The 209,905-nt window shown below is 49.3% G+C and overlaps 4 protein-coding genes and 1 long non-coding RNA gene across 20 annotated transcripts; 3 read left to right on the forward strand and 2 right to left on the reverse strand.

The window, feature by feature from the left end:
• Positions 1–14,389: 14,389 nt before the first annotated feature.
• Positions 14,390–40,463, forward strand: KMT5A (lysine methyltransferase 5A). 4 transcript variants are annotated; one of them, XM_054444780.2, is made up of 8 exons: positions 14,390–14,497; positions 19,749–19,870; positions 20,953–21,109; positions 25,372–25,591; positions 26,696–26,783; positions 33,903–33,962; positions 35,216–35,406; positions 38,597–40,463. In XM_054444780.2, exons 1-8 carry the CDS (start codon positions 14,488–14,490, stop codon positions 38,805–38,807), a joined length of 1,059 nt encoding a protein of 352 aa, XP_054300755.1. In that variant the 5' UTR covers positions 14,390–14,487; the 3' UTR covers positions 38,808–40,463. The 4 variants fall into 4 exon arrangements, with proteins under 4 accessions (XP_054300755.1, XP_054300757.1, XP_054300754.1 ...); XM_054444781.2 differs by lacking the exon at positions 14,390–14,497 and adding an exon at positions 19,375–19,498; XM_054444782.2 differs by lacking the exon at positions 19,749–19,870 and having other exon boundaries at positions 14,397–14,497.
• RILPL2 (Rab interacting lysosomal protein like 2) lies at positions 30,661–68,314 on the reverse strand. 7 transcript variants are annotated; one of them, XR_010122746.1, is made up of 6 exons: positions 67,234–68,314; positions 61,590–61,643; positions 61,045–61,196; positions 54,047–54,160; positions 41,642–44,623; positions 30,661–33,136 (listed from the first exon to the last, which is right to left on the reverse strand). XR_010122746.1 is itself a non-coding variant. In XM_054444783.2 (5 exons), the coding sequence occupies exons 1-5, from the start codon at positions 67,564–67,566 to the stop codon at positions 44,545–44,547; spliced, it is 732 nt and encodes a 243-aa protein (XP_054300758.1). In that variant the 5' UTR covers positions 67,567–68,314; the 3' UTR covers positions 39,328–44,544. The 7 variants fall into 7 exon arrangements, 6 of the variants coding, with proteins under 6 accessions (XP_054300758.1, XP_054300760.1, XP_063503257.1 ...); XM_054444783.2 differs by lacking the exon at positions 30,661–33,136 and having other exon boundaries at positions 39,328–44,623; XM_054444784.2 differs by lacking the exons at positions 30,661–33,136; positions 41,642–44,623 and adding an exon at positions 46,470–47,002.
• Positions 68,315–72,165: 3,851 nt separating this feature from the next.
• On the forward strand, positions 72,166–95,403 carry SNRNP35 (small nuclear ribonucleoprotein U11/U12 subunit 35). Of its 6 annotated transcripts, none has more exons than XM_054444790.2 (3): positions 72,166–72,289; positions 87,034–87,229; positions 94,552–95,403. In XM_054444790.2, the coding sequence occupies exons 2-3, from the start codon at positions 87,050–87,052 to the stop codon at positions 95,293–95,295; spliced, it is 924 nt and encodes a 307-aa protein (XP_054300765.1). In that variant the 5' UTR covers positions 72,166–72,289; positions 87,034–87,049; the 3' UTR covers positions 95,296–95,403. The 6 variants fall into 6 exon arrangements, with proteins under 6 accessions (XP_054300765.1, XP_054300767.1, XP_054300771.1 ...); XM_054444796.2 differs by lacking the exons at positions 72,166–72,289; positions 87,034–87,229 and adding exons at positions 90,227–94,057; positions 94,153–94,342; XM_063647190.1 differs by lacking the exons at positions 72,166–72,289; positions 87,034–87,229 and adding exons at positions 90,227–94,057; positions 94,153–94,246.
• A 3,287-nt stretch (positions 95,404–98,690) lies between these two features.
• Positions 98,691–101,558, forward strand: LOC134737646 (uncharacterized). The gene is made up of 2 exons (XR_010122747.1): positions 98,691–99,494; positions 100,287–101,558. It is a non-coding gene; the product is annotated as an uncharacterized LOC134737646 (long non-coding RNA).
• RILPL1 (Rab interacting lysosomal protein like 1) lies at positions 101,398–162,092 on the reverse strand. Of its 2 annotated transcripts, none has more exons than XM_054444788.2 (7): positions 161,553–162,092; positions 151,087–151,237; positions 128,346–128,464; positions 127,472–127,693; positions 114,615–114,787; positions 113,175–113,267; positions 101,398–101,877 (listed from the first exon to the last, which is right to left on the reverse strand). In XM_054444788.2, exons 1-7 carry the CDS (start codon positions 161,859–161,861, stop codon positions 101,733–101,735), a joined length of 1,212 nt encoding a protein of 403 aa, XP_054300763.1. In that variant the 5' UTR covers positions 161,862–162,092; the 3' UTR covers positions 101,398–101,732. The 2 variants fall into 2 exon arrangements, with proteins under 2 accessions (XP_054300763.1, XP_054300764.1); XM_054444789.2 differs by having other exon boundaries at positions 160,844–161,865.
• Positions 162,093–209,905: the final 47,813 nt, after the last annotated feature.

Raw genomic sequence — 209,905 nt, forward strand, 5'->3', positions numbered from 1 at the left:
AGGGTATGACTAGTGGAAAGTGTTGTTCACTGGACGCCACCAAAGTAAATCATAAGGAATTTTGAGGGTGAGGGACCTTTGGGACATCCAACTGGAGATACTTAGGAAGCAATTGAATCCTACAGCTTGGGGATCCAAATGGGGATTAATGTGAGACGGGATAAAACTATACTAGGAGAGGCTGGACACGGTGGTTCACACGTGTGATCCAGGCACTTTGGGAGGCAAAGGTGGATGGATCTCCTGAGGTCAGGAGTTCAAGACCAGCCTTGCCAACACGGTGAAACCCCGTCTCTACTGAAAATACAAAAATTAGCCGGGTGTGGTGGTGGGCACCTGTAATCTGAGCTACTTGGGAAGCTAAGGCAGGAGAATCACTTGAACCTGGGAGGTGGAAGTTGCAGCGAGCCGAGATCATGCCACTGCACTCCAGCCTGGGCGACAGAGTGAGACTTCGTCTCAAAAAAAATAAAATAAAATAAAATAACAACTAGGAGAGAATGCAGAGAGGAGAGCCAGCGGCAGAGCTGAGGTTCTGTGTCTAAGAAGTGAGCACCAGGCCAGGTGTGGTGGCTAACGTCTGTAATCCCAGCACTTTCGGAGGCCAAGGTGGGTGGATCACGAGGTCAGGAGTTTGAGACCAGCCTGGCCAACAAGGTGAAACCCTGTCTCTACTAAAAATACAAAAAATTAGCTGGGTGTGGTGGTGCACACCTGTAATCCCAGCTACTCGGGAGGCTGAGGCAGGAGAATCACTTGAACACAGGTGGGGGAAATTACAGTGAGTGGAGATGGCGCCATTGCACTCCAGCCTGGGCAACAGAGCAAGACTCTGTCTCAACAACAACAACAAAAAAGAAATGAGCACCAGGCCGGGCACGGTGGCTCACGCCTGTATCCCAGCACTTTGGGAGGCCAAGACGGGAGGATCACAAGGTCAAGAGATCGAGACCATCCTATCCAACATGGTGAAATCCCGTCTCTACTAAAAGTACAAAAATTAGCTGGGTGTAGTGGTGTGTGCCTGTAATCCCAACTACTCAGGAGGCTGAGGTAGGAGAATCACTTGAACTCAGGAGGTGGAGGTTGCAGTGAGCCAAGATCGCACCACTGTACTCCAGCCTGGTGACAGAGTGAGACTCCTCAAAAAAAAAAAAAAAGAAAGAAAGTGAGCACCCAGTGAGCATGAGAAGAGAAAGGTCAATCAGAGAGGTCAAAGCAGAATCAAGTAGAGATTATATCATGGATGCAAGGAAATAGTCATCCCAACACCACTTCTTCACCCTGGCAGCTGCACTTCTGTGCAATAGCATCAACTATACCCAGTTTGCAGTTTTCCACACACTCGCTGAACTAGCCTCATCACACCAAATCCTTCCCTGAGACACCAGGAGCAATCAGAGCCCCCATAAAGGTCACCCTCTAATTCAGAGACACTAGCACCAGCAATGGCTAATGCAGCAGAGAGCACCAGTGTGTGGCTGAAGCATCTATTGGATTATTCAAGATGGCAAACACTGTGGTAGACAGTTATTGTTTTTGACTGCCCAGAATCTATGGTTCTTTCTTCAGAGAGCCGCATCTTAGTTTTATCTCCCTCTCTCAAAGTCCATGTGGTTTGGAGAGCACTAACCATGTCTCATACACATCACTCCAGAATTGAGTGTGCAAGACAGGTCGAGCTGATTAGAATACTGGATCCACAGCCATAGTGATCGATTTGGTGCCAGGCCAGTGAGTCGCAGTTCTAGTACTTTGCATTGAAAATATCAGAAAAAAGATACTCTCTTGCCTCTGATGTTGCTAAGACAGTGTTGGGAAGTTGGGGCAGAGGCCCTGTGGGGCAGGAGGCCACGCTGATAATGAGGTCAACCCAGAGAACAGCAGGGCAAAGGAGTAGATGGGATGGGGAGGGACTGGATTCTGATGACATCTGCTGAGTCCTGGGACCCTGTAAAACCTGAAGCGATTTCTAGCCCTGAGCTTTTTTGGTTTTTCGGTTTTCTTTCTTTTTTTTTTTTTTTCAGATGGAGTCTCACTCCATTGCTCAGACTGAAGTGCAGTGGCATGATCTCAGCTCACTGCAACATCTGCCTCCTGGGTTTAAGCAATTCTCTGTCTCAGCCTCCCAAGTAGCTGGGACTACAGGCACCTGCCATCATGCCTGGCTAATTTTTGTATTTTTAGTAGAGATGGGATTTCACCTTGTTGGTCAGGCAGGTCTCGAACTCCTAACCTTAGGTGATCCACCCACCTCGGCCTCCCAAAGTGCTGGGATTACAGGTGTGAGCCACCGCGCCTGGCCCTGGTTTTCTTTTTATAGAGACAAGGTCTCACCATGTTGCCCAGGCTGATCTCTAACTCCTGGGCTCAAGTGATCCTACTGCTCTGGCCTCCGAAAGTGCTGGGATTACGGGTGGGAACCACTGTGCTCAGCCTTAACTTTTTTGATATGAGTCAATACAGGGGGGAAGGGGGAGGGAGGAGGGATAGCATTAGGAGATATACCTAATGTAAATGACGAGTTAATGGGTGCAGCACACCAACATGGAGCATGCATACCTATGTAACAAACCTGCACGTTGTGCACATGTACCCTAGAACTTAAAGTATAGTTTAAAAAAAAAAGAAAACAAGAGTCAATACAGGCTGGGCCGGGTGCAGTGGCTCACACCTGTAATCCCAGCACTTTGGGAGGCCGAGGCGGGTGGATCACCTGAGGTCAGGAATTCAAGACCAGCCTGGCCAACATGGTGAAACCCTGTCTCTACTAAAAATACAAAAAATTGGCCGGGCGCAGTGGCTCACGCCTTTAATCCCAGCACTTTGTGAGGCTGAGGCGGGTGGATCACGAGGTCAGAAGTTCCAGACCAGCCTGGCCAGGATGGTGAAACCCCGTCTCTACTAAAAATACAAAAATTAGCCAGGCACGATGGCAGGCACCTGTAATCCCAGCTACTCGGGAGGCTGAGGCAGGAGAATCCCTTGAACCCGGTGGGGTGGAGGTTGCAGTGAACCTTGATCACGCCACTGCACTCCAGCCTGGGTGACACAGTGAGACTCCATCTAAAAAAAAAAATTACCTGGGCATGGTGGCGGGCACCTGTAATCCCAGCTACTCAAGAGGGTGAGGCAGGGGAATCACTTGAACCCAGGAGGTGGAAGCTGCCGTGAGCCGAGATCGTGCCACTGCACTCCAGCCTGGGCTACAGAGGGAGACTCGGTCTCAAAAAAAAAAAAAAGAGAGAGTCAATACAGGCCAGGCACGGTGGCTCACTCCTGTAATCCCACCACTTTGGGAGGCCAAGGCAGGTGGATCAGCTGGGGTGGAGGTGGATCACCTGGGGTTAGGAGTTCGAGACCAACCTGGCCAACATGGTGAAAACCCGTCTCTACTAAAAACCCACACAAAAAAATTAGCTGGGCATGGTGGCAGGCGCCTGTAATCCCAGCTACTCAGGAGGCTGAGGCAGGAGAATCGCTTGAACAACTGGAGGCAGAAGTTGCAGTGAGCTGAGATTGCGTCGCTGCACTCCAGCCTGGGTGACAGAGGGAGACTCAGTCTCAAAAAAAAAAAAAAAAAAAACAGGCCAGGGGCTGAGTGTGGTGACTCACACTGGTAATCCCAACACTTCGGGAGGCCAAGGCAGGAGGATTCCTTGAGGCCAGGAATTTGAGACCAGCCTGCGCAACATAGTGAGACCCTATCTCTACAAAAATAAAATCAAGAAAATTAGCTGGCCATGGTGGCACACACGTATGGTCCCAGGTACTAGGGAGGCTGAGGCACAGAATCCCTTGAGCCCAGGAAGTCGATGCTGCAGTGAACCATCTTTGTGCCACTGCATGAACTCCAGCCTGGGTGACAGTGAAATCCTGTCTTGAAAAAATAATAAATAAATTAAAAGTCAATACCTTCCCTTATTTTCCTGAATCAGATTGAGTTGAGTTTCCCTTGTTTACAATCCAAAACAATCCGGAACAATACAGATACTAACTGAATTACAATGTTGAAAGTTTCAATTATAAATTTAAATTAAGCTTTACAAGTTTTTACCGGCCCCAATTATCTACCTTTTTTGAGTATGGACTGATATGAACTCAAATTGTCCCAAGAAAGTAGGCTTTCCCACTGTCTGTTGTCTGTTGCCCAGGCTGAACTGGAGCGCAGTGGCACGATCATAGCACCTGTAGTCCCGACTACACGAGACCCTGCCTCAAAAAAAAAAGTTAGAGACCATCCTGGCCAACATGGTGAAACCCCATCTGTATGTACTAAAAATACAAATATTAACCAGGTGTGGTGGCATGCACATGTGATCCCAGCTGCTCGGGTGGCTGAGGCAAGAGTAGCTGGGATCACAAAATCACTTGAACCCAGGAGGCAGAGGTTGCAATGAGCCGAGATCATGCCACCAGGCAACAGAGTGAGACTCTCTCAAAAAAAAAAAAACCTCAAGGACGATTTTTATGTTTTTATAATGGAAACATTGCTGTTAATGTTTGTAAACTTTCCCTTTAAAAATCACATTTAAAATATCTAAACACTTTGTTTTGTTTTTTGAGACAGGGTCTTGCTCTGTCACCCAGGCTGGAATAAGTGGTGAGATCATGGCTTACTGCAGCCTCGAACTCAGGGGCTCAAGCAATCCTTTCAACCTCAGCCTCCTGAGTAACTGGGACTACCGGGCTAATTTGTAAATTTTTTTTTCTTTCTTAGACTGAGTCTCGCTCTGTCACCTAGTCTGGAGTGCAGTGGCATGATCTCAGCACAGTGCACCTCCTGGGCTCAAGTGATTCTCCTGCCTCAGCCTCCTGATTATCTGGGATTACAGGTGCCTGCCAGCCATGCCAGGCTAATGTTTTTTTTTTTTTTTAGACAGCATCTCACTCTGCCACCCAGGCTGGAGTGCAGTGGTGTGATCTCGGCTCACTTCAACCTCTGCCTCCCAGGTTCAGGTGATTCTCCTGCTTCAGTGTCCCGAGTAGCTGGAATTACAGGCGTGTGCCACCACACCCGGCTAATTTTTAGTAGAGACAGGGTTTCACCATGTTGACCAGTCTGGTCTTGAGCTTCTGACCTGAAGTGATCCGCCCACCTCGGCCTCCCAAAACGTTGGGATTACAGGCATGACCCACTGTGTCTGTCCAAATTTGTAAATTTTTTTGTGGAGACAAGGTCTCGCTGTGTTACCCAGGCTGATCTTGAATTCCCGGCCTCAAGTGATCCTCCCCCTTTAGCTTCCCAAAGCACTGGTATTACAGATATGAACCACCACACCTGGCCTTAAAATACCTAAATTAGGCCGGGCACAGTGGCTCATGCCTGTAATCACAGCAGTTTGGGAGGCCGAGGTGGGCGGATCACCTGAGGTCCGGAGTTCAAGACCAGCCTGACCAACATGGAGAAACCTAAAAATACAGAATTAGCCGGGCGTGGTGGCACATGCCTGTAATCCCAGCTACTCAGGAGGCTGAGGCAGGAGAATCACTTGAACCCGGGAGGCAGAAGTTGCGGTGAGCGGAAATCGCACCATTGCACTCCAGCCTGGGCAACAAGAGCAACACTGTCTCAAAAAAAAAAAACACCTAAATTATTTTTTAATAACACTCTTGCTGTGGGTTGCATTATGTCCCCCACAATTTCATATGTTGAAGTCATATCCTAACCCCTGGTACCTCAGAATGCGACCTTATTTGGAGATGTTTTTACAGATCTAATCAAGTTAAAATGAGGTCATTGGCCTTAATCCAACATAACAGTGTCCTTGTAGAGGGAGAACAATATGTGAAGATGCAGGCGCAGATCTGGGTGATACTTCTACCTTCTACGAGCCAAGGAATGTCCGATTGTCTGCTCACCGCCAAAAGCTACGGGAGAGGCATGTGAGAGACCATTGCTCACAGCATTTAGGAGGAACCAACCCGCCAACACCTTGATTTTGAACTTCTGCCCCCCAGAACTGTATGACAATACATTTCTGTGGCTTAAGCCAGTTTGCAGTACTTTGTTACGGTAACCAGCAAATCATACATCTATTAAGAACATCTCCCAGAACCAAAATTATGATATTCATTCATTCCTTCAAACGCACCAATTTAAGATTAAAAAAAGAAAGAAAGCCTACACAGGAAAAAATGAAGAAAAATCACATTCTGGGCCGGGTGACATGGGTCACACCTGTAATCCCAGAATGCTGGGAGGTGGAGGCGGGCAGATCATTTGAGACCAGGAGTTCGAGACCAGCTTGGGCAACATGGCAAGACCCTGTCTCTACAAAAATTGCAAACAATAGCCAGATGTGGTGGTGTACGCTTATCATCCCAGCCACTTGGGAGGCTGAGGTGGGAGGATCGCTTGAGCTTGGGAGGTTGAGGCTGCAGTGATCTGTGATGGCACCACTGAACCACAGCCTGGGTAACATTGCGAGACCCTGTCTCGAAAACAAACAAAAAAACAAAAACAAACTGCCCTTGCTCATCAATAAATACATTTTCCATGTGATTTTATAATAAAATGATAATTTTTATTTTTATTTATTTGTAGTTATTTTGAGACAGAGCCTCGCTCTGTTTCCCAGGCTGGAGTGAAGTGGCATGATCTCGGTTCACTGCAACCTCCGCCTCCCGGGTTCAAGCGATTCTCCTGTGTCAGCCCCGCAAGTAGCTGGGACTACAGGTGCATGCCACCACGCTCGGCGAATTTTTGTATTTTTAGTAGAGACGGGGTTTGGCCATGTTGGCCAGGCTGGTCTCAAAATCCTGACCTCAAACGATCCACCTGCCTTGGCCTCTCAAAGTGGTGGGATTACAAGCATGAGCCACTGCACTTGGCCATAAAACAATTTTTTTTTTTGAGATGGAGTTTCAGTCTTGTTGCCCAGACTGGAGTGTTGGCCAGATCTCAGCTCACCCCAACTTCCTCCTCCCGGGTTCAAGGGATTCTCCTGCCTCAGCCTCCCGAGTAGCTGATATTTTTAGTAGAGACAGGGTTTCTCCATGTTGGTCAGGCTGGTTTCGAACTCCTGACCTCAGGCGATCTGCCCACCTTGTCCTCCCAAAGTGCTGGGATTACAGGTGTGAGCCGCCGCGCCCCGCCTATTTTTTTGTATTTTTTAGTAGAGACAGGATTTCACCGTGTAAGCCAGGATTGTCTTGATCTCCTGACCTCGTGATCCACCTGCCTTGGTCTCCCAAAGTGCTGGGATTACAGGCGTCAGCCTGGCCAATTTTTTGGATTTTTGGTAGAGACAGTGTTTCACCATGTTTACCAGGGTGATCTCGAACTCCTGATCTAAGGTGATCCACCCACCTTGTCCTCCCAAAGTGCTGAGATTACAGGTGTGAGCCACCGCACCTGGCCCTAATTTTTGTATTTTTAGTAGAGACAGGGTTTCACCATGTTGGACAGGCTAGTCTTGAACTCCTGACCTCAAGAGATCTGCCTGCCTTGGCCTCCCAAAGGGCTGGGATAATAGGCATGAGCCACCGCACCCAGCTGAGACCCTGTCTTTTGTTTCTTTTTTTTTTTGAGACGGAATCTCCCTCTGTTCCCCAGGCTGGAGTACAATGGCGTGATCTCAGCTCACTGCAACCTCTGCCTCCTGGGTTCAAGCGATTCTCCTGCCTCAGCCTCCCGAGTAGCTGGGATTACAGGCAGCCGCCATCACGCCTGGCTAATTTTTGTATTTTTAGTAGAGACGGGGTTTCACCATGTTGGCCAGGCTGTTCTCGAACTCCTGACCTCAAGTGATACGCCCACCTCGGCCTCCCAAAGTGCTGGAATTATAGGCGTAAGGCATAGCACCTGGCATATTGTACACACATTATACATATTAATATATGTGTGTATATAGAGAAAGGTACTTTTAGGCCAGGCATGTTGGCTCAGGCCTAAAGGAGGTTGGAGAAGTGCTTGAAGCCAGGAGTTCAAGACCAACCTGGGCAACGTACTGAAACCTGGTCTCTATTAAGAAAAAAAAAAAGGTAGGCGCAGTGTCTGATGCCTGTTAATCCCAACACTTTGGGAGGCCGAGGCGGGCAGATCACGAGATCAAGAGATTGAGACCATCCTGGCCAACATGGTGAATCCCCATCTCTACTAAAAATACAAAAATTAGCTGGGCGTGGTGGTGTGCAGCTATCATCTCAGCCACTTGGGAGGCTGAGGCAGGAGAATCACTTGAACCCAGGAGACAGAGGTTGCAGTGTGAGCCGAGATCGCGCCATTGCACTCCAGCCTGGCGACAAAGCGAGACTTCATCTCAAAAAAAAAAGAAAAAAAGAAGATAGTTACATATATTTATATATATTTGCACATCCTCTATCCTATATATATATATATATATATATATTTTTTTTTTTTTTTTTTTAATTTGAGACGGAGTTTCACTCTTGTTGCCCAGGCTAGAGTGCAATGGCACCATCTCACCTCACCACAACCTCCACCTCCCAGGTTCAAGCAATTCTCCTGCCTCAGCCTCCCGAGTAGCTGAGATCACATGCATGCACCACCACGCCTGGCTAATTTTGTATTTTTAGTAGAGAGAAGGTTTTTCCATGTTGGTCAGGCTGGTCTTGAACTCCTGACCTCAGGCGATCCACCTGCCTCTGTCTCCCAAAGTGCTAGGATTATAGGCGTCAGCCACCGTGCCTGGCCATATATATATTTTTTGAGTCTCACTTTGTCGCTCAGGCTGGGGTGCAGTGGTGTAATCTTGGCTCACTGCAACCTCTGCCTCCCAGGTTCAAGCGATTTTCCTGCCTCAGCATCCCGAGTAGCTGGGATTACATGTGTGTGCCACCTGTAGTTTTTTTTGTATGTTTCGTAGAGACTGGGTTTCGCCATGTTGGCCAGGCTGGTCTCAAATTCCCAACCTCAAGTCATATTCCTGCCTGGGCCTCCCAAAGTGCTGGGGTTACAGGCATGAGCCACCACGCCCAGTGTCGATAATTATAATTTATGTACTCTTTGCAATAAATTAGTATTCAGATTTACAATCTATCAATCTACCCTTTGCTTAAAACCATTTAGTGGCTTTCCATTGGACTGGAGTAAAAATCTAAGTCTTACTAGTGCTCTTCTGTAAGTCAGCATCCAGTTAGGAAAACAGAGAAGTTAAAATAGGAAATTCATTAAACAGGTGACAGAGGATTGAGAAGGCAGAAAGGGAACACCGAGGTAATGTAAATAACAACTAGAGGAATCAGCTACCACCTCCAAAGCTGGAGATAAAAATAAAAACAAGTTGGGGTTAGCAGAGCTAGCAAAATTGGAGGAAGAGCCCCGGAGAGCTAATTCTCACCCCTCTAAGAAAGAGGCACATAGCCAGGCGCTGTGATTCATGCCTGTAATCCCAGCACTTTCAGAGGCAGAGGTGGACGGATCACTTGAGGTTAGGAGTTTGAGACCAGCCTGGCCAACATGGCAAAACCCTGTCTCTACTAAAAATACAAAAAATTAGCCTGATGTGGTGGTGTATGCCGGCAATTCCAGCTATGTGGGAGGCTGAGGCAGGAGAATCGTTTGAACTCAAAAGGCAGAGGTTGCAGTGAGTTGAGATTGTGCCACTGGGGTGACAGAGCGAGACTCTGTCTCCAAAAAAAAAGACAGAAAAAAAGAAAGAGGCACGACCAGATTGGTGCTGGGCCTCCCAGAGCCCTGTGTAGTTGGGACTCAAAACTCTGAGGAGGGGTCTGCTGTTGGTGCCTCCGCGGGAGCACAAGGAGGCTGTCTCTGGGAGTGTGCAAAGAACCTGCCAGAGGCCGTGTTATTACTGAGGGAAACACGCTAGGAATAGTAAGCAAACAGGCAAGAACAAGTCCCCTGTCTTCCTCCTGCCTCCCAGGCTTCTTGTATGTGCTCTCATTGGAAGAACCTAACATTAACTGAGAACGGGGACTTAACGGTTTGCTGCTCCGTATCACAGAACAGGGTAGAAATGTGGATATTACCCAGCCTGGTCTCAAACTCATGAGATCAAGCGATACACCTGCCATGGACTCCCAAAGTGCTGGGATTACAGGCATGAGCCACTGGGCCTGGCCTGCCTTTTTTCCTTATAGCATTAATCACTATTAAAAATGATCTTTTGGGCTGGGAGCAGTGGCTCATGCCTGTAGTCCTAGCAATTTGGAAGGCCAAGGTGGGCAGATCACTTGAGGTCAGGAGTTCAAGACAAGCCTGGCCAACATGGCAAAACCCCATCTCTACTAAAAATACAAAAATTAGCCGGGTATGGTGGCGGGTGCCTGTAATCCCAGCTATCTCGGAGGCTGAGGCAGGAGAATCGCTTGAACCCGGGAGGCAGAGGTTGTGGTGAGCCAAGATCCTGCCACTTCACTCCAGCCTGGGCGATAGAGCGAGACTCTGTCTCAAAAAATAAATAGGCTGGGTGCGGTGGCTCACCCCTGTAATCCCAGCACATTGGGAGGCCTAGGTGGACTGATCACCTGAGGTCAGGAGTTTGAGACCAGCCTGACCAACATGGAGAAACCTTGTCTCTACTGAAAATGCAAAATTAGCCGGGCATTGTGGCGCGCATGCCTGTAATCCCAGCTACTCGGGAGGTTGAGGCAGGAGAATCGCTTGAACCTGGGAGGTGGAGGTTGCGGTGAGCCGAGATCGCGCCATCGCACTCCAGCCTGGGCAACAAGAGGGAAACTCTGTCTCAAAAAATAAATGAATAAAATAAATTAATTAATTAAATAAAATAATCTTTTGGATGGGTGTGTGGCCCATGCCTGTAGTCCCAACAATTTGGGAGGCCAAGGCAGGTAGATAATTTGAGGTCAGGAATTCAAGACCAGCCTGGCCAACGTGGTGAAACCTCTTCTCTACTAAAAATACAAAAATATGCCCGGGCGTGGTGGCTCACGCCTGTAAGCCAAGCACTTTGGAAGGCTGAGGCAGGTGGATCACTTGAGGTCAGGAGTTCAAGACTAGCCTGGGGAGCATGGTGAAACCCCGTCTCTACTAAAAATACAAAAAAAAAAAAAATAGCCGGGTGTTTTGGCACATGCCTATAATCCCACCTATTCAGGAGGCTGAGGCAGGAGAATTGCTTGAACCTAGGAGGCAGAGGTTGCAGTGAGCCGAGATCACGCCATTGCACTCCAGCCTGGGTGACAGAGCGAGACTCCCGTCTCAAAAAAAAAAAAAACAAAAAAAAAGGTGGGCATGATGGCACACTCTTGTAATCCCAACTACTTGGGAGGCTGAGGCAGGAGAATTGCTTGAGCCCAGGAGGTGGAGGTTGCAGTGAGCCGAGAACGTGCCCCTGCACTCTAGCCTGGACGACAGAATGCGACTCTGTCTTAAAAAATAAATAAAATAAAATAATATTTTAGGCTGGGGGTGGTGGGCTCATGCCTGTAATCCTAGCACTTTGGAAGGCTGAGGCAGCTGGATCACATGATGCCAGGAGTTTGAGACCAGCCTGGCCAACATGGTGAAACACTATCTCTATTAAAAACACAAAAATTGGGCCGAGTGCAGTGGGTCATGCCTGTAATCCCAGCACTTTGGGAGGCTGAGGCTGTCATATCAATTGAGGTTAGGAGTTCGAATCCAGCCTGGCCAACATGGTGAAACCCCATCTCTACTAAAAATAGAAAAATTAGCCAGGCATGGTAGTGGGCGCCTATAATTCCAGCTACTCAGAATGCTGAGGCAGGAGAATTGCTTGAGCCCAGGAGGCAGATGTTGTAGTGAGCCGAGATCAAACCACTGCACTCCAGCCTAGGGAGACAGAGAGAGACTCTGTCTCAAGAAAAATATAAATAAATAAACAAAATGATCTTTTTTTTCTTTTTTCTTGTTTTTTTTGAGATGGAGTCTCTCTTTGTCGCCTAGTTTGGAGTGCAGTGGCGTGATCTCGGCTCACTGCAAGCTCTGCTTCAGCCTCCCAAGTAGCTGAGACTCCAGGTGCCCGCCACCACGCCCGGCTAATTTTTTTTTGTATTTTTAGTAGTGATGGGGTTTCACTGTGTTAGCCACGATGGTCTCGATCTTCTGACCTGGTGATCCGCCTGCCTCAGCCTCCCAAAGTGCTGGGATTACAGGTGTGAGTCACCATGCCCAGCCTTAAAATGATCTTTTAAATAATGCCTTGTTTCTTCCCTAAAAAAATGCAGGGAAGGAGCTGTGTCTACTTTGCCTTCGGATCCTTGGGGGATCCAAAACAGCAGCAGGCATAGAGCTCAATCAATGTTGAATTAATAAATTTTGGAGAAAGCAAATACCTCTCTCTCTCCCTCTCTCATTCTCTCTCTCTCTCTCTCTTTCTCTCTCTCTCTCTATATATATATACTTTTTTTTTTTTTTTTTTGAGACAGAGTCTCACTCTGGTGCCCAGGCTGGATTGCAGTGGCACGATCTCGGCTCACTGCAACCTCTGCCTCCGGGGTTCAAGCAATTCTCCTGCCTCAGCCTCCTGAGTAGTGAGATTACAGGCACGCACCACCACGCCTGGCTAATTTTTGTATTTTTAGTAGAAACAGGTTTTCACCATGTTGGTCAGGCTGGTCTTGAATTCCTGACCTCGTGATCCACCTGCCTCGGCCTCCCAGAGTGCTGGGATTACAGGTGAGAGCCACTGTGCACCACCACACTGCTACATATTTATGGAAGCTGTAAGGCATGTTGGAGATGACGGCACCACCTCCTTCATTTGACAGGTAGGGAAATGGAAGGCCAGAGAGCTGAACTGATGTGCCAAGTGACACAGTGACTTTGTGACAAAAGTGTCCTTTTCTACCTTTCCCAGTGCTTTCACATATATCATTTTATTTTCCTTTCCTATTTTCCTGGTGCTTTGGCAGAGTCTTTGGGCAATGGTTGGGTCTCCAAAACCTTTTCGGCTACCAAAGAGACAGGATGGATTACTGACCTCGTCCCACACCCCTGGGAGGGGCCCCAGGGAAGAGCAGTAGTAACTGGACGCCTTCCCTGAGTCCGAAGCAAAGATACTCCAGGACACCTGATTCTCTGGGAACATACTGACTGAGCCCCCTCTCCCAGAGGGCAACAGTGAATACTTGCTTCCCTGGGGTTAAGGTAGCCATTTAGTGTTTGAACAGTGGAGAGACTGACCCAGGCCCTGCAATTACATTGCTGGGTGACCTTGGGCAGCGCGTAAGTGACCCGCTTCCTCTATTGCCCCATCTGTAAAATGGGTGGGTGTGAAGCATTAGGATCTTTGCGATCCTGGAAGGACCTTCTCTACTGACCCAGTTAGTTGGTAGGAGTTGTGCCTGTGGGTTTTTTTGTTTTTGTTTTTGTTTTTTTGAGACGGAGTCTTGCTCTGTCGCCCAGGCTGGAGTGCAGCGGCGTGATCTCGGCTCACTGCAAGCTCTGCCTCCCGGGTTCACGCCATTCTCCTGCCTCGGCCTCCCAGGTAGCTGGGACTACAGGCGCCTGCCACCACGCCCGGCTCATTTTTTTGTATTTTTAGTAGAGACGGGGTTTCACTGTGTTAGCCAGGATGGTCTCGATCTCCTGACCTCGTAATCCACCCGCCTCGGCCTCCCAAAGTGCTGAGATTACAGGCGTGAGCCACCGCGCCCGGCCGGGTTTTGAATACTGGAATATTCAATAAACCTTTTTTTTTTTTTTTTTTGAGACAGTGTTTCGCTTTTGTTGCCCAGGCTGGAGTGCAATGGCGCGATCTCGGCTCACCGTAACCTCTGCCTCCCGGGTTTAAGTTATTCTCCGGCCTCAGCCTCTCGTGTAGCTGGGATTACATGCATGCGTCACCACGCCCGGCTGCTTTTGTATTTTTAGTAGAGACTGGGTTTCTCTATATTGGTCAGGCTGGTATCGAACTACGGACGTCAGGTGATCCGCCCGCCTTGGCCTCCCAAAGTGCTGGGATTACAGGTGTGAGCCGCCGCGCCCGGCCTAAACCTTTCAAACCTGAGAATGAATGGATCAAACTGCTGGAGGAGTCGGTGTGCTGGAGTTCCTAAACTGCTGGGAGACTTAGGTTTCCCAGCTCTTAAGGGGAGATCGAGGGGTGAAAGGTCGGGTTCCGGTCAAGCCCGCGGAGAACCGGAAGTCCCAGATCCGGTCGGCTCGGAGCCCAGTACTCCAGCCGGGCTACTCACGCTCCGGAGGCGGAGCTTCAGCAGCGGGAGGGGGAGGAATCTGGGGCCTCCCAATGGCAACTCGGGTGTCTTCCATCGCAGCCAATCAACGTCGGGCGACGGTCAAATTTAAACCCCCTCCCACCTCCTCCGCCGAGACCTGACGGGAAAGCGTTTGTAGTTAGTGCGGCGGCTGGACACGCCCCGCTGCCGAAGAGGCGGGAGAAGGGCGGGGCTTTCCTCCGAGTTGGCCTATCACTACGAGCAGCCTGCGGAGAGGCGGGCGGGGGCGCCAATCGGGGCGAGCAGCTGGAGCCCGGCGGAGCAGTTGGCTGCAGTTGTTGCAACTTTTTTCGAAAGCTGGGTTTCCCGGGAGATCCCAGGCGGTGACAGAGTGGAGCCATGGCTAGAGGTATTTGCCCAAGTGGCCGGCGCCGGAGCGGCTGGGTCGGGGGTCGTGCTGGAGGGGTGGCCGGGGTGAAGGCAGCGGCTGCGGGGAGGCGTCCTCCTTGGGTGGCTCGGGGCGAGCTTGGGGACCCGCGTGGGGGGGAGTGGGGGTGCTGTTGCGGAACCCGCCGGCCCCCCCTGCGGCTCCAGATGCCCCCAGAAACCCCTCCTAAGAAACCCCTCCTACTGCCGTGCTTCTGTTTCCCTTCTATGAAGTGAGAACCTGCGGGCCTGCCTCTCCACGGCAGCAGATCCATATGTCAGAGCCCTTTGGAAACTAAAGCGCAGGGCACCTCCAGGGAATAGGTGTTATTGATAGAAGTGGGGCGGGGGCGGGAGTGAGGCTTCGCCCACTTTGAGGCTCTCTCTCTTTGGGAAAGGAGGTGATCCCGAGGCGAAGGCGCAGATCGATAACCTGCATATTGGGGTGCGCGTCAGGGTGGACACCGTAGCAGGCGCCTTTCCTCCCTCCCCACGTCCTGAGTCAGTTCTGCGCCGCCGGAGCGAAGGCCGGGACCCGCTGGCCCACTTTGGGGTGAAATGGGTTCCTGGCACCTCGCGGGCGCGGTCGTTCGCCCCGCATCTGGTTAGGACTTCGCCCCCCGGTAGATGGCTTGGGTGGGCTTGTACAGCCCTGGGAGGCGATGCCCTGTCTGAAGTCCTCTGCATACTTAGTTGGCTGTCAGGACAGTGCCTTCCAGGTATGCGGCAAAGAGATCTCCAACCGCTTGGTCATTTCCAGCCACTGCGTCTCCTTCACGCCAAAGGGCCAAAAACTTGAGCGTGAAAGTTGAGTAGAATTAGTATTAAAAAAAATAAGTTGGGGTATTATATTTTTCTCAAAATTCCAAGGCTTCAAGTGTTAGTAGGAATTTGCTTTAGTGCAGTATGCTCCCTATAGCAATAATAATGAATAAAATAATGATTCATTCAGCAAATATATATTGGGTCCCTTTGTTTTCAGGCCCTGAAGTCAGTTGCATCATTTATTCTCCTAGCATCCCTAGAGGTTCTTTTGGGATAAGACTTACCCAGAGCCTGATGAAAAAATGAGGCATAGTAAACTTCAGGTTAAAGAGCTTCATCACCCAACTCATGGAGAAAATTAATACTAATATTTTTGCTTAGAAAAGTGTTAAGCATCTAAAAGTATATTTAACATTATCTGACTAATTTATCTGACAAATTTTAATAAAACTATGCTTCCTGGGTTCATTCTTCCCATCACAGCAAAATCATTTAAACTACTTGTTTTAAAAGTAGTGCATTAATTAATCTATGAATAAAACTAACCATCATTGAAATACTTAAAATATGACTAAATAATAATTATGGCCAGGCATGGTGGCTCACACCTGTAATCCTAGCACTTTGGGAGGCCGAGGCGGGCCTGACCAACATGGAGAAATCCCGTCTCTACTAAAAATACAAAAGTAGCTGGGCATGGCAGCGCATGCCTGTAATCCCAGCTACTTGGGAGGCTGAGGCAGGGAGAATTGCCTGAACCTGGGAGGTGGAGCTTGCAGTGAGCCGAGATTATGTCACCGCACTCCAGTATGGGCGACAGAGCAAGACTCCATCTCAAAAAAACAAACAACAACAACAACAAAATAATACTAATTACCACTGAGGGCCAGGCACTTTATTAACTCAATTGATCTTTACAAATTGTTATTCTCATTTTTTAGAAGAGGAAGCCTGAAGTCCAAACTTGCTGTCCAGACTCTAGCTTGGCTGGGTCTTTGCTTGTGCCACCCAACCTCCCTTACTTACCCAAAGTGAAGATAATGTTTGTCAGCTCCTCCCATGGCCAGCTTACAAATCACCTATGTAATTATTAGTTATTGATTCTCACTGTCTCACTTGACCCCAAAATTAGTAGTTACCTGTTTCTTAGGCTTTACTGCCCTTGCAAGCTATTAAATTGGATATTTAGATTTAGATTTTTTTTTTTTTTTGAGACAGAGTCTTTCTCTGTCACCCAGGCTGGAGTGCAGTGGAGTGATTTCAGCCCGCTGCACCCTCCCTCTCCTGTGTTCAAGTGATTCTTGTGCCTCAGCCTCCCAGTAGCTGGGATTACAGGCACCTGTCACCACACCCAACTAATTTTTGTATTTTTAGTAGAGATGCGGTTTCTCCATGTTGGCCAGGCTAGTCTCGAACTCCTGACCTCAGGTTATCCGCCCACCTCGGCCTCCCAAAGTGCTGGGATTATAGGCAAAAGCCACCACGCCTGGCCAATATTTAGAATTGTACATACCAAATCATTTACAGCACTTCAAATGAACAGTCTTTTTCTTCTAGAAAATTGGGCTTTGAACTTGCAATTCACTTTGAGAGCCTTGCTGGGTCACAGAAACAAACTGTTCAGATGCCAGGCAACGCCTCACTTATTTTGAAGTTTTATAATCATGCAAATATTTACAACCCCAATATATTAGTCTCAGGGGTCAGTCCACCTACCTTTCGCTATTTCTACTGCCATTGTTGTATGATCTCTTGGTTGGTTGCCCTCCTCATTTTGCCATCTCCAGTTCATTATCCCTTAGCACCTGGTGGGGGGTCTCCAAAAATACAGACTTTTCTTTTTTTTTTTTTTAGGAGACAGAGTCTCACTCTGTCACCCAGGATAGAGTGCAGTGGCACAATCTTGGCTTACTGCAACCTCCACCCCCCCGGGTTCAAGCGACTCTCCTACCTCAGCCTCCCAAGTAGCTGGGATTACAGGCACGCGCAACCAGGCCAAGCTAATTTTTGTATTTTTAGTAGAGACGCGGTTTCGCCATGTTGGCCAGGCTGGTCTCAAACTCCTGACCTCAGGTGATTTGCCTTCCTCTGCCTCCCAAAGTGCTGGGATTACAGGTGTGAGCCACTACGCCCAGCTGGTATATTTGTTATATACATATAAACTTGCAGAGAAAGGACTGTTTTGAAACTTACATTGAATGATCTGTATTTACATCTTCTAGGTACTGGAGCTGCAGAATTGAGAGGAATAGGTGCCAGACTTGTAATGTGTCTCCTGCAATTGGGGGCTCAAATGCAGAGAAAGCTATGACCATGAGTGGGGCGTGGGGTGCGGCTCGGTATACTAGAATGTGAAATGGACAAGATGATCTATGTGGGTGCTTCCTGCTCCAAAACCATGATTCTCATGGCAGTTAAGCTGCAAAACTTCTCTGCCTTGCAGAAATAGAAGATGCTTTCAAATGGCTCAACCTGGTTATCAGAGTGTCACTTTCGAATCCTCTTTCACCCTCTGGGTAATCTTTTGGGTATTCAACTGTAGTAGGCTCTGCAGAGGGCATGGGCAGAGTACCTAGCCCACTGGAGTTAGTGGTTGGGCTGGAGACCCTGCCTTGAAGGATGCTAAAGCATGAGCTGATTTGGGAGGGATTGTCTGAGCAGTGACCTGTTACCACCTAATCCTACTCAGTCTTATCCGTTCCAGTGGGAGGCGAGGGAGGCTAGGTGGGAGGATGGCTACAAACAGCCATTTGCTTATCTGTGGATGTTGGAAGGTGCTCCGGTGGATTATCGAATTCAAGGTTCTTGGTTTTTACCCATGAGGACACTGAGGCCCAGACTGGGGAAGTGACTTGGCGACGGTCACAAAACACCTCTGGGCAGAAGCAGGGAAGTAAGTCCAGCCCCTGACTCCCAGGCCATGGGCCAGGCTGCAGGAGCTGGATGCCTTGAAGTGTCTTGTTTGCATCTATGACTTTGCACAAATACAGTGAATCTGGCTGTGGGCCCTCAAGCCTTAATGGCCACAGCGTAGTGGTGCAGGGCAGTGAGCTATGCTGAAACAGCCACCAGAGTGATGGGAACCTCTTCTGCCTATGGGGGCATTTTCTCACGGCGGGATAGGAGAACAAGGTGACGTGTTAAACCCTTCTGCAAGACCATTTGCTCCTCCCAAACTCCATTTCCTCATCTGTAACCAGGAAGGGTAGTGGCTGGGAGGGCAAGGCCCTGGGGTCAGTTGGCTGGGGCTGGAAACCCATCTAGTTCTGAGAACTTGGCCAAGCTCCTCACTTTCTCCATCTGTTGAAAAGAGATAATAATGGTGTCTACCTTTGCAGGACTGCTGTGAGGTTTCAATGAGATAACGGCAAGAGACTCGCCCAGGAAACCGATCATTATAACTCCTGGCTCTGTCTCCCCAGGGCTTCCTACCGGTCAAGTACAGCCCTTCTGGGTTTGACACCTGGCCCCATCACTTCCTAGTTCTGTGGCCCGGGACAAACCCCTGCACATCCCTTGAGTCACAGTGTCACCATTGTAAGCTGGGATGCCGACAGGACCTGCCCCCGTGGGCGTGCGGGGAGGATTCAATGCCTGTGAAACTCTCGGTGGGCACAGCGCCGGGCACACTCGAGGGCCTGGTCTGGCGCGTTCACCGCTGCTGATTTCGCCTGGCGCAGACCGGGTTCCCAAAATATCCGCAGAGCCAGCGGAAAAAGGAGCCAGGCGGGCTGGCGGGCGGGCGGGCGGGAGCCTGGGCTGTCATGACGGTGTTTCCCACCCCTTCCTCCGCGAGTGGCTGAGGCCGCGCGAGAGGGGGCGCGCCCGAGCCGGGATTCGCCGCGCCCGCCCGCCCGCCCTCCGGAGCGGCCTGGCGGCGCCGCCCCTACCAGCCCCCTCCCCGGGCCGGGCGCCGGACGGTGGGCGGCTGCGAGCGGGCGGGCAGGCTGCGGAGGACGCGCCGCCTGCGCCTCCCTCCCTGCGTGCCTCGCCCCGGGCGTCCCGGGGCTGCCGCGGTGCGCGGGTGCCGGGCCCTGCCTCGCCGGCCATGGGGGAAGGGGGCGCCGTGGGGCGCCGCCGGCCCTTCCCCGGGGCGCCGCGGCGGCGCTGGTGGCGGCGGCAGCAGCAGCAGCAGCGGCAGCGGCAGCGGTGGTGGCCGGGCCGCGGCGGCGGCGGCGAGGGCGCGGGGCGCGCCACCATGGGCCTGGCCGGGCTGCAGGTGGGTGTGTCGGGCCCGGCCGCGCGGGGGGCGGGCGGCGCGTGGGGCCCGGCCGGGCCGGGCGGCGGGAGGGCGACGCGGGCTCCGGCCCGGCCCTCCCGGCGGCGCGGGCGGCTCACCAGAGCCGGGGCCTCGAAATATGGCTGCGGCGGGAGGCGCCGTCGCGGCGCCCGGCCCGGACGGCCCCGCTCCCCGCCCCGCCGCGCCCTGAGCGCCCCCTCCTCCGCTTCCCCCGGGTCCCCCTCTCCAGGCAGGAAGATGTCCAAGCCCCGCGCGGTGGAGGCGGCGGCGGCGGCGGCGGCGGTGGCAGCGACGGCCCCGGGCCCGGAGATGGTGGAGCGGAGGGGCCCGGGGAGGCCCCGCACCGACGGGGTAAGCAGGCACCCTCCCCGCACCCCTGCGGCGCGCCCGCCGGGCCGGGGCCGCGAGCACATGGGCGACCCCGGGTACCCGCCCGCGCCGCCCCGGGGCGCTCGGCCGGCCGCTTCCTTTGCTGCCGCCTGGCTGGGAGTGGCGCCCACACGGCTCCGCCATGAGCCTGGCGGTGTTTGACCTCGGAAAAGTTTGACTGCGCCTTCATGGCGTCTCCGCAGCCCAAGACCCTACTTCCGTGGAGGTGGCCGCCATCCCAGGCTGTGCGGGGCCTGCGCGGGCCCCTCGGAGAGGTCACGGGTCTCACCGCCTCGGTGTTGAATGGTCCCCGAGGCGGCGAGGGCCCCGCATTGCTTCTGGGGACGTCCTCCTCCATCTGTACTTACTCAGAGGAGGGGCGCCACGCCCAGAGACGCCCGCAGTGACCTGAACCGCCCCACCGCCCCGTCCACTCTCTTACTGACGCCCAGGTGCGGCTTGCGACAAAGTGGCCGCCCCGAATGCGCAGGCTGTGGCTCCTGCTCTTCCCAGCTTCCCCAGTCACCCTGAGAGAAGTCCTCCCGTCGCAGCCCTGGGAGGCTGCGGGGCTGCAGTGATTTGAGAGGGGTCAGGCTCCGGCACGCATGGGGCTCTGGCTGTGCTGACAGGCCCACCAGCCGCCCTCAGCACCAAGTGGTTAATCAGGTTTTCCGGGGCCTGTTTCTGTGCTGAGTCCCTGCGGCTCCTGCCAGGGGAGTGAACTCCTAAAGATAGCCTAGCTCTTCACATGCCCAGGTCCTTTTGACCTCCCTGTTGCGGGTAGGCTGTCTCCTTCCTATATAGACCTTGGGTTGCAGCCGACTCTCCTGCTGGCCAGCTGTCCCCTTGGTGATTTAGAGACCAGCGCGTTCAGGAAACGTTTCACTGGACCTGGGATTCTAAACCTGCCAGTGCTCTCCTGAGACAACGGGGGCTGGCATCCCCTGGTAGCCCAGTTTTTGAAAAACGGTGTTGTCTGATTTTCATCTTTTGTATTCCTCCTCGTGAATGCTCTAGGATCTTCTTCTTCAAGCCTCTTTCAGAATATGCTTTTGTCTTTTTAGGAGAACGTATTTACCGGGCAGTCAAAGATCTATTCCTACATGAGCCCGAACAAATGCTCTGGAATGCGTTTCCCCCTTCAGGAAGAGAACTCAGTTGCACATCACGAAGTCAAATGCCAGGGGAAACCATTAGCCGGAATCTACAGGAAACGAGAAGGTAAGCTTTTGAAATGGCCTCGTTCTGATCCCAGCTGGTCGGGTTGCAGAAGCCTCTGTCCTCTGCAAGAATGCACATATATATTTATCCAGCCTTTTCAGTCTCAGATTCGAGAGGTCTGAGCCACGTTCTGTCTTGCTGCTGAAAGAGTGGCTTGTCCCAGGGTGTGTGCCCTATTGGTCTGACAGGTTCTCCCTGCTTTCGCTAGAGTTAGCATGTCCTTCAAGCTTGATTGTCTTGCTTAGTTGCAAAAATAACATACCTGACCCACAATTAGAGAGGCTCACAAGTGCTGAAAGTGCAGAAGTCATGAATTCAGGTTGTACAGACCAGGCGATTGCAGACGTAACTAATGTGTTCGTGTAGGGAACTGACTTCCTTCCCTTTTATGAGCTGGCCTTGACCTCATTTCTTTTTCTTTTTTTGAGACGGATTTCCGCTCTCGTCCCTCAGGCTGAAGGGCAATGGCACAATCTCAGCTCACTGCAACCTCCGCCTCCTGGGCTCAAGCGATTTTCCTGCCGCAGCCTCCCGAGTAGCTGGGATTACAAGCGGCCGCCACCACACCCAGCTAATTTTTATATTTTTGGTAGAGACGAGATTTCACCATGTTGGCCAGACTGGTCTCGAACTCCTGACCTCAGGTGATCCACCCGCCTTGGCCTCCCAAAATGATGGGATTACAGGCATGAGCCATGGCGCCTAGCTGCCTTGACCCCATTTCTAAAGTTTCTTGCCACTCATGCGTTTGGTGTTAGTCTCTGAAGCAGCATCCTATGCAATGAGATTTGGAGTTAAAATGTTGAACCCGAAAATACAGGGTTAATGAAAACGGTCTGGTCTTGCAAAACAAACTGAAACCTCTTAGACATCTTGCTCTAATCCAAATATTCTCTTTCAAAGCTGCAGTGGGGAGTGTCAGCTTTCCCCAATTCACCATGCTCTCTTCTAATTAAAACTTGTCTGAAAGAAGCAGAGCCTCTGGCTGCCAGCAGCTCCATACAAGGAAGCCTTGTGTTCGCTAACAGAAAGTGTCATAAATGACGATTTGGCATGACCTCTGGGGCCGGATCTGAGAACCAGGGCCGGGCAAGCCCTGAACTGGGGACAGGAGCCCACCCTGTGCTTGATTTCCCCTGGTACACAGGGCAATATTGTTTTATTTGATCTTCAGATGACTTGGGTTCCAATCTTAAGTTTGCCACCTGAAAGAAGGAGGCTTAGATAGGTTGCTGCTCTCTTCTGAGCCTCCGTTCTCTCATCTGTAAATGGGGAGAGAGGAGTCTGACCTCACACACACAGGACTGTTTTGAAGGGTGGTTGCAGCGTGGATGCCAAAGGGCTTTGTGATGGACTCCATGTGCCAGCTCTTCACCCCTGCACTGCCAGCTCATCCCTGGACCTGTGGCACTTAGAATTCCTGCTCCTAGGGTTGGGGAGAGGCACTATCTATAAGTGGTAGTTGCCCGGACTCTAGTCTTTTAAAATAGGGCAGTCTATACATTGTACCAAATGGTGGCCTGGTATACAAGCTAGTGTATTCGGCTCGTGGTTTTACTAAATGGCCATGATTAGAATTTTGGGTCAGAGTCCGGGCATGGTGGCTCGGGTTTGTAATTCCAGCGCTTTGGTAGGCCAAGGCAGGAGGATTGCTTGAGCCCAGGAGTTTGAGACCAGCCTGGGCAACATAGTGAGGCCTCGTCTCTACAAAAATGAAAATAAAAAAAATGAGCCTGGCATGGTGGCATGCATCTAGTCCCAGCTGCTTGGGAGGCTAAGGCAGGAGGATCCCTAGCGCCCAGGAGTTTAAAGCTGCAGTGAGCTATGATCATGCCACTGCACTCCAGCCTGGGGAACAGAGAGAAGCCCCATCTCTAATATAAAAATAAAAAGAATTTAGGTCAGCTGGATTTTGGAGACCCCAAGGTCCAGGCTCTTGTCCATGATTCTGCTGTGATACAGACTGAGTGACAGATGATGTTCACGGGCACCACACACTCCTGGGCCTGATGTCCTGGCTTTAATTCTCTCTGATTTCACCCAGGAAGGTGTGTAGAGGAGGAAGAAAGATCTGGATGGTTTTAATGGTTTTTATTTGTTTTTTTTTTTGAGACAGAGTCTCGCTCTGTCTTAGAGTCTGGAGTGCAGTGGTGCAATCTCGGCTCACTGCAACCTCCATCTCCTGGGTTCAAGCAATTATCCTGCCTCAGCCTCCCAAGTAGCTGAGATTACAGGTGCCCGCCACCACGCTCGGCTAATTTTTTGTATTTTCAGTAGAGATGGGGTTTCACCATGTTGGCCAGGCTGGTCTTGAACTCCTGACCTCAGGTGGCCCACCCGCCTTGGCCTCCCAAAGTGCTGGGACTACAGGTGGAGTCACTGTGCCCGGCCTAATGTATTTATTTATTTTTCTGTTTTGTTTATCTAGATATAGTTAATATATCATAACGTTCATTTTAAAGCGTATGAGTCGGTGGTTTTTAGTATATTCACAGAGTTGTGCAACCATTACCACGGTCTAATTCCAGAACGTTTCCATCACCCCAGAAAGGTACCCATTAGGCGTCACTTTCGATTCCCCTATCCCTCTAGTCCAAGGCAACCATTAAAGCACTTTCTGTCTCTGTGGATTTGCCTGTTCTGGGCATTTCATATGGATGGAATCACAAAATATGTAGCCTTTTGTGTTTGGCTTCTTTCACTGAGCATCATGTTTTCAAGGTTCATCCGCGGTGTAATAAGTATCAGTGCTTCATTCCTTTTTTTTATCTTTGAGAAGGAGTCTCTCTCTCATCCAGGCTGGAGTGCAATGGTGCAATCTTGGCTCACTGCAACCTCCGCCTCCCAGGTTCAAGCAATTCTCCTGCCTCAACCTCCCAAATAGCTGGGATTATAGGCGCACACCACCACGCCTGGCTAACGTTTTTATATTTTTAGTAGAGACGGGGTTTTACCATCTTGGCCAGGCTGGTCTCGAACTCCTGACCTCAGGGGAGCCACCGTGCCCAGCCCTTCATTCCTTTTTATGGCTGGATAATATTCCCTTTTGTGGATAGGCCACATTTTGTTTATTCATCTGTTGATGGACATTTGGGTTGTTTCCACTTTTTGGCTATTACAAATAAGCTGTTACATTCCTGTATAGATTTTTTTGGGGACATATGTTTTTAATTCTCTGGAATAGATGCCTAGGAGTGAAATTGCTGGGTCATATGGTAACTCTATGTTTAACTTTTTGGGAAAATGCCAAACTGTTTCTAAAGTGGCTGCACCATTTTACATCTGTGAGCAGCGTACTATTTACTTAATTTTTTTTTTCTTTTTTTTTTTTTGAGACAGAGTCTCACTCTGTCGCCCAGGCTGGAGTGCAGTGGCATGATTTTAGCTCACTGCAACCTCCGCCTCCCAGGTTCAAGCAGTTCTCCTGCCTCAGCCTACCGAGTAGCTGGAATTACAAGTGCCCGCCAGTACACCTGGCTAATTTTTGTATTTTTAGTAGAGATGGGGTTTTACCATGCTGGCCAGGCTGGTCTCGAACTCCCGACCTCAGGTGATCCGCCCGCCTCGGCCTCCCAAAGTGCTGGGATTACAGGCATGAGCCACCGTGTCCAGCCTATTTACTTAGTTATTTAAAAGTAAAACATTTTTTAAAAAGGTAAGCAGTTTTCCAACACTGGCACTCCGCAAGTGTTTTAAGTGACAGATCATTGCAGTGTGTCTCCCAATACCCAGGCCAGTCTGCTGGGGCACCATGCTGAGAACTGCTGTGAACCTGGGGCTTCAATGCCACTAGAAGGGGACCTTCTTTTTCTTCAGAGTCTGAAATGAAGGGTGCCAGGCAGCTCTTGGGGAAGAGTTTCTGCTTTGTCACCTGACTCCTGTCCCCTAATGCTGTCCCAGCCTTCAGGAATGGAGCTTTTGATCTGAGTCTGCAACCTGATTCCTGAAAGCTATTGATCAAGTGCCCTTGCCAGCGTCTCCGTCTCTAGTGCCTCTGCCTCACAGGCTCTCTATCTCCCACGTCAGGACTCAAAGCCTAAAACCTCTGCCCAGTGTCTTGGTCAAAAAATCGAGCTGGAGCTAGGCACTCCTTCTGTCATAGCCCATAGCAGACACGGGGCTTAACAGGCCAAGGGCACTCCTGCCTGACAAACCCAGGATCCTGTCTTCTCAAAGCTTGTCTTAGAATGCAGCTGGTGGTCTGGAAATTGAGAGACAGAATACAGAATAAACCCCTGTCTTTCCCCCACCTCCGCCTGCAGAGAAAAGAAATGCTGGGAACGCAGTACGGAGTGCCATGAAGTCCGAGGAACAGAAGATCAAAGACGCCAGGAGAGGTCCCCTGGCACCTTTTCCAAACCAAAAATCTGAAGCAGCAGAACCTCCAAAAACTCCACCCTCATCTTGTGATTCCACCAATGCAGCCATCGCCAAGCAAGCCCTGAAAAAGCCCATCAAGGGCAAACAGGCCCCCCGAAAAAAGTAAGTGCCCCCTTCAGTCCTCTTCCTAACGTGGAGCAGTTTGGTTCGTCTGATGCCAGGGAAGCCTGCTCAGGTGCCCATGTGGGTTCAGTGGCCACCTCTCAGCCTCTCTCACGTCAAAGACTCAGATGCCCCGAGTCATCAGCAGGGATGCCACTGTTTGTCAGTTTCTGGATCTGGCATGGGTCCAGAGTTCAAGAGCCTCTCCTTCCTCCCCTCCTCACCCACCCCAGCATAAGCAGCCTTTGTTTTTTAAATTTATTTTTTTGTTTGTCTTTTTTGGTGGTTGGTGTTTTGTGGGGTTTTTTTGTTGTTGTTGTTGTTGTTGTTTTTTTTTTTTTTTTTGAGACAGAGTCTCTTGTTGCTTAGGCTGGAGTGCAATAGTGCGATCTCGGCTCACTGCAAACTCCACCTCCTGGGTTCAAGCGATTCTCCTGCCTCAGCCTCCTGAGTAGCTGGGATTACAGGTGCATGCCACCATGTCCTGCTTATTTTTGTATTTTTATTAGAGACAGGGTTTCACCATGTTGGTCAGGCTGGTCTCAAACTCCTGACCTCGTGATCTGCCTGCCTCAGCCTCCCGAAGTGCTGGGATTACAGGCATGAGCCACCATACCCAACTGTTGTGTTTTTTGAGACAGGGTCTTATTCTGTCATGCGGGCTGGAGTGCAGTAGCTCACTGCAGCCTCAACCTCTCAGGACCAAGTGATGCTCCTACTTCAGCCTCCCGAGTAGTTGGGACCATAGGTGTGCACCACCATGCCCGGCTAATTTCTTTCCTTTTTTTAGAGACGGGGTTTTGCTGTGTTGCCTGGGTTGGTCTTGAACTCCTGGGCTCAAGTGATCCTCCTGCCTCAGCCTCCCAGAGTGTTGGCATTACAGGCATGAAGCACTGCGCCCAGCCAGCAGCCCGACTTTGAAACTCCTTTGAGGCCCTCATGGGCAGGTGACTGAGTGACCTGCAGGCTCCAGTAGACAAAGGTGTTTAAGTGACATCATCTCCAAGGAGCTGTGTGCCTCCTTGGTGTGTGCCTTCTAAGGAGCTGTGTGCCTCCAGGTTTTCAGTCCTGATATTTATTTTCTCCTCTTCCCCTCTTACCCAGAGCTCAAGGAAAAACGCAACAGAATCGCAAACTTACGGATTTCTACCCTGTCCGAAGGAGCTCCAGGAAGAGCAAAGCCGAGTTGCAGGTAGTCACATGCTTTAAAATTCCAGTTTGTGGAGGGGCAGGGTCGCCCACCGGGCAGTGCTTGGCGTATGCATATGTGTGTGTGTCCTCAGCTTTGTTTTCGTCATCTTGGGGCAAGTCTCTTGGCCCCTCTGGACTTGGTTTTCTCCTGGATCTATCGGGCTTCCTAACAAAGCTTGTCCTGCCTTTCTGCTGGGGTCACTGCAGGGCTTGGTTAAGACACTTGTGTGAAGGAACCTTGTGACTTGTAGCATGTGGCAGGGAAAGCCAGGTGCGACTCTGAAGGTGGATTTTCCAGGACTTGTTGGCAGAGCCATTGAGAGCCTGGGACTGTGGGAAAGGCTGCCTGTTCTTTCAGAGGCTTTTCTTGTCTGTTTTCTGGAATTTTCCATGTTGTGGCCCAGGGTGGTAAACAGCAGTGGCTTGGAGCCACTTGCTGGTTGCGTAGCCTCAGGCCAGTCACTTACCCTGTCCATGCCTTGGCTCTCCAGTCTGTAAAATGGTACAATAATATAGTACCTGCTAGGGCTGTGGTGAGCGTTCAATAAATGTGGTCATGCAAGAGGAACCCTTAGAACCATGCTTGGCACTCAGTAAGTGCCAGCTAACTGTTACTATCGCCACCCCTGCTTCCTCAGTGTTGTCACTCCCGTCTGCTCTTTCCCATGCTGCTGCCATGCTAGGAGCCTGCAGACCAGTGAGCAGCACTGGCTGGAAGGCCAGCTGGCCTGTGCGGGCCTCCACTGCCATGTTTGCAGAGGGCTGAGCTCTGCAGCAGGCAGTCAATATTTGCTGCAGTGAGGTGTGGTTATTGCCTTTCTGTGAAGGAAACCCAGGGCATGGCAAGTCCCTCTGCTCTTCCTCCTCAGGGACACCTGGGGCTGCCCCTCTGCTCTCCCTCACCCCCACAGTGACCACCGGGTTGGGAGAGGTGCTCAGGATTGCATCCTACACAGAGAGGTGGGGACCCCGGCTTTGGCAGTTTCAGCATTTCAGCCCTCATGCAAACTCCTTCAGCGTTCTTGATGTTAATGCGCAGATACACAGTGGTCTAGTATTCTTTCTCTTTTTCTTTTAATTGATGAAGCTTCATTTAGAAAAATTTTTAAAAAAGGTCCATTTTCTTCCCCACAGAGAGCAGCTTTGGTTTTATTGCCTGAAAAAGGCAATGTCTTTCAGCCAAGAATGAGCTGTTTAAAACATTTGTCGGCAGTGGGAGGCTGTGCTAGGTCACTTTTTTTTTTTATTTTTTTTTTTGAGATGGAGTTTTGCTCTTGTTGCCCAGGCTGGAGTGCAATGGCGTGATCTTGACTCACCGCAACCTCCATCTCTTGGGTTCAGGTGATTCCCCTGTCTCAGCCTCCTGAGTAGCTGGGACTACAGGCATTCGCCACCACGCCCAGCTGATTTTGTATTTTTTTTTTTTAGTAGAGATTGGGTTTGTCCATGTTGGTCAGGCTGGTCTCGAACTCCCGACCTCGGGTGATCCGCACACCTCAGCCTCCCAAAGTGCTGGGATTACAGATGTGAGCCACCGTGCCCGGCCTGCTAGGTCACTCTTAAAGACAGCACTGGGCCAGGTGCGGTGGCTCACGCCTGTAATCCTAGCACTTTGGGAGGCCCAGGTGGGCGGATCACCTGAGGTCAGGAGTTCGAGACCAGCCTGGCCAACATGGTGAAACCTTGTCTCTACTAAAATACAAAAAGTAGCCAGGCATGATGGCAGGTGCCTGTAATCCCAGCTACTCGGGAGGCTGAGACAGGAGAATCACTTGAACCCAGGAGACGGTGGTTGCAGTGAGCCGAGATTGCGCCACCGCACTCCATCCTGGGTGGCTGAGCAAAACTCCGTCTTAAAAAAATAAATAAATAAAAGACAGCACTGCAGACGGTGAGGTGGTGCCAGGACACAGAATCCCAGACACCTCCCAGCCAGGGTTGGAGCTGCGGCGTGCCCACACACACGGCCTCTGCTGAGCATCCACCAAGGGCTGCTGTGGACTTTAGGGTGGGGGGAGCCGAGTTGACCTTGTTAATAAGAAGCAAGAGTTTGTGCTGGGCAGAGTGAAGGCTGCGATGGGACAGGATGCAGGTCTGCTAAATCTTGCAGCAGATGAGCAGAAGGGAAGAACGCACTTGCTTCCCTAAAGCACGGTCTGCAAACACAAGAAAGCTCGCCCTGTTCCTGGACCAGGAGCCGTGCTGTGCCCCCTACTGTTTGTGTTGGCCATGCAAGCTGTTGCTGGCCAGGGCAGGGAGGCCATAGCTGGCCGGGATGACTTGGCTAGAGCTGGTCAGGGTGGAATATTTTCTGACTGCACAGATAAAGCCCAAGAACGGGACAGCTGGGGCTCATCTGCAGGGTGGGGTCAGTCCTGACCTGACTGCCATGTTGGGCCCAGGCTGTGGATCCAGGAGGGTGTGGCATAATAGAGCCTGTTGTTGGCCGGATGGTCTGGGTTGAAACTGCAATTCAGAGCCTCTTATATACCTCCACTGAGGCTGAAGACAGCAGCCAGGGCGGGCCTAGCGCCAGGGCGTGTGTCCTGGGCAACAGGGTGGGATCAGGGCTGCTGGGTTTGGATGCAAGGTGGGCCTTGGAGAGATGCCCTACCCACCAAGTGCTTCACTGCAGGGGCCCCCTTGGCCGGCCGGCCTGGCTGTGGGTCGGGTGGCAGCCAGCAGTGGGGCAGGGACCATGCCTCTTGGCAATGGCTGGGCTTCCTCACGCCCAGCTTGGCCCCAGGGCCAGATGTGCAAGCAGCCTGCTGATTCCGCTTGGGAAAGTCCCTTCCTTCCTGGTCACAGGCGCTCCTCAACCGCACTAGTTCCAACCTTGTATCCCTCCCACTCCATCTCCCTCTAGGCCCATCTGTGGGTTCCTGCCAGAATTCCCTTTAGGAAACCCAGGGCTGGTTGTTTGCAGGCCCCAAGTTCCAGGCCTTTGGGAGACTCAGCCTCCCTGGCTTTGTGCTGGGGCATCTGGTCTGGTCCCAGCTTCCCTCTGCGCATCTCCTACCTGCCGTGTTCAGTCCCAGCAGAAAAACCCCCATTCCACTACCCCAGTCTTTCCATGATCACTCCTGTTTACACGGGCCCCCGTACTTCTCAGCACACTCTGCACACTTGCAATGAATGGGTCACGCAGCAAGGTGGCTGTGTGTGTGATGGTGGTGGTGTTGCTTTGAGGGCCTGCTGTGTGCACTGTTCTAGACCAGGAGATTCCACAGTAAACTAGACCAGCCCTTAGGGCTTGTTTTCGAATGGGGAGTAATTAACAACAAAAAAGACACCAGCTACTTGGGAGGCTGAGGTGGGAGGATTACTTGAGAGCAGAAGTTCAGTACCAACCTGGGCAACATTGTGAGACCCCATCTTTTGTGGGTTTTTTGTTGTTTTGTTTTTTTTTTTTTGAGACAGAGTCTCACACTGTCACCTGGCCTGGAGTGCAATGGCACAATCTTGGCTCACTGCAGCCTCCCAGGTTCAAGTGATTCTCCTGCCTCCGTCTCCTGAGTACTTGGGATTACAGGCGCCCACCACTACACCCAGCTAATTTTGTATTTTCAGTAGAGATAGGGTTTCACTACGTTGGCCAGGCTGGTCTCAAACGCCTGACCTCATGATCCATTTGCCTCAGCCTCCCAAAGTGCTGGGATGACAGGCGTGAGCCACTGAGCCCGGCCGTGAGACCCTATCTTAAAAAATAATTAAAAAGGTCTCCCAAGTAGCTGGGACTACAGGCGCCCGCCACCACGCCCGGCTAATTTTTGGTGTTTTTTAGTAGAAATGGGGTTTCACCGTGTTAGCCAGGATGGTCTCGATCTCCTGACCTTGTGATCCGCCTGCCTCGGCCTCCCAAAGTGCTGGCATTACAGGCGTGAGCCACCGCGCCCAGCCAAAAAGTTTTTAAAATCTTTTTATTTTGCAATTTTTTTTTTTTTGAGACAGAGTCTCACTCTGTAGCCCGCGCCGGAGTGCAATGGTGCGATCTCGGCTCACTGCAACCTCCACCTCCCAGGTTCAAGCAATGCTCCTGCCTCAGCTTCCCAAATAGCTGGGATTATAGGCGCCTGCCACCACACCCAGCTAATTTTTGTGTTTTTAGTAGAGACAGGGTTTCACCATGTTGGTCAGGCTGGCCTCAAACTCCTGACCTTGTGATTCGCCCACCTCGGCCTCCCAAAGTGCTAGGATTACAGATGTGAGCCACTGCGCCTGGCCAATAATTTTAATTTTATAGAAGAGTTGCAAAGATAATACAGAGAGTTCCCCAGACTCCTTACCCAGCTTCTCTCACTTAAGTTACTCTGGTGAATTTGTCACAGCTAAGTAACAACCAACATTGGTATATTACTGTTGGTTGAAGGTTTTTTTTGTTTTTTGTTTTTTGTTTTTAGACAATGTCTCACTCTGTTGCCCAGGCTGGAGTACAGTGGCATGATTATGGCTTACTAACCTCCACCTCCTGCCTCAGACTACCAAGTAGCTGGGATTACAGGTGTGCACCACTATGCCCGGCTGATTTTTGTATTTTTAGTAGAGACAGGGTTTCGTCATGTTGGCCAGGCTGGTCTCGAACTCCTAACCTCAGGTGATCCACCTGCCTTGGCCTCCCAAAGTGCTGGGATTACAGGCATGAGCCACTGCACCTGACCAAGTGTTTTTTTTTTTAATCTATTCCACCAATATATATCTTTCTTTTTTTTTTTTTTTTTTTTAGACGGAGTCTTGCTCTGTCGCCAAGGCTAGAGTGCAGTGGCGTGATCTTGTCTCACTGCAAGCTCCGCCTCCCGGGTTCACACTATTCTCCTGCCTCAGCCTCCCGAGTAGCTGGGACTACAGGTGCCCACCACCACGCCCGGCTAATTTTTTGTATTTTTAGTAGAGATGGGATTTCACTGTGTTAGCCAGGATGGTCTCAATCTCCTGACTTTGTGATTCGCCCATCTCGGCCTCCCAAAGTGCTGGGATTACAGGCATATATCTTTCTTTTTTTTAACCTTCTTGACTCTTATCTTTCATATTTTTTAAGTGGAACATTTAGTCCATTTATGTTTAAGGTTAATATTGATATGTGAGGTTTTGTTAGGTATATTACTATTAAATAAGTTTATGGGAAGGTTTTGTTCTTTGTTTCTTTTTGAGATGGAGTCTTGCTCTGTCTCCCAGGCTGGAGTGCAGTGGTGTGATCTTGGCCTACTGCAAACTCCACCTCCTGGGTTCAAGCGATTCTCCTGCCTCAGCCTCCTGAGTGGCCAGGATTACAGGTGTGCGCCACTACACCCAGCTAATTTTTGTGTTTTTAGTAGAGATGGGGTTTCGCCATGTTGGCCAGGCTGGTCTCAAACTCCTAACCTCAAGTGATCCACCCATCTCAGCCTCCCAAAGTGCTGGGATAACAGACGTGAGCCACCATGCCTGGTCATGTTTTCTGTTTTTTTTAAGACAGGGTCTCACTGTGTTGCCCAGGCTGGAGTGCAGTGGCACAGTCATGGCTTACTGCAGCCTCAACCTCCTGGGCTCCAGCAATCCTCCTCCTTCCTCAGCCTCTAGAGTAGCTGGGACCAAAGGTGTACGCCACCACACCTAGCTTATTTACTTTTTGTAGGGACAGGGTCTGGATCTGTTGCTTAGGCTGGTCTCTAACTCCTGTCCTTAAGCAGTCCTTCTTCCTGGTCTTCCTGAAGTGTTGGGATTACAGGAGAGAGCCACCGCCCGTGGCCTCATTTACATTTTAAAAGACCCCTCTGGCTGCCATGTGGAGAACTGAGTGTTCCCTGGGGTCAGAGTGAAAGCCTGGTGACTAGCGAGGTGGCCGGGGCCGTGGCTGGGTTGCAGGGCCACAGTGGGAATGGAGATGGAGAGGAGGTGGCAGGATTTGGGACTGTCCTTGAGGTTACTCATTCACCATTGTTCCCAGCACAGACTGCAGCGCCTGGCACATTGCAGGTGTGGATTGAGTGCCTGGAAAAGCTGCGAGCTGGTTTGGGCCTCTGTGTAGGGGGAATGGGCTGAGCTCAGCAGTTGGTGTCAGGCTCCCGACACGTGCCATCTGGTTTGGTGAAAGTCTGTGCCGTCAAGACATGCTGGTTTGGGGTGAGCCACACTGGTTTGGAGCTTCTGATCTGTCTTCATTTGGTTCCCTTTTGCTCCGTAGTATCTGTGCAATGGCAGAGCAGTAGAACCCAGGGTTAGGGATGGAGGTAGGTGCAGGAGGGGTGGCCTTAGAGGAGAGGTGGATCCGGGGGTGCCCCCTCCCAGTTCTCTGTTCAGGGCTGTATTGACCCTCGGGATTGGAGGCCCTCTTCTCATCCATGGTAGTGGCCTCCATACAGGTGAATCTCAGCGATCCTAAACAGATAGAAGTATGAGCCATCAGACCAGAGGGATGTGGACCACTTGTGTCCCATCCAAAGGGCATAGCCTCTGATCTGCTGTACCCGATTTTCTTTTTTTCTTTTTTTTTTTCTGAGATGGAATCTTGCTGTGTCGCCCAGGCTGGAGTGCAGTGGCACAATCTTGGCTCACTGCAACCTCCACCACCCAGGTTCAAGCGATTCTCCTGCCTTAGCCTCCCTAGTAGCTGGGACTACAGGTGCCTGCCACACCTGGCTAATTTTTGTATCTTTAATAGATACAGAGTTTTACTGTATTTGCCAAGCTGGTCTTGAACTCCTGACCTTACGATCCACCCGCCTCGGCCTCCCAAAGTGTTGCGATTACAGGCGTGAGCCACCACGCCTGGCCCACTGTACCTGATTTTCTGTGAAGTCAGAGGCCTGATTTTCAGGTGTGGGCAAGTTGGACATTTTTTAACATGCTGCATGGGCAACAGAACATATCTACGAGCCCCATTCTGTTCTTGGGTCCCCACTGTTTCCCTCCTGATCCAGTTGAGTCCCAGGTGACAGATCTTCCACAACAGATGGGTGATGAGAAAAGGAGGGATACTTGGGGGCTTTGCCATCACTGGGGACCCATGATCCCCAGTGATGCCAAATGAGGCTGATTGTGGCCCGGTGGGCCTGGCCTGAGCAATCAGGGCTCAAGACCATCAAGCTACCCATGATGGGCCTAGGAGAGGATACTGATGCTGTTTTTCTTTCTCTCTGCCCAGTCTGAAGAAAGGAAAAGAATAGATGAATTGATTGAAAGTGGGAAGGAAGAAGGAATGAAGGTAAGGGGCTGCTGTGCTTGCTGCATCGTAGCTAAAGCTGGAAGAGCTCACCTTCCCTGGTCCCGTGGCTGAGAGTGGCCACCATGTGGCTTTAACCCTCTAATGGCCATGGTGACCAGGCAGACTCTTTTAGGTTGTCAAAGAGCCAAATACCAAAACTTGTTAAGAAAATGTCTTATGAAGGAAACATAAATGGGCTTTGTATATAAATGTTATCCAGGGGAAGCTTTTCTTAGAAATTGTGGTTAAACAATGCAGTGGCTTTTTGTACATTCACAATGCAATGCAACCATCATCCCTGTCTAATTTCAGAACTTTTCATCCTCCCAAATGGAAACCCTTACCCATTACTTAACACTGCCCACCATCCCCACCTCTCCCCTGCCCAGCCCCTGGCAGCCACTCAGCTGCTTTCTGTCTCAGTGGAGTTGCTCTTCTGGACATTTCATATAAATCAGATTATACAATATGTAGCTGATGCCCAGGGAAACTTTTAAAAGGAGAAACTAATACATTTTTAAATTGTTTTCCTAGATAATGACAATGCCCAAGAAATGTGCTTTTCTCTTAACTGTATTTCAAGCACACTTAGTTTGGGCGAGAGGAGAAGTACTCTCTACAGTGGGGCTCAGATGGGCCTAGACTAGGGCTCAGGGTTCAGAAAGCTTCCACTTCCACCCACCACCTAGGGGGATTCCAGCTTAAGTCCTGGGCCCCTCCAGCAACCCCATTCAACTCCATGTAGAATAGAGTGAGGAGACACAGGAGAGAAATTGTGGAATGAGGTAGAGACCCAGAACACTGGGCTTGCTGTTCGCCTAGGAAGGCATAGCGCACAGCCCCTAGACAGAGAAACCAGGTGTGTGGATTTGAGCTGTGTCACTGCCTAGCTGTGTGGCCTCAGACATGTGGTTGTGCCTCTTTAAGCCTCAGTTTCCTTATCTACAAAATGGGGCAATCTCCACCTAGTAGATCTCTCACGAGCTCTGATGTAACTGCTTTGCAGATGAGCACCAAGGAACCACGTTTGTGGAGTGAGGGAATGTTCTAGAGCTGGCCTGTAGTGACAGTTGCACAGCTGTATACACTTCATAAAACCCATCAACCTGTACATGTAAAGTGAGTGAATTTTATGACATAGCTCAGTACAGCTGTTAAAGACTGGGGTAAGCCCCCAGCTCCCCGGAGACCTGCTGTGCAGTGGCATCCATTGCTATTATGAACCAACACCCTCTCTTATCACCTCCTGACAGATTGACCTCATCGATGGCAAAGGCAGGGGTGTGATTGCCACCAAGCAGTTCTCCCGGGGTGACTTTGTGGTGGAATACCACGGGGACCTCATCGAGATCACCGACGCCAAGAAACGGGAGGCTCTGTACGCACAGGACCCTTCCACGGGCTGCTACATGTACTATTTTCAGTATCTGAGCAAAACCTACTGGTGAGTCCACTGTTGCTTAGAGTGGCTTTTCTGTCCTCTGGGCAGTGAGGAGAGGCCAAAGGGCCAGGAACTCCTGATTCTGTTTGGTGGCCAGTCTTCTGGTTTTGTTGTTGTTGACTTTCTTTTTATTTTTTGAGACGGAGTCTTGCTCTGTTGCCTAGGCTGGAGTGCAGTGGTGTGATCTCGGCTCACTGCAACCTCCTCTCGGGCTCAAAGAATTCTCCTGCCTCAGCCTCCAGAGTAGCCCAGCTAATTTTTTTTTTTGTATTTTTAGTAGAGGTGGAGTTTTGCCACATTGGCCAAGCTGGTCTTGAACTCCTGACCTCAGACAATCCACCCACCTTGGCCTTCCAAAGTGCTAGGATTACAGGCATGAGCCACTGTGCCCGGGCTGTTGCCTTTTTTCAAAGCTGTGATGCAATTATCGCCTGCTTCCCTTTTTTTTTTTTTTTTTGAGTCTCGATCTGTCGCCCAAGCTGGAGTGCAGTGGCACAATCTTGGCTCACTGCAACCTCCACCTCCTGGGTTCAAGGTATGCTGCCTCAGCCTCCCGCGTAACTGGGATTACAGGTGTGCGTCACCACGCCCAGCTAATTCTTATATATTTTTTTTTAGTAGAGACGGGGTTTCATTATGTTGGCCAGGCTGGTCTGACCTCAGATGGTCTGCCTGCCTCAGTCTCCCAAAGTTGTGGGATTACAAGTGTGAGCCACTGCGCCTGGCCCCAGCTTCCCTTTTTTTTTTTCTTTTGAGACAGAGTCTCATTCTGTCGCCCAGGCTGGAGTGCAGTGGTGCAATGTTGGCTTACTGCAACCTCTACCTCCCAGGTTCAAGCGATTCTCCTGCCTCAGCCTCCTGAGTAGCTGGGACTACACGCACATGCCACCATGCCCGGCTAATTTTTTGTATTTTTAGTAGAGATGGAGTTTCACTGTGTTAGCCAGGATGGTCTCGATCTCCTAACCTTGTGACCTGCCCACCTTGGCCTCCCAAAGTGCTGGGATTACAGGCGTGAGCTACCGTGTGTGGCCCCAGCTTCCCATTTTTAATCTTTGGAATTGGAGCTGTCCTGGATGTTATCTCATCCAAGGGGAGAAGTGGGCTCGTCACATGAAAACCTGTTAAGCAGCTCACCTGGCTCTCCTTTAGGGCATTTGGCCAGAGCAGCTCTGGAAATCGCTAAGTGCTCTTTCCTGGCTAGGACCAGTGGAGTTGATTTTTTTTTTTTTTTTGAGATGGAGTTTCACTTGTTGTCCAGGCTGGAGTGCAGTGGCGCGATCTTGGCTCACTGCAACTTCCACTTCCGAAGTTCAAGCAGTTCTCCTGCCTCAGCCTCCCGAGTAACTGGGATTACAGGCATGCACCACCACGCCAAGCTAATTTTGTATTTTTAGCACAGACAGGTTTCACCATGGTGGCCAGGCTGGTTTTGAAATCCTGACCTCAGGTAATCCACCCGCCTCAGCCTCCCAAAGTGCTGGGATTACAAGCGTGAGCCACCACGCCCAGCGGGGTTGATTTTTTTAATCCATTTATTTTGTGAAACTACCATTTCCTCCTGTGCCTCCATAAAGAGCCCTTTGGGTCCTACCCCTTCCCCCAACCCAGGGCCTGTGCAGGCTCTCAAAAATAGCTCTGTGGGCCAGGCGTGGTAGCTCATGCCTGTGATCCCAGCACTTTGGGTGGCCGAGGTGGATGGATCATGAAGGTCAAGAGCTCGAGACCAACATGGCAAAACCCTGTCTCTACTAAAAATACAAAAAAATTAGCCTGGCATGGTGGCACATGCTTCTAATCCCAGCGACTTAGGAGGCTGAGGCAGGAGAGTTGCCTTAACCCGGGAGGCAGAGGTTGCAGTGAGCTGAGATCGCGCCGCTGCACTCTAGCTTAGGTGACAGAGCGAGACTCCGTCTTGGAAAAAAAAAAATGGCTTTGTGAATTGGGCCAGGCGCAGTGGCTCATGCCTGTAATCCCAGTGCTTTTGGAGGCTGAGGCAGGAAGATTGATAGAACCTAGGAGTTTGAGACCTGGGCAACATAGGGATATACCCTGCCTCTACAAAAATTTTAAAATTTTAAGAAAATTAGCCAGGCATGGTGGTGAACACCTGTAGTCCTAGCAACTCAGGAGGCTGAGGTAGGACAATCACTTGAGCCTAGGAGGTTGAGGCTACAGAGAGCTGTGATCACCCCACTGCACTCTAGCCTGGGCGACAGAGCAAGACCCTGTCTCAAAAAATAAATTAAAAAAAAATGCTGGCCACACACCGTGCCTCATGTGTGTTATCCCAGCACTTTGGGAGGCCAAGGCGGGCAGATTACCTGAAGTCAGGAGTTTGAGACCAGCCTGACCAACATGGTGAAACCCTGTTTCTACTAAAAATATAAAAATTAGCTGGGCGTATTGGTGTGTACCTGTAGTCCCAGCTACTTGGGAGGCTGAGACAGGAGAATCTCTTGAACCTGGGAGGTGGAGGTTGCAGTGAGCCGAGATCACGCCATTGCACTCCAGCCTGGGCGACAGAGTGAGACTTTGTCTCAAAAAAAAAACAAACCCGTCTCTACTAAAAATACAAAAATTAGCTGGGTGTGGTGGCACATGCCTGTAGTCCTAGCTGCTTGGGAGGCTGAGGCAGGAGAATCGCTTGAACTTGGGAGGCAGAGGTTGCAGTGAGCTGAGATCGCGCCACTATACTCCAGCCTGGGCGACAGAGCAACAAGACTCCCTCTCAAAAAAAAATGCTTTGCGAATTGAGCCAGACCTGGTGGCTCATGCTTGTAATCTCAAAAACTCAGGAGGCCAAGGCCAGAGGATCACTTGAGCCCAGGAGTTTGAGACCAGCCTGGGCAATATAGGGACACCTTGTCTCTACAGAAACAATTAAAAATTAGCCTGATGTGGTGGCATGTACCTGTGGTCAAAGCTACTCGGGAGGCTGAGGTAGGAGGATGACTTGAGCCTGGGAGGTGGAGGCTGCAGGGAGCCGTGATCGTGCCACTGCACTCCAGCCTGGGCGACAGAGCGAGACGCCCTCTAAAAAGGAAAAAGAAAATAGCTTTATGAATTGAATCTTTCCAAAACACATGGTTTTAAATCAACATCCCACCAGAGCTGAGCACAAGTGTGACTCTCTCCGGGTTGAAAAGCCTCTTTATCCATTTAATCCTCTCTGGCCCTCCCTCCCCTCCAGCGTGGATGCAACTAGAGAGACAAATCGCCTGGGAAGACTGATCAATCACAGCAAATGTGGGAACTGCCAAACCAAACTGCACGACATCGACGGCGTACCTCACCTCATCCTCATTGCCTCCCGAGACATCGCGGCTGGGGAGGAGCTCCTGTATGACTATGGGGACCGCAGCAAGGCTTCCATTGAAGCCCACCCGTGGCTGAAGCATTAACCGGTGGGCCCCGCGCCCTCCCCGCCCCACTTTCCCTTCTTCAAAGGACAAAGTGCCCTCAAAGGGAATTGAATTTTTTTTTTACACACTTAATCTTAGCGGATTACTTCAGATGTTTTTAAAAAGTATATTAAGATGCCTTTTCACTGTAGTATTTAAATATCTGTTACAGGTTTCCAAGGTGGACTTGAACAGATGGCCTTATATTACCAAAACTTTTATATTCTAGTTGTTTTTGTACTTTTTTTGCATACAAGCCGAACGTTTGTGCTTCCCGTGCATGCAGTCAAAGACTCAGCACAGGTTTTAGAGGAAAGAGTCAAACATGAACTAGGAAGCCAGGTGAGTCTCCTTTCTCCAGTGGAAGAGCCGGGACCTTCCCCCTGCACCCCCGACATCCAGGGACGGGGTGTGAGGAAGACGCTGCCTCCCAATGGCCTGGACGGGATGTTTCCAAGCTCTTGTTCTCCTAACGTCTCGACAGGCGCTCACTGAAGTGTATGAATATTTTTTAAAAAGGTTTTTGCAGTAAGCTAGTCTTCCCCTCTGCTTTCTCGAAAGCTTACTGAGCCCTGGGCCCCAAGCACGGGCTGGGCATAGATTTCCTCTTCCACAAGCTGCCGCTTTTCTGGGCACCTTGAAGCATCAGGGCGCGAAAGCAAACTAGATGTGGGCAGGGAGAGTGTTGCTTACCTGCCCTGCTGGGGCAGGGTTTCCTGAAACTGGGTTAATTCTTTATAAAAATGTGAACACTGAATTTATTTTAAAAAATAATAATAAAAATTAAAAAAAATTAAAAATAAATAAAACCACAGAAAACAACTTACATGTATATAGGTCAAAGTGAGTGAAGTGGCTGCTTTTTTTTTTTTTTTTTTTTTTTGCTTTTTTTTTTGCTTTTTGTAGAAGAGATTGAGAATGGTACTCTAATCAAAAATAAAGTTTTGTAGTGGGACCAGAAATTACTTACCTGACATCCACCCCCATTCCCCCTCATCCTGCTGGGGTTGAAAGTTCCAGACCTGCTGTCGAGGCCTTGTGTTTGTCAGACACCCAGTGTCCTCTTGCAAGGACGCAACTGTGAGGTGAGGTATGAGCCTAGGAGCCCAGGATCCCTGACCCCAGCCGCTGCTGCCAGCCTCAGAAAGGCACCCAGGTGTGCAGGGGAGCACGCACGGCCCGGCGGCCCCCAGGAATCAAGGATAGGGCTAAGGTTTTCACCTTAACTGTGAAGGCAGGAGGAATAGGTGGCTGCTTCCTCCCGCCCTTCACAGAACTGATTCTCACGCACTGTCCCTTCAGTCCAGGGGGCCGGGGCTCAGGAGCCATGACCTGGTGTCTCCTGCCCACTCTGGTCCCAGGTAAATGTGAATGGAGACAGGTATGAGAGCCTGTCCTCGTCTTTGATTACCCCCCAACCCCACCTCGGGCCTCACGACGGTGCTACCTAAGAAAGTCTTCCCTCCCACGCCCCCGCCACTAGCCTGGTCAGTGGTCAGCAAATTGGAAGAGGATCCGATGGGAGTGTAAATGTGAGACACAATGTCTTGATTATACCTGTTTGTGGTTTAGCTTTGTATTTAAACAAGGAAATAAACTTGAAAATTATTTGTCATCATAAAAATGAAACAAATTAAAATATTTATTGCCAGGCAAGGCCACCTGTGTGTCTTTGTTTTTACAGTTTGACTGTGTCACACCAGCATGTCTAAGCTTTGGTAAGCATCCTCCTGGGGAACCAGAAAAGCTTACTGATGTTATTTTGAGCGTGTTTCCCAGAACTCTGAGCTCTTTGGTTTCCTCATGTGTATACTGGGGACCATAGGGTGTGTGAAGATTAAAAGTTAATGCTTTTTTTTTTTTTTTTTTGAGACAGTCTCACTCTGTTACCTAGGCTGGAGTTCAGTGGGGCAATCTCAGCTCACTGCAACCTCCAACCTCCACCTCCTGGGTTCAAGCAATTCTCGTGCCTGGGCTACCTGAATAGCTGGGATTACAGGCATGTACCACCACACCCGGCCTTTTTTTTTTTTTTTTTTTTTTGAGATGGAATTTCGCTCTGTCGCCCAGGCGGGAGTGCAGTGGCACGATCTGGGCTCACTGCAACCTCCATCTCCCAGGTTCAAGCAATTCTGCCTCAGCCTCCCAAGTAGCTGGGATTACAGGTGCCAGCCACCACACCCGGCTAATTTTTTTGTATTTTTAGTAGAGACAGTCTTTCACTATGTCGACCAGGCTGGTTTAGAACTCCTGACCTCAAGTGATCTGCCCGCCTTGGCCTCCCAAACTGCTAGGATTACAGGCATGAGCCACTGCACCCGGCCACAGTAGAAACAGGGTTTCACCATGTTGGCCAGGCTGGTCTCAAACTCCTGACCTTAAATGATCCACCCGCCTCGGCCTCCCAAAATGCTGGGATTACAGGCATGAGCCACCACACCCAGCTTAAAAGTTAATGCATTTTGAGCCTTAGAACAATGGCACATAGTAAGCATCATAAATTTTAGCTGATGTCATTGTGACTTATAATTTACTAGACTTGATTCTCAGGAGGCTCTGAATCATCACTGCACCTGTCTTGTGCTGGAAGTCCCTATTACCAGCCCAGATCCCTGTCCCCTCCATGCTTGGGCACTGGTGGCAGATTGGAACAGTGAATAGAGCCCTTGGCTTAGATGCAAAAGATCCAGTTCCAGCATCAGTTTTAAGTGTCAGCCATGTGACATTGGTCAAGTCACTTCCCCTCTCTGAAACTTGTCTCAGATAGGGATAATCTCTGCCCACTTGACTTGCCTCCTCCCCCAAAGATTCAGGCATCAGTATTATATCCTCACCTTGGAGGGGACATGTGGCTGCTGGAACAGAACCTCTGCTTCCAATCCACTGCTGTGTAACTTGGGCAGGTACATAGTCTCCTTGTGTGTCAGTTTCCCTCCCTGTAACATGCAGACAGTAATAATACTTGTACGGGGTGATTGTGAGGATTTAATGAGTTAATACCAAAAAAAAAAAAAAGCACTTGGAATAGTGCCTTGCACATAGACAATCCAATAATCAGTATTAGCTATTATTAGAATTAAAAATTTGGCTAGCTTCTATTCAGTGTTTACAAGTACTCAGGACTAATAGCTAATAAGTGCCTCCAAGTTCTGATATGTAGTTGCTATATTTATTTGTTCATTTTACTTTTTGTAGAGATAGGGTCTCACTATGTTGCCCAAGCTAGTCTCAAACTCCTGGCCTCAAGCGATCCTCATGCCTCACCCTGCCACAGGGCTGTGATTACAGGCATGCATGAGCCACTGTGCCTGACTTATTTGTTCTTTTTTTTTTTTTTTTGAGATGGAGTCTTGGTCTGTCTGTCGCCCAGGATGGAGTGCAGCGGCGCAATCTCAGCTCACTGAAACCTCCACCTCCCGGGTTCAAGCGATTCTCCTGCCTCAACCTCCTGAGTAGCTAGGATTACAGGCGTGCATCACCACACCCAGCTAATTTTTGTATTTTTAGTAGAGACGAGGTTTCACCATGTTGGCCAGGCTGGTCTCCTGACCTCATGATCTGCCCATCTCCCAAAGTGCTAGGATTAAAGATGTGAGCCACTGCGCCCAGCCCTATTTGTTCATTGTAAAAGATGACTGCTGGCCAGGCACGGTGGCTCATACCTGTAATCCCACCACTTTGGGAGGGCGAGGCAGGCGGATTATGAGGTCAGGAGCTGACATCCTGCCACTGCACTCCAGCCTGGGCGACAGAGTGAGACTCCGTCCCAAATAAATAAAAGATGATTGCTACAGCAACCACTTCCCGTGCCTTCTGAGACTTGGCTTGAAAACCTACCTTTTTTTTTTTTTTTTTTGAGACAGAGTCTCATTCTGTCGCCCAGGCTGGAGTGCAGTGGCATGATCTCAGCTCACTGCATCTTCTGCCATCCAGGTTCAAGCAATTCCCCTGCCTTAGCCTCCTGAATAGCTAAGTTTTGTATTTTTAGTAGAGACAGGGTTTCGCCTTCTTGGCCAGGCTGGTCTTGAACTCCTGACTTTGTGATCCACCCACCTTGGCCTCCCAAAGTGCTAGGATTACAAGCGTGAGCCACTGCGCCTGGTGAAAACCTACTTCTAAGCCTGTTCCTCCCCGGTCTAGGTTTGTAGTTGGAATCCTGCAGTGTGAGAACCGCCAGAGCTCAGCTGACGTCACAGCTCTGTTATCTGTGGTCAAGCTAGGCCCATCTCTAGGAGAATCACCCCAGGACTTATTTTCCAAAATGCCCGCCTGCCAGCATCAGATTTTACCAAGAGTTGCACTCCAAGCATTTCTCACCGTAACTTTTTTTAGTCTCCTGGGGTACCACAGCCACCCAGGCCATCTTAACCTTTCTCTCTGAGTGGGTTCTCTTACCCTATCTATCCCCACAGGGAGGCAGGGGAGCATTTATGTATTTGGAGACAGGGTCTCACTCTGTCACCCAGGCTGGAGTGCAGTGGTGTGATCATAGCTCACTGCAGCCTCAAACTCCCGGGCTCAATTAATCTTCCCGCCTCAGCCTCCCCAGTAGCTGGGACTACAGGTGCTCACCACCATGCCTGGCTAATTTTTTATTTTTTGTAAAGATAGGGTCTTACTATGTTGCCCAGGCTGGTCTTGAACTCCTGGGCTCAAGCAATCCTCTCACCTTGGCCTCCAAAAGTGCTGCAATTACAGGCTTGAACCACTATGCCTGGCCAGGGTTGCAGTGTTACACAGGGTTCTAGGGATTAGGAGCCCTGATCTAACGATGCTGTTGAGACAGTGTTCTGGACTAGACTCTTAAACACTGCCAACTCTTCCTGGAAGGCAGAGTGGTTGAAGCCTGGTTGTGGACTTTGTATCTGGGCTCAAGTACTGCTTCTACCACTTTCTAGCTGAGGACCTTGGACAAGACTTTTCACCCATTATGCCTTAACCTCCTTGGGAGGACCCCAAGGACAATAGTGATACCCATCCCACAAAAGTATGTGGGACAGCATCGGAAAGGTACTTAGAACGATGCAGGCGAGGCATACAGTAAATTATTACTATTACTAGGACTTGCCAGCGACTCTGGACCCATAGACTTGGCAGCTCCGCGCCCGGGCCTTGGAATCAGGCCTGCATTTGTCTCCTGGGCAAGCTGCTTCCTAGCTCCACAGTCAGAGTTTGTTTCTAAACCTATAAACTGGCCGGGCACGGTGGCTCACGCCTGTAATCCCAGCACTTTGGGAGGCTGAGGTGGGCGGACCATGAGGTCAGGAGTTCGAGACCAGCCTAGCCAATATGGTGAAACCCCATCTCTACTAAAAATACAAAAATTAACCCAGTGTGGTGGCATATGCCTGTAGTCCCAGCTAGTCGGGAGGCTGAGGTAGGAGAATCTTGAATCTGGGAGGCGGAGATTGCAGTGAACCCAGATGGTGCCACTGCACTCCAGCCTCGGCGATAGAACAAGACTCCGTCCCCCCACCCCCCACCCCCCAAAAAAAAGCCAGGTGCGGTGGCTGACGCCTGTAATCCCAGTGTGTCCGGAATTGGTGGGTTCTTGGTCTCACTGACTTCAAGAATGAAACCGCGGACCCTCGCGGTGAGTGTTACAGTTCTTAAAGGCCGCGTGTCTGGAGTTTGTTCCTTCTGCTGTTCGGATGTGTTCGGAGTTTCTTCCTTCTGGTAGGTTCGAGGTTTCGCTGGCTCAGGAGTGAAGCTGCGGACCTTCACGGTGTTATAGCTCTTAAGGCAACGCGTCTGGAGTTGTTTGTTCCTCGCGGTGGGTTCGTGGTTTCGCTGGCTTCAGGAGTGAAGCTGCAGACCTTCAGGGTGAGTATTACAGCTCATAAAGGCAGTGTGGACCCAAAGAGTGAGCAGTAGTAAGATTTATTGCAAAGAGCTAAAGAACAAAGCTTCCACAGTGTGGAAAGGAACCCGAGCGGGTTGCCACTGTTGCCGCGGGCAGCCTGCTTTTATTCTCTTATCTGGCCCCACCCACATCCTGCTGATTGGTAGAGCCTAGTGGTCTGTTTTCACAGGGCCCTGATTGGTGCATTTACAATCCCTGAGCTAGACACAGAGGTTCTCCACGTCCCCACCAGATTAGTTAGATACAGGGTGTGGACACAAAGGTTCTCCAAGGCCCCACCAGAGTAGCTAGATACAGAATGTCGATTGGTGCATTCACAAACCCTGAGCTAGACACAGGGTGCTGATTGGTGTGTTTACAAACGTTGAGCTAGATACAGAGTGCCCATTGGTGTATTTACAATCCCTGAGCTAGACACAAAAGTTCTCCACGTCCCCACCAGACTCAGGAGCCCAGCTGGCTTCACCCAGTGGATCCTGCACTGGGGCTGCAGATGGAGCTGCCTGCCAGTCCTGCGCCGTGCGCCCGCACTCCTCAGCCCTTGGGTGGTCGATGGGACTGGGCGCCATGGAGTGGGGGGTGGCGCTCGTGGAGGAGGCTCTGGCCGCACAGGAGCCCACGGAGGGGGTGGGAGGCTTAGACATGGAGGGCTGCAGGTCCTGAGCCCTGCCCCACGGGAAGGCAGCTAAGGCCCGGCGAGAAATTGAGCACAGCGCCGGTTGGCTAGCACTGCTAGAGGACCCAGTACACCCTCCGCAGCCGCTGGCCCGGGCGCTAAGCCCCTCATTGCCCGGGGCCGGCAGGGCCGGCCGGCTGCTCCGAGTGCGGGGCCCGCCAAGCCCACGCCCACCCGGAACTCCAGCTGGCCCGCAAGCGCCGCGCGCAGCCCCGGTTCCCGCTCGCGCGCCTCCCTCCACACCTCCCTGCAAGCTGAGGGAGCGGGCTCCGGCCTTGGCCAGCCCAGGAAGGGGCTCCCACAGTGCAGCGGTGGGCTGAAGGGCTCCTCAAGTGCCGCCAAAGTGGGAGCCCAGGCAGAGGAGGCGCGGAGAGCGAGCGAGGGCTGTGAGGACTGCCAGCACACTGTCACCTCTCACCAGCTCTTTGGGAGGCCGAGGCGGGTGGATCACAAGGTCAGGAGATCGAGACCATCCTGGCTAACACGGTGAAACCCTGTCTCTACTAAAAATACAAAAAAATTAGACGAGTGTGGTGGCAGGTGCCTGTAGTCCCAGCTACTCAGGAGGCTGAGGCAAGAGAATCGCGTGAACGTAAGAGGCAGAGCTTGTAGTGAGCCGAGATCGCGCCACTGCACCCCAGACTGGGCGACAGAGCGAGAGACTCCATCTCAGAAAAAAAAAAAAAATCTATAAACTGGTGCACTAGTACCGGTCCCCATCTCCCCAGGTTATGAGGAACAAATGAGATAATCCACAGAGCAGGCGAAACACATTGAGTAAACCACTGTTATTTACTAAGAAGACAGGCTCACGGAATGGTTGCGGCAGCCTCATTAGTTCCTTTGCAAAGTGCAGACACTTGCTCTCTGTTTCATTGATTCCTAAATGCATTTTGTTCACATCTTAAGACCTCTGAAATCAGGATGAGTCCTAAAATCGATAGCTTCTTAACATTTTAGTTTGCAGCAATCTTTCCCTTCATAGTGACACCAAATAATGGTGCATCGCTTAAACTGAATGAATGCAATTGATTCATTATACAATGAAATGTAGATATGTGACATATACATACATACACCGTGTATACCATCGTAACTAAGAGACCACTCTAGATAAGCTATGGAAAGTATAAAAATCATTTTACTTTAATATAAAATCACATAAAGAAAGGCATGTTGGCTAAATCAAATATTCACTAAATATCAGTGAAGTCACCACTGGAATCTCAATAGCACATTTTCCTGCTTTCTTTTCTCCCTTCTGCTAACCATTGAAAACCAGGGTCATCCGTGGGAGCAGATGAGTAGGACATGTGTCTGCATGCTGGAGGCCCTGGGGGTTGATGTGGGAGCAGGAAGTGGACCCCCCCACCCTGCACATCCCTTCTGTTTTTCTTGATTTCAGCCTCACTGGCCCAGGCCAAATCTTCAAGGGTGTCTAGTTCTGCAGCCAGGGAGAAAATGATGCCAAGAGAACCTCGTCTCCTCCCTCCTCAGTCTGCTTTGAAGGGGAAATAAATACACAGGCCCAGTATGTCTGTGTGGCACAGGGAGGTGGTTTTGCCAGGCATCTTGGAAGGTTGTCTTCTAGACTCAGAGCCATAGCCTTAGTTGTGGCCTTGGATCTAGGTCTGTTTCCCCGATCGAAAAAAGAACCTGGTGTGGAGACAGAGAGGGGTCAGGGTAAGCAGAAGGAACAAAGCAAGGGGTGCAGAAACCCCCATAAAATTTCTAAGTAGCTCTTGCAGCTGTTGACTCAAAAATATGTCCAGGCCAGGCATTGTGGCTCACGCCTGTAATCCTATGATTTTGGGAAGCTGAGGCAAGAGGATGAGGATCGCTTGATCCCAGGAGTCTGAGACATGCCTGGGCAGCATAGTGAGACCCCATCTCTAAAAAAAAAAAAAAAAATTAACCAGGCGTGGTGGCACACACCTGTAATCCCAGCTACTCAGGAAGCTGAGGCAGGAGAATCGCTTGAACCTGGGAGGCAGAGGTTGCAGTGAGCCGAGATTGCACCACTGCACTCCAGCCTGGGTGACAGAGCAAGACCCTATCTCAAAAAAAAAAAAAAAACGAAAAAGCAAAAAAAAAAAACACAAAAAACCCGGGTGCGGTGGCTCACGCCTGTAATCCCAGCACTTTGGGAGGCGGAGGCAGGCGGATCATGAGGTTAGGAGATCGAGACCATCCTGGCTCACACGGTGAAACCCCGTCTCTACTAAAAATACAAAAAATTAGCCGAGTGTGGTGGCGGGCACCTGTAGTCCCAGCTGCCTCGGGAGACTGAGGCATGAGAATGGCGCGAACCCGGAAGGCGGAGCTTGCAGTGAGCCGAGATTGCGCCACTGCACTCCAGCCTGGGCGACAGAGTGAGACTCCGTCCCAAAAACAAAAACAAAAGCAAAAAAAAATTCATTCATTCATTCATTCACTCATTCATTCTAGTAGCTCATTAAGTTTATCTGACCCTGAAAGGGTGGCCCACGCTCATTAGCCACTAGCCACATGTCCTCAGGCTAGCTCATGCACAGAACACACATTTCACTTTTGCTCTATTAGGCTCAAACTCCAATTAGGTGTCCTAAGCTCCCGTAGAAGGACGCTGAAAGAAATGAGTAGCTTATGCCTTCTGGAAGCCTGATTTGCAACAAGATAGCCAATGGAAGTCCTAAATGAACACCTTCACTTCGGACACCTGGGTGGAGGTGCTCTTTCATTATCTTACCTCAGAAGACCCTTGTGGAAGAAACACTTCCATTAGGCTGGGTGCAGTGGCTTACGCCCGTAATCCTAGCACATTGGGAGGCTGAAGCGAGCAGATCGCTTGAGCTCAGGAGTTCCAGACCAGCCTGAGAAATGTGGAGAAACCCCATCTTTACCAAAAATACAAAAATTAGCTGGGCGTGGTGGTGAACACCTATGGTCTCAGCTACTCGGGAGGCTGAGGTGGTAGGATCGCTTGAACCTGGGAGGCGGAGGTTGCAGTGAGCTGAGATCAAGCTACCAGACACCAGCCTGGGTGACAAAGTGAGACCCCATCTCAAAAAAAAAAAAAAAAAAAAAAAAAGGGAAAAAGAAACACCCCCATTGGCCTTACTTTGACCCTGTCTCCCAATCCTTCTCCACAAGGCAACCAGAGTGAGCTTTTTGTATGTAAATACAGTCATGTTACTCTCCAGCTTAAAACCATCCAATGTCTCTTCCCAATGTACCTAGAATAAAACCCACAGTCAGCACCGGAATCCACGTGGCCCTGGGTGACCCAGCCCCTCCCACCTCTCCAATCCCGCCTCCATTCTCTTCCCTGTTCCAGTCACCATGGTCTTCTGTTCTGAAAATTTCTTTCTTTCTTTTTTTTTTTTTGAGACAGAGTTTCACTCTGGTTGCCCAGGCTCAAGTGCAATGGCATGATCTCGGCTCACGGCAACCTCCGCCTACCGGGGTTCAAGCAATTCTCCTGCCTCAGCCTCCTGAGTAGCTGGGATTGCAGGCATGCGCCACCATGCCCAGCTAATTTTGTATTTTTAGTAGAGATAGGGTTTCTCCATGTTGGCCAGGCGGGTCTCGAACTCCGGACCTCAGGTGATCTGCCCGCCTTGGCCTCCCAAAGTGCTGGGATTATAGGCAAGAGCCACTGCGCCTGGCCTGTTCTGGGAATTTCTGTAGCCTGAAGCTCTTACACTTACTGTTCTGTCTACCAGGAATGCTCTTTTGTTTTGGTGGGAGACGGGATCTTGCTCTGTCATCCAGGCCGGAGTGTAGTGGTGTGACCATGGCTTACTGTAGCCTGGACCTCTTGGGCTCAAGAGATCCTCCCAAGTAGCTGGAACTACAGGCACGTACCCAGCTATTTTTATTCTTTTTTGTAGAGATGAGGTCTCTACAAAAAAGTTCTCTATGTTGCCCAGGCTAGTCTCAAACTCTTGGGCTCGAGCGATCCTCTGGCCTCGGCCTCCCAAAGTGCTGGGATTACAGGCATGAGCCACTGCGCCTGTCCTGGAATGCTCTTCCTTCCGGTCTTTATTGTACTTCAGTGATCAGTTTGAATGTCACCTCCTCCTGTTCACTCTCTGACTCCCTCTACTAGAATGTGAGCTCCATGAGCCAGAGACTTTAGGGTCTGTTCACTGCTGTATCTTCAGCACCTACAACAGTGCCTGGCACATGGTAGACCCTCAGTAAATATTTGTTGAATGAATGGAGTACAGGAAAGCTGCAGCCTACTGTCCTGACACCTGGCAACTAAGAGGGCACATATCAGTGTGGTCCAAGGGTTCCCCAAATCAGAATTGCCCAAGGAACTTGTGAAAAAAATCCAGATTTCTGAGCTTCATCCAAGAACCACTGACTTGATTTCTTTTCCTTTTTCTTTCTTTTTGTTTTTTTTTGAGACAGAGTCTTGTTCTGTTGCTAGGCTGGAGTGCAGTGGCGCAATCTCGGCTCACTACAGCCTCCGACTCCTGGGTTCAAGCAATTCTCCTGCCTCAGCCTCTTGAGTAGCTGGGACTACAGGCATGGGGTTTCACCATGTTGGCCAGGATGGTCTCAATCTTCTGACCTTGTGATCTGCCCGCCTCAGCCTCCAAAAGTGCTGAGATTATAGGTGTGACCCACTGCGCCTGGCTTTTTTTTTTTTTTTTGAGACGGAGTCTCGCTCTGTCACCCAGGCTGGAGTGCAGTGGCGCGATCTCGGCTCACTGCAAGCTCTGCCTGCTGGGTTCACGCCATTCTCCTGCCTCAGCCTCCCGAGTAGCTGGGAATACAGGCGCCCACTACCACACCTGGCTCATTTTTTGTATTTTTAGTGGAGATGGGGTTTCACCGTGTTAGCCAGGATGGTCTCCATATCCTGATCTTGTGATCTGCCCGCCTTGGCCTCCCAAAGTGCTGGGATTACAGGCGTGAGCAACTGCGCCCAGCCTACTGACTTGATTTCTGAGAATCTGAATTTTACACAAGCACCTCATTCTTGGTATAAGAGGCAGCATCTGAAGAACTATGGGATCAACTCTGGTGCACAGACATGAGGGAAGTATTCAGAGGAAAGCGCATAGCATGTTCCAATGCTGGGACACGGCTCATTCAACGTGGGACAGGGAGAGGTCCTTGGGCATTTCCCACAGCCAGGCTGAAACTGCCTGTTGCTCCAGTTCTATTCTGGTTATCAAGAGGATATTGACTCCCTTTTTTCTTTTTTTTTTTGAGATGGAGTCTTGCTCTATTGCCCAGGCTGGAGTGCAGGGGTGTGATCTCAGCTCACTGCAACATCCTCCTCCCAGGTTCAAGTGATTATTCTACTTCAGCCTCCCAAGTAGCTGAAATTACAGAGGCCATGGCTAATTTTGTATTTTTATTTATTTATTTAATTTTTATTTTTATCTATTTATTTTTTTCAGACGGAGTCTCGCTCTGTCGCCCAGGCTGGAGTGCAGTGGTGCGATCTTGGCTCACTGCAACCTCTGCTTCCCAGGTTAAAGCGATTCTCCTGCCTCAGCCTCCCAAATAGCTGGGACTATAGGTACATGCCACCACACCCAGCTAATTTTTGTATTTTTAGTAGAGACGGGGTTTCTTTTTTTTTTTTTTGAGACAGAGTCTTCCTCTGTTGCCCAGTTTGGAGTACAGTGGTGTGATCTTGGCTCACTGCAACATCCGCCTCCGGGGTTCATGCCATTCTCCTGCCTCAGCCTCCTGAGTAGCTGGGATTACAGGAGCCTGCCACCATGCCCGGCTAATTTTTTTGTATTTTTAGTAGAAACGCGGTTTCACCATGTTAGCCAGGATGGTCTCGATCTCCTGACCTCATGATCCTCCTGCCTCAGCCTCCCAAAGTGCTGGGATTACAGGCCTGAGCCACTGCGCCCGGCAGAGACGGGGTTTCACCATGTTGGCCAGGATGGTCTTGATCTTTTGGCTTGGTGATCCGCCCACCTCGGCCTCCCAAAGTCTTGGGATTACAGGCGTAAGCCACTGTGCCCGGCCTATTTTTATTTTTTTTGAGACAGAGTCTCGTTTTGTCGCCCAGGCTGGAGTGCAGTGGTGCAATCTCAGTTCACTGCAACCTCTGCCTCCTGGGCTCAGGCGATTCTCCTGCCTCAGCCTCCGGAGTAGCTGGGATTACAGGCACCCGCCACCACGCCCGGCTGATTTTTGTATTTTTAGCAGAGACGAGGCTTCACCATGTTGGCTAGGCTGGTCTCGAACCCCTGACCTCAGGTGATCCTCCCACTTCAGCCTCCCGAAGTGCTGGGTTTACAGGCGTGAGCCACTGCTCCCGGCCGAGTTTGACTCTTGATTCCATTTCCTGGGCATCACCATGTGCAGCAGGAAACATTTTGGAAAGGTGTTTTCCCTGCCGTAGATTCCATGTAGCCCAAGATTAAGGGTGAATGCACTTAGGAGGTAAATAGATGCGGCTTCAGGTCTGAGTTCCACCGCCACTGACCCGCTGTGTAACCTTTGCAGGTCATTGATCCACTCTGACTCTCAGTTTGCCCATCTGTAAAACAGATCTCCTGAGTAGATGTTTACTCAGTTCAGTGTCTGGCACATGGCAAATGCTCACTAAGTGGGAGCTACGGTGCATCTTTTTTTTTTTTTTTTTTTGAGACAGGGTCTCACTCTGTCACTCAGACTGGAGTGCAGTGGCGCCATCTCGGCTCACCTCAACCTCCACCTCCCAAGCTCAAGTGATTCTCCTGCTTCAGCCTCCTGAGTAGCTGGGATTAAGGCGAACGCCACTACCACCCAGCTAATTTTTGTATTTTTTAGTAGAGCCAGGGTTTCACCATGTTGGCCAGGCTGGTCTCGAACTCATGACCTCAAATGATCCACCCACCTCGGCCTCCCGAAGTGCTGGGATTACAGGTGTAAGCCACTGTGCCTGGCTTAGCTATGGTGAATCTTAAGGTATGGGGAATTATCTTTTCCTTTCCCCAGTCCTACTTCATCTCATCAAATTAAACCCAACAGCCTCTGAGTAATATTGGGAAGAAAACTGCTATTTCCCTGCCCACCATACTTAGCTCACATGAACCACTGCCCCCAGAGGAAGAACCATGACTTTGCTTTCTGGAAGCTACATGCCTGACTGCCTCTTCCTTTGGTTCTTTCCTGAGCTGCTGCTGCTGCTGCTGGGCCAGAGGCGTTCTCCCCTGTGCTCCTGCCCCTTGCCCTCTGCCCCTGCTCCCTTCCAAGCTCCTCAAGGTCCTGTCTCTGAGAAAGAAGGCCTGGGTTATTCCTTTTTTTTTTTTTTGAGTCTCGCTCTGTTGCCCAGGCTAGAGTGCAGTGGCGTGATAATAGTGATAATAGCTTACTGCAGCCTCAAACTCCTAGGCATAATCTCGGCTCACTGCAACCTCCACCTCCCGGGCTCAAGCGATTCTCCTGCCTCAGCCTCCCGAATAGCTGGGATTACAGGCATCTGCCATCACGCCTGGCTAATTTTTGGATTTTTAGTAGAGACGAGGTTTTGCCATGTTGGCCAGGCTGGTCTTGAACTCCTGACCTCAGGTGATCTGCCCGCCTCAGCCTCCCAAAGTGCTGGGATTACAGGAGTGAGCCACTGTGCCCGGTCATCGTTATTATCATTTTTGTTTTCTTTCTTTCTTTCTTTCTTTCTCTCTTTCTCTCTCTCTCTCTTTTTTTTTTTTTTTTTTTTTTTTTTGAGATAGGGTCACGCTCTGCTACCCAGGCTGGAGTGCAGTGGCGTGATAATAGTGATAATAGCTTACTGCAGCCTCAAACTCCTGGGCTTAAGTAATCCTCCAGTCTCATCCTCCTGAGTAGCTGGGACCACAGGTGCAGGCCACCATGCCCAGCTAATTTCACTGGATCTCAGCCAAAAGACCGACAAATGATAGCAGCTAACTAAAAAAAAAAAATTGACCAGGCACAGTGGCTCATGCCTGTAATCTCAGCAATTTGGGAGGCTGAGGCAGGTTGGTCACGAGGAGTTAAAGACCAGCCTGACCAACATGGTGAAACCCCATCTCCACTAAAAATACAAAAATTAGCCAGACATGGTGGCGCATGCCTGTAATCCCAGCTACTCGGTAGACTGAGGCAGGAGAACTGCTTGAACCTGGGAGGCAGAGGTTGCAGTGATCCGAGATTGCACCACTGCACTCCAGCCTAGGCGACAGAGTGAGGCTTTGTCTCAAAATAAAAAACAAACAAACAAAAATGATGCTTTTTCGTTGACATGGGGTCTCACTTTGTTGCCCAGGCTAGTCTCAAACTCCTGGCTTCAAACGATCCTCTTGCCTCAGCGTCCTGTAATCTCTGTTGAGATTACAGGTGTGAGCCATTGCATCCAGCCTGGTCAAACATCACAGGGAGGCAGTGGAGTGTAGAAGCCAGACTTCCTTGGGTTCCTGACTTCACTATTTACCCTCTGTGCGACCTTGGGCAAATTACCTTACCTCTCAGTAGCTATTTCTCCATCTGTAAAATAGTATCTACCTTGTAGGGTCACTGTGACGATTCGATGAATTAATATATGCCAAGTGCCTAGGCTACTGCCTGGCAGATATCATTATAATACACTGGCATTGAGTTTTCCCACGAGCTGCAGCACCAAAACCGGAAGAGTAGAGGGCCTCCCTGCCCTGGGCAGCTGGCCAGCCTCTGCTTGCCCCCGACTACTTCCTTGAGTTATTATTTGGTGGGACCGGGGGGCAGCAAGGTGACACTTACAGCTTTTTTATGATTGTCTTCTCCTCCTTGTTCCTGCCAGCATTGTTGGCCCTAGTAACCACAGCATCTTTTTCTCTTCTTCCTCCTGGGCCTTCTCTTGGTGGAATCAGGCCACTGGGAAATGGGGCAAAAAATAAATGGATTATTTTATTACAGACCTTTTTTTTTTTTTTTTTGAGTTGGAGTCTTTCTCTGTTGCCCAGGCTACAGTGCAGTGGTGCCACCTCAGCTCACTGCAACCTCTGCCTCCCGGGTTCAAGCAATTCTCCTGCCTCAGCCTCCTGGATAGCTAGGACTACAGGCGCCTGCCACCATGCTTGGCTAATTTTTGTATTTTTAGTAGAGATGGGCTTCACCATGTTGCCCAGGCTGGTCTCAAACTCTTGACCTCAAGTGATCCATCTGCCTCAGACTTCCAAAGTGCTGGGATTACAGGCATGAACCACTGAGCCTGGCTTTTATTACAGACCTCTTATCTGTGCAGCTCTGAAAATAAAGGGTCTTAATGATGATGATGATGATGATTATGGTAATATTACGGTTGAAAGCACTAGAGTCAGAGAAATTCTGTTTAAAATTAGAATCTTCCCTCTACCTTTCCAATGTGATGCCTCTTGTTTCTTTTTTTTTTTTTGAGACGGATTCTCGCTCTCTTGCCCAGGCTGGAGTGCAGTGGCACGATCTCGGCTCACTGCAAGCTCCGCCTCCCAGGTTCCCACCATTCTCCTGCCTCAGCCTCCCGAGTAGCTAGGACTACAGGTGCCCGCCACCATGCCCAGCTAATTTTTTGTATTTTTAGTAGAGACGGGGTTTCACTGTGTTAGCCAGGATGGTCTCAATCTCCTGACCCCGTGATCTGCCCACCTCAGCCTCCCAAAGTGCTGGGATTACAGGCGTGAGCCACCGTGCCCGGCCCTCTTGTTTCTTTCTCTTACCTAATTGCATTGGCTACTGCTTCAAGCTTCTCAGTTTTCTAGGAATATGATTGTGTATAAATTATCTAACTTAAGCCTTGGTTTCCTAACCTATAAAATGAGTCTAATAATGGTACCTACCTCAAAGGATTGAGTGATTATCTAAGATGATACATAGTGCTTAACATTCAACAAATATTTATTAAGCTACCTACTGTGGTTAATAAATATTTTGTCTCTGAACTGTTTTGTCTCTGAACAAAACAGACAAAATATATTCTCTCACATAATTTATATTCCAGTGGGAGAAGGAAACAGTCAATAAAGAAATAAGTAAAATAAAAGTATAAATTGTAAGTCAGATGTTGATAAGAGTTAGTTTTTTTTTTTTTTTTTTGAGACAGAGTCTTGCTCTGTCGCCCAGACTGGAGTGCAGTGGCACGATCTCGGCTCACCGTAACCTCTGCCTCCCGGGTTCCAATGATTCTCCTGCCTCAGCCTCCCAAGTAGCTGGGATTACAGGTGTGCACCACCATGCCTGGCTAATTTTGTATTTTTAGTAGAGACGGGGTTTATCCATGTTGGTCAGGCTGGTCTCGAACTCCCAATCTCAGGTGATCCACCCACCTTGGCCTCCCAAAGTTTTGGGATTACAGGCATGAGCCACCACACCAGCCCCTTCCCAATTATGTTACCAAAAAATTTCCTTTTGTGTTTAAGCTAGTTTAAATTGGACTTCTGTCACTTGCAACCATAAGAAGACTGACCAAAATGAAACATTTCAATTATGGCACAGTACAACTCATTACATCCACTTAAGCGTTTTGTTGCAGTGCCCACTAGTAAATTTACCCCCATGGTGTTGTCCCCTTGCTGTGGACTGAATTGTGTGTTTTAATTTTTTTATTTTTATTTATTTTTTAAAATTTTCATTTATTTATTTTTTTCAGACAGAGTCTAGCTCTGTCACCCAGGCTGGAGTGGTGGCGCTATCTTGGCTCACTGCAAGCTCCGCCTCCCGGGTTCACACCATTCTCCTGCCTCCGCCTCTCGAGTAGCTGGGACTACAGGCGTCCGCCACCACGCCCGGCTAATTTTTTGTATTTTTAGTAGAGACAGGATTTCACTGTGTTAGCCAGGACGGTGTCGATCTCCCAACCTCGTGATCCGCCTGCCTCTGCCTCCCAAAGTGCTGTACAGGCATGAGCCACCGCGCCCGGCCTTATTTTTATTTTTTTTGAGATGGAGTTTTGCTATTGTTGCCCAGGCTGGAGTGCAGTGGCGCAATCTCGACTCGCTGCAACCTCCGTCTCCCAGGTTCAAGCGATTCTCCTGCCTCAGCCTCCCGAGTAGCTGGGATTACAGGTGCAAGCCACCATGCCTGGCTAAGTTTTTTGTATATTTAGTAGAGATGAGATTTCACCATGTTGGCCAGACTGGTCTCGAACTCCTGACCTCAGGCAATCCGCCTGCCTCGGCCTCCCAAAGTGCTGGGATTACAGGCGTGAGCCACTGTGCTCAGCCATTACTTAATATTGTTATCAATAATTAAAAAAAATTTTTTTGAGACAGGGTCTTGATCCATTGCCCAGGATCATCATCTTGAACTCCTGGGCTCAAGTGTCCCTCCTGTCCCAAACTCCCAAAGTGTTGGGATTACAGGCATGAGCCACCACACCCGGCCTAAATTTTTGTAATTATAAAATATTGTATTATTTATATTCTAATTTTATTTTATTTTTGAGACAGAGTCTCACTCTATCGCTCAGGCTGGAGTGCAGTGGCAAAATCTCTGCTCATGGCAACCTCCGCCTCCCGGGTTCAAGTGATTCTTGTGCCTCAGCCTTTTGAGTAGCTGGGATTACAGGTGTGTACCACCACACCCGGCTAATTTTTGTATTTTTAGTATTGACGGAGTTTTGCCATGTTGGCCAGGCTGGCGTTGATTGAACTCCTTGACCTCAGGTGATCCACCCTCTTTGGCCTCCCAAAGTGTTGGGATTACAGGTGTGAGCCACCTGCCCAGCTGATATTTTATTATAGATACTTATTATAATAATGATTTAACAAGAAGCATCATCTAAAATTTCCATTTTTCCATGATCTATTATTATATAAATTAAACTTGGTGACTAAAAACAATGGTGACATAATCTCCAATGATGACTCTTTCTTTTTTTTTTTTTTGAGACGGAGTCTCGCTGTCACCCAGGCTGGAGTGCAGTGGCGCGATCTCGGCTCACTGCAGGCTCCGCCCCGCAGGTTCACGCCATTCTCCTGCCTCAGCCTCCCGAATAGCTGGGACTACAGGTGCCCGCCTCCTCGCCCGGCTAAATTTTTTTGTATTTTTAGTAGAGACGGGGTTTCACTGTGTTAGCCGGGATGGTCTCGATCTTCTGACCTCATGATCTGCCCACCTCGGCCTCCCGAAGTGCTGGGATTACAGGCGTGAGCCACCGCGCCCGGCCAACTCTTTGTTATAATTGGCTTTTTTTTTTTTTTTTTTTTAAGATCAGGTGTCACTGTGTTGCCCAGGCTGGAGTGCAGTTGCTATTCACGGGTGCAATCACTGCCCACTGAAGCCTCAAATTCCTGGTCTCATGGGATCCTCCTGCCTCAGCCTCCCAAGTAGCTGAGACTACAGGCACTGAGACTACAGGTGCACACTGCTGTGCCTGGCTTCTTATGGTTGGCTCTGTGGTCCACCTGCTAGCCTGAGCTTCTCACTTGGCTGTGTTCAGTGGGGCACTGGCCGAGGGCTGTGCACAGCTGGGGCTGTCAGCAGGTGTGCCCTGGTTCTCCTTCACATGACCTCTCCATGGGGCTCCACCTTGAGCTTCCTCACAGAATGGTGGTCTCAAGGCAGCATTCTAAGAGCACAGAAACAGAAGCAAGGCCTCTTCCCACCTTAACCCCGGAGGCCTAACAGCGTCACTTCCACCCTGTTCTCGCAGTCAAAGCAAGTCACAGAGCCAGCCTACATGCAAAGAGAGGGAAAGCAGAATCCACGTCTTGATGAAAGGAGTGGCAAAGTCTCATTGCAAAAGGTATGCAGGGTGGGAAATACTGCTGTGGCTCTCTTTGGAAGCAACCTACCATATTTCCCTGGAATTCTGATTTTTTTTCTTTTTGAGATAGAGTCTCGCTGTGTCGCCCAGGCTGGAGTGCAGTGACACATCTCGGCTCACTGCAACCTGTACCCCCTGGGTACAAGCAAGTCTCCTGCCTCAGCCTCCCAAACAGCTGGGACTACAGGCATGCGTCACCACGCCTGGCTAATAATTTTTATATTTTTAATAGAGACGGAGTTTCACCATGTTGCCCAAGCTGATCTCAAACTCCTGACCTCAGGCAATCTGCCTGCCTCGCCCTCCCAAAGTGCTGGGATTACAGGTGTGAGCCACCACACCCGGCTGTAATCAATTTATTACCAGTAAATTATCTGTGTGAGTTTGGACCTTCAAATGGATGCAGTTGCTATGAGAACATCTCAGCTTCCCCACAATATATAACACTAGAGACGAAGCAGAATCCTGCCTCTCTTGGCCTGAGCCAGATGGAAAGTGTGCGTCTCTTGTTCTCTGAGAATTCAAAACTAGAAAGAAAGTGTGTGGTTTTGCCCACTAACAAGCTGCTCACGACACCAGCAGCCTGGCAGTTTCTCTTTTTAACTACCTGTGCCTGAACTACTTATTATTATTTTTTTTTTTTGAGACAGAGTCTCGCTCTTCCGCCTAGGCTGGAGTGCAGTGGTACGATCTCGGCTCACTGAAAGCTCCACCTCCCGGGTTCACGCCATTCTCCTGCCTCAGCCTCCCAAGTAGCTGGGACTACAGGCGCCCGCCACCACGCCCGGCTAATTTTTTGTATTTTTAGTAGAGATGGGGTTTCACCATGTTAGCTAGGCTGGTCTCGATCTCCTGACCTCGTGATCCACCCGCCTCGGCCTCCCAAAGTGCTGGGATTACAGGTGTGAGCCACCGCGCCCGGCCCTGAATTACTTATTAAATGAGACAAAGGTCTTTCCATGAGCACGGTTCCAGCCTCAGCAAAAGGGAGACAATAAATGTGGCTTCTTACAACGCTTCTGCTGTATTGCTGCTCTCTTAAAGATGCTACGTTTAAGGAATTTAAAGAATCATATCACTTGGGCTTTGTTTCATTTTCGATCAGGGTATGTCCTTAATTCCAAGCTTTCATGATCTAAATGCGGCGTGCTAATTAAAAGCACAGGCTCTGATGTCACATTGTCTGAGGTCACATCACCACTGTTGCCACTACCTCTTAAGCAGGTGCCCACCTCTCTGGTCCTCAGCTCACCATAGTGATAACATTACCTCTACTCACAGTCTTGCTGTGAGCACTAATTGAAATGATGCTTGGGATACATTTAGCAGAGTGCCTGGCACATGGTGAGTATCAATAAATACTAGCCAACACGACATTTTTATTCCCCTGGTTTTTCCTTCCTCTACCTATAAGAAAACATACTTCGTTTAACTCAGTGTTTCCCAGAATTACTTGACTACAGAGCTCCCTTTTCAAAAAATACCTAAGTAAAGGAAAACATTTTGGGAAATAGCACAAATGGAAATAGCTACGAGTCCCAACGTGATTATGGCAACGGCTTTTTTATAGCCTCTCTTGCTTGTCCTACAATCTATTCTGTATATGGTACCACTGCAGTCTTTTTTAACTTTCCTTATTTTTTTTAAATTTCTTTTTAGAGACAGGGTCTTGCTATGTTGCCCAGGCTGGCCTCGAATCCCTGGGCTCAAGTGATCCTCCCGCTTCAGGCTCCCTAAGTGCTGGGATGTAACACTGCACCAGGCCTTTTTGTTTTTGTTTTTGTTTTGTTTTGTTTTTGAGAAAGAGTTTTGCTCTTTCGCCCAGGCTGGAGTGCAGTGGCACGATCTTGGCTCACTGCAACCTCCGCCTTCTGGTTTCAAGTGATTCTCCTGCCTCAGCCTCCGAAGTAGCTGGGATTACAGGCACCTGCCACCACACCTGGCTAATTTTTGTATTTTTTTAGTAGAGATGGGGTTCTACCATGTTGGCCAGGCTGGTCTCGAACTCCTGACCTCGTGATCTGCCCGCCTCGGCCTCCCAAAGTGCTGGGATTACAGGCGTGCCACCATGCCCAGCTGTTTTTGTTTTGTTTTGTTTTGTTTTGTTTTGTTTTGTTTGAGACAGAGTCTTGCTCTGTCGCCTAGGCTGGAGTGCAGAGGCGCAATCTCGGCTCATTGCAACTTCTGCCTCCCAGGTTCAAGTGATTCTCCTGCCTCAGCCTCCTGAGTAGCTGGGACTATAGGCGTGAGCCATCATGCCCAGCTAAGTTTTGTATTTTTAATGGAGACTGGCCTCTTGTCATTCTCTTGATCAAAACTTTCCAATGGCCAGGTGCGGTGGCTCACACCTGTAATCCCAGCACTTTGGGGAGGCTGAGGCAGGTGGATCACTTCAGCCCAAGAGTTTGACACTAGCCTGGGCAACATGGCGAGACCCTGTCTCTACAAAAAATAAGAAAACTAGCTGGGCATGGTGGCATGCACCTGTGATCTCAGCTACTTGGGTGGCTGAGGTGGGAGAATCGCTTGAACCCAGGAGACGGAGGTTGCAGTGAGCCGAGATCGCACCACTGCACTCCAGCCTGGGTGACAGAGTGAGACCCTCAAAAAAAAAAAAAAAAAGAAAAGAAAAGAAAAGCCAGGCACGGTGGCTCACACCTGTAATCCCAGCACTTTGGGAGGCCGAGGTGGGCAGATCACGAGGTCAGGAGATCGAGACCATCCTGGCTAACATGGTGAAATCCCATCTCTACTAAAACTACAAAAAATTACCCAGGCACGGTGGCGGGTGCCTGTAGTCCCAGCTACTTGGGAGGCTGAGGCAAGAGAATGGCGTGAACCCAGGAGGCGGAGGTTGCAGTGAGACAAGATCGCGCCACTGCACTCCAGCCTGGGCAACAGAGTGAGACTCTGTCTCAAAAAAACAAAAACAAAACAAAACAAAAACAAATACGTAACCTAGCAAGAAATTCTGGGCCAGGTCTGGGTGCAGGACCCTCCAGGCAGTAGAGCCCACCTCTTGTAGCACTGCAGCTCTTCCTGCACCACCAGGAGCTGTGACTTGAGTTTGTTGCGTTCCTGCAGCACATCCCTTAGCTCCTGCAGAGTGAAGCGGGGTCGGTTGGGATCTGTCAGGTCAACCACCATTTTGTTTGGGCCCAGGTTCACCTGGAAGAAAAGACGCAACCTTTGCAAGCAACTCTATATAATTAAATTATTATTGTTGTTATTATTATTATTATTATTATATATTTTTAGAAGGAGTCTCTGTTGCCCAGGCTGGAGTGCCTTGGCACAATCTTGGCTCCCTGCAACTTCGGCCTCCCAGGTTCAAGCGATTCTCCTGCCTGAGTCGCTGGGATTACAGGTGCCCGCCATCACGCCCGGCTAATTTTTGTATTTTTATTAGAGATGGGGTTTTGCCTTGTTGACTAAGCTGTTCTCAAACTCCCGACCTCAGGTGATCTGCCTGCCTCGGCCTCCCAAAGTGCTGGGATTACAGGCATGAGCCACCGCGCTCTGCAGCGTGGCCATTCTTTTAAAAATTAAAAATAGAATTACCATTTGATCCAGCAATTCCAATTCTGTGTATTTCTGGAGCACTGAAGGCAGGACCTGAAGAGATATTTGCATACCCATGTTCATAGCAGCATTATTTATTTATTTTATTATTATTTTTTTGAGATGGAGTCTTGCTCTGTCACTCAGGCTGGAGTGCAGTGGCATGATCTTGTCTCACTGCAACCTCCGCCTCCTGGGTTCAAACGATTCTCCTGCCTCAGCCTCCTGAGTAGCTGGAATTACAAGTGTGTGCCACCACGCCTAGCTATTTTTTTTTTTTTTTTTTTTGAGACGGAGTCTCACCCTATTGCCTAGGCTGGAGTGCAGTGGCACAATCTCGGCTCACCGTAAGCTCTGCCTCCCGGGTTCACACCATTCTCCCGCCTCAGCCTCCCGAGTAGCTGGGACTACAGGTGCCCCGCCACCACGCCTGGCTAATGTTTTGTATTTTTAGTAGAGACAGGGTTTCACCATGTTAGCCAGGATGGTCTCGATCTCCTGACCTCGTGATCTGCCCACCTTGGCCTCCCAAAGTGCTGGGATTACAGGCGTGAGCCACTGCACCCAGCCTACGCCTGGCTAATTTTGTATTTTCCATAGAGATGCAGTTTCGCCATGTTGTCCAGGCTGGTCTTAAACTCCTGGCTTCATGTGATCCACCCGCCTCAGCCTCTCACCACAGCAGCCAAGGGATAGTAGCAGCGACCCAAGTGTCCATGAACAAATGAATAGATAAACAAAGTATGGTATATGCCTCCAACAGAATATTATTTGGCCTTCAAAGGCAAGGAAATTCTGACACGTGCCACAACATGAATCAATCTTGAGGATATCATGCTGAGTGAAATAAGCCAGGCACTTAAGACAAATATATGATTTCACTGATATGAACAACCTACAATAGGTAGATTCAGAGGGACAGAAAGTAGAAGAGTAGTTACTGGGGGGCCAGGGGAGGGGAAGGAGAAGTTGTTACTTAACAGGTCAGAGTTTCAGTTCTGCAAGATGAAGAGAGTTCTGGAGACAGATGGTGGTGATGGCTGCACAACAGTGTGAATGGACATGCAGCTGAACTGTACACTTAAAAATAGTTAAGATGGGCCGGGCGCGGTGGCTCACGCCTGTAATCCCAGCACTTTGGGAGGCTGAGGCGGGCGGATCACCAGGTCAGGAGATAGAGACCATCCTAGCTAACACAGTGAAACCCCGTCTCTACTAAAAAAATACAAAAAAGTTAGCCAGGCGTGGTGGCGGGTGCCTGTAGTCCCAGCTACTTGGGAGGCTGAGGCAGGAGAACAGTGTGAACCTGGGAGGCGGAGCTTGCAGTGAGCTGAGGTCCCGCCACTGCACTCCAGCCTGGGCGACAGAGCGAAACTCCATCTCAAAAAAAAAATATATTTAAGATGGTAAATTTTATGTTACTGTATTTTACTACAATTTATTTTATTTTATTTTTTTTCTTTTGGGACAGAGTCTTGCTCTGTTGCCCAGGCTGGAGTGCAGTGGCATGATCTCAGCTCACTGCAACCTCTGTCTCCCAGGTTTAAGCAATTCTTCTGCCTCAGCCTCCCTAGTAGCTGGGATTACAGGTGCCTGCCACCAAGCCCAGCTAATTTTTTGTATTTTTAGTAGAAACAGGGTTTCACCATGTTGGCCAGGCTGGTGTCGAACTCTGACCTCAGGTGACCTGCGCCCATCTCGGCCTCCCAAAGCGCTGGGATTACAGGCATGAGCCATCGCACCCAGCTTTACTACAATTTAAAAAACCAAAAAGAGGTCAGGAATAGTGGCTCACGCCTGTAATCCCAGAACTCTGGGAGGCTAGGGCGGGTGGATCATTTGAGCCCAGGAGTTAGAGACCAGCCTGGATAACATGGGAAACCTCATCTCTAGAAAAAACACAAAAATTAGGTGGCCATAGTAGCACACGCTTATAGTCTCAGCTACTAGGGAGGCTGAGGTGGGAGGATCACCTGAGCCCAGGGAGGTTGAAGCTGCAGTGAGCAGTGTTCAAACCACTGCACGCCAGCCTGGGTGACAAAGTGAGACCCTGTCTCAAAACATACAAAGAAAAAAAACAAGGCATATTTTTGTGAACTGTCTAGTGGCACTAAACATTCATTTTCTTAATTCATGCATTTTCCCTATCCCTGTTCTTAAGGCTGCGGTTTGGGAAGAAAATATGCCATCTCATCTGCCGCCTGATGAAACTTGTCCACTTTGCCCCATATGGGAAACTACCCAGCCCCTGTGCACACCACGCTGTTCTCAGCTCATAATGGGGACTTCCTCCATATCCTTGTGCCCAGACAGGGAGGCAAAAATAACACAGAATGTGGCTGAGCAACCCTGCACAAGTCATTTAACTTTCCTTGACTCTCAAAAGCCAGGCTACAAGTCATCACACTTAACCATGTCACTTGACAGATACTAAAGTAGAATATTATCTAGAAATACAATTGTCACTATCACTTAGGAATAGGTGAAATAAATTACCAGGGGTCAGAGAAGGTATGAGGCAAATAATAATAATAATTAAGAAGAAGAAGAAGAAGAAGAAAAAAAAAAAAGTTACCAGGGAAGCTACAGGGAAACTTCACACTTCCCTGTGAATTTCGGTGACTCTGTTCCTGTTCTTTCCTGGCTTACTTCTTGGTTTGTATACTTTTTTTTTTTTTTTTTTTTTTTTGAGACGAAGTTGTCTCGCTCTGTTTCCAGGCTGGAATGCAGCAACGTGATCTCAGCTCAATGCAACCTCCGCCTCCCGGGTTCAAGCGATTCTCTTGCCTCAGCCTCCCGAGTAGCTGGGACTACAGGCATGTGCCACCATGCCCAGCTAATTTTTGTATTTTTAGTAGACACAGGGTATGTTGGCCAGGACAGTCTCAGTCTCTTGACCTACTGATCCGCCTGCCTTGGCCTCCCAAAGTGTTGGGATTACAGGCGTGAGCCACTGCGCCCAGCCTTGGTTTGTATACTTGGTTTTTGTTTGTTTGTTTGTTTTTGAGACAGTCTTGCTCTATTGCCCCAGCTGGAGTGCAGTGGCACGATCTTGGCTCACTGCAACCTCCGCCTCCCGGGTTCAAGCGATTCTTGTGCCTCAGCCTCCGAGTAGCTGGATTACAAGCATGTGCCAGCAGGTCCAACTAATTTTGTATTTTTAGTAGAGACAGGGCTTCACCAGGTTGCCCAGGCTGGTCCCGAACTCCTGGCCTCAAGCGATCTGCCTGCCTCGGTCTCCCAAAGTGTTGGGATTACAGGCCTGGCCTGGTTTGTATACTTGTATTCTGGTTCTAGGACTGTGTGTGTGACCTCTCCCACTAGATGTGAGCTTCTTGAGGGCAGGGACCTTGTCTACTTTATCTCCATAGCCCCAGAGCCTAGCATCAGTCACTGCAGTCACTCATCAAATGTTAGTACAACAAGTAAGGTCAAATGTCTGTATTTTAGGATGGAGTATTTAGGACTAGCATCTCTGAATTAAGATCCGGACTTCACCTCTTAACTTGCCGTTAAGTCCTTAGGTAAATTACTTAACTGTTCTGTGCCTCAGTTTTGTAAAACAATAATAGTGTGAGGATTAAAAAAGACATCGTCCACTTACAGCAGCTTTTTTTTTTTTCTTTTTTAACTGTGGCTGGAGACCTGCTAGTAGGTCATAAAATTAATGAGTTTCAACAAGAATTTTAAAAAACTAGGCCGTGCACGTTGGCTCACGCCTGTAATCCCAGCACTTTGGGAGGCTGAGGTGGGCGTATCACTTAAGCCCAGGAGTTCGAGACCAGCCTGGGCAACATGGTGAGACCCCATCTCTGCAAAAAATACAAAAATTAGCCAGGCGGTTGGTGTGTGCCTGTAGTCCTAGCTACTTGAGAGGCTGAGGTGGGAGGATTGCTTGAGCCCAGGAGTTTGAGGCCTCAGTGAGCTGTGATCACACCATGGTATTCCAGCCTGGATGACAGAGAAAGCTGTCCCCGCAAAAAAGAATTTTTTTTTTTTTGAGACAAAATCTCGCTCTGTCACCCAAGCTGGAGTGCAGTGGCGCGATCTCAGCTCACTGCAACCTCTGCCTTCTGGTTTCAAGCAATTCTCGTGCCTCAGCCTCCTGAGTAGCTGGGATTACAGGCAACTGCCACCACACCCGGCTAATTTTTTTTTGTAGTTTTAGTAGAGATGGAGTTTCACCATGTTGGCCAGGCTGGTCTCGAATTCCTGACCTCGTGATCTGCCGCCTTGGCCTCCCAAAGTGCTGGGATTTCAGGCGTGAGTCATGGCACCCAGCCAGATGATTTTTAACGTATGTGTAGATCTCTATATCCATACCCTGATTAAGATATGGGACACTTCTAGCTCTCTATCAATTTCCCTTCTGTCCCCCCCCACACCAGTTTGCCTTCTATAACTATAAATTATTTTGCCTGTTCATGAATTTTATTTAAATGTACAGTAGGGCCGGGTGCTGTGGCTCATGCCTGTAATCCCAGCACTTTGAAAGGCTGAGGTGGGTGGGTCACTTGAGGCCAAGAGTTTGAGACCAGCCTGGCCAACATGGCGAAACCCCATCTCTACTAAAAAAGAAAAAAAAAAAAAAATTAGCCAGGCGTGGTGGCACATGCCTGCAAACCCAGCTGCTCAGGAGGCTGAGGCAGGAGAATCGCTTGAACCCAAAAGGTGGAGGTTGCAGTGAGTCGAGGTCACGTCACTGCACTGTACAGTCTGAGCGACAGAGCAAGATTCTGACTCAAAAAAAAAAAAAATCTACAGTAGTTTCTCTTTTGTGCCTGGCTTCTTTCTCTCAATGTTACATCTGTGAGATTCATTCACACTGTTGTGTGTATCAGCACCCTGTTCTTTTTCTCTGTTGCATAGTATTCCATATATCACAATTTCAAAACTCAATTGGGTTGCATTTAGATTGTTTCCAGTTTGGCAGTAGAGACTAAAGCTGCCCTGAATCTTCTTGTCTATGTCTTTTTGTGGTCATATGCACTAATTTCTCTTTAGGTAAAATGTGTTTCTTGTCCAAGTGTGGTGGCTCACATTCACAATCCCAGCACTTTGGGAGGCCAAGGTGGGAGGATTCCTTGAGCTCAGGAGTTTGAGACCAGCCTGGGTAACGGTGAGACCCCCATCTCTACAAAACTTCAAAAAAGTTAGCCAGGCATGGTGGCACATGCCTGTACTCCCAGCTACTTGGAAAGCTGAGGCAGGAGAATTGCTTGAGCCTAGGAGGCCAAGGCTGTAGTGAGCCGTGTTTGCACCACTGCACTCTAGCCTGGGCGACAGAGCAAGACCCTGTGTCAAAAAAAAAAAAAAAGTGTTTCTTGCCCTAGGTCAAAGGTTCTCAAACTGTAGACCCTGGGCCAATAGCATCAGCATTAACTGGGAACTCGTTAGAAATACAGATTCTGGCCAGGCAGGGTGGCTCACACCTGTAAACCCAGCACTCTAGGAGGCTGAGGCTGGGGGATCACTTGAAGCCAGGAGTTTGAGATCAGCCTGGGCAACACAGCGAGATCCCATCTCTTAAAAAAAGAAAAAAGAAAAGAGAAAAGAAAAGAAAAGGAAGGCGTCTCCCCACCAGCAGGCGCCCTCCTACGCCCCGCAGGCGCCGTGGGCCCAGCACCGTCGCTCCCACACTCACCTCCCCGCTGGCCGAAGGGCTCTGTCTCCGCAGCCCCTCCACCTTCTTCCTGAGGTTGTCCCTCTCCATCTTCAGCTCCTCCAGCGCCAGGTTGCCCTCATTCACCAGCGCCTCCAGCATCTCCAGGACGCGGACGACTTTGAACTGCAGCTGCGTCACCCGGGGGTCGCTGCCCAGGGCCATAAGCTCGCGGCCCAACAGGTAGGAGATGTCATACACGTCCTCGGCGGTCAGCTGGAAGGGGCTCTTGCCCAGCGCCCCCTCGGGCCCAGCCTCGTCCCTCTCCTCGTCCTCCTCTCCCTCCTCCTCTTCCCGCACAGGGGGCTCCTCCATGGCCACCCAGACCCCCGCCGACCCCGGAGCTGCTGTCTTTGAGTCTCCCAAAGGTTGGACTTCCTCCCGGCACCCAAAACTTTCCGCTGGGCAGAGTCCCTACCTGCCCAATCAGCGCGGCCCGGGGGTGGGCCCGGGGGGATGGTGCAAGGGGCCACGCACGCGACTCTTGGGCCTGCGCCCTGGCGCACCGTTCCCGCTGCCGGCAGCGCTGGAGAGTGCGCTCTAGGATGTGGTTTGGGGCGCGAAGGGACAACGGAAAAGGACGGCGGCCGAGAAGAGGAACAGGGAAGTTCAGGGGTGACGGCAATCGCCCCAGCCTGCGAACAGTTGCAGCCCGGGGGAGGAGCCGCCCTGAGCCCCGCCCCTGGCGACCACTGCCTGGGGGCGCGTTTCCGTGGAGACGGAGTTTCCACCGTGCAATCCAGAGCGGGGTAAAAAGAACGCAACTGTTTCCTTTCTACCCTCGTGCTTTCCAGCCGTAGAATTTGCATCGTAAGTGATGGAAGATCCGGGTGTCTCTTTGAGGGTGTTTTCTGGAGCCTGCGGCCAAACAGAAAGCAGCTGTTGGGGGCAGCGCGACAGAGTCCCCGAGGCTTGAGGATCTGGAAAACTCCCAGGCAAATTGTCACTAGGGCCTGGGGCATCCGACTTCGCTGTGACTCTCAATAAAATGGAGAATTCCTGCCCTGCTGACTTCGCTGTGTCCTCGGCTCCTCCACGTAACCCGCGCTGTCACCTTGGCAAGTTACTTAACGTCTCCGAGCCTCAGTCCCCTCCTCTGTAAAATGGGGGCAATAGCGGGACCCAGCTGGCAGGGTTGCTGCGAGGAACATGAGCTTATGAGATCATGTGTGTGACACCTCAAGCACTTAGGAAGCACTCACATACGTGACTGCGATCCTTCATTCTTTCTTTTTTTTTTGAGACAGAGTCTCGCTGTGTCGCCCAGGCTGGAGCGCAGTGGCGCGATCTCCGCTCACTGCAAGCTCCGCCTCCCGGGTTCACGCCGTTCTCCTGCCTCAGCCTCCCGAGTAGCTAGGACCATAGGCGCCCACCACCACGCCCGGCTAATTTTTTTGTATTTTTAGTAGAGACGGGATTTCACCATCTTAGCCAGGATGGTCTCGATCTCCTGACCTCGTGATCCGCCCGCCTCGGCCTCCCAAAGTGCTGGGATTACAGGCGTGAGCCACCATGCTTGGCCTTTCTTCTTCTTCTTCTTCTTCTTTTTTTTTTTTTTTTGAGACGGAGTTTTGCTCTTGTTGCCCAGGCTGGAGTGCAGTGGCATGATCTCTGCTCATTGCAACCTCTGCCTTCTGGGTTCAAGCAATTCTCCTGCCTCAGCCTTGCAAGTAGCTGGGATTATAGGTGCCCACCACCGCACCCAGCTAAGTTTTGTATTTTTAGTAGAGACAGGGTTTCACCATGTTGGCCAGGATGGTCTCGAACTCCTGACCTCAGGTGATCTGCCTGCCTCACCCTCCCAAAGTGCTGGGATTACAGGCATAAGCCCAGCCTATTTTTTCTTAAGAGATGAGGCTTTGCTCTGTCACCCCGGCTGGAGTGCAGTGGCATGATCACAGCTCACTGCAGCCTCGAACTCCTGGGCTTAGGTGATCCTCCCACCTCAGCCTCCAGAGTAGCTGGGCCTACAGGTGCTTGCCACCATACCTGGCTAATTTTTTTTTTTTTTTTTTTTTTGAGACAGAGTCTTGCTCTGTCGCCCAGGCTGGAGTGCAGTGGCGCGATCTCGGCTCACTGCAAGCTCCGCCTCCCGGGTTCATGCCATTCTCCTGCCTCAGCCTCCGAAGTAGCTGGGACTACAGGCGCCTGCCACCGCGCCCGGATAATTTTTTGTATGTTTTAGTAGAGACGGGGTTTCACCGTGTTAGCCAGGACGGTCTCTATCTCCTGACCCCGTGATCCGCCCGCCCTGGCCTCCCAAAGTGCTGGGATTACAGGTGTGAGCCACCGCACCCGGCCTTTCTGTCTTTCTTTCTTTCTTTCTTTCTTTTTTTTTTTTTTAAAGAAACAAGGCCTCATTCTGTTGCCCTGGCTGGTCTCAAAATCCTAGCCTCAAGCAATCCTCCCACTTTCGCCTCCCAAAGTGCTAGGATTACAGGAATGAGCCACTGTGCCCCTCCAGGAATGTTGTAATAATCAAAACGAAGCTCCTGGGCAAGGGCCTAGAAGTCCACAGATCACAGAGTGACAACATCCAGTGGTTAAATACTGAGATGAAATATTAGGCCTGCCATACATAAAAGAGGGTATGTCCATCCAATAGAATAGTATTCAGCCGTAGCAAAGAATGAAAAATAAAATAGCTCATAAATAAATTGTTGTATATATTGGCAAATGATTTTCAATAAGGGAGCCAAGACCATTCAATGGGGCAAGGACAGTCTTTTCAACCAATGGAGTTCACCATATACAAAAATTAACTCAAAGTGCATCTAAGGGCCTTCGCAGTGGCCAGGAGTTGGAGAACAGTCTGGGCAATACAGTGAGAACAATCTCTACAAAAAGTAAAAACGGAGCCAGGTGCGGTGGCTCACGCCTGTAATCCCAACACTTTGGGAGATGGAAGTGGGCAGATCAGTTGAGGTCAGGAGTTCGAGACCAGCCTGGCCAACATGGTGACGGAGAATGAAGAATTGTCGTTTAATGGGGATAGAGTTTCAGTTTTGTAAGATCAGAAAGTTCTGGAGATTGGCTGCACGTGAGCCACTGTGCCCAGTCAAGAGATGTTAATTTTGAGGGGCCTGGTGGCTCATGCCTGTAATCCCACAGCACATTGGGAGGCTTACGCCTGATGATTATTTGAGGCCAGGAGTTCCAGACCAGCCTAGGCAACAAAGTGAGATCCCATCTCTACAAAAAAAAAAAAAAAAAAAAAATTAACTTGGTGTGATGGTGCGTACCTGTGGTCCCAGCTACTTGGGAAGCTGGGGTGGGAGAATCACTTGAGCCCAAGAGTTCCAGGCTGCAGTGAGCTGTGATCATGCCACTGCACTGTAGCCTGAGCAACACAGCAAGACTCAGATTCAAGAAAAAAAATTTTAAATAAATAAGTAAAATAAAGCTGGGTGTAGTGGCTCATGCCTGTAATCCCAGCACTTTGGGAGGCCGAGGTGGGTGGATTGCTTGAGGCCAGGAGTTTGAGACCAGCCTGCCCAACATGGTGAAATTCTGTCTTTACCAAAAATACAAAAATTAGTGGAGCGTTGTGCTAGGCACCTGTAATCCCAGTTACTTGGGAAGCTGAGGTGCAAGAATCACTTGAACCTGGAAGGGGGAGGTTGCAGTGAGCCAAGATCATGCCACTGCACTCTAGCCTGGGTGACAGAGCAAGACTCAGTCTCGAAAAAAAAATAAATTAAATAAATACATAAATACATAAAATAAAGAGGTATGAATTTGATTAAACAGTTTATCTTGAATAACCTAGACATGAGTCCACAGATGGCTTCTATGGTTTCATAGCTGTCTCTCATAGCTTCGGTGAGTTTGTCTTCTGACTTTCAGTCATGTGCTTCTAAACTCAACATGAAACTCTCTCTTCCCAGCTGCGCTTCTGACTACCCTAACTTTTCAGACAAATCAAAGACCCAACCAGTGCTATAGTCTGCATTGGTAAGCCTGCTCGAGGAACTCCGTGTATTCGCCCAGGATTTAGTCCACGAACGCTCAAGCAATTTGCAATCCAAAGAAGATTTGAAATATGAGACTTCCGAGGCATCATATGCTCACCAGTTTATGATAAAGGATGTTTCAGAGGATACAGGTGAAAGCGAAGAATAGGGGGAGGGGGCAGAGCTCCCACGCCCTCCCTGGGGCACTGCCCTCCAGGAACCTCCACGTGTTCAGCTGTACGGAAGCTCGAAAAATGTACTATATCTTGCTCTTGGTGGAGGTCACGTGAGTATACACGAAGGTAAAAAGTTGAGGTTGGGCAGGGAAGCTCCTGCCTGTAATCCCAGCATTTTGGGAAGTTGACGTGGGAGGATCGTTTCAGCCCAGGAGTTCAAGACCAGCTTGGGCAACATAGTGAGATCTTGTCTGTATAAATAATAATTAGGCGGGTGTGTTGGTGTGCACCGTTGGTTCCATCCATTTGAGGCCGAGGTGGGAGAATTGCTTGAGCCCGGGAGGCCGAGGGTGCAGTGACCTGTGATGGAGCCACCGCACTCCAGCCTGGGTGACAAAGCGAGACTATCTCTAAACAAATAGCAGGGCGCAGTGGCTCACGCCTGCAATCCCAGCACTTTGGGAGGCCGAGGCGGGCGGATCACAAGGTCAGGAGATTGAGACCATCCTGGCTAACACAGTGAAACCCCGTCTCTGCTAAAAACACAAAAAATTAGCCGGGCGTGGTGGCGGGTGCCTGTAGTCCCAGCTCCTGGGGAGCCTGAGGCAGGAGAATGGCGTGAACCCGGGAGGCGGAGCTTGCAGTGAGCCGAGATCACGCCACTGCACTCCAGCCTGGGCGACAGAGTGAGACTCCATCTCAAAAATAAATAAATAAATAAATAAATAAATAAATAAATAACAAAAAGCTGTGGAAGTATTCACTTATCTGTGCATTTCCTTTAGGTAAATTATGTCTCAATAAAGTGCTGGGGAGAAAGCAATGAAGCACTGACATACGCTACACCGAGGATGAACCTCGAAAACATCATGCTGAGTGAAAGAAGCCAGACACAAAAGGCTGCACAGTGTATGATTCTATTTACATGTAATGTCCAGAATAGGTAAATTCATAGAGACAGAGTAGATTCGTCCCCAGTCTAGCATCATTCTAGGGCTGGGAAAAATGGGAAGTGACTACTTCTGTGTATGGGGTTTCTTTTGGGGGGGATGACAATGTACTAAAATTAGATTGTGGTGATGGTTGCACAACTCTGAATATACTAAAAACCACTGAACTGTATATTGTAAACAGGTTGATTTTATACGTACATAATGCTCAATTCTGTTGAGTGGAATTAGCCTTCCTAGAACAATGCCATCAGGAAGAATTAAAAGTGAGTTTCAGCTGGGCACAGTGGCCCATGCCTGTAATTCTAGCACGTTGGGAGGCCGAGGCGGGTGGATCATGAGGTCAGGAGTTTGAGACCAGCCGGGCCAACATGGTGAAACCCCATCTCTACTAAAGACACACAAAATTAGCTGGGTGTGGTGGCCAGCGTGCTTATAATCTCAGCTACTCAGGAGGCTGGGGCAGGAGAATCGCTTGATCTTGGGAGGTGGAGGTTACAGTGAGCTGAGATCGCACCATTGCACTCCAGCCTGGGCGACATGGCTAGACTCTGTCTCAAAAAAAAAAAGTTTCTTTTAACTTTCTTTCTTTTTTTTTGAGACGGAGTCTCGCTCTGTTGCCCAGGCTGGAGTGCAGTGGCGTGAGATCTCAGCTCACTGCAAGCTCCGCCTCCCGGGTTTACGCCCTTCTCCTGCCTCAGCCTCCCGAGGAGCTGGGACTACAGGTGTCTGCCACCACGCCCGGCTAATTTTTTTGTATTTTTAGTAGAGATGGGGTTTCACTGTGTTAGCCAGGATGGTCTCGATCTCCTGACCTCGTGATCCGCCCATCTCGGCCTCCCAAAGTGCTGGGATTACAGGCGTGAGCCACCGTGCCTGGCCTCTTTTAACTTTCACCGCCCCCACTTATCACTGCTGGAATTGTCCATGTCAAAAGTTCCTTTTGGGCCCAGCGCGGTGGCTCATGCCTGTAATCCCAGCATTTTGGGAGGCTGAGGCGGGCGGATCATGAGCTCAGGAGTTCGAGACCAGCCTGACCAACATGGTGAAACCTCATCTCTACTAAAAATACAAAAAGTAGCAGGGCGTGGTGGCACACGCCTCTAATCCCAGCTACTCAGGAGGCTGAGGCAGGAGAATTGCTTGAACCCAGGAGGTGGAGGTTGCAGTGAGCCGAGATCGCGCCATTGCATTCCAGCCTGGGTGACAGAGCAAGACACTGTCTCAAAAAAAAAAAAAAAAAATCCTTCTGGACCAGAGACAGTAGCTCACGTCTGTAATCCTAGTGCTGCAGGAGGCCAAGGCAGGAGGATCACTTGAGTCCAGGAGTTTGAGACCAGCTTAGGCTACATGGGAAAATCCCATCTCTACAAAAAAACAAAAAAAACTGAAAATTAGCCAGGCATGGTGACACACACCTGTAGACCTAGCTACTTGGGAGACTGAAGCCAGAGGATCTCTTGAGGCAGGGAGGTCGAGGCTGCAGTGAGCCTTGATTGCACCACTGCACTCCAGCCTAGGCAACAGATTAAGACCCTGTCTCAAAACAAAACAAACAAACAAAAAAAACTGTTCATTCATTAATGATTAATATATTGAGCATCTACTATGTTCAAAGGCTGAAATGTCCTACAAGGCTGTAGAGTTAAGCAGTCTTTGCTTTGAACCTCCCAATTGCTACATACTTGCTGATTCACAAGCTTGATCAAATTTCCTAATCTCTCCAAACCTAGTTTCCTCACTGTACACTGGGAAAAAGAAAAATATCTGTTTCCCAAGACTGATGTAAGGATTGTATAATATAATGCATAAAAGTGTCTAGGATACTATAAGCATCAATGGATGTTGGCTACTATTACAAAGTGTTAAGAAACTTAACTCTTAGATCCCTCATAGAATTGGACAATCTGTTGATAGGTAACGATGGCCCTTCTCTCTCCACTGGCAAATTATGAAAACAATTACAAGTTATAGCAGAGGTTCTTTTTTTATTTCCCCCAGAGACAGGATCTTGCTCGGCCACTCAGGCTGGAGTGCAGTGACATGAACATAGCTCACTGCAGCCTTGAGCTCAGGGTTCAGGAGCTCCTCCTGCCTCAGACTCCTGAGGAGCTAGGACTACAAGTGCCTGCCACCACGCCTGGCTAATATTTCAAAAATTTTTTGTAGGCCGGGCACGGTGGCTCACACCTGTAATCCCAGCACTTTGGGAGGCCAAGGCGGGTGGATCACCTGAGGTCAGGAGTTCGAAACCAGTCTGGTCAACATGGTGAAACCCTGTCTCTACTAAAAATACAAAATCAGCTGGGCGTGGTGGTGCATGCCTGTATTCCCAGCTACTTGGAAGGCTGAGGCAGGAGAATTGCTTGAACCTGGGAAGCAGAGGTTGCAGTGAGCCAAGATCACGCCATCGCACTCCATCCTGGGCAACAAGAGCCTTTGAAACAGTGTCTCCCTATGTTGCCCAGGCTGGTCTCCCACTCCTGGCCCCAAGTGATGCTCCTACCTCAGCCTCCCAATGTGCTAGGGTTACAGATGTGAACCGCTGTGCCCGGCCTAGAGCAGAACTTTTAAAGTGTGGTCCCAGGGCCAGTCCCACAAACATCACCTGGAAGCTTTTTAGAAATGCAAATTCTCAAGCCACTGATTCAGAAACTTTGAGGGAGGGCTCCAGCATCTGTGTTTTAAAAAGCCCTGTAGGTGATTCTAATGCATGCTCAAGTTTGAAACCCAGTGAGTGATAGCAGAGTGTTCAAGAGGCTGACCATGCCTGGCTAATTTTTTTGTATATTTAGTAGAGATGAGATTTCACCATGTTGGCCAGACTGGTCTCGAACTCCTGACCTCAGGTGATCTGCTCGCCTCGGCCTCCCAAAGTGCTGGGATTACAGACGTGAGCCACCGTGCCCAGCACCAAGCAGAATCAGTCTTAAGGTCTTTTGCATATCGTGGTGCCCTTTCTTGATTTCCCAAGCGGTACACTCAGGATGGCTTTCTTCCTGTTCGCTATGTTATTTTCAGGTCTTGTTATTCTTAAATCATAAGTGGAAACAACAAGGATTTTGGACATTTCCCAGCCTAGTTTAAATGCCTGCGATGCTAGGTCAATGATTTTATCTCAAGCAGTTTAGGGGAAGGAATCTAGCTGCAGGAAGGGTGGTGCCCCGGGCACTGTTTTGAGTCTGTGTTTGCATAAGACAACAGTAAAAAAAAAAAAAAAACTTTGATTTGTTTATTCAGAGTAATGGGTGGGAGGGCATTATAACTAAAGTTCTCCACTCTCCCCTCCAAGTCAGCCCTTGCTCCACCACTGAAATGCAAAAACCCCCTCCTTATAGAGCAGTTAAGGGAATGAAATGAGCTTGGCCCAGGGCCTGGCAGTGAATGCTAAATGTTCCTTTGAGATTCGATTACTGTGAAACTTCTGTAGAAATATCTGCCTTCCCTAGTGCCCTCCAGATCTCTTGCTTGGTTTGTAAAATGTTTTATAATAAATTTTTAGCTATAGAAACTTAGCAGTCCTGGAGATGCACCTATCTGAATACCTTTCAAGAGGCTAACGGGCCCAGCACGGTGGCTTATGCCTGTAATCCCAGCACTTTGGTAGGCCAAGGCAGGAGGATTGCTTGAGTCCAGGAGTTCAAGACCATCCTGGCCAACATGGTGAAACCTTGTTTCTACTAAAGATACAAAAAATTAGCCAGGTGTGGTCGCACACACCTGTAGTCCCAGCTACTTGGGAGGCTGAGGCAGGAGAATCACTTAAACCCAGGAAGCGAAGGTTGCAGCGAGCCGAGATCGAGGCCATTGCACTTCAGCCCGGGTGACAGAGTGACACTCTGTCTCAAAAAAAAAAAAAAGCCAGGCGCGGTGGCTCATGCCTGTAATCCCAGCACTTTGGGAGGCCAAGGCGGGCGGATCACAAGGTCAGGAGATCGAGACCATCCTGGCTAACATGGTGAAACCCCATCTCTACTAAAAATAGAAAAAAACTAGCCGGGCGTGGTGGCAGGTGACTGTAGTCCCAGCTACTTGGGAGGCTGAGGTGGGAGAATGGCGTGAACCTGGGAGGCAGGGCTTGCAGTGAGCCAAGATCACGCCACTGCACTCCAGCCTGGGCGACAGAGCGAGACTCCATCTCAAAAAAAAAAAAAAAAAAAATCACCTCACATCCCTTAGGGTGGCTATTATGATTATGATTATTATTATTTTTGAGACGGAATTTTGCTCTTATTGCCCAGGCTGGAGTGCAGTGGCGCGATCTCAGCTCACCAAAACCTCTGCCTTCTGAATTCAAGCAATTCTCCTGCTTCAGTCTCCCAAGTTAGCTGGGATTACAGGCATGCACTACCAGGCCCAGCTAATCGTATTTTTGGTAGAGACGGGGTTACTCCATGATGGCCAGGCTGTTCTCGAACTCCTGACCTCAAATGATCTGCCTGCCTCGGCCTCCCAAAGTGCTGGGATTACAGGCGTGAGCCACCGTGCCCAGCCTAGGATGGCTATTATTTAAAAAAAGAAAAAAAAAAAAAAGAAAACTTTGGTGAGGATGTAAGGAAATGAACCGCTGGTGCACTGCTGGTGGGAATGTAAAATGGTGAGGCTTCTATGAAAAACACTATGGAGGGTCCTCAAATAATTAAAAGTAGCCAGGCGTGGTGGCTCACATCTGTAATCCCAGCACTTTGGGAGGCTGAGGCAGGTGGGTCACCTGAGGTCAGGAGTTTGACAACAAGCCTAGCCAACATGGTGAAACCCCATCTCTCCTAAAAATATAAAACTTAGCTGGGCGTAGTGGTGTGTGCCTGTAATCCCAGCTACTCGGGAGGCTGAGGCAGGAGAATTGCTTGAACCCAGGAGGCAGAGGTTGCAGTGAGCCGAGATGGCACCATTGCACTTCAGCCCAGATGACAGAGCAAGACTCCATCTCTAAATAAATAAATAAGTAAATAAATAATAAGTAAATGTAGAATTCCATGTGATCCAGCAATTCCCCTTCTGGGTATGTACCCAGAAGAATTGAAAACAGGATCTTAAAGAGATATTTGGGCACCCATGTTCATAACAGCACTATTCACAATAGCCAAGAGGTGGAAGCAACCCAAGTGTTTATCAATGGATGAATGGAGAATGTGGTCTGTCTATACAATGGATATAATTCAGCTTAAAAAGGAAGGGAATGGGCCGGGTGCAGTGGCTCACGCCTGTAATCCCAGCACTTTGGGAGGCCGAGGTGGGCGGATCACAAGGTCAGGAGATCGAGATCATCCTGGCTAACACAGTGAAACCCCGTCTCTAGTAAAAATACAAAAAATTAGCCGGGCGTGGTGGTGGGCGCCTGTAGTCCCAGCTACTCAGGAGGCTGAGGCAGGAGAATGGCATGAACCTGGGAGGCGGAGCTTGCAGTGAGCTGAGATGGCACCACTGCACTCCAGCCTGGGTGATAGAGCGAGACTCTGTCTCAAAAAAAAAATAAAAAAAAAAAAAGAAGGAAATGCTGACACACGCTGCAACATGGATAAACCTTGAAGACATTATTTTGAGTGAAAGAAGCCAGTCACAAAAAGACAAATACTACGTGATTCTGCATACAGGAAGTTATACACGTATAGGAAGTCATACGCGGAATCATGTCGTATTTGTCATAGGGACAGAAGGTAGAATGTTGGGTGCCAGGGGCTAGGGTGGAGCAAAAAGGAGTTTAACAGGGAGAGAGTTTCACTTTTGCAAGATGAAAGAGTTCTGGAGATTGGTTGCACAATAATGTAAATATACTTAACACTACTGAACTGTACACTGAGAAATGGTTAAGATTATAAATTTCATGTTATGTGTTTTTCTTACCATAGTTAAAAATAAAAAAAATATGGCTGGGCGTGGTAGCTCACACCTGTAATACAAGCACTTTGGTAGGCCAAGGCAGGGGGATCACCTGAGGTCAGGAGTTTGAGACCAGCCTGGGAAACATGGCGAAACCCCGTCTCTACTAAAAATACAAAATAATTAGCTAGGCGTGGTGGCGGACACCTGTAGTCCCAGCTACTCCGGAGGCTGAAGCAGGAGAATCGCTTGAACCTGGGAGGCGGAGGTTGCAGTAAGCTGAGATCACGCCACTGCACTCCAGCCTGGGTGACAGAACGAGACTCCAAATCGAAAAATAAAATAATAAATAAATAAATAAATAAATATTTTTTTAAAATTTAAAAAAGAGCTTGTGGGTGAGTGCAAGGAGTGCAGTTGCCTCCTCCAGCTGCAGTGCCTTCCATCCTGCTGGGGACACCATTTTCACAGGCAGCCCTCTGTCCATGACTAAGCCCAGCAGGGATACCAGGAGCAGGCCATTTCTGCCCAGCAAGGGACAACTCTATTGGCAGTCTTTACTCTGGAGTAACCCCTTGGGTTGGTCAAGCCTGTGCTGTAGTCTGAGGCCCTTGTTTCCTGACTGCTTTCTCCCGTTTCCATTCTCAGATGTCAGCCAGCATCAGAGTCCAGGGCTTTCCCTGCCCAATCCTGCTTCGCCACTCTTTGTGACTCACAGGTCATAAGCCTCCACTAACCCTAGCCCTATGTAGCCCTGACCCTTGCATTACTAACTGGGCCTGACTCTCTGCTTACTGGAGGACCCAACTAACACAAGAAACAGATTGGGGTCCCTGCCTCACGCCTGTAATCCCAGCACTTTAGGAGGCCTAAAGGAGGTGGGAGGATCACTTGAGTCCAGGGGTTTGAGTCCAGCCTGGGCAATATAGTGAGACACTGTCTCTACAAAAAATGTAAATTTTAGTCAGATGTGGTGGCACGTGTCTATCGTCCCAGCTGCTCGGGAGGCTGAAGTGGGAGGGTCACTTGAACCTCGGAGGTTGAGGCTATAATGAGCCATGATGGCACCACTGCATTCCAGCTTGGGTGACAGAGGGAGACTTTGTTTCAAGAGAAAAAAAAAAAAGAAAGAAAAGAAAAAACACGAATATGTGCTTATTGTAAAAAGTGTGAGATGTTACTAAGTAGTATAATTAGAAGTGAGAGGTCTTCCTCCACAACACCACCATGATCCCCAAGCAACTACTGTTAACAGTTTGATGTAACCTTCTAGACCTATTACAGTAGCCACCAGCATGTCACTGCCAAGCACTTGAAATGTGGTGAGTCCTAATTGAGATGAGCTGTAAGTATAAAAATACATCTTGAATTTCATCTGGGTGTGGTGGCTCATGCCTTCAATCCGAGCACTTTGGTAGGCCAAGGTGGGGTATCATGAGGTCAGGAGTTCGAGACCAGCCTGGCCAAGACAGTGAAACCCTGTCTCTACTAAAAATACAAAAATTAGCTGGGCGCAGTGGCTGGCACCTATAATCCCAGCTACTCAGGGGCTGAGGCAGGGGAATTGCTTCAACCCGGGAGGCGAAGCTTGCAGTGAGGCGCGATCGTGCCACTGCACTCTGGCCTGGGTGACAGAGCAAGACTCCGTCTCAAAAAAAAAAAAACCAAAAACTTGACTTTCGTCTGGGCGTGGTGGCTCACGCCTGTAATCCCAGCACTTCGGGAAGCCAAGGCGGGCAGATTACCTGTGGTCAGGAGTTCGAGACCAGCCCAGCCAACATGGCAAAACCTGTGTCTACTAAAAATACAAAAATTAGCCGGGTGTGGTGATGTGTGCCTGTAATCCCAGCTAGTCAGGAGGCTGAGGCCAGAGAATCGCTTGAACCCAGGAGGCGGAGGTTGCAGTGAGCTGAGATCGCGCCACCGCACTCCAGTCTGGATGACAGAATGACACTCTGTCTCAAAAAAAAAAAATCTTTTATTTCTTTTTTGTTGTTGTTTTGAGACACCAAGGCTGGGATGTAGTGATACAATCTCAGCTCACTGCAATCTCGATCTCCCGGGCTCAGGTGATTGTCTTGTGTCACTTTCCCGAGTAGCTGGGACTACTGGCACATGCAACCACACCTGGCTAATTTTTTTGTATTTTTTATAGAGATGGAGTTTCACCATGTTGCCCAGGCTGGTCTTGAACTCCTGGACTCAAGTGATCATCCCACCTCGGCCTCCCAAAGTGCATTGCTGGATTTCTAAGACAGCACCAAAAAGAGGAAATAAACTATCTCACTAATAATGTCTCTACTGATTGCCATGTTGAAACAATGCTTTGGATATGTTGGGATAAATAAAATACTTGTTGAAATTAGCTTCTTGTGTTTCTTTCTACCTTTTCAATGTGGCTACTAGAAAATACAATGCCACATGTGGCTCACCCTTGATTTCTTTTCTTTTTCTTTTTTTTTTTTTGAGACGGAGTTTCGCTCTTGTTGCCTAGGCTGGAGTGCAATGGCACAATCTCCACTCACCACAACCTCTTCCTCCTGGGTTCAAGCGATTCTCCTGCCTCGGCCTCCTGAGTAGCTGGGATTACAGGCATGTGCCACCACGCACGGCTAATTTTGTATTTTTAGTAGAGACAGGGTTTCTCCATGTTGGCCGGGCTGGTCTCGAACTCCGGACCTCAGGTGGTCCGCCTGCCTCGGCTTCCCAAAATGTTGGGATTACAGGCGTGAGCCACCGTGGTTGGCCAAGCTCACACTTGATTTCCGTGGAACAGCACTGTCCTACACCATGCTATCTGACAGGACTTACTACAATGATGAAATGTTCTGTACCTGCACTGTCCAGTACAAGGGCCTGCAGTGGCTGAGGCCTGTGATTATTATAATACATCATTTTGCAATGCCGTGAAGAGAGAATTGCTTGAGGCCAGGAGTTCAAGACCAGCTTAGGCAACATAGTGAGATGCAATCTCTACAAAAATGACAAATATTAGGCCGGGCGCGGTGGCTCATGCCTGTAATCCCAGCACTTTGGGAGGCCGAGGCAGGTGGATCATGAGGTCAGGAGATCGAGACCATCCTGGCTAACACGGGGAAACCCTGTCTCTACTAAAAATACAAAAAATTAGCTGGGCGTGGTGGTGGGCACCTGTAATCCCAGCTACTCAGGAGGCTGAGGCAGGAGAATGGCATGAACCTGGGAGGCGGAGCTTGTAGTGAGCCGAGATTGCACCACTGTACTACAGCCTGGGCGACAGAATGAGACTCCGTCTTGAAAAAAAAAAAATAATACAAATATTAGCTAGGTATGGTGGCACATGCCTATAGTTGAGTTAGAGGTCACAGTGAGCTAAGATCCGGCCACTATGCTGCCGTACTCCAGCTTGGGTGACTGAGCAAGACCATGTCTCAAAAAAAAAAAAAAAAAAAAAAAAACGGCGGCTTATGCCTGTAATCCAGCACTTTGGGAACCTAGGTAGGAGGATGGCTTGAGCTCAAGAGTTGGAGGACCAGCTGGGCAACATAGTGATACCTTCTCTCTACTAAAAAAAAAATTGGGTGTGGTGGCATGAGCCTATAGTCCCAGCTACTCCGAAGACTGAAGCAAGAGGGTCACTTGAGTCTGGGAGGTTGATGCTGCAGTGAGCCATGATTGTGCCACTGCACCCCAGCCTGGATAACAGAGCAAGACCTTGTCTCAAAAAAAAAAAAAAAAAAAAAAAGGATAGCTGGGCACAGTGGCTCCTCATGCCTGTAATTCCAGCACTTTGGGAGGCTGAGGTGGGTGGATCACCTGAGGTCAGGAGTTTGAGACCAGCCTAGCCAACATGGTGAAACCCGGTCTCTGCTAAAAATACAAAAATTAGCTGGGTGTGAGAGGCTGAGGCAGGAGAATTGCTTGAACATGGGAGGCGGAGGCTGTAGTGAGCCAAGATCGCATCACTGTACTCCAGCCTGGGTGAGAGAGTGAGACTCTGTCTCCAAAAAATATATATATGTGTATATATATATATTTATATGGTAGCCACTAGCCACATGAGGCTATTAAGTGCTGGAAATGAGGCTGGTACAACTGAGAAACTAAGCTTGTATTTATTTATTTAAAACTTTAAGTTTTTTGTAGACACGGGATTTTGCTAAGTTTCCCAGGCTGGTCTCGAATGCCTGCACTCAAGTGATCCTCCTGCTTTGGCGTGAGCCACCGTGCTTGGTCTAATTCTTTTTTGTTTGTTTGTTTGTTTGTAGAAATGAGTTCTCACTATGTTGCTTAGGCATGCTCTACTTTCTGGGGAGAGGAGTTATCTCCATAAGTTATTTGCAATTCTGCGTGGGAGATTTGCCTCTTCTCTCCACTTTATTTATTCAATCACTTATTTATATCAGTAGGGACTGGTGGATATTTATTTATTTATTTTGAGACGGAGTTTTGCTCGTTACCCAGGCTGGAGTGCAATGGCGCGATCTCGGCTCACTGCAACCTCCACCTTCCGGGTTCAAGTGATTCTCCTGCCTCAGCCTCCTGAGTAGCTGGGATTACAGGCACCTGCCACCACGCCCTGCTAATTTTATATTTTTAGTAGAGACGGGGTTTCTCCATGCTGGTCTTGAACTCCCGACCTCAGGTGATCCGCCTGCCTTGGCCTCCCAATGTGCTGGGATTACAGGCATGAGCCACTGCGCCTGGCCCTTTTTTTTTTTTTTTTTTTTTTCCTGAAACAGAGTTTCGCTTTTGTTGCTCAGGCTGGAGTGCAGTGGCGTGATCTCGGCTCACTGCAACCCCCTACTCCCAGGTTCAGGCGATTCTCCTGCTTCAGCCTCCCGAGTAGCTGAGATTACAGGCACCCTCCACCACCCGGCTAATTTTTTGTATTTTTAGTAGAGACAGGGTTTCATCATGTTGGCCAGTCTAGTCTTGAACTCCTGACCTCACATGATCCACCATCCTTGGCCTCCCAAAGTACAGGGATTACAGGTGGGAGCCACTGCACCTGGCCTAATAGTTATTTTATTATTATTATTTTTTGAGACACAGTCTCACTCTGTTGCCCAGGCTGGAGTGCAGTGGCACAATCTCTGCTCACTGCAACCTCTGTCTCCCAGGTTCAAGCGATTCTCCTGCCTCAGCCCTGTGAGTAGCTGGAATTACAGGCGACTGCCACCATGCCCGGCTAAGTTTTGTGTTTTTAGTAGAGACGGGGTTTCACCATGTTGGCCAGGCTGGTCTCAAAACTCCTTGAGATCAGGGTGGTCTGCCTGCTTCGGCCTCCCAAAGTGCTGGGATTACAGACGTGAGCCACTGTGCCTGGCAGATATTTATTTTATGTTTTGGGTTATAATCCAGTACCACTTAATTTACAGTATTTTGTTGCTCATATTGTTTCCACTCTGGCCATTAGGAGTCCTTTCAGTTGGTTCGCCAGTCCCTGTGACATCATCATCGTTGGTGGAGTGTTTCATTTTTAGCACTACCTTACTTTCTGGTACTACAAGTTGCTTCAGGCTCATCTTGTGTATTTCTATTTATTTATTTATTTATTTACTGAGACAGAGTCTCACTCTGTTGCCCAGGTGGAGTGCAGTGGCGCGATCTCAGCTCACTGCAACCTCTGCCTCACAGGTTCAAGTGATTCTCCTGCCTCAGCCTCCCGATTAGCTGGGATTACAGGTGCCTGCCACCACGCCCGGCTAATTTTTGTATTTTTAGTAGAGACGGGGTTTTGCCATGTTGGCCAGGCTGGTCTCAAACTCCTGACCTCAGGTGATCTGCCCACCTTAGCCTCCCAAAGTGTGGGATTACAGGTGTGAGCCACCGCACCCGGCCTATTTATTTATGTTATGAGACACAGTCTTGTTCTGTCGTCCAGGCTGGAGTGCAGTGGGGCAATCTCTGCTCACCACAACCTCAGCCTCCTGGGTTCTAGTGATCCTTGCACCTCAGGGTCCCAAGTAGCTGGGACCACAGGCGTGTGCCATCACACCTGGCTAATTTTTGTATTTTTATTAGATACCCGGTTTTGCCATATTGCCCAGGCTTGTCTTGGACTCCTAGCCTCAAGCGATCTGCCTGCCTCGGCCTCCCAAAGTGCTGGGATTACAGGCGTGAGCCACCATGACTGGGCGAATTTTTTATTTTTTATTTTTTTGAGACAGGGTCTCGCTCCAACTGGAGTGCGATAGCACCATCTCAGTTCACTGCAGCATCAAGCTCCTGGGCTCAAGCGATCCTCCCACCTCAGCCTCCTGAGGTGCTGGGAGTACAGGCGTGCACCATCAGGCCTGGCTAATTTTATACTTTTTGTAGAGACAGGGTTTCACCATGTTGCCCAGACTGGTCTTGAACTCCTGAGTTCAAGTGATCCACCCGCCTCAGCCTCCCAAAGTGCTGGAATTACAGGCGTGAGCCACTGCACCCAGCCTTCTTGTGTATTTTTTTGTCCCAGTTCTAGAGTCAGCTATTTCTCCAAGGAGCACTGGTTACTTTCACTGGAGAATGATATCAGAAACCAAGATCCGGGTGCTAGGTTATGCTCATTGCTACCAGGGTGCACAGACATTTTAATGTATATGTAACATAAAATTTACCTTTTTCACTGTATTTTCATTTATTTATTTATTTATTTATTTTTGAGACGGAGTTTGATCTGTCGCCCAGGCTGGAGTGCAGTGGTGCGATCTTGGCTCACTGCAACCTCCGCCTCCTGGGTTCAAGTGATTCTTCTGCCTCAGCCTCCTGAGTAGCTGGGATTACAGGCACGCGCTACGACACCTGGCTAATTTTTGTATTTTTAGTAGAGACGGGGTTTCACCATGTTGGCGTGGCTGGTCTTGAACTCCTAGCCTCAAGTAATCTGCCTTCCTTGGTCTCCCAAAGTGCTGAGATTATAGGCGTAAGACAATGCACCTGGTTCTTTTTTTTTTTTTTTTTTTTTTTTTTTTTTTTTTGAGATAGAGTCTCACTGTGTCACCTAGGCTGGAGTATAGTGGTACAATCTCGGCTCACTGCAACCTCTGACTCCCAGGTTCAAGCTATTCTCCTGCCTCAGCCTCCCAAGTAGCTGGGATTATAGGCGCCCGCCAGCACACCCACCTAATTTTTGTATTTTTAGTACAGACGTGGTTTCACTATGTTGGCCAGGCTGGTCTTGATCTCCTGACCTCGTGATCCTCCTAACTTGGCCTCCCAGTGTGCTGGGATTACAGGCCTTAGCCGCCTCGCCCGGCCGGTCTGTTTTAACTATTAAATAACATTAGGTAGATTCACATTGTTGTGAAACCATCTGTACTATCTATTTCCAGAACTACTTCATCATCTCAAATTGAACCTCTGTATCTGTTAAACAATACCTCGCCATCCTCCTAACACCCACGGCAGCCCCTGATAACCACTACTGTACTTTCCAACCATGAATTTGACTATCCTAGGTCCCTCATATAAGTGGAACCATACAGTATTTGTCCTTATGCTTCTTTCACTTAACATGGTTCATCCATGAACTAGGTTCATTCCCGATGTTGTAGCAATTAGAATTTCATTTCTTTTTAAGGAGAAATAGTATTCCATTGCATGTACTGTACATACCACTCGTGTGTGTGTGTGTGTGTGTGTGTGTGTGTGTGTGTGTGTGTGTGTAAAAGCACAGGAGTCGGCCGGGCATGGTGGTTCATGCCTGTAATCCCAGCACTTTGGGAGGCCAAGGCGGGCGGATCACTTGAGGTCAGGAGTTCAAGACCAGCCTGACCAACATGGAGAAACCCCATCTCTACTAAAAATACAAAATTAGCCGGGCATGGTGGCACATGCCTGTAATCCCAGCTACTCGGGAGGCTGTTAGGAGAATTGCTTGAACCTGGGAGGCGGAGATTGCGGTCAGCCGAGATCATGCCATTGCACTCCAGTTTGGGCAACAAGAGTGAAACTCTGTCTCAAAAAACAAACAAACAACAACAACAACAACATAGGGGTCTTGCTCTGTTGCCCAGGCTGACAGGCTGAACTTGAACTCCTGGCCTCAAGCCTCACGACTCAGCCTCCCTAGTAGCTGAAACTGCAGATGGCCTCCACTGACAGTGGCTAGCATATACTTTCAAACATAAAATTTTAAGCTATAGATTTTTTTTTTTTTTTGAGACGGACTTTCGCTCTTGTTGTCCAGGCTGGAGTGCAATGGCACCATCTCAGTTCATCAAAACCTCTGCCTCCCGGGTTCAAGTGATTTTCCTGCCTCAGCCTCCCGGGTTCAAGTGATTCTCCTGCCTCAGCCTCCCGAGTGGCTGGGATTACAGGCACATGACACCATGTCCCGCTAATTTTGTATTTTTAGTAGAGAAGGGGTTTCTCCATGTTGGTCAGGCTGGTCTTGAACTCCGGACCTCAGGTGATCCGCCCGCCTCGGCCCCCCGAAGTGTTGGGATTACAGGCGTGAGCCATGGCACCCGGCCATTTTTTTTTTTTTTTTAAAAGAAATTGGGGCCGGGCGCGATGGCTCACGCCTGTAATCCCAGCACTCTGGGAGGCCGAGGCAGGCGGATCACTTGAGGTCAGAAGTTCGAGACCAGCCTGGCCAACATGGCGAAACCCTGTCTCCACTAAAAATACAAAAAATAGCCGGGCATGGTGGCGGGCGCCAGTAATCCCAGCTACTCGGGAGGCTGAGGCAGGAAAATCGCTTGAACTCGGGAGGCGGAGGTTGCAGTGAGCCGAGTTTGCACCACTGCACTCCAGTCTGGGCGACAGAGGGAGTCTCCGTCTCAAGAAAAAATAATAAATAAGAATAAATAAATAATAAAGTAAAATGCCCCAGGTAACTGTATATTCGATAGTCTTTCTTTCAACTTAGTTGTTGAATTAGCAATTTTTCTCTTAAAAAATTTTTTCTTTTAGCTTATTGTCTTCGGAGATGATAACACCCTCGTTGCGCGGGAGTAAACTTTTAAAGGTAAAACAAACAGGAAATGAGCGTCGGTGGCGAATCTGCTGCTACCAATGTAAAGGTCAGGCCGAGGCCGGCGCGGAGAATCTGCCGTCGCCTGCATCTGCTCGCCTATCTCCGTCGGAAGGGAGCCCAAGCTTTGCTGAGGTGAGTGGAAGCGGCTCGGAGGGAGCGGGCCCCACGCCGGAGAGAAGGAAGAGGGAGTGCGGCCCAGACGCTGTGCCCGCGCTTGTGTGGGGCGCCATGTTGAAACCTGGCAAAGGGGACGACATTCTGGGTTGCGTTGCGGGGAGTGGGGACGAGAGCTGGGTTGGAAGGATGGCCCCTTACTCCCTGCGGTCCCCAGAGAAGGAGAGGGGCTGGGGAGCGGCCTCGAGGGCCAGCGGCCAAGCTGCAGGCTGGATGGATAGGCTTTTCCACAGAAACGTACGTGTTTGCCTCTGAGGCCCAGTGCGCATGCCCTGGAGGGCTCTGTGGGTCCCGCCTTCAGTTTTGCTTTTCACAGGAGGGGCAAAGTCTTTTTTTTTTTTTTTTTCTTTTTGAGACAGTCTTGCTCTGTCGCCCAGGCTGGAGTGCAGTGGTGCGATTTCGGCTCACTGCAGCCTCCGCCTCCTAGGTTCAAGCGATTCCACTGCCTCAGCTTCCCGAGTAGCTGAGACTACAGGCGCCCGCCACCACGCCCTGCTAATTTTTGTATTTTAGTAGAGACGGGGTTTCACCATGTTAGCCAGGATGGTCTCGATCTCCTGTCCTCGTGATCCACCCGCCTTGGCCTCCCAAAGTGCTGGGATTACAGGCGTGAGCCACCGCGCCCGGCCAGGAGGGGCAGAGTCTTACCCGGAAGACCCAGGAAGGAGAGGCTTCATTTATTTTTTGTTTTTCCCCAGAGACAGGGAGTCGCCCAGGCTGGAGAGCGGTGGCGCGATCTCGGCTCACTGCAGCGTCGACATCTCGGGTCAAGCGGTCCTCCCGCCTCAGCCTCTCAAGTATCTGGGACCACAGGCGCGACCCCACGCCCGGAGAATTGATTGATTGATTGATTGATTGATTGATTGAAACGGGGTCTCACTTTGTTGCCCAGGCTGGTCTCGAATTTCTGGGCTCAAGCGATCCTCCAGCCTCGGCCTCTCAAAGTGCTGGTATTACAGGCGTGAGCCACTGCGTACCTGGCCAAAATTTTTCTAAATTTGTATAATAATTTATAATTGTAAAGCATTTTTGTAGACACCATATGATCTAATCTTCACAAAAACCTAGTGAAGTGACATTTAGCTACATTTCACAATAAAAATCGTGAAGCTCAAAATTTACTGACCTCAAATGATCCACCCGCCTCGGCTTCCTAAAGTGCTGGGATTACAGGCATGAGCCACCGCGCCTGGCCCCCACCATTCATTTCAGATCTCATCCCCTGTTGATGAATAAAACGAGAATGAGGCCGGGCGCGGTGGTTCACGCCTGTAATCCCAGCACTTTGGGAGGCTGAGGCAGGCGGGTCATCTGACATCAGGAGTTTGAGACCAGCTTGGCCAACATGGTGAAATCCTGTCTCTACTAAAAATGCAAAAATTAGCCGGGCGTGGTGGTGTGTGCCTGTAATCCCAGCTACTCGGGAGGCTGAGGCAGGAGAATCACTTGAACCTGGGAGGCAGAGGTTGCAGTGAGCTGAGATTGGCCATTGCACTCCAGCCTGGGTGACAGAGCGAGACTTTGTCTCAAGTAAAAAAAGAGAATGTAAAAATCGAAAGAGATTGTAGGAAATCTCAACCTAATGCTGCAGGGGAGGAAGTGCACCTAGAAAGATTAATGAGAAACAATGAAACCAGCTGTTAGTATCTATAGAAGCATGCAGATGAGAGAGAGAACAAAATCCATGCTTATCCGTTTGTAATTCTCTTCCGTTTTAATTTGAAGAAGTCTTAAAGTTTTGAACAGGAGCTCTGTGTACAATAATACCAGTTTTATTGGGTAGATCCTTGTGACTCCTGACTTCAAATGATCCGCCGGTCTTGGCCTCCTCAAGTGCTAGGATTGCTGGCATGAGCCACTGTACCGGGCCCCTTGTGACTTTTAATGTTGAATGGGGAGGGGTTCTTTTCCTTCAGGAGAGGAGGGGTGGGTCTCAGCCTCAGACACCCAGAATACTGGTTTGTGTGTTTTCTTTTTCCTATCTTTATCTCCAAAACCTTATATTTTATGAAAAGCATCAGAGGAAACGATTAAGAGCTTTAGCTCTTAATCCACACTGCCCCTGAGAGGAGTCCACACTGCCCCTGGTTCTAACTCCTCCACTGGGCTACTTCTTAGCTTTAGGATTTGGGGCAAAGGCTGCCTTTTTGTGTCTGACCTTTTGCATCTGAAAAGGCAATAATAATATAGTACCTAAGTCCTGGTATTGAGAAGTGAGAGGAGTTAAGAGGTTAGTACAGGCTGGGTTCGGTGGCTCACATCTGTAATCCCAGCACTTTGGGAGGCTGAGGCAGAAGGATAGCTTGTGCCCAGGAGTTCAAGATCAGCCTATGCAATATAGTGAGACCCCATCTCTACAAAAAAAAAAAAAAAAAAAAAAAAAATGCTGGGTATGGTGGCGCATAGTGAGTAATTCCAGGTACTCACGAGGCCAGGGTGGGAAGATTGCTTGAGCCCAGGAGGTTGAGGCTGCAGTGAGCCATGACTGTGCCACTGTACTCCAGTCTGGGCAACAGAGCAAGACCCTGTCTCAAAAAAAATTCAAGCGATTCTCCTGCCTCAGCCTTCCGAGTAGCTGGGATTACAGGCATGCACCATCATGCCTGGCTAATTTTGTATTTTTAATAGAGACGGGGTTACTCCATGTTGGTCAGGCTAGTCTCGAACTCCCGACCTCAGACAATCTGCCCACCTCTGCCTCCCAAAGTGCTGGGATTACAGGCGTTGAGCCACCGCGCCTGGCCTTTTTTTTTTTTTTTTTTTTTTTTAAATAGAGACAGGGTCTCACCATGTTTCCCATGTTGCCCAGGCTAGTCTCGAACTCCTGGGCTCAAGGGATCCTCCCGTTTTGGCCTCCCAAAGTGCTGGGATTACAGGCGTGAGCCACCACTGCCAGCCTCTTCTTTCTTTTTTTTTTTTTGAGACGGAGTCTCGCTCTGTCGCCCAGGCTGGAGTGCAATGGCGCGATCTCGGCTCACTGCAAGCTCCGCCTCCCGGGTTCACGCCATTCTCCTGCCTCAGCCTCCCGAGTAGCTGGGACTACAGGCACCCACCACTACGCCTGGCTAATTTTTTTTTTTTTTTGTATTTTTAGTAGAGACGGGGTTTCACTGTGTTAGCCAGGATGGTCTCAATCTCCTGACCTTGTGATCTGCCCGCCTTGGCCTCCCAAAGTGCTGGGATTACAGGCATGAGCCACCGCGCCCGGCTGCCTCTTCTTTTTTTCACGTGGAGAAATTCCAGCCACGAGAGAAGACATAAATTGAGTTAGAGCCAGAGCCCAGACCAGGACTGAAATTGTCTCCCTCTCATCCTGTGCTCCTTCTGTCACTCCATCTGTTTTTCATTATTTTACTGACAGCAGAGAGGCAGCCTCTGCAAAGTTGCTTGTTGATGATGACAGACATATTGCCCTCCTTTTACCATGTGGTGGTAAACAGTGTCATGTCCTGCTGCTTGTTTCTCAATAATCAGGTTTGCCTGATTTGGACTAAAAAAAGTTCTATGATTTTTTTTTTTTTTTTTTTTTTTTTTTTGAGACAGAGTATTGCTGTGTTGATGAGGCTGGAGTGCAGTGGCGCAATTTCAGCTCACTGCAACCTTTGACTCCTGGTTTCAAGCGATTCTCCTGCTGCAGCCTCCCAAGTAGCTGGGATTACAGGCGCCCGCCACCACGCCCAGCTAATTTTTGTATGTTTAGTAGAGATGGGGTTTCGCTATGTTGCCGAGGCTGGTCTTGAGCTGCTGACCTCGTGATCCGCCCGCCTTGGCCTCCCAAGGTGCTGGGATTACAGGCGTGAGCCACTGCGCTGGGCCAATTTTGTGATTTTTGATCAGAGTTGGTTCAGTTCCTCAGCATTTATCAGAAAGCGTCCTAGGTTCTGGAACCACCAGACTGAAGAGTGTTTACTGTGTATTGGGCAAAACATGATCAGGACTTTAGAAGTTTCAGTGAGCTGTGAGAAAGACACAGTTGCTTCATGGTGGAGGGAGCTAAATCTGGACTTGACAGGTCCAGTAGAATTTCCACAAGTGGATATGAGGGAGATAGGCAGGGAGAGGATATTCCGAGGAGAAGAAATCATCCTGAGATGTTTGCACAAATGGTTTAGGCCAAAAAGAAAGAAAAATAGTACTGGGAAAGACATGGGGCTGAGGAATTAGGGTACATTCAAGGAAGGAGGAGCAAGCCTGGGTAGTTTACAAACAGACTTTGTTCCTGTTGAAAGGATCAGGAAAAAAATAGAATAGGTTTTATGATGGGACAGGGTGAGAGGCTAAGTGAGGGTCAGAGGTCTTTTTTTTTTTTCTTCTGAGATGGAGTCTCGCTCTGTTGCCCAGGCTGGGGGGCAGTGGCATGATCTCGGCTCACTGCAACCTTCGTCTCCTGGGTTCAGCCTCCTGAGTAGCTGGGACTACAGGGTGTGCACCACCTTGTGCAGCTAATTTTTTGTATTTTTAGTAGATATGAGGTTTCACCATGTTGGCCAGGCTGGTCTTGAACTCCTGACCTCAAGTGATCCTCCCGTCTTGGCCTCCTAAAGTGCTGGGATTACAGGCGTGAGATCGTGCCCGGCCTAGTGTCAGAGGTCTTGAGTGCAGTGTCATTGATTTTGGATTTTATTCTGTAGGTGTTTGGCTTTTTTACTGAGGAAAGAAAAATTCACAGTGCACCTCTAAGTAATCACTCCCCCTATATAACCCATCAACTGAGGGAGAAATAAAGCAGAAAGATCCTTGAGGAAAATTTGAGTAAGAGGAAAAAAGTTATAGATATTTTAATAAATATTATGGAAAGATGCTGTTAGGAATGAGAACTACTGTATATATTTCACAGAAACCTGGTTTTTTGTTTTTTTTTGTGTTTTGAGACAGGGTCTCACTCTTACCCACACTGGAGTACAGTGGCATGATCAAGGCTCACTGCAGTCTCAAGTTCCAAGGCTCAAGCCATCCTCCTGTCTCAGCCCCCCTAGTGGCTGGGACTACAGGCGTGCACCACCACGCCTGCCTAATATTTTTGAATTTTAGTAGAGATGAGGTCTTGATATGTTGCCCAGGCTGGTCTCCAACTCCTGAGCTCAAGTGATCATCCCACCTTGGCCTTCTAAAGTACTGGGATTACAGGTGTGAGCCACTGCAACAGGTCAAGTTTTTTTTTTCTTCTTCTTTTTTTTTTTTTTTGAGACAGACTCTCGGTCTGTCACCCAGGCTGGAGTGCGGTGATGCGACCTTGGCTCACTGCAACCTCCGCCTCCTGGGTTCAAGCGATTCTCCTGCCTCAGCCTCCCAAGTAGCTGTGACTACAGGCGCATGCAACTGCGCCCAGCTAATTTTTGTATTTTTAGTAGAGACGGGGTTTCACCATGTTGGCCAGACTGGTCTCAAACTCCTGACCTCGTGATCTGCCTGCCTTGGTCTCCCAAAGTGCTGGGATTACAGGTATGAGCTACCGCGCTCGCCAGTTGTTTTTTTTTCTTAACTTTTGGGACTTCTTCCAGGAAAGACCTGTTTTTTTTTTGTTTTTTGTTTTTTCTTTTTGAGACCCTCTCTTTGTTGCCCAGGCTGGAGTGCAGTGGTGCAATCTCGGCTCACTGCAACCTCCACCTTCTGGGTTCAAGCCATTCTCCTGCCTCAACCTCCTGAGTAGCTGGGATTACAGGTGCCCACCTACCTCGCCTGGCTAATTTTTTTTTTTTTTTGAGAGAGAATTTTGCTCTTGTTGCTCAGGCTGGAGTGCAATGGCGTGATCTCGGCTCACCGCAACCTCCACCAACCCGGTTCAAGCGATTCTCCTGCCTCAGCCTCTCGAGTACCTGGGATTACAGGCACCTACAACCATGCCTGGCTAATTTTGTATTTTTAGTTGAGATGGGGTTTCTCTATGTTGGTCAGGCTGGTCTCGGAAATCCTGACCTCAGGTGATCCACCTGCCTCAGCCTCCTAAAGTGCTGGGATTATAGGTGTGAGCCACTGCACCCAGCCAGCCAAGGTTTTTTTTTTTTTTTTGAGACAGAGTCTCGCTCTGTCTTCCAGGCTGGAGTGCAGTGGCGCGAACTCTGCTCACTGCAAGCTCCGCCTCCCGGGTTCACGCCATTCTCCTGCCTCAGCCTCCCGACTAGCTGGGACTACAGGCGCCCGCCACCACGCTCGGCTAATTTTTTTTGTATTTTTTAGTAAAGACGGAGTTTCACCGTGTTAGCCAGGATGGTCTCAATTTCCTGACCTCATGATCCGCCCGCCTCGGCCTCCTAAAGTGCTGGGATTACAGGCGTGAGCCACTGCGCCTGGCCTCAGCCAAGGTTTTTAAGTAACATATTTCAGCATTGGCTCTACAGCTTTGCAGGTTGGTCACAGAAGCATTAGCTGGGTCTGAAATGTTAGTAAGCATTTTATTATTCCAGCAAAGATTCACATGAATTAACTATGTATCAGAAGGCATGACAACTGCAGTGCTTGCTGAGCAAAAAATTACCATTGCAGTAAATTCTCATGCTCCCAGGCTAAACGGATTATCAGCTAGGGATCTGAGAAGAAATCCCCTGTTCCTTTTGAGCCAAATAACCTGCTGCTGGGTCACTGTAGCCTTAGCTTTGTTGTCTGTTTACTGCAGAATGGTGCATCCAAATCCCTATTTTCTCTTGTAGTTTTAAAAAAGTCTATATCTTTTAATGATGCATAGTAAAAAATTTCCACACGAATGATGTGATATCTAGAATTTGTTTCAGGATTATCTGGGGGCAGATTATTCTGGCCACATGTGCATGGCAGTTCTAGTTGAGCCAGGTGAGAAGTTTGTGGAGGGTTATTGTATGATTCTCTGTGTTGGTATTTGAAATTCTTGGTAGTAGAGTTTTAAAATTGCCCTTTTCCACCAGCAGTTCCTGGGCTAGTTTTCCTGTGATCATTTTAAAGGTTCTGAAAGGGAAGTCTGGTTTTGATCCACGTTGCCACATTGTAATGTGTTCATAGTTGGTAAGTGCCCTTCCATGGCTGAGCCAGATGCTGCATATATGGGTGAAACCTGAGCACGCCACCCTCTGCTTCCTGAGAGGGCATTTGTAGCAGTGGGTAAGGCCTTCTCTGGAGCACAACTGCCTGGCTTTGGTGCTGTCTCCCCCACTTACTAGCAGGGAGGACTTAGCCTCTGTGGGTGTTCCCTTCCTTTCCTGTCTTTAAGAAGGGGTGAATGATAGTATCCTTTTCATGGGATTGTTGTAAGGGTTGAATGAGTGGCTCAGAGTAGAGGCTCCATCCATACTTGCTCTTATCATTCTTAGAACATGAACGATTGGATGCCCATTGCCAAGGAGTATGATCCACTCAAAGCGGGCAGCATTGATGGCACCGATGAAGACCCACACGACCGTGCAGTCTGGAGGGCAATGCTGGCACGATATGTCCCCAACAAAGGTGTCATAGGAGATCCCCTCCTCACCCTGTTTGTGGCCAGACTAAACTTGCAGACCAAGGAGGACAAATTAAAGGAAGTCTTTTCCCGCTATGGTGACATCCGGCGGCTTCGGCTGGTAAGGGACTTGGTCACAGGCTTTTCAAAGGGCTACGCCTTCATCGAATACAAGGAGGAGCGTGCCGTGATCAAAGCTTACCGAGATGCTGATGGCCTGGTTATTGACCAGCATGAGATATTCGTGGACTACGAGCTGGAAAGGACTCTCAAAGGGTGGATCCCTCGGCGACTTGGAGGCGGTCTTGGGGGAAAAAAGGAGTCTGGGCAGCTGAGATTTGGGGGACGGGACCGGCCTTTTCGAAAACCTATTAACTTGCCAGTCGTTAAAAACGACCTCTATAGAGAGGGAAAACGGGAAAGGCGGGAGCGATCTCGATCCCGAGAAAGACACTGGGACTCTAGGACAAGGGATCGAGACCATGACAGGGGCCGGGAGAAGAGATGGCAAGAAAGAGAGCCGACCAGGGTGTGGCCCGACAATGACTGGGAGAGAGAGAGGGACTTCAGAGATGACAGGATCAAGGGGAGGGAGAAGAAGGAAAGAGGCAAGTAGAGGCCCAACAGCAGACCCCAAAGTGAAGTTACAGTGGAAATGAGTGGAGGGGTATTGTCTTTCAACGCAGCGTGAGTCTAATGGTTGAATAAAACTTACTGATGATTATGGGGTTTGGACTAGTTTTCTTTCCAATCTGGAACTTCGGTTCAAGCTGATACGAATTTATCATCTTCCTCACATAGTTCTAAGGACATGTTTTAACAGGATCAAGAAGCAATTTTGTAGTTACTGGCATCTGTACAGAAAGGCATTTTCTTTTCTTTCTTTTTTGTTTTTTTTGAGACAGAGTCTCACTCTGTTGCCAGGGCTGGAGTTCAGTGGCGTGATCTTGGCTTACTGTAACCTCTGCCTCCTGGGTTAAAGTGATTCTCCTGCCTCAGCCTCCCTAGTAGTTGGGATTCCAGGCATGTGCCACCATGCCCGACTAATTTTTGTATTTTTAGTAGAGACAGGGTTTCACCATGTTGGTCAGGCTGATCTCCAACTTTTTTTTTTTTTTTTTTTAATTTGAGACGGAGTTTCACTCTAGTTCCCCAGGCTGGAGTGCAGTGGCATGATCTTGGCTCGCTTCAATGTCTGCCTTCCAGTTCAAGTGATTCTTCTGCCTCAGCCTCCCAAGTAGCTGGGATTACAGGCACGTGCTGCCACGCCCAGCTAATTTTTGTATTTTTAGTAGAGCTGGGGTTTCACCATGTTGGTCAGGCTCTTCTTGAACTCCTGACCTCAGATGATCCACCTGCCTTGGCCTCCCAAAGTGCTGGGATTACAGGTGTGAGCCACTGCTCCTGGCCTAGTCTCCAACTCCTGACCTCAAATGATCCACCTGCCTTAGCCTCCCAAAGTGCTAGGATTACAGGCGTGAGCCACTGCGCCCATCCAGAAGGGCATTTGTAAGGAGCTAGTATTCAAATTTAATTTGGCAGTAGGAATTTGATTTTCTCTCATCTGTTTTAAATGATTATCTTGAGTACGTGGCAAAAAGAGATTATGACCTAATCACACTCCTCTGAGTCCTTAGAGGAAGAACACTAATCTGGTCAGAATAAATTGTGTCTTTTCTATCTTTATATCCATAGCCCAAGAGTTTGCTGAATTGAAGTAAAAATGGGATAGAAAACTGAATTCAAGGAGAATGTCCAGAGCCCTAATACCAGAAGGCAGTCTGCACAGCCAGGGCAGCATTCTTGAACAAATGCACCTCCACTCTCACTCAGAATGCCGACTGCCTTTCTTCTTTTTCTGGCTGACATTTAAAATTAAAAACCAAAGTTGCTGGGCTGTGATCTATGGCAGCCTTCCAGCCCTTTGAAAAGATAAAGTTCAACAGAAGTGGTGAAATGAAAATGAAGAATAAGGAGTGGTCAGGATCTATGAAAGAATTATAGCTAGTTCTGATGGACTGATTTTTCCTTTCTCTCTTGATTATCCAGTCTCTGGTGTGCTCGAGAGCTAGATCTGCTGACCTTAACTTCTGAGGACTTTGAGCAAGTACCATACTGTTCGGATGATTTTCAAAAAAGTGACATTTAGCATTTTGATAAATGGCTGTCTTTGAAAGTTCATATTCTGAAAATTCAAGATGTTTCATGCAAAATAAATGATTTAGTACCATTGCTAGGTTTTTGCATAGGAGTATGAATCTCTCATGATATTACACAGGGAACTGGACCAACCTGCTGTGGCTTAAAATTGCTGTCAGCTGTTAGAACAGTTTTAGAAAAATAGGCCCTTTCCTTTGTGAATTTCCAGTACAGAATTTTATTATTTCCCAAGTCTCAGAAAACAACCTTGCAGGAAACCTTTTTGATTTCACTCACATTTAATTTACAAAGTGTTCCCTTATTATGGCACTAGAAGGGTGTTGTGGCTAGGGTAGATTGTCTAGAAAACAAGACTGCCTGCATTAGGGAAGCCTTGTGAGATACCTTCAGGACAAAAAGCAAAGCCAGTTGCAGTGTTTGTGTAGTTGTCAACTCTGAGCATCAGAACAGGGAGAGATTGAAAACATGCACACTTGGCTGGGTGCGGTGGCTCATGACTGTAATCCCAGCACTTTGGGAGGCCGAGGCGGGCAGATCACCTGAGGCCAGGAGTTTGAGACCATCTTGGCCAACATGGTAAAACCCCGTCCCTACTAAAAATACAAAAATTAGCTGGGTGTGGTGGCAGGCGCCTGGAATCCCAGCTACTCAGGAGGCTGAGGCAGGAGAATGGCTTGAACCCAGGAGGCGGAGGTTGCAATGAGCCAAGACCGGGCCACTGCACTCCAGCCTGGGCGACAGAGCGAGACTCTGTCTCAAAAAAAAAAAAAAAAAAAGAAAAGAAAACATGCACACTGAGGCTGGGCGTGATGGCTCACGGCTGTAATCTCAGCACTTTGGGAGGCCATGGCAGGTGGATGGCTTGGAGCTCAGCAGTTCGAGACCAGTCTGGGCAACGTGGGGAAAACCTGTCCTTACGAAAAACACAAAAATTAGCCGGGTGTTGGTTTTGCGTGCCTGTAGTCCCACCTACTTGGGAGGCTGAGGCTGGAGAATTGCTCGAGCCCAGGAAGCGGAGGTTGCAGTGAGCTGAGATTGTGCCACTGCACTCCAACCTGGGTGACAGAGTAAGACCCTGTCTCAAAACAAAAAACAAAAAACATGCACACTCAGACTCCAACCCTGTACATTTCGGCTTAGTGTTCTATGGGCTGTGGTGACTTTGAAAGAAAAACAATGGTACAGTCTCCATGGTAGGGACTTTGGCAGTCTCCATGAACATGACAGAAGCAAATACTCTTTGATCTAGCAACTCTGCTTCTAGTTTATTCTGTAGACCTTTGTGTGTGTGACAGTGTGCAACACTTTTTGAGAGTAAACGATTGGAAGGAAGCTACCTATCAGTGGGGCCTAGATCAACATTAATAAATATCACCTCCATATGGTAGGCCAGGGCATTGTAGGATGTTCATTAGCACCTTCCTTGGTGTTTACCCATAGATGACAGTATCCTCTCTCCCCCTCCAGTTGTGACAACCAAAAATGTCTCCAGACTGCCAAATGTCCCCTGGGGGCCTCAGTCATCCGTGGTTGGAGTCTCACTCTGTCGCCCAGGCTGGAGTGCAGTGGCACGATCTCAGCTCACTGCAAACTCTGCCTCCCGGGTTCAAGCGATTCTCCTGCCTCAGCCTCCTGAGTAGCTGGGACAACAGGCGCCTGCCCCCATGCCCAGCTAATTTTTGTATTTTTAGTGGAGGCAGGATTTCTCTATGTTGGCCAGGCTGGTCTCAAACTCCTGACCTCATGATCCGCCTGCCTCAGCCTCCCAAAGTGCTGGGATTACAGGTATGAACCACTGCTCCTGGCCATGAGAGCCACTGTCTTATGTACTCATATGGAGTTATTGCTAGACATTTTTTTTTCTTTTTTTGAGGCAGGGTCTCACTCTGTCTCCCAGGCTGGAGTGCAGTGGTGTGATCACAGCTCACTGCAGCCTTGAACTGGGCTCAAGGGATCCTCCTGCCTTAGCCTCCCAAGTAGCTGAGATCATAGGTGTACACCACCACACCCACCTATTTTTTTATTTTAATTAATTTTTTGTAGAGATGGATTATTGCTATGTTGCCTAGGTTGGTCTTAAACTCCTGGGCTCAAGTGATCCTCCCTACTTGACCTCCCAAAATATGGGGATTATAGGTGTGACCCACTGCACCTGGCCCTCTCTAGGATATTTCAAGGGGAAAAAAGAAAAGCACAGAACAGCATGTATATATTATGCTGCCATTTAAATAAAAAAACAAAGGAGGGCCAGGTATGGTGGCTCATGTCTGTAGTCCCATCTACTCGGGAGGCTGAGGCAGGAGGATTGCTTGAGGCCAGGAGTTTGCGACAAGCCTTGGTGACATAGTAAGACCTTGTCCCTTAAGAAAAAAGGAAAGAAGGAATATATACACACATATACATATATATGTGCTTTTTTTTGTTCTTGATTTTTTTTTCACATAATTGCGTGTATAAACTTTCTGATGGATTGATTTTTCCTTTCTGTCTCGATTATCTAGCCTCTGATGTGCTCAAGAGCTGGATCTGCTGACTTATCAAAAAAGTGACATTTGGCCGGGCGCGGTGGCTCACACCTGAATTCCCAGCACTTTGGGAGGCTGGGGTGTAAGGATCATTTGAGCCCAGGAGTTTGAGACCAGCTTAGGCAACAAAGTAAGACCTGGTCTCTACAAAAATAATTAGCTGGGCATGGTGGTGCACATCAGGAGTACCAGCTACTTGGGAGGCTGAGGTGGGAGGACTGCTTGAGCCCAGGAGTTCATAGCTGCAATGAGCTATGTTAGCGCCACTGTACTCCAGCCTGGGTGACAGAGTGAGACCCTGTGTCCAAAAAAAAAAAAAAAGGCCAGCCACAGTGGCTCACACCTGTAATCCCAGCACTTTGAGAGGCCAAGGCAGGTGAATCACTTGAGGTCAGGAGGTCGAGACCTTGAGACCAGCCTGGCCAACATGGTGAAACCCCGTCTTTACTAAAAATACAAAAATTAGTCAGGTATAGTGGCACACACATGTAGTCCCAGCTACTTGGGAGGCTCAGGCATGAGAATTGCTTGAACTCAAGAGGCGGAAGTTGCAGTGAGCAGAGATGGTGCCACTGTAACTTTGGCTTGGGCAACAGAGCAAGACTATCTCAAAAAAAAAAAAAAGAGACATTTAGTGTTTAGGAAAGATAACCAAGAAACTGGCAATTTTGGTTACCTGTTGGAAAGGCAACAAAGGTGGCCAGGGGTGGGAGAGAAATTCATCAGTATACCTGCTTCTATATACTCTTTGAGAATAAATTCTAATAATTCTAATGGGCACTCAGGTTTGAGAAACACTGCTCTAATGCAGCAATAATTACCCTGTCTGATCATTTCTTTTTTTCAGCAATCTGGAAGCAGAGTCCATCCTAGATTCTGCAAATTCACCTGATGGTTTCTTTCTTTTTTTTTTTTTTTTTAGATGAAGTCTCACTCTGTCGCCCAGGCTGGAGTGCAATGGCACGATCTAGGCTCACTGCAACCTCTGCCTCCTTGGTTCAAGGGATTCTCCTGTCTCGGCCTCCTGAGCAGCTGGGATTATAGGCGTGCGCCACCTCGCCTGGCTAATTTTTTTGTATTTTTGTAGAGATGGGGTTTCACCATGTTGGCCAGGCTGGTCTTGAACTCCGGACCTCAAGTGACCCACCTGCCTCGGCCTCCCAAAGTGCTGGGATTGCAGGCGTGAGCCACTGTGCCCGGCCTCACCTGATGGTTTCTTAGCAAACTTCAGTAGAATGTTTACAACGCGGCCCTGATAAACTTGAGTGCTGGTAGGAGGTGCTACCTCGCTCAATCTGTGAGCAACCAGCCCCGTGCCCTGGATGCTTGGCAGGTGGAGAGAAAGACAGTGTTACGTGGGCAAGCCTCCAACTCACCAGTTGCAGGCAGAGTATCTGGTCTCCGTCTGCTGCTGTAGCCCTGTGAGTCAGCCAGACGTGTGGTCCCCAAGCCAGCTTCCCACCTAGCACCCTTGTTCTGCTACAGCTCCCCCACCTGCCCTCCTGCATTGCCTAGGATCCCACGCCCCGCTTTCAATCTGCTCTGGGACATTTGTCTTCTTCTTTGCAGGGGACTAAGTATATGACTTAATGAATCCTAAAAGGAAAAAAAGATGTCAGGAAAAAAAAGTGCACACAAGAAATGTTGCAACATCTCATCCTTAGCAACTTTGTTTGGTTAGTACTGCATAACTCACAGCAGATTCCAAGGCACCTGCCTTGAACATTGCTACATGCTCTAGGCATTATCAGGAATGCAGCCAGGGCGCCTGCAAAGTTGTCTCCAGTTTCTGGGTAGGAGGACCATCATCCGTATTGTCTGTGGCTTTGTGTCTGAGTTGGGCTACTGAGCCTGTGACTTCAGACCCCTTGTCTGCCTGATGGATACATTCGGTATAATACGTTACCACCACAATTTCATGAATGTAACTAATGAAGATCTAGCCCTTCCATGCCTCCTGCTGAACTATGTCACCTGTGATAATAAAACCTCTACACATAGCATTTTATACAAAGCAAGTCAAACAGCAATGATAGTGGCAAGTGATGTATTTGGCTTAAAGAAGCTTGTGTTACTGAAGTTAACGCAGAAGTCTGGCCTCCGTTCGTGGGATTATTAAATATATATCCTACGGGATCAGAGTCATCTATTAGAAACAGTGATAGCCCTGGGTATAAATAAACATTTCTTTAGAGTTTGGCGTCAGTTTTTCAATGTCCATCCTCAAATCAGACAGTCTGTTTGAGGGGTCAGTTTTCAGGGTGTGTCTGCACCGAGAGGCTTGAGGCAGCAACGACCCCTGGGCTGCAGTTCGGTTGCAGACGCTGGTGGCGGGCAGTCCAGGTTGGAGGGTGGAGGTGGGCCAAGGTCACAGGTGCTGCAGGGCTTCTTGTCCTTGCTCTGTGTAACCGTCATCGCGGTGGGTGTTTGCCCACTGTCCAAAGGACTCCTGGATGTGCACGTTTCTCTGCGTGTTGGCCACGCGCTTCTTATCTCGGGAGAAGAAGCTAAACCTTTGGAAGGGAAAGCAAACACAGAAATGAGAGCTGACCCTTTGCTGTGCACGTCACATTTTTTGCAGTGCCGGAGACATACAGCAGCAAACTCAGAAGGGAGCAAATCAATTCAAGGTGTGAAAGACAAAGTTGGGGGTGCAGGTCAAAGTTATTCCAAGAAAGCAGCGGGGTATTCTGCGTGTCATTTGGACACGGTACCTTGGAGGTCACGCGGTATGGGCAAGGCATTCATGTTGATGTGATGTGTGAGGTGTCTTCCACGTTAGCCTCTATGGAGGATTTATCCCGTTACCAGTGGGAATCAAAACAAATCATGGGTTTCTTTAATTACCCTAATGATGCAGAGGTTTCTTTAATTACCCTAATGAAAACCGTGTGGAATATAAGAGGATTCTGTTGTAAACAGATGAATATTTCTAATTTAAATAGTTCTGTATTTGTTTAATGTCAGTCAGGAAACTGTGGCCCAGATTTCATGGACGTTACTGCTTAGGATGAGGCTAAAGGAAGTACTTAAGAAAAATGAACAATAAAAAATATATTATGGGCTGGGTGTGGTGGTTCACGCCTGTAATAACCCCAGCACTTTGGGAGGTCGAGGCAGGCAGATCACTTGAGGTCAGGAGTTTGAGACCAGCCTGGCCGAGATCACGCTACTGCACTCCAGCCTGGGCAAGAGAACGAGACTCTGTCTAAAAAAATAAAATAAAATAAAATAAAATATATAAGTAAAACATGATACTCATGGTTCTCTGATATAAAATTTGGGAAACATCAATTTGCACTTTCAAAAATAGATTTAATGGTGAAAGCCTTTAGACTGTATCACTGTAACCAGCTACAGAGCCACAGTTAGTCTGGCCTCAGAGTTTAACTGAGGTAGACAGAGGTCTTTTTAAAACAGCTGTGACTGCTGCATATCGATCAGAGAGAGTCATCAGGAATTTTCAGATGCCTGAAAGATAAAGGCAGAAGTCACAAGCATACTTGAGTTTGTTACCATAGAAAAAAGAAAGAAAAAAAAAAACAAAAGAAAAAGTCACAAGCAAAAAGCCTGCAAGGTAGTCCATTTATTTTTATTTATTTATTTTTTGAGATGGGGTTTCGCTCTTGTTGCCCAGGCTGGAGTGCAATGGTACGATCTCGGCTCACTGCAACCTCTGCCTCCCTGGTTCAAGCGATTCTCCTGCCTCAGCATCCTGAGTAGCTGGGATTACAGGCACCCGCCACCACACCCGGCTAAGTTTTTGTATTTTTAGTAGAGATGGGGTTTCACCATGCTGGCCAAGGTGGTCTCAAACTCCTGACCTCAGGTGATCCACCTGCCTTGGCCTCCCAAAGTGCTGGGATTACAGGTGTGAGCCACTGTGGCCAGCTAACGTAGTCCTTTTAAAACAAGGTCTGCTTTGAGGTCATGTAAACAAACTAGGACCCTGGTCAGTGAACCTGAAATTGGCCTACCTTGAGGAATTCCCAAAAGCTCTTCCTAAAACTGTCCTTTGATACTACCAGGCTCTATTAAGATTCCTTCTGTTGTCACCAAGTTCTACTCTTTTTTTTTTTTTTTTTTTTTTGAGACAGAGTCTCGCTCTGTCGTCCAGGCTGCAGTGCAGTGGCTTGATCTCAGTTCACTGCAACGATTGCCTCCCAGGTTCAAGCGATTCTCCTGCCACAGCCTCCCAAGCAGCTGGGATTACAGGTGCATGCCACCGTGCCCAGCTAATTTTTTTGTATTTTTAGTAGAAACGGGGTTTCACCATGTTGGTCAGGCTGGTGTCAACCTCCTGACCTCAAATGATCCACCTGATATCATATAATATCATATAATAGCTATGTTATGTTTCCTGGGAGGCAAGAATAGGAACAAAGCCACTGCGAAATCAAAGCTTCGGATAAACTATTTTTGGTTCCCTCTGTTTGCTGGTTGCTAGTGTTGCAGCCTCTAGAGTTTAGTTTTAATCACATCTGGGTGAAAATGATTTCACTATTCTGTGGTTACTGGATCCTACAATCACTTCCTACCAGGAATAAACTGATCTTTCATTGCAAAGCCACGGCAAGCCAAGTTTATCTGATGAAACTCTCCCTAGCAACTAAGATGCCTTTTCTCTGTGACAGGTAAGTGTGCTGGTGAATGAAGGCACAATTCTCACAGCGGGTTATTTGTGAGCTCTTTCTATAGGGTAATCCAGGCAATTAGCTGGCGAAAAATACAGCAGCAACACACCACAGTTACGCTTCACCTCTCTCTGACTCAGGTAAACAGGAAGGCCACTTAGCACTTCCGACACAGACAGAATCAAAACACTGGTCCCCTCCTCTGCCTTTCTTTTTAAACAAGATCAAATGGCTGACTTGAAGATGGCTTGGAAAACAAAGCAGTTTAGAAAGCTACAGGGTGAACATCAAAAACATAGGGTTAGTGTCACTCGGGGACCGCAGTGGGCGTTGATTACTGACCCGTCACTTAAAGGACCTTCTTTACTGGATCATGGGCAAGGTGGTTTTAAGACAGAAACAGAAGAGACAAAAAGAATTATCGGTGACAGAGCCGAGAATTCTGAGGCTTCGCTCGAGTAGACGGAGCGCAGCCAGTGGCACAGCTGAAATCACACTCAACATCCACTTCAAATGGAGCACACAGGTGGCGGCCATGCAGCTTAAGTGGCCGGGGGAGACAGGTCAGCCCCAGCAGTAGCCGAAGCAGACATTCCAAGGGCACAGCTCAAACAAAACCCAAAACACACACAGTGCCTACAAGGGAAACAAGTCGTCGGACAGGCTGCAGTGTGGGGTCATCTATTATCAGTCCCGCTGCTACCATGGGCATTATGGCTGTAAAGATCCTGGTTAGAGAAGTACAGATAGACACAGAGAAGATAAAAACAGGGGAGGCATGAAAAAGAAACAAACTCCACAGACACCAGTGGAAGGATTTGATTAGGGTCTAAGTTAGGGGTTGAATTGTGTCACCTGCCTCTAAATTCACTTAAATTTTTTTTTTTTGAGACGGAGTCTCACTGTCTCGTCCAGGCTGGACTGCAGTGGCGCAATCTCGGCTCACTGCAACCTCCTCCTCCCGGGTTCAAGCGATTCTCCTGCCTTAGCCTCCCAAGTGGCTAGGGATTATAGGCGTTTGCCACCACGCCCGGCCAATTTTTGTATTTTTAGTAGAGACAGGGTTTCACCATGTTGGCCAGGCTGGTCTTGAACTCCTGACCTCAGGTCATCTGCCCGTCTCAGCCTCCCAAAGTGCTGGGATGTCAGGTGTGAGCCACTGCACCTGGCTATTTGTAAAAAAAATTTTTGGGGCCAGGTGCGGTGGCTCATGCCAGTAATCCCAGCACTTTGGGAGGCCGAGCGGGGTGGATCACCTGAGGTCGGGAGTGCAAGACCAGCCAGACCAACATGGAGAAACCCCGTCTCTACTAAAAATACAAAATTAGCCGGGCATGGTGGCACATGCCTGTAATCCCTGCTATTCGGGAGGATGAGGCAGAAGAATCGCTTGAACCTGGGAGGTGGAGGTTGTGGTGAGCTGAGATCGTGCCATTGCACTCCAGCCTGGGCAACAAGAGCAAAACTCCATCTCAAAAAAAAAAGAAAAAAAGAAATAGGGTCCTTACAAATGTAACTAGTTAAGATGAGGTTATGCTGGAGTAGGGTGGGTTCTAATCCAATATGACTGGTATCCTTATAAAAGGGGGACATCTGGACAGAGACAGCACGTGAGGAAGGTGGAAGTGGATATTGAGGTGAGGCTTCTGCAGGCCGAGGACAGCCAAAGACTGCCAGCAGCCACCAGAAATGGAGAGGTGTGGGACAGATTCTCCCTTACAGTCCGAAGAAGGAGCTGACCCTGCTGACACCTTTATTGCGGCCTTCTGGCCTCCGGAAGTGGGAGACAATACCTGACTGTTGTTGAAGCCCCTGAGTCTGCAGTATTTTGTTACAGCAGTTCTAGAAACTGATGCAGTATATGACAGCCAGCGATGACAGAGTCGCTCCCCAGGGCTAAAATGCAGGGCTGTGTGTAGGGAACAAGGAAGGCAAAATACGCTTTGGGAGGTGGTGGTGATGCTCTGGCAAGGGGGCCTTTCACTGTCCTCCCCAACGGCGATGAGCTGCAGGTGCCATGACCCTAAGCGCCAGGCGAGAACCAGGAGAGACTGTGAAGCAGAGAGGGGCCAGGCAGGACGAGGGCTGAGGCAGAGCCTGCAGAATCATCAGATATTCTGGTCTAAGCCCACGGTAAATAAATGCTCATCTGTTCATCAGCTGGGCAGAGGAAATGAAGACGAAACTCCAACCATGCCATTAGAGCTTATTTTGAAAAGCTATAATTTTTTTAAAAAGTTGGTTGGATAAAGATAAAATAATTGTCTCAAATGAGGTTTGGAGATGTTCCAGGTGTTTAGATTACCTTTGATGTGCTTCACAGAGTAGCTAGGAGTTGGTATCTTTTTCTTTCTTTCTTTTTTTTTTGAGACAGTCTCGCTTTGTCACCCAGGCTGGAGTGTAATGGCACAATCTCTGCTCACTGCAACCTCCACCTCCTGGGTTCAAGTGATTCTCCTGCCTCAGCCTCCCAAGTAGCTGGGACTACAGGCGTGCAACACCCTGCTGGGCTAATTTTTGTATTTTTAGTAGAGACGGGGTTTCCCTGTGTTGGCCAGGTTGGTCTTGAACTCCTGGCATCAAGTGATCCACCCGCCTTGGCCTCCCAAAGTGCTGGAGTGAACCACCACGCCTGGCCAGGAGTTGGTGTCTTTGCAGAACCTCCTGGATGGTTTCTCAGGATGACATGGAGAAGATGAGATGCCTTCTGCTAAGTGAATGGGCCCCAGAGGCCAGGCTACCGGGCACAGTTAGCTTTCCAGGGGCTCCAAGCAACACCATTTTGTACCCACCTTTGCCAGGACACCCAAAGAGGGTGCCCACAAAGATACAGTCATTGTGTGGGAAGTGGCCTCAAACACAGGGGGGACATTTTGCCTCAAGAGATGTTTACCACTGGGAATGCTGGACATCATTTAGGGCCTTTTCAGGGGGTGACCGATGCTCGGGGGCCTGGGACACCTGGAGTGTTCTGACTGAGTTACTCCATCTGTGTGTCTTTTTCTTTTCTTTTTTTCAGAGACAGGTCTCGCTTTGCTGCTCAGCTGGAGTGCAGTGGCACAGTCTGGGCCCACTGCAGCCTCGACCTCCTGGGCTCAAGTGATCTTCCTGCCTCAGCTTCCCTAGTAGCTGGGACTACAAGCATGTGCCACCATGCCCAGCCAATGAAAAACAATTTTTTTTTTCGTAGAGATAGGGTCTTGCTATGTTGCCCAGGCTCATCTCAAACTCCTGGCCTCAAGCAATCCCCCCACCTCGGCCTCCCAAAGTGTTGGGATTACAGGCATGAGCCACCGCGCCTGGCCCTGTCTGTGTCTTGCTGTGCTCACTGAGTGGGTGGCCTCTTCCCTTACTATTCCAGGGGCTGCCCTGCAGAAGCCACCTCCTCTAGAGGTACAGCCATTTCCATAAAAAGATTGACTTGTTTTGGCCCGAAGTTTGTCTTGAATACCCTGTAGCTGGTTTTAACTCCCCGCTCCCCGCCAAAGATTTCTGGAAGACTCAAACCAAATGAAGTTCTACCAGTGGCATTTCAGGCAGTGTAATGGGCGGCTGTGAAGAAGCTATTCCTGGGCTGGAGCGAGGGGGGTGGTGGGTGGGAGGACAGGGATAGAATGCACTGTCATTGCTACCCCTGGACACCTGGGTGGCCACCCACTCCAAAGCCAACCTTTCCAGTCCTCGAGGCCAGTTCTCATCCCTTGCTTCTCCGGTCCCCCCTCTACACCCACCTGTCTTCTTATCTCCTGATCAGCCCCTAGCCCCCGCCCTGCAAAAGGCAGCTGTGTGTGCGTCCATGGGACCATGACTGAGAGACAGGGACCACGCAAAAGGGGGCACTGGTGCCTGGTGTTCACTGGGGATGAGGCTGAAATCACTTCAGCACTCCCTCGTGACCTCCTGGGCAGTGCCAGCCTGGCCTCTCCGGACAGCAGCTGCTCAATCACAAACTATTCTTGGAACATCTTCCGGGCACACTGTTTTGACTGGCAGCAGGAGTTTCTGGTTCCCTTGTCTGGTTCAGTCTAGAAATGTGAATTCTGACGCCTGTGACTCATGGTGCACTGTGCAGACAAGGGGCCACCACCAGGGACTCAGGGAGGGGAGCGGGAAAACAGTGGGGGGCGGGTGGGAGCAGAAAAGGCATGGGTTCAAATGTGAAGACAGCCTTCCCAGCAGTTTGATCTAAATGTCAGTGGGCTTCTCTAGGCCTCAGTTCCCTCATCTGAGAAACGGGGATAATTATCCCAGCTCTGGGTCCCTGACAGGATGGAAGACACCTTAGTTCAAGTGCTCTAAGCTGCCGAAGCCCCTGAACCCTCCTTGGCGGCTGTGAATTGCTGCAGGAGGAGGGGTGGGAGAAACCAGTTAACAGTGTGAAGCAGAGCTGAACTGCCACCCTGAGCAGACCGCATGGCTAATACTCCCCGGAGGAAGGGCGGAAGAGACCCGGCAGACCAGGTGGGTGCAGGAGGAATGAAGGATGGAAAGATGCTCAGAACCGCCTCAGAAACTGTCATTCCCTGCGCCAGCCCAGGGAAGATCTGTCCCTGCCCAGGCCCCTCCCACCCTCCGGGCCACACTGGTACAGCTTCCAACCAGTAGTAGAGGTGGACAAAGGCGACCAGTGTCCGGCCTGCACTGGTCAAAAGCCCTTTGTGCCAGTTTGCTCTCCCAGTTATCCCCCAGCAAGTGGGGCTGCCACGGGACTGGTCACCCGCACCCTGTGGCTGAGAGGTTCTGGTCTTGCTCTCTCGTCTTTCTCTGAGTCTGTCCCTGCCAGGCTCAGAGCCCCACATTTTCCTGAGCAACCAGAAGCCAACCTAAGTGGGGAAGAGCTCCGAAAACATGGCCCCAGGGTCCTTTCTGGAACAGTCTGGAAAAGAAGGACAGACACCACAGCCTATTCAGGTGTGGGCAGAAGACTAGTGGAAAGATTCGTTGGCTAATTCTGATAACTTTCCTCTGGATTTCACCCAATACGAGATTTGCAAAGCCAACTTAATTGTCTGTTTAGAGAAAGGGGCCCAGAGTAGAAAATTACAGTTAGAAAAACTCGGCTCTGGAACGAATTTTTAGAATTACATATGACCGTGGGTGCTGGAGGCTCTGAATGCAGTACATTGGAAGTGAAAGTGAAGGTACTAGAAAGGCTGATTCTTTTTTTTTTTTTTTTTTTTAAATGGGGTATCGCTCTGTTGTCCAGGCTCGAATGCAGTGGTGTGATCTCGGCTCACTGCAACCTCCACCTCTGGAGCTCAAGCAATTTTCCTGCCTCAGTCTCCTGAGTAGCTGGGATTACAGGTGCCCGCCACCACACCTGGCTAATTTTTTTGTATTTTTAGTAGAGATGGGGGTTTCACCATGTTGGCCACACTGGTCTGGAACTCCTGACCTTGTGACCCACCCGCCTCAGCCTCCCAAAGTGCTGGGATTACAGGCTGAGCCACCGTGCCCGGCCTGAAAGGCTAATTCTTAACAACCTGGGAAAAAATGGCTGAAGGATGCAGAATACAAGTCTCTTGGTGTCCCCCTCCCTCAGCCCATGCAGAGACTATCTGGGCTCATGAAGCTTCTTGCAGTTTCTCCAGGCCTGAAACTCAAAGCTGTAGCTATCAAAGCATACAAGATAGATTCTGCTCATTCTCACATAGGAGTGGGGCTGGCGAGTGAGTCGGAGTTTAAGCAAAGCCAGTCCCATTTCCTACCAAGCACTGGATGAGAAACTTTTCCTGGGCACTAAGTACTGCAGAGAATCAAGACTGAAGGGCTTCCTCCTCCCAACGTGAGGCTACCGTGGGCACCCCGTATTTCTGTCTATCTAGCACTCTGATCTTGCTTGGGGACCGTCCCTTCCCCTACTTTCAGGCCACATGAACTGGATGGAGGTAAAAGTGCTCTGAGCGTCAAGGGTGAGAGTCACAGACCTGGACAATCAATGTGCTGTCCTGTGATTGGGTTAGGGATAGTCATGTGACCCAGCTGGAGCCAATGGGACTCATTTCTGTGACTGATGGAACTCTTGGGAACAGAGAATCTGCACTGGAGTTTCAGACAGAAGAAAATGAAACCTGGCCGGGCGCGGTGGCTCGTGCCTGTAATCCCAGCACTTTGGGAGGCCGAGGCGGGTGGACCACCCGAGGTCAGGAGTTAAGAGACTAGCCTGGCCAACATGGTGAAACTCCGTCTCTACTAAAATCACAAAAATTAGCCGGGCGTAGAGGCAGATGCCTCTAATCCCAGCTACTCAGGAGGCTGAGACAGGAGAAAACTGCTTGAACCCAGGAGGTGGAGGCTGCAGTGAGCTGAGATTGTGCCACTGCACTCCAGCCTCGGCAATGGAGTGAGACTCCGTCTCAAAAAAAAAAAAAAAAAAAGAAAATGAAACCTGAGCCAAGGGCTGCCATGCTGCCATCCTCAGGCTGGAGTGGACACCCAAGAATGGAGGCCACAGAGGAAAACCAATTCAGGGGTGGAGGAAACAAGGCCTGGATCCAGCTGAGCCCCACGCTGTGGCAAGTTGGAACTTTTAGTTCCTTAGCCAAATTTGTTTTCTTTTTTCTTTTTCTTTTTTTTTTTGAGGTGGAGTTTCATTCTTGTTGCCCAAACTGGAGTGCAATGGCACGATCTTGGCTCACTGCAACTTCTGTCTCCCAGGTTCAAGCGATTCTCCTGCCTCAGCCTCCCAAGAAGCTGGGATTACAGGTGCGTGCCACCACGCCCGGCTAATTTTTGTATTTTTAGTGGAGATGGGGTTTCTCCATATTGGTCAGGCTGGTCTGGAACTCCCGCCCTCAGCTGATCCACTCGCCTCGGCCTCCCAAAGTGCTGGGATTACAAGCGTGAGCCATCGAGCCCAGCCCCAAATTTGTTTTGTTTTCTTTTTTCTTTTTTGAGACAGAGTCTCGCTCTGTCGCTCAGAGGCTGGAGTGCAATGGCACAATCTCAGCTCACTGCAACCTCCGCCTCCCGGGTTCAAGCAATTTTCCTGCCTCAGCCTCCTGAGTAGCTGGGACTACCAGGCATGCGACCACCACGCCCAGCTAATTTTTGTAGTTTTAGTAGAAATGGGGTTTCACCATGTTGGCCAGGTTGGTCTTGAACTCCTGACCTCGTGATCCACCCACCTAGACCTCCCAAAGTGCTGGGATTACAGGCGTGAGCCACCGTGCCTGGCCTCCAAATTCGTTTTCTTAGGTTACTTTGAGTTGAGTTTCAATTGCAAATGGAAGGTTACTACTGAATCCATGATCTAAATGGTGTTGAGATCTAGAGGAAGCTTTTCTGGTGCCATGCTTCTTCCCTGGGAAATGTTTATCTCTAACCAGAACCGGGGGGCCACCCTCTCCCCAATGCATCAGGGACCTGGGGCCAAACTCCTAAGCAGCCTGAATGAAGCTGGAAGGGAGTCGTGCACCAGCCTGTACTCTCTAGCAATATCTGGCTAATTTTAAATTTTTTTGTAGAGACAGAGTCTCACTATGTAGCCCAGGTTGGTCTCAAACTCCTGGCCTCAAGTGATCCTCCTGCCTTGGCCTTTCAGAGTGCTGGGATTACAGATGTGAGCTGCCATGCCCAGCCAAGGGCATCATTTTCTTTCTTTCTTTTTTATCCCTCTCTTTTTTTTTTTTTTTTTTTTGAGACAGGGTTTCACTCTGTCACCCTAGCTGGAGTGCAGTGGTACAATCTTGGCTCACTGAAGCCTCAACCTCCTGGGCTCAAACAATCCTCCCACTTCAGCCTCCCGAGTAGCTGGGACCACACCCAGCTAATTTTTGTATTTTTTGTAGAGAGGTGGTTTCACCATGTTGCCCAGGTTGGTCTTGAACTCCTGAGCTCAAGTGATCCTCCCACCTCTGCCTCCCAAAATGCTGAGATTACAGGTGTGAGCCACTGCACCCAGCCCCAAGGGCACCATTTTCTAAGAGGAGAGGGCCCAGCAGTGACAAACCTGCACGGTTCTGCATTGTCTACTCACAGGGCAAGAACTAACCAAGAATTTCCAAACATAACTGGATTTTAAAAGTTGGGGCATATGGGTAACACTCCACTTCTCTCCCTACACAATCCGTCTGGCTTTCCAACCCACACGCCCTGTTTTCACAAAGTTTCTTGTGGGTTTTGGAGGAAAGAACTGAAACCTCTTCTGTACTAAGCCTTGGATAGAACTGGAAGGCAGGCCCAGAGCCTGGAAGACCGTCTCAGGGGAGAGAATGCAGCTCCAACACTGCAAGCACAAGGCTGTCTTGCAAAGAGCTCACAGTGTGGGCTCTGGGGCCAGGCTACCTGGGTTTGAGCCCTGGTTCTGCCTCTTATTAGCTGAATGACCCTAGGCAGGTGCCTTCGTTTCCTTAACTATAAAATGAGAATGATGATGCCTCCACCCCGCAACACCATGCTGAGGACTCAATGAGATATGGGAACAGGACCCAGCACGTGTTAGCTTCTTAGTAGATACTGTTTAACAAAACCAGAGGTGTTAACCCTTTATCTGAAGAGTCTTAGGGGTCCATGAACCTCCTGAAATTGTTCACAAATTTTACAGATTTCTCTGGGGGAAATTTCAGGAGGTTTTATCAGAACCTCAAAGGAATCTGTTGATGCCAAGAACCACTGAAGTAGCTTAAAATCTAGTTGAGGGCAGGGACTAGGTCACTCTCTTTTGGGGGGTTCTCCTGCAGCAACCAAGGCCTGACTCTGCATGCATTATGCAGTAACCCCTGCTTAATGGACAGAGGGCTACATGGATGAGTCATCGGAGATCTGCATAGATAGGGTGGACCCAGGGCCACCTGACATCTCAGAGCTGAGGTTTCAAGTTTCAGATGCACAACCCACCCCTACCTCGCTACCCTTATGTCCTGTCCTCAAAGGCCCAGAGATGCACCCCACCCCCCTGAAACACACTCCAGCAAGCTCCTGAGTATCAGCCACTGGCCCAATCCTCTCCCCTCTCGCCTCCCGAACTCCCCAAACCTCTCTGCCCAGAGACCCCCAGGAGGGACTCAGCATTCAGGAAGGGAGATGAACTCAAAGTCGGGGGCCAGGCCAGACGTCTCAGCAGGATGTGGTTAGTCACAAGCCTGGCCCTGGGAGCAGGTGCCAAGGAGGAAAAGTCAAAGGACACGTGAACCGCCAGGTCAGCCGAGCACAGAAGCCAGCAGCGCATCACTTACAGTCGCTTGATGCCCGACTCCGGCTGGGGGGACGTTCTCGGGTGGGCGATGGGTGGGGGTTGGGGTATTCGATTTTCCTCTTCCATTTCTTCACTGGAAGGAGATGAGAGGGGTGAGATAAAACAGTCAAAAGTTCCTTGAGAACTGGAATATTCCAGAAGAGAAGTGTCTGATGGTCTGAGAGGGTGCATGCTTTTTAGGGGACCCGCATCTGTATTTCCAGTTTATTCTGAAGAGTCCAGCCAAATAGAACCACTCCCCGTTTCCTGTCCTTACACAGGCTTCCCTGTCGCTACACCTCTGTGGTTTCTTCTACCCAGAATATACCCGTCACCCCTCAACATCTCCCATATCTAAATACTACCCTATCCTTTCAGGAAGGCCCAATTCAAATGCTGCCTCCTCCAGGAGGCCTTCCGATTTCCACCCCATCTACAAACTCGAAGTAATCTCTCCCACTCTCCCATCTTTTTTTTTTTTTTTTTTGAGACAGGGTCTCATTCTGTTGCCCAGGCTCGAGTGCAGTGGTACAAGCATAGCTCACTGCAGCCTTGACCTTGGGCTCAAATGATCCTCCTGCTTCAGCCTCCCAAGTGGCTGGGACTACAGGGTGAGCCACCATACCTGGCTAATTTTTAAAAATTTTTGTGTAGAGATGGGGGTCCCACTATGTTGCCCAGGCTGGTTTCGAGTCCTGGGTTCAAGTGATCCGCCTGCCTCGGCCTCGCAAATTGCTGGGATGACAGGCGTGAGCCACCGCGCCCGGCCTCTCCCATCTTTGAACATCCAGTGTACAGTCAGTAAACCTTTCAATAAAAATGTGTGGTATTATATTTTTTATGCATCTCTTATCTTCCCCACTGGAGCAGGGACCACCTCTGGTGCATGGGTCCTTCCTTCCAGCTTCTATTCAACAGATATTTGTTGTGCACCTACTGTGTGCCAAGCTCCATTCTAAGTGCTGGGAACTTAGCCATGGACAAGATAAATAAGACTTCTGGTCTCATGTTGCTTGTGGTCTCGTGTGGAAACCAACAATAAAGCAAGCATGAGAGTGAACAGGATAATGTAGGAGGTGAAAAGGGCCACAAAGACCATAACACCGGGGCTGGGTTTCATTCATTCATTCATTTAAAAAAAGAGATGAAGTCTCGCTTTGTTGCCCAGGCTAGTCTCGAATGCCTGGGATCAAGCAATCTTCCCACCTCGGCCTCCCAAAATACTGGAATTAAAGGTATGAGCCCTGGTGCCCGGCCTGGGCCCAAGAGTTTCAGAAAGGGGTTGTGAGCTTGTATGTAAGTTCTTTAGGTCAGAGAGGGTACCCAAAAAAGACACTGATGAAATGCTTGTCTTCCAGGGGGTAAGAAGGTAACTGTACAGAAACTCTGGCTAACCTCAGTAAGGAGCCAGCTCGGGTCATCCAGCCCCAGGGACACTTGCCTCTTATAGTAAGCCAGCTCCTCCTGCAGCAAGAACACCTTGGACTTGAGCTCGTTCCTCTCGTGCAGCACGTCCCGCAGCTCCTGCAGGGTGAACCGGGGGCGGTTGGGGTCCTTGAGATCCATGGCCACCTTCTCTGCGTCGGAGATGCTCTCCTCTCCAACCGGCTCCGTCTGGAGGAGGCAGAGATGCTGCTAATGAATTCTTGGCAGCCACTGCCGGCACCCACTCTCTATCCTGAAGGAGCCCAAATTCTCCCCCTCCCGGGGTGCCAGCAGCCTGTGGAGGATGCTATTTTCAGCACTCGCGGGAGGCCCCTGCTCACGTTCTGTACAGTTTCCCTCTGGAGGTGGAAGCCAGCGGCCACCTGTTCATTGTTCGCCTTCCCAATAGCCGAACCCACGGACCCCGCACCCCCCCACCTGACTTGGGGTTTCATTACAAACATGACAAGGCATCCAGGGAGGAGGTGTCACACCTCCCCTGCCCCCATCCTCGTACATCAGCTGCTTCCCCCTTTCCAGGCCTCCTTTCATCTCCTTACTAAGACCATTGCTAATTTGGCCAGAGTGGCTGGAATCTCAGCCTACACACAATTCTCCATTCCTTTTTCATTTGACAGTAAGTCATATCCATTTTCCCTGTTGTTACGGGCCTTCTGGTTAAGTCCTCTCCTCCCCAGTGGCTTTGGGTATCTGGAGTTCAGTGGAAGCCCGGCGGGGGTGCACACTTGGCCATTTCTCTGTGATGCGGGTGACAGATCCCAGCATCATGCTAAGTCACCTGCCCCAGGTCACACCCACACCCATCCTCTCACCTTCTTGCACGGCAAGGGAGCCTTTTTAGAAAAATGTGGTAAAATATATATCATATAAAATTTACCATTTGAACCTTTTAAAAATGAACAATTTGGAGGTGATATTTAGTATACTCACATGTCACACAACCACCATCTCTGTCCAGTTCTAGAACATTTTCTTCACACCAAAAGGAAAACCCGTAATTATTATTTTATTTTTTCTGAGATGGAGTTTCACTCACCCAGGCTGGAGTGCAGTGGCATGATCTCAGCTCACTGCAACCTCCACCCCTTGGGTTCAAGCGATTCTTGCGCCTCAGCCTCCCGAGTAGCTGGGATTACAGGTGTGGACCACCACACTCGGCAAATTTTTTTTTTTTTGAGATGGAATCTCACTCTGTCACCCAGGCTGGAGTGCAGTGGCACGATCTCAGCTCACTGCAAACTCTGCCACCCGGGTTCAAGCCATCCTCCTGCCTTAGCCCCCCGAGTAGCTGGGATTACAGGCGCCTGCCATTACGCCTGGCTAATTTTTGTATTTTTAGTAGAGACAGGGTTTCACCGTGTTGGCCAGACTGGTCTTGAACTCCTGACCTCAAGTGATCCACCCGCCTTTGCCTCCCAAAGTGCTGGGATTACAGGTGTGAGCCACCGCACCCGGCTGAAAACCTGTACTTACTAAGCAGTCACTCTCTACTTCCCTATCCTGAGCCCTTGGCAAATGCCAATGTACTTTCTGTCTATGGACTGCCTACTGTGGACATTTCCCAGAAACAGAATCATACATTAAGTGGCCTTTTGTGCCTGGCTCCTTTCACTTAGCATGGTGTTTCCAAGGATCATCCACATTGCAGCACACACCAGCACTTCATTTTTTTTTGAGATGGCGTCTCACCCTGTCACCCAGGCTGGAGTGCAATGGCACGATCTCAGCTCACTCCAACCTCTGCCTCCCGGGTTCAAGCGACTCTTCCGCGTCAGCCTCCCGAGTAGCTAGCTGGGAATACAGGCACGCGCCATCATGCCCGGGCTAATTTTTGTATTTCTGTAGAGACGGGGTTTCACCATGTTGGTCAGGCTGGTCTTGAACTCCCATCCTCAGGCGATCCGCCCGCCTCAGCCTCCCAAAGTGCTGGGATTACAGGGGTAAGCCACCACGCCAGCTCACTTCACTCCTTTTGATGGTTGAACCATATTTCACTGTACAGATGTGCCACAGTGTGTTTATCCATTCTTCAGTTGACGGACATCAGACTGTTTCCACTCTTTGGCTAATGTGAACAGCAATGCTAAGAACTGTATTAGTGTGGACACTTGTTTTCAGTTCTTCTGGTTGTATACCTGGGAGTGGGATTGCTGGGCCATAGGCTAATTCTGTGTTTAACTTGTTGAGGAGTTGTCAAACGGTTTCCCACGGCAGCTGCTCTATTTTACATTCCCACCAGCAATGCGCAAGGGTTCCAATTTCTCTACATTCTTGCCAACAGTTATTTTCCTTTTTTTTTTTTTAATCACAAGGAAGCTTTTGCAAGTCAGCCAGTCAATCTACAGGTGGCCCACACTCTCAAAGTAATGGAGTGTCCCCAACACTCCTGAGCCACCAATGTCCCATGACCAACCAGGAGTAGAAAGAGGTCAGGACAGCAGTGAAAAAGCTCCAGAACAGGGAAAGGGAGAGGGAAACAGACGTCCCTCCCAACCTCAAGAAAAACTCCATAGGCCCAGCACCGTGGCTCACACTCGTAATTATAGCACTTTGGGAGGCTGAGGCAGGAGGATCACTAGAGCTCAGGAGATTCAGACCAGCCTGGGCAACATAGCAAGACCTCATGTCTACAAAAAAGAAAAGAAAATTAACTGGGCATGGTAGCTTGCCCCTGTAGTCCCAGTTACATAAGAGGCTGAGGCATGAGGATCACCTGAGCCCAGGAAGTGGAGGCTGCAGTGAGCCAAGATTGTGCTACTGCACTTAAGGCAGTGTTTCCAACAAAGTGAGACCTTGTCTCAAAAAAAAAAAAAAAAAAAAAAAAAGAAGAAGAAGAAGAAAAACCCCATAGCAGCACAGGGAGAAGGGGACTAACTCCAGCCTGGATGTGCCCTGGACAGGAGGCTGAGGGATTCCAGAAGGCAGAGCCGAGATGCTTCACACCCTGGGGGAGGCTGGAACTGGCTGTTCTGGGAAAGGATGTGTGAAAGGAGACACCACTCACTGCTGGGGCACATCAGGTGACAGCAGAGCCACACACAGAGCAGGCCCAGGTTGGGGGAGCAAGCTGACCCTGCCCAGCCTTGGGGTCGGAGTCAGCACAGGGCAGCAGAGGAGGGGCCTCCATGCAGTGGGAAACTGAAATCTGAGCCCGGCTGCCCTCGCAAGCTGTCTGGGCAGCTGAGGGGCTTCTTCCCACCCAAGAACAAGGGGAGGAAATGTTGGAGGATTTAATTTCCAAAGAAAGTATTCTAGGCGTCTGCTGATGCCACAATTTAGGTGGGCTGTGTCCTCAGAGGACATCTTCAACGTCCGACCTCCTCTGCAGCGCCTCCAGGGATGCTCTGGAACCACCCGGCAGCCACACACTCCACGTCTTCACCCAAGACCACATACAACAGGTGACGGATATGCAGCCGGCATTCAACCACGCCAGTTCTCTTTCTCTGGCCCAGCTTTACCAAGGAGCAACCCTGGATGTCTAGTTATCCAACATTTACTGAGCGCTAACTTTGTGCCTTGCCGGCCGCGGAGCTCAGCCCTGGGAACAGAGTCAGACAGATGGGGCTGAAGGGAAGATACACATACATAGAAACTTACGGCCAGTTGTGGTGGCTCACACCTGTAATCCCAGTACTTTGGGAGGCTGAGGCAGGCGGAGCACCTGAAGTCAGGAGTTCGAGACCAGCCTGGACAACATGGTGAAACGCTTTCTCTACTGAAAATACAAAAATTAGCCGGGCGGCCGGGCACGGTGGCTCACACCTGTAATCTCAGCACTTTGGGAGGCTGAGGTGGGCGGATCACGAGGTCAGGAGTTTGAGATCAGCCTGGCCAATATGGTGAAACCCCGTCTCTACTAAAAAAATACAAAAATTAGCCAGGCGTGGTGGTGCGAGCCTGTAGTCCCAGCTACTCGGGAGGCTGAGGCAGGAGAATCACTAAACCTGGGAGGCAGAGGTTGCAGTGAGCCGAGATCACGCCACTGTACTCCAGCCTGGGTGACAGAGACTTCATCTCAAAAAAAAAAAAAATTAGCTGGGCATGGTGGTGGGCATCTGTAATCTCAGCTATTCGGGAGGCTGACGCAGCAGAATTTCTTGAACCTGGGAGGTGGAGGTTGCAGTGAGCCAAGGTCATGCCACTGCACTCTAGCCTGGGTGACGAGCGAAACTCTTGTCTCAAGAAAAAAAAAAAAAAGAAGAAAGAAACTTACAAGGTGGCCTAATAAAAGAGGTGCACCACCGGGTGCGGTGGCTCACGCCTGTAATCCCAGCACTTTGGGAAGCTGAGGTGGGTGGATCACAAAGTCAGGAGATCGAGACCAGCCTGGCCAACATGGTGAAACCCCGTCTCTACTAAAAAACACAAAAATTAGTCAGGCATGGTGGTGGGCACCCGTAATCCCAGCTACTCGGGAGGCTGAGGCAGGAGAATTGCTTGAATCCAGGAGATGGAGGTTGCAGTGAGCTGACACGGTGCCACTGTATTCCAGCCTAGGCGACAGAATGACAGAGTAAGACTCCATCTTAAAAAAAAAAAAAATAGTGCACAGACACCAGATCTAATTGGAGAGAATCAGGGAAGATGTTAATCAGATGTGGTCTCTATGCATGCGGTCTTGACGAATGTGTAGGAGTTCACCAGGAACTCTGGGCATTAGTAGTATAGACCACAGGTTGCAACCTAAGCCCTTAGACCATCCCAGTGCCGCTGGCCCACATTTTGTTTGGCCCTCACTGTGTTCGAAAACTCTGTTGAATTAGCTGCGAACTCTTTAAGATTAGGAGATTTCATATTGAAGTTTGCATTTTGCGCTTCCTGTGGAAAGTGCGCTGGAAGATCAGGCCCCACTGGCAACGCTGGGCTGTTTCCGAGCAGCAGCTGCTCCCTTTTCCATCCCCTTTCTCCTTCTCCTGCCTGGACCCTGCAGGCAGCAGTGGCCCCTGCTATGGACCCGAACCCCAAGTTCCCTCCAGTCCCTTCCTCCTCAGACAGCTCGGGTCCTGCCTTTCATAGCAGGCCAGGGCCTTGCCTCTCCTGTGTCTCTGGGAGGGACCATCTGACAGCCGTCCCCACACCCTGGGGAAAGAGCAAAGCCCTTCAAAGGAATTCCCAAACCCTCACTTCTTGAGAGGCCTCTGGGCAAAGCCACCCGCCCCTCTGTCTGGGCTTTCATCTCCCCATCTAGCCCTTGATAACCCAGAAATATTTCCAGGGGCCGTACCTGGGGATTTCTGTGAACACACACTTTCAAAGCCACAGGAATTTCCTGCTCACCCCTATTGGGTTTTACCTGCCCAAGACATTGAAAGGCTTCCTTAGAACCTGAGTTCTTTTTTTTCTGGAGAAGGGACAGTTCATTTTTGGGGAGGAATGGCCTGATTCCTTTAGAGTTTGGGGAAATCCCAGCAAGGTATGCAAAAGTCCTTACTCTCTTTTATTTTATTTCATTTATATTTCATTAGAGATGGGGTCTCACTTTGTTGCCCAGGCTGGTTTCAGACTCCCGGGGTTAAACAATCCTCCTGGCTCAGCCTCCCAAAGTGCTGGGATTACAGGCGTGAGCCATTGTGTCTGGGCCCAAAGTCCTGACTTTTTTTTTTGTTTTTTTGAGACGGAGTTTTGCTCTTGTTGCCCAGGCTAGAGTGCAATGGCATGATCTCAGCTCACCGCAACCTCTGCTTCCTGGGTTCAAGTGATTCTCCTGCCTCAGCCTCTCAAGTAGCTGGGATGACAGGCATGTGCCACAGTGCCTGGCTAATTTTGTATTTTTAGTAGAGATGGGCCTTCGCCATGTTGGCCAGGCTGGTCTTGAACTCCTGACCTCAGGTGATCCGCCTGCCTTGGCCTCCCAAAGTGCTGGGATTATAGGCGTGAGCCACCATGCCTGCCCTGACTTCTAATACTATTGCCTGAAAGTACAGGCAGAAGGACAGCCCCGGGCTCCAGCTTCTCGAGAGGCCACCAGGCAGTGACCGCAGGGCCGCGGGCGGCCCAGGACTATCCGGTTCAGACCGGGAGGGACCAAGGAGGCTCTTTCCAAGATAGCAATCGAGCTCCATCGGCCGTGGTCCTCCTAGGCTTACTCCATGCGGGACCGGGAGGCGGCTTGGGTTAGCTAAGATAAGCTGGGACCTTCTGTGGGTTGTCTGCTGATCCCTGGGGGCACTCTGGGCACAGCTTCAGAGCAATACCCTGAGGCCTCAGCTGCTTCCCAGGAAGGCCCAAGAGACCAACTAACAAGCCATTGGGCTGCCCAGAGGCCTTAGGGAGGCGGCATCCTGGGTCAGGGCCTCCATCCCGAGGCCTTGGGAATGCTCCTTACTGCCTGGGTGCTTCAAAGCACCCTGCCCTCCCACGGCAGCCCCTTCACAGTACTTCTGAGCAGCCCCTGGCCCAGCAATGGGGAACGACTGTGCTCTGGTCACACTTGGCACCACCAGGCCTAGCATAAATTCAATGCATAAATTCTGCCCGCCTTTCAGCCAGCATATGCCTGTCTGCTTTCCCTATGCAGGCAGCCCGCACTTTACAAAACAAAAACAAAAAACAAAAACAAAAACAAAACAAAAACAAAAACAATACTGTTACAGTGGCTCACGCCTGTAATCCCAGTGGGAGGCCGAAGCGGGTGGATCATTTGAGGTCAGGACTTCGAGACCAGCCTGGGCAACATGGTAAAACCCTATCTTTACTAAAAATACACAAAAATGAGCTGGGTGTGGTAGCGTGCACCTGTAATCCCAGCTACTTGGGAGGCTGAGGCACAAGAATTGCTTGAACCCAGGAGGCAGAGGTTGCAGTGAGCCAAGATCATGCCATTGCACTCCAGCCTGGCTGATGGAGTGAGACCCTGTATCTAAATAAATAAATAAATAAATAAATAAATAAATAAAATAAAATAGAGGCAGGAAGATCATTTGAGGTCAGGAGTTCAAGACCAGCCTGGCCAACATGGGGAAACCCTGTCTCTACTAAAAACACAAAAATTAGCCAGGCATGGTGGCTTGAACCCAGGAGGTGGAGGTTGCAGTGAGCCGAGACTGTGCCACTGCACCCCAGCCTGGGTGATAGGGTGAGATCTTCTCTCAAAAAAAGAGAAAAAAATATATGTATATATATACACATATATATATAGTCTGTGAAAGGCAGGAAACCTGGAGTTGAAATATGAGGACCTGGATTAACGAGAAAACACGCTAAGCGAAAGAAGCCAGGCAGGACCACATGTTGTAGGATCCCACTGATGCCATGTCCCGAACAGGTGAATACACAGAGGGAAACAGCCTGCTGGTGGCCAGGGGCTGGGGAGGGGAGGAGGCAGCTACCGCAGGAGCAGGGATTTCTGATGGGGGTGATAGGAATGTTCTGGACTGTGGTGATGAGCACACGATAGCTGAAGTGCGTGGCATATGAATTACATCTCAATAAGGAAGTTATAAAAATAGAAAGAGCCTTGTCTCCTGGTGATCACACTGCAATGACAGTGACATAGCTTAGAAAGAACTGCGTGGCAATGATGAGACAGATTCCCTTCTAGCTCTGCGACCCTCCATAGCTCTCATGTCCTCCAAATCCTGCCCTGGGACAAACCCCTGACCCCAGCCACATGCTGCACGTTCTCTGGCCTGGCTCACTGTTCCCCCTGCCTGGAATGGCCTGTCCACAGTCCACCCTGGGACACGCTACCCATGCTACCCACGCTACCCATCCACAGGACCCGGCCCGATGCCTTCAAGATCTGTCCTGACCCTGCCTTTTTTTTTTTTTTTTTTTTTTTTGAGACGAAGTCTTGCTCTGTCGTCCAGGCTGGAGTGCAGTGGCTTGATCTCAGCTCAATGCAACCTCCACCTCCCGGGTTCAAGCGATTCTCCTGCCTTCACCTCCCGAGTAGCTGGGATTACAGGCACCCACCACCACACCCGGCTTTTTTTGTATATTTAGTAGAGACGGGTGGGGGGGGGTTTCATCATGTTGCCCAGGCTGGTCTCGAACTCCTGACCTCAGGTGATCCACCCGCCTTGGCCTCCCCAAGTGCTGGGTTTACAGGCGTGAGCCACTGCACCTGGCCCTGTCCCTGCCTCTTGACTTCACCAAGCCCTCCTCTGATCTTATACTCCTCTCTCCCAGCTGCGCGAAACAGTGAACCTACTGAGTCAAGCTCATTCCCCTCACTTGTCAGATGATGAAATTGACCACCAAAGAGATGGACAGGCCCAGGTCACACAGCAGCAAGTGATGAAGCCACCACAACCTGCAGCTCCCCTGTGTGACTGACAAGCATCCTGAACTCACAGAGCTCCAAGGGATAGATGCTAACCCAGCAAAGCTGCCCCGAGCCTGGGAAAGTGCACTGCAAAGCAGCCTGGCGGGTTCGCATTACCACAGCCTGATTTTACTCCCTCATTTCTTCCCTGCCCCATTGGCTGCCAGACAGGGAAGCTGAAACTGACAGGCAGTCGGGCCAAGGTGGTGTGAAATGTCCCTTGTTGCTAAAGAGTCCTGGAACAGGGCTGGGAGTCTCGATGTTCTTGAGACCCCAGTGTGGGCCAGGCCCTGCCTAGCCAGGAGACCGGCCTGAGCTCTCGTGGGGCCTGAAGGTTGGAAGGGGCACACTAGGAGCAGGGAGCAGGGCAGAGGTGGCGACCGCCCCACCCTCAGCCTGGAGGTTGTCTTTGGCACCAGCTTCCTTCCCACTGTCATAGATTGAGTTCAGCCCTCACCTTCTCACCTGGGTTATTGCAAAGGGCTCCTGACAACCATGTCTGTCATAAGCTCCTTCCCTGTCCTCCAGTGAAACAGCTGAGTGTATTGCTCGCCTGCTGAACCCCTGCGAGGGACCCGCACCCCTACTACTCAGAGCTCTGTGTGGTCCCTGGGTGCCGACTCCCCAGCACTGCAGATGACAGCTGTTGTCTCTGCCTGGCCTTTATCCTTCCCTCGGGTCTTTGCGCTAAGTCACTGCCGTTTTCTTCTGGAGAAAGACCTCCCTCCCACTTTTAGTCCATGTGGCTTGGGTCGCAGCCATGTGACTCAGGAATAAACATGCATATTCTAGGTCTCTGGCCACAATAGTTGTTTCAGTGATAGGCCAATGAGGATTTCCTGAGGCTTTTGCTGGGGCGCTAGGGAAAGAGGACATTTCTTTTGACTGGGGTTGGTATGCTGGTCAAATACTAGTGGCAACTGTATAGCAAGAGCCTGGCTGAGAATGACAACAGCACAGAGGAAAGCAGGGCCTGAGAAGGTCGGAGCCACATTCCTGAGAGCAGCTTGTGAGCACCTGGAGCCAGCTGTACCTGAAGCCACCCCTAACTGAGCTTTTAGTTACACAGTCAATAAATTCGTTTTTGCCCTCTTAAACATTTTTTTTTTTTTGAGAGAGTCTCACTCTGTCGCCCAGGCTGGAGTACAGTGGCACGATCTCGGCTCACTGCAAGCTCCACCTCCCAGGTTCATGCCATTCTCCTGCCTCAGCCTCCCGAGTAGCTGGGACTACAGGTGTCCGCCACCATGCCCGGATAATTTTTTGTATTTTTAGTAGAGATGGGGTTTCACCGTGTTAGCCAGGATGGTCTCAATCTCCTAACCTTGTGATCCGCCTGCCTTGGCCTCCCAAAGTGCTGGGATTACAGGCGTGAGCCACCACATCTGGCCCCATTTTTTTTTTTTTTTTGAGACAGAGTCTCACTCTGTTTCCCAGGCTGGAGTGCAGTGGCACAATCTCAGCTCACTGCAACCTCCACCTCCCAGGTTCAAGCTATCCTCCTGCCTCAGCCCCCCTAGTAGTTGGTATTACAGGCATGCGCCACCATGCCCAGCTAATTTTTGTATTTTTAGTAGAGACGGGGTTTCGCCATGTTGGCCAGACTGGTCTCGAACTCCTGACCTCAGGTGATCCACCTGCCTCGGCCTCCCAAAGTGCTGGGAATACAGGAGTGAGCCACCACACCCAGCCATTTTTTTTTTTTTTTCTTGAGACAGAATTTCGCTCTGTTGCCCAGGCTGGTGTGCAGTGGTGTGATCTCAGCTAACGGCAACCTCCGCCTCCTGGGTTCAAGCAATTCTTCTGCCTCAGCCTCCCGAGTAGCTGGGACTACAGGAGCATACCACCATGCCTGGCTAATTTTTTGTATTTTAGCAGAGACGGGGTTTTGCCATGTCAGCCAGGCTGGTCTTGAAGTCCTGAGCTCAAGAAATCGGCCTGCCTTGGCCTCCCAACTCTTAAACCATTTGAACTTAGGCTTATGTCATTTTTAGCCAAAAGCAGCCCTTAACCGCTCCTTTTTTTTTTTTTGAGACAGAGTCTCACCCATGTCGCCTAGGCTGGAGTGCAGTGGCGTGATCTCAGTTCACCACAACCTCCACGTCCTGGGTTCAAGCAATTCTCTTGTCCCGGCCCTGCAAAGTAGTTGGGACTACAGGTGTGCACCACCAAGCCCGGCTAATTTTTGTGTTTTTAGTAGAGATGGGGCTTCACCATACTGGCCAGGCTGGTCTCGAACTCCTGACCTCAAGTGATCTGCCTGCCTCGGTCTCCCAAAGTGCTGGGATTACAGGTGTGAGCCACCACGCCCGGCAACTACTCCCTTTTTTTTAAGACTTCTCTCCCTGACCTTCCTCATTTGTATCCCAGATGCCTCTCCTGTCCTACAGCAAACCTGGAAGTAACTACCAAATTCACAGGCTACCTAATGACTGTGCTGGGACTTGAACCCACCTGACTGTGAGCTTGTCTGTCCTACCTCCCCTACCTGTAACTCAGGTTACTAGCGCAGCGTCTGCAAACTTTCAACAGCTCATAAATATCTGCTGGGAGAAAACACAAGCCTGAGTGTGTCCCTAAAGTTCACTCTACTTTTCTAAAACAGCATCTCCATTTTCCACATTTCTACCTGTCAAAGTCTCAGCGTTGTTAACACTGACGCCCGGCTTCAGGAACAGCTCTTCCCTGAAACCCCACCTCCCCACCTCTGTCAGGATGAACGATCTCACCCTCTGTGTTCCTGGCACAGTCTGGGGGCACATTTAAGGAACAGACACCCCTAGTGCCCACCTTGCAGCCCTGGGCCTACCCGGATGTTAGCTGCGGCTGTGATGGACAGCTCCGGCCACGTGGACAGTAACATGCACGGTGTTGTGCGACCATCACCGCTCTCTAATTCCGGATCATTTCCATCGCCCCCAAAGGGAACTCCATGCCCATGGGCAGTCACTCCCCATTCCCCCCTCCCCAAGCCCCATTCAGACACCAATCTACTTTCTGGCTCTATGGATTTGCCTGTTCTGGGACATTTCGTGCAAATGGAGTCACACACTGGCCTTCTGGGCCTGGCTTCTTTCACTCCGCATGATGTTTTGGCGGCTCATCCGTGCTGCCATGTGGCCAGGGCTGCATTCCTCTGTAGGGCTGAATCATATCCCCCTGTATGGAGAGACCACTGTTCACCCATTCATCTGCTGATGGACATGTGGGTTGTTTCCACCTTTTGGCGACTGTGAATAGTGCTGCTATAGGGTCTCACTCTGTTGCCCAGGCTGGAGAGCAATGGCTCAATCATGGCTCACTGCAGCCTCAAACTCCTGGGCTCAAGTGATCCTCCTGCCTCATCCTCCCAAGTAACTTGGACTACAGGCATGTGCCACCACACCTAAGTTTTTCTTTTTTTTTTTTTTTTTTTGAGATGGGGTCTGACTCACTCTGTTGCCCAGGCTGGAGTGCAGTGGCGCAATCTCAGCTCACTGCAACCTCCGCCTCCAAGGTTCAAGCAATTCTCCTGCCTCAGCCTCCCAAGTAGCTGGAATAACAGACGCCCACCATCACACCCAGCTAATTTTGTATTATTTTTTTAGTAGAGACAGGGTTTCACCATGTTGGCCAGGCTGATCCTGAACTCCTGACCTCAAGTGATCTGCCCACCTCAGCCTCCCAAAGTGCTGAGATTACAGGTGTGAGCCACTACACCCAGCCCAAAAGCAAGTTTTTAATTTTTAAAGAATTTTTTTTAGAGATGGGGTCTCGCTATGTTGCCCAGGCCGGTCTTGAGCTCCTGGCCTCAAGTGATCTTCTTGATCCCCTTGCCTCAACCTCTCAAAGGGCTGGGATTACAAGTGCAGGTGACCACACCTGGCCTTCATGTAAAAGTTTGAACACCTGCTCTCAATTCTTTCGGATATGTGCCTAGGAGTGGAATTGCTGGGTCATATGGTACTGTGTGATTAATGACTAAGGTCTGGACTGACTAATGTCTACCTCCCATACTAAACTGTAAGCTCCACGTGGACAGGGATCATGTCTGTATTTTGCTTGCTGTTGTATCCTCTGGGCCAGCTACAGAGTCAACCATCATTGGAATGAATGAATGAAGGAATGAATGAATGAATGAATGAATGAATGAATGAATGAATGGCAGGTGCCCAATAACCATCACTGAGGTGGAAGAATGCTGGGAGTCTGGGGTTCCACCCCCTCAGCTGTGTGTCCTCAGGCCAGTAGCTTGTTCTCTCTGAGCCTCTGGTTTTCTCTCTCTCTCTCTCTTTTTTTTTAGACAGGTCTGGCTCTGTTACCCAGGCTGGAGCACAGTGGTGCAATCATGGCTCACCGCAGCCTTGAACTCCTGGGCTCAAGTGATCCTCCTGCCTAAGCCTCCCAGGCAGCTGGTACTACAGGTGTGCACCACCACGCGTGGCTAATTAAAAAAAAGTTTGTAGAGAACTGGGGTCTTGCTATGTTGCCCAGGCTGGCCATTTTCTTAAGTATAATGGGGAAAACAAGGCAACCCTGCCTGCCTTGAGCCAACCCCCACACTGACCCTCTGCTACCACCTCTGCACCCAGCTTCCTGCTCACCTCAGGCTCCTCCTCCCCATTCTGGCTGTGCTCCCCCTGCAGCCTCTCTCGCAACTTCCCCAGCTCTGCTCGCAGGCTGCCCATCTCCTGCTCCTTGGTCTGCAGGTCTGCCTCCAGCTCCACCTTCTGTTCGATCAGGGCTTTCCCCTGGGCCTCCACCACCGTGACCCGGTGCCGAAGGTCATGGTTGATCTTCATCAGCCGTGTCTGCTGCTGCTGTAACTGTAGAAAAAGGGAGACCATTGTGCAGGGCTGCCACCTGCGGTAGCTTAGGTTGTGCACTGCACAACGGCAAACCATCCATAGGTGTGCCATTTACATTGCAGACATCTTTGTTTGAAAGTTGTTCATGTTCTTATAGCTGATGATGCTAGAGATGGGCAATTTGTGTATTTACTATGATAATTTTATGGCAGATGGAAGGATGTCTTGCTAGAATTAATACATTATGAAAATTTCCCAACGAATGGAAGTACCATGCCTTCAGAAAGGGGCATTTTTTTCTGATTTACACAGAGACACTGTATGAGTTCCTGGAGCACGCTGGACCCTGCTAAGTCTGCTCACAGAGGGGCATGAAGCGGTGGGGCTGGAGGAGGCCTTGGGGTCAGAGCAAAGTTGGCTGAGGCCTTGGGACCTTCCCAGGAGGCGGGAGGAGCCTGCTCACTGGGCAGTGGCACGTTTCCTCCTGCTCTGCCAGTGAAGACTTGCTGTTTCCAGGTTGGGCCCGCCAAGCCATGAGCAGGATCCACACCCCACGGAGCCCCAAGAATGGCAGTGAGGGAGAGAAGGGAGCTGCTGAGTGGAGGGTCTGGTCTCTGGCTGGCCCCTACTGGCTGGGAGGGTGGACACAGGTCAGGGGTGTGTCACTCACAGCCTCAACGTCCTCATTTTTCAGGCCCAGCTCCCTGTCCTTGGCGCGGATCTCATCGCGTTGTTTGTCCACCACCTCCTTCAGCTTCTTCATCACCTGTCGCTCCCGCTCTGACATGCCTGGGTGGGCAAGTGAGACCGGCAGATGAGCCCACCTTACTCCTATGTTGAAATCATCCACCGCTTCTGCTGAGGATGAAACTGAGGTCTTAGTGGCCCCCGGCCTCCTCCCCAGCCTCATCCTCTACACTCTCCACTCACGCCCTTCGCCCTCCCCAGTGCCTGCTTTCTATTCCTTGATTCCCCCCAGGGTCATTCCCACCTTGAGGCCTCTTCCTTGCCCGTCAGTCCCTTCCTTCTCACCTCCCCGTGGCTGGCGTGCTTCATTTTTCAGGCCTCAGCCCAAAAGTCACCCTTCACAGAGGCCTCCCTTCCTCTGACCACCCAATGACAGCCTCCACCTCCCACCCACCTCATTCGTTCGCTTCTCTCCATCCCTGACCCATCATGTATTACTTTTTTTTTTTTTTTTTTCTGAGATGGAGTCTCTCTCGCTCTGTCGCCCAGGCTGGAGTGCAGTGGCGCGATCTCGGCTCACTGCAAGCTCCTCCTCTCGGGTTCACACCATTCTCCTGCCTCAGCCTCCTGAGTAGCTGGGACTACAGGCGCCCGCCACCATGCCCGGCTAATTTTTTGTATTTTTAGTAGAGATGGGGTTTCACCATGTTAGCCAGGATGGTCTCCATCTCCTGACCTCGTGATCCACCCACCTCGGCCTCCCAAAGTGCTGAGATTACAGGCGTGAGCCACCACGCCCGGCCTCATGTATTACCTTTATGGCACTTTTTACAGTTCCTATGTGTCTCTTACATTCTTTTTTTTTTGAGACAGATTCTCACTCTGTTGCCCAGGCTGGAGCATAGTGGTGCAATCTTGGCTTTCTGCAACCTCTGCCTCCTAGGCTCAAGTGATCTTCCCACCTCAGCCTCCCAAGTAGCTTGAGGCAACAGACATGTGCTGCCTTGCCTGGCTAATTTTTGTATTTTTAGTACAGACAGGGTTTTGCCATGTTGACCAGGCTGGTCTCAAACTCCTGACCTCAAGTGATCCGCCCACCTCGGCCTCCCAAAGTGCTGGGATTACAGGCGTGAGCCACTGCACCCAGCCTCTTACATTCTTTTATCTGACGAAAGATGACACTGCACAGTGATTCAGGCTGGGCTCAAGCTCAGACACTGGCTCTCCTGTTTATCAGCAGTTTGGTTTAGAGCTAGCCTCTTTGTGCCTCAGTTTCCACCTCTATAAAGTAGGGTGATGACAGTCCCCACAATTCATAGGGCTGTAGTGAGGATTGATTATGTCAACCTAAATGATGAACAGAGAAAGGTTCTCTAAAATAAGAGATGGGCCGGGCGTGGTGGCTCATGCCTGTAATGCCAGCACTTTGGGAGGCTGAGGTGGGTGGATCACCTGAGGTCAGGAGTTTGAGACCAGCCTGGCCGACATGGTGAAACCCTGTCTCTGCTAAAAATACAAAAAAAAATTAGCCGGGTATGGTGGCGGGCACCTGTAATCCCAGCTACTTGGGAGGCTGAGGCAGGAGAATTGCTTGAACCTGGGAGGTAGAGGTTGCAGTGAGCCGAGATCGTGCCATTGGACTCCAGCCTGGGTGACAACAGCAAGACTCTGTCCCAAAAATAAAAAGTAAATAAAATTTAAAAATAAAATAAAAGATGGCCAAGCATGTTGGCTCACGCCTGTAATCCCGGTGCTTTGGGAGGCTGAGGCAGGAGGATCACTGAGGCCAGGAGTCTGAGAGCAGCCTGGGCAACATAACAAGACCTGTTTCTACAAAAAGATTTTTTTTAACTAGCCAAGTGTGGTGGTGTCCACTTGTAGTCTCAGCTACTTAGGAGGCTGACGAGGGAGGAACACTTGAGCCCAGGAGTTTGAGGCTGCAGTGGGCTCTGATTGTACCACTGTACTCCAGGCCTGGGTGACAGAACAAGACCCTGTCTCAAAACAAACAAACAAACAAACAACCTCAGGCTGGGTGCCGGTGGCTCACGCCTGTAATCCCAGCACTTTGGGAAGCCGAGGTGGGCGGATCATGAGGTCAAGAGATCGAGACCATCCTGGCCAACATTGTGAAACCCTGTCTCTACTAAAAATACAAAAATTAGCTGGCCCTGGTGGTGCGTGCCTGTAGTCCCAGCTACTCAGGAGGCTGAGGCAGGAGAATCGCTTGAATCCGGGAGGCGGAGGTTGCAGTTAGCCGAGATCACACTACTGCACTCCAGCCTGGGCAACAGTTCAAGACTCTGTCTCGAAAAAAAAAAAAAAAAAAGAAAAAAACAACCCAAAAAACAAAACAAAAACTGTAATCCCAGCACTCTGGGTGGCCCAGGCAGGCAGATCACCTATGTCGGGAGCTTGAGACCAACCTGACCAACATTGAGAAACCTCGTCTCTGCTAAAAATACAAAATTAGCCAGGCGTGGTGGCGCATGCCTGTAATCCCAACTACTCGGGAGGCTGAGGCAGAAGAATCGCTTGAACCCGGGAGGTGGAGGTTGCGGTGAGCTGAGATCGCACCCCTGCACTCCAGCCTGGGCAACAAGAGTGAAACTCCGTCTCAAAAAAAAAAAAAAAAAAAAGGAAAAGCTATTTATTTGGGAGTAGAGCGTTGCAATGGGAATCCGCCTGCGATAGTAAACTATGTGTATTCAGGGAGGTAAAGGAAAACAAAGATTTTTAAAGGAAAAAATAAGGATGGTTACATAATTGTTCTGAAATATTAATAATTATCCTTGGCTACAAACATCAAATAACAAGGGTGACTGCAGTCTGAGGCTGGACCGGCCACTGCCAGGCAGACGTCCTAGCAGAAGTCTTTTTGTGTAAGGTTACAAAGGCTTTTGTGCAAAGCTGTCGTTTTTCCAGAGTCTTTTTTGTTATCGGGCATGCAAGCATGAAAACCTTCTCTTCATGGCCTTCCCCGTCAGAGTTTTGAGTAACATTGGTGACCCCATTTTGATTCAGACAACTTTCACAGTTAATACACACAGAGCCCTGAAGATGGTGCCTGGCACACCGCAGGCGGGCGAGGTCCACACCTCATCCCTACCCCAACTAGACTGTGTGTCACAGGAGGGCAAGGCCCTGTCTGCCCTAGTCACTGTTACATTCCCTGGGCCCCACATGATGCCTGGCACACCGCAGGTGCCCGTTAAGTTATTGTTGAATTAATGACCTGTGAGGACGGGTGCTGTGTCAGTTTCCTGCACCTCCTGTAACAAATGACCAATAATTTTGGTATCTTAACACATCAGAAATTTATTTTCTCATAGCTCTAGAAGCCAGAAGGTCCAAATGAACCTGAAATCAAGGTGTTACCAGGGCCATGCTTCCTCTGGACCTCTAAGGGAGATTTTTTTTTTTTCTTTTTTGAGATAGAGTCTCACTGTGTCACCCAGGCTGGAGTGCAGTGGTGTGATCTCGGCTCACTGCAGCCTACCCCTCCTGGGTTCCAGTGATTCTCCTGCTTCAGCCTCCCAAGTAGTTGGGATTACAGGCACGTGCCATCATGCCTGGCTAATTTTTTTTTTTTTTTTTTTTTGAGACAGAGTCTCACTCTGTCGCCCAGGCTGGAGTGCAGTGGCGCGATCTCGGCTCACTGCAAGCTCCGCCTCCTAGGTTCATGCCATTCTCCTGCCTCAGCCTCCCAAGTAGCTGGGACTACAGGCGCCCGCCACCACGCCCAGCTAATTTCTTGTATTTTTAGAAGAGTCAGGGTTTCACCATGTTAGCCAGGATGGACTTGATCTCCTGACCTCGTGATCCACCTGCCTCGGCCTCCCAAAGTGCTGGGATTTACAGGTGTGAGCCACCACGCCCGGCCATTTTTTTTTTTTTTTTTTTTTTGAGATGGAGTCTCGCCCTCTCGCCCAGGCTAGAATGCAGTGGTGCAATCTCGGCTCACTGCAATCTCCGCCTCCCGGGTTCAAGCGATTCTCCTGCCCCAGCCTCCCAAGTAGCTGGGATTACAGGCGCGCACTGCTACGCCCAGCTAATTTTTGTATTTTTAGTAGAGACGGGGTTTCACTATGTTGGTCAGGCTTGTCTCGAACTCTTGACCTCGTGATCCGCCCACCTCGGCCTCCCAAAGTGCTGGGATTACAGGCGTGAGCCACTGCGCCCAGCCTTTTTTTTTTTTTTTGAGACGGAGTCTCACTCTGTAGCCCAGGCTGGAGTGCAGTGGCGTGATCTCAGCTCACTGCAACCTCTGTCTCCTGGGTTCAAGCGATTCTTCTGCCTCAGCCTCCCAAGTATCTGGGATTACAGGCACCCGCCACAACCCGGCTAATTTTTTTGTATTTTTAGTACAGATGGGGTTTTGCCATGTTGGCCAGGCTGGTCTCAAACTCCTGACGTCAAGCCATCCACCCGCCTCAGCCTCCCAAAGCGATGGGATTACAGGCGTGAGCCACCGTGCCCGGCCCAGGGAGATTTCGTTCCTTCCCTCTTCCAGCTTCTGGTGGCCACCAGCACTCCTCGGCTTGTGGTGACATCTTTCCAGTCTCTGCCTCTGTGGTCCCGTGGCTGCCTCCTCTTCTGTCAGTGCCAAATCTCTCCCTGCCTCCATCTTACAAGGACACCTGTGATTACATTCTGGGCTCACCCAAGTAAGCCAGGATAACATCCCCATCTCAAGATCTGGAATGAAATAACACACCTGCAAAGACATTACCACATCAGGTGACATCCACAGGTTCTAGCAACTAGGACCTGATATTTTGGGGCCATTATTCAGCCTTCCGTAGGTGCTGGGGCTGCCAGTGCACACCTGCTCCCTGAAGCCTGGGCTGGCCTGCAATGGCCAGGCTCAATCCCAGGTGAACGAGGGGGAAACATCCCTCCTTAGCCCCCGGGACTCAGGACATGCAGCCAGATCTAATCCCATGAGGAGAAAGCACAGCGGTGACCCCTCAGCTATTTCCTTGGCATGACTTTCCCCCCAGGCTGCGCCATTGCATCAGAGTCCTTGCTGCTGACCTCCTCTCTCTCGTCTCGGTGGTCACCACCATGAACAAGCATCCCTGGTGTGTTTCCAGAACAGCAGGCGACGCTGCCAGGGCCACAAACCCAGGTAAGGCCTGGGTCCTGAGCTTGAGCTTGGGATTTTATATGATCGTCCTGGAGGCATCAGCCTGTCTCATTAGTCTCTGTATTCCAGGGCCCCACACACGGCAGACGCCCGAGGCTGGCCAGTGAACGGGAACTGGTTCTTCTTCCGCACTCCCAAAGTGCAACGTACTCCTCCCAAGCCCAGGACGGATAAACTGCTTTACACCCTGGACCCTATTTCATTCTCATTCCCAACCACTGGAAATGGGTCTTATTATCATTACTGTTGTTTCTAACATCAGTCTCATTTTACATATATGAAAAACTGAGGCCCAGAGATTTTTTTTTTTCTCAAAGTCTTACAGCCAAAAACTCAAGCCCAGGTTTTCTGACTCCAGATCCCATGTCTTCTCCGTGATACCAAGCTGCCTTGCCACCAGGGCACGAGACGCAGAAGGCTCCCTTAAGGTCATCAGAATGTGTCACCATGGGGCAGACTCTAGTCCCTACTTTCTCCCAGACACAGCCACCTTCTGGGGGTACCCTCACATATTTTTGCATATGTGTACCCTCATCAGAATGTTCACTCATCAAGTTTTTTTTTTATTTTTTTATTTTTTTGAGACGGAGTCTCACTTTGCTGCCCAGGCTGGAGTGCAGTAGCACAATCTTGCCTCACTGCAACCTCTACCTCCTCAGTTCAAGGACTTCTGCCTCAGCCTCCTGAGTAGCTGGGACTACAGACATGCGCCACCATGCGTGGCAATTTTTGTATTTTTAGTAGAGACAGGGTTTCACCATGTTGGCCAGGCTGGTCTCGAACTCCTAACCTCAAGTGATCTGCCCTCCTCGGCCTCCCAAAGTGCTGGGATTACAGGCGTGAGCCATTGCACCCAGCCTGTTTGTTTAGAGACAGGGTCTTGCTTTGTTACCTAGGCTAAAGTGCAGTAGCATGATCACAGCTCACTGCAGCCTTGACCTCCCAGGCTCAAGTGATTCTCCCATCTCAGCCTCCCCAGGACCGGGGACCACTGCGTGCACCACCACACTTAGCTAATTAAAAAAATTTTTTTTAAGTCTCACTGTGTTACCCAGGCTGGTCTTGAACTCCTGGCCTCAAGCAATCCTCCTACCTGAGTCCCACCAATTGCTAGGACTACAGGTGTGGGCTACTCTTCCCGGACATCGAGTTTTTGTTTTCTGTTTTTTTTGACCCAGGGTCTCTGTCACCTAGGCTAGAGTGCAGTGGAAGGATCACAGCTCACTGCAACCTCCACCTCCTGGGCTTAAGTGATCCTCCCACCTCAGCCTCTGAGTAGCTGGGACTACAAAGATGCACCACTACAGCTAGCTCGTTTCTGAATCTTTTTTTGTAGAGACAAGGTCTTGCCATGTTGCCCAGGCTGATCTCAAACTCCTGGGCTCAAGTGATCTTCCCACCTCAGCCTCCTGAAGGGCCCTGATGGCAGGCATCAGCCACCACACCTGGCCATCAAGTGTTTATTGAGCACCTGTTGTGTACATGACACCGAACTAGTCATGAGGGTCAGCATGGTGAATAAATGAAACCTGATTCTGCTCTCACTGGTTTACAGATGTCAGAGAGGCATGTGCCATTACAGACAAGTTGAGCACTGTGACGGATGTGACAGGCTGAGAAAAGTGACCAGGGAGACCCCATGCAGACCATGGGCGCAGGGCAGGCCTCTCACAGCAGGGGTCATTTCCACTGAGACCAGAGGCCACAGAGGAAGGGAGGCCTGGTGGCAAGGACAGCGCAGTGCAGGCGGCAGTGAGTGCAAAGGCCCTGGGGGAGGGGCTGCATCAGGGGCTGAGGGCAATGTGGGCTGAGGCACAGAGGCCATGGGGGTGATGCACGCATGAGCTAAAACAAGCCCAGGCCACACAATGCCTTAAGGCTTGGGTCAGGGGTTGGATTATCCCCTGCAGGGACAACAGGAGCCTCAGGGTCTCAACATATAGGGGCTGTGCAGAGCAGGAGGGTCAGGCAGAGGAGACCAGGAAGAGGCAGCCAGAGAGGACAGACTTAAAGACTTCCAGCAGGGGTGGGCGTCCTCTGTATGCACATGACACGGCTGGAGGGAAAGGACGCTGCAGTGCAGGGAATTATGGGAAATGTGGACAGGGCCCCAAGGCACTGGGAGGCCCTGGAGAGCGGTACAGAAAGCTCAGCTCCACGACCTGGTGCCATTGAGGCTCATGGCTTAAGACTTCTGAAGTTACGCTCACCTCTCTGAGCCTCTATTCACTCATCTGCGAAATGGGTATGTGAATTATTTTTCCATTCTCCACCTTTCTGATGCTGCTGTTCATGTAAAGCACATACAGTAGAAAGCTACACAAAGCCATGAGATCGGACGGTGTATCCTCCCACCAATGGCCATGGGGGGCATGAGTGCAGCCCTTCAAGCTGAATGACCACTCGGGTTTCTTCTAGCACCTGCTGGGTCCTGCTCAGCTCTGAGGCAGAGAGCTGCACAAAAGTCCTAAGACCTCACAGAGACGTCAGCCATGGCTGGTGTGCAGAGGCAGGGATGAAAAGAAGGGGCAAGAATCCATTTAGCCACCAGAATGGCTAAAATGAGAAGGACTGACACCACCAAGTGCTGGTGAGAAAGTGGGGCAGCTGGAAGACGTGTGCCTTGCTGCTGGGAGTGCCACTATGGAAATTCGTTTGGCCTTACCTGCTAAAGCTTACACATGCACTCTAGCAACTATATCGTGGGGGGCCCTCAACAGGTAGGTGTGCCCAGATGCCTCAGGAGGAGGATGGTGAAATTAACCACTGTACAACCCACACTGTGCGGCTATTTGAAAGACTGAGGCCAGGCACAGTGGTTCATGCCTGTAATCCCAGCACTTTGGGAGGCCAAGACAGGAGGATTGCCTGAGCCCAGGAGTTCGAGACCAGCCAGGGCAACATAGGGAGACCCCGTCCCTACAAAAAATTAAAAAATACTAACTGGGTGTGATGGCACACGCCTGTAGTCCCAGCTACTCAGGAGGCTGAAGCAAGAGGATTGCTTGAGCCCAGGAGTTCGAGGCTGCAATGAGCTATGATCATGCCACTGCACTCCAGCCTGGGTGACAGAATGAGATACTGTCTCAAAAAAAAAGACAGGTAATAGGATGTATGTGTGTATGTATGAGGATTTGGAGAAATTAGAACCCTAATATACTGCTGATGGGAATGTAAAATGGTACAGCTAGGCCACGTGCGGTAGCTCACGCCTGTAATCCCAGCACTTTGCGAGGCCAAGGTGGGCGGATCGCTTGAGGTCAGGAGTTCGAGACTAGCCTGGCCAACGTGGTAAAACTCTGTCTCTACTAAAAATACAAAAATTAGTTGGGCGTGGTGATGTACGCCTGTAATCCCAGCTACTTGGGAGACTGAGGCATGAGAATTGCTTCAGCCTGGGAGACGGAGGTTGTAGTGAGCCAAGATCTCACCACTGCACTCCAGCCTGAGCAACAGAGCAAGACTCTGTCTCAAAAAATAAAATAAAATGGTACAGCTGCGGTGGAAGACGGCGTGGTGGTTAAACACAGAGTTACCATTTAACCCAGTAATTCTACTCTAGGTATAGACCCCAAAAGAACTGAAATCACATGTCCACATAAACACCTGTACACAAACATTCACGGCAGCCTTATTCATAATAGCCAAAAGGGGAAACAACCCAAATGTCCCTCAACAGATGAATGGATCAACAAAAAGTGATACATCTTTTTTTTTTTTTTTTCTTGAGACAGAGTCTCACTCTGTGCCCCAGGCTGGAGTGCAGTGGCATGATCTTGACTCACTGCAACCTCCACCTCCTGGGTTCAAGCGATTCTCCTGCCTCAGCCTCTTGAGTGCTGGGATTACAGGCGTGTGCCACCAGACCCGACTAGTTTTGTGTTTTTTAGTAGAGATGGGGTTTCACCATGTTGGCCAGGCTGGTCTTGAACTCCTGACCTCAAGTGATCCGCCCACCTTGGCCTCCCGAAGTGCTGGGGTTACAGGCATGAGCCACTGCACCCGGCCATGATACATTTTTACAACAGAATATTATTTAGCCATAAAAAGGAATGAAGCACTAATATATGCTACAACATGAATAAAGCTTGAAAACATGATGCTGAATGAAAGAAGCCAGGCACAAAGGACAAATGTTGTACGACTCCATTCACATAAAATGCCCATAATAGATCAGTCCACAGAGGCAGAAGGAAGACCAGTGGCTGGGCGCGGTGGCTCACGCCTGTAATCCCAGCACTTTGGGAGGCCAAGGCGGGCAGATCACCTGATGTTGGGAGTTTGAGACCAACCTGACCAACAAGAAGAAACCCCGTCTCTACTAAAAATACAAAATCAGCCGGGCATGGTGGCGCATGCCTGTAATCCCAGCTACTTGGGAGGCTGAGGCAGGAGAATCACTTGAACCCGGGAGGTGAAGGTTGCGGTGAACTGAGATCACACCACTGCACTCCAGACTGGGCAACAAGAGCAAAACTCCGTCTCGAAAAAAAAAAAAAGAAGACCAGTGGTTTCCTAGGGCTGCGGGGGAATAGGGGGAATGGGGGATTGCTTTTGGGATGACAACAATTTCCAAAAATCTGACAATAGTGATAGTTGGACAACTTTGTGAATATTCTAAAAACCACTGAGTTGGGCCAGGCGCGGTGGTTTATGCCTGTAATCCCAGCACTTTGGGGGGCCAAGGCAGGAGGATCACTGGAACTCAGGAGTTCAAGACCAACCTGCGCAAATAATTGAGACCTCATCTCTACTAAAAATAAAAAAATTAGCCAGGTGTGGTGGCCCACACCTATAGTTCCAGCTACTTGGGACGCTGAGGTAGCGGGATCACCTGAGTTGGGGAGTTTGAGGCTGCAGTGAGCTATGATTGTGTCACTGCTCTTCAGCCTGGGCAAGAGAGAGAGACTGTCGCAAAAAAAAAACAAAAAACAAAACAAAAAAACCCCCAAAACCCACCGAGTTATCCACATTTAAAATACGGTGAATCTTAACGATTTCTCAATTTCCAAAAAGCATACCCTGTATGATTCCATGTATATGAAGTTCAAAACAAGGCTGAATTAATCTCTGGAGACAAAGGTCAGAGTCAGGGTGACCTTGTGAAGTTTAGTCTGGGAAGGGACGAGAAGGTGCATTCTGGGGTGTTGAACTATTCTCTATCCTGATCTGAACATACATGCAAAAATTCATAGAGCCGTATACTTAAAATGTGTTCACTTCACTCTAAGTTATATCTCAATTTAAAATGTTAAGGCTGGGCACAGTGGCTCATGCCTGTAATCCCAGCACTTTGGGAGGACAAGGTGGGAGAATCACTTGAGCTCAGGAGTTAGAGGCTGCAGTGAGCTATGATCGCATCATTGCACTCCACCTGGGTAACAAAGTGAGACCTCATCTCAAAAAAAAAAAAAAAAAAGTTGTTAAAAAAAACAATAGCCAAGGCTGGGCGCGGTGACTCACACCTGTAATCCCAGCACTTTGGGAAGGCGAGGAGGGCGGATCACTTGAGGTCAGGAGTTGGAGACCAACCTGGTCAACATGGTGAAACCTTGTCTCTACTAATAATACAAAAATGAGCTGGAAATCTCTTGAACTCAGGAGGCAGAGGTTGCAGTGAGCCGAGATCACGCCACTGCACTCCAGCCTGGGCAGGAGAGTGAGACTCCATCTCAAAACAACAAACAAACAAAAATAGCCAAGAGGTGGAAGCAAGCTAAATGTCCAACAACGGAAGAATGGAGTAAAGAAAATGTGGTCTGTCTATACAATGGAATGTTACTCAGCCTTAAAAAAGGAAGGAAATCGGCTGGGCACGGTGGCTCATGCCTGTAATCCCTGCACTTTGGGAGGCTGAGGTGGGTGGATCACCTGAAGTCGAGAGTTCGAGACCAGCCTGACTAACATGGAGAAACCCCATCTCTATTAAAAATACAAAATTAGCCAGGCGTGGTGGCGCATGCCTGTAATCCCAGCTACTCAGGAGGCTGAGGCTGGAGAATCGCTTGAACCTCAAAGGTGGAGGTTGCAGTGAGCTGAGATCATGCCATTGCACTCCAGCCTGAGTAACAAGAGCAAAACTCCGTCTCAAAAAAAAAAAAAAAAAAAAAAGAGAAGGAAATCCTGTCACATGCTGCCACATGGATGAACCCTGAAGACCTTATGCTTAGTGAAAAAGCCAGGCACAAGGGACAAATGCCGTATGATTCCACTTATAGGAGGAACTCCCTAGAGAAGTCAAACCCACAGATGCGGACATAGTTTTTGTCGGCAAGATGAAAGCGGTCCAGCGCTCTGCTGCCCACTCTCGTGCACGCAGTAAACACCACTGCCCTGTGCACCTACACAGGTTACAGAGGGGCAATTCTGCGACGTGTTTTCCTCCAGAATGTTTAAAAGGAGAAGATAAGAAACACTAGCTGGCCAAGGGCCCTACTGGTACAATTCATCTCCGCCTGCTGATGGGGGAAGATGAGGACAACCGGTCCCTGGAGCCGAGGCCTGGCATGTGTGGGGCAGGGGCTCCTGATGAGGAAGATGGGGGAAGACAGGGGAAGGCCCCCCCGGACCCCTGGGGAGCCCAGCGGCAGGGCAGGGTGTCAGGAGGTGGCCGCAGCAGTTGCTCTGCGTCCACTTTCTCTAAGCACAGAACCGGTGACCAAGCCGGGCCCCCCGCTTGCAGTTGTGAAGTGGGCCCTCTCCCCGTCAGCTCTGCTCTCCTGCCTCCAGCGTGGGTCCTGTGAGGGATTCCCGGGCCATGTGGGGGGCCCGCCTGTGCTCTCTCTCCTCTTTATGCCCCAGGGCCACTGCTGCAGAGCAGTGCTGGGTTTAGCTGGTGGGACCCGGGGACACGGCTAACGCTTCCCAGAAAGGCGACCCTTGGGCATGTGGGGGTGTGTGGTGTGAGGCGTGTGTGTGTGTGTGTGTTCTGTGTATTCTGTGTGTGGTGTGTGAGGTCTATGTCTGTGAATGTGGGGTCTGTGTGTGTGTGGTATATGTGTGTGATGTGTGTGTGTGTAGTGTGTGAGGTCTGTGTATGGTATGTGTGTGAGGTCTGTGTGTGTGTGGTGTGTGAGGTATGTGTGCGGTGTGTGTGTGAGGTCTGTATGTGTGTATTGTGTGAGGTCTGTGTGTGTGGTGTGTGTAAGGTTTCTATGTGGTGTATGAGGTCTGTGTGTGTGAGGTCTGTGTGTGTGGTGTATGCAGGGTGAGTGTGTGTATGTCTGTGTGGTGGCGTCTGTGTGTGTGTGGTGTGTGAGGTCCATGTGTGTGTGGTGTGTGTGAGGTCTGTGTGTGTGTGGCGTGTGTGTGTGGGGGGGTGTATGTGTGTGTCTGTGTGGGTGACGTATGTGTGTGACATGTGTGTTTGGGGGCTGAGGTCCCATGTAGACAGAAGTCAGTGCCAAAGCCACAAACCCCCCCGACCCCCCGCCTGCCGTTTGAACACTTGTCCCGACATGCCCTGTGCTGGGGTGCCGGGACCTACTCATTTACTCCGTGCTGGGGCTGCCTTGGCTCCCGGAGAGGTGGGCGAGAGGCGAACATGCGAAGAGAGGGGCGGCTGGGTCTATGTGGAAGCCCAGCAGCCTCATCACCTTCCTGGGCGGCAGCTGTAGGAGCTGTGAGACCGAGGCAGGAGCCTGGCGCCTGACTCCGATCCCGGCTTCGCCTTTTAGTTGCTTTCCCCTCAGGCCTCAGTGCTCTCAAAAGGCCTGTGCATGCTTCATCAATGTGAAGTGCTCACAACAGAGGGGCCCAGGGCCAGAGTGTCTAAGTGTCTCTAAGTGTCGGCTGTCATTTTATCCTGACATGGAAAGACCAGGCCTCCCTGCTTCACAGGTCACTGCTAAGAGAAAGTACAAGAGTGCTTTGGAAAACTAAGAGAAGGCCAAGTATTCTTAACAGACACTGTTAAAAGCTGGGAGGGCTGTGAGCCATCAGAGACACCCAGCAATTCAGGATCTAGGGACCTAGATTTTAAGGGACACTTGGGAAGGGGCACCATGGAGAAGCTCGTCCATGGCCGGCCATGGCAGCCACGTGTGGGAGTGAGAATCTGGCAGTGAGCTAACACCCACCAGCAAGGCACTGTCCAGGCAGTGGGACGCCATGAGACACGATGTGCCGTCGAAAACATTGAGATAGACCGTTAAGCGACAAAGTTCACAGCAGCACTATCTGCAGCAGCCGAAAGATGGAAGCCACCCAAATGTCACCCCGCTGAGAATGGATAAGCACAATGCACTCGGTCCACACAGCGGAGGACGATTCAGCCATAACGAGGAAAGCAGCTCTGACACGCCACAGCACGGATGAACCTCGAAAACGACGTGGGGTCCAAGACCAGACCCCACGGTTGCATACAGTGTGATTCCATCGATAGGAAATGTCCAGAACTGGCAAATCCACAGAGGCAGAAAGCAGATTAGAGGCTGCCAGCGGCTGTACCTGCAGGGAGGGAGGCCAGAGACAAGAGGCTGGGGGGAGACCTGACAGGTGCGGAGTCACCTCAGCAAGGTGGTGAAAATGTTTTGGAACAAAACAGGTGATGGTTGTACAACACTGTCATAATTAAAAACGAAATTTTTTTTTTTTTGAGAGTCTCATTCTGTCACCCAGGCTGGAGTACAGTGGCGCAATCTCAGCTCACTGCAACCTCTGCCTCCTGGGTTCAAGCGATTCTCCTGCCTCAGCCTCCCGAGTAGCTGGGATTACAGGCATGCGCCACCATGCCTGGCTAATATTTGTATTTTAGTAGAGACGGGGTTTCACCATGTTGGCCAGTCTGGTCTCCAACTCCTGACCTCAAGTGATCCGCCTGCCTCAGATTCCCAAACTGCTGGGATTACAGGTGTGAGCCACCACGCCCAGCCCATTATGAGTAAATTAAATGATATACTACATGCTACTGAATTAAATGATATACTACATGCTACTGAATTAAATGATATACTACATGGTACTGAACTGTGCTCTTTAAAATTGTTATTTGTATATTACGTGAATTCACCTCAATTAAAAAATAGACAACCCAAACAATAAATACATAAATACATTTTTTTTAAGAGACAGGGTCTTGCTCTGTTGCCCAGGCTGGAGTGCAGTGGTGCAATCAAGACTCACTGCAGCCTCGACCTCCTGGGCTCAAAAGATTCTCCCACCTCAGCCTCCTGAGTAGCTGGGACTACAGGTGTGCACCACCATGCCTGGCTAATTTAAAAAAATTTTTGTAGAGACAGGGTCTCACTATGTTGCCCAGACTGGTCTCAAATTCCTGGTCTCAAGCAATCCTCCTGCCTCAGACTCCCAAAGTGTTTAATTTTATAAATTAAAATACAGAACTTTAATTAAAATACATAATTTATAAAAAAGGACAAGTAACAATTCATAGCACAATCTCTTTTATTTTGAAAACAAAATAAACAAATTTGTGTGTAGATGGATAGAAAGGGAAGGTTTTCCCTCTGGCAGTGCAGTGGGGGTAAAGCAAAGGGGAGTGTCATGTTTTGTGCTTAGTTTTATCTAACTCTTACACAGTAAGAGTGAATATATACTACGGTGTTTTTTTTTGTCTGTTTGTTTTTTGAGAGAGTCTCACTCTGTCGCCAGGCTGGAATGCAGTGGCGCGATCTCAACTCACTACAACCTCCGCCTCCCGGGTTCAAGAGATTCTTCTGCCTTAGCCTCCTGAGTAGCTGGGATTACAGGTGCCCGCCACCATGCCCAGCTAATTTTTTTGTATTTTTAGTAGAGACGGGGTTTTACCAGGTTGGCCAGGATGGTCTTTATCTCTTCACCTCATGATCCAACCACCTCGGCCTCCCAAATTGTTGGGATTACAGGCATGAGCCACTGAGCCAAACACCAGGCTGGGCGTGGTGGCTCATGCCTGTAATCCCAGCACTTTGGGAGGGTGAGGGGGGCGGATCACCTGAGTTCAGGAGTTCAAGACCAGCCTGACCAACATGGAGAAACCCCGTCTCTACTAAAAATACAAAATTAGCCAGGCGTGGTGGCACAGGCCTGTAATCCCAGCTACTTGGGAGGCTGAGGCAGGAGAATGGCTTGAACCCAGGAGGCGGAGGTTGCAGTGAGCTGAGATTGCAGCACTTCACTCCAGCCTGGGCGACAGAGCGAGACTGTCACAAAAAAAAAAAAGAGAAAATGCCCTGAGATGATTGAGCAACTTGGCCCAAATCTCACTGCTAGTTAGTGCTCATGTAGGAGCTGTAATCTGGGTCTCTTCGTATCAGACCAGTGTGTTTCTCAGCCCATCAGAGGGAGCAAAGCACCTTCAACATGGGAATGATGATGACCACAGCTCACATTTCTCACAAAGTTGGTCTTGGATCACCTGGGCCCGAGTTTACACCACTGCTCTTTGATGTGCCTTTGCTACCTCAGACATCCTGGCTGGCAGGCTCTGCACTAGAAGTCCAGCTCCTCGCCTAAGGGCAGGAAAACCCTGAGGTGTAACTTACATTCCAGACTCCCCAGGGGCTCAGGCTGAGGCCACCCTGCCGGACTCTGCTGAGACCACGGCCCTGCTCCGCTTCCTCTTGCTTTCCCTGTCCTGCTTCCTCCACTCCCTCCCCTCTGGGGGAATCCCTGTCTCAGATTCCCTCCTGAAAGAATCTGACCTAAACACTGCTGGGCATGGTGGCTCTAGATCGCTGTAATCCCAGTGACCCAGAACCTCGGAATGCGGCCTTATTTGAAAATAGGGTATTTGCAGATGTAATTAGTTAAGATGAAGTCATGGTGCATGAGGGGGGATGAGGGGTAGGCCCTAAATCCAATACCTGGTGTCCTTATAAGACAAAGGAGGTTGAGCGCTATGCCTCATGCCTGTAATTCCAGCACTTTGGGAGACTGAGGCAGGCAGATCACTTGAGCCCAGGAGCTTGAGACCAGCCTGGGCAACATGGTGAAACCCTATCTCTACAAAAAGTACAAAAATTAGCTGGGCATGGTAGCACATGCCTGTAGTCCCAGCTACTTGGGAGGCTGAGGCAGGAGGATTACCTGAGCAGGAGGTGAGGGAGGCGGAGGTTGCAGTGAGCCGAGATCGCACCACTGCACTCCAGCCGGCGGGGCAACGTGAGACCCTGTCTCAAAACAAAAAACAAACAAAAAAATCCCATTAAATAACAAAAGATAAAGGAGAGGGAGCTGAGACACACAGACACGGAGGAGAACATTTGGCTGCAGAGGCAGAGACAGGCATGGTGTAGCCACAGGTGAGGATGCTGACAGCCCCCAGAGGCAAGGAAGGACTCCTGCTGAGAGGCGCTGGAGGGAGCATGGCCTTGCTGATGCCCGACTATGAATCTCTGGCCTCCAGAACTACAAGAATAAACTGTTTTTGGCCACCCAGTTTGTGGTCATTTATTATGACAGCTCCAAGAAGCCAATATGGCAAACATATGGAGAAAGGCCCAGAGAGAGGGCACAGCAATTTTGTTGTTGTTGTTGTTGTTTTTGCGAGTCTCGCTGTGTTGCCCAGGCTGGAGTGCAGTGGTGGCAATCTCGGCTCACTGCAACCTCCGCTTTCCGGGCTCAAGCAATTTTCGTGCCTCAGCCTCCCGAGTAGCTGGGATTACAGGTGCACGCCACCACACCTCGCTACTTTTTGTATTTTTTGTAGAGATGGGGCTTTGCCATGTTGCCCAGGCTGGTCTCAAACTCCTGGCCCCAAGTGATCCACCCGCCTCAGCCTCCCAAAGTGCTGGGATGACAGGCGTGAGCCACCGTGCTTCTGAGAGCATCGTTGAGCTCAATGTGTCCAATTCGGCAGCCACCAGCAGCCACTGAACACTTGAGATGGGGCCTATCCAAATGGACATATGCTGCAAGCATAAAATACACATTGCCATTGTCAGCTGATGGATAAACAAATGTAGGGCCTGCACACAATGGAATGTACTCAGCCTTAGAATGGAAGGAGATTCTGACATGGGCTACAACATGGATAAACCTCGAAAACATTGTTAGGTGAAATAAGCCAGACACAAAAGGAAAACTACGATATGACTCCACTTACAGGAGACGCCTAGAGTAGTTAAATCCAGAGAGAGAGTAAGTGGAATGGTGGGTGCCAGGGGCCAATGGAGTGGCGGGTGGGAAATTAGTGTTTAATGGGGACAGTGTTTCAGTTTTGCGAGATGAAAAGAGTTCTGGAGATGGATGGTGGTGGTGGCGCACGAGACTGTGAATGTACTTAATGCCTCTGAACTGTACACTTAAAAATGACTAAGACAGGGCCAGGTGCAGTTGCTCACGCCTGTAATCCCAGCACTTTGGGACTCCAAGGCAGGAGGATTGCTTGAGGCCAGGAGTTTCAGACCAGCCTGGGCAACATAGTGAGACCCCTGTCTCTACCAAAAAAATTTAAAAATTAGCCAGGCGTGGTGGCGCACACCTGTCGTCCCAGCTACTTAGAAGACTGAGGTGGGAGAATCTTTTGAGCCCGGGAGGTTGAGGCTATGGTGAACTATAATTGCACCACTGCACTCCAGCCTTGAAGACAGCCCTTTCTCAAAAAAAAAAAAAAAAAAAAAAAAAAGGGAGAGCGGCGGTTAAGATGGTAAATTTTACGTAAAATGTACATTAGATTTTTTTCACAATAGAATATGTATACACATATACACACATACATACATATGTATGTATTCTACCAGATTTCAAAGACTTAATATGAAAAAAATGCAAAATATCTCATTGATAATTTTTATATTGATTACATGTTACAAGGATACTTACTGTTTTGGATCTATTGGGTTAAAAAATATACATTATAGAAATTACTTTCCTCTGGCTGGGCGCCATGGCTCACGCCTGTAATCCCAGCACTTTGGGAGGCCGAGGCAGGCGGATCATGAGGTCAGGAGATCGAGACCATACTGGCTAACATGGTGAAACCCCGTTTCTGCTAAAAATACATAAATTAGCTGAGCGTGGTGGCCCGTGCCTGTGGTCCAGGCTACTCGGGAGGCTGAGGCAGGAGAATCACTTGAACCTGGGAGGCGGAGGTTGCAGTGAGCCGAGATCGCCCCACTGCACTGCAGCCTAGGCGACAGAGCGAGACCCCATCTCAAAAAAAAAAAGAAAAAAGAAATTACTTAATCTGTTTCTTTTTACTTTTTTGAATGTGCCAAGTAGAAGAATGACAATGACTTCTCTTTTATTGCACAATGTTGTTCTGTAATGCCCTTCAGAAAATGACAACGTGGTCAGTTTTCCTCTTCCCCTGGTGACTAAGCTGTTCCTTTAGAGCCCAAAGATTTTTTCCCAGACCCATGAGCAAATCTTCACACCCCATCCCCCGGCGCGGTGGCTTGCATACCTGTCATTCATTTCTGCCTGTGCTAACAAGTTTCTGCGCGCTGCCCTCCAGCTGACAAGCTGGATTTCCACAAACAGCCGGGAGCGAAGTGCTTTTTAATCTGGAGACTTCCGGGGGCAGGGGAGCCTGCCAGGTGCCTCTGAGCACAGTGTCCCAGTTGAACTGCTGGGAAGGCCACACTGTTCCATGCGGGGCTGGCTCCTCTCAGCGCCCCCTCACCCCCCACATAGGAATCGGACAACTGCACCCCCAAGTCCTGGGTCTACCCCTGGCCTCTGCCCGGCACATTCTCAGCCCTCACCTCCCAGGCTCCACCTTCTCCCAAGGACCTCATCTGTCCCAGGTCTGTTCCCCTAGCACGTGGAAGACATGCTTTCTCCTTGTTGTGTTCCCATGGTTTCCCATGCAAAATAAAAATAACCACGAAAGGCATGCCTGGCATCCGCCCCATCTCTCCACTCAGGCGGGAGGGCTGCCGCTGTGCGCCTCCTGAGCTAACCCTTTGGGAGCCGGACCCACGCTAGATGCCATTTAGGTGCGTCTCAGATTGCTCACGTGTGGGCTGATTCATGACAAGCCCAGCAGGGATCTGGAAGGCTGTGGAAGCAAAGCTCCCTGGGTGGAGGGTGCTGCGAGCGTGCATGCACTGATGCACAGGGAAGCGGCTCAGAGCCCTCAGGTCCACGCCCTGTGGGTCCCTGAGGCCTCCGGGCGCCCTGTAGAAGTGTTGGAAGTTTAACATAGTTTCCCTATGGCCCGGCAATTCCGCTACTAGGTATACACCTCAAAGAACTGAAAACTTAGGTCCACACAAAAGCTTGAGCACGATGTTCACAGCAGCGCGATTCACAATAGCCAAAAGGTGGTGACGTCTCACAGGTCCATCCACAGATGAGTGGGCAAACGACATGCGGTATGGCCATAGAATAGAATATGATTCAGACAGTTCGGACATGAAAAGGCAAGGCCGGGCATGGTGGCTCACACCTGTAATCCCTTTGGGAGGCCAAGGTGGGCAGATCACCTGAGGTCAGAACTTCAAGGCCAGCCTGGCCAACATGGTGAAATCCCGTCTCTATTAAAAATACAAATATTAGATGGATGTGGTGGCACACACCTGTAGTCGCAGCTACTTGGGAGGCTGAGGCAGGAGGATCACTTGAACCTGGGAGGTGGAAGTTGCAGTGAGCCAAGATTGCACTACTGCATTCCAGCCTGGGCGACGGAGTGAGACTCTGTCTCAAAACAAACAAACAAACAAACAAAAAAGTCCTCCTTCTTGGGCTGAAGGAAATCGGGATAGGGTTCCGGGGTCCTCCAGGCCCAGGCTTACTTTGCTGCTAGAAAACTTTCTAACGTCCAAGTCACTGCAGGCAGGGAGACACAGGCCCCAGAATGTGCCTCCTTGCCCTGCCTCCAACCTGGCAAAGCCCAGAACAGGCACAGAGTGGGTACTCCATCAGAGATAAGGGAGACAAAGGGTGAGCAAAGGAATGCATGGCAGGCTTCTGTCTGGAATCGTAAGCTCTTGGGCGGTGGAACACCATGGCGGATCAATCCATGGTGGGTGTGATTTCGGTCTCCCCAACAGCCTTAACCACAGGGTCCCCAGCAGCCCTGGGTCAAAGGGTCCCAGAGAGACAGAAGCCTTCCTTCAGGGAGCTGATTTCAGCCAATCTGGGTTCCACTTCTGACTCTGCCACTAACTTGCTGTGTGACCTTGAACAAATCACTCTCCCTCTCTCAGTCTAAACTTTTCTCATCTGTTCAATCAGTAGGTTGGACTGGATAATGATAACCCGTAGTAATAATAGCTAATACTTGCTGACCGTTTTCTATGAACCAGGTAAGATTCTAAGTGGTCTGTACAGATTCATTGATTTTACCCTCATGACAAGCTTATGAGGGAAGTATGGTCATTTCTTCCATTTTTACATGGGGGGCAACTTAGGCACAAGAAGGTCACGTGACTTGATCAAAGTCGCATAGCAGGGAGGTTTCAGGGTCAGGACTCAAACCTGGGCCGCCTGGCTCTAGAAACTGCTTAAAATCATGAGAACTTTGTCTTCATTGTTACTAATCAAATCTCAACAAAGGAAATCCAAGGAAAAGAGAATCCAGACCTGGATCAAACTTTTCCTTTTTCCTTGGTTCCCACAGTCCTTTTCAGTTCCATATATGTTTTTATAAATATATATGTATATATACGTATATACGCGTATATACGTATACTTGTATACATATGTATAAACGTATATACGCGTATACATATATACGTATACACGTATACATATGTATATACGCGTATACATATATACGTATACACGTATACATATGTATATACGTACACACGTATACACGTATACACGTACACACGTATATATACATGTATATACCGTATATACGTATATATACATATACGTATATATACACGTATATATGCGTGTATACATGTATATATGTATATATGCGTATATATGTATATATGCATATATATGTATACGTATATGTACATACTTTTTTTTTTGAGACAGAGTCTTGCTCTGTCGCCCAGGCTGGAGTGCAGTGGTGCGATCTCAGCTCACTGCAACCTCCATCTCCTGGGTTCAAGCAAATCTCCTACCTCAGCCTCCTGAGTAGCTGGGACTACAGGTGCCCGCCTCCACGCCTAGTTAATTTTTCTATTTTTAGTAGAGATGGGGTTTCATCATGTTGGCCAGGCCTCAAACTCCTGACCTCAAATGATCCACCTGCCTCGGCCTCCCAAAGTGCTGCGATTACAGGTGTGAGCCACCGTGTCTGGCCTTTAGTGCCATACTTGATTCTGCAGAGTGGTCACCACACATTCTGAAGTTGGGCACCCACCCCAGGTCCGTCCCCATTCCATCAAACATGAGGAGGAGGCTCATGTGGGGAGCCAAGGAGTTTCTCAGAAGTGTTGACTCTGAGCTTTCCTTGGGGTGAGCTGCAGGAGGCACCCCTGCTTTAGCAGGCAGGAAGCTGCAGGGCTGAGCAGAGCAGGTGCCGCCCACAGCCCTGCCTGGCCCGAATCTTGTGGCCCATTGGTCCTTTTCCCAGCACCAGCAGAGGCCCTGCATGAAGGTTCTAGACAAGTGCTTATCGGATGAGTGACAGTTCAGGGGCTCCAGTGCCATTCAGGTCTGGGATGCTGTCCCAGGCTGCTCACTGGTAAGCATGTGCCTGTGATAAGAGCCTCCAATCTCTTCCCAGCACACTTAGAATAAAATCCAAACCTTAGCCTCTAAGGAGCTACATGACCTGACCCCCTGTGACCTCATCTCCAACCTCCTGAGGTCTCAATCATTTTCTGATACACTAGCCTTCTTTATTTTTTTCATCTTACTGTCGCTCAGGCTGGAGCACAGTGGTATGATCTCAGCTCACTGTGGCCTTGACCTCCTGGGCTCAGGTGATCCTCCTGCCTCAGCCTTCAAGTAGCTCAGACTACAGGTGTGCACCACTGCACCTGGCTTATTTTTTAAAAAATCGTTAGTAGAGACGGGGTCTATGTTAACCAGGCTGGTCTCGAACTCCTGGCCCCAAGTGATCTTCCTGCTTCAGCCTCCCAAAGTGCTGGGATCACAGGTATGAGCCACCATGCGCGGCCTACATCGGCCTTCTTGGTTTCCCTCAAATGCTCATGTCCCAGGGCCTTTGCACGACTGCCCCTGCAACCCCCGACCCAACACATGCAGATATTTGCGTGGCTCACTCTGTTACTTCGTTAGGGTTCAAATGTGACCTCCTCGGAGGCCTTCCCTGATGCCTGTATCCAAAGATGTCCCTACCAAGTCACTCTATCACATGCCCCACTGCCGCTCTCCCAGAGCACAGCCGCCCCCTGGACCTATGGCGTCTGTGTGTTTACATGTTAAGCCCCTTTCTCCTCTGCACAGCACACAAGCTTCCCAAGGGCAGGGTCTCTGTCACGTTTAACACATATCCCAGGGCCAAGAGAGGAGCCTGACCAACAGAGGGGAAGCTGTGACAATTTGCTGAAAGGACCTCTGTGTTACCATCTGTAAACTGAGGCTATGTGATATTTCTCTGGCAGGGTTATGGTGCGAATCAACACGATACAGAAGGCAAAGGGCTTTGGGAATCATCCAGCACCGCATCAGCATCCAGGGGTGGTGGCGACAATCGGTGATGTGGGCAATGAGAAAAGGAATGGCTGGCCCCCTTGCATTGGCGCCGGCCCCTGCTTACCTTCGTGCTTCTGGAACTCCTCCTCTGAGAAGTTGACATCCTTGTGGGAGAGGTTGGTCATGAGCTGCTTGTTCTCCTCCTGCAGCTGGGCAATCTGGGAGAGGAGGTCCTGCGCCTCCCCTCGCCACACATCCTCCACCAGCTCCAGCTCCTACCAAGGCGAGGGGACAGCGTGGGGTCACTGCCCGCCCAGGGCAGCAGCCCCACCCACCCCGACCCTCAGGGGCAGCTTGGGTTGCTGGGACTTTGGGCTGTGCCCTTCCTCGTGAGAACTGGGCATCAGGCAGCTGGGCCGGCAAGGCCACCACGAATCCCGTATGGCACCTCTGCAAGAAACAGAAGCCACCCTTCCTTGGGGCAGATGCCTGCATTTATGCTGTTAGGACCTGGCTCAGTTAGAACTGCCCCAAGGACAACCACAAAGCTAGTGCCGCATCTTGGAACTCTCTTCAGAGTAGACAGAGCAGCCCCAGGATACGGGGGTCCTAACGTTCCTAATCTCTGGGGGCACACCCCCTCATCTCTGGACAGACAGTTGGGACAAATCTCTCTCCAAGGGAGCCAGAGGCCTCGAAAATCCTGGGGATGCCGAGGCAGATGGGGCCCCCTGCCCCAGCGTTCCTTAGGTATCTGATCCAGGTATCTCTCCATGGGGTCTTCAACCACTGACTCGACCACCGTGAGCCTCAGTTTCCCTCAGTGGGGGAACCAAAACAAAGGCTCACAAAGTGAATGTGAGGATAAATAAGATCAGCCTATTAAAGGTATTTTGTGGGTGGCTATAGTCAAAGAAATAGCCAATAACAAGTGCTGACAAGGATAGGAAGAAACAAGAACCCTCCTACACTGCTGGTGGGAATGGAAAATGGTGCGGACATTTTGGAAAACACTCTGGCAGTTTCGCAAAAACATTAACACAGCGTTACCATAGGACCCAGCGATTCCAGTCCTTGGATCGGCTCAAGAGGTATGAACACAATGTCCACATGTAAACGAATGCAGGTGAATGTTCCTCGCAGCATTATTCCTAGTAGCCAAAAGGACCCAAGTGTCCATCAGCTGATGAATGGGTAAATAAACATGGCACATCCATACAATGGAACATTATTCCGCCATGAAAAGGAATGAAAGTCTGACATATGCTACAACATAGGTGGGACCCTGAAAACATTATGGAAAGAAGTCAGACACAAAAGGTCACATGCTATATGATCAGTTTTAGAAAATGTCTAATACTGGCAAGTCCATAGAAACAGGAAGCAGACTGGTGGTTGTCTAGAGCCAGAGTGCTAGAGGGGAGACAAGGAATGACTGGGAATGGGTATGGAGTTTCTTTTGGGGGGTGATGAAAATGTTCTAAAATTGATAGTGGCAGGGCGTGGTGGCTCACGCCTGGAATCCCAGCACTTTGGGAGGCCAAGGCAAGCAGATCACTTGAGGTCAGGAGTCCATGACCAGCCTGGCCAACATGGCGAAACCCCGTCTCTACTAAAAATACAAAAATTAGCTGGGTGTGGTGGTGGGCACCTGTAATCCCAGCTACTCGGGAGGCTGAGGCAGGAGAATTACTTGTAGCTGGCAAGTGGAGGTTGTGGTGAGTCAAGATTATGCCACTGCACTCCAGCCTGGGTGACAGAGCGAGACTCTGTCTTGGAAAAAATAATAATAATAAATAAAATAAAATTGATGGTGATCGTGATGACAGCTGCAAAACTCTAAAAACCATTGAGGTGTACACCTTATTTATTTATTTTTAGAGAGAGGGTCTTGTTCTGTCACCCAGGCTGGAGTGCAGTGGCACAGTTATAGCTCATTGCAGCCTTGAACTCCTGGACTCAAGTGATCCTCCCACCTCAGCCTCCCAGGAGCTGGGACTACAGGCGCACGCCACCATGACTGGCTAATTTTTTTTTTTTTTAGAGATGGGGTATTGCTGGCTGGGCATGGTGGCTCACACCTGTAACCTCAGCACTTTGGGAGGCCGAGGTGGGCAGATCACTTGAGGTCAGGAGTTCGAGACCAGCCTGACCAATATGGTGAAATCCTGTCTCTACCAAAAATACAAAAAATTAGCCGGGCGTGGTGGCAGGCACCTGTAATCCCAGCTATTCAGGAGGCTGAGGCAGGAGAATTGCTTGAATCTCGGAGGTGGAGGTTGTGGTGAGCTGGGATTGTACCACTGCACTCCAGCCTGGGTGACAGAATGAGACTCTGTCTCAAAAAAAAAAAGAAATGGGGTATTGCTATGTTGCCCAGGCTTGTCTCAACCTCCCGGGCTCAAGAAATCTTCCCACCTTGGCCTCTCAAAGTGCTGGGAGTACAGGCGTGAGCCACCGTGCCCAGCCAGAAGTGTACACTTTAAATGAGTGTTATGGTATCTGAATTATATTGATAAAGCTGGTACCCCTGCACCCCTGCAAAGAAAAAACAAGGTATTTGGTAAAACCGTAAGCTAGCTCACAAAGCAGGGTTGCTGTTGTCTCTATAAAACAGTGGCTTAAGGGCCGGGCGCGGTGGCTCACACCTGTAATCCCAGCACTTTGGGAGGCCAAGGCAGGCGGATCACTTGAGGTCAGGAGTTTGAGACCAGCCTGGCCAACATGGCAAAACCCCGTCTCTACTGAAAATACAAAAATTAGCCGGGCATGGTGGTGGGCAGCTGTAATCCCAGCTACTTAGGAAGCTGAGCCAGGAGAACTGCTTGAACCTGGGAGGCAGAGGCTGTAGTGAGTCGAGATCAAGCCACTGCACTCCAGCCTGGGGCACAGAGTGAGACTCCATGTCAAAAAATAAAATAAAAATAAAATAATAAAATAAAATAAATAAAAAATAAAATAAAATAATGGTTCAAGGCATGGACACTGGAGCCTGCTGACCTAAGTCTGGATCCTGTTTCTGCTGCTTACTAGCTGACGTTGGCGAGTTATTCAGCCTTCTGGTGCCCCACAAATGAGGAAACCAGTGTGGTATCTGCCGGGAAGGGTGGGTGTGAGGATTAAATGGTTACTATAAGTAAAGTGCCTGGAACATGCCCGGCACCCAGAAAGCACTAACAATGTGTGTGCTGATCTCTGTCCCATCCCTACAATCCATCACAAGCGGCCAGGTGGCCGGATGCTAGGCATGGCCTCTGTCCATCTTCTAAATAAATTCTCAGACCCACCTCCTCTGTCAGAAGCCTGCTGCATTGGGGAAGAGAGGAGTAATAGCCTAGTATTTGCACAGAGGGCGCAAGGTCACCAGGGGAGGTGAAGGGCAGGGCTGGGGTGGAAGTGGTGGTAGAGGGATGGAGAGGGAATGTTTACCTCCCATAAGCAGGTGGGGCCTGGAAGCAGAAAGAGGCTCATCCAGCCCTGTTCCTCTCTGTTTCCAGCTGGCATAGGCTGGGCTCACACAGGGCTCAGAGAGTATTAGTCAAGTGTAACTGGCTGGGGTAGGCAGAATAACGGCTCCTAAAGTCTTCCAAGTCCTAATCCCTGAGAATATGTTACCTTACATGGCAAAAGGGACTGCGCAGAGATGATTAAGTTAAGGATCTTAGGCATGGCACAGTGGCTCATACCTATAATCCCTGTAATTTAGGAGGCTGAGGTGGGAGCACTGATTTAGGCTAGGAGTTTGAGAACAGCCTGGGCAACATGGCAAAACCCTGACTCTACAAAAAATACAAAAATTAGCTGGGCGTGGTAGTGCACGCCTGTAGTACCAGCTACTTGGGAGGCTGAGGTGGGAGGATCACTTGAGCCTAGGAGTTTAAGGCTGCAGTGAGCTGTGATTGCACCACAGCACTCCAGCCTGGGCAACAGAGCAAGATCCCAACTTTTTTTTTTTTTTTTTTAAAGGCTCTTGAGGCTGGGCATGATGGCTCACGCCTATAATCCCAGCAATTTGGGAGGCGAAGGCAGGAGGATCACTTGAGGTCAGGAGTTCGAGACCAGCCTGGCCAACACAGCAAAACTCCGTCTACTAAAAATACAAAAATTAGCTGGGCATGGTGGGGTGCACCTGAAATCCTAGCTACTCAGGAGCGCCTCTGCCCGGCCGCCCCGTCTGGGAAATGAGGAGCGCCTCTGCCCAGCCGCCCTGTCTGGGAAGTAAGGAGCGCCTCTGCCCGGCCGCCCTGTCTGGGAAGTGAGGAGCGCCTCTGCCCGGCCGCCACCCTGTCTGGGAAGTGAGGAGCGCCTCTGCCCGGCCGCCACCCTGTCTGGGAAGTGAGGAGTGCCTCTGCCTGGCCGCTGTGCAATCTTCCAAGTGTGAAGTGACAGCCTTTCTGCAGGTGTACCCAACAGCTCCGAAGAGACAGCGACCATCGAGAACAGGCCATGATGATGATGGCGGTTTTGTCAAAAAGAAAAGGGGGAAATGTGGGGAAAAGAAAGAGAGATCAGATCGTTACTGTGTCTGTGCAGAAAGAAGTAGACATAGGAGACTCCATTTTGTTCTATACTAAGAAAAATTCTTCTGCCTTGGGATGCTGTTAATCTATAACCTTACCCTCAACCCCGTGCTCTCTGAAACATGTGCTGTGTCAACTCAGGGTTAAATGGATTAAGGGCGGTGCAAGATGTGCTTTGTTAAACAGATGCTTGAAGGCAGCACGCTCTTTAAGAGTCATCACCACTCCCTAATCTCAAGTACCCAGGGACACAAACACTGTGGAAGGCCGCAAGGACCTCTGCCTAGGAAAACCAGAGACCTTTATTCACATGTTTATCTGCTGACCTTCTCTCCACTATTATCCTATGACCCTGCCACATCCCCCTCTCCGAGAAACACCCAAGAATGATCGATAAATACTTAAAAAAAAAAAAAAAGAAAGAAATCCTAGCTACTCAGCAGGCTGAGGCATGAGAATCACTTGAACCTGGGGGGCAGAGGTTACAGTGAGCCGAGGGAGGCAGAGGGAGCCGAGATCATGCCACTGCACTCCAGCCTGGGCGACAGAGTGAAACTGTGTCTCAAAAAAAAAAAAAAAAAAGCTCGTGAGATGGGGAGATGATTCTGGATTATCTGGATGGATTATCTGGTGGGCCGATGTCATGCCAGGGTCTTCATAAGAGGAAGGCAGGTCAGCATTAGAGGAATATCAGGAAGATGGGAAGAAGCTACGCTGCGGGCTTTGAAGATGGAGGAAGGGGCCACAAGCCAGGGAATGCAGAGTCCCTAAGTTGGGGAAGGCAAAGAAATGGATCCTCCTCCACAGCCCCCCAAAGGAGTGGTGCCTTCCCAACACCTTGATTTGAACTCAGTGAGAGCCATTTCCGACTTCTGACGTCCGGAAATTTCTCCAGTATTATTTATATTGATATTACACATATGCCTCCATAATACTGTATGACATTGTATCCATAATATTGAATTATCCAGTTCAATAAGACAATACGTTTCTGGCCACGCGTGGTGGGTCACGCCTATAATCCTAGTACTTTGGGAGGCTGAGGCAGGAGAATCACTCGAGCCCAGGAGTCTGTGGCCAGCCTGGGCAACATGGCAAGACCCCGTCTCTGCTAAAAATTAAGCCGGGTATGGTGGCACATGCCTGCAGTCAAGCTACTTGGGAAGCTGAGGAGGAAGGATCGCTTGAGCCCAGGAGGCTGAAGCTGCAGTGAGCCATGGTCACGCCACGGCACGCCAGCCTGGGCAATAGAGTGAGATGCTGTCTCAAAAAAAAAAAAAAAAAAAAAAAAGATAACACATTTCTGCCGTTTTGAGCCACTAAGTTTGTGTTGATTTTTGTTTTTGTTTTTTTTTGAGACGGAGTCTCGCTCTCTCGCCCAGGCTGGAGTGCAGTGGCGTGATCTCTGCTCACTGCAAGCTCCGCCTCCCGGGTTCACGCCATTCTCCTGCCTCAGCCTCCTGAGTAGCTGGGACCACAGACACCCGCCACCACGCCCAGCTAATTTTTTGTATTTTTAGTAGAGACGGGGTTTCACTGTGTTAGCCAGGATGGTCTCGATCTCCTGACCTCGTGATCCGCCCGCTTCGGCCTCCCAAAGTGCTGGGATTACAAGCTTGAGCCACCGTGCCCGACCAGTTTGTGTTGATTTGTTACAGCAGCCACAGGGGATGAATATATACTTTAACCCTCAGTTCTTTTTTTTTTTTTCTTCTCTCAATGAACTGAACTTGATGCTGGGGTTCCTGATTCTTGCCTCTGAGTTGACCACTCAGAATCTCATGCTGCCTCCATACCAGCCAAGTGGCTCTCCAGAGAAGTCAGCCCTGATCAATCATCTCCTTCACGTTCTTCCCTCAGCACCAAGAGTCCTCAAATTCCTCATCCGAGCCTACAAGCCCCGGCACCTTCCTGATTCATCTCCCAGTCCTCTTCCTCACTCACTCTGCTCCAGCCACACCGACTCTGTGTTCTTTGAACATGCCAAGTGCATTCCTACCTCAGTACCTTTGCACTAGCCACGTCTTCTGCCTAGAATGCCTCTCCCCCAGATCAATCTGTGGCTGGATCCTATCCTTCATTCAGATCTCAGCTCAGATGTCACCTCCTCAGGGAAGCCTTCCTGACTGCCCCATCTGTTAGACCACCACCCTAGTCAGTCTCTTTCATGTCTCCCAGTCTTATTTTCTTTGTGGCACTTATCATAAGCTGATTTTTTTTTTCTGAGACAAAGTCTCACTCTGTTGCTCAGGCTGGAGTGCAGTGACATGATCTCGGCTCAATGGAACCTTCACCTCCCAGGTTCAAGCGATTCTCCTGCCTCTGCCTCCTGAGGTGCGCGCCACCACACCCAGCTACTTTTTGTATTTTTAGTAGAGATGAGGTTTCACCATGTTGGCCAGGATGGTCTCGACCTCCTGACCTCAAGTGATCCAGCTGCCTCGGCCTCCCAAAGTGCTGGGATTACAGGTGTGAACCACCGCGCCCAGCCGTTTTTTTTTTTTTTAATTTTCTTGGCTAGGCACAGTGGCTCATGCCCGTAGTCCCAGCACTTTGGGAGGACAAGACAGGAGGACTGCTTGAGCCCAAGAGTTCAAGACTAGCCTGGGCAACATAGTGACACCTTGTCTCTAAAGGAAAAAAAAATTACAGTGTGCCTGTAGTCTTAGCTACTCAGGAGGCTGAGGCAGGAGGATCACTTGAATCCAAGTGTTCAGTGCTGCAGGGAGCTATGATGCCATCATTGCCCTCTGGCCTGGATGACAGAGTACGTCCCTGACTCAAAAAAAAAACAAAAAAAAACTATCTCCTCCTCATGCTAGAATAATTGCACTATCCCATGGAAAGTCAGTAGCCACACATGGCTGTTGAGCGTTTGACATGTGGCTGGTCTGAGTGGAAATGTGCAGCAGGGGTTAAAGACACACCAGATTTCAAAGATGTAGTAGGGAAAAAAGAGTGCAGAATATCAAATGATAAGTTTTTATACTGATTACATGTTGAAATGAAAATATTTTGGATCTACTGGGTTCCATAAGATATATTAAAATTAACCTCACTGGTTTGTTGCTGTTGTTGTTGTTTTTTGAGACAGAGTCTCACTCTGTCACCCAGGCTGGAGTGCAATGGTGTGATTTTGACTCGCTGCAATCTCTGCCTCCCGGGTTCAAGCGATTATCCTGCCTCAGCCTCCTGAATAGCTGGGATTATAGGCACCTGCCACCATGCCTGGCTAATTTTTGTATTTTTAGTAGAAATGGGGTTTCGCCATATTAGCCAAGCTGGTCTTGAATTCCTGACCTCAAGTGATCCACCCGCCTTGGCCCCCCAAAGTACTGGGATTACAAGTGTGAGCCACCGCACCCGGCCAACTTCACTGTTTTTTATTAATGTGGCAAAGCTGCATAATATTTCTATGGTATAGCACTACACTAAAAAGTCAGGCTCATCAGGGCCAAGGCCTCATCTATCATGGTCATTACTGTCTTCCCAGTACCCAGAACACCGCATGGCACACAGCAGGTTCTCAGTAAATATATTCGCTGAATGAGTGAATGAATAGCATAGTCTGGTATGTTACGTGCGAGTGTATCAGCCCAGCCATTGCTTTCTAGAATTTATTTGTGTTTTCCCTTTCTTCCCTGTTACCCGCCTGCTGCGTGACATGAGACTTTGCTTTTTTCTGCAGAGCCATGGCACCAAGAAGGGCACTGTGCTCGCTATGGCCTGTCATCAGGGTTGCAGACTGAGCAATGAGACAGAACATGACACAACTGTGGCCTGCATCTGAGTGATGAGTGGAAGTGAGTGAGTGGGTCTACTGGGAGGAGGAGTAGGGGGAAGAAAGTGTATGTCCTTTACAGGAGCCATAATTGCTGAAAGAGAGAGAGAAAAGGAAGAAGGGGGAGGGAAGAAGAAGGGGAAAGGGAAGAGGAATGGAGGTGGACAGACTAAACCAGGACATGCCAAAAAGATTTTTGTGGAAATATCACCTTGAAGAGCCTTTGAGACTCTGCAGGAAAAAAAAAAATCATTCAAGTCTCTCTCCATCCCAAGAATGTGAAGTAAAGGGATCTGGGGCTGGGGTGGGAAAAGAATTGCATCCTTGATTTAGAGAGGTCATCCTCAATGTAAGTCAACAAGCCCTGGCCCTGAGCGCACGGTGTTCACTTCCCAGCTGAACGTGTTCCAGAGGCAACAAGTGCAGATGCTGAGAATTCCATGTGACTTCAGACCTGGTGGCCTCCGATGGCTTCCAAGGATTTCTCCCAGCTCCCCCGCAACAGAACTAAAGAGCCCTAGTTGGGGGACAGTATAGGTGCCAGGACTTCTGTGTGATCTGGTCAAAGCCCCTTGGTCCCTGTTAATAAGAGGCGCCACACGAGAGAATCCAAGGTCCCTTGTCTCCTTGACCCTCCATGAGAGATGGAGGCCTCTAGGGTAGGAGTAGAGGTGCTTGGGGTGGGGACGGTTTCCTAATATGAGCCTGTGAGCACCTCAGTGAATGTCTCTCCAGGCCTAAAAAGAATTTTAACACTTGTAAAGCCCTTGCTATGGGCAGGCTCTGTCCTGAACACTTTATATGTATTTATATTAACTCTTTAAACCTCATCACATTCTACTGGGGATACTATTACTATCCCATTTTAGAACTGAGGAGAATGAAGCACAGAGATGCTGGGTGATTTGCCCAAGATCGCACAGCCTGCAAGTGGTAGGGTTTGAAACCAGGCTGTCTAGCTCCAAAGTCCCAGCTTCTAGGAGTCTTGAAATTAATTACACGTCAAAGCATTTTCAGGCTCCCAGAGTGACCTTGGAAATGCTGCTCAACTCTTGGGAGCCTGAGTTTCCTTCCTGCCCCTAGGGCATAGGGACCCACGAGGACGAGCACAGTCAAACATGGCAATGGTGCTGTTACCTACCTGTGGGTCTGCCCTCAGGTTAAGGGTTCAGACCCAGCTTTGGCTATTTTACTCCAAAACACAGAGATCCATCAAGGTACACAATAAGGGATGGCCTGCCCCTGAGGTTCAGAGAGGCCAACTGTATTTCCTGAGGCTGAACAGCAAGCTGGAGACTGCTCAGGCACCCTGATCCCCCAAGGAAAGGTGTTTCCTCCCATTCTCAGTCTGAAGGGGCTGCCAAGAGCATCCCTGGCTGAGGTTAGGGCAGGAAACCACATGTCTTTCACTTCCTTTTCTCCAGGAACCTCGTCTGGACTCCAGGCCCAGTGGGGAGGCCCTGATTCAGAGAGACTCCTGATCACAGGGCAGAGGCTTAGCCTTAAAGCCACCCCAAATCATCCCTTTCCCCCAATTCAAACAGGGTGGGGAGGAGACACGGGGGCTGAGACTCTCTCACCACTAATTTGGGACAAATTCCTCCTCTCACTGTGGCCCTCGGTGTCTTCATCTGTAAAATGAAGACAGTCTCTATAGAGTCCTGTGAGGATTAAGGATAAAATCAGAGGAGAGAACACAGGCTACCACAGGTTCATAAGCTAGGGGAGTCCCGCGAAGAAAGTTGCAAATATGAACCCGGAGACTGGGGGTCAGGAAGCTCAGTGGCTGGAAGTCACATTCCCTTTGCTCTGGGGAGACTGGGGGTGGGGGGTGAAGAAAGGGTCCTGGGCCTGATGTCACATCTTCTTGGGTAACTCAGGAGGGCAAGAGGTTTATTTCATGTCTGGAAAAGAATAATACTGTCTAAGCACTTAGCTTATATGGTCCCATTTATTCTTCTAAGGTGGGTCCTATTATGATTACCATTTGACAGGTGAGGAAATAAAGCACAGAGAGGTTAAGTAACTTACCCAAAGTCACACAGCTATTAAACGGTACAGGTGGGATTGGAACTCCAGAGAACAGCTCTTAATCTCTCGGGTGGTATCTGCCAGCCACCCCTGGTCGGGCAAAAGAAGGCCAGGGCCTCCCTCCCTCCCCACGTCGGGTCTCCTCTGGTCCGGTCCCTGAACACACACACATGTGCACCCACAGCTGCCCAATGCGGAAGAGCCCTTGGGTCCCCGCGGTCCCACTGCCCGGACGGACAGACCGAGGCCGCCGCCCACCTTCTGGTGCTTGCGCTCCTTCTCGATGCGGTCCATCCTCTCCAGGCGCAGGCGGTCCAGCTCCAGGCGCAGCTCGTCCAGCTCGGGCGCGACGTGGTGGCGGCTGACCAGCACCTCCAGGATCTCCAGGACGCGCACGACCTTGGGCATGAGGCGCGCGATGGCCTCGCAGCCGTGCTGGTCGATGACCCGCTCGAACTCGTGGCCCACAAGCGACGCGATGTCGTACACATCCATGACGGTCAGCTCGGCCACGTTCTTCTCCAGAGCCGACTCCGCCGCCAGCGCCGACCCCCGCTCCTCCTCCATGGCCGCCCTCCTGGCCTGTCCCCCGCCCCGCAAACTCGTGCAACTCCCAAACTTGCCGCTGTCGAGGGCCGGGCCGGCCGGGCCCAGCCTGGGCCGCGGGCGGGAGCGCTCAGCGGGCGCCGGGGCGAGGGCGCAGCGGGCAGCGGGCGCGGGCGCGGGTACGGGCGGCGGCGCGGGGTGTGCGGGCCCGGGGTCTGGGCGCCCGGCTCGGCCCGGAGCTGCTCCCGAGTGGGCGGCGGCGGCGGCGGCGGCGGGGAGGGCGCGCGCGTGCGCAGGCCCGCGGCGCCTCCCAAGTTGGGATCCGAGTTGCGCTCAATGGAGCCGGGCCGGGCGCCCCGGGGCGGTGCTGGCCTGAGGGGCGGCCGCGCGCGGGGCCCGAGAAGAAGGGCGGCCCGCGGCTCCTCCGGGAAACTTTGGCGGCGGCGGCGGCGGCGAGGCCGGGTGACCGCTTCCCCACAGGGAGGCCGCGCGCCCCGCCCCGATCCCGGCCTGGCCAGGGGCGCGCCCGCTTTCTGCCGCCCGGGGACGCCCCGGGAACCCTCCCCCAGCGCCGACTCCGCGGCCTGCACCCCAGGCCCCCCTCTCCAGCCGCCGAACCCGCGACGCCCCTCACCCGTGCCCCGGCCGCCCCTCCCCCGCCCGGCGCTGACTCCTCCCACCACCCGGCCGCCGGGAAGGGTCCAGGCCGCCCCGGGAGAGGGGGCCGGGGGCGCTGGTCTCGCGGGACGATTCGCTGCTCCGGGGAATGGCCCCGGCCTTGGAGAGGGATGGAGGGGTCACGAGGAGGTCCCCGGGCTGGGGCTTCTCCCGGGAAGAGAACGGGGATTCCCCCCCGGCCCGCAGACACTCCGCGCAGACCCGGCCACCAGGCGGACTTGCAGAGGCGCCCGGAGAGGGCCCGACGTGTCGAGGAATGCTGGATCCCCGGAGCCCCAGGGCGCTCCTCCCCGAGCCACATCCATCATTGGCTCCTTGTGACATGAACGCCACTTCACAGTAGAGCGAAGCCCGCTTGGCATTCCAGCACCACGAGTTTTCTTGTCCCAAGGCCCCCTGTCCATTTGGGCTGGCCAAATCCACTTGTCCATCAGACCCCCTCCCACTCCCGGGAGAACCTTTCCTGAACCCAGAACCCATCCACCCTTCCCGCCCCCCACGCAGGAGTTAAGGACCCCCTTGCAAACTCACAGTCCCCTGCTTGCCCCATCAGAATTGCTCTTAGCATCCTGAGTTTTCAACGTGTGGTTGCAGATAGGTTTCCACCGTCTGATCTTAGCTTCTTGAGGGAAGAAATCTTAATGCCCTTGTAGCCATAAAGCACACCCCAACGTGGCACGTATTGATTAAAAATCTAAAAGTTGGCCGGGCGCGGTGGCTCACGCCTGTAATCCCAGAACTTTGGGAGGCCGAGGCGGGCGGATCACCTGAGGTAGGGAGTTCAAGACCGGCCTGACCCACATGGAGAAACGCCGTCTCTACTAAAAACACAAAATTAGCTGAGCGTGGTGGCACATGCCTGTAATCCCAGCTACTCAGGAGGCTGAGGCAGGAGAATCTCTTGAACCCGGGAGGCGGAGGTTGCGGTGAGCTGATATCGCGCCATTTGCACTCACCTGGGCAACAAGAGCAAAACTTAGTCTCAAAAAAAAAAAAAGTTTTTTTGTTTGATTTTTTCATAGAGACAAGGGTCTCGCTATGTTGCCGAGGCTGGCCTTAAACCCCTAGACTTGAGCGATCCTCCTGCCTCGACCTCCCCAAAGTGTTGGGATTACGGGCGTGAGCCACCGTGCCTGGCCCCAAATTCTAAAAGTTTAAAATGTATTGAGTATTTGCTTTACGTGTAGTTAAAAAATATGCAGTGTTCACTATGTGCCAAACGTTATTCTAAGTGCTTTACTAATATTACCTCATTTAATCCTGACTCCATCGCTTCCCAAAGCGTGGCCTAAGGATGGCTGGGGGTCCCCAGTACCCAAAGGGTCTCTGGGAGGTTGTCCCTTTCTCCAGCTGGGAGTCAGTGTCAGGCTGGGTGTTCCTCATATTCTCAACACGAAACAGCGGATTACAGTGGACCGTGCAGAAGCGGAGTTGAAGCACCAGCTCCCTTCTAATGAGCAAGACGCTAGAGACTTCTAAAAGCATAAACCAATACCATTGCTGACAAGATTTTTTTTTTATTTTTTATTTTGGAGCATAGCGTTATTTTTATTTAAAAAGTACATATGGGCTGGGTGCAATTGCTCATGCCTGTAATCCTAGCACTTTGGGAGGCTGAGGTGGGAGGATTTCTTGAGTTCAGGAGTTCGAGACCAGCTTGGACAATATAGTGAGAACATCCCCCTCCCTGTCTCTATTAAAAAAATTAAAAATTAAAAAATTGGCCAGGTGCGGTGGCTCATGCCTGTAATCCCAGCACTTTGGGAGACTGAGGTGGACGAGGTCAGGAGTTCAAGACCAGCCTGGCCAAGATGGTGAAACCCCGTCTCTACTAAAAATACAAAAATTAGCTGGGCGTGGTGGTGCATGCCTGTAATCCCAGCTACTTGGGAGGCTGAGGCAGAGAATTGCTTAAACCCGGGAGGCAGAGGTTACAGCAAGCCGAAAGCGTGCCACTGCACTCCAGGCTGGGCGACAGAGCGAGACTCCATCTCAAAATAATAATAATAATAATAATAATAATAATAATAATATAATACAATAAATAAATAAATAGTAAAAAAATAAAAAAATTAAGGCCAGGCGGGGTGGCTCACGCCTGTCATCCCAGCACTTTGGGAGGCCGAGGTGGGAAAATTTCTTGAGCTCAGGAGTTCGAGACCAGCTTGGCCAACATGGTGAAACCCTGCCACTACTAAAAATACAAAAATTAGCCAGACATGGTGGCATGTGCCTGTAATCTCAGCTACTCAAGAGGCTGAGACGCGAGAATCATTTGAGCCTGGGAGGCAGAGGTTGCAGTGAGCCGAGATCGTGCCACTGCACTACAGCTTGGGCAACAAGAGCGAAACTCTGTCTCAAAAAATAAAAATAAAAAGCAAAATAAAGAATTAGCCAGATGTGGTGGTGAGAGCCTGTAGTCCCAGGTATTCGGGAGGCTGAGGTGGGAAGATCCCTTGAGCCTGGGAGGCAGGGGTTGCAGTGAGTTGAGATCACACCACTATGCTCCAAACTGGGCAACAGAGCGAAACTCTGTCTCAGAAAAATAAAATAAATAAATAAATAAATAAATACTCCTGGCCACAGTGGCTCATGCTTGTAATCCTAGCACTTTGGGACGCCAGGCCTGGAGGATCACTTGAGCCCAGGATTTCGAGACCAGCCTGGGCAGCATGGCAAAACCCTGTCTCTATTAAAAAAAAAAAAAAGCTGGTGGAAGTGACTTATGCCTGTAATCCTAGCACTTTGGGAGGCCGAGGGGGACAGATCAGTTGAGGTCAGGAGTTCAAGATCAGCCTGGCCAACATGGTGAAACCTCATCTCTACTAAAAATACAAAAAAAAAAAAAAAAAAAAAAATTAGCCAGGCGTGGTGGCAGGCGCCTGTAATCCCAGCTACTCAGGAGACTGAGGCAGAAGGATCACTTGAACCCGGGAGGCAGAGGTTGCAGTGAGCTGAGATCGTGCCATTGCACTCCAGCCTGGGTGACAAAGCGAGACTCTGTCTCAAAATAAATAAATAAATAAAATAAAATAAAATAAAATAAAAATTACCTGACTGTGGTGGCAAGTGCCTGTAGTCCCAGCTACTCGGGAGACTGAGGTGGAAGGATGACTTGAGTCCCAGGGAGCAGAGGTTGCAGTGAGCTGTGATTACACCACTGCACTCCAGCCTGGGTGACATAGGGAGACCCTGTCTCAAAAACAAAAAAAAAACTCATACGTTATCTAGCACGGTGGCGTGAGCCTACAGTTCCAGCTACTCCAGTGGGAGGATCCCTTGAGTTCAAGAGTTCGAGTCTAGCCTGAGCAATGTAGGTAGACTGTCTCTAAAAAAATAAAAAGTTAAAAACATTTACGTTAACATGTAATGTTTTTACTAATTTTTTTTTTTTTTTTTTTGGAGACAAAGTCTCGCTCTGTCACCAGGCTAGAGTGCAGTGGCGCGATCTCAGCTCACTGCAGCTTCGACCTCCCAGGTTCAAGCAATTCCCCTGCCTCAGCCCCCCAAGTAGCTAGGATTACAGGCACACACCACCATGCCTGGCCGATTTTTTTGTATTTTTAGTAGAGAGGGGGTTTCACCATGTTAGCCAGACTGATCTCGAACCCCTGACCTCAGGCAATTTGCCTGCCTCAGCCTCCCAAAGTGCTGGGATTACAGGCATAAGCCATTGCGCCTGGACTATTTTTTAATTAATATTTTTTAAAGCATCAGTTTAAATTTCTTTTCTTTTCTTTTTTCTTTTCTTTTCTTTTTCTTCTTCTTCCCTCCCTTCCCCTCCCCTCCCCTCCCTTCCCCTCCCCTCCCTCCCTCCCTCTCTCTCTCTCTCTCTTTCTTTCTCTCTTTCTTTCTCTCTTTCTCTCTTTCTTTCTCTCTTTCTTTCTCTCTTTCTTCCTTTCTTTTCAGGGTCTAGTTCTGTTGCCCAAGGTAGTGCAGTGGTGCGATCATAGCTCGCTGCAGCCTCAAACTCCTGGGCTCAAGCGGTCCTCCCACTTCAGCCTCCTGAGTTAGCTGGTATTATAAATTCCTACTTACAGTAGACATGAGCAGATATAACTCACCTAACAAAAGCTCTTTCAAGGCTGGACACAGTGGCTCACGCCTGTAATCCTAGCACTTTGAGAGGCTGAAGTGGGCGGATCACCTCAGGTCGGGAGTTTGAGACCAGCCTGGCCAACATGGTGAAATCCTGTCTCTACTAAAAATATAAAAATTAGCCGGTGTGTGGCCCGTGCCTGTAATCCGAGCTACTAGGGAGGCTGAGGCACAAGAATCCCTTGAACTCAGGAGGCGGAGGTTGCAGTGAGCCAAGGTCATGCCACTTCACTCCAGCCTGGGCAACAGAGTGAGACTCTGTCTCAAAAACAAACAAACAAACAAACAAACAAAAAACTCTTTCAATATTGTTTTAATGTAAAGGGGTTCTGAGGCCAAAAAGTTTGAGAACTTCTGCCTTTTAACATCCTAAGAGGTAAATTTTATTATCTTATTTTACAAATGAGGAAACTGAGGCACGGAGAGGTTAAAAGGCTCACCCAAAGCCAGGCAGCTGGTGAAGGTAAATTCAGGGTCAGACCTGCGCAGTCTGGCCTCGAGTCTGTGCCATAACCTTCTCATCCTTGTTCCTTTCATGTGCTAAGCACTCTAAACCTTCTGGATCCTTCCAACAACCCAAATGAAGCTGACATATTATTGCCGTCCCCTTTCTTTTCTTTTATTGAGACAGAGTCTCGCTCTGTCACCCAGGCTGGAGTGCAGTGGCAAAATCTCAGCTCACTTCAATCTCTGCCTCCCAGGTTCAAGCAATTCTCCTGCCTCAGCCTCCTTAGTAGCTGGGACTACAGGCACCTGACACCATGCCCAGCTAATTTTTGTATTTTTAGTAGATACAAAGTTTCACCATGTTGGCCAGGCTGGTCTCGAACTCCTGACCTCAGGTGATCCACCCACGTTGGCCTCCCAAAGTGCTGGGATTACAGGTCTGAGCCACTGTGACTGGCCAGTGCTGTCCCCTTTTTCTTCTTCTTCTTTTTTTTTTTTTTTTTTTGAGACGGAGTCTAGCTCTGTTGTCAGGCTGGAGTGCAGTGGCGTGATCTCAGCTCACTGCAACCTCTGCCTCCCGGGTTCAAGCGATTCTCCTGCCTCAGCCTCCCAAGTAGCTGGGACTACAGGCACGTGCCACTACACCTGGCTAATTTTTGTATTTTTAGTAGAGATGGGGTTTCATCATGTTGGCCAGGATGGTCTGGATCTCTTGACCTCGTGTTCTGCCCCCCTCGGCCTCCCAAAGTGCTGGGATTACAGGTATGAGCCACGCCTGGCCTTGCTGTCCCCTTTCTAAGTTAAGGACAGGGAGGCAGAGAAAGGTGTGCTGATTTCCTATAGCTACTATAACGAATTGCCACAAACTTGGTGACTTAAAACAAAACTAGCTGGGCGTAGTGGCTCACGCCTGTAATCCCAACACTTTGGGAGGTTGAAGAGGGAGGATCACTTGAGCCCAGGAGTTGGAAACCAGCCTGGGCAGCGTAGTGAGACTCCATCTCTTTAAAAAAAGTTTTTAGGTCAGGTGTGGTGGCTCAGTCCTATAATCTCAGCACTTTGGGAGGCCGAGGCAGGTGGATCGCTTGAGCTCAGGAGTTGGACACCAGCCTGGGCAACATGGAGAAACCCCATCTCTACAAAAAATACAAAAAAATTAGCTGGGCATGGTGGCATGTGCCTGTAGCCCCAGTTACTTAGGGGGCTGAGACAGGAGGATCGCTTGAACCTGGGAGGTCAAAGCTGCAGTGAGCCATGATCCTGCCACTGCACTCAAGCCTGGGGGACAAAGTGAGACCCTGTCTCAAAAAAAAAAAAAAAAACCATTGTTTTAAATTAGCCAGGTGTGCTGGTGTTCACCTGTAGTCCTAGCTACTTGGGAGGCTGAGGTGGGAGGACTGCTTGAGCCTGGGAGGTCGAGGCTGCAGTGAGCCATGATCGCACCACTGCCCTGCAGCCTGGGCAACAGAGTGAGATGCTGTACCAAACAACAACAACAACAAAAACCCAAAACAAAAAACAAAAACCCAGAAATGTATTCTCTCACAGTTCTGGAGTCCAGAAGTCCGAAATCAAAGCATTAGAACTACCACGTTCCCTCTGAAGGCTCCAGGGGAGGACCTTTCCTTGCCTCTTCCAGCTTCTCGTGGCTCTAGGTGTTTCCTGGCTTGTGGCCGCATCACTCAATTCTCTGCCTGTTTTCTTTCTTTTTGTTTTTGAGACAGGGTCTCCCTCTGTCACCCAGGCTAGAGTGCAGTGGTGCCGTCTCAGCTCATTGCAGCCTCGAACTCCTAGGTTCAAGCGACCCTCTTGCCTCAACCTCCCAAGTAACTGGGACTACATGCACATGCCACCACACCCAGCTAATTTTTGTATTTTTGTAGAGATGGGTTCTTGCTGTGTTACCCAGACTTCTCCTGCCTGTTTTCACATTTCTTTGCTCTGTGTGTCTTCTCTGTGTCTCATATAAGGACACGTGTCATTGGATTTAGGGCCTACACAGATAATTCAAGATGATCCCCTAATCTGGAGATCCTTAATTTAATCACATCTACAAAGACACTTTTTTTTTTTTCAAATGAAGTCTTGCTTTTTTTTTTTTTTTTTTTGAGACGGAGTCTCGCTTTGTCACCAGACTGGAGTGCAGTGGCACGATCTCGGCTCACTGCAATCTCTGACTCTCTGGTTCAAGTGACTCTCCTGCCTCAGCCTCCCGAGTAGCTGGGATTACAGGCACGTGCCACCACGCCCAGCTAATTTTTGTATTTTTAGTAGAGATGGGGTTTCACCATGTTGTCCAGAAGGGTCTCGATCTCCTGACCTTGTGATCTGCCTGCCTCAGCCTTCCCAAAGTGCTGGGATTACAGGCGTGAGCCACCGCGCCCGGCCTAAAGACCCATTTTTCAAACGAGGTCACAGTCACAGGGCCTAGGAATTATGACAAGGATGTATTTGTGTTTTTGGCTGGGGTAGGGGTTCACCGTTCAATCCACTACAGAAGGATTAGTAACTTGTCCCACAGCTGGAAGGGATAAAGCAGGGAGTTGAACCCAGTGTGTGCCTGTGGTGAATGAAAGAATAAATAGTAAATATCCAGATTGGGCAACTTTGCCCTGAAGGCAACAGAGATGTATTGAGAGTCTGCTAGAAGGAGGAATAAAGATTAAGGAGCGCCAGTGGCACCCTGCAGCCTGTGCCTTAGGAACGGGTGGGAAAGGGATGGGAGGGTATGAGAGATGGAAATTACTTTAAGGAGGGAAAGGGGAGGCAGGAGTCCATCTGAGTCCTTAGGAGAATGGTGACAAAATAGGGTGGGAGGGTAGTTGAGCCTAGTGGGTAAGCTTTCAGAGCCACCCTTCTGTTTTCTTTTCTTTTCTTTTTTCTTTTCTTTCTTTTTTGTTTTTGAGACAGAGTCTCACTCTGTTGCCCAGGCTGGAGTGCAGTGGCACGATCTTGGCTCACCGCAACCTTTGCTTCCCAGGTTCAAGCAATTCTCCTGCCTCAGCCTCCCAAGTAGCTGGGACTACAGGTGCGTGCCACCACACCTGGCTATTTTTTTTTTCTTTTTTTAGTAGAGACAGGGTTTCACCATGTTGGCCAGGCTGCTCTCGAACTCCTGATCTCAGATGATCCACCCACCTTGGCCTCCCAAAGTTCTGGAATTACAGGCGCAAGCCACTGTGCCCGGCCTTATTTTCTTTTTTAGAGACAGTGTCCCGCTCTATCTTCCAGGCTGGAGTGCAGTGGAGCAATCATAGCTCACTGCAGCCTCGACCTCCTGGGCTCTACTTCAGCCTCTCCAGCAGGTGGGACTACAGGCATGCACCATCACGCCTAGCTAATTTTCTTTTCACAGAGATGGGGTCTCACTATGTTGCTCAGTTTGGTCTCAAACTTCTGAGCTCAAGCCATTTTCCCACCTTGGCCTCCTGAAGTGTGGGGATTACAGACGTGAGCCACTCACAGGGTCTATTATTGCTGCCAAAACCTAGAGGATGTATCTGTCCTGGATGTAGATATAAATGTCCAGCTGACAGCTGGAAATGTGGAAATTGAGTTCAGAACTAAAGAAGCTGTGATTCGACCTACATTGACTTCATTCATAGGGTAAATATTTAGCTCTTTTTTTTTTCTTAAACAGGGTCTCACTCTGTCACCCAGGCTGGAGTGCAGTAGCGTCATCTCGGCTCACTGCAACCTCCACCTACCATGCTCAGGCGATCCTCCCATCTCAGCCTCTGAAGTTGCTGGGACCACAGGCACGCACCACCACACCTGGCTAATTTTTTTGTATTTTTAGTAGAGATGGGGTTTCACTATGTTGGCCAGATTGGTCTTGAACTTCTGGGTCAAGTGATCCACCTGACTCTGCCTCCCAAAATGCTGAAATTACAGGCATGAGCCACCAAGCCAGGCCAATATTTAGCTCTTAATACATGCCAGGTAGGGCTGGGCTCGATGGCTCACTCCTTTAATCTCAGCACTTTGGGAGGTAGAGGTGGGAGGATCACTTGAGGAATTCAAGACCAGCCTCAGGAACACAGTAAGACCTTGTCTCTACTAAAAAAAAAAAAAATTAGCTGGGCATGGTGGCACGTGCCTGTAGTCCCAGCTACTCGGGAGGCTGAGGTGGGAGAATTCCTCAAGCCTGGGAGGTTGAGGCTGCAGTGAACGATGATCGAGTCATTGCACTCCAGCCTGGACAACAGAGTGAGACCCAGTTTCAAAAAAACAGAAACAAAAAAATACAGGCCAGGTAGTATGCTACGTCTGTGGACCCCGTTTCAAAAAAACAGAAACAAAAAAATACGGGCCAGGTAGTATGCTACGTCTGTGGACCCCGTTTCAAAAAAACAGAAACAAAAAAATACGGGCCAGGTAGTATGCTACGTCTGTGGACCCCGTTTCAAAAAAACAGAAACAAAAAAATACGGGCCAGGTAGTATGCTACGTCTGTGGACCCCGTTTCAAAAAAACAGAAACAAAAAAATACGGGCCAGGTAGTATGCTACGTCTGTGGACCCCGTTTCAAAAAAACAGAAACAAAAAAATATGGGCCAGGTAGTATGCTACATCTGTGGAATCTGGCAATAAGCCAGAGAGATAGGATTACTGCTTTCCTGGGAAATAGACAGTGAACAGGTACAACAACAACAACAAATAAAACCTAATTTCTGACAGAGCAAGAGTGGGTTAAGAAAGGGGAGGAAAATTAAGAAATGAGCATATCAGCTCGGGCGCAGTGGCTCACGCCTGTAATCCCAGCACTTCGGGAGGCCGAGGTGGGCGGATCACCTCAGTTCGGGAGTTCAAGACCAGCCTGATCAACATGGAGAAACCCCGTCTCTACTAAAAGTACAAAATAAGCCGGGTGTGGTGGCACACACCTGTAATCTCAGCTACTTGGGAGGCTAAGGCAGGAGAATCGCTTGAACCTGGGAGGAGGAGGTGGCAGCGAGCTGAGATCGCGCCATTGCACTCCAGCCTGGGCAACAGGAGTGAAACTCCATCTCAAACAAACAAAAAAAAAAACAACAACAACAAAAAAGAAATGAGCATATCACAAAAACCAGGGGTACCAGCCAGCATTCTTCAGCTGCAATAGTACCAGACCCAGTATCTTTTCAACTATGGATATTTTATTTGTTTTTTAGGTTTTTTTTCGAGACAGAGTCTTGCTGCGACACCCAGGCTGGAGTACAATGGCATGATCTCGGCTCACTGTAACCTCCTCTTCCAGGGTTCAAATGATTCTCCTGCCTCAGCCTCCCAAGTAGCTGGGACCACAGGCAAGTGCCACCACACCTGGCTAATTTTTATATTTTTAGTAGAGACGGGGTTCCACCATATTGGCCAAGCTGGTCTCGAACTCCTGACGTCAAGTGATGCACCGCCCAACCCACCCCCAGCCTCCCAAAGTGCTCGGATTACAGGTGTGAGCCACCTTGCCTGGCTAATTTTTCTTTTTTGTAGAGATGGGGTCTCACTATGTTGCCCAGGCAAATCTAGAAATCCTGGCCTCAAGCAATCCTCCCGCCTTGGCCTCCTAAAGTACAAGCACGAGCCACCAAACCTGGCTGACAAATACAATTTTTTTTTTTTTTTTGAGACGGAGTCTTGCTCTGTCACCCAGGCTGGAGTGCAGTGGTGTGAGCTCGGCTCACTGCAAGCTCTGCCTCCCGGGTTCACGCCATTCTCCTGCCTCAGCCTCCCGAGTAGCTGGGACTACAGGCACCTGCCACCATGCCCGGCTAATTTTTTTTTGGATATTTAGTAGAGATGGAGTTTCACCATGTTAGTCAGGATGGTCTCGATCTCCTGATCTCGTGATCCGCCCATCTTGGCCTCTCAAAGTGCTGGGATTACAGGTGTGAGCCACCGCGCCCGGCCAATAAATACAATATTTTTATATGTGTAGGCCAAAGCACTATAAAACAATGCTGGACATCTTCCGTTTGCCCCTCCGCTTTCCCTCCTCCACCCCCTGCTCTATGCCCCAGGAAGCTGACTTTTGTGCTCAGGTCAGCAGCCTCCTTTCCTGGCCGGCATTGTCCAGTGGAGAGTCTCATTAGGAGACTGGGGAGTGGGAGGAGAGTGCGATGGGAGTCTTAATTCTCCAGACTGCTGCTGCAGGGTCACTGCAGGCTGGCTGCCTTCATCCTCCAATCCAGTGAGGATCTCCACTCTTCTCTCTGTCTCAGGCTCTGTCTCTTCAGTCCCAGGTGCTGGGATTACAGGCCTGAGCCACCAAGTAACAGCTCCCAGCTGTTGCTACCTCCAAGGTATTGCACCACCCCTTTTGACTCCCCTACACTCTCTCACACCTCTGTACAGAGTCCCAGTGGTGTGTCGGAGCTGGCTTGTACCAAGTTGTGAGAGCCTCTTGTTTGCAACCCTACCCAACTCTGCATTGAAAGAGTTGGAAAGTGCTGGAGGTTGGTAAACCATGGCAACTGGCAAGTGCTACAGCACCCCCCCCTCCACTTTACTAGTTTACCAGCACACTACTAAAACAGTCTCCTTATTAAATTCTTTGCAAATAATCTCATTTTGAATATGCTTTCTTATTCCTGCCTGGACACTGACTAATGCAAGAACACAATTCCATTTTTGGTGGGGAGTGCAGTGGTATGATCATGGCTAACTGCAGCCTCGAACTCCTGGGCTGAAGTGATCCTCCTGCCTCAGCCTCAGGAGTAGCTAGGACTACTAGTGTATGCCACTACATTAGGCTAATTTTTTTGTTTAATTAAAAATTCTTTTTGTAGAGATGGCATCTCCCTGTGTTCCCCAGGGTGGTCTTGAACTGCTGGCCTCAAGTGATCCTTCCACTTTGGCCTCCCAAAGTGCTGGGATTATAGGCATGAAGCACTGTGCCTGGCCTACAATTCATTTTTCTTTTTTTTGGAAAGGGAGTCTTGCTGGGTCGCCCAGGCTGGAGTGTAGTGGCGTGATCTCGGCTCACTGCAACCTCTGCGTCCCGGGTTCCAGCAATTCTCCTGTCTCAGCCTCCCAAGTAGCTGGGACTACAGGCTCATGCCACCACACCCAACTAGTTTTTGTATTTTTAGTGGAGACATGTTGGCCTGGCTGGTCTCAAACTTTTGACCTCAATTGATCTGCCTGCCTCGGCCTCCTAAAGTGCTGAGATTACAGATGTGAGCCACCGCGCCCAACCCCAGAATTCTTTTTGAAGAGTTTATAGTATAGGGATAATAATTGTAACTATTAATTGAATGTTTATTTCAGGTTTATTTCAAGGACTGTCCTAGGTACTTTATAAATAAATCTGATGCTTTAGGTTTTATTATCCCACTTACAGAAAAGGAAACTGCAGAGGGCCGGAGAAGTTAAGTAACTTGCCCAAGTCGATGAACATCTTTTAGCTACCACATTAGCACAGTCTGGTTTCCTTTTTATTTATTTATTTTTAAATATTTTTGTAGAGATGGGGGTCTTGCTATCTTGTCAAGGCTCATCTCGAACTCCTAGGCTCAAGGGATCCTCTTACCTTGGCCTCCCAAAGTGCTGGGTTTATAGGCGTGAGCCATCTCACCTGGCTAATTTCCAAATCCCTGCTTAGATAGCTCTTATATGTACCAGGCTCCATTCTAAGCATTTGTCCATTTAAATTTATTTAATCTTCATAAAATCCTGGAAGACTCTCTGACTTCAAAATTATCTTAAAAAAATGTTTTGGCCGGGCGCAGTGGCTCACGCCTGTAATCCCAGCACTTTAGGAGGCCGAGGTGGGCAGATCACCTGAGGTCAGGAGTTGGAGACCAGCCTGGCCAACGAGGTGAAACCCCGCCTCTACTAAAAACTACAAAAATTAGCCAGGTGTGATGGTGGGTGCCTGTAATCCCAGCTACTTGGGAGGCTGAGGCAGGAGAATCTCTTGAACCGGGAAGGTGGAGGTTGCAGTAAGCCGAGACGGCGCCACTGCACTCCAGCCTGGGCAACAGAGAGAAATTCTGTCTCGGAGAAAAAAAAAAAAAAAGTTTTAAGGTAAAACATATACACTAAGTCCTCAAATAGCGTTGTTTCATTCAACATTGTTTTCTTATAACATTGGTAAGAAAAAAAATCGATCCCCAGCTGGGGCCATTGTCGGTCTGGGGTTTGCACGTTCTCCCAATGTCTCTGTGAGTTTTCTCTGGGTACTCTGTTTTTTTGTTTGTTTTTTTGTTTGTTTGTTTTGTTTATTTGTTTTTGAGACAGGGTCTTGCTCCGTCACCCAGGCTGCAGTGCAGTGCTATGACTATAGCTCACAGCAGCCTCCAACTCCTGGGCTCAAGCAGTCCTCCCATTTCAGCCTCCCAAGTAGCTGGGACCACAGGCACGTGCCACCATACTTGGCTAATTTTTTTATTTTCTGTAGAGGCAGGATCTTCCTATGTTGCCCAGGCTGGTCTTAAACTCCTGGCCTCAAGTGATCCTCCTGCCTTGGCCTCCCAAAGTGTTGGGATTTCAGGCGTCAGCCACCACACCTAATCTATTTCAATGTTTAATATTGTAAGTGTTTTGTTTCTTGATTTAGAAGTTAAGTGATGATTTTGTGACCAGAAATATGCCTAGGAACTCAACCCTTGTTTATATCAATTAGCCTATGGTAAAATTTGTTTTGTTACACATCATTTTACTTAAAATTGCAGTTTCCAAAAACCAATCGATGATGTTAATGACTTACTGTCCCTGCTTAAAAAAGCAAATATCATAGAAGGATATACAATGATATACAGTGAACATAAGTTGTTGCCAGGCAAAACCCATCTTTTTATTCTCCCCAAAGATGACACATAAACAATAGTCATACATGTGAATACTGTATCCAACTTTATTGGTTTTTTATTTTTATTTTATTTGTATCCAACTTTAAACCAAACTATGTGGCATAATCAGGAATGGCTTCCTGGAGGAGAGGGATTGGAGGTGCAGAGGGGAGAAAAGAGGCTGCTAACTCTGTGGGTGAGGCCCAGAGGCAGAATAGGCTCTGTGTGTGTGTGAGTCAGCAGGCTGGGGCTGGATTGGATGGGGCAGGCTGGGGAACCAAGGGAAAGGAATTTGAAGACAGAATCAGAAATTGTGGGGATAAGTTCATATTTGCTATAGTAGGAATATTGTGTGACTTCAGGCAAGTCACTGAATTTTTCTTTGTTTCTGTTTTTCCATTTGTAAAATGGGAGTAATCTCAATGGTACCTCCCTCCAGGATTTTTGTGAAAATTAAATGAATTAAGATGTGTAAAGTCCTTAGAACACAGGCTAGCACACAGTAAGAGCTATGTTAATGTTAGTGATTGCCATGATGATCAATGTTGTCATTACTATTACATTTGCTGTTATTGCTACCACTGAAGCATTTCATTCAGAACAACATCGTGGAACCAACACGGATGTCCGATTGTGGTATGAGGGACTGCTAGAGAAATTAGAACGTTAGGGAAACCAAGTCTTATCAAGTTTACCTCCAAAATATCTCTCAAATCCATCCACTTTTCTCCACCTCTTTGCTACTACGCTGGCCTAGTTTACTATTATTTCACCTACTGAAAGGCTACAGTAGGCTTCTGACTGATTATCTGCTTCATCTTTTTGTCTTCATCATCTGTTTTCTTTTTCTTTCTGAGACAGGATCTCACACTGTCACCCAGGCTGGAGTGCAGTGGCGTGATCTCGTCTGACTATAAACTCCGCCTCCCAGATTCAAGTGATTCTCCTGCCTCAGCCTCCCAAGTAGTTGGAATTACAGGTGTATGTCACCACATCCAGCTAATTTTTGTATTTTTTGTAGAGACGTGGTCTCATTATGTTGCTCAGGCTGGCCTTAAACTCCTGAGCTAAAACGATCCGCCAGCCTCAGCCTCCCAAAGTGCTGGGATTACAGGCGTGAGCCACCACGCCTGGCCCCTCATCATCTGTTTTCTACACAGAACTAGTAATCTTGATTTTAAAAAACATAAATTTCATCACACCAGGTGTCCATGCCAATTTACAGTGAAACCCCAGGTCCTTACCATGGCCAACCTGGACTTTCTGTGTCTACTTCACCATCTTCATATCACACCTATCTCCTCACTCTCTAAGCACCAGCTGTCATCTGTCATTCATGATTTATCTTTTCTCTTTGTCTTTTTTTTTTTTTTTTCGAGACAGGGTCTCACTCTGTTGCCCAGGCTGGAGTGCAGTGGCACAATCTCAGCTCACTGCAACCTCTGCCTCCCCAGCTCAAGTGATCCTCCAACCTCAGCCTCCTGAGTAGCTGAGACCACAGACAAGCACCACCTTACCTAGCTACTTTTTTTTTTTGTATTTTTGGTAGAAATGGGGTTTGCCATGTTACCCAGGCTGGTCTCAAGCTCCAGAGTTCAAACAATCCACCTGCCTCAGCCTCCCAAAGTGCTGTGATTACAGGTATGAGCCATCATGCCCAGAATTTTTTCTTTTTTAAAACAGAGTCTTGCTCTGTTACCTAGGCTGGAGTGCACTGGTGTGATCATAGCTCTCTGCAGCCTCAACCTGGGCTCAAATGATCCTCCTGCCTCAGCCTCCTGAATAGCTGGAACTACAGGCATGTATCACCATGCCCAGCTGAACCATGATTTGTCTGTTCCTAAATCAAAATTTTGGTGAAAGCATCCAAATGGCTGAGCTTGGGTCATAAGCTGTGCCCTGGGCATGAGGATAAGGGAAAGCAAGGATTTAACCTTCTCATCCTCTGTAGAAGGAACAGAACCCTGTTTTCACCAGGACACACACTGCTCACAATTAGGAAGGACATTCAGGTGCTGAGCAGGAAACAACATGTGACTTGTTGAGGACAGCATGCAAGTTCAGGCCAGAGCAGAATTGCTGGGGACAATAGAAAGGAAATTCAAGGTTGCTCCATAGGAGAACAACTTTCTCCATTCATTCCACACAGAGTACTAGTGAGAGACAGGACTAGCTGAATTTCCTAGGCCAACTAAGAATACCTAAGCCTAGCTGGGGAAGGTGATCGCACCCACCTTTAAACATGGAGCTTGTAACTCAGCTCACACCTGACCAATCAGGTAGTAAAGAGAGCTCACTAAAATACCAATTAGGCTAAAAGCAGGAGGTAAAGAAATAGTCAATCATCTACGCCTGAGAGCACAGCCGGAGGGACAATGATCAGGATATAAACCCAGGCATTCGAGCCAGCAGTGGCAACCCCCTTCGGGTCCCCTCCCATTGTATGAGAGCTCTGTTTTCACCCTATTAAATCTCGCAACTGCACGTCCTTCTGGTCCGTGTTTGTTCCGGCTCAAGCTGAGCTTTCACTCACCGTCCACCACTGCTAATCACCACCGTCGCAGACCTGCCACTGACTTCCACCCCTCCGGATCCAGCAGGGTGTCGGCTGCTCTTCTGATCCAGTGAGGCTCCCATTGCTGCTCCTGACTGGGCTAGAGGCTTGTCATTGTTCCTGCGTGGCTAAGTGCCTGGGTTTGCCCTAATCGAGCTGAACACTAGTTGCTGGGTTCCATGGTTCTCTTCCATAACCCACGGCTTCTAACAGAGCTATAACACTAACTGCATGGCCCAAGTTGCATTCCTTGGAATCCATGAGGCCAAGAACCCCAGGTCAGAGAACAGAAGGCTTGCCGCCATCTTGGGAGTGGCCTGCCACCATCTTGGGAGCTCCAAAAACAAAGACCCGCTGGTAACATTTGGTGGCCTGTACGGGGATTCTCCAAAGTGGTGAGTAATACTGGACCATTTTCGCTTGCTATTCTGTCCTATCCTTCCTTAGAATCAGAGGAAAATACAGGGCACCTGTCGACCGGTTAAAAACGATTAGCATGGCCACCGGACTTAAGACTCAGGAGTGAGGCTTTCTGGGAAAAGGCTTTCTAACAACCCCCAACCGTTCTGTGTTGGGAGCATTCATCTGCCTGGAACCAGCTTCTGTTTTCACCATATTCCTGGGGGAAGCCAAGGGCCGACTAGAGGCAGAAAGCTGTCGTCCTGAACTCCTGGCATTGGCCAGTTGAGATCATGGTGCAGCCGGAAGTCTCTACTCAACAGTCGCCCATGTGTGTGCCCCTACCTCTCCTTCTGACCCATACCTCTTAGGTCCCAACCACGACTTTCTTGAAAGTGTAGCCCCAAAATTCTCCTTACCTCTGAATCTACTTCCTCCTATCCCTGTCTCCTAGGTACTAATGCTTCAGACTTTCACTTCCTCTCCCAAGTATTAGAACAAGTTGTATCTCCAAAGGGATCTAAGGAAGCTCTACACTGCGTCCTTAGGCACCTAGCTATGAATGCAGGCAATCTTGCCCCTGGTTTCTCTCCCAATTTAGGTATACAGCTCTCTACATGGGCAGTTATGTGGGATCCATTCCCCACCACACTAGCCAGGGCTCCAAGTTCTATTATGAGCCGTAGCCCAAGTTTGTAAATGGCTAGGAGGATTGATCTTCTGTTGTGTAAGATGTTCTTCTCCCCCAATTTCTACCCAGCTTACCCCCCACCCCCTCCCTGCAATACAATCTCCAAGCTTTGGCTCCTTGGCCAGGGCCTTAGAACTGATGACCCAGTACTTTAATAACTGGAACTAGGTCTATGACAACGAAATAGATCAGGATGAAAATGAATTGAGTAAATTAAAGGGAGGCGCATATTCCTATAGTGGCAAACGGGGGCAACAGCAAACGTCCTTCTGCTGTGTTCCCAAAATCCATCTACCAAGAGAGGAGTGATCTCTCTCACAGTTTTGCCTAGTGATCCTGTGTAAGTCAATACTACTGGAAGGACAACATAGTGCCCAGAAGTTTATTAACTGGACTTTAGCACATAAAAACCAGCAAGCCCACCCTTTTCTCCTTGCTCTCCTTCTCGTAGGAAAAAGGCACACAGGATAAACAGGATCCATCTCTCATATTTCATGCCCAAAAGGACTTAATCTGGGGCAACAAGAGGTTTAAGATAGATAATTAGGGCATATTCCTACAAAGGAAAAGAAGGACAAAGGCCCTAGTGGGGAAAAATTCTATCTCAATTATGACTCAAAAGGTTACTTACACCCTCTCTGAAACGAATTTGCATAGGAACTGTTGCTTATGGGAATGCACCTTGATGGGGCAACTGGGTTGTTATGAAATATTCAGGAACCCAGCCCAGCTCTAGAACTCACCCTTGAGGGCAAAGGCAATGTTGGGCACACTGGTAAAGGACCACTAGAATCCAGCAGCCTGGACCCCTTTCTTTGTGGTCAAGAAAGGCAGGGAAACAGGTGCAGGACTGCTACATCAGTGAGCGTAACTAATCCGATAAGCAGAGGTCTATGGGTTGTTATGCACCCTGGAAAGGAATAAGTGTTAGGACCACAGAGGACGCTCTAGGACTAATGCTCATCAGAAAATGACTAGGGGTGCTGGCATGCATCCCTATGTTCTTTTTTCAGATGGGAAACATTCCCCTGGCTCCTTCCCCAACTAATAAGGATCCCCCTTCAACCCAAACGGTCCAAAAGGAGATAGACAAAGGGGTAAACAATGACCCAGAGTGCCAATATTCCCCGATTATGCCGCCTCCAAGCGGCGGGAGGAGGAGAATTCGGCCCAGTCAGAGTGCGTGTACCTTTTTCCCTCTCAGACTTGAAACAAACTAAAATAGACCTAGATAAATTCTCAGATAACCCTGATGGCTATATTGATGTTTTACAAGGGTTAGGACAATCCTTTGATCTGACATGGAGAGATATAATGTTACTGCTAGATCAAACAGTAACCCCAAATGAGAAAAGTGCCACCATAACTGCAGCCCGAGAGTTTGGCAATCTCTGGTATCTCAGTCAGTTCAACGATAGGATGACAACAGAGGAAACAGAATGATTCCCCACAGACCGGCAGGCAGTTCCCAGTGTAGACCCTCACTGGGACACAGAATCAGAACATGGAGATGGGTGCCGCAGACATTTGCCAACTTGCGTGCTAGAAGGACTAAGGAAAACTAGGAAGAAGCCTATGAATTATTCAGTGATGTCCACTATAACACAGGGAAAGGAAGAAAATCCTATTGCCTTCCTGGAGAGACTAAGGGAGGCATTGAGGAAGCACACCTCTCTGTCACCTGACTCTATTGAAGGCCAACTAATCTTAAAGGGTAAGTTTATCACTCAGTCAGCTGCAGACATTAGAAAGAAACTTCAAAAGTCCTCCTTAGGCTTGGAACAAAACTTAGAAACCCTGTTGAACTTGGCAACCTCGGTTTTTAATAATAGAGACCAGGAGGAGCAGGCTGAACGGGACAAACGGGTTAAAAAAAAAAAAAGCCACCGCTTTAGTCATGGCCCTAAGGCAAGTGGACTTTGGAGGCTCTAGAGAAAGGAAAGGCTCCGCAAATCGAATGCCTAATAGGGTTTGTTTCCAGTGCAGTCTAAAAGGATGCTTTAAAAAAGATTGTCTGGCCGGGCCCAGTGGCTCACGCCTGTAATCCCAGCACTTTGGGAGGCCAAGGCGGGTGGATCACGAGGTCAGGCGATCAAGACCATCCTGGCTAACACGGTGAAACTCCGTCTCTACTAAAAATACAAAAAATTGGCCAGGCGTGGTGGCGGGCACGTGTAGTCCCAGCTCCTCGGGAGGCTGAGGCAGGAGAATGGCGTGAACCCAGGAGGCAGAGGTTGCAGTGAGCCGAGATCGGGCCACTGCACTCCAGCCTGGGTGACAGAGCAAGACTTCCTCTAAAAAAAAAAAAAAAAAAAAAGATCGTCCAAATAGAAATAAGCCACCCCCTCGTACATGCCCCTTATGTCAAGGGAATCACTGGAAGGCCCACTGCCCCAGGGGACGAAGGTCCTGTGAGTCAGAAGCCACTAACCAGATGATCCAGCAGCAGGACTGAGGGTGCCCAGGGCAAGCGCCAGCCCATGCCATCACCCTCACAGAGCCCCGGGTATGCTTGACCATTGAGGGCCACGAGGTTAACTGTCTCCTGGACAGTGCGGGCTTCTCAGTCTTACTCTCCTGTCCCAGACAACTGTCCTCCAGATCTGTCACTATCCGAGGGGTCCTAGGACAGACAGTCACTAGATACTTTTCCCAGTCACTAAGCTGTGACTGGGGAACTTTTTTCACATGCCTTTCTAATTATGCCTGAAAGCCCCACTCCTTTGTTAGGGAGAGACATTCTAGCAAAAGCAGGGGCCATTATACACCTGAACATAGGAGAAGGAACACCCATTTTTTGTCCCCTAGTTGAGGAAGGAATTAATCCTGAAGCCTGGGCAACAGAAGGACAATTGGACGAGGGAAGAATGCCTGTCCCATTCGAGTTAAACTAAAGGATTCCGCCCCCTTTCCCTACCAAAGGCAGTACCCCCTTAGACCCGAGGCCCAACAACGACTCCAAAAGGTTGTTAAGGACCCAAAAGCCCAAGGCCTAGTAAAAGCACGCAATAGCCCCTGCAATACTCCAATTTTAGGAGTACAGAAATCCAACGGACAGTGGAGGTTAGTGCAAGATCTCAGGATTATCAATGAGGCCATTGTCCCTCTATACCCAGCTGTACCTAACCCTTATATTCTGCTTTCCCAAATACCAGAGGAAGCAGAGTGGCTTACAGTCCTGGACCTTAAAGATGCCTTTTTCTGCATCCCTATACATCCTGACTCTCAATTCTTGTTTGCCTTTGAAGATCCTTCGAACCCAACATCTCAACTCACCTGGACTGTTTTACCCCAAGGGGTCAGGGATAGCCCCCATCTATTTGGCCAGGCATTAGCCCAAGACTTGAGCCAGTTCTCATACTTGGACACTCTTGTCCTTTGGTATGTGGATGATTTACTTTTAGCTGCCCATTCAGAAACCTTGTGCCATCAAGCCACCCAAGCTCTCCTAAACTTCCTCGCCACCTGTGGCTACTAGGTTTCCAAACCAAAGGCTCAGCTCTGCTCACAGCAGGTTAAATGCTTAGGGCTAAAATTATGCAAAGGCACCAGGGCCCTCAGTGAGGAACGCATCCAGCCTATACTGGCTTATCCTCATCCCAAAACCCTGAAGCAATTAAGAGGGTTCCTTGGCATAACAGGCTTCTGCTGAATATGGAATCCCAGGTATGGCGAAATAGCCAGGCCATTATATACACTAATTAAGGAAACTCAGACAGCAAATTCCCACTTAGTAGAATGGACACCTGAAGCAGAAGTAGCTTTCCAGGCCCTAAAGAAGGCCCTAACCCAAGCCCCAGTGTTAAACTTGCCAACGGGGCAAGACTCTTCTTTATATGTCACAGAAAAAAAAGGAATAGCTCTAGGAGTCCTTACACAGGTCCAAGGGACCAGCTTGCAACCCGTGGCATACCTGAGTAAGGAAATTGATGTAGTGGCAAGGGGTTGGCCTCATTGTTTATGGGTAGTGGCAGCAGTAGGAGTCTTAGTATCTGAAGCAGTTAAAATGATACAGGGAAGAGATCTTACTGTGTGGACATCTCATCATGTGAACGGCATACTCACTGCTAAAGGAGACTTGGGGCTGTCAGACAACCATTTGCTTAAATATCAGGCTCTATTACTTGAAGGGCCAGTGCTGTGACTGCGCACTTGTGCAACTCTTAATCCAGCCACATTTCTTCCAGACAATGAAGAAAAGATAGAACATAACTGTCAACAAGTGATTGCTCAAACCTATGCTGCTGGAGGGGACTTTCTAGAGGTTCCCTTGACTGAGCCCTACCTCAACTTGTATACTGATGGAAGTTCCTTTGTAGAAAAAGAACTTCAAAAGGTGGGGTATGCAGTGGTCAGTGACAATGGAATACTTGAAAGTAATCCCCTCACTCCACAAACTAGTGCTCAGCTGGCAGAACTAATAGCCCTCACTCAGGCACTAGAATTAGGAGAAGGAAAAAGGGTAAATATATATACAGACTCTGAGTATGCTTACCTCGTCCTCCATGCTCACGCAGCAATATGGAGAGAAAGGGAATTCCTAACTTCCGAGGGAAGACCTATCAAACATCAGGAAGACATTAGGAGATTATTATTGGCGGTACAGAAACCTAAAGAGGTGGCAGTCTTACACTGCCAGGGTCATCAGAAAGGAAAGGAAAGGGAAATAGAAGGGAACCGCCAAGCGGATACTGAAGCCAAAAGAGCCTCAAGGTGGGACCCTCCATTAGAAATGCTTATAGAAGGACCCCTAGTATGGGGTAATCCCCTCCAGGAAACCAAGGCCCAGAACTCAGCAGAAGAAATAGAATGGGGAACCTCACAAGGACATAGCTTCCTCCCCTCAGGATGGCTAACCACCAAAGAAGGAAAAATACTTTTGCCTGCAGCTAACCAATGGAAATTACTTGAAACCCTTCACCAAACCTTTCACTTAGGCATTGATAGCACCCATCAGATGGCCAAATCATTATTTACTGGACCAGGCCTTTTCAAAACTACCAAGCAGATAGTCAGGGCCTATGAAGTGTGGCAAAGAAATAATCCCCTGCCTTATCACCAAGCTCCTTCAGAACAAAGAACAGGCCACTACCCAGGAGAATACTGACAACTAGATTTTACCCACATGCCCAAATCTCAGGGATTTCAGTATCTACTAGTTTAGGTAGATACTTTCACTGGTTGGGCAGAGGCCTTCCCTTGTAGGACAGAAAAGTCCCAAGAGGTAATAAAGGCACTAATTCATGAAATAATTCCCAGATTCGCACTTCCCCAAGGCTTACAGAATGACAACGGCCACGCTTTCAAAGCTGCAGTAACCCAGGGAGTATCCCAGGCGTTAGACATACAATATCAATTACACCACGCCTGGAGGCCACAATCCTCAGGAAAAGTCGAGAAAATGAATGGAACACTCAAACGACATCTAAAAAAGCTAACCCAAGAAACCCGCCTGGCATGGCCTGCTCTGTTGCCTATAGCCATATTAAGAATCCAAAACTCTCCCCAAAAAGTGGGACTTAGCCCATACAAAATGCTGTATGGATGGCCCTTCCTAACCAATGACCCCGTGCTTGACCGAGAGACGGCCAACTTAGTTGCAGACATCACCTCCTTAGCCAAATATCAGCAAGTTCTTAAAACATTACAGGGAACCGGCTGGGTGCTGTGGCTCATGCCTGTAATCCCAGCACTTTGGGAGGCCGAGACGGGCAGATCACCTGAGATCAGGAGTTCGAGACCAGCCTGGCCAACATGGTGAAACTTCATCTCTACTTAAAATGCAAAAAATTAGCTGGGTGTGGTGGTACGCACCTGTAATCCCAGGTATTCGGGAGGCTGAGGCAGGAGAATCACTTGAACCTGGGAGGTGGAGGTTGCAGTGAGCCGAGATCGCGCCATTGCATGCCAGACTGGGGGACAAGAGCGAGACATCATCTTAAAAAAAAAAAAAAAAAAAAAAAAAAAAAAAAAAAAAAAAACCACATTACAGGGAACCTGTCCTGGAGAGAAGGGAAAGGAATTATTCCACCCTGGTGACATGATATTAGTCAAGTCCCTTCCCTCTAATTCCTCATCCCTAGATACATCCTGGGAAGGACGCTACCCAGTCATTTTATCTACCCCAACCGTGGTTAAAGTGGCTGGATTGGAATCTTGGATACATCACACTCGAGTAAAACCTTGGATACGCCAGAGGAACCCGAAAATCCAGGAGACAATGCTAGCTATTCCTGTGAACCCCTAGAGGATCTGCACCTGCTCTTCAAGAGACAACCATGAGGAAAGTAACTAGAATCGTAGATCCCCATGGTCCTCCCTTGTCATATTTTTCTCTTTACTGTTCTCTTACCGCCTTTCACTCTCACTGCACCTTGTCCATGCCGCTGTACTACCAGTAGCTCCCCTTACCAAGAGCTTCTATGGAGAATGTGGCTTCCCAGAAATATTGATGCCCCATCATATAGGATTTTTTCTAAAGGAAACCCCACTTTCACCACCCACACCCGTATGCCCCACAACTGCTATAACTCTGCCACTCTTTGCATGCATGCAAATACTCATTATTGGAGAGGGAAAATAATTAATCCTAGTTGTACTGGAGGGTTTGGAGCCACTGTCTGTTGGACTTACTTCACCCATACTGGTATGTCTGATGGGGGTGGAGTCCAAGATCAGGCAAGAGAAAAACACGTAAAGGAAGTAATCTCCCAACTGACACAGGTACATAGCACCCCTATTCCCTACAAAGGACTAGACCTCTCAAAGCTACATGAAGCCCTCCATACCCATACTCACCTGATAAGCCTATTTAATACCACCCTCACTGGGTACCATGAAGCCTAGGCCCAAAACCCTACTAACTGTTGGATGTGCCTCCCCCTGCACTCAGGCCATATATTTCAATCCCTGTATATTTAACCTCCTTGTTAAGTTTGTCTCTTCCAGAATCGAAGCTGTAAAACTACAAATGGCTCTTCAAATGGAGCCCCAGATGCAGTCCATGACTAAGATCTACCGCAGACCCCTGGACTGGCCTGCTAGCCCATGCTCTGATGTTGATGACATCAAAGGCACCCCTCCCGAGGAAATATCAACTGCATGACCCCTACTACACCCCAATTCAGCATGAAGCAGTTACAGTGGTCATCGGCCAACCTCCCCAACAGCACTTGGGTTTTCCTGTTGAGAGGGGGTACTGAGAGACAGGACTAGCTGGATTTCCTAGGCCAACTTAGAATTCTTAAGCCTAGCTGGGGAAGGTGACCACACCTACCTTTAAATATGGGGCTTGTAACTCAGCTCACATCCAACCAATCAGCTAGTAAACAGAGCTCACTAAAATACCAATTAGGCTAAAAGCAGGAGGTAAAGAAATAGTCAATCATCTATCACCTGAGAGCATAGGGGGAGGGTCAATGGTCGGGATATAAACCAGACATTCTAGCCGGCAGTGGCAACCCCCTTTGGGTCCCCTCCTGTTGTATGGGAGCTCTGTTTTCACTCTCTTAAATCTTGCAGCTGCACACTCTTCTGGTCCGTGTTTGTTTTGGCTCAAGCTGAGCTTTTGCTTGTGGTCCACCACTGCCAATCGCCACCATGGTAGACCTGCCACTGACTTCCACCCCTCTGGATCTGGCAGGGTGTCTGCTGTGCTTCTGATCCAGCGAGGCACCCATTGCCGCTCCTGATTGGGCTAGAGGCTCGCCATTGTTCCTGTGTGGCTAAGTGCCTGGGTTCATCCTAATCGACCTGAACACTAGTCGCTGGGTTCCACGATTCTCTTCCGTGACCCACGGCTTCTAATAGAGCTGTAACACTCACTGCATGGCCCAAGGTTCCATTCCTTGGAATCCGTGAGGCCGAGAACCCCAGGTCAGAGAAGAAAAGGCTTGCCGCCATCTTGGGAGTGGCCCGTTGCCATCTTGGGAGCTCTAAGAACAAAGACCTGCTGGTAACACTAGTACTCAACCTCCCCTCTAAATAACCTGCAACAACTATGTAAAGACTGTGGGCTTACTGAAATATTTCTAAATATAATATAATGTCTGGGAATTACTTTAAAATAGTCTGCTGGGGGCTGGGCGTGGTGGCTCACACCTGTAATCCCAGCACTTTGGGTGGCTGAGGTGAGTGGATCACCTGAGGTCAGCAGGTCGAGACCAGCCTGACCAACATAGTGAAACCCCGCCTCTATCAAAAATACAAAAATTAGCCAGGTGTGGTGGCACATGCCTGTAATCCCAGCTACTCAGGAGGCTGAGGCAGGAGAATTGCTTGAGCCTGGGAGGCAGAGCTTGCAGCAAGCCAAGATTGCACCATTGCACTCCAGCCTGGGCAACAGAGCAAGACTGTATCAAAACAAATAAACAAACAAACAAAAACTATGGACTTGAAAGAGTGACAAAGTATTAGCATGTCTGGAATGACCACAAGTCTTACTTTTACCACGGATAAAAGAAGAAAGATCTATCTGGGTGTGGTGACAAGCAGCTGTAGTCCCAGCTATTCAGGAGGTTGAGGTGGGGTTGGGGGATTGTTTGAGCCCAGGAGTGAGCTATGATCAACACTGCATTCCAGCCTGGGCAGCAGAGTGAGACAAAACAAAACAAAACAAAACAAAAGAGAAGATTTGATGCCACCAACAGAGAAGATTTGATGCCACCAACAGATCTGGATTAAAAAATGAGCTCTAAGGGACAGTACTGGGGATCTCAGGGCTGGATGCAGGGGACCACCGTGGTTAGGTGCAGGAGGAAGAGCTGTGGACAGATGACAGATGGTTCCTCCCTCTGTGAGGCACTGGGGCAGGGCATGTGGCAGAGAGAAGCAGTGATTCTGTGGAAGGAGAAGTCACTGCTTCCTGGGAAATCAGTCCACAGGGGCCTGAGAAACCACATTAGGAATAGAAAGACGACGGCGGGTACTTGAGTGTAGCTTGCCTGTGCTGTGGCCAATGGACTCTTTCTTCCTGTTGTTTTATTTTTATTTTTTTGAGATGGAGTCTTGCTCTGTTGCCCTGGCTGGAGTGCAGTGGCACGATCTTAGCTCACTGCAGCCTCCACCCCCTGGGTTCAACCGATTCTCCCTGCCTCAGCCTCCCAAGTAGCTGGGACTACAGGCATGTGCCACCATGCCTGCCTAATTTTTGTATTTTTAGTGGAGATGGGGTTTCACCATGTTGGCCAGGCTGATCTTGAACTCCTGGCCTCAAGTGGTCTGCCCGCCTTGGCCTCCCAAAGTGCTGGGATTACAGGAATGAGCCACGGTGCCTAGCCTCCTTTTTTGTTTAAAATTTATTTATTTATTTATTTATTTGAGACAGGGTCTTACTCTGTCTGCCAGGCTGGGGTGTGGTGGTGATCATGACTCTGCAGCTTCAAAGTCCTGGGTTCAAACGATCCTCCCGCCTCAGCCTCCTGAGTAGCTGGGACTACAGGCACGTGCCACCACACCCAACTAATTTTTAGATTTTTTGCAGAGACAGGGTCTGGCTTTGTTGCCCAGGTTGGGCTCAAACTCCTGGGGTCAAGTGATCCTCCCGCTTCGGCCTCCCAAAGTGCTGGGATTACCGGCGGGAGCTACCGGGCCTGGCCAGGGAACTCTCATGAGCACCAACATTTCTCAGGAGTCTGAGCAGTCATCAGTCCACCTGCCTTACATGGCCTGTCCCAGGGCTAGATTACAAGGCCTGGCAATCTGAAATACCTGCCCACCCGCACACTTCTTCGTAACTTTCCACAGTTGCTGCTGTGGCTCTTCATTTATTCTCTTCCATCTCCTCCTCCTTTTCCTCCTTCACTTTGACAGTCTTGGGGGGGGGGGGTCATGACTAATTTTGATGTCCTCATTGCATTGTGTTTTTTTGTTTTTTGTTTTTTTTTCAGACGGAGTCTCATTCTGTCACCTAGGCTGGAGTGCAGTGGCACAATCTCAGCTCACTGCAACCTCCACCTCCGGGGTTCAAGCGATTCTCCTGCCTCAGCCTCCTGAGTAGCTGGGATTACAGGTGCCCACCACCACGCCCAGCTAATTTTTGTATTTTTCATAGAGACGGGGTTTCACCATGTTGGCCAGGCTGGTCTCGAACTCCTAACCTCAAGTGATCCACCCGCCTTGGCCTCTCAAGATGCTGGGATTCAGGCGTGAGCCACCATGCCTGGCTGCATTGTTTTTTAATTTTTAAAAATTTTTCATAGGGTCAGGGTCTCACTATGTCGCCCAGGCTGGTCTGGAACTCCAGGGCTCAAGCAATCCTTCTGCCTTAGGCTCCCAAAGTGCTGGGATTACAGGCGTGAGCAACCGCGCCCGGCCATCACGGCATCTTTAAGCACCAGAAATGTCATTTAGCACTCACGGTCTGTTCTGCACTGCCTTCTGCTTAGTTGCCAGACCCCATCCCCAAGAACACTGTGTGAGAGATATGATCAGACTCCCCAAAATCCATCTTGGGAAACAAGAAACTTAGCAACCGGATTCTACCTGCATTGGGCACACTTGCTGCATTTCAATGTCTGCTTCTTTCTGAAGAGAGATTACCAGTAAATGCTAATGCTACATTTGTGTAGATTTTTCCATAACAGTTGCATTAACCTGGTTAATGCAACCTGTGCTTCTGTGCTTCAAGAATCTCATCCCTTAATGGTTGAGTTCTTTTTTTTTTTTTAAGACAGGGTCTGGCTCTGCCACTCAGGCGGAAGTGCAGTGGTGTGACTTTTGCTCACTGCAACCACTTCTTGGGCTCAATCCATCCTCTTCACCTCAGCCTCCCGAGTAGCTGGGACTATAGGCTCATGCTACCACACCCAGATAATTTTTGTATTTTTAGTAGAGACGGGGTTTCACCATTTTGCCCAGGCTGGTATCGAACTTGTGAGTTCAAGTGAGCCATCTGCCTCAACCTGCCAAACTGCTGGGATTACAGGTGTGAGCCACCACGCCAGGCCAATGGTTGAGTTCTTAATTTAAACAAATATTGGCCAGGTACAGTGGCTCACGTCTGTAATCCCAGCATTTTGGTAGGCCGAGGTGGGCAGATCACTTGAGGTCAGGAGTTCAAGACCAGCCTGGCCAGCATGGCAAAACCCCGTCTCTATTAAAGATACAAAAGTTAGCCGGACATGGTGGTGGGGGCCTGTAGTTTCCACTACTCGGGAGGCTGAGGCAGGAGAATTGCTTGAACCTTGGAGGCAGAGGATGCAGTGAGTCAAGTTTGAACCACTGCACTCCAGCCTGGGCAACAGAGAGAGACTAAGTAAGTAAGTAAGTAAGTAAATAAATAAATATATATTTATATATATAAATAAATAAGTAAATAAATAAATATATATTTTATATATGATATTAATATTTATATATATTTAATATATAAAGAAAAAATATATAAAATAACTAAGTAAATAAATAAATATGTTTAATATATATATATATTTATTTATTTACTTGCTTACTTATTTTTTGAGACAGAGTCTCGCACTGTTACCCAGGCTGGAGTGCAGCGGCACGTGATCTCAGCTCACTGTAACCTCTGCCTCCTGGGTTCAAGCGATTCTCCTGCCTCAGCCTCCCAAGTAGCTGGGATTACAGATGCCCACCACCACACCCGGCTGATTTTTGTATTTTTCGTAGAGACGGGGTTTCACCATGTTGGCCAGGCTGGTCTTGAACTCCTGACCTCATGTGATCTGCCCACCTCGGCCTCCCAAAGTGCTGGGATTACAGGTGTGAGCCATTGCACCTGGCCAAGAAAAAACATTTAAAGAGAAATATTTAAAAAGTAGAAATCACCCATGCCTTTGTTTTGGTTCCCTAGAAAACAGGGACTGAGGTGAAGATTAGGAGCTAATGCTTTATTGAGAGGAGAATGCCAGGGAGGTGAGGATGAGGGAGAAAGGGAAGGAGGCACAAAAGGAGGGAGAGCAGGCTGGGAGCAGTGGCTCATGCCTGTAATCCCAGCACTTTGGGAGGCTAAGGCAGGTGGATCACGAGGTTAGGAGATCGCGACCATCCTGACCAACGTAGTGAAACCCCGTCTCTACTAAAAATACAAACAATTAGTCGGGTGTTGTGGCAGGTGCCTGTAGTCCCAGTTAGTCGGGAGGCTGAGGCAGGAGAATCCTTTGAACCTGGGAGACAGAGGTTGCAGTGAGCTGAGATCACATCACTGCACTCCAGCCTGGGCAACAGAGGGAGACTTTTGTCTCAAAAAAAAAAAGGAGGTAGTGTAAGTTCATGACAGAGCATCCCGGAGGCAGCCCCAACTTCACACCAGCACTCAGCCAGTTGCTGGTCTTCTGAGGTGTCTCTGGAGAGGATGTAGCAAAGCAGTGAATCTCAGAATGTTCTGTTAGTGCAGAGTGTAGCAATGGGAAGTATGTGGTGGGTATGGGGAGGGAGGTGAACAATTTATCCGCCAGCTCCTTCATGTCCTCATTTGTCCTCCCCCTGGGGCATTAGCCTCCCCCCATTTGCAGGTGGAGCCCCTCTTGGGGAGTGTTGGTCTTGGGTGCAGAGGTGGCTGCAATTCTTTGCCCCTGACCTTCAGAGACAATCAGAAATGTTAGGAGCTGAAATGACTGTGGCACTAGGCAGAGCTTTATAACCATGGAACAGTGTGAGCCATCGCTGATGCTGTCTGCGCCAGAGAGAAAGGTAAGTATGTGATTTCTGGGGGTGGGGGCGCAGGTGGGATGAATGGATTTGGGTTTGCCATTTCCATAATCCAACATGAGAAAAATTATGTATTTAAGCTGGGCGTGGTGGTGCACACCAGTAGTCCCAGCTACTCCAGAGGCTGAGGTGAGAGGAACACTTGAATCCAGCAGTTTGAGGCTGCAGTGAGCTGTGATCAGGCCACTGCACTCCAGCCTGGGTGACAGAGGGAGACCCCGTCTAAAAACAAAAAGAAAGGCATGGTGACTCATGCTTGTAATTCCAGCACTTTGGGAGGCCAAGGCGGGAGAATCACTTGAGCCCAGGAGTTTGAGACCAGCCTGAGCAATATTGTGAGACCCCGTCTCTACAAAAGATACAAAAATTAGCTGGGCATGGTGATGTGCACCTGTAATCCCAGCTACTTGGGAGGCTGAGGCAGGAGGATCGCTTGAGCCCAGGAAATCGAGGCTGCAGTGAGCTGTGATTGTGCTACTGCACTCCAGCTTGGGAGACACAGGCTGGAGTGAAAACGGAGAAAAAATAATGTATTTAAAAGAAATCCTTCCCATCTAATTTCTATTCCTAGGTAACTACTGTTGACAGTTTGGTCCATGCTTTTCCTGATAATATAAATATTTGCATATCTGTACACACTGTATGTCTAAACATACACTTAGTTTTAAAATGGAAACATGACATACAAACATACAAAAGAAGCAGTTTGCTTTTTTCACTTAATAATACCCTATAATCATTTTTCCAGCTCAGCACATATAGACCTACCTTGTTTTTTAAAAATAGATAATTCCTGTTTCATTCCTTTATTTTCTTTTTTTTTTTTTATTTTGAGATGGAGTTTCACTCTTGTTGCCCAGGCTGGAGTGTAGTGGTGCAATCTTGGCTCACTGCAACCTCTGCCTCATAGGTTCAAGTGATTCTTGTGCCTTGGCCTCCCGAGTAGCTGGGACTATAGGCAGGTGCCACCACATGCAACTAATTTTTTTTTTTTTTTTTTGAGACGGAGTCTTGCTCTGTCACCCAGGCTGGAGTGCAGTGGCGCGATCTCGGCTCACTGCAACCTCTGCCTCCCGGGATCAAGTGATTCTCCTGCCTCAGCCTCCCGAGTAGCTGGGATTACAGGCTCCCGCCACCGCGCCCAGCTAACGGGGTTTCACCATGTTGTCCAGGCTGGTCTCAAACTCTTGACCTCAGGTGATCTGCCCACTTCATCATTCTTTTAAATGATTGTGCAGTCTTTTGTTTTATGGATGTACTGCAATTTGCTTGATCATTGTTCCCTTGGTGGTTATTCACTCTGTTTTCTGGTTTGGACTATTTTAAACAATGTTGCAATGCAAGTTTACACTTAATTTTTGGTCCTCTCAACTTCATGAAAAGCGGCCAAAACGTTTTACGTACTCATCTGCCCAGTGCCTTGGTTCCTGCCTATAAATTGGCCACAGAGGAGAAAGGCTAAAGGCAACAGCTCACCACCGCTGAGAGGAAAGCCCAGAGCATACTGGGGGCCCCACCCGCTGCCATGCATCTTTGTTTTTTTTTTTTTTTTGAAACGGAGTCTCCCTCTGTCACCCAGGTTGGAGTGCAGTGGCGCGATCTCGCCTCACTGCAAGCTCCGCCTCCCGGGTTCCCGCCATTCTCCTGCCTCAGCCTCCCGAGTAGCTGGGACTACAGGCGCCCACCACCACGCCCGGCTAATTTTTGTATTTTTAGTAGAGATGGGGTTTCACCGTGTTAGCCAGGATGGTCTTGATCTCCTGACCTCGTCATCTGCCTGCCTCAGCCTCCCAAAGTGCTGGGATTACAGGCGTAAGCCACCGCGCCTGGTGCATCTTTGTTTAAAAAAAATTTTTTTTTTTTGAGATGGAGTCTCACTCTGTCTCCCAGGCTGGACTGCAGTGGCGCGATCTGGGCCCATTGCAACCTCCACCTCCTGGGTTCAAGTGATTCTCCTGCCTCAGCCTCCCGAGTAGCTGGGATTACAGGCATGCGCCACCACACCCGGCCAATTTTTGTATTTTTAGTAGTGATGGGGTTTTGCCATGTTGGCCATGCTGGTCTTGAACTCCTGACCTCAGGTGATTCGCCCACCTCGGCCTCTCGAGATGCTGGGATTATAGGTGTGAGCCACCGCGCCCGGCCCCACACTAGCCCTTTTTCCATTTTCCAACTTGTCAATGTCAGTACCCTTATACAATGCTAGTAGGAGTGCCATTGGTCAAACCACTTTGGAAAACTGGTGTGAAAGTTGTCAGAATCAAAATGGAGTCATCTGTGTTACAAAACAAAAAACAAAAACACCTTGACGAGCAGAGCCAGGGAAGCCGATGAAGGGAGGATTCTCATGCATGAATGCCGGATGACAAAAACTATCACAAAAGACTGCAAAACCCACAACCTTGCACAAAGGCCATCACAATCTTATGTTAAAAATACTTGTTTGAAGACATCTGCCCAGCAACTGCCTATCCAAACTTGGACTGGTGCACTTTTGTTATTGATCTTTGTAGCCAAAGATAATTATCTCAAAACAATTATGTAGTTCTCCTCATTTTTCCTTTAAAAACCTTTGTCTTCCTTTATTTCCTTAAGTACACATACACTTTAGTATGGCACACATATTCCCATTGCAACGTTCTATTCCTGAATAAATATCATCTTCTTTTAGAAGGACTCTCTGTTATGGAGATCGAGAACATCCTGGCTAACACAGTGAAACCCCATCTCTACTAAAAATACAAAAAATTAGCCGGGCTTGGTGGCGGGCGCCTGTAATCCCAGCTACTCGGGAGGCTGAGGCAGGAGAATGGCATGAACCCGGGAGGCGGAGCTTGCAGTGAGCCGAGATCATGCCACTGTACTCCAGCCTGGGCTACAGAGCAGGACTCTGTCTCAAAAAAAACACAAAAAGACAAAAAGAAAGACTCTCTGTTACTTAGGTTGACACTGGCAGTATCTACTAAGTCTAAGCATACACCTCCCCTATCACCCTGCAATTCTATTGCTAGGTTTAAACCCAGCAGAAATCAGAAAATAATGCGCACAACAACTTTGTTCAAAATCATCCAAAACAGGAAATAAGGGGAATGTCCATCAGCAATAGAATGGATAAATAAATTCTTACAGTGAAATATTATGCAGCAATGAAAAGTAACAAGTGATTCCCGATGCAACAGTAGGAATGACTCTCACAGCTATAATGTTGTGAGAAATTAATCAGGCACAAAGGAGTCCACACTGTATAGCTCCTTTTGTATGAAATTTCTGAACAGGCAAAACTAAGTTCAAGGGATTGAAAGCAGAGTAGTGGTTGCCTGGTGCAGGAAGTAGGAGCAGGGACTGACTGCAAGGAGGTACAAGGAAGCTTTTCTAGAGTGAAGGAAATGATTCTATCTTGATTGGAATTGTGGTTACACACCTGTATTTTTTGTTTTTATTGTTGTTGTTTTGAGGGGGAGGCTCGCTCTGTCTCCCAGGCTGGAGTGCCGTGGTGTGATCTCAGCTCACTGCAGCCTCCACCTCCTGGGTTCAAGCGATTCTCCTGCCTCAGCCTCCCAAGTGGCTGGGATTACAGGTGCCTGCAACCACACCCGGTTAATTTTTGTATTTTTAGTAGAGACAGAGTTTCTCCATGTTGGCCAGGCTGGTCTCGAACTCCTGACCTCAAGTGATCTACCTGCCTTGGCCTCCCAAAGTGCTGGGATTACAGGCATGAACCACCATGCCTGGCCATACACATGTATTTCTTAAAATGCAATTAATCTGGCCGGGTGTGTTGGTTCATGCCTGTAATCCTAGCACTTTGGGAGGCCGAGGCGGGTGGATCATTTGAAGTCAGGAATTTGAGACCAGCCTGGGAAACATGGTGAAACCCCATCTCTACTAAAAATACAAAAAAAAAAAAGAAAAAAAAAATTAGCTGGGTGTGATGCTGCACCCCTGTGGTCCCAGCAACTTGAGAGGCTGAGATGGAAGGATCTCCTGAGCCTGGGAGGTTGCAGTGAGCCAAGATCGTGCCACTGCACTCCAGCCTGGGCAACAGAGGGAGACGTCATCTCAACAAAATAAAAAAAAATTTTTTTTAATTAGCTGGATATGTTGGTGCATGCCTATAATCCCAGCTACCTGGGAGGCTGAGGCAGGAGAATCGCTTGAACCCGGGAGGCAGAGGTTGCAGTGAGCTGAGATGGCGCCGCTGCACTCCAGTCTGGGTGACAGAGTGAGAATCTGTCTCAGAAAAAAAAAAAGAAAAAGAAATCTTTTCTTATTATACTTCAATTTTATCTTCATGTTCTGGACTATCCTTTTCTTTTCACTTTAATTTCCTAAATCTTTCTTTAAGTATTGTTTCTCCGTCTTCACTAATATTCTCTCCTGTGGATCCAATAATCAAGAATGCCCCCTTCCAGAGGTTGCAGTGAACCAAGATCGTGCCACTGCACTTCAGCCTGGGCAACAGAGAGAGACTCTGTCTCAAAAAAAAACAAAAAAAAAACCAGGCTGGATGTGGTGGCTCACGCCTGTAATCCCAGCACTTTGGGAGGCTGAGGCAGGCAGATCACAAGGTCAGGAGTTCGAGACCAGCCTGGCCAATATGGTGAAACCCCATCCCTATTAAAAATACAAAAATTAGCCGGGCGTGGTGGCGCATGCCTGTAATTCCAGCTACTCAGGAGGCTGAGGCAGAAGACTTGCTTGAACCCGGGAGGCATAGGTTGTGGTGAACTGAGATCACTGGAGCCACTGCATGCCAGCCTCGGTGACAGAGTGCGACTCCGTCTCAAAAAAAAAAAAAAAAAAAAAAGGAATAAAAAAGGAATATCCCTCTTGACTGGGCGAAGTGGCTTGCACCTGTAATCTTAACACTTTGGGAGATGGAGGTGGGAGGATCACTTGAGCCCAGGAGGTCAAGACCAGCCTAGGCAACATAGAAAGATCCTATCTCCACACACAAAAGAACAGAAAATTATCTGGGCATGATGGCTTACACCCATAATCCCAGCTACTCAGGAGGCTGAGGTGGGAGGATAGCTTGAGCCTGGGAGGTTGAAGCTGCAGTGAGCTGTGATCATGTCACTGAACTCCAGCCTGGACAACAGAGTGAGACCCTGTCTCAAAAAAAAATTAATAATAATAATAGTATTAATAATAATAAAGAATGCCCTCCCTTCAATACTCCTGTAGCATTCTCTCTCTCTCTCTCTTTTTTTTTTTTTGAGATGTTGTCTTGCTCTGTCGCCCAGGCTGGAGTGCAGTGGTGCGATCTTGGCTCACTGCAACCTCTGCCTCCCGAGTTCAAGTGATTCTCGTGCCTCAGCCTCCCGAGCAGCTGGGATTACAGGTGCACACACCACGCCTGGCTACCAGGCTGTTCTTGAACTCCTGACCTCAGGTGATTCGCCTGCCTTGGCCTCCCAAAGTGCTGGGATTACAGGCATGAGCCCCCGGGCCCCGCCTTCTTGTAGCATTTCCTATCTGGATTACACCATTCAGTCTGTGTTCGTTACTTCCTGGCTCAGAGCTCACCCCAAGGGCCTGGGGATCCTGCGAACCTGCCTTTACCTTCAGTAAATGCCTCACATTTAGACCTTTCACTGTTACAGATAGTAACAGACTCCCCACTGTTGATATTGAAAGAAAGTAGTGATGTCACCTTTAAATCTGTGTTCCCTTACCAGACCATACTGCCCATGAATTAATATTTTCCAGAAATCCCATAATTATTTTGTGACTAGCACAGTTACACTGTATTGCATTTTAGTGTTAAAAGTGTTAATTTAGTCTGGGCATTGCTCATACCTGTAGTCCTAGCACTTTGGGAGGCTGAAGCAGGCGGATTGCTTGAGCTCAGGAGTTCAAGACCAGCCTGGGCAACATGGCAAAACTTTGTCTCAATAGAATAGAATAAAATAAAATAAAATAAAATAAAACAAAAAGTGTTAATTTAATCAGATCCTAATTGATGGTAATTTAATTGTTTCCATTTTTTAGTTGTCATAAAAAATGCTGCTATGGGCCAGGCGTAAGTAGCTCATGCCTAAAATCCTAGCACTTTGGGAAGCCAGGGTGTGGGATTGCTTGAGCCCAGGATTTCGAGGCTGCAGTGGATTATGATTTCACCACTGCACTCCAGCCGGGGTGACAGAGTGAGACTCTGTCTCTTAAAAAAAAAAAATGCTGTCTGGGGGCAGTGGCTCACACCTGTAATCCCAACACTTTGGGATGCCAAGGCGGGTGGATCACCTGAGGTCAGGAGTTGGAGACCAGCCTGGCCAATGTGGTAAAACCCCGTCTCTACTAATAATACAAAAATTAGCCAGGCATGGTGACACATGCCTGTAATCCCAGCTACTCCAGAGGCTGAGGCAGGAGAATCGCTTGAACCCAGGAGGCGGACGTTGCAGTCAGCCGAGATCACGCCATTGCACTCCAGCCTGGGTGACGAGAGTGAAACTCCATCTTGGGAAAAAAAAAAAAATGCTGCTATGAACCTTCCTGCCCATATACCTTTGGGCATATTTTACTGTATTTCTTTGTAATAGATTCCTAGAATAATGGAATTTGCTGGTTAAAATCTTAATAGATATTACCTAAAAGCCTCCAAAACAATTTCTAATGCATTCCCCCACCGATTGGGTATGAAAGTACCTGTTTCCTCCGTTCCCATCACTGGATATTATTAGAGATTTAAGTTCTTGCCAATTACGTGGGTGAAGAAATGTGATTTCTTTTCCTTCTTCTTCTCCTCCTCCTCCTTCTTCTTCTTTTCTTTTTTTCTTCTTTCTTCTTTCCATAGAGACAGTGTTTCACTGTGTTGCCGAGGCTGATCACGAACTCTGGGACTCGTGCAATCTGCCTGCCTTGGCCTCCCAAACTGCCAGGATTACAGGCATGAGTCACTGCTCCCAGCCAGTGCTGATGTTTCCTATCACCTGCAGAGTTTTAACAGAAAGTCATTTCTTTGATGTGTCGCACATCCACACATCTTAATTTCATGTTATATGTATCTATAACTGGATCTAATTTTTTTCTTTTCTTTTCTTTTTTTTTTGTGAGACAGGGTCTCATTCTGTCACCCAGGCTGGAGTGCAGTGGCGTGATCACGGGTCACTGCAGCCTTGAGCTCCTCAGCTCAAGCGTTCCTCCCGCCTCAGCCTCCCTAGTAGCTGGGACTATAGACACGCGCCACCACATCTGGCTAATTTGTGTTTTTGCAGAGACAGAGACTCGTCATGTTGCCCAGGCTGGTCTCAAACTCCTGTGCTCAAGCAATCCACCTGTCTTGGCCTCCCAAAGTGCTGGGATTACAGGTGTGAGCCACCATGCCTGGACTTTTTTTTTTTCTTTTTTTGAGACAGAGTCTCATTCTGTGGCCCGGGCTGGAGTGCAGTGGCGCAAACACAGCTCACTGCAGCCTCAACCTCCCGAGCTCAAGCAATTCCCTTACCTCAGTGGCTCAGAGGCCCCCATACTCAGCCTCCTGAGTAGCTGGGATCACAGGCACTCGCCACCACGCCCAGCTAATTTTCATATTTTTTGTAGAGACAGGGTTTCACTATGTTGCCCAGACTTGTTTCAGACTCCTGGGCTCAAGTGATTCTCCCACATTGGCCTCCCAAAGCGCTGGGATTATAGGCATGAGCCACCACTCCCAGCCACCATCTTCCATTTTAAGAGACTCTATTCCGTTTCTTATAAATCCTGAGTGGTTCTATTCCCCTAAACTGTAGCTCTTTCCATCTGAGCACATGCTGGACTCCATTTCCCAGCCTCCTTTGCTGCTACGGACAGTCATGTGATTGAGTTCTGATCAGTGGAATGTGGGCAGATGAAATACGCACCACTTCTAGGTCTGGCCCCCCCAAAAAACTCTTACATGATCTTCTACTGTCTTTCATTCCTCACTTGCCAGAGGGATGCAATGGCTCTTATGGAGAACACTGAAATTCTCCCTTAGGGAATAGTGGAGCTACTGAATCACTGTGAGAAAGGCTTAAGGTCGACTGTGCATGGGACTGTGATGCAAGCCAGAAATGAGCTTTTATTGTGCTGAGCCACTGAAATGCTGAGGTCATGGTTATAGCAGCTTGCCTAAGTATTAGTCAGGCTAAGGCTAGAATATGCTTCAGTAACAGCCTACCCTCAAAACGTGAAAACAATAAAGATTTACTGCTCCGTTTTGTCTGGGCTCTTCACGGTCATTCAGGGACCCAGGCTGAGTGAGGCTCTATTTTGACACATGCTTCAAAGCCACCAAGTTGGGGGCTGGGTGTGGTTGCTCATGCCTGTAATCCCAGCACTTTGGGAGGCTGAAGTGGGCAGATCACTTGAGGTCAGGAGTTTGAGACCAGCCTGGGCAACATGGTGAGACCCTCGTCTGCACTAAAAATACAAAAAATTAGCTGGGCATGGTGGCAGGTGCCTATAATCCCAGCTACTCAGGAAGCTGAGGCAGGAGAGTTGCTCGAACCTGGGAGGTGGAGGTTGCAATGAGTGGAGATTGCGCCACTGCACTGCAGCTTGGGTGACAGAGCAACACTCTGTCTCAATTAAAAACAAAACAAAACATAATAAAACTCACCAAGTTGGGAAAAGAGAGAGGTCCAGTAAAACTGGAAATTAAATGCTTTGTCCTAGGAGTGACACATATTACTTCCGTGCACAACAGATTGACAAGACCTCATCACATGGCCCTATTGAATCTGGAAGTTCTGATTCCTCTGTGTTTGGAAGGAGACGAGGAACCACTGAGAAGCTCTAATGACTGTCCTGACAAATGGTCCCTAAAGCAGGTGTTACTTCTACTGGAGCAACCTCTCTTCTTCCTCCCTGTAACAGATGTTGGCTGTTTTGGCCAGCCCAGCATCCATTTCCTCTTCCTCTGGGAAAAGCACCTCAGTTTTCCTTGGAAGAAATATCCCTCCCTTACCACCTTAGTTGCTGTCAATAAATTGCCCTGCACATTGCTGTCTTAGATGTAGGCACATGACTTGCAATTGACTAATCAGATTCTCTTATGGGAGTTTGGGACTTGAGCAGGTTGATCAAGGATGGGAGCATTATTTGGACCTAATTTGCCAAACCCAAGAGACTAAACATTACCTCATGTCTATACCTTCCAGAGTTTCACTCATCACCTCATTCTTCCCCTATCCTAGGTTGGGTTGGTCAACTTTCCTTTGATTCTGTGAGCAGAATTACCTCTTAGGATATTATTTATTTTCCTTATTTAGCCAGAGTTGACTTCTGTTGCTTGCAATCAGAGAAGTCTATCAATACCTCATAAGCATTGTTGGCAAAAATGTTCTAAGTCAGAGTTCTGATCATGTCACTTTTTTGCTAAAAATCTCTTGATGGCTTCCTGTTGTCTGTAGCTGGAGTCAGTAAACATTTTCTGTAAGGGGTCAGATAGTAAATATTTTATGTTTTGTGCAGTCTCTGGTGGTTACTCACTCTGCTGTTGTATCATGAAAGCAGCTACAGACAATAGGTAGACACATGGATATGGTTGTGTTCCAATAAAACTTTATTTACAAAAAAGTCATTGCTGACCTGTGGTCTCCAGAATAAAGTGAAACTTACTGTGGCATAGAAGACCATATGTTGGTAGGGTGTGGTGGCTCACGCCTATAATCCCAGCACTTTGGGAGGCCGAGGTGGGCTGATTACCTGAGGTCAGTAGTTCAAGACCATCCTGGCCAACACAGCAAAACCCTGTCTCTACTTAAAAATACAAAAATTACCCAGGTGTGGTGGTGCATGCCTGTAATCCCAGCTACTCGGGAGGCTGAGGCAGGGAGGATCGCTTGAGCTTGAGAGGCAGAGGTTACAGTGAGCCAAGATTGAGCCACTGCACTCCAGTCTGGGCGACGGAGTGAGATTCCATCTCAAAAAAACCAAAACAACAACAAAAGAAGAACTTACGTCTGGCTGCAATTTTTCTTTTCTTTTTTTTTTTTTTTGAGACAGAGTCTCGCTCTGTCACCCAGGCTGTAGTACAATGGTGCAATCTTGGCTCACTGCAACCTCTACCTCCCGGGTTCAAACAATTCTCCTGCCTCAGCCTCCCGAGTAGCTGGGATTACAGGCTCTGGTCACCATGCTTGGCTATGCAATTTTTCTAATTGTACATTTTACTCTACTTCCCTCCTCCCGGGCACTCTGTGCTCCAGTACCTTGGAATGCCCTGCCTTCCCCAATCACTCCTAAACTGCCTGTTCCCTTACTTTTGCTTGCACCGTGCCTCCTGACTGCAAATCCCTCTCCATCATCTGTCATTGTTTGCAGAAATCCAATTATCTTTCAGCATCAGCTCATTGCCACCTGTAGTGCACGTTGTATTTTTGTTGCTTTCCAGCTGTTAACTGCATCCTGACTTTGCTTTGCAGAGTCACCTCTCTCCCACTCAAGCCATGTGCTTTGGGTGCTCTTGCCATCTGCAAACCTGTCCCCAGTACTGCAGGGGTTGGCATGTTTCTCCTCTGATCACAGTGATTAGGGGTGGCGTGTGACCCAAACTGGCCCAAGGAGGCCAATCCCAGGACTTTTTGTGATAAATATTAGGAAAAATGTGCTCTCTTTCAACTGGGATTACTAGGCTGCTGGGGCATAAGGCGTAAGATAAAAATCATTGGCTGGGCACGGTGGCTCATGCCTGTAATCCCAGCACTTTGGGAGGTTGAGGTGGGTGGATCACAAGGTCAAGAGATCAAGACCATCCTGGCCAACATGGTGAAACCCCCGTCTCTACTAAAAATACAAAAATTAGCCGAGCGTGGTGGTGCTTGCCTGTAGTCCCAGCTACTCAGGAGGCTGAGGCAGAAGAATCGCTTGAACCCGGGAGGCGGAGGTTGCAGTGAGCCAAGATCATGCCACTGCACTCCAGCCTGGTGAACTTTTAATACAAAGTCCAGAACAAGACTTTGTATTAAAAAATAATAATAAAAAAAAAATAAGTCATTGGCATCCATCCTGCCACTGCAGGGGAAATTGCTTCCTGAGAATGAAATCGAGAGAGAGAGGGAGGAGAGAGAGAGAGAGAGAGAGAGAGAGAGACAGAGATCATAGCATCCTTTTTTTTTTTTTTTTTTTTGAGATAGAGTCTTATTCTGTCATCCATGCTGGAGTGCAGTGGTGTGAACTTGGCTCACTGCAACTTCTGCCTCCCGAGTTCAAGTGATTCTCATGCCTCAGCCTCCTAAGTAGCTGGGATTAAAGGCGCACCACCATGCCCGGCTAATTTTTTGTATTTTTTAGTAGAGCCAGGGTTTCACTATGTTCGCCAGGCCGGTCTCCAACTCCTGACCTCAGGTGATCCACCTGACTTGGCCTCCCAAAGTGCTGGGATTACAGGCGTGAGCCACCGCACCGAACCCCATAACATCCTGGATTCAGCCATACCTGAACATCTACCCCTTTTTAGCTTAAGCCAGGCTGACCTCTCCTAGGATAACTCTCATGATGTCTTCCCATGGCCTTGCTCACTCCTCCTTTGGAAGCAGAATTAGCTTAATCTGAATGCTCAGTTTGGAAGGACAAACTGGGCATGCTTTACTCAGCCACTTCCCCTCCCCTTTCTCTTGGGAACCAGCTCTTCTGCCCCCTTCTACCATAGTTTTATATGATCAGGGTCTGCCCACAGAAGCCCACTCTCATCCTGAAGTATCTGTGAGGGTACATCACAAAACCGGCTCGGTATGTGTAATTCTGTGCTTCAGTATTCTGTGCAACCATATTTGGCTACATCTATAAGCCACATTCTCCAACATTCACTTACAAGTCATCCTTATAATACTGTTGTGCACCGCATGACAAGGTTTCAGTCAACGATGGACCACATATACAACAGTGGTCTCTGGAAATGATAATACCATATTTTTACTTTACCTTTTCTATGTTTAGATACACAAACGCCTGTGTGTCACAAGTGCCTACAGTATTCAGTAGTCACATGCTGTGCAGGTTTGTAGTCTAGGAACAATAGGCTGTACCCTATAGCCTAGGTGTGCAGTAGACTATACCGTCTAGTTTTGTGTAAGTAGATGCTGTGATGTTTGCACAACCACAAAATTGCCACCCATACGTTTCTCAGAATGTATTGCTGTCATCAAATAACACATGACTGTATTTAGATACTCCATCTTTTTTACTCTTTTTTCTTATTTTTTCACTCTTGGTTTACAATTCAGGACAGGAGTTTGTATCAGTCAGAAAAATAAAACACACTCCAGGTCTTTCCAACAGAAAGCTTTTAATGTAGGAAACTGGTTAAAATATGCATTAGTATCTATTGCTGTGTAAGAAGTTAGCTCAAAACATAGTGACCTAAAACAACAATAATCATTTATTGTCTTTCATGGTTTCTGCAGGTCCAGAATTTGGGAGCAACATGGCTGAGCAGTTCTGACATATGGTTTTTCATGATATTGCCGTCAAGATATCAGCTGGGGCTATAGTCATCTGAAGGCTCGACTGGTGCTGGGGAATCTTGCATGGCTGTTGGTGAGAATCCATAGCTTCTAGCCACATGGGGTCTCTCCCAGAGCTGCTTGAGTGTCCTCACGACAGTGATAGCCAGTTTCCCAGAGAAAGTGATTCAAGGGAACAAGGCAAAAATGCCTTTTAAAAAAAGTTATGCAGGCTGGGCGCAGGGGCTCATGCCTGTAACCTCAGCACTTTGAGAGAACAAGGTGGGCAGCTCACTTGAGGTCAGGAGTTTGAAACCAGCCTGGCCAACATGGTGAAACACCGTCAGTGCAGTGGCGTGATCTTGGCTCACTGCAAGCTCTGCCTCTCGGATTCAAGTGATTCTTGTGCCTTAGCCTCCTGAACAGCTGGGATTACAGACATGCACCACCATGCCTGGCTATATATTTTTAGTAGAGACGGGGTTTTGCCATGTTGGCCAAGCTGGTCTCAAACTCCTGGCCTCAATTGATCCGTCTGCCTCAGCCTCCCAAAGCGCTAGGATTATAGGCATGAGCTACTGCACTCTGCCAAATGTGTATAGCAGCATTAATAATAGCCAAAATGTGGAAACAACTCAAATATCCATAGACAAAATGTGGTGCATGCATACCATGGAATATGATTCAGCCACAAAAAGAAATGAAATCCTGACACACACTACAATGTAGATGAACCTTTAAACATCATGCCAAGTGAAGGAAGCCAGTCACAAGAGGCCACATATTGTATGATTCCACTCCAAATCCATAGAACAGAAAGTAGATAGTGGTTGCCAGGGCTGGGCAGAGTGGGGATTGGGGAATGACTGCTAATGGGTACAGGGTTTCTTTTTTGGGGCAATGAGATGTTTGAAATTAGATAGTGGTGATGTTTGAACAACTCTGAGAATATACCAGAAACCACCGAAGTATAACACTTTATTTATTTATTTATTTTGAGACGGAGTCTCACTTTGTTGCCCAGGATGGAGTACAGTGGTGCAATCTCAGCTCACTACCACCTCCACCTCCCAGGTTCAAGTGACTCTCCTGCCTCAGCCTCCTGAGTAGCTAGGACTATAGGCATACACCACCACGCCTGGCTAATTTTTTGTTTGTTTGTTTTTAGAAGAGATGGGGTTTCACCATGTTGGCCAGGCTGGTCTCGAACTCCTGACCCCAAGCAATCCGCCTGCCTCAGCCTCCCAAAATGCTAGGATTACAGGCATGAGCCACCGCACCTGCCGTATAACACTTTAAAAGGATGGATTTTATGGTATATGAGTTGTATCTCAATAAGGCAGGATGAAAAGGGAGGGAAGCAGAGAGGGCCCAGTTCATGTTGCACCTCACTGACCACTGATTACCCCCTGATCAGTTCTGGGCCAGACGGCAGTTAAGAGGTTCATTCATTATCCATCAGATATGTATGGAGTACCCACCATGTGCCAGCTGTTTGTCCTGTTGGATGTATTCATGCACCTGATGGCACATGAGCTCATGCCAATCAATCTGTGGTGATAACCTTAAAAATGCACATTTGGCCAGGTGCAGTGGCTCATGCCTGTAATTCCAGCACTTTGGGAGGCTGAGGTGGGTGGATCACCTGAGGTCAGGAGTTCGAGACCAGCCTGGCCAACATAGTGAAACCCCTTCTCTACTAAAAATACAAAAAATTAGCTGGGCGTGGTGGTAGGCGCCTGTAGTCCCAGCTACTCGGGAGGCGGAGGCAGGAGAATCGCTTTAAACCAGGAGGCGGAGGTTGCAGTGAGCCGAGATTGCGCCATTGCACTCCAGCCTGGGCGACAAGAGCAAAACTCCATCTCAAAAAAAAAAAAAAAAAAAAAGTACACATTTAAGGCGGGGCATGGTGGCTCACACCTGTAATCCCAGCACTTTGGGAGGCCAAGGCAGGTGGATCACTTGAGGCCAGGAGTTAGCCTGGCCAACATGGTGAAATCCCATCTCTACTAAAAATACAAAAATTAGCTGGGCACGGTGGCGGGCACCTGTAATCCCAGCTACTTGGGAGGCTGAGGTAGGAGAATTACTTGAACCCGGAGGCAGAGGTTGTAGTGAGCCAAGGTCACGCCACTGCACTCTAGCTTGAGTGTCAGAGTAAGACTGTCTTTAAAAAAAAAAAAAAAAAAAAAAAAAGGCACCTTTACTGTGGGTGACCTGTCAAGTCCTAAGAGCCTGTGATCCTCTGGGTAAATTTGACTTTAGATCCTGAAACAGTAATGTTGAAAAACACCTGATGAGTAAATATGGCTACAACAATGGTAACCAAAAAACCAATCAACAAAAAACTAGAGCCGTCAAAAGAAATACGTCAAGCAGTTGATAGTAATCATTTTACAGTACTGTGATTGAGTTACCTTTGTCTCTTTTCTGATTTCAGATAACATAGTCAATTACATTTACAACGTAAACCATAAACACAGTGACTTCTGGCTGCATCTTTGGTTTGGCTACCAGTGTGTTTTCAGACATTGGAATTGAATGTATTTAGGTATGACATCCTATGATCCAGTTTGCCACAGTCCTCCCTGCTCCTACTGCCTATGCTAGTGCCATCTCTGATTCAAATAAACTGCCTGATTCCTGAAGGCATTTGAATTTGAGTCCCCTGATTTATATAATAAAACCCTACAATATACAATTCACTGTGTTCCACTGAGATCCTAAAAATGTCCACTATTTATTTATTTATTTATTTACTTACTTACTTATTGGAGACAGGGTCTCACTCTGTCACCCAGGCTGGAGTGCAGTGGCACTATCATAGCTCAGCTCACCACAGTCTTGATCTCCCAGGCTTGGGTGATCCTCCCACCTCAGCCTCCCAAATAGCTGAGACTACAGGCACGTGCCACCCATGCCTGGCTAAATTTTTTTTGTATTTTTTGTACAGATGGGGTCTTGCTATGCTGCCCTGGCTGGTCTTGAACTCTTGGACTCAAGCAATCTGCCCCCTTTGGCCTCCCAAAGTGCTGAGAGTACAAGCATGAGGCACTGCGCCCAGCCCCACATTTTAATTCCTTGATAAGTGGACTTAGAACTATTATTTAATCAGTTCAAAGCCGAAAATTAACATTGAATTTCTATATCAAATCAAAATTGTTATTGGCATTCTTCTGCAGTTGGGTTGCTTGGGAAGTCAAAAAGGGTTGTAACAAAAAAAAAAAAAAACAGCCAGGAGTGGTGGTTGACGCCTGTAATCCCAGCACTTTGGGACTGCTTAAGCCCAGGAATTGGAGACCAGCCTGGGTAACATAGGGAGACCTCTATCTCTACAAATAGTTTAAAAAAAACAAAAAACAAAAACAAACAAAAAAACTAGCTGGGCGTGGGTGCATGTGCCTGTGGTCTCAGCTACTGCAGAGCCTGAGGTGGGAGGATTGCTTGAGCTCAGGAATGTGAGGCTGCAGTGAGCCGTGTTCATGCCACTGCACTCCAACTTGGGTGACAGAGCCAGATCCTGTCTCAAAGGAAACAAACAAAAATAGAAAACAAAAGGGGCTGCATCCATTGGTTTAAGAGGAAACCTCTGTAGATATTATCAGCAGAGGCCAGGTGCAGTAGCTCACACCTGTAATCTCAGCACTCTGGGGAGGCTGAGGTGGGCAGATCACCTGAGGTCAAGAGTTTGAGACCAGCCTGGCCAACATGGCGAAACCCTGTCTCTACTAAAAAATACAAAAACAAAATTAGCTGGGCATGGTGGCATGCACCTGTAATCCCAGCTACTCAGGAGGCTGAGGCAGGAGAATTGCTTGAACCCGGGAGGCGGAGGTTGCAGTGAGCTGAGATCGCACCATTGCACTCCAGCCTGGGAGACAGAGCGAGACTCCATCTCAAGGAAAAAAAAAAAAAAAAAAAGCCTGGGTGCGGTGGCTCACGCCTGTAATCCCAGCACTTTGGGAGGCCAAGGCGGGTGGATCACGAGGTCAGGAGATCAAGACCACAAGACCATCCTGGCTAACACGGTGAAAACCCGTCTCTACTAAAAATACAAAAAATTAGCTGGGCGTGGTGGCGGGCGCCTGTAGTACCAGCTACTCGGGAGACTGAGGCAGGAGAATGGTATGAACCCAGGAGGCGGAGCTTGCAGTGAGCCGAGATCGCGCCACTGCACTCCAGCCTGGGCGACAGAGCAAGAATCTGTCTCAAAAAAAAAAAAAAAAAAAAAAAAAAGATATCATCAGTAGAAAGAGACATCCGGGAAACAGGCGTATCAATGTGTTGTTAAGGATGGAGGAAGAGGCTCTAGGCTGTCTCCCTCCAGTGACGGCACTGGAGTCACATTACAGAACTGACCTGCCAGGGAAAGCAGGATGTCTGCCAGTCTGGAAGACGGGGAAGTAGGGAATCACCAGTAGAACTCTTGAGTTCAATAATACAGTTAACCCTTAAACAACGCAGGTTTGAAATGCATGGGTCCACTTATATATGGATTTTTTTCACCTGGCCGGGCCCCGTGGCTCACGTCTGTAATCCTGGCACTTTGGGAGGCTGAGGCAGGCGGATCAGTTGAGGCCAGGAGTTCGAGACCGGTCTGGCCAACATGGTGAAACCCTGTCTCTACTAAAAATTCAAAAATTAACCAGGCGTGGTGGCGGGTGCCTGTAATCCCAGTCACTTGGGAGGCTGAAGCAGGTGAGAGTCTCTTGAGCCTGGGAGGCAGAGGTTGCAGTGAGCCGAGGTTAAGCCACTGCACTCCAGCCAGGGCGACAGAGCGAGACTCCATCTCAATAAAAATAAATAAATAAATAAAAGTTACACCAAGTATGCCTGCCTCTCATGCCTCTCTTTCCACCTCCGCCACTTCTTCCACTTCTGCCACCCTCGAGACAGCAAGACCAACCCCTCCTCCTCCCCTCCTCTTCAGCCTACTCAACATAAAGATGGTAAGGATGAAGAGCTTTACCATGAGTCACTTCCACTACATGAAGAGTAAATATATCTTCTCGTCCTTATTATTTTCTTAATAACAATTTCTTTTCTCTGGTTTACTTCATTGTAAGAATACAGCATGTAATATATATAACATACAAAATACGCTAATCAACTGTCATTGGCCGGGCACGGTGGCTGATGCCTGTAATCCCAGCCCTTTGGAAGGCCGGGGTGGGTGGATCACTTGAGGCCAGGAGTTCGAGACCACCCTGGCCAACATGTTGAAACCCCATCTGTACTAAAAATACAAAAATTAGCCTGGCGTGGTGGCGGGCGCCTGTGGTCCCAGCTACTTGGGAGGTTGAGGCAGGAGAATCACTTGAACCTGGGAGGCAGAGGTTACAGTGAAC

Source organism: Pongo pygmaeus, chromosome 10, assembly GCF_028885625.2.
Source record: "Pongo pygmaeus isolate AG05252 chromosome 10, NHGRI_mPonPyg2-v2.0_pri, whole genome shotgun sequence".
In the NCBI taxonomy this organism is placed as follows: domain Eukaryota; kingdom Metazoa; phylum Chordata; class Mammalia; order Primates; family Hominidae; genus Pongo; species Pongo pygmaeus.

Coding starts and splice junctions, on each gene's coding strand:
- RILPL1 (XM_054444788.2), bottom strand. CDS start 161,861: ATGGAGGAGGAGCGGGGGTCGGCGCTGGCGGCGGAGTCGGCTCTGGAG. Junction 127,694..128,345: donor AAAATGAGGACGTTGAGGCT/GTGAGTGACACA, acceptor CTTTTTCTACAG/TTACAGCAGCAGCAGACACG. Junction 101,878..113,174: donor GAGTCGGGCATCAAGCGACT/GTAAGTGATGCG, acceptor TCCCTTCCAAAG/GTTTAGCTTCTTCTCCCGAG.
- RILPL2 (XM_054444783.2), bottom strand. CDS start 67,566: ATGGAGGAGCCCCCTGTGCGGGAAGAGGAGGAGGGAGAGGAGGACGAG. Junction 61,197..61,589: donor TGGAATTGCTGGATCAAATG/GTAATTCTATTT, acceptor CTTTTCTTCCAG/GTGAACCTGGGCCCAAACAA. Junction 44,624..54,046: donor AAGACAATCATAAAAAAGCT/GTAAGTGTCACC, acceptor CTCACCCTGAAG/GTCTGCAGCTTCACTCCTGA.
- SNRNP35 (XM_054444790.2), top strand. CDS start 87,050: ATGATAACACCCTCGTTGCGCGGGAGTAAACTTTTAAAGGTAAAACAA. Junction 87,230..94,551: donor GGAGCCCAAGCTTTGCTGAG/GTGAGTGGAAGC, acceptor TATCATTCTTAG/AACATGAACGATTGGATGCC.
- KMT5A (XM_054444779.2), top strand. CDS start 19,328: ATGGGGGAAGGGGGCGCCGTGGGGCGCCGCCGGCCCTTCCCCGGGGCG. Junction 21,110..25,371: donor AATCTACAGGAAACGAGAAG/GTAAGCTTTTGA, acceptor CTCCGCCTGCAG/AGAAAAGAAATGCTGGGAAC. Junction 26,784..33,902: donor AGAGCAAAGCCGAGTTGCAG/GTAGTCACATGC, acceptor CTCTCTGCCCAG/TCTGAAGAAAGGAAAAGAAT.